General features: G+C 43.3%; 6 protein-coding genes and 1 long non-coding RNA gene across 9 annotated transcripts; 2 read left to right on the top strand and 5 right to left on the bottom strand.

Annotated features, from left to right (window-relative positions):
- The first annotated feature begins 28,307 nt into the window (after positions 1–28,307).
- NKX2-5 (NK2 homeobox 5) lies at positions 28,308–35,631 on the top strand. Its single transcript, XM_083728311.1, has 2 exons — positions 28,308–28,691; positions 33,959–35,631. Exons 1-2 carry the CDS (start codon positions 28,400–28,402, stop codon positions 34,564–34,566), a joined length of 900 nt encoding a protein of 299 aa, XP_083584437.1. The 5' UTR covers positions 28,308–28,399; the 3' UTR covers positions 34,567–35,631.
- Positions 35,632–62,461: 26,830 nt separating this feature from the next.
- Positions 62,462–71,033, bottom strand: BNIP1 (BCL2 interacting protein 1). Its single transcript, XM_083728321.1, has 6 exons — positions 70,773–71,033; positions 69,231–69,323; positions 68,620–68,711; positions 67,725–67,826; positions 66,944–67,062; positions 62,462–63,035 (listed from the first exon to the last, which is right to left on the bottom strand). Exons 1-6 carry the CDS (start codon positions 70,854–70,856, stop codon positions 62,839–62,841), a joined length of 687 nt encoding a protein of 228 aa, XP_083584447.1. The 5' UTR covers positions 70,857–71,033; the 3' UTR covers positions 62,462–62,838.
- Positions 71,034–78,454: 7,421 nt separating this feature from the next.
- On the bottom strand, positions 78,455–99,966 carry CREBRF (CREB3 regulatory factor). 3 transcript variants are annotated; one of them, XM_083728207.1, is made up of 9 exons: positions 99,797–99,966; positions 86,560–86,749; positions 85,491–85,616; positions 82,853–83,927; positions 82,236–82,430; positions 81,806–81,995; positions 80,761–80,834; positions 80,007–80,129; positions 78,455–79,162 (listed from the first exon to the last, which is right to left on the bottom strand). In XM_083728207.1, the coding sequence occupies exons 2-9, from the start codon at positions 86,671–86,673 to the stop codon at positions 79,047–79,049; spliced, it is 2,013 nt and encodes a 670-aa protein (XP_083584333.1). In that variant the 5' UTR covers positions 86,674–86,749; positions 99,797–99,966; the 3' UTR covers positions 78,455–79,046. The 3 variants fall into 3 exon arrangements, with proteins under 3 accessions (XP_083584333.1, XP_083584335.1, XP_083584334.1); XM_083728209.1 differs by lacking the exon at positions 99,797–99,966 and adding an exon at positions 98,871–99,735; XM_083728208.1 differs by lacking the exon at positions 99,797–99,966 and adding an exon at positions 97,142–97,236.
- On the top strand, positions 98,877–103,710 carry LOC310839579. The gene is made up of 2 exons (XR_014561541.1): positions 98,877–99,015; positions 103,366–103,710. It is a non-coding gene; the product is annotated as an uncharacterized lncRNA (long non-coding RNA).
- ATP6V0E1 (ATPase H+ transporting V0 subunit e1) lies at positions 101,543–115,255 on the bottom strand. Its single transcript, XM_083728211.1, has 4 exons — positions 115,020–115,255; positions 112,498–112,545; positions 103,962–104,089; positions 101,543–101,953 (listed from the first exon to the last, which is right to left on the bottom strand). The coding sequence occupies exons 1-3, from the start codon at positions 115,121–115,123 to the stop codon at positions 103,996–103,998; spliced, it is 246 nt and encodes an 81-aa protein (XP_083584337.1). The 5' UTR covers positions 115,124–115,255; the 3' UTR covers positions 101,543–101,953; positions 103,962–103,995.
- Positions 115,256–117,314: 2,059 nt separating this feature from the next.
- On the bottom strand, positions 117,315–124,958 carry RPL26L1 (ribosomal protein L26 like 1). The gene is made up of 4 exons (XM_083726118.1): positions 124,834–124,958; positions 123,465–123,637; positions 122,112–122,252; positions 117,315–117,488 (listed from the first exon to the last, which is right to left on the bottom strand). Exons 2-4 carry the CDS (start codon positions 123,630–123,632, stop codon positions 117,360–117,362), a joined length of 438 nt encoding a protein of 145 aa, XP_083582244.1. The 5' UTR covers positions 123,633–123,637; positions 124,834–124,958; the 3' UTR covers positions 117,315–117,359.
- A 1,183-nt stretch (positions 124,959–126,141) lies between these two features.
- On the bottom strand, positions 126,142–200,948 carry ERGIC1 (endoplasmic reticulum-golgi intermediate compartment 1). Its single transcript, XM_083721263.1, has 10 exons — positions 200,679–200,948; positions 176,262–176,323; positions 163,366–163,438; positions 151,427–151,521; positions 150,196–150,320; positions 143,764–143,868; positions 137,902–137,962; positions 134,931–135,031; positions 132,718–132,840; positions 126,142–128,725 (listed from the first exon to the last, which is right to left on the bottom strand). The coding sequence occupies exons 1-10, from the start codon at positions 200,696–200,698 to the stop codon at positions 128,618–128,620; spliced, it is 873 nt and encodes a 290-aa protein (XP_083577389.1). The 5' UTR covers positions 200,699–200,948; the 3' UTR covers positions 126,142–128,617.
- Positions 200,949–201,974: the final 1,026 nt, after the last annotated feature.

Below are 201,974 nucleotides of genomic sequence, written 5' to 3'. Positions count from 1 at the left end.
GCTTTTGTAACAATATGTATCTATCAAGGCACAAAATGCTGAACCCTTCTCAGATCTGACAGTCCCATATCTTCAGGATATGAGAGTCCTAGGTCTGCTAGTACCGTGCTGAGAACTTAGTTCATGTTTTATTTTGGGATTTTGCGGCTCTACTGTTCTTTCTGGTGCAGCAAACCAGATTTGTCAGCATGGTCCAGTCTTTCTTTTTTCCATAAATAGCCTCAAGTAGAGAACGTTGGAATATTAGGCAATGGTAACAATCCACCCATAACCAAGGCTCTTTCTTATCACTGGTTGGATAACACTTTTGGTAGGGTTGCCAGATGCCTGAGACAGGCCAGAACAGCACAGGAAATTGCTACCTTATACAGTGTCCAGGCCAACTATAATGTTCCAGAATAAACTGGTACACATATTTTGAAACCATTTTGGAGCTGTCAGTCACAGGCTCTCCTGGCCTTCATCTGTGACTGCTCTGATTCGCTTCCCTGACTGCAAGGCTGAAGTTAGTTTCTCTTACTTTCCAGTGGTGCTGAAGCCTGAAATAAAGTACAGATATTTGCACACCTCTGATCTCCTCAAAAATATTTGGATCATGTCCAAATTATGTCTCCTTCAAGATATCCTAACATTGTGTCCAGACCAAACCATTTTTGCATAAGGAATTTTCACAGTGTTTCAATTCCAATTGTATTCTTTCACTTACCGTACTTATTATAAAACATTCTGCACCAGTCTCGGTGAGGTTTGCAACCTTGAAATAAAGATATTAATAAGAACATAATCTTTCTAACAGGAAGTTGAATAGTAATCCACAGATGACTGTCCACTAGTTTTTCCACCAGCAACCTAACTTTGTACTGTGTTTGCTTCTGGCTGGGACAACTGGCATTGGACCCAGGAGGAACAAAACTAGCCAATTTTGCTAGGCTGCCCCAAAACATTTTGCTTTCCCAAATATTTTGATGTGTGTGTCAGGATCTCTTGCAGAGACAGAGAAGGGATGCTAAGGTACAACTCTCTGGTTCCTTGCAATGCTGCAATGAATCCTGAGCCACACCTCTTAGTTTTGGCATTTCTAAATACATTCCCCAAAGTAAATGTGCAGGGTGGTCCTCCATTTAAGCTCTCTATTTTGCATCCCAGATCCCTTCCACAATACTGCAGCCAATTGTGGATAATGCCATAATATTGTTTGCTCAATAGGTGGCGCTGGACTTTGTTGTATTTGGGTGGACTGAAATGTTCTCTAAGCCTCCTGCATTAGCACTGCACAGCCACAGAGCTGCCCTCCCAACACTAGTGTTGCTACAGCTTACTTAGATGGTGCTGGGGTGAGGTAAGGCAGCAGCAAGGTCAGAGATGTTTCAATGTGCTGGCACAAGCACTGCATTCTCTCCACCAGTGGATGCACACAGCCACTGCTCTGCCCCACCTTAGTACTGTCCAGGTAAACTGTAACAATGCCAGTGTTTGGGAGGATGGCTCCGAAGCAGAGGCTGGTATGGACATCTGTCAGAGATGCTCTGGTTGTGATTCCTGCATTGCAGGGTGTTGAACTAAGTGATCCTCAGGGTTCATTCCAACTTTACAATTCTATGATTCAATGATTCTGCCCCACTATACAGACCACTAGTGGCCTTCTCTGGCACAGCTGATCTTACCAAATCTCACAACTGTTAGGTTTTTGCAGCAAATGAAATGTTATTTAAACTAGATATGCATTAAAAACATGGGTGGGTGTACAACCGTAATATTAGAAATCCCCACTCGACCATGAATTTTTTTACTGGGTTACTGCCTCTCAGCCTAACCCAGCTCACAGGAGTGTTGTGGAGATTAAATGAGGATCAGGAGAACGTTGTACTGTACTCCACTTTGAGCTCCCAGAGAAAAAAGGTGGGTGGGGCATTAATGCAACAAATGAAAATAAAGAAAGAAAGATGGGTTGTGGATGGGTAGATAGACAGACAGAAGAAATTCTGATTGTCTTAAGGTCAACAGCATGTGGTTGTATATAAAATTCCTAAATCTAGCTCACCTAATGAGATGCGGGAAATGACTATAAGGTGAGCCGATTTTAATATCTGTTTTTATTAGCAGCATACTTAGGAACTGTGCTAGTGGCCTCAGTCCAGGTTCTAGCAGGCAGCTGTCTCCATCACAATAATGCATCACCCCAATTGACACCACTAAGTAGCCCTTGAGTGGCATTCCTGCAAACTACTTACATAGCTAATGCTGAACCAGCAGCTACATTGGGGGGGGGGGGTGTCCAGACATGGCAGGCCTCACTACCACCTGTGAAATATTTCGCTCTACTATCTAAGGCTACTTTGATGCAGGTCAGTTTTACAATATGAAAGCTGGTCGTCTCAAAAATAAATCAGAGCTGTTTGAATGCAAAATTTTCTCAGACTATCCAGAAGTTGTACTTGATCCAATTTTTTAAAGGGGCCGGGAAGAAAATATGCATCCTCTCATTATTACTTATTACGTTGTGAAAGCCAAGGGCTAGCATGTAGCAAAAGAAAAAATCAACTAAAAACCCAAATGAAGTATGATACGCCTCTTAGTAGTTTGCATGTCATTGATATAAGCCAGAGAATCCACCTTTTATAGCAAATGTATCGCTTATCCATTATTTTCCATGACCTTTATTTTGTTTTTGCTAATGAAATCAAACAACAAAGGAAGCTACTGCAAAAGTATAGTTCTTCCCATCTAACCTTCTAGTAAGTATCTTTCTGTGAGATGTGGTAAAGTATTCATGAGTTTCCAAAAAAAAAGAAGCAGACTGGGCTTCCTAAAATAGAGAATAACAGATTATGTTATAGAGATGATTCCCTGTTGCATCCAACACCACTGTACTCTCCATACAGAGACACAGAGAGATTATATCTTCCCAGACATGTTATATTTAGAAACCTTTAAAAAACATAGGATGTAGTATGTCTTCCCTATTCTGTATTTTGAAGGAATTGTATCCATGGAGAAAAATGAGATGCACTTATAGCTCTTAGCTCAGGCTAGGATTCAGTTCCCAGCCTTTTATTTTAAAAGACAGCAGCAGTGGGGCCTGGCTATAAAAATTCAGAAATGGCAAGTCTCCTAAGGCTGAAAATTCTATTTATGTTTGTCCTTCAGAGGATCCTCTTTATGGCAGAAATAATTAGTATACTCACCTCACATCTCCAAGCACTGAAAAATTCTAGGGGCACAGGTTTGGTTTCCTTTGGAAAGAAGTCACTGGAGGCTTATTAACATTGTATAATATTTGCAGATATACACGTTGAGCATAGGTGAATGCACACAATTTAAGCACTTCTGCAGACAGACACAGCCCACTGCTCCCACTTCAGATCTGTAAGCAGAGGCGTATTTAGGGCAGTGCAACCAGTTCTGCTGCACTGATCCTAGGGGGCACCACAGAGCATTGGAACTATGGTGTAGCAGTGAATTGAGCAGAACAGAAAGCAAGAAGCCGGGGGGGGGGCGAATTTTGGGCTCACAAAGGGAGCCAGTGAAATTTGAAAGACCAAAGTCTTCCCCTGCTCTAGAGCCTCAGATGCTTACAAAACCCAAAATCAATTTTCTTCTCCCTCCCTCCCTGCCTCCTGAAACTTCAGTCTGCTCTTATTTTCCTTCGCAGACACCTATGGATGATGTCATCCTTAGCTAAAGTGGGGTGAAGTAGAATAAGCTTGCTCATTTACCAAAAAGGCTCTCCACTTCCAGAGGAGTCTCCAACTGTTTCGCACTCATTGTAGGCAATTTACCTGTAATGGCCCTAACAAAGAATATATTTTCCTAACTTCCAAATGCCATGAAGACAGTCTTCCACACCAATGGGAAGAACATAAGAAGAGCCTGCTGGATCAGACCAATGGCCCATCTGGTCCAGCATCTTGTTTTCACCATGGCCAACCAGACGCCTACGGCAAACCCTCAAGCAAGACCTAAGCACAAGAGCCCTCTCCTCTGCCTCCCAGCAGCTGGTATTCAGTACTTCTGACTCCATCAACCCGCTTCCTGTCTAAACTCCTGAATGTTACAACATACAGCATAACCCAGAGAGGAATGTTCAGCAAAGAATTCAAGGCTCTGCATGGTGCCTATAAGTGAGTGCTAACCCACCTCCATCCATAACAGGGCTATAATGATGCCTGATAGAATATTAAGTGTGGTCTAATATTGGATGTGGAATTTTTGGCTCCTGGAACATCCTCAGGATGGTTTTAGTTAGCTGCAGCAGAGACACGGGGCACTAGCAATTAGAAATGTAGGAGTCTCTGGCCCTGCCAGGCAGCAGCTGTGCCAGCCCTACATGTGTTCCAAGCATGTCTTGGGCACAATCTAGCCACAATTAAGCACTTTTTAAGACCCAAGGATTCCAATGGGACAGTTACGCATGTGCAAAAGAAAATTTTAAAAAACTCCTATTACAAGCAATAGCAGTGGAAAGTGCTCAGCCTTAGCTGGATTATGTTCCAACAATGTAGTCCATCTACTTCATTATACTAACCAGAGCATCTGAATTTTCCCACCCTCCATAAAAAATAAAGAAGAGAATGGTTTAAAAATGTGGTCAGACACATCTCTCTCTCTCTCTCTCTTTCTCTCGGCACATAGTTTATTTGCCATTTACTTTGTTTATATCATGCGAACTAAAAATCTCGTTTTTAAAACTTGGCCTCTTCCCCATCTCCTAGCCTCACTACTGAAAAGAATCTTTTTAAAATATGGAAAAATCAATGATATTGAGAGACAAATGCAGCTGGAGCTACTCCAGTAGCAGCAGCTGAGCAGACTGCAGGAAAGGGCAGTGAAGTTTGGCCAACTCTTAGGAACATTCCACTTTATATTATATTTTCTGCTTTTAACTTCCACATCTGCAAATACAGTTGTGGTGAAAAGAAATGGTAAAAATGAGAGTTCGGATCTGGGCACCATATGCACTGAAATGCATGTTTAACCAAGGGAATACTATACTTAGTTGAGGTCGGCAACTGTTTGATCATGTGGGAGTGGTCCGGCCATAAAAACCAAGGGGACTACAACTCTATGCACACTTACCCGGAGTAATTCCCATTGAACTCTACAGACCTTACATCTGGGTAGACAAGTACAGAATTATGCTGTAACAGGTTAAACTTTGATTAATTGACTGAGACACGAGAGCCAGTGTGGTGTAGTGGTTAAGAGCGGTAGTCTCGTAATCTGGGGAACCGGGTTAGCGTCTCCGCTCCTCCACATGCAGCTGCTGGGCTAGTCACACTTTTCTGAAGTCTCTCAGCCTCACTCACCTCACAGAGTGTTTGTTGTGGGGGAGGAAGGGAAAGGAGAATGTTAGCCGCTTTGAGACTCCTGAAGGGGAGTGAAAGGCGGGATATCAAATCCAAACTCTTCTTCTTCTTCTTCTTCTTCTTCTTCTTCTTCTTCTTCTTCTTCTTCTTCTTCTTCAATGGAAGCTTCCCAATGCTGGGAACTCACACCACGGGGAAATATGTACAAAGACCACAGCCACATGGCCAGGGCCAATTGCAAAGGTCTTGCCAGCTCAGTCAGCACTCTCCTTCCCAGCAAGGAATAATGCAGTTGACCCTGCCCCTAACATAGTCTCAGAATGCTAGCTATATACCATGTCAGACCTTTGGTCTACCTGGTTCAGTATTGTCAGGACTGACTGGCAGAAACTCTCCAGGCTCTCAGGCCGGGTCTCTCCAGCCCTACCTAGAGACACCAGGGATTGAACCTGGGACCTTTTCCATGTAGAGCATGTCCTCTACCACTAAGCCATGGCCCTTCCCTGAAAGCAGCTCCCATGCAGGTGTGTGTATGGGCATGTTGAAGCTTCTGGTTTTTGTGTGGCTGTATTTGTGACCTCCTGCATATATATAAGAATCACTTCCATCTCTCCACCCACTTTTGACTGTGACTCCGCCTACTGCTTGCATGTGGACCCTAGAACCCTGCCACACAAGGGAATGTGGCCCTTAGACTACAATAGGTTTCCCGTCCCTTCTGTAAACAACACCGTAGCCATTCTACGAACTGCACAGTGGTTTGTAAACATCATCTTTCAGAACGTTCTAGTTCTGCTTCAGAGACGCCTCGAGCTCATTAAAGCCTTTTGGAATAAATGCTTTTGAACTCCCAGATCGTTCAAAGATTGTCCAGCCTGTCTGCCTGTCCTCAAACACAGAAGGCATGGCAAAATAAAGGAACAGTTTAAAAGCCTCTCCATATTTGAGGCAATTCATCCGTGCAATAGTGGCCCCAGTGTCCATCCTCGTGGGGCAGGCCTGACCCTTGGGAGGCTATCGCTGACAATGAAAGGAGAAATCAAATCTCTGTCTTTTTGGTGTAACTGGGACAGAGGAGGTGGGGGAGGGAGACTACACAGAGAGATGGTGGGAGCAGGAGTCACAGCAGCAGAGCGAAGGGGAGTCTATGAAGCATGACATCTAAAGATTACTGCAGATGTTTTCATCATTATGAGGGGGAGATTGTTGGTGCCTCTTTGCCCAGAGAAGCAGTGGGAGAGGAAATATCCTCTTCAGTTCTAATTACAGCTGGACATTGACCATGAAAGACGATGACAATACTAAGGGCATTTGTACCAGAAGGCTAGCAAGCTGTTGTTCCCCTTTTCCAAATTAACTCCTGGCGTCCTTACGGCTCTTAGATTCCTGTCGGCAACGGCCACGCCGCGCAGCAATATTTAGGGAAACATTCTCAAGGTCTTCATTCACATTCGTTACCCATTTCCATTCTTTAATTGCACACTTGTTTCCACTAATCAGTTAAAGGGTTGCATTTCCCCGCTCTTTCAGAATGTGTTACATGGATGGAATGGGAATTCCAGTCCCATGAAGAGCCTGCTATGCAGAGTGAGGCGGTCAAATATCTACTGCTAGGTGGGCAGGCAGGGGTGTTGCTGGGTTCTTCACAGGGCACAAGAGCCTGTGCATGACATTTGCATATGCTGATTTATATATACATACATATGCAGAATTAGGTCTCTGAGGAAATTAAGATGGTGGGTGGATGGATGGATTTTCCAGGCCAGGGAATGTTTAATTGTGTGAAGCTTTTAAAAAGAGGGGAAAGGCAGATGAGTCAGCACCTGATACAGAAATCTGAGGGCTCCATCTCCCCAAACCACCCCTGGAAAGACGGGGCTATAATTTGGACTGCTTAAATTAGAAAAGACCTGGCACCAGGAGCAAAAAGGGTTAGATTAATGACTAGTTTAGCACACATGTAGAACTTTTTGCACTCACACACACACACCATGAGAGTAGTCTAAAGTGGTACAGTCCATAATTCTGCCATCTCAGTCTACTAGCTAATTCTGAATAATCAGTATAGGTGTTACTTATATTAATTCATGCTGAATAGAGTGATATGAGGAGGCAGGGGCATAGCTCAGGGGTGAAGCACACACCTTGCATGCAGAAGGTCACAGGTTCAATCCATGGGGAAGTCTCCTTCCTGAAACCCTGAAGACCCACTGCCTGTCAGAGTAGATAATACTGCACTAGATGGACCAAATGTCTACCTTGGTATAAGGCCGTTTCTTCTGTTCCTTATATGACACAACACTACAAAGCTGTGTTTTCTGTGCTAGATTCACTCTCCTTTCAGACTCACCCCATCCAAGGGGAGGGTGAGCAGAGGCAGCCAAATCAAGGAACACATTGATATTTTTCTTAACCCCCCCCCAAAAAAAGGCTTTCAATCAACCTTTGCAAAATGAAAGATGGTCGATCTGGATTCCCTCAAACCTACAAAAGCCCTTGCCGGAGTAAAACCCAACATGACTGAAACCACCTCTGTACACAAGGCTTGCCAAGCTTGGCTTCCCTCTCCCACAATGGAGGGCTGACCACCCTTCAGCATCCACAGAGGAGAGAGCCGGCTCTGATTGTTTCTGTTCCAAAAGCAGAGCTGCTGCCAGCCAGGGGCCATTGGATCCCCCTTATCGACCACCTCTAACCCCTAATTACCACAGGCCTGATAAGACAGGCAGACTGTGGATAGCCCTGACAGTCCCCAGGCCTAGACATCAGGGAGACTGGAAACCAAATTGGGCCAAGCAAAGAAGCCCTTTGCAACGCCACCTTAGAATGGATGTTTTGAAAATGATTGAACTTCAAGGAACTCTTTCCTTGTCAACTTGTTTGCTGAGGGACATCTGAACATGGCAGCAGAGGATTTGTGGGGAATTTCTTTCTCAGTTCATGGAGAGCTCTGAGTTGGTAATCTGAAGGACCCCAAAGACTCCTCCTTCAAAATTGTAAGGCAAGATCCATAGCAGTGGCTGGCCCAACTGCTTTTTGTCTTCTTCCTCCGATGAGGATGTTTTCACCAAAGAATACCTAGAAAACTTGAGGAAAGTGAAGGCCCCCTTGGAACACAAGTTGTGAATGTGTTTAGACAATAGGGAAGGGAACATAGGTGCCAACTCCCTGGGACCCTGGGTGCCTGTGCACCCACAAAATTCCCCATGAGAGGACTGTGCACCCACAAATTTTAGTGCTGGGGCCATGCACGCTGCATGGTACCCATGGCCCTGGGGCTAAGTTGGCATTCCCGGAAGGAGAATTGGAAGAGAGAGAGAGCTTAAACACATTTATTTGGAAAGAAGCCCCACAGAGTCAACTGGACTTCCCCTGTGCATATTTACTTAGGAGTAACCACCATGATGCAAGGGACGCGGGTGGCACTGTGGGTTAAACCACAGAGCCTAGGACTTGCCAATCAGAAGGTCAGCGGTTCGAATCCCTGCACGGGGTGAGCACCCATTGCTCTGTCCCTGCTCCTGGCAACCTAGCAGTTCGAAAGCACATCAAAGTGCAAGTAGATAAATAAGTACCGCTCCAGCGGGAAGGTAAATGGCGTTTCCGTCGCTGCTCTGGTTCTCCAGAAGTGGCTTAGTCATGCTGGCCACATGACCCGGAAGCTGTACGCCGGCTCCCTCAGCCAATAAAGCAAGATGAGCGCTGCAACCCCAGAGTCGGTCACGGCTGGACCTAATGGTCAGGGGTCCCTTTACCTTTACCTTTTAACCACCATGATAGGATCCCCTTGACCTCTTCCTCTCCTTCCTCCTGTACTTTCTCAAAGCACATGTTCTTTTCAGCAAGCATTCATGGGTCTTTTGCCACCAAAACAGAAACCCCAAACTGTTGGGAGCTCGTAATGAAGAACTTTCGCAATCTATTCCCAACCCCATTTCTCTTTTAAACTGTTTGCTTCTGTAAGAGCTTCTGTGCCTTTTACAGCAGGCAGAAATTCAGCAGGTGGAGATGCCCAGCGCTGCATCTCCATGCTAGGCAATGCTTTTGCTGTTAAATTTCTGCCTGCCGTGCAACTGTTAGAAACATGTTAGCCTCTCTCAAGCTGGGGGAAGGGGTGGCTTGAGAAAATTTAAGAAGTACTTCTGGAATTCCCTTCAGCACAGAGTTACTAAGATGTGAATCCCATGGAGGCTCCAGATTCAAGTGCAGCCTGCTCTTATGCAGGTGGTGTCAGAAGTAAATCATACTGAGTTCCATGAGACTTTCTCCAAAGCAAGGGTGCATATAAGCCTTTCACTCACAGCTATGCATGTTATGAATAAGGCCAACTGAATTTAGGAAGATGCTTGCTTAGGATCAAATCAAATCAAATTTTATTAAACGGTCACAGACCAGATAAACTCATACAGCTAGTCAGCGAAGCATAACACCGGAAAAAAACAAAGGACAAAGGACAATTTCAATACAGATTAGGCCATAACAGCAATTTAAAATTAGACAGCATAAATAAAATTAAGTATTTGCCTTCACCTGCATATTGACATTGGTCAATCCTTGCTTAGGATGGATGGACAGACATAGGAAGCTACCTGTCTATCTAGCTGACTAGCAGCTGCTCAGCAGACTTTCTGACAAAGGATCTCTTCCAGACCCACCTAGGGATGACATGGATTGGACTGGACCTTATTTTTTTTTCTGCTCTGAAGCTGCTCCTGTGCCTTCTTTAATTTGACACACAGAAAGTAATCAGGATAACTTTGGGGTTCTATTAAAGACTGTTGCAAGATTTTGGATAGGAATGTGAGAATGAGCAAGGACCCCTCCCCCCCACACACACTTTGTAGGTCATAGGTTTCTCTCCATGCATCCTTTCTGGAAAACTATGCTCACCCTTGGGCTGGGTGGAGGGGCTGGGAAACAGTTACTGTGCTTCATTAATGCAAACATGGGCACAATATCAAATTTTTCTCCAACAAAATTCAGGCTCCTATCTTTAAGACACAGAAGTGCAAATCCCAAATTTATCTCATGAGGAAATTCAGAAGTGAGGGCCTAATAACGCAAAATATTACTTAGAGGCATTATAATTGATTAAATGTGATGACGGTGGTGGAGGAAAGGAAGAGGCAGAGGTATGGACCAATAGATCTCAGCCAAAATTAGGCACTTTAAGGTCCTGTTGATTTCAGTAGCATTTCTGCTCCAAAGTCTCGCTGAATTCTCCCTGGGAAATGTGCACAATGGCGGTCTTAGCTTCGTTCAGTTTGCCCCTTTATTTTGTAAATCTGCTACCACCTAGTTTAATTATCAAACATTTTTGGATATTTTTTTTAAAAGCACGACCTTCTTCTTTTAGGTCGCTGGCCTCCTCTCAACCTCCTCTACCTGCTCTATTATTTAGACCTCAAGGGATGGTTCGTTCAAAGAGATATATAAAGAAACGTGGAAGAGAAAGGGAAGAGAAGCCAGAAGTTTGGAGGCGTCTCTTCGGACAACATTTCCTGAATGTCCGTTGCAGTTTCCTTGAAATTATGAAAATCTCTTGCGAGATTTCCCAAAACAGATTCACCAAAAAAAAATATTATTATTATTCTGAAACATATAGCCGTTCACACGCACTTTCCTGCAGCAGCAAACAACGAGGATCATCACCATCAGCTTTCAGCAACCGGAACGCGGATCACGAGTGTGGTTATATAACATTTTACGACTGGAAGCGCTTTACAAATATGCCCCATTTCACTTCGCTCGCCGCAACTCCTTTTTCAGGCGATTTAGCAGAGTAAGTTTGGGTTCTCCCGCGTGGGGAGTTAGCGCCCTTATTCTCCCCGCCCGCCACCCCCATATAGTCAACGGGTGCTAATCACGTCAGTGCGAAATAATTTATTTTAACGAGTTTCCCATTTCCAGATGGGGAGCCGGTGTCAGCTGCCGCAAAAGCAACAGCTATAACGAATTTGTTGGGGCATCAGTGTCTGCAGATTCCTGCCTGCCTTCATAAAGGAGCTGGTGTCATAATGCTGTTCTTAGTCCTTAGAGTGCTACACAAGACCCTCAGTGATTTTTCCTTTGACAGAGCTACTCTCCAGGAAACTGCGCAAGTCCTGCTTTAGGTCAAGGGCAAAGGGGTGAGCTAAAACCCTTGATAAAGGGCAGGTGATGGGCCAATCAGTGGACAACTGGTGTGATCCTGGAGATCCACTCAAAGGGTGCTTTCGCGTCGCACCCGAAACACCCGGTTCCGACGGATCCCGAATCTCCATTTGGTTCCTTGTGGCGCAATGACGCCGTGCTTTTGCCTGCGCCCAATTCACCTTCCTGAAAACCATCAGTCTGATACGGCAGGACAGCCATTTCTCCCCTCCGAAAATAAAGTGTTGTCAATCTTTGGCACGACTTCGGAAGGAAAGGCCCAAATCCAGAGCTTTGATGAAAGTGGGGAAAACAAGGCTTTTTACGCGGTCGCTTCCAAGGACTCGGCAGCGCTCTCAGGATCAGAGGTGTTTGCCTCCACGACAAACGTGTGCATTTCCAAACACGTTTCTCCCTCTGCGCGCGCGTCTGTCTCTGTCCCTCCCTCTGCTGTGCCTCGAGGTCAGCTCGCAGCCCTCACTGTCATGGGGCTGTCACCCATCTTCTACAGAAGAGGTTATTCCTTCTGCGTCTCCTTTACCCGCCCCCGCCCCCCAGTAATCGCCCGGACCCTTGCAAGCCTACAGCACTGAGCTCCCAAAATTCCGTCATGGCCAGGGATAGGCAACCTAAGGCCCGTGGGCCGGCTGCAGCCCAATCGCCTTCTCAATCTGGCCGCGGACAGTCCGAGAATCAGCGTGGTTTTTACAGGAGTGGAATGTCTGCTTTTATTTAAAATGCATCTCTGGGTTATTTATGGGGCATAGGAATTGGTTCATTCCCCCCCCCCGCAAAAAAAAATGTAGTCCGGCCCACAACATGGTCTGAGGGACGGTAGACCGGCCCACGGCTGGAAAAGGTTGCTGACCCCTGGTCTAGGTAAATCATAAAAGGTGGATGAAATGAGGCACGCGCTGCAGCAAGGATGCCGAGCTCGGAGTGAACAGCGAATGGAAACGTCCGCAAGGCTTTCAAAAGTCACTCTCGGTTTTAAAAATAAAATAACGACAATCGCGATGTCAACCAACCTTTATAATGAAGCCTCTTAACCAGGACGGCACGCCGTCATTTATATATATATATAAAATGGCTGGGAGAAATGATAAATTAAACTTTGCAAAGCGAGTTCACCATTTCCTTCTCCCATTCCACGGCTAGCAAAAGCAGCCCTTCCTGGTGGCCACGCTCCCCCCTCCCGGCTTATGCCTGCTTTGATCCGAATTCAGGGATGAGACGGATCAAAAAAACATTTATTTCTCACGGAGTTGCTAGCAGATTATTATTTTTTAAAGTCCTTTAAAGAGGATTGCAGGGCTGCAACGCGATTCTTTAATTAAGCGGGGCTATTTTTGATCCGAATTGGCTTCGCTTGCGGAGAAACCCGAACGTACTTTATTTGTGTGCGGTGGTAGTCCACCTAACGTGTTTTCTGAGCAAAATGGTCCTCTGGTTGGTTTCAAACAGCCGATCATCCTACGAACTAAATCTTAACATCGTATGTTATACATACATGTAAGGCTTGGAAGTTGAGTCTCACGGAGCTCGGTGAGTCTTACTTCCGAGTAAACACGCGTAAGGATGGGTGCCAGAAGGACCGTAGAAACGGAACTCACTGGAGGACATCACCCTTCCCTCCGGATGACGATCCACTCTCCCAAAATCTATTGGGCTACTTTATATCCACAAAATCGCAATCTGTGGACTCCAGTCAGCTATAACTTGCCTGACTTGACAAACAGATTTCTCCTGTCCCTCACACCTTCCTTGCGATCAGAGGTGCCAACTTGAATAAAATATTTGTGGGGAGGGGGAGTAGGTAAGCCCCGCCCCGTATCATCGATCACATGATATGGTGCACATACACTCTCTATTTGAATGTCAATGCCCATCAATTTGGGGGGGGCGGCCCCCTCAAATATTTCAGGGGGGGCGAAAGGACCTCGGCCCCTAGGAGTTGGCTCCTATGCTTGCGATTCAGGATCTTATAAAGGCTGGGCAGGCTTTTCAAACTGCAATGTGCTCATTTTAAACAAGCCGCGGGATAGAATATTATGACCTAACTCCGCATCCCTTCCTGCCCCCCAAAGAGCGGAACATGCTGGAAACTGAATTTTTCATCCCGATCATTTGCATTCCATTCCTGTTGTTTGATCCCAAGAGATTAAATCAGGATCAGATTATATTTCTGGTGCTGAAAGCATTTGTCGGTAGTATGTATCAGCAGACGCAATTATTTCACAAATCGAAGGCAGCCTTTAATTTTGTCACACACAAGCTATGGATGCGTTTTACCCGACCTTATGCGAGCGGGGTGGGGAGATTTCACTGCTTTATATAAACGAATTAAAACAGAACTAGCGAAATTTAAATCCTGTCCTGTTCTACACGTTTCAAATCGCGTTCAGATCTGGTTGGCAGTATTTTTGGTATGGTTTTCCGCGGGAGGACGATTCATCAATAACCCGTTGTTAAATCTGTTTTCTTGGGAATTTAGTTCCATTGACTTTGCTGGAAATGTCTTCAAAGTGACTGATCATGTGCTAAGAACCTTGTCGTTTTCGGTGTTTCTCTCACCTTCCGTAATAAATCTCTTTCCACAAGTTATGAAGATCCTAACCTCATCAGACGCTTTAAAAAGAATTAAGAGCCCCAAGCTACTCTGTCGACATTTAAAAATAAAAACAAAGGAATTAGGCATGACTAGTTGCACTGGAATGAAAATTAATATTGGCATTAGATGTGCACCTAATGCACATGGAATTGCATTGCTGAAGACAACAGAAAGGGAGTAGATATAATACGAAATGCTTTCTACACTTCCAAAATTCCTATTCCAGCAAACGATACATTGGCAGAAGCCTCCTCTCTCCCTATATCTCCTTTTCGCCGGACTGAATGTAGTAGCTCTCGATTTCAAAATCTTACTAGTGTCTTAATGGTTGCATCAAGGAGACTTCTCAATTTCTACTGAAGATCGAAGTAGTCAAAATCCAATGAATAATTAAGCCTACTGATATCAAGCACCTTATTCTGCGTCCTAGAATTCTCCGCTTTTTATTTTACATTTTAAGAATATCATGTAATTGTATACAGTCTGTAAATTTTATTCATGATATCCTCGGTACTGGAATACTTTTTAACATAAAGGTTTCCGAATGGCGAGTTGATAGTTTTAATAGGACGAAGCACCAAGCTTAGACACGCCACTTACACCTTGGGGAGAAGTTCTGTAGAAGAAAGTGGGATTATACATCCTGGTGTTGAAACATTTATTCAACCGTCATAGATTTCAGTTGATTTATTCCTCAACTGCTGTTAAAGAAAAACTGGGGGACCCTATTGCAGCAACAACCACAAAGCAGAACAACAACAAAAAATTCTCAGAGGTAAGTCCCGTTGCTTTATACAATCTGCTGCCTTACTTCCATGTAAATATGCTTAAGACTGCAGCTTTGTATGTGTGTGTTTTAAATAAATAATTGTCCTGGAATATACAAGGGATACCCACGCTAAATAACGTGCCTGTGGAACTGTAAGGAAGCCACCCTCGAAGCGTGTCCTCCGCTTGACTTTCTCCAAAGACCTGCATGAGTTTGGCTGAGGACAGACTGATCCCAGTTGACATCCCCACCTCCCACCGCTCCTATGGTCTCCTCCAAAGCTTGCTTTCCTAACTGGATCCAAACGAAAAGAGGTTAGAGAACGACGGTAGCACCCGAGATCAAGTCACCCACCATCTCCCCATCGCTCCTCTCCATCCCCTTTCAGCTCTGAGCTGGAGCCTGCCTAATACTCCTGGGAAAGAGGAGGTCTTGTCTTGTGAGCGGAGGCTGGTGAGTGACCGAGGACGGAAGGAGTCCAGTCTGGGTCCTAATGCGGGTGGCGTCTCCCCTGACAAGGCAGCGTTTGGGGACGGCAGCCAAGACCACAGATAGCATGACCTGGCCCTGCCCAGCGGCACTATCTCCCCCTGATAACGCCAGGAAAGGGGGAGAGGGGCGGCTATTTAAGAAACTCTATCGCCGTCTTTATCTTCCCCGGTGGGAAGTCATTTTTAGGTGGGGGGAGGGGGGAGAGAGAGAGAGAGGAGAGAGGGGCGGATCTAAACTAATGGCTCTTAGTCGCTGCCTGGCATTTTAGATAGAGAGATACCGCAGATTCCCCCCCACCCCGAGAGAGAGAGAGAGAGAGAGAGAGAGAGAGAGAGAGAGAGAGAGAGAGAGAGAGAGATCCCCTCCACTTGGACAATTTCACCCTCCTCCTCAATCTGTTCTGTACAGATCGAGTTTCTCCCGGGCATGTCAATTTTATTCCTTCCAGTTTTTACCGGTTTGGAAGTTCTCATGGGGTAAACAAAGCAAAACTTTTTTTAAAAAAAATGAACTGGTGTTTCTAAGAAGAGGTGGAAGGAGAGAGGGATGTTGGCCAAAGAGATTCGGTTTCTCAACGCCCATTACCAGAAAGCTTGCAAGACCAAAACCACCAGGCCCCCCTCGCAAAGCATCGTGTGCGGCAGACAGACTGGTCTCCATCGCTTTGCAGCTGAAACCTCGACGACTCTGTATTCTATATGTACCGCGTGGACGGCCTGTTTGGCAGAGAGAGAAGCATCTCGTAATACACCCACAGGAGAGCTGCCCTAATAGGGCTACACTTGTGGTAGATTCTTTCCTTCCCTTTTGCAATAAATGCCGCAGAAACAGCTGCCTCCCAGCAGTGGGTACTACAGTTTAAATAAATGCAACAATGCAAAGGGTCTCATTAAACGACGGCCCCATCACACTTCTTCGAAGAATATTATTTCCAAATTAATTGAGTGTGCTCAAGATAGGGACGCCGGACAGCTTACTTTTGCGCGTGTGTCTCTTTTTATGGTTCCAGAAGGAAACCGGGTGTTTCCCCCGGAACTTTGATAATAACTGTCGGTGTCCAGCCTCTGAACAGCTACCTAAGCACCAATGAATGACAAATAGATATCCTTTGAAAGCCACTCTCACGCTGACCAGTTAATCAGAAGTACTTTCCTTTAAGTACATTCTCCCCGACCTCCCAAACAGGCCGCTGACTAACATACTCGTCTATGAAGCTATTGACTTGGAAATAAGCCTCCTTTCATTCAGCGCATCTCTCTCCTGTTAGGAGGACGGCGTACAAAGAGCTTTCCCTACAAACACTTCGCAACTCTAATATCTAGCTTTGTGCGTGCTGGTTGCTGCTGGCGCTTTATACTGTCAGCTGTTAGTTTGAAGAATGGCGTTTTCAGCAATGCAAAATGGCTGATAAACCACTTGGTGTTTACTTACTCGTTGGCCCTCCACCGTTTTTGAAATGCATTTTCTCTTGCTTTGTAATACCAATTTAATGTAAGCTGTCTGTCTTCTGCACTTTTTGTAAAAAAAAAAAAAAGAAGTGAGGTATAAATCAATGTAGAATGACAACCATATCGAAAACCAAGATCAAATATCCAAGCCCAGGCCAAATTGCTATTTTCAAATATTGCCAGACTCCGACCTTGTAACTGTGGTATCCTACCTTAGCAGGGTCCTTAGGGATGAGAGATTTGGGCTGTGATCCTGTAGCTGCTTACCTGTGCCTAAGTCCCACTGAAGTGGATGGGGCTTACTTCTGAGGAGACATGTATAGGATTGCAGTGTTAGCCATTTGTTTCTGACTTTGCAAGACCTATAGGTTAGTGTGGATCTTCTTTTCAGTGCTTTCCAAGCACAGCAAAGTTCACCCAAGGCACTGTTGGCTTTCTTACTTGACATTTGCCAGAGACCACCTGAGGATTGCCAATTTTCTTTTCCTAGTGGGGCTCCCAGTCTTTCTCAGCTATGACAAACATAAATTCAGCAAGAGGAGCTGTCCCCCACCACTGCCTCTCTGGGTGAATTTCTGCTTGCTATGTAGAGCTGGGTGGCTGCAGGAACCACACCAGAGGGGAAATAGCCACCTCAAACTATGCCATGTTGGTAATATGTATTATTTTTCATTGGCACCTGTAGATTGATGGTATTTGTACAAGCCCTATTCTTCCCATTTTCTTATCAATAGGTGTACTGCCTGTCTTGAAGGCAGATTCCCATTTAGCTGCATCTGTCTGATTTTCTGATGTTTAACAAAAGCTGTGAATAAAATTGGATTTATCTGAGGCAAACTTTTCTCCTGCTGTTTTTAGTTCTCCTTAGTCTTTATTTTCAATGGGAAACCTCCCTTAACATTTCTAAAATACTTCAGAATTAAAAAAACATGTTAAGATAGATCCCCAGGATGAATGAGGGTATTACCTTTTAGATTATTTTCCCAGCGGCACAGAATTTGTTACGAGCTCACCTTTGTCCAGTATATGTAGAAATTGCCCATCATCCAAAATGTTTGTCAATGAATTTTGACAAGCATGTCAGAGCTATAAAGCTGTGTTTATAAAAAGGGAGCATGTACACTACAAGTGGAGCACAGTGTATTTGAACTGGCGCCTAATGTCCCCATAAGTGTTAAGAAGCCAGAAGCAATGTCAACAAGACCATTTTCTCCAGTAGCTTCTGCAGTCAAGAAAATGGGGGAGGTGGGAAGCAGGAAGAAATCGACAAAGATTTACTCAAGGAACTGCTAATAGCCTGCTGCTGGAATCCTAGCTCTTAATACACCCACAACACACAGAAGTGCTGGCTCTCAATTAGTGCTAAGGAATCAGAAACTCAGAGTTTACAAACAGAGACCTCCAGCAGATTGCACACAGTTCAGAACCAGAGCCAGCAACAAACCACCCCCACCCCCACAACCTTCTCTAGAAAATTAAATTGCCTAAAAACAAGGTGTGGCTTTAAAGGTTTCTGGTGGGTTTTTTAAAGAGAATATGCTTGAAAAAAAATTTAAGTACTGTAACTAAAATTGCAACCCTGTGCAGACACTTTCATAAGCTCAGTTGAACTCAGTGGAACTTGCTTCTTAATAAACATGCCTAAGAATAGACTGTGGAAGTTGTCAACCTTTGTTGATAATTGAGCTGAAACTTACAAATTAATAATGAAAGTGTTTACATTTGTATGAGGGTAAAAACAATATTTCTGAAAGAAGAATTTCTGAAAGAAGCAGCACACTGTGTTTTCAGATAATGTATGAGTGTCCTAGCAACCATAATCTTAGAAGCAGCATTATCCCCTATGTGAAAGAAAAGGCAGAATATCTCTTTTAAGATAGTGCTTGCCATAGTTAGACAGCTTGTATAAGTACTTACATTTTTTTTTTGTTTGAAAAATGCTGTTTGGTCAATGAATGTTGCCCTTTCATTAAATTATAAAGGTGACTTAGCTGAAATAAATTCATTTACTTGGAATCTGAGCTGTAGGTTGTGAATTAATTTTCATCTTGGCAGGAGAACAGCTGGGTTTCAGCTTTTCGCCAGCCTATAGATGCATGCACATGTCAATCAATGAGCAAATTTTGGAAACAAAATGAGTTTCAGCTAACTGATGTCATTTCCCCCTCACTGCTTCCTGGGAATAAAAATAGTAAGTATGTTTGTGTAGTATTATCAACCCTTTATCTGGATCAGATAGACTTGATTTCCTAGATACCCCAATCCTACAACTGGTTGACGCTATAATTCTTTTCTTGCTGCACTGCAAACCAATCCGTAACTGGATATAAAATGTATGTGAGCCATAATGTAGATTCTATTATATAACAACTTTTTATTCCACGTTAATAATATTGATTTATCATAAATAATATGCAAGAGATTGCTTACAGGATTTCCTTCTTATTAGCAAAAATGATAACTGGACAGATTTCTCCATCCATCAGTCTTGGATGTGCAACAGAATATACCCTTTTATCTAAAGAACCTGCGATATTCATGAGCTCCTCCTACAAACAAATGGTTACCCAAACACAAAGCTAGTTCCACTGTTTGTGTCTCTAGCATCTTTCCCAAAGAGAGATGTAATATTTTATTTGTGCTCTAAACATTCCACCCCACTCTATCTTGGTCAACCTACAGGCAGTGCACGCCATCCTGCTTCTTTTTCACGCAGGCCTACACGAACAAATCCACTTCTTTCCAGGCCTACTTTCATTTCCCCTTCCAGTTAAAAACCATCCCACTTCCTTTTGCTTTCTTTTGCTCCTGTTACAGGCCCTGCCGTCCCCATGCTCCGAAGATTTCTTCAGGAGAGCCTCTGGGACACAGGGGATTCCTGCTTTTGGGCTCCCCAAGGCCTTGTGGTGGCACCCCAACAGTGAGCTGCACGTGTCCTTCCTTCACTTTGCTTTTGGCATCGCAAAAGGAAACTGAATTAGGAGGAGCGGAAAGTGAAGATCCTCAAGTCCTTGCAGTTCTGTTAAGCAGCCCAGCAGCCTTGCACGTGGGGAAGGGTAGCAGCCTTTAGGACCTAAGTGTCGGAAGCAGATGCGTGTGCTACAAAAGGCCCTCGTGACACCCCCGCATGCGGCCCCCTCCGATAAACGAAGGGTCGCCCCGTGGCTCCTGAGGCCTAGCGGCTGCCCATTTTCCCAGCGACCCCTGCGGGCCCCTCTCTCCCGGGTTTCGGAGGGGGGCTCTAGGGGGGGGCCCTAGCGTCTTCCTCCCTCGGCGGCGTGTTTGGGCTGCGCTGCCAGGAGGCTGCCGGGCCCCGCAGCCTCTCGAGCCTCGGCCTGTCAGGCCGGGCTCATCCATCAGGCGGACACAGAGCAGACGCGCCCAATCTGGCCGGGCGAGTGTTTGCTTTTCCCGCCATTATTGCGGCCCTGCAGCTCTTTTTGTTGATACAGTAGTGCGAAAAAGTGCTAATGTCCATTCATCAGGGGGGCGTCCGCCGAAGGGGGCTGTAAACAGGGCGAGGCGAGAGCGCCCATTTGGAGTATTAGCAGAGAGACCCCGCCGGGAGATAAAGCGCCGGATAACGCCTCTCTGGCTCCCGGCTGCATTAAGCGAGAGGCGGGCGAGGGAGGGAGCAGCCTCGCCTCCGCGGCCCATTAATCACGGGCGCCTCGGCCGCAGATCCAGCGGGGATTCCCGGGGCCGCCGCCCGCGGCCTATTAATAACGCTTTATGGGCGCGCGGCTCCGGGGGACTCCCCGCGGAACAGGGCTGGGGTTGGGCGCCCCCTCACCTCGCAAAGCATTTGGGGTGCCCCGGCCTCGACTCTGTATCTGTCGTGCTAATGTTATGTTTGATCTGTTTTGCTTTGACGGTCAAGACTGCTCCTGAGGCTGTTAGCTCCTTGCCCTCTTGTCCTCTGCTCACATTAAACACGCTATAATAGCTGGTTGAGCGCAGCCCAGTGATCTGTTAGGAATCCCTAGGCACTGACTGAGGCTCTAATCTCATGGACGCATGGCTGGGATCAAGTGCCGTTGGATACTGGCCTTTACTGGCGAACAACTGACACCCGTAAGATTGGGATGCAAATACAGTAGATCTCTCAGTTGGGAGATCCTGGTATATGAGCAACTCTGCAGCAACACGGAATCTACGCATTGCACGATAGCTGCCCAGGTTGCTTTTATTTTCCACGCTAAATATTTTGTGTTTGGGAGTTCTTATTGGCAGTAGCAATCCCTTAATTTAAGGCAGCAATCTTACACACATTTACTATAGAACTCAGTGGGACTTACTGTTTTTAGTAGGCATGCATATGATTGTCCTGCCAGTTAGCTCAAGCTGTTCCTTAGCAATGAGAAATAATAGGATGTAGGATCTTCTCCAGAAATGAAAATTTGCCTGTTTTTCAACTACTACTTTGACTAGCAAACAAAGATAAGGAAGTCATGTTGCCCTCTGAGGAAAAACCTCCAAATCCACAGTCATGCAACCCTTTTATTAGGGCCAGGCAAAATACCTTCATTAGCACTTACCAAAATGTCACAAAATAATGAGTTCTGAAAAACTGACTTGATGCAGTCTGTATTTGGTCACACACTCGGATCTAAGATGGAGAACCCCAAGTCCATGACATGTTGATCAGGGGCTTGAAATACCCTTATTCAGGGAGGTGCCCCATTATTATGAATAGATTGTGCTCACTTACCTCACATATGTGTTGTAAGAACAAAGCAATTACCTTTTCTGCTGGTTAGAATGCCAAATAAGTTATTCATAACAATAATAATATCACATATGGTGTCATAGTGGAGTCTCCTCCTTAGGCAGAGGCAAAAACCTTCTGCCAGCCTCTGGGCTCTATTGAACTAACAGATCCTGAACTTACCTGGGTGCAATCACAACAAGTAAAGCCAACAGAACAGAATCAGCAAAGGTCATATCAAGCATACCATCTTAAGAGTCCCTGTTTTCAAGTTACATAAAAAGACCATGAAGAGATTTTCAGCAGCAGCAAAAGAGCCTTTTCTCTCGGTTTACATCTCCCACAAGAAATGCCAGATGTCATGGGAAATATCCTTAAAATACTAAAAATCCATATAATACAGAGGATTGCAATGAGGGGATTGGCATGGGGGAAATGGCATGATAGATCAAATGGTTGTCTATCCATCATAACCACAAAAGAACTGTTTGACCAGGGGCGTTGTTTGGGACTTCTGTCCATGACACACATTTGTCTCTGAGCAAATGAAACTGGTAGGTGACAGGAGTCTCACCAGAAGTGCTCCTTACGGGGCAGTTAGCTTCCCTATAAGTCTAGGGTCTCCATTATGAGCACCATGACACCCTCAGGCACACCCTTAGTGCACACCAAGCTCCCTTAAACCTCCAATAACTTTTTTAAAAAACACTTTTTTGATGTTTGTTGAGAGGCTGCTTGTTTCTGCTTTTTCTGTCTGCATTTTAATCATTGGGGTGTAGGTGTTTTTGCCTGTTTTAGGGAGAGGGGTGCTGAGCAGTGCCCTTCTGTAAATAGATATTTTGTGGTACCCACAAAAGTTTATTAGATTTCCAGATGTGCCTCTGGTCCAAAAATGTAGGAGACCAGTGTGTGTGTTAGAGAGAGACATACAGAGAGAGAGAGAAAGGGAGAGAGATTAAATTTGGAGCAGGGGCAGGAGATCTGGGGCCCAGTATGCAAAACACACAGGCCAGTGCCTATGCCATTTGCCTCTGATTTTTCTCTGAATATCATTAACTGAGAGAGAACATCTGTGGAGCTTGAATTGCTGCAGCTTGAAACAAGCTCCAATAGGAGAGGGTCCAATCTCTCCCTTTTTAGGTCCATTTCCCTCAGCTAGTACCTTCATTCTTAAACACATTAGTGGAAATCCCTGGTGTTTGTGAGTGTGGACAAAGGTGAGCTTAATTAAATGTCATTGATTTCATTGATCTGTGGTTTACACTACTTATGTAAATCACTTTCAAACCTGTTTGAACTAGGATTAGACAAATACATTAAGCAAAAGCTTATCAGATTTATACTAGCCACAATGCTTGTGTACTAACTCCAGCAATGGAGGCGGCCTATGATTCTGACTACCAGTTGCTAGCAAGCACAAGTGGGGAGAGAGTGGTGTTGTACTTAGTGTTTTTGGTGTCGGTTTCTTCCCATAATAAGCATCTAGTTAGCCACTGAGAGAACAAGATGCTGAACTGGAAGGGCCTTTGGCCTGATCCAGCTCTTCTTATGGGAGAGAGCGGGGAATACCCCTTTCAAGACTGTGCCTGCTATCTGCAGTTTTTATCAGTGCCTGAATTTTAATAAATAGATGCTATTCTTTAAATGTTAATTCGGTTAAAAGTTTTAAAATCAATTAGCTTAACGAATGGATTGAACACTGCCATCCCAACTCAAAATACAACCTGGTTTTATCTATTCTTCCTGTGTTTTGTCCCAGTCAAGATACATGAACATAGCCTGAAATGTTTTGATAGAGATAAATTTGTTAATGCAAGGTCGATCCCCTCCAGAGAATACTTTCACGCTGGGATACTCTGTCCTAACTTCCTAGGAGTAACTCCCATTGAACTCAGCTTGGCTTCCTTCGCGATGGACTGCGCTGTTAATTTGTACCAAACGCACGAGAACTAAGTGAAGTGAGACATTTTAATCCTCCCCCCCCCCCGCCTTTAGTTTTGCAGGACAGAGGGAACACGAAAGAGAAGAGTTGCAACGTGGGGGGGGGGTGTTAGTGGCCTTGCCGCAGCCCCCCCATCCCTCCAACATTTAAATAGACATTTTGGGCCTCTCTATACACCCTAATCTCTCAAACTGTCATCGCGACTTCGGATCCGATACACCAGCCCCCAAAAACCCTCCCAGGGCAAGAATTTTAATTGACTCGGATGTTGCTGCTTCCATTTTCTTGTCAGATAAAGAGAATTCCACACTCTGGGAGAAGCCGAGAGAGGAGAGAGATTTGGGCGACCTTCTTCCACCCGACCGGCGGGCGGGGGGCGAGTCCTGCTTTCCGCTCCAGGAAGGGCTTGCAAATGGTCGACCATTAAGCAGGGCGCGGAGGGAGGGCCGAGGGCCAGAGATCGCGGTGGAGGCGGGCAGGGACACGTCCTAAGCCAGAGCCCTAGACGTGGCAATTAGTCGCTGATAAGTGCGAGTAGTCCGGTTTAAGAGCGCCTGAAGCTCCGCGCGCCGCCAGGTTCAGGCGCTGCCTGCCCAAGGCAAGCGCCCCTCGGGCAGATAAGCCGGAGGGAATCGGCCTCTTTAGAAATGGAACAAAAAAAAAAAAAAAATACCAGAAGGTGGGAACATGGGCGTTGCCACGAGGGTGCAGCTACCTCACCCATCAAGTAAATAAATAAAAATGCTTAACTAGCAGACAAATTGCGTCGCAGATAAGCCCCAATAAATCATGGGTATGCCCATGGGTGGGAATGAGCTCCGTAAAGCTCCCGAAAGAAAGATCGATTTCGTCGTACAAGGAGGTCGTGGATGTGAAATAGCAGGCACTACGCCAGAAAAGCATGCTGTGCTATTAGGACACGAAAAACAACCATTATTATTATTGTTGTTGTTGATCTTTAAGCTCCTCCATTAAATTTAGCTGTTCTCCTTGTCCCCAAGTACGCTTTGTTTTGTTTTGGTTTTTTTTTTTTTAAAGAATACAACAAATGCCCTCTCTAATCATGCTGAATTCAGTCATCATGAGGACTAAAAACTAAACCTACTGCTTCGAGAAACGGTATAGGGCAACTGAAAACCTCATCTTGTCCCAGCTAGGCCCAGATCAAGGCATGGCTTGGAGCGGCGTAAAACTGCGTCGGATGTGGGCCGGAGTGGCCAGGTCCCACCGAAGCCAAATGGTAGCCCACTTAGAAATACGATCGAGGAGAGAAGAAGGGCGGGTACAGCGGGATGGGCTTGCCCTCTTTTGCTCGGCGAGACAGGACTGGGACCAGGGAGCGGCGTTTTCAAGGAAGGAGGCTTTCGTGAACCGTTAGGTATCCAACGTAGATATAGCCCTCCTTTCCTCCCCAAGGAGCTCAGGGTGGCGAATAACACTACGGGATGCTCCTTAACCTGTTTGCCAACTACATGGACTTTTATGGGACAACAGGATGGGGGTGACGTGACAAACGAGGGGCCTTATTCCCAGCGCCACGCTCCGCCCTATCTAGGGATAGGGCAATGCTGTCACATAATGCTGGTATCTTATAATTGGGCAGAACTTTCCTTTGTATTATACTGCCTCGTTTTCTCCCCCTCCAAACACTATGACCCTTTTGGAGCAGGCTGCCTGGGGAGGTAGAGACCTCTTTTTTTGCAGGACTGTTTTGCCTTATCATGAATCGGGCTGTTGTCCAGATCCCCTCAGTAGCAGCCGGACGAAAAGGGAACGTGCGCACGATTCTGTATGCCCAGAAAGAAAGGAAGCAGGAACCTACTCGACAGCGCCTTCACTTGCATCCCGAGCTTTGATGGGGGGTAATTCCTTCTCTCACGGAGACCATCATCTTCCCTTTATAGCCTTTTGTATCCGGATAACATGCTCTGTCCAGCAAACCGAAAGGTACCCCCTAAACAGTGTTGGCACAGGAAGCCGCCTAACTCAGACCCTTAGTCTATTATCCAGCTCAGTATTGTGCACATTAGCGGGCAGCAGTTCCTCGCCGTTTCATACAGGAGTCTTTTTTCCCTAGCCCTACCTGGAGATGCCGGGAATTGAATTTGTGGCCGCCTGCTTGCAAGGCAGGTGCCCCACAACCGACCTACGGCCCTTCCTTGACTTGGAATTAGGGTGCGCTTTATCAGATCCACTTCCTAATAAGGATGCAACCCTAAACCCATTCCGAAGCAAGCCCCACTAAACCCCACAGGGCTTGCTCCCAAGGATTACATACGCTTCAGGTTACAGACTCCGCTAACCCAGAAATAGTACCTTGGGTTAAGAACTTTGCTTCAGGATGAGAACAGAAATTGTGCTCTGGCGGCGCGGCGGCAGCGGAAGGCCCCATTAGCTAAAGTGGTGCTTCAGGTTAAGAACAGTTTCAGGTTAAGAACGGACCTCCGGAACGAATTAAGTACTTAACCCGAGGTACCACTGTACAGCCTTACTAGGAATTTTTTTCACACTACAGCATGTACGTGCATAGGATGGATTTGCAGCCTCTATGGAAAAACCGCAACAATCCCCTTATTTCGAAATCATTCTGCCGATCCCTTGCCGCGCGCGCGCGCGCACACACACACACACACACACGAGATACTAGATTGTGGGCACCAAAGTCGAAGGGGGAAAAAAAGCATCGGGCCGTATGCGCGGAATGAAGAAATATCCCGCACAGCAAGACGCAGATGCGCTTCCACGCGCCGGTGCGGGCGCTGCAGACACGCTCCTCAAGATGCAACATCTGTCTCTGCAGAGACTTCAGGAGCCCTAATGGCAGGTGGCAGTTGTTGCTGGAAGACACACACCCCGCTAGCTGGATCCTACCTAACACGGAGATAGTTTAACTGGTAATTTAGTTCAAGGGACTTGCTCCCTAATTGGTGTGTCTTAAATAGGATCCACAGAGGCGCCGTAGTTAAAGAAAAGGGGGGAGGGTTTAGGCGAGGAGGGGTTGTCCTGGGAGGGAATGCGTACACGTCACGTGACTATTTCTCAGGAGGAGGGCTTATACTTCTTTGGTTGTGATTATTATATTTATTATTTATTAGCCACAATAAATCCTCTTAAGATAACAGTAGGTTCGAGGGGAAGAGTTAATACAGTATAACCCAGAGGAAGCTTTTCACACTCTTGCCAAGACTTCCACACTCTCCTGAAATCCCCGCTATTGCTTTTCTGCCTTTTAGCACTCTGGTCCGTCCCTTATTTCTCAGCCTCGTTGGCTTCTCCAGATCCCAACCGGACAGATCTACCAGAACCGCCCGTAGGCAGTGGAAGGGCCCAGGGCAACTCACCAGCCGCCGCCTCTCTTCCGATCTCGGGTCCCGATTTCTCCATGGTGAGGCTCTTATCGGTCTTTTCCGAAAGAAAAGCTCGCCGTGGGGAAGATGTGCCTGACTATCGTTCTTCGCTTCGAAAGAGTTTCCCAAAGAACTGGCTCCAGACTTTCCCCGTCTTCCTTTTCCCCCCTTCCTTCCTTTCTCTCCCTTTCTCTGGAGCAGCCCATATTATTGCTCCCTTCTGCAAGCTGGGTCATCCCCCAGAGTGATTATTTGCCACTTCGGATTTGTTAAGCAATGCATCAATGTAAGTGCTTCTTAAGGGCCTGCTGCGGTCACCCGCATTTCACCGCCCACCACTAGAAGAGCCAAGGCTCGGGCTAGAAAGAGCCTGGAAGCCTGGAGCCTGGAGGGAACCAGGGGGGTCACGCGTCTCCTCGGAAGTGCTTTGGCTCCGGGCCGGGCTTCTGAGAGAGGCCGGGCTGGGGTCTCTCCTGCTCTTGGTGGCCCTTCCGCGGCAGCCTTGCCTTCTACTTCCCAACACCCGCCCCCAGCTCTCCATTTGTCGTTATTGCCAATAACAGCGCTTAGGAAAAGGTGGGGGGAAAGGCGGACTCCAACTCCCACCCACCGCAGCCAGCGGGACCCACGGGCAGGACTGATGAAGGGATGTGTAGCAGCCCGGCTGCATCTGGAGGGCCATACGATCCTTGCCCTTGTCACAGAAGCCATCGCCTGGCAGACACCAGAAGCAGGGAGGAAGGACAGTGGAAGAGACCCAGAGCTTGCCGGGCCTCGGGTCAACCCGCCATTCCGGCACCCTGAGAAATTAGGGAGGTTAGCGCTGTAAGCAGTGTAAACGGTCTCTCGTGTGTTCAGTAAAGGCCACCGCTAAGTTCATAGTGCTATAAAAGAGGAGGCTGATTGCGCTGCAAGCGCGAGGCTTTCCCCGCTGGATCCACAGGCCTGGTGATGCCCTAAGCGCGCGCCGCGTTTGATCATGGCTGGTGGGTTGGATCTTGCTGCGAGCTGATCTTGGGGAGGGCGCCCCTTGCCGTAGCCAGAGGAACTGGCCTAACCTCGTGGAACAATTAAAACGGCGGTTTTTGTTTTGTTTGTTTGGGTTTCTTTGGAGTGGAAACTAAAGAACGTGCCTGTCCCTCCTCCCCGTTTCCCACAGTCGGGCTGATTCCAGGTATTTTTTATAAGGGTGTTTTTTCCTTAGGGAAACCTTTCCAAGAAGGGCGCTCCCCCCGCCGCCCCCACTTCCTCTCGCAGCCCTCCTCTTGACACGGCATTCAGGTCACCCTGCGCGCCCGACGGCGCTCTCCTTGCGGCTTGTTTATTCAACCTGACGCCATGATCGATGGCATCCCGGAGCGCCTTTGCGCGCGCCACTGGCCGGGCCCCGGCGTCCCTTCCGCGGCGCTGCTCGGCGCTCCGTGACTATATTAGGTGGGCCCGGGACGCGGCCCGGCGCCGGCCAATGGGAGAGGTCTCCCTGCGCCTCGCTCCGCCCCCGTCCCTGCCTCCCGAGTGTCCAAGCTGCGGCTGGCCGCGCCGGCCCTGCTGTGCGCGCTTTGGAGACCAGGCTCAGCGCACGCCGGGGGCACCTGCTCTGCGCTGGCAGGACGCTGCGCTCGGGCACAGACGCCGGCGCCCGCGATGTTCCCGAGCCCGGTGACCACGACGCCTTTCTCCGTCAAGGATATCCTCAGCCTGGAGCAACATCCCAGCGGCTTGGCGCCCATGGAGCTCTCGGCTCTGGGCTCGCCCTCGTCGTGCATGCTGGCCACCTTCAAGCAGGAGGCGTATCCAGCCGACGAAGGCCCGATCGCGGACAGCCCCGTCGGCCTCGCCAAAAGCAACGGCGCCGCTTTCCCCAGCCCCTTTTACGCGGCCAAAAACTACGTGGAAATGGACTCGACCAAGGCGCCCAAAGGGGACAACAAGAAAGGTAAAGGCAAGGGCCCGTCGGGGACACCGAGAGGGTCCCTTCCGCGGCGGCCGAAGCGCCATCTCTCTCTTGAGCAGGGCAGGCTGGGAGGGGGGCAATATTTGGGGGCGAGTGGGAGACCTCTGGCCGGGCTAGGGGGCTCGGAGGCAGCTGGAGCTGCAAGCGGCTGCTTGGTTCCTGGATCTCCCGTCGACTCGAGTTAAGCAAAACCACCGACGGCCCAGAGAAAGGAAGGAAGTCTCCGAGGGCCCAGGGAGTGCGCGGCCAGTCCCGCTCCACGTATGCACAGCCGCCCGGAGTTTTTTCTGAAGGAAACCAGCTGGATTGTCGCCTTCATGTCGACAGGCTTGCAGCTTGTCGGCTGGAAACGGCAGTAGCAGTGCGTCGTCTTATTTACGAACCATCCCTCTTTGTCATTTGCTGGAGGAGCGCGATGGTTCTCCATCCTCGCGCCTCCTAAAGGAGAGAGATTCAGGTAGAGTCGGCTGTGCTGACTGCTAGTTGGCGATCCCTTTGCGGGCAGACGGGGCGTTGTGCTGGAGTCGGACCCTCCCTTGGGCAGGTGACTCCTCTTACTCTAAGAGGGACATTTGCTGTACATTTTCCTGCAGATGTCTTCCTCCTGATAAACCATTTTTTCTTATTATTGACGAGGATGAGGATAAGCTTTTTGCAGAACGGTTGTGATTGTCCAAGGCGTATGACAACCATTATCTTCTTGTGAGGATCACAAGCCTTTAGTCCACTGCAGATAAGGAAAGAAAGAACATATCTTGCCTAGGGTCATGGTAGGGATGAGCCTGGGCACTTCCTGGTTCTTAGCTCGTAGCCCGGTCATATCCACATCTACTCAAGTAACTTCAGAGGTACTTACACCAAGGCAGATGTGCAGAAAGTTGCAGTCGATGTTCTGCAGCTGGACTCCAGCTAAGAGTCCGAACTCTCTTTTCTCGCGCGCCGAATTTCGGTAACAAATGAGCGAAGAGGTAGCATTGAGAATAGGATTACTATCCATTACATTATTGTTGTTAAAACAAAACAAAAAAAATCCTTGCAGTAGCACCTTAAAGACCAACTAAGTCAGTTCTTGGTATGAGCTTTCGTGTGCATGCACACTTCTTCAGATACCAGTTGTCTGAAGAACTGTTATTGTTGTTGTCAACAATCATTTTGTAAAATGTAAAATATGTATAAGATGTATAAAAACTACAATCCGTATTAAACATGCTCGTATTTAAATTTAGTTTTTACATTTAAATTTATGTAGTTCGAAATTATTATTATTAGCAGCATACCCGTTGCTCAGCTGTCCCTTTGATGTAGGCTGAGAGGCCTCAGAACTCCTCAAAAGGCGCAATCCGCAAACTCACTCTAAGGAAACTTCCTCCTTGGAGGAATATGATGTATGTGTATGTACAGTATGTAACTAAAAATTTCAATAAAGATCATCTGGGGGGGGGGGAGAAACTTCCTCCAAAAGTGTCTGGCGTTGGTAAGACAATCTGAGATTCTTAAAATATTCCTTGATAAATCGAGGAGCACAATTCAACATTACGACCCTTCCCAGAAGGAATAAACTCCAACCATCTCGATTGGATTTATTTTCAAACAGAGGTAATAGTACTAGTAGTAGTAATTTAACTTCTGCTCAGGAGTTTGATTAACACGCACCAGAGTTAAGTTCCATCGAATGCACTTTTTCGCTGGTCCTTTAGGAAGTCATGTTTACATTAATTGCAGTAATAATTTCTTAGTAAGCCTTCGGAGTATTAACGTTTCAAAAGTTGCCTTTGGAAGTCACGACTTTTTAATCCCCCCCCCCCCCATGAGGTTGCCATCCTATGCACACTTAACTGGCCTCAAGTTCCGCTGGACCTCTTGAGGCTCACCGGTTCTAAGAAAGCATGCATTGGATTGCTCTGTAAGATTTCCAATTCATTGTGTGGAAATTGACGTGAATCGCACTTTAATCAACTCTCTAGTGGAGGATGTCCCTGCTTTTTTTGGATTCCATTTCCTTAGGAATCTTCCCAGATAGAACATCCGACCGATTGAGCTTTGGTGTGTTCATACTTTGAGCAGCTCATTTCCTGGGAATCTCCGGCTCGGATTTTGGGTTCCTAAACTAGTTAACATTAGTCCTAAGTAAATGGCGTAGAAATAAATAGCACTGACTTGGAAATGGCTTGTATAAATTGTAGATGATAGATAGATAGATAGATAGATAGATAGATAGATAGATAGATAGATAGATAGATAGATATAGATAGATAGATATAGATAGATAGATATAGATAGATAGATGATAGATAGATATAGAGATAGATGATAGATATAGATAGATAGATAGATATAGATAGATAGATAGATAGATAGATAGATGATAGATAGATAGATAGATAGATAGATAGATAGATAGATAGATGATAGATAGATAGATAGATAGATGATAGATACAGATAGATAGATACAGATAGATGATAGATAGATAGATAGATAGATAGATAGATAGATATAGATAGATAGATTGTCTTTCTCTCTATCTGTCTCTGTGTGTAGGTAAATGTGTGTGTAGTACTGAAGTGCAGATAAAATCCACATTAATTGTTCGAGAAAAGAGCTTGAATGGGACTCATCAGTGTCTGTGGTTTCTTCACTCTGGAGGCAAATGTGACGCTACCTGAGGTCGTTTCTAGATGACATATTTATTGAGCATTTGTCCTGCACAAAGTTTGCGGGGGAGGTTATGGCTTCTTTTACTTTTTGATAACCTATTATGATTTGTTTGAGGGGCTGCTATACAACCTCGTGTGAACAATTGTTATCTCACACTTCCCAGTACATTTTATGGCAATTTCCTTACCGCAAAAACTCCGATTGTGCTTTTATTTTAGGGGAGCGATTTGTTGCGCAGCAGTTCCTAATTTACTTCAGTTGCTTAATCTGAGTTTACCTGTCTGCGGCTGATTCCCACCCACCCGCAAATAGCGACAGTGTGGCTGCGTACGGACCATACCTTTAATCACATTCGAAGCACGTTGTTCCCTCAAAGAATTCTGGGCAATGGAGTTTAAGGGCTGCTGTGAATTGTATTCCGTGAGGGGCAAACTACAGTGCCCAGAATTCTTTGAGGCAATGAATGTACTTCAAAGGTACATTGTGTACGCAATGAGGTCTTGAGGTCTACCCAGCTGGGCGTGATTCAGCCACAATTAGGATTTCCGAAATCTGATAATATATATACGTCCTCAGAAGCAAGCCCTGTTGATTTCAATAAAGCTGTTTTCAATAAAGATAGTTTAGGATTCATCCTTTAAGTCCTATAGATTTGTAATAAGTAAAACCCCAAAAAAACCTATGGACAAATAATTAAATTTAAGTTTTTTATGTGTTCATTTTAAATTGGCAGTCCTGTTGCCAGGTCTTCCGCACGCTTACTTGGAAGCGCCCTACTGATTTCAAAAAGAGGTTGTCCCAAATAAAGTGTGCAAAAAATGAATAAAAGTAAAAATTCAACGTACTGAAATGTGGCCAGATTTTGCCCATTATCTGCAGTTCCACGATCCTGGGATCCCGCTGATTTCAGTGGGACAATTTTTGGGAGTGCCTAAGTCATATGCCTACATCCAGTCTTTAAATTTCCAAAAAGAAATAATTCCGATATCATTTTCATCGCTTTGAGCTGAGTTTGTGCCCTGAATATTAAAATTGAACTAAGATGAAGATTGAACTAAGATGAAGGGCAGTGCTGTATTTGAATAATTAAAAAATGTAAAAACAACAGGAGCAACCACCTAGTTCGCAGATTAAGGCCTTCATGTCTAAATTTCTTTGGAGGAAACACAGCGCACCTAAGAATATAGCTCTGCTTGGAAAAAAGGCAAACGAAAACAGAGGCTTTGCTCCATTTCTGCAGAAGCAAATCATTGGAGTTCAGCAGTATTTCCAAGTAAGATGAGTTGACTTCTGAATAAACACGAGTGGGGTGACTTGTGAAATCTGTTTAGGATCGACTTCTACTCCCGCTGACCTAAAAGAGTGAACTTTTCAGCGGATACAATTCAGCCAATGTTCAGCACTTTTGTATCCCAGGGTTTAATTTTAGCTGGATTTGAGCCCCCAAATGTAGGCTTGATCTGTTGCATTAATTTTAACTGGCCGCATTTCGTTTTAGAATTATATACTGCAACTATCTGTAGAGAAAGAGAACTGGGACTTTAGCATCTCTGAACATGGCAATCGATATTGTGGTGTAAGTGGATGTGTTTATCGGGCTACAGAATGTAGACACAGAACGTTATTTTAACAGCCAGAGCCTTTGGGGAGAAGGGTTGGTTCAATGGGATTTACTCCCTAGTGTATATAGGGCTGCAGTTTTAGGGCGCAATGCTCTGAATATTTTTTTGGGTGGTGGAATAAATTGCACAGAGCGCTGCTGAACTTACTAATGAGTAAGCATCCAGAGGATTCAGTCATTTGCTTCGAAAGCTTGGGGGCGGGGGCGGGACTCAGGTGGGCAGTAGCGTCAGTGAAAAGTGTTTTGAGACCTTAGCTTTGGAGGGTGGGATCCATTTTAGAAATGGAATTGGAAGCAAATCCTATTGATTTCTATGGAGCGCAGTATTTAGCCTGACCTCCCAAACACAGATCACAATCCAACGCAGAGGGGCGATTCCCTGTTCTGGAGGCTGGTAGCCACTGCTTTTTTCCACCCCAGAGGCACCGTCGTATAATGGTTAGAGCGCAGGGCTAAGTTAGAAGAGTGCTCCACTGAGATCCCCACTTGGTCCTGTTCACTTGTGTCAGTCTCGCCTGCTTCACGGCATAGCTGTCAACGTTTCCCTTTTTTAAAGGGAAATTCCCTTATTCCGATAGGATTCCTCGCAAGAAAAGGGAAAAGTTGACAGCTGTGCTTCACGGGGTTTTTGCTTGGGAGGTCAAAATGGGTGGAAGATCAATGTGGAGGCTGAGCTCTTTAGAGAATGCAAAGGAAGGACCTATACAGGCAATCGAATGAGACTTAATGTAAGGGATCAATATAAAGGGATCGGAGGTTCCGGTTGAAATCCTCAGTCCAACCAAAATAATAGAATCATAGAATTGTAAAGTTGAGAAAGGACCCCGAGGGTCATCTAGTTTCACTCCCTGCTATGCAGGAATCTCAACCAAATCCAGAGAACTAGTGACTTGGAAATGTCCAATATATGACAAGCAAGCGCCAGGCTCTGACTGCCCCTCTGGGCTTCTTTCTCCTTGATTCTCCGCAGAGCTGTGCGCCCTCCAGAAATCCCTGGAGCAGGAGAAGCGGGACGCCGAGGATCCGGAGCGACCCCGGCAGAGGAAGCGGCGGAAACCCCGCGTGCTTTTCTCGCAGGCGCAAGTCTACGAGCTGGAGCGGCGCTTCAAGCAGCAGAAATACCTCTCTGCCCCGGAGAGAGACCACTTGGCCAACGTGCTGAAGCTCACCTCCACGCAGGTCAAGATCTGGTTCCAGAACCGGCGGTACAAATGCAAACGGCAGAGGCAGGACCAGAGCTTGGAGATGGTGGGCATCCCTCCTCCGCGGAGGATCGCCGTGCCCGTCCTGGTCCGGGACGGCAAGCCTTGCCTGGGGGACTCGTCGCCCTACAGCTCCCCCTACAACGTCAGCCTCAACCCCTACAGCTACAACTCCTACCCGGCCTACAGCAACTACAGCGGCGCCGCCTGCAGCGCCAGCTACAGCTGCAGCTACCCGGGCGTGCAAGGCGTGCAGCCCGCGGCGCCCGGCGGCAACTTCATGAACTTCAGCGTGGGGGACTTGAACCCCGTGCAGACGCCCATCCCGCAAGGGAACAGCGCCCTCTCCACGTTGCACGGCATCCGGGCCTGGTAGGCCTCCCAAGGCTCCCTCCCTCCTTGCGGCGGGGGCTGAGTGCTTGGGGGGAAGACTTTTCCTGGACGGACTCCAAAGCGGGCATTAAAAGCGGCCGGGCTGGACCTCCTGCTGGAGAGAGGCGGTCTGTCAGCAGGGATCACTCTGGGCTCAAGGACCCGGGGGCGCCAGGGAGCGCATCCCCCCACCCCAGGTTTGGGGTTTTTTCGGGGTGGGCGCACAGAAGCTCCCAAGGCGCCTCCCAGCACTCGCTCATTCGCCCAAGGAAGATCTTGTCTACACTGCTGGACACATTTTCTGCCCCCACTGCCCCGCCAGCCAGCTTCTGCTCCAGGCCAGGATTGCGCGCACTGCGCTGGGCTTTTTTATGGTTCAAACTACAGGGAGCAGCTTGCTCTGCAGATCGCAACCTTACAGCGAATTTAAGAGACGGGCGTGAATCCATTGGGCTCTCTTTTTGGATCCAACTAGAACATGAATTTCCAAGGGGAGTTGGCGTTTTCAGGGGGGGCGGGTCTTGTTTACTAACAGACATACTCCCACTCGCGCTCTCTTGTCTGTTTCGTTTTATTCTCAACACGTCCAGAATCCTTTTCCTATACAGTATTTAAAAGCTCGATGTCAGGATCTTCAGGGGTTGCTCAAGTTGGCTGCGAGCTCAGGTTTTGAAACAAGATTTTTCTTGCTGGGTTGTTCCGGTGTAGCTGGGGTTATGTTGTTCCGTTTTTAACTTGGACACGTCTGGCCTTTCCTTCTCCAGACCTTGCGTGGGAATATGTGTGTGTGCGTGCGCGTGTTGGGCAAGGGGGTGGGGTGGAGTGAAGACTCTTTCGCACTGTAGCCGAGGCCCCACCAGAATGAAGGAAGTCAGACGCTGTTTGCGTTCCAGATCCCCATTTAGTTGTTATGCACTAAAACAAGTGATTGATTTTGATAGTATTAAATGCACTGTCTGTTCTTTGTCCAGCCGCTTGGTTTGATGTACGTGGTCTCCCCCATCCCCCCCTTTTTTTGCTGTACAGCCCGATACAACTGAGTGTCTTGTCATTAAAGAGAGTGGCTTGAGTTTGTGGGTCGTATTTGCTTTCTTTCCTGCAACGGAGAATTTAATGACTTCCCTTAATAGGGGTCGCGCGGGGCTAGCGATTCTCTCTTGCCTGATCCCACGGTCAAAACGAAGCACTTCCTTTTAAATCTAAAAGGAGTCCGTGCCATTGAGCGGCGGGCGCAACCGAGCGAAAACCAGGCACTTTGAAAATTGGGAGAGATTCACAGGGGAATTCGATGCATGCTCATACATGTATACAGTACACACAATAGAAATGCCATCGAATTCAATGGGACTTACTCCCAGGGAATTGTGTCGAGGATTGCTACTTCAAGCTTGGTTTTTTTCTACGTGTAATTTGCCTATTTATCTGGATTTCGAAGTGGTCTACTGTGAAATAAAGTAAAAACAAAAATAGAAGCTTAATTTTTCCGACTCTGGTTGGATTTCATCCTTTATTCGAAACTCAGAGCCATAACCACGCTTACTTAGAAGTAAGTCTCGTTCGTGGTTAGTAAGTATGCTTACCATTCCAGTCTTAGTATTATTTAGTATTATCTTAGTATTATTTACAACCTCCTACTCCACACGTCTCCACTAAGAATGAAGTAGCTTTATGCCGAGTTCAATGGGGTTTTACTTCTCAGCACCGTCATTTGGAATGTGCAGCCCCATCCTGCGTGCGTTCACCTGGAAGCCAGGCATCCTATGCTCAATCTGGATCCCTCCAGGTGTTGCCGAACTCCAACTCCCATCAGCCCCGCCCCTATTAGCTACGGACCCCCTGTTTTTCAAAAGCCAAGCCGCGGACCCCCTACTTTGAAAATGTGGTGGTTTTGTTGTGTGAATGGTGCCACAAACCCCGTGGGGTCCCACCACTTGGGAACCACTGGCCTAGTCCAACAACACCTGAAAGGTCTTAGATTCTCCGCCACCGTCCATGCCCCCGTCCAGTATGCGGGTGACTTGAATAAAATATTGGGGGAGGCCAGGTAAGCACCGCCCCGTATGATCGATCACATGATGCGGCACACGGACATCATTTGAATGGCAATGCCCATCAACTGGGGGGGGGGGGCTCAAATATTTCATCGGAGGGGCAAAGGGACCTCGGCCCCTAGGAGTTGGCTCCTATGACCACCCAAATCGCATCCAGACCAACTGGGCTTCTGAGTGGACGTGTTTGGGAAATGGGAAGATGAACTTCAACGCCAGCGGGTGGGGAGGAGTCGCCCGGTTCAGTCAGGCCTGGCAGAGAAACTCCCAAGCACCCTTGGGAGCTCTGGGACGATTTTCTCCCTCTTGAACACGCAGAGTCGGAAACTCCAAGGGACACCATTTCCTCTTGCCAAGCCTTAGGTCCTGCTTCCTGGCATTCCCAGTCCACTTCCACACCTACACTTTGCTGCTTAGGCAAGGAAGCCCCATCCGAATGAAAACCGGAAGCACGTCCAGTTAGACTTGCTGCGTACAAGGAGCGCCTGCGGGGAATAGCAGGTCCAGGTGTGTAGGAAGGGCCAGAACAATCTGCTGTGCGTTAGAAAAAGGCTCATTGCCGAGACACACCAGCCATTTAGCTACCCAAATGCAGACAGATGACACCATCCCATCCTAACAGAGGATACCACTATTCTAGCGGGTATATTTTCCCAGGGCGTGTGGCACACCCACCCAACTTCATTTTCTATGCGTGCAAAACGCAGAGCAGCTTCCTTTCGGATCTATGTTCTCTTTACATGGAAAAGAGCGCCCTTGTCACAGGTGCTTCTTAACGTGTTTCGTTTTACTAGGATCTGAGGGCAATTGGCTTTTATTGCCCTATTAGGACGTCCTAAAATTAAATAGCACGTCCACTCTCTGATAGTAAGAGCTGTTCGACCTTCCCTCGGAAAGCGATGGACTCTCTCCTTCCTTGGGGGTGTTAAAGTAGAAGTTGGGTGGCCATCTGTCTTGGAGGCTTTAGTTGAGATTCCTGCATTGCAGCGGGCTGGGCTAGATGACCCTCGAGATCCCTTCCAACTCGACAATTCTATGATTCTATGAGTACAACGGCGCCCCATCAACATTTGCGCTCACGGAATTTGAGGAGGCTCTTGCTTCAATGCGCTTAAGCCACAAACTGTTTGGGAGGGAGCTGGGCTAACCTATGGCCTTCCAGATGTGGTTGAGCTTCAGCTCCCATCTGTACATCTAGCGTGGCTAATCGATGGCCAGAGATAATGAGAATTTAAGACGAGTAATGTCTGGCTAGCTATAGGCTCCCCATCCCTGGTACAGAAAGCTAACGGCCTTTCCAAACGCCTCTCCCCCGGTTTTCTCCTCGGCAGGAACAACGACCACTCCAAATTCACCCAAAGAGCGCTAGAAAACTTGGAAGGCGGTCTCAGCACCCCGCGTGGAGCTCTCTGCTCAAGATCAAGAGCCCCTCCCACCCAGTTTTGTGCGCGCCATCAAGGCCACCTTAGCCCACTTCCCCCTAAAACACACGCGCGCGCGCGCTTATCAAAGGCCCCCAGGACGATTTCCTGTCTTCGCAACGAGGACTGTCTTCAGCAGGGAGAGTGCGACTGTGGAGGGGGCTGGGAGGAAGAAGTGCTGTTGGTGGGTCTTAGTTTGGCGACCTGGCGCTGTGACTACTCAGCCCCTTATCGGATGTCCCTAATCGGAGTGAGGAACAACAAACAGGGGAATGAGGCGCAGTCAAAACATCCTGGGGGCTGGGGGCGGAGGGGCATTGTGCCGCGGTGGAGAATGCCATTAGGGGAAGGAGGGGACCTCTCCGGAGTCCCCTATCGGACCCATCAGTAAACAAGGATGGAGACAAGAAGCAGCCAGGGAGGAGCAGGGCGAGGAGAGAGGGCGGCCAGCAGCCGAGGGCTATCGCTCAGAGAGGACCACGCCTCCTCTCCCCTGAGCAGTTTGGGACTGGAAGGTACACAAACACACACACCGAAAATGCAGCTCACAGGAACCCTTGAGTCCAATGTGTCCCCCTTGGAATCAGTTTATCTCCATGGTTGTAGGACTGTGTGTGATTTCAAGTACGAATAAAATTCTCAACATCTGTGTGCCTAATTCTACTCCCTTCCTTCTGCCCCGCACGCAAAAAGAGATATTTTGGCTGCCTGGGTGGTGACTGGCAGAGTGATTGGTGAAGATCCAGCTGAAATCGCAAAACACTAGGTAGAGCGTTGTAATTCCACAGCTTGGAATAAATAAAAATACTTAATTAACTGACCAATTGCGTGGAAGATAACTGCCCCCTAAAATAAATCCTGGTTATACCCATGTTCCACATGTTGACGTGCGTCTGCCCGTACCTTTAAGCCTTGTCGCTTGATGGCTTACCGGCGGGAAAGGCGTGAGCTGTTTCCGTCGACTGGCGTTGCCATTGAGGTGGCCTTTAAAGTGTGCCTAAATCACAGAACCGGGGTTGTGGCGACGAGGCCAGGGGCACGTGGGGAATTCTCCTGGTGCCCACCAAGGCCTCTGATTTCCCACCCCCCACTGCCCCTTTCAGGGTTGTGAAGGTGGCTACCTCCTCAAAATAAAAATCACATAGAGGTGAAATAAGAACTAGGAGAGCAACACCTGACACCACACCTGATAACATGAAAGGCTTCAAGCAAGGGGCTGGTAGGAGTGGTTTGTGGGATATTTAAAGGTAAAGGAAAAGGGACCCCTGACCATTAGGTCCAGCCGTGGCCGACTCTCGGGTTGCAGTGCTCATCTCACTTTATTGGCCAAGGGAGCCAGCATACAGCTTCTAGGTTGTGTGGCCAGCATGACTAAATTGCTTCTGGAGAAACCAGAGTAGCACACAGAAACGCCGTTTACCTTCCCGCCGGAGTGGTACCTATTTATCTACTTGCACTTTGACGTGCTTTTGAATTGCTAGGTTGGCAGGAGCTGCGACTGAGAAACAGGAGCATAAGGGGTCTCTGTAGTATAGTGTATTTTAAAATTGGGTTTTAGAGTTTTTAGGGGTTTTTGAATGTTTTATGTAGTTTTTATGTAGTTTTATGTAGTTTCGTGGTAGTTTTATGTAGTTTTTCAATTTCATTGTTCCGCAAGGGACAATGACAATAAAGATATCGTATCGTAGGAGCTCACCCCGTCGCAGGGATTCGAACTACCGCCCTTCTGATCGGCAAGTCCGAGGCTCTGTGGTTTAACCCACAGCGCCACCCATGCAGTTAAACTAACAACTATTGTTCGCTAGAAAGGCACACACAGAGGAAGTTGGATCTCACAGGGTCTACAGGAAATCCCACCAGTGAGAGCCCCTCCCACTGTGTCCTGCCAGCCAGCCAGGTAAAAGGGGCGCCACCTATAAGCTGGTCAGGTCAGGCCTGCTTTCTCTATGCTTCCTGATATCCAGTCTCTCTCATCTCTTCTCTTCAGCGTCTCATCAGTGACTAGGGATATAAGCCTAGACTCCATGTTAATCTAAACTACAATATATGTCTGTATCTACCTTTTAAGCCTGCCTCAAGACTGCTACTGTGAAACACGAGTGAGTAAATCTATCTTTACTTCTAAGAGGACTGTTTTGAATGTTTATTGTTTTAAGGGAGAAAAGTGGAAATTGCCAGGAAATCCAGTCTGCAGTAAAGCATCCTGGATTACTTAAATTGAAAGGCTGATCAACAGCTTCCTTATTTTTGCTGCAAAGGTAGATGTATTCCGCTGAATTCACAAACCCAAGGAAGGATAACAGCTCACAAATATATCCTCTGCTAGATTCTGTACACAGCCCTACATGGTTTGCGAGGAATGGCCTGGTGGACCAGCAGTGGGCCATAGTTGGGCTTTAGCTGTGTGGTAAAGCATGTGTGTTGCCTGCTCACAGCAGCTCCATGGTTCAGTCCCTGGTACCTTCAGGTAGGGATGTGAAAGACTCCTGACTAAGACTCTGCCTGTGAATGTCAACCATTCTGACCTAGATGAACCCATGGGTCTGACACTGCAGCTTCCTATGTTCCTATGGATTTGCCCCAGCAAAGGTATCTGTCTCACAATTCTGCCTCACAACTCCACATTCCTTTGGTAAGAGGTGGGGAGAGAAGGGGCAGAGGAATATGCTGGGTTCAATGTAGCTTTATGTCACTGAATATAGTGGGAATGTGTATCCGCGCATTTCCATTAAGTCAAATAGGACCCCTGTTAATCTTGTTCCTGAGATGTGGGCTATACATTCAGCCACAGCTCCATCAGAGTATTTCCTGAGTGAAGAGCGAAGTACATTTCAGCTGGTGCAGAGAATATGTCCGAGGTGAGCTCTGGACCAGCTGTAGGTGGAGAATTTGTGCTACGTTAAAGCTAGTCAGCAGAGGAAGAGAAAACGAGAAAACACGGAGGAATGAAAATCCTAATAAACTGAAACTTAGTGAAGATGCGCAGCATATTAATAATAAGAATAAGTCTGAACCCTTCTTAGTATTTCAAGTTGCAGTGTGCCTCTCTGGTGGGGTATATTGTTTTTATCTTATTTTATATTGCATAGTTCAATCCAGAGGTTAAAGTAGTTGTTTTTATCTCTTGATGCTTATATTGTCTTGTTGTCATAAATTGTTTCAAGTGTATTGCTGGGAATATGACTCATACTAAGTCATTGTATATGGAGAATATTTTATAAAAACTGTACAACTGAGTTTATCTAAAAACAACCATTGCTGATCCATTATTCTGGTTCTGACTGAAAATGGGAGGGAGTAGGACATTCTAGCTCATGTTCAGCTGATGCTCAGTAGTCTCAATGCATACAGGGTATACCAGGTGTGAAAAACTAGCCACACAGTCTGTCAAACCACTCATGTCACTGTAGGTAGTAAGAAAAGCTTGCAATGCCCAATACATCCCAATGGCTGGGATGTATGTGTGCTGAGCAGAAAGTGGTTGCTCACCCTCACCTATTTCGCTATTGAAGTGTGGATGGTCAGGCTGAAGGGCATGCCCTTTAGGGAAAGACAAGTGATGCTAAGAATATTCCCAGCAGAGTTCCATGCTGTTTCTGGTGGATGCAATGTCCCAGGACACTTGGAGTGGATGATGCTTCATCAGACGACAAAGGAAGAGACGTCACAGTCTAGGCTTGGAAAGATCCCAGTAGTCATCTTCTTTAAGTTTGCTTTCTAATTTCTAAGGCTATTTCAACCTTAGCCTTGACCTCCACCAGTTGCCATAGTGTAGCCTTCTCCAACCTGATGTCAGCCTGGTCAATGGCCAGGGATGATAGGAGCTTCTTGTCCGAAACGTCTGGAAGGCACCAACTGGGAAAGGAAGAGAACTATGTGTCTTGATGGTGAAATACAGGTTCTAAAGTAAGGTTACCAGATGTCCCCGTTTCCCGGGTACAGTCCCCAGATTTACAAATCAGTCCCCATACAAAATCAATTGAAGTTGAAAAGTGTCCCCGGATTCATTGAAAAAAATCTGGGAACCTTATTCTAAAGGGCTGTTTTGTTTGGGGTATGACACTGATATGGTGGTTGGAAAGAACAGGACTACTATTAGAGCTGAGATCTTGAATGTACAAGTAAGGAAGCCCCACTGAAAACCGTGGGACATACCTCTGAGTAACAATGCATTTAATTGCACTGCATGGCTACAATCCATCCAATGCACAGTGACATGAAAGGAAATCCCATCGAACATGCATAGGACTGGGGTATAAAAGAGGCAATTTGGTGATGTCACCTACTTAGTCTGGATATGCTACAGTGCCCCACACCCTGCCAAGTGTGATAGCACTGGAGAATATATGGATCAGCAGAAGTCTGAACTGAACACCGGAAGACCATGGAGGAAAACATTTATGCTTGGAAGCAATCACACTGAGACTTTTGGTATGGAAAATAAAAAAGTTTATTACAGAAAATACGTTTCATAGTAAAGAGTTCCTAGTTCTATCTAACTACAATGGAGGTGCAAGGGGCCATGCTTGGTCCTTTATCTCAGCAGAGACACACAAGATTGGTGTGCCCTGGCCTCTTTGCTCTGCTGCTGAACCCACACCTCTGCTTAACTCACCTTGACACTTTGTCAGCTGGGCCTTCCTGCAGCTCATGGAGCAGGCTGTCCTTGTTAGGTTGCTCCTGGTGTGACATATGCAGCATGAGCCTTACTGAACTATTGGACCACACAGGGCGAAGACATGACTGTGTTCAACAATGAGTAAAGATCAATTGTCTGGCTTCTGTTTGTTGAGTGTCCATAGGAAAAAGTTGCTCTATTTCCCAGTATAAATTTATAAAAGGGCTTATTGAGTGTTTTGCCCAAGACCTCCAAAGACTCCACTTTTTGTTTAAAGATTGATCTATGGTATTTTGCATTACATTTTCCTTTATCTTATGGACAGTCAAACATTAACAGAAAAAGTCTTACTGGTTGCAGTCTTTCTATCTGGTGTTCACCACAGCCAAGGCAGATTCTGTGAAAAAGGGGTGAAATTCAGCCTTAGGGTTTTCAAATTTGGCTTAGGGCCCTACAGTATTGTTCAATGAACAAACTGCAATTGTATGTCTTTCGAGCGGCTTACTCTGCTATATTAACAAATGATAATTTATTACTTGTACCCCGTCCAACTGATTGGGCTGCCCCTGCCACTCTGGGTGGCTTCCAACAGAATATAACGGAACACAGTGAAACATCAGACATTAAAAACTTTCCAGTACACGGCTGCCTTCAGATGTCTATGGAAAGGAGTTAATTTCTGCAACATGCTCAGCCCCCTGTATCACATTTAATTGATCACTGTTAGCACAGTCCATCATTATTTCTTGTTGCATCTCTTCAGCACCAGGTAAAGGTGTGTAGCATTCAACTATAGAAATACTTCAAATAGTCAAGTCAGCAAACTGCAATTACATGTCATAGACACTCCCACCTACCCCAAATTATTGCTGTGGACACCCATGGATACCACCCACTAGGGACAGGTGTTAATTCCTGCAACATGCTTAGCCCTCTATATCACATTTAATTGATCATTAAGGGAAAACAGAAGGATTAAAAAGCATCAAAATCCACCAGTAAGGGTCTATTGAGACCACTTTTTCATAGTGTGACCGGTTTCTTCTGCACAAAACCCCTAGCATTGTATTATTATTATTATTTAAAAAGACTCCAATGGAAGCCACGTGTCTATTCCTAGAGACTCTTCAAAAAAAGTGCTTCGCTTGTTCCTGCTTGCTTGCCTCCCCTCCCTACACAAAGGCAAAAATATTTCGCTTCCCCCCTCCCTGGGAATTCCATCACAAACAGATGCATTAGAGGAGAGACAGGGAGCGATTGGGCAAGGGAGTCAAGGCCCTGGAGCCTGCTCAGAAAGTGACTGAGAGAGAGCGGGCAGGATTGCAGCTGGCTTGGAGAACAGCTTCAGCCTGGCAGTGGATCAAGGGTCTGAAGAGTGAGGCACTGTTTGGGACTTCCATCTGCAAGTGCTGGGAGACAGAAGCAAGTGGAATGCATGCAGGGGCATTAATCTGGCTCCAGCCACAAGAGAGGCCTCTATCCCAACAGCTGCCCCCTTCGACTCGCTTTACCTATTCCCTTCTTTCAGTCAGCTGTTGGGTCCACTAGGGAAGCATAGGGCTCATTCCTGGGTTGGTGGGGGAATTAACCTGCACGATAGGCCAGGAGGAAGATGTACCCTCAGCTGGGAAAGGGAGTAAAGGCCATGGCGAGATGTGCGAGAGCAGCATTACAATGGGGTCACTGAGGCAGGAGCGGGTGTTCCCTGAACTGTGGGGTTGGCTGGGAAAGAGGGTGTCAGCCAGCTACTGTTATCTGAAAATCTTCTGAGGAAGGACAAGCAATGATCTATGGCATGCAGCTCATCCCAGAGGTGTATTTACTCAGAAGAAAGTCTGAGAGATGGGCGGGTCTTGCTTCCTTTTACTAGAAAGTCCCAAATCTGCAGTCATGCACATTTTATTGGTTCTATCAGCAAGTTGTTTTAGTGCTTTCTGTTGCTATTTCATTATTTTTATTTTATTACTATTTTATTTCTCTAGCATTCAACATGTACAACAGATTTTGTTACAAATCAAAACAAGCAAACATACCCATCTGGATTCTTGTTGTGGTTGTTAATTGGTCATCTTCCATGATCCAAGGCGATGTCCAAAATATAATTGCACATAGTTATAAAACAGCACAAAAAACCAACAAAATGAGTTTTAAAACTCAATGAAGTTTAAAGGCCATAAAGAATATTCAGTACAAATTATTGCTGGATAATTCTGCTTTTCCTATTGACACCCAAGGGCATTCTCCTATAGAAGACTATATGTGGAAGGAAGCTGGCAGTTGTGCTTCTTAAGCCTTGCATTTGAAACAAAACACTTCCAAGTCTCATTAATAAAATGTGGCTTTGCAAATTATTCCTTCCTGCTCCAATGTGTTTAATCAGGTTTTCCATTAATGCAATGAATTGCAACTGGTGATATCAGTCAAGCATCAGGTCACCTGTCAGGGACCACCAATGCCTACTTGTCTCTACTGCTATTTGAAAGGGTTATTTTTTTTTAAAGTGCTGCTTTTTATTGCTTTACCGTTCTTGTGTTTTTAATATTTTTATTGTTTTTGTTTGTTAGTCATTATCAATCTTGGGCATTCTGAGCAGGAAGGTAGTGAAAAACATTTGCTATAAAGTAAAAAGTAACAGAAAGTGGTCATAAGGATATTAACTCAGAATGAAATCTTGTTGCAGTTAGCATAGCATTAATGGCCAGAAGATTATAGCCTTAAGAATCAATGGAGTATGGAATCCAATAGAAACACACATAAAATTCCCTAGTTTTTTTTTAGTATTTTGCTTTTGCACCAAAAAGGCACCGTGCTTGCACAGGATGGAGATAACAGGAGACTTGAACTGCATACACACCATACATTTAAAGCAGACCCACCCACCCAAAGAATCCTGGGAACTGCATCTTACCCCTCACATAACTACAAGTCCCAGTACTCATAAGAAACTACAGTTTGTGTGTGCTTTAAATGTATGGTGTGTACACAGCCATTGGGAAACTCCCAACATTTGCAAAAATATGAAAATCTTTACAAAGAAACCCAGGGGGAGGGAACTCCACCCCCTACAACCAACACACTGAGGACTGAGTGTGCTAAAAAAGGGTAAAGGGGACCCCTGACCATTAGGTCCAGTCGTGGCCGACTCTGGGGTTGCGGCGCTCATCTCGCTTTATTGGCTGAGGGAGCCGGCGTACATCTTCTGGGTCATGTGGCCAGCATGACTAAGCCGCTTCTGGCGAACCAGAGCAGCGCATGGAAACGCCGTTTACCTTCCCGCCAGAGCGGTACCTATTTATCTACTTGCACTTATTGGCCACCAAATGCTGTTTGTTTGGGTGGGAAAGGAAGCAGAACACTGGATAGATTGAGGAATGGAGTATTCTGGAGGACAGCATAGCAGACTCACCCAGACACTAAACAGAAGCATGCTATTCTGCAACTTTTCATTGCAGGTCCCACTTTTTCTAATATCTGCTATAGGAGCAGGCATTGGCTAAGCCCGCTATCTTGTGGAACAGAGAGGCTAAGGTTAGTTTTAATGTCTTATTTTGCCTGTTATTTCCCCTGAGAGTTCTCTAACTCTCCAATGGCTATGCTGTAAGTGTAACTCTGTGGTCAGAGGCAGTATCTCTTTGAATACCATCAGTTTATGGGAATCCCAATCAAGGGAACAGCAGTTGGGTTTATGTCCTAGTTGAGGGCTTCCTATGGGTATCTGCTTGATTGCTGTGAGAGCAGGATGCTGAACTAGGTGAGGTGCTGCTCTGATCCATAAGGACTTTCCCTACATTCTTTGCATTTGGACAGATAATGAGAATTCCTTTCTTCATCAGGGGGTGATGGGAGTTAGGCATATCATGCACACAAAACACATGCTAAACCTTATAGCACCCAAGAAACTGCATGGAGTTAAATGTTAATGGACTACAAGTTCAGAGAAGCAGGCATAACACCTCAAAGTTACTCAGACACCATGATGACCATTGTTAGAGCTTTTGAAATGTTGATAGAATTACATCCACATTACATTGGGTGACATCTAATGTTAGTCCTGCTTAGAGCAGTCCCATTAAACTCCGGTGACTTGATTCAAATTGGTCTCCTCTGAATATGACCAATGTTGGCCATCAGCCGTGGTGTATAATCCCAGCTTCACTATGTCATGCTGTAATAATGGAGCCAAACCCTTGCTTATTTTTGACAAATGAAAGGCACTTTTCTCATCCAGTTTTGCACACTGATTAGCTTTGCATCCTCATCTAAATATGCTGCATATTCATGTCTTGGCTAACTCTAACATTCACAAAAACTTTGCACCATCGGATCACTACATCTTCAGTTACTTGTGCTATTAAAACTTTAGCTTCTCTGCAAAGTGTTAAATTTCCACAAGGAGCTGTGCCCAGCCTTTGGAGACCACCTGGCAACATCTGTTGACACATCAAGGAACAGCTGAGCTTTTCAAAACTTTCTGTTTCATGACAGTCCTGCTTCTTTTTAAATTTTATTTAAAGGCAATATTCCTTAACAAAATAACCCCTTTGCCCTTGCGGCCAATTCTGGAGAAAGCAACCTATCATGTTCTCCAGAAGCCTGCTGTTCAAGGCTAAATGACTGTAGCCCACAGAAAGCTTCTTAATTACTGAATGTCTGTTTCCGTTGCATTCTTTGCTCTGGACTTTGAGAATCCTGCCTTCTCAGCTTCCAGGAACCAGTTCTCTTGTACATCCACATTTATTTATATGGCCTTTTGAATAAGTATCTTAGAAGACAGGAAATTCATGCTTAGGTAGACCGTGGGAGCATATGTCTCCCTTTGCACTAACTTCCTCACACCAGAGACCTGTTCCTTTTATGTCCCTTACGTACAGCAGTTTCAAACAGTGCTGGAATCAAGCTGTTGGAGCTCAGTTGGAGCTCAGCCATTCAAAAGCCAACTCTTGTCAGGTAGAGATCAGGAAGTCAAGTTTAAACTGAGGGGCAGGTGTTATGCAGAAAATTAGTTTCTACTTATACCACTGTGTCCCATTTCATATCCATCTAAAGCATTTATGAGAGGCACGTTGCAGGCTTCGGTGGGTGTGCCACCTGAAGAACTCCACCCTCTTAAGAATGCGTTGTGCTGGCAGATCTTTTCAACCCAAGTCTCCTCTGAGAGAGTTTCCCCTTGAAGTTGAATCAACAAAAATACTAGGGCACCATCTGGATAACAGGAGCAGGTTAATGCTAAAAATTCTAGTTACAGATAGGTAGCCGTGTTGGTCTGCCATAGTCAAAACAAAAAAATTCCTTCCAGTAGCACCTTAAAGACCAACTAAGTTAGTTCTTGGTATGAGCTTTCGTGTGCATGCACACTTCTGAAGAAGTGCATGCACACAAAAGCTCATACCAAGAACTAACTTAGTTGGTCTTTAAGGTGCTACTGGAAGGAATTTTTTTGCTAAAAATTCTGTCACTAACAGGAAGACTAACATACCAGGAGTTCCCATCACCAGGCTCACCATTACTGATCTTCTTTAAAGTGTCGAAATACTAGGGAAACATACATTCCCATAAAAAATCATATATCATAACCTATTTGCCACCCCAATTAAAAAATGCACTTCAAAACTATTTACTCAAAGCAGATGGTTGTTTTGTTGCATCGCTCTGATTTGGCTATTTAGGTACCTTTGCACTGGCCACCATTTCCCTTGCCCTTCAAAGCAATCTTCCTAGTGATGGATCAGATGGGACTAAAGGTCAAGTTTATGTTGTACTGCAGGTGTCAGAAGTTTATTGATCTAACAATTGAAGCCTGTTGAAGGTCAGCATAGATCCTCAGGGAGCTGCAAACACCCCAGTGCTTCCCATGTTACAGAATTAAACAGATAAAATGAGCTTATTGTAAGAGAAAGTGAGAACCGACAATACTGCTTTGGTGTTGTGCTTCTCCTTTGCTGGAGTGATGAGAAAATAATTTGTACAATCTACTCAAGGTCGATTCAGGGGGAAGCAATAAATCCCATTCATCTGAACACAGGATGCAACTTCAGAAGGCTCAATGGAGTAAGTTCCCACTCATATGGGAGTAAGACCCACTGAATTAAATAGGACTTACTTCTGAGTAGGCATGGGCAGGATGTACAAGCCTGTGTGCCTTTCTATAGCATCCACTTAATGCACACATTAGTTCAAACACCACCGTGTAAGATAGGCAGAAGCTCAGTAGCAGAGGAAGGTTAAAAAAGAACAAGAACAAGACCAGAACAGACTTTAAGGAAATGATGTGATTCCAAACCCCATTTAAATATGATCCCATTTTTTAAAAGGTAAGCAGCTATGCTGATGAACTAGATATGGGGTGTTCAACATTATCCTCCATGATATTAATCTCTGCAGCGCATTCTGGGTGTAATCATCCTACTCCAATTAACACTAGGAGAAAATAATTTTTTCAGCTTGCCATTATGGCACATTCGGAATTATATTCGCTAGGCTCTGTTAGGCCAAAATGTTCCTTGACAAAAGGCATATAAAGACATGTTCATCCGTTAGGGGAAAAAATCCAAAACCCACAGCTGGGCAGTAGGAGTTCAGATTGTTATAAATCACAGTCTTGGGGAGCAGCTACACAACTCGCAGCTTGCACTCTCTTTTGTTCAATGTCTTGTTGCCCATTATTTTGTGGCATTATGCTCAGGAATTATCACCAGCAATGGAATCCAATAGAAATACGTTCCCACATCTCTTTTCATGTTCATTACATAAATGTTATATATATAGGCACCATGAGGCAGATAACATAAAATGCACTGCATATCAACTTGGGACCATTTTACCTGAGAGATTGCCTTGTTCCATATATGTTCACTTGAGCGCTTCAATCTGTGGAACTGGCCCTACTACTAGGGCACATAATATCTGTTCTGCATTTGTAAGAAATTGATATTTTAGTGTGGGAGCACCTACACATTGGAATTCCCTGTCTATTGACATCAGGCAGACACCGTCACTTTACTTTTTAAATGCCTGCTAAAAACAGTTTTGTTTAGAAAAGCCTACCCAGAAATGTAGACCGTCTACATGTGGATCAAGAGATAATAATAATAAATTTAATAACAATTTTATTTTTAATATGCTGCCCAACTGACTGGGTTGGGTTTTGGTTGGGCAGCTCCCAACAAAATATTAAAAACACAATAAAACCTCAAACTTTAAAAACTTCCCTGTACAGTGGTACCTCTGGTTATGTACTTAATTCGTTCTGGAGATCCATTCTTAACCTGAAACTGTTCTGAACCTGAGACATCACTTTAGCTAATGGGGGCTCCCGCTGCTGCCATGCTGCCACCGCACGATTTCTGTTCTCATCCTGAAGCAAAGTTCTTAACCCAAGGTACTAGTTCTGGGTTAGCCAAGTCTGTAACCTGAAGCGTCTGTAACCTAAAGCGTATGTAACCCAAGGTACCACTGTACAGGACTAGACTTGTCACTGGCTCTGGAAATGGGATAACTGACTATGTCTGGTACTTAAAGCTTTCAATAGCTGATGAAATTTCTGCACATCGCTCTTGTATTTTAGTTCCAAATCGAATAATCTCACTTAGCTCATTATTAAGATAAATTCTATTTTTGTGAATAATGTGCTGTATGTCCCACTGAGCTTCGTGTGAGTCAGTCCTCAGCAAACATACACAGAACTGTGCTATAAAATCCCCCGCTGCCCAGTAAATATGGGAGCAGTTGCCTTTCTTACTAGTGCTTTTCTGCCTTTAACAACAGTAAGTCACAAGTAAAGCAGACAGAGGAAGTTTCCCCCAGTATTAAGACTAAATCATAAGGAACTAGTGCACCTGCTCAGGGCCAGACCAGACATAACAGTGGGCAACATGCCAGGTGTTTTGTTTAAAAAAAATAATAGTAAATAGCACATTGAAGGGCAGAGAAGTGATTTTCCTATATTCCTTTTTGTCTCATTTTCTCGCCTCACTGCATGTATTAAATGACTTATTGATATATTACTGAGCTACAATCATAGGTCATTTCAAATTAATGGAGACAAAGCAACAAAATTAAATTGCATGTTATACTTTTTGCTGTCTCTGACATTGTTTGTGATCCTCCCTCTATCAGGTAAGGAAGGAATCAAATTGAAATTGTGAGTTCCAGAACCGAAGTCACATATTTCTTCTGACTTTCTTTATTTTTCCTTCTTCTTTTTTTGGACCACTCCAGTCCAGGCCACAACCTGTTCCTCAGAAGTCAACAATGAACTAAGTTACATGGGCTTTGTACAAATGATTTGAACTGAGACACTTCTAAAGTTGCCCTGGACTAGTGCTTCAGTGTTGGGAGGCTTGGTTTGAATTTTAGAGTGCCCTGTCACCTAGTGGCTGAAAAATACATAGCACATTTAGTAGGCACTAGCTAAGCAAACACCTTCAGGGCAGGGTCTGAAGGTACCTGATGCAGCCATCTTGCTGAAACAAAGCAGGTCTAGAGTTGGGCAATACCTGAAGCAGAAAAAAGGCCACACAGAATCCCATGCACACTGCTCCAAACCCCTCAACAAATTTGTTATTGTTGTTGTTGTTGGCGGCGGCATCCATCGGACTTGAAAGTCAATGGAGTATGCCACCAGGGGTGAAGCACCAAAGTGACCCATCCGGGGCACAAGCCTGGGCAGTGTGTATGGAGGTCCTGGGCTGCCCAGATGACAAGACCAGCCCACCTTGGCCTCACTGGTGTGATCCAAAGGAAAGCAGAGCAACACGCTTGGCACCAGCTTGGTTGCAGGGGTTGCGGGAAGGAGACGTACAAGACGCCATCCAACCGTCTTAGAGACTCCATTCCAGATATGCATAGGGTCTACTCCTGAGCTTTTTCTTCTCCCAAAGATATCCCGCAAGGCAGTGAAGGTTTAGGATCAGTTTTCCTTCTCCTAGGTGGTCTACCTTCCCTAGCTGATGAGCTCCTTTTGCCCCTCACTTACCTCTACAGCACCTGCAGAAACCGCCTTCTTGATCCTTGGACCCACTCATCTCATCTGCTCAACCTGCCAGAGCCTGTCTTCACATGCAGGGGAAGTCCCTAATCCCCTGAGGGTTTGTGAGCCATCGGCTACCCTCACCCGATTTAGCCAGGCAGTCAAAGCCATTCCCAGGGTGTGGCCACCGTTATCACATGCTGACAGTTTCTAGGTGAGAGCTGAGTGCAGGATGGGGACCAAAGGTGGACAAACTACTGCAGGAGGAGCACAATGTGTACCAGGGCTGCTACCCCTTCCCTAACACCCCATAAACCCTGATGAAATGCAAATGTCAATGAAAAATAAGAAGGCGCCCAGCAAAGAAATGATATATGTAAAGACTTATGGTTTTAGCCTTTTTCTATAGAGCAATCCTATAATTGGATTGGATTGCAACATCACCTTTGTTGAGGTGATCCATGCAACTAATTTGACATCTTTCTCATGATGCTGCTAGTATCCCTGTCTTGCAGAGGAAACCACAATGAAGTCCATGTTAAAATTATACATTATAGGCAATATTGGAGTTGAGAGATTTCCAGGTGCTTGTCGCTAGCATCCTGTCAACATGATTTACTTACTACCTGTCCCACAGCTCTCTGTTTTACTCTGGTTATTAAGAAAAACTTTTTGATTAAGAGGCTATACAACTGCACCCCTAAAGATAACTACTAGGGAGTCAGTTCCATTGATCTTGATGTAAGTAAGTAAGTAAGTAAGTAAGTAAGTAAGTAAGTAATTAAGACTCTTGAGGTTTCGGGCTTCACACAGACTCAGATCTTTCTGCTCTGCAGATCTTCTGTTTCCACTTCAGATGTGGCTGTTTATGAGTTGGTGGTCACCTAAGTATAACATTTTCTTTGCCTCTCCAAATTAAGGGGCACTCACTGCCACTTGGTGCCAGCCACATCTGGAGTCCAGGCGAGCCGGCACATGGGACAAAATGCAGCAAGCCTGGAGGACTGCATGGGGCTCGTGCCAAATGAAATGCAGCTCTGTTTATTTAGAGGAACTTTCTTCCCCTTTTGAGTCCCAGACAAGGTATCTCCGAGGAGGAGCCGCGTTCCAATATTTCAATGAGCAATAAACATGTCTGGTTATTGTTACGGTGACACTTGGAAAAATAACCAATATGTCAGGAGAGAGGATTGTGGGCCGATGGAGAGGAGATTGTTAATGTCTGCTGGCTTTTGGCTGCAGAGAAGAAAAGAAAAACAGCTAAGCCACTTTCTCTGGCCTCAACAGTGACAGAAGTTGACTAAAAACTAATAATTATTTGGCTGGGAAGCTTTCTGCATTCGCTCTCCCTATTTATCTTTTTTAATGCTTCTGGAGATGTGATTTCTACCTGCATACGGGGATCTTTTAAAACAGGAATATAGGGGGCTGCCTTATACCCTTGTTCCACCGAGCTCAATATTTTCTGCATTGGCTGGCGGAGGCTGTCCAGGTTTCAGAGAGTGGACATTTGCAGTCCTACCTGGAAATGCTGGGACTGAACCTGGCCCATCTGCAGCATGCAAAGGAGATGCTCTGCTACTGAGAAACAGTCCTTCCCCAAAACAAACCTGGTCAACCAAAAGTCACAAAGCAAGGTGTGCTCCATCACCAGCCTGTGGGTTCACCAGAACTCTTATACCGACTGAATATGAAGCAAAAATGTGGGGGGCCCCACAAAACAAGGGCAGGTTGAGAGAAAGAGAATTTGCTGGATGCGAAGGAAGCCCTAGCCTAAATATTCTAACAGTCTTAAAGCAGAACTGAGAAAAGTTTGCAGACTGCATTTGATGCACTTGGGAATCTATAATAGCAAATCTTTCATCTCACACGACATTTGATCATTGTTATCCCATTGGCTTCATGCAAAAAACTCTGTGGCCAAGCCTGCATACAAATGACACTATGTAAGGCATAAGGAAATTGCATTCTCGGGAATCAGATGTAATAACTCTCCTATCACCTGGGAGTGTTCTACAAAGGCAGCAGAGGGAGGCTTGCTTCCTTACAGCAAGTGACACTCAGGGGTGCTAAGGGAGCCTCCTCCTTGCCTCCATCTCTGAGTAGCAGGTCTTCGTTGGGCAAAGAGGCTGAAATGTTACCTCCTCTGCCCTCCCATCAAGTATCCAAAGCAGCTGTGAGATTGCTTGCTGCTTGAGATGATTGACAGAACTGAGAGCCAATGATAGCGCTGGTTTGTTTTTCATGGGCTTTCCCCACCCTCCAAACCCCACCACTGAAGGAAGTTAAATCACATGCTGAGCCTACATGGCTTTTCTGCTTTGATCTTCCTTCCAATGGCTCCAGGGTGAGAGTGAGCACTGTCATCTTAGCTATCTCCTTTTTATCTTGTTTATGCTTAGAGAGGCCCAAGTTTATTTTTCTTCGGCTCTGGAAGGTACATTTATAAGTAGAACACACTTCAAAAAAGGCAACCCTCCCAGCCTTTACTTTATACATATCCACAGTGTTCTTCTGGTGATTTAGTTGCTGTTGTGCATTACAATGAACACTAATATTACCTGTGTATCTTTATAGCATGGCATTATGGTCCATGCTGTTTGGCCTAGAAGGAGCCAGCACACTACAGGAGGAGAAAGTGTCGCCATCAGGGAGCTGCAGTCTTGCACTAACTGAGGGGAACAGATCAGGCTTCAATATCTAGAACTGGTCAATCTGACTATGATTGCCTGCCTAAGTGTTTTTGGCAGCCAATCCCAGTCACCAACACAGTATTGCCAGATGCGTGAGAATTCTTGAACACACAACAACTTTTGCATCCAATGCGAAACTGTAATGGTTCTAGGGGTTGCTCGTGCGTAAGCTGGTGCAAACACCTGGCTGGGTTGCCTGAGTGAACCTTTTCTGTCCGGACAGCCACTCACCCGTGGCTGTCTCAATCGCTGGCAGAATCCGTCAGTGGGCGTTTCTTAAACTTCTTCCAGCAAAGAAGCTCTTTGATGCCTAGTCTCCTCCTACTCTCTCTGTGCGAAAGCCTTCTGCGCAAGGAAGGCGTAGGCAGCGGAGGACCCCTACTCTCCCTGCTGGTCCCTGGCAAGGAGTCATGGGACTGCCTCGCCGCTTCCCCCATCTGCCCCCCTTCTCCACTGGTGCTACGCTGATTCTCTTCACCAGAAGATGGGCTGCCTCTCCCAATCCCGGGATGCTCTCTGGAATCCCTCTGGATTTTGCTCTCTCCCTCCGACACTGATGGCAGTTCCCTGATAGAAACCATACAAAAAAAGATCATAGCAAAGTGGTAGGGCATCTGTTTTGCATGCAGAAGGTCCCAAGTCCAATCCCCAGAGACCTCTCTTTGAAATCCTGGAGAACTGCTGCCAGTCAGTGTTGACGATACTGAATTCAATGGACCATTGGTGTGACTCCAGATAAGGCAGCTTCTTTGGTTCCTAAGAATGTAGAGCGGCAGGAGTAATTTGGATGGCCTAGGAGCAGTTCCTTGTTCAGCCTGCAATTTTTATACATGAGCAGAAGAGCACACCAAAGGAGTCTGGAAAGAAAGAATCCATTTTTTGTTGTTGCTGCTGCTGTGCATCTGGCAGTGGATCTTCTCTTCCACAGCAGCATTGGCATATGGGAGGGAGGAGAAGGAGCACATGACGACACAGACAAGTCCCTTAGGCAAATTGAGAAAGAAAGAGGGCACACCCTCCAATGTTTCTCCAATGAAAATAGGGACATCCTAAGGAAAAGCGGGACATTCTGGGATCAAATCAGAAATCAGGATGGCTTTTTTAAATCAGGGACATCTGTGGAAAATAGGAACACTTGGAGGGTCAGAGAGGATGCGCCACCTTTTTCTCTCCCTTAGTTTGCCTAGGTGAGTTGCCTGTATCATCATGTCTTCTGGCAATGCATATCAGGAAGTGGAATAAAAAAGGCTGAAGAAGGCTTTCTTTCTTTTTTGTGAGAGTGGCACAAGTACAAAAACTAGGCCTGAGCCTAGCACCTTTGGAGAACTGACTGCTCCTCAATCCTGACTCCAGTCTTTCAGAACCAATTTTGTTATACATGAAAGAGTTGTTCCCAGATCTCCCAGATGTTGCTTCCTGACATTTCCAATTGAACAAGCGGGTATCAGAAACACTTTGCCTATCTACTGCAAATGTTCCAGCAAGTGGTATTTCATTGGGTACCAACCCACCCCTCTTCTAGGGATGCAGTACTGAAGTTGCTTGGGGACTGGGACTGCCCATGGGTGGTGTTTGTCTTCCACCTGCTCCACCTTCGTGCTTATAAATGAACGGTTGATTACCGCCATAAGTCTATCCAGCACTTCCTTCTCAGGAGAAGACTCATCCTGTAAAAGGGTGCCCAGGAACTTCTTACTGTGAAGGGAAATGAGGAACAGGGGTGTAATTTTTTACCTGTTGCCATTTCAGGCTTTGCTCTCTAGTTGTTGAGGCCATTTAAAAAGTCAACGTTGTAAAGTAATCCCAGTTATCATATGTGTCAGTTCCATTTTTCAGGGTTCTCGTCTCTCAATTTGGATTAGAATGTGGAGCTGAACACAAAAAAGCCAGACCCAGCAAAGGATCAAGATAAAGCATCCCTGTATGTGATACGGTTAAAAAGAAGAAAGTGAAACGCTTTCATCTTGTTCTATAGATATATCCCACGTGGGCCTGTCTATGGAGCCTGGTGTGCTCTGATCCTTCTGGAGGCCGTCTCCCTGCCTGCCCTCTCTGCACTTATCACAGGAACAGAGGGACACAAGCAGCATTATCGCCTTGAAAGGCTCAGAACGGCATTTTCTTTTCATGCAGAAAGTGACACTGAACACAGAGCAAAACGTACTCACTCACAGTGCGACAAGGTGGCCTGCCATCTGGGCCCGGCAGGGTTTAAAAGGTGGAGATAACTGGGCTTTTGTTGTGCCATTAGAAAAGCTGACAACACAGTTGGATTTGATCAGTATCACTTTCTGTATCTAAAAATAAAAATATGGGACGGGAGGGCTGGCATAAGCAGCGCCAGGAAATGTCTCACCTGCCTTACCAAGACACTGCGGTTCACTGAGGGAACTCTCATTGCCTTTCTCATGACATATCCTGCTAACATGCTATTCCTAAAATAGGCAAAAGAGGATGTTTTTTGTTGAAGCGAGTTGCTGGAAGATGCAGCCTTGCAAGCCCATACAGGGCCCTTTGTTCTATCACAGGTATTCAGAGCAAAAATGCAGTCAAATGGAATGTGGTATCAATACTGAAGTTTGGCCTTTTGTGGCCTGCTTGCCAAGGTCATTGTTGAGCAGGAGGGTATGCAGTCCTGCCTATCGTGTGATATGTAGGTGTTGAAGTCCTTTCCAGTTCTTTGCTATGAGTAGTTGTGCCACCGCCAGGACAAAAGTGGTGAGTTCCTTATAAAGTAAATTGAGCTGATTTTCTTTAAACATTGTACACAATGATTAGCAATATTGCTTATTTCCACATATACACTTTCCCAGAATGGTTGCACATGAACATGTGTGGAATGTCAAACGAACTGCCTTACATCCCCTCCAGCACAGTGGTGAAGATGTTTTGTCTATGTAACTGTATCTTAAAGGTGTTAAATGCCACCTATAACTTAACAGAATTATCTCTTATGTGGGTTGACACTGATCTTAAAAGGGTTTTTTGCCCTTAAGATGTTCCAATCAGCTTCTTCAATTTTGGTACGCATAATAGTTTGGTTGCTGAGCATTGTCCATTGAGTATTTTGTACAATATCCAACTGCTAAATTTTGAAGCTGCTTTCGCATGGGATGAGCATTATATTCTGTTACTGCAGAAGTTCCTGGTGCTAATTCTTTCCTTTTCACAGAACAATTTTACCCTGGAATGCTCCATAACTTGACCCTAAAGGACACTGCCGTATCTGATCTCATTCATTTATATGACTTCCTTGGCTTTCCTGATCATTTGGACTAATGCCTTTGTACTGTGCTGGTGTGTTTCTTTTTCCCACACACAACTCTCACAAAATAGCCATGAAAATTTTGAGTTCAGCACATGTCAAAGCCAGACAGTATTCGCCTTTATTTGATCTTTAATTAAATGGGTCATCTAAAATAAACGACCAGGAACTCAAACTAAAGTTGCTTTCAACAACTACTTGAACATTCAGTTTCCACAAATATTAAAGACAGCTTAAGCACTGAAATGTTTATGGAAAATTTGACTGAAAAAGGCAGATCTGAATTAGGTCCTGACCCCAGTTCACACACATGTGTGTGTATGTTTTAACACTGGCCTTACACTAATTCCATAAGTATTGACAGGAGGTAAGGAAAGGATGGTGTAAGGCCAGCAAATAATAACATTTCCAATAAATTTGCCCCTCAATTGTTGAACAAACACAGCAGACAGTTTTGAAGCAATAAAAAATATTTAAATGTAACCTGAGCCTTGGAGTCAAATGAGAGCTACAGTTTTCATTCTTAAAAACTGGATGTGTTTCACAATGAACACAAAGTTTCCACTTCCGATAATACTTTACTGCAGATTGCCAAATTTAAAACTGTTGACTTACAGGAGTAGAAGGTCAACTGAATTATTGAAAGGCTGAATGACTTAAGACAAGGCAAGAGAGCTTTTCACTGATGGCAGAACAATACCTTTTACCCTGCAAGTTGAATGTTAAATCTAGCCGTCCAGGACAGCCAGAGTCTGTTTCTACTCAGCTGGGCTGCCTAAACTTTTAAATATAGTTACTATTGCGGAGGGTTTTCTCACTGAGCCTTCACTGAGCTCTCAGTGAGCTTCTTTGCAATCATTTTGAAATGCCAGTTGTTTTGTCCAAAAAATCTGGAGCAGAGTGAGCACAGACACATTTATACCAGTCCATTGAGAATGCAGTTCACATGCAAAGCTGTTTTCCATGTGTGGATTGCTCTCCATATATGACCCTTCAGGCCTGGGGCCAAATTCAGCCTTCCAGCTTTCTCTATCTGCTCTCAGGTGCCACCTCCTCCTCAACTATGGCCTCTCCCCAGACCACATCCCTCAGCCACACAAATTTGCACTTCCCTTGAGTGCTTTTGCCTGACTGTCCATGCCCTTGAACTCTGATAAATGCCTCTTGCTTGCTGGGATGGTAGAGAGACAGGCATGTGTGAGCTTCTGTAACAGTAGCCAACTGCATTAAGGTAAAATTTACATTTGTTGCTGGCCCCCTTTTGCATCTGGTCCGGCCCTCCACTGGAATAATAATAATAATAATAATAATAATAATAATAATAATAATAATAATAATAATATGCAATCCATCTGACTGGGTTGCCCCAGCCACTCTGGGTGGTTCCCAATAAAATAATAAAAATTCTATAAAATATCAAACATTAAAATCTTCCCTAAACAGGACTGCCTTCAAATGTCTTCTATTTTGTCAAATAGTTGTTTATTTCCCTGACATCTGATGGGAGGGCATTCCATAGGGCAGGCACGACTACGGAGAAGGCCCTCTGCCTGGTTCCCTGCAACCTCACTTCTCGCAGTGGGGGAACTGCCAGAAGGCCCTCAGAGCTGGATCTCCAAAAGATGCTTGGGTTTTGGAAAGTCTCCAGGGGATCTTCCTCTCTATGTACTTAAGCCTTTGGATGTGGTGGTGACGATAGCTAACGAAAATAGCAGCAGCAACAGGGTGTGGCCCACCTGGCTTCCTCCCTCTGTTTTCGAGAGGAGCTGTGCATACCTACAGGCAGGCTTGCATCTGCAGCTTGTCTATTCTCAGCCTCGCTGGATTGCAGCCAGCCAGCCATTCCCAGCCCTCTCCCAGCTGGCATGCGCGCCTGAGCCACTTGGCAGGCGACAGCCACCACATGCATCTGACGGTGGCATTTTTAGAAACACCACAGCGATGAACTCACCCTCCCATTTGGAGGAAGCGTCTTAATGCGGAAAGCATCTCTTTCCAATAAGCACATTCCCCATCCCACATCAATTCATTGAAATGTTATTTCTGTTCTCTACACACAAGTCATTCTATTGTCTTTAGGACAGTCTAATTTGAGGCGGATGCTGCTTTGGGTGCAGGGTGACTGCCCCCTCACCCCCATGTGCAACATGTTAAGCAGTGCAAACATACGTAGTTCGCAACTGAAAAAGGAGGTGGGTGATCTAAGCAACAGCTTTCGCCACGGCCATTTATGGCATGCGGTTGCCAGCCTTGGTTCGGTATAAGCAACTGCCTATGGACAAGCCCGTATTTCCTGCATAATAGTTGTACGGTGATCAGGCCTCCACAACAGTGGCTACATGCCAGCCTGGGTAGGTTTGGTATAACAGCTAATTGTTAGACAAATTGTTTTAAGTGATTGTTTAACTAAGTTGCTAAAAAATAAATGAATCATATCCTTTTTTTTTTTTTTGCAAAATTCTGCAGAGATTTTTTGTTTTGCTTTTACTTCCATTGAAAGTTTAGTACAACAAAATTACATTGAAACTTATTACAGACTGCAGGGGTCCACGATGCTTCTAATTACAACAGTTGGATTGTATTATGTGAAGACAGCATACAAATCAGCAGCCAAATTGCAAGTTAACATAAGATGACAAATAGGAACCATGCCTCCCTGAAGTCTCCTTTTCATATTTTCCTGCTCCCTAGCCTACCTTGTTAACTTTTCAACATCGGCTGGATGCCAAACACAAATGACCCCCTTCAGATAGGGTTACGTTTCCACAGCCTCCCAATTTTGCTGTAATTTCATGCATACTACAAGCAGCATATACTGCAGTGAGCCTTTCAACCTTAAACTATAGCTACCCCTTTTGGACATCCACAATATGGGTTCCATCTGAGGTTAAGCATCAGATGCTATGGTGGACAGAGAATACTTGTGCAAAGGTCAGAACTTATAGGATTTGGGGTACCAAACGTCCTATGAGAATAAAGAGAAAAGGTTCTGAGATGGACCACACAGCCAAGACGGTGAAACAGGCTGGGCAGGCATTTCAGCCCATTGATTTGTTGGGCATCTCTTAGTCAGAGGCATTTACACTGGCGCAAGATGAAATAGCGCTGGAAGTTTTATGGATGGAAGGAAGGAAGGAAGGAAGGAAGGAAGGAAGGAAGGAAGTTATTCAGCTACAAATAGATAAAGAAAGAAAAATATTTGAAAACACACTCAAGTCTAGTCTAAACCACAGAGCCTCCCATTGCTCAGTCCCTGCTCCTGCCAATCTAGCAGTTTGAAAGCACGTCAAAGTGCAAGGAGATAAATAGGTATCGCTCTGGTGGGAAGGTAAACAGTGTTTCTGTGCGCTGCTCTGGTTCACCAGAAGCGGCTTAGTCATGCTGGTCACATGACCTGGAAGCTGTACGCCAGCTCCCTCGGCCAGTAAAGCAAGATGAACCCCACAACCCCTGAGTCATGTGCAACTGGACCCAATGGTCAGGGGTCCCTTTACTTTTACCTTTAAGATACTAGGAAAAAGAGAAAAGGAGAGGGGGTTTGCTTTTATAATTTGTGATTTTAATAAATACATTACACTACCATGCAGTAGTGCTGATAATGAAGATATGCATGTCTGCTTTCATCTTTTGCTCAAATCCATATTCGAAAACCCCCCAAAGAATGGCATTCATAAAGAAAAATCATCCACATTGTTTGATGAGCAACAACACCATGTTGGAATTGCATCAGCAGTGTCAAACACTTTTGGACAAAAACTATTAACGGTTGAAAACTTTTTTTTAGGTTGCTTCCACGTTGCAAACCTAAATTATGCAGTGCAATGCAGAGTCTTTTAAAAATGTTTTAAACATTTTTAATTTAATTTTATTTGTACTTAGTATTAACTTGCTGCCCCGTTCTCCTTCGAGAGGAAGGGCAGGCTAATAATAATATAATAATAAACAAACAAATCTATCACGGGTGCAGAGCTGTGCGTATATGCAGAACAGTTAACAGCAGAGATCCTTCTCTACTCAGCAACTTAGCTGGAGCCATTACCTGAAATGAAAGACGCTGCTCGTATCAGCCAGTGGCCCAGCTTAGACCAGATCCCAGGAAGGAAGCAACTCACGCCGTGCTAACATAGCCTGCATCCATAGCTTTGGGCTCAGCTAATGGCCATCTGTGTGTCATGGCTGTGGACAGTATCTGAGGCTGCAGTTCCACTGGCACAGCAGACTTCCATGGAGCAAACATCTTCCTCTCTTCTTCCCTCCAGCCGCTCACCACAAGACCAAGTCTGGAGGGTTGGGGGACCATCCAGAACAAATTTAGAGGCAACGCAGGGGGAGGAGAGAATGTGGAAGTCCTGTTGCATCAGTGGAATGCTGCTGGCCTGACACTGAATACAACCCCGTGTGCTTAGGACATTATGCACCCTGTTGAGAGCCAACTGGGAAGGAGAGGGGCTCTATAGTGTCTTACAGGGATTTCCTTCCATGCTCACAGGCCTGCAGTGGTGCAGCTGTAGCCACAGGAAGAGATGGGTGATGCCACTGACTTGTAATCCTGCAAGATATTCCAATGCCTTTTACACTGACGAGAAAACAGGAAAAGGACAGGGAAGTTTCAGGAGCTGGTATGCCAAGCAATTTACATCTCTATCCAATGCAAAACTTGGAATGAAGCAAATGGACTGACCTGAGCTGCACTCTTAAGATAGATGGACAAAGGAAGATACAGTACATTTACAATAATGCCAGGTATGGAGAGATTTTAGAAATCACCTCATTGCTTCTTTCATTTGTGGAAACAACTGAAGTAAAAGTAACTTAAAGGGTGACTTTTTCTCTTTGAGTTCGTAAGGTATTTTTTTATTTAAAAAACCAGGACTCCCTGCTCTATCTGTATTCAAATACACTTTATTAAAGGAATGTATCTAAATGTATTTTCAGCAATACCGTCCCCCTCCTCTCAGGAACAGATCTCTGGAGGAAGGAAGTGGAATACACATTCCAAGCCAAAGACAAGAGAGGGGCTTAGTATGTCTTCCACCATCCAGTTCAGAACTGACACCTGCCATTCTCAGAGAAACAGGTCATATGATTCCTTGTCCTATCCTGCAGCTCATTTAGCTTACATAAGCAAGTCTAAATCTTCAGAGACTGCTAATATGTTCTGTTTATGAACATTTGTGAATGTTCTCTTGATTAGAAGAGTGTCAGGTGAGAAAGCCTTCATTCATCCTTTCTCAGTCATGCTTCCTCTCCTCATCTGAGAATTTTACAAGAAGGGGAACAGTCTCTTCTTCAGGATGTAAAGCACGGTGGCCAAAAACAAGGCAAGGGCGAGAAAGATGAGCAGTTTATCTGTCAGCTCCCTGCGGTTGTACTTGGTAATGAGCTTCCGTCCCAGCTGTATTGTCCCGGACATGGATTTGAATTCCTCATTGGCATCCAGAATGGTTCGTGAAGAACTGACTGAAAAGAGAAAATGCAACATTTCAGCCCAGTGTTTCAAAGGCACTATCAAAAGCACACATACTATGCAAGTCCACTTTGGGTCCTGTAGCACAGAATACAACACACAATGCAATAGGTACATTGGCTCAAAGCCCCATGAAGCAGGCTACAGAACTTTTCCATTTGAGAAAAGCTGAGGACAAGTCTGATGAAGACAACGCAGCACAAAGGAGATTGTTCCACTAGTGCAAGCATATCTGCTTGCCTGATGGAATGATGTCCCCTCTCCTTCCCCAACCCACCAGAGCAGATTTGGGGAAGGTGCGGGGAAAGACATGCAGCAGGAGGGGAGAAATCCTGTTGTGTCAGAAGACGTCTAGCTTCCATTAGCAAAATGGGTTAGCTGAATACTTGCCTTCATCCAAGGACCACCACAGTCCAAATGGCCTTGCATTTTTCTGTGGAGCCCCATTCTTAGAAGACAAAAATCATAGCTGGCCCATATCCATAAGTAAAATTGATTGTCATAAGCAAGTCTCCCTGTTGCAATTAGAAAAATCTAATCTCAGTCCAAAATTTCATAATGAAGCCAGATGGAATGATACCAACTGGCTAAGTAGAAATGACATAATTGGCAATGGGAGTAAATGTAGATTTAGTGTCAATGGTGTGCTATCCGCTGCAAAAAAATGACAGATACTGCAATGTTGATGTTACTTGATAACAGGCTTTGTGGGATTTCCAGTGTGGCAGTTTAAAAGCCAGAATGTCTGTTTTCACCAGCTGCTAAATTAGAATAGAGTGGAAAATTTTGAAACTGAAAAGAAAAGAGTTAAGATGATACTGTTTTGATACATTTCCAAACAAGGTTAGAATGTGGATCAGGAGCTGTTTAAAATCAATCATGATAATACCTTGGGGAGAAATTTAATACAGCACTAAGGAGATGACTTTATCAGTGCAAACATTTTTGCTTGCCTGATGGAAATATCTCCTCCTCACTCCCCTTGTAGGCTGTTCATGGGTTCTCCCAATCCTCAAGGAAGGCACAGGAGGAACACTGGGTTAGGAGAAGCCCTGTTGCACTAGCAGAAGTCCTTGCACAGGCTTCCACTAGCAGGACCACTTAGTTGAATATGACTTACGGACTTCCTAATACACACAAGTTGCTCTGATGTCCAGCACCTTTTCTCTGAAGTGAGCAAAAGGTCATTTTTTAGTCTTTCTCTCTTGCAGAAATGTCAAGTAAACTAAAAACATGTGTGCTGATCATAATAAATCACACAGCTTTGCAACCAAGTACAAAATATATAATGAACCACTGTGCAGGGCTTCAGTTTCCATTATGGGAGGTAAATTAAAACACACACCAATGGCAAAATGTTTAGAAGCAAGCAGCTAAGGAACCAGTATATTCCTACATAGGTGGCCCCCAAAAGGGCATTTCAGTTTGCAAATACATTTTGCTTGAGAATGAAATTTTATCAGAACCAAATACGTTTCTTTGCCATTTTATTTTCCAACCACAGAGAAAAGTTTTGTCATTCTCATGGTACATGAAAGATTGAGGCTGTTTATCATGGGAAGTGACAACTGTAGGCTTCCTGACTCCAGATTATTTATTGCTTGCTGCTGTAAGGACTTCTTTATTTTTCCATCGTGGCAACATTTTAATGGTAGATTAAGTACAGCTGGCTTTTTCAAGACGAGTGACCTTTGCTAGCTATACCTCAACCAAACAGGATGGACTCTTTAACAGAGGACAGTCTCACTGCCAAGACTGTCACTTAGTGAGAGAGGAAGCATACACTGAGGAGCTGCAGACAACCATCAGCCCTGGAGGGAGAAGGAAGAGAAGAGGCGGACACTGCGTTTATTGAATCCATCCCTTCTGTTTCTCCCAGCAAAGAAAAGGCAGAAGGTCCAGCTGGTCCACTTTCCAAATGACCCACGAATTTTAACAGATTTGATATACAGTTTTGAGGGCTGAAAACTGTCAGGCCAAACTCTGGCTTTCTAACGCAAAGCCCAAAACTCTTTTAGAAATGCTTTAAGACATTGCTTGAGCTGAGTGAAAGAAGTTAATGTGGGTGGGAGTTAACTATTGGTGCACTTTAAAAAGAAAAGCCCCATTTGAAACACATGCATGTTCTTCAGAGTCCATGCTGTAGAGGTCTGGATTTGATACATGGTATCCTGATGTATGATATGATATGATGATGATATGATATGATATGACATATTATACTATAATATCAACATGCTGGTTAGGGAGAAAGGAGCGTTTCTTTTTCCATAGCTAGTGAAGTAGCCAAGAGAGCTACTGGAGGAGGGAATCAATCATGTTGTTCCTTCTTTGCCATTTCACTGCAATTCTGTGCTTCCCGGCATAGATTAAATATTTAGCTGTAGGAGGCAGCAAGCGAGAGAAAATGAAGTGGGGGAGCGGGAGAGAGAGAAGGTATGCACTTTTGTGTTTTTATATTGTAAACCATCCTGTAATCTTCAGATGAAGGGCAGTATAGAAATTTAATAACTAATAGAACAAGATGGTGAAAAAGTTAAATTACAGAGTTATGAGAAATTAAAGTCTAAAGTACGAGACTGGTTGCATTACCATCAGATAAATGAGGTATTTAAACAGGACAGGAAAATAGGCTTCCAGAAGGAGAGGTCAAAACTAGAAACAGAATTGCTAGAACCCAATACTAAGAACTTGTCAAGAATGTATAATTTGCTGTTGAAATGGAATACACAGGATGAAACGGTGAAATCAGCTATGATTAAATGGGCACAAGACATCGGTCATGACATCATGTTTGCTGACTGGGAACAGTTATGGACCACTGGTGTTAAATTTACGGCATGTAATGCCTTAAGAGAAAACATAATGAAAATGATTTATAGGTGGTACATGACCCCAGCCAAGCTCGCAAAAATTTACCATTTGCCCAATAACAAATGTTGGAAGTGTAATGAGACTGAAGGTACTTTCTATCACCTTTGGTGGACCTGCCCGAGGATTAAAGCCTTTTGGGAAATGATCTATAATGAAATCAAGAAAGTCCTAAAGTGGACTTTTCCTAAGAAACCTGAGGCTTTTCTCCTGGGCATGGTCGGCCAATTGGTGTCAAGGAAGGACAGGACGTTTTTTATGTATGCTACCACAGCAGCAAGAATCCTCCTGGCAAAGTATTGGAAGACACAAGAACTACCTACTCTGGAAGAATGGCAGACGAAGGTGATTGACTATATGTGATTGGCAGAGATGACCGGCAGAATTCGTGACCAGGGGAAAGAGACAGTGGAAGAAGATTGGAAGAAATTTAAGATATATCTTAAAAATTGTTGTAAAATGGAGGAGGGTTAGATGTCAGGGAATAAGAAACAGAGAATTGCAGCTGTAACTAATAAGTTAAAGAAAAAGGAATGTAATGAAAGTGAATTAAATAATTAACTAATTGAAGAAGTTGCTAAAGAAATGTAAAATTAAGGATGCAGCAAAAGGGAGGTATGGGGAAGTCGGAGAAGTAAGGTGTATGAAAATAAGATTATGAAATTATACATGTTTATATGTTTGTATGTTTTTGGTTTGTTTATTGTTTGTTTTGATTATGTGTTTGGAAAACAAATAAAAAAAATTTTTTTTTTTTAAAAAGAAATTTAATAACTAAAGGGAGTTTAACCACTCCACGGCAGATCTGGAGGGTGGCAACATGAGAACAGGCCTTTTCAGTAATATATTCCTGTTTGTGGAAGGTTTCTAAATTTTTATTGGTTGGCTTGCTGTAAATGTAAGTGTTTATGCTGTGTTGTAAGTTGCTTTGATGAGTCAATCAACTATTATTGTTATTATTATTATTAATAATGATAATAATAATAATAACAACAATGACCAAAACTGCACACTGTGGTCATTTACTTACCTAAGGTCTGCATCGTCTCCTCACTTTGCCGTACCTGCTGAGACATCATCCTGCTAATACCCATCAGGTTCTCTGTGATGTTACTGGCCCCCTCTGCCAAACTTTCCTTTGTAGTTTTTCTAAAAGAAAAGAAGGGGGTGGGAATCAAACTTAATATAAAAACAAAATTATATTCCCTATTACTCAAAATGCTTCAAAAGTGATGGGAACCATAGAGCTGGAAGATATCAGCCAAGCATTCAGATACACATACAAATGCAAGCATACGTCTTTAACGTTCTGTTTCAAAATGAGTCTTAAATTAGAAATCAGGCAAATTATTCATACAAGGTTTAGGTTAATCTTTAAACATTTCGTCCAAAATAGCCATCTGGCTGAAGTAGAGGGGTAAAATTAAAATGTAATCAAAGATCAATACATCTAACTTGGCACAATGGCAAGCAACCATTTTAATGATCTGAGATTCTGTTTGCTCCTTACTGTGCAATCCTATTCAGAAGCCAGTAAGTTAAAGGGGGCTTACTCAGTCAGCAGAGCATGACTCAGGGTCGCAGATTCAAGCTGTGTGTTGGGTGGGAAATTCCTGCCTTTGCAGGGGGTTGAACTAGATGATCCTCGTGGTTCTTTCCAACTCTACAAGTCTATGATTCTACTCCTAGGAAGGTGGGCACAAGACTGCAAATAGTGACCTCCTAAAGCAGAGCTTGACACAAAAGGCTTAGGAAGTCCCACCACATAACACCTGGCAGCCGAATTCCACAGTTATAAAAAGACTGTGTACCTTTGTCGTAAAGGATCTCCACCTCGAAGCAGTTCATCTTTCTCGGCATTGTCAATGGCAATTTTACAAGCTAGATTTGCCTTCCTCCAGGCTGTCTGATTGCTGAAATTATTAATATAGTGAGATTTAGCACAATGGTGATAGAAACACCCCTGTCTGTATCCAGAGCAAAGCAACAAAGATAACTGCATACATTAAAATGTAACACTCCATTATTATTTGACATAATTAACAACGATCCTTAACGGGCATGCTATATCAACACTATTAACAGCTGCATCTTGCATTTTCCTCACCTTTTTATGTTCCACTCTTTATCTGCCTAGCTCTACTGTCTGTTCAACAATGAAAAGGTCTGGATGTCCAAAGAAATTAATAACAGTCCATCCTATTCTCTGGAAGGTTGCTAAGGACACTCACAGTATTGGATGGATGCCCTCAATTATGCAGCTATCATTGAACTCAATGGGACTTACTTCTGAGTAGATGTATAGCCAGTACAGTGCTGTGAGTCTAACCTAGACACCCTCCATGCTGTCACTGTTGCACACAAGTGTTATCTATACCAAACATGTGTCAGAGCTCTCGGTTTGTCGGTGTTGACACCAATTGAGTGTTGGGAGGAAGGGGATACAAGATCTCAGCCTAAGCACTTATTGGGAAGAACCCTATGTTGCACAAACAGACTCCTGCTCACACAACAGGACTTTACCCTCCTTGTCTCCTCCCCTGCTGGCCCCCACATGTCCCACAACTCTCAGGAGTAGATTATGAGGGCTGCAGGAAGGAGGAAAGGAAGGTGGTCTTGTTGTGCAAGTGAAAGTCCATTTTGCTTGCACATGGACACAGCATTGGATACAGCCCAGTGGTAAACAATATTTAGGGTGCTACTGACCTGAGCATTTGCTTCTTATGGTTCTCTACTTCTTGGAGCAATGCTTGCTTTTCTGATTCTCTATCTTGCTCCTTCGCCATCTGCTCAAGCTCCTAAAGCCGTGAACAGCAGGTGCATATTATCATTTTTAATATTATTTTTATTCAATTTTAATACAAGCAACAACATAATTCATTACAATGTTGTTCCTACTTGGTAATAAAGTCTCACTGTTCTCTTGGGTATTTCTTTCCTAATCAAATTATACACAATTATTCTTTTAGCACATCCTTTTCAGCGAAAAGATAGCTGGGTCTTTGGGGCTGCTAAGGTCACATTTTGCTTATGAGTGACAGAAATGGGAACCAGGTTTCTAAAAAGCTGTTATGCTTAGTGACATGCTATTTTCAACAATCAGTTTTGCTGTAACAGAAAAGGGAGCTTATTTGTGGCTCAGTCAGCAGAACATGAGACTCTTAATTTCTAGGTTATGGGTCCGAGCCCCACATTAGGCAAGAGATTCCTACATTGCAGGGGGTTGGACTAGATGACCCTCGTGGTCCCTTCCAACTGTACAATTCTAGGATTTAGCAACTCTCCACCCCCCACCCTAAAATTTATTTAGTCCTCACCTGTATTCTCAGCCGTAAATGCTGAAACTTTTCCTTTACTTTGGCATTCAGTTCTGTAAGTGTACTTACAGGTCCCATACAATCCCGAATGTCCTAAAGGAAATAACAAGCAGTGTATAGAATAAACCACATTGTTACACTGATGTTCTCTCGAGCTGTTTGTTCAATTGCCAGCTTGATTGTTTTAAATATAAAGTGTAACCTTTTTAAGAAAACAAAATGTTTATTTTAAAGGTTGAAATTGCAACCACCAATAGGCTGCAAATTGACACAGAAATATCAACCATATTATCTGCAAGCAATGTGAATTTAGTCCTAAAGGCTGCCCCAACTGCTACAAAAAGTTACATAGTAGCTGATGTGCTTCATGCAAAGATAGTTACATGACAATCCTACATATAAATCAATGATTTACAAGGATTCACACTCACTGTGCAGGTACACCTATCCATGGCTTCGCCATGTGTGAGCACACAACAGTAAATGCATGTAACGGTTAACATTTACAGCTCTAATTCCTACTTGGAAGTGCCTTCTCTTTATAAATTTACTAGCATATAAAGTGGCCCCCTCTGAGCCTATTTTTGGAAGCTAGGGAAACCTGGCATTGTGAGAACTGAACTGAAGGGGAAGGGAAGGAAGGAGCAGAGGGCATGCTTGTTTCATCACATTACTGTGTAGAGAACCTAATCAAACTGCTTAAAAGTTTCAGCATGCAAAGCTGATGCCCAAGTTGCCCGCATGAAGTTGTAACAATGCCAGTGGGTACCCCCTGATGGGTACTAAATATGTTTTTCAGATCATTAAGAAGCTGGTTGCCCTGCAAAGCTACGGCAACATCATTGTATTGTTGCCTGCCAACCGTGGGAAAGAGCAGGAGGCAAAGAAGAATTAGTTATCTACAGTGTGATGAAATTCTCAAAGGTTCTTATCCCTACCAAAGGTTTCTCACATAGCAACATTGCACGAGGCACTCCCACCATCAGACATCCCAGCTCCCAGTGCCGCCTCCAATCACGGCGCAGAAGAGAGAATATCACACTGTGAGCAGATTTTTTCCAACACAGAGCTGAAGCTGGGAGAAGTTGCAGGAACTTTACCTATCGTGGAAACTTTCAAAGGCTGAGGAGGCACCTCTGCAGTCTGAGCCTGACACCTCTGCAGCCAAAAAGCTGTGAGGAAGAACTGCCATCGCACCACCAACAACACAATCATGCGGCGCCTTAAAGACTTAACTGCATCTATTGTGGCACGTGGAAATTTGTGTGGATCATCAATTGCGTGGAATGTCACCCTGAACTGGCATTTGTGTGCATCCTGAGAAGTGCACGCCAGCGCCCCACAGCGGGCATCGCTGCAACTGCGTTGGCCTTCAGGTGCCACGTGACTCCGCTAGGACGCAGGCGGAGGGGGCGGCGCTAAGGGAACCTGGCTGCCCAGAGGGGGCGTGGCCACGAAGCCATGAAGCCCCACCCACCCCGGCATAAGCGCGTAGCTGCCCGCCGCCCGCGATGTATTGGCCGAGGCCGGGGGCTGCTGTACCTGCACCGCCGCCTTAATCTCGAGGTCGAATTTCACGATCTCTTGGTTGCAAACTCGAACCAGCACGTCACCGGCAGCCGCCATCTTGGGAGGAACTACGGCGAGCGCAAAGGGACAAGAGCAGAATTTCGAAACGCGGCCTCTCCGCCCCGCCCCGGTAGGCGGTGCCAACAAGCAGGAAGAAAACAAACCGGCGGCAGAAGGAAGGCGGCCGAGGAAACTCCTCCCTTTTCGGAGAGCCAGCCCCTCCCCACCCCTCACTCCGGGCGGCCACCCCCAGTCTGCATTCGTTAGTCTTTTAGGCGCTGCAAGACTGCTGCCACAGGGGGAGAGCCGTACATCTCCCCAGCAGAGCCATTCTTAGAGCAGACTGGCTGTGGAAAAACAAATGGGGTATTGAATTAGCCACAATTAAATCAACTCACATGGGTTTCAAAGGGTCTGCTCAATGCACGACTAACTCTGGATTCAACCCTATATTGTTATGGCACAGCCCCTTGGACTGATCTCCCCAGGGAGCCTTAATTTGGCACAGAATCTGGTGACTTTTTAGCGGGACTTGTAGCTGGAAACCATTTTACTTAGTACGGGCTTTTATGTGTGTTCACTTTCTCCCCCGCACCCGATCATTTTTATTGTACTTTACAGATTGACTATTCCTAAATTGTATGTAACCTGCCTTGGGTGTGTTCACATATCTTCGTTTAAAAGCCATAGTTAACCATGAATGCCCAGATAACTGCAGCTTCTCTCCTCACCCCTAAACCATGATTCTTGTCTTAGAATTATGTTCAGTCCAGGGATTGTGGTTTGTTTTGATGCAAGCCATGAACCGAGGCCAATGATAGTATCCAACAGAGACCGTGTATGTGAGTAGCACAGGCTTCAGTCTCGGGCAAGATAACTGCACCTTCCCTCTCTCCGCTCCTGCAGTCCTTCAGAGCAGATCTGGGAGTCATTGTCGGGGGAGGAGAGGAAAGTGAGGGTATTTTGTGAATCTCTTGTCTTCCTTCTGCATTAGCGGGAAGGTCACATCTCCCATTCTACACATTAAAGGGAGATGGAGATGTCTAGCAGTAATCAACACCTCGCCTGTCTCCAGCTTCCAAACGGTGTCCTCCGTCAGCCAGTCAGACGTGAATAGCTGGTCCCAGCCACTGGTTAACGACCTATGTGAGCTAGAAACTCTTTAAAAGGTGACTGTTGCTGAAGAGTCCTTTGTCCCTCAGCTGACTATCTATATGCTGACACATGAGCTCAGAAACTTGTTTCTAAGTAGCTGTATTAGGGTAGACTTGAATGAAAATGTTAGCTTTGTTATTTTCTTGAAGCAACATTCTCCCTCTTCCGTTTGTCCTCTTGCTTCATTTTCTATTCTGTAATAAACACCATCGAATTTGGCTGCTGGGGCGTTGGGTGAATTTGTGTCAAAACTCTCAGGGTTATTTCAACCTTTCTCCATGCCTGGTCACTTGGTTCATGTTATATGTGTGAGTGGGGTTTGGTAGAGAAAAGCAGGCTACTTTGCACTCTGGGTGCTATCTTTGCTTCCCTTTGTATTTGCCTCTGTTCACTGCAAAACATACCCATGGGAGATTAAAGGGAGCATATGGGTATAAGTGGCAGCCTACTTTATAACCTCCAGCATGACTGGCCTACCCACACAGGCAGTTGCGGAAGGTGGCGAGGTGTAAAAGTTTATGATCTTTTCATTTTCAGCCGCCACCTTGGATGACTTTTTAAAGGGTTTGGACAAATTAATGGAGCTAAGGCTATCAATGGCTACAGGCCATTATGGCTCTGCACTACTTCCACTATCAGAGGCAGTATGCCTCTGAATACCGATTCCTGGGAATTGCAAAGGAAAGTGTGTGCTGTTGCACTCAGGTCCTGCTCTAAAGTTCCACTCATTGCATGAACGCAAGCTTTGAGATACGTTCAACCTAAAAGCTATAAAACACACAATACTTACTTGTGGCTGGGTGGTTCTGTAGCATTTTAACATTAAGCATGACTAAAGAACCCTACCACTCCCAATGAAGGAAGAGAAAAGGCCAAGTGGAAGGAACCATATGGAACACAGAAGGCATCTCCTGTGATGAAGAGCCCAAGGAGTCTTTTTAGCCACCTGTAATGGAACACTACTTGACCCCAGTCTACAGTTTGGTTATTACTGGTCTAATCTATTTACACACTTCTAAACAGAGAGACCAGGGTTGACCAGTAACCATTTTCCTATGTGTAACACTTTGCATGCTCACTCATTATGTAGCCTGTCACTCACTAGGTAGTACTTTGGGAGATATCCAACATTGCATGAACAGAATGGGACTTCTCCCTCCTGAAACCCCCAAATCTCATGAGTCCCCCAACTCTCTAGAACAAATTTGGGGGCACACCAGGGGCAGACTGCAGAAATATCAAGGCTCAGCAACTAATGTTTTAGAATATTGTGAAGCTCTGAAGTATTCACCCAGATAAATGAGGTTGGGATTGTGTCCTTAGTTTGTTCTTAAGCACCTATATGGATCTAAAGCTTTGAGGCTGGGAAGTATGAAGCAGCAGTTCTTGAGCAGATAATGGCAAATAGGCTAGACTATATTTAATTTTTTCTTCTTGTTAAGTCATAATTCCAAAGGGCTTTTTCTTGATGTAGTAATTAGAACTCCTAACTGAGGGTTCTGTTGGAACCTACAGTTGCTGACTGAAATAATAAAACATTTTCATTACTAGTATGGATATTTCTGTTACTTCAAACGAGTAAAAAAGCTTATGTGGGAGCTGTAGTTAATGTTACTTAGCGGTCTATGAGCGAAGTGCCTCAGACAGAAAACACACAGAAGCAAGCATACTGTCAGAACTTCTCTTCACAATTTATTTTCAGTTACAAAGGATGTTGCATACATTGATGAGTTTGTATCTGAATAGAAGTGCTCGGGCCCCAGGGTGACAGGAGTAAACAAAATCAATGTTTTAATTGTGCCTCTCTTTTTTTTAAAAAAAGAAAAATTACACAACATTAAACATTATAAAAATTGCAAACAGATCATGCTTTTAACAGGATAAAATTTTCTGAACAGAGACAAGACCTTCAATACATTTGTCTGAGCTCCAGTTGGAAATGGACTACAGAACATTATAAACAGCATTACAAACATGATCCCAAGCATAAGATCACCAAGGTTGTTAATATGCTTTTTTTTTGTTTTCAGAAAGCTTTGCTGTGTTTGCATATGCTGTCAGCCTTGTGCCCCAACCTAAACCCATTCATTTGGAAGCAAGTCCCATTGATTGCAATGAGAGTTGGCCCTGCTAGCAGTTAAGTTAGGTTAGAATTGCAGACTTTGTCCATTCTTAAGTATATATATGGGCCAAAAGGTGTTGAGAATGTTTAAGGCAGGAGAAGAGAGAGCGAAAATTATTCATGCATTATACTTCTGTAAAAGTGAATTGTTTCATTATTCCCTAGTTTATGGAAAGCTGTTGGGAAATGAGGCATCTTGTTAGCCTCTGAAGATAATGATGGGTTAGAAGAAGCTTTGGCCTGGTCTCACAGTTATTTTCTTCTTCTCGTTTCTTAGCTAGGCCTAGCTTTGGCTTAAACTTGCTTTCCAGAAAGATTAAGTCTGCAATCCTAAACTGAAGTTTCACCAGAACAAATAGGGCTTACTTCCAATAAAGTGTGTTTCGGTTTATGGAGAAAAAAATGCATGACCAATATGCTCTTGTGGAAGTTCATTAACATCTTAAAAGGCTGAGCATCACATTGCACAAACACCTTTCTACTGCACTAAACCTATTGGGGGAAATTAAATAGACTGAAAATACGTATCCATGAGACCCAATCAAGCTTAGAATGCTGTGAAGGAAGTATATGCTAAAGTGCCATTTCTGCAATGTTGACAAAGCATTCCATTTACACTGGAAAGTATCACTAAGCGTTGTACTCTCAATGTGGTAATGCCCTTAAACATTTTTTTTCAAAGGAAAGGATCAGCTTTTGGATTAGGAACTGATTGAAATGTACTTTGTATAATCCCTCAGGTAAAACAAAATAAACTGCACTTTTGTGCAGCATTTCAGCTAGCGAAAATATAGGCTCCCATCTGATAGCAGACTAAACTAGACAATTTGACAGCTAAACCTAAAAAAGAAAAAAAGAAAAATAAGAAAGCATGATTAGATGTATGAAATTCAGGTTGGAAGGCTGAATTTCAATGTTATGTATTTTGACTGTGCCTCAACAGAATTCCAGGAAGACTGCTAAATAAGTCAAGGAACAGACTGGCTATGCTATTTCTGCTGAAGGCAACTTGTAAGTAAACCCATCAAACACAGATAGGAGGTGATTACCATTTCAAAACTAGCTGTATTAAAAAGACTTACATAAGAGAAACAATACATCATTATTGACATTTGTGAATAAACAAGCAGATTTATTAATGAAGGCAAACATCAGAAAAATGGTATAGACTTATGTGAAACCCACACTGACAGTACGGTATTTGAGAAATGTCTGTTGCTTTAAGATTATTCAAGAGACCTTTAATCTGCGTTAGAAATCATTTTTGCTCTTTTCCACTGCACTTCAGTCTACATTTAAAAATAAATTACTGACCAAACTAGTGGACTTAGTATATCTCTGTGCCCAATTCCTACAACAGTGTCACTGTTTGCATTGATGCCAGAGCTGAGTGGAAAGAGCCAGTCCTTGACTAGCCAGAAGACTAGTACTTATGAGCCCCAGAAAGTTAAATATCAAGGTGTGCTTGATAAATTCAAGAAAAGGCAGAGAAGCTTTTGTAAAGAGATGTAGTGGAATTACTATAAAAAATCCTATCTTCCAAGACCACTGAAAAATTGGTCACCCTATGCCAGTACAAACTAATCAATACAGCTAAGCAAATCTGTTTGAAGTTCCTTCATGATGCTTTTATTGTAGTTTGCTTCCAAAAGGGTTCAAGGGTTTAAGGAGTCCTGGGGAATGAAAAATAAACTTGGTTCTAATATACAAGTAAGGCACAATATAAAGCCACATCATAATCTGTCAATGGAGAAAATGGGTAAAGGACAAGAACCATACATGGTACAGAGTAAGTAGTTCATATCCATTCAAAAATAGAAGTGTGGCACTCAGTTTCAGACTGACAATTTTTTAGCAAGAGCATGTTTTAATATGGAAACAAACTCTAAAGTATCCAGTGTATGAAAGAGAGTTCGGAACTCCTTTTAAAAAATAAAGTGTATAATTGCTTTTGGATGACATGAGAATATTCACAATGTCTACACTTGTAACGTGACCAAAGACTTCAATAAGATCCACATACTGTGTATGAACACTGAAAACCTTTAGAGAGCTCCTCTAAAGATAATCATCCAAAAATGCATGCCACAATTTCCCAAAACAAAACATGAACATTTGGTTTTTTTAAAATCTTTGTGATAATTATACACTAAACGTATATTAAATGACACTAGAGGAAGCAGATTGTTACTGGCATTAAAAGTACAACCATTTTCTAGACTGTTTTAAATGCCACAGAGTCCCCTGGTTAAAATGTAAAGCTGCACAGCTTGCCTATGTCATCTTTACAATAAAGGTTAAACCAGCAAAGGTCTTAACTTTACTCTACATTTTACTGCCAGGTTTTATTTAGATCAAGTATCGCTGCAGCATTCTGACCAGCCCAGAGTTAGCAGCAAATGGCAGGAATCATATAAAATGCAATATCTTTTTTTTTCTTTTTTAAACAAAGTGCTTTTCTAAGATATACATACATATATAAATAGATACAAAATAAAGTGTCACCATTAAAAAGCTCAACTATTTCAAAGCTTTTAGACTATAACTTAATACATAGAAAACACTGAAATGCAAGGGTGTGGAATCCACTAAAAAGATTCAAAGTCTCTTTTCAATGCTAGACCAAAATCATATTCTGGTTTTCAGACATGCACAAAAAAGGCTGCAAACGCCGTATTAGCTCAGAGAAGCCTGAATTACTACAAAGGGGTATTGTATCTTACTGTCAGTTTGTCTTGCTGCACAAGTCCTGATTGCAAAAACAGATGTATCCCACTGTAACTATCCTATCCACGCTCTTCTGATTCAGTGTTAGAATCTTAGCATGAATCATATTTAAACGCCATTCTTCAATGAAGCTCAACACTATTTCAGTATATCAGAATAGGCTGATGTAAAATACTTGGACACAGCTCTACGACCAGCGTTAAATGAGATACATTTCTGATATGCCAGCACTATTTGCAGGCTTGACGCTTAAAAAAAAAAGCAGCTCCATCATGACATGCAAATTTCTGCTGAAATTATGCAAATACTTTATATCAATTTTTGAAAAGGTAGATAGCAATAAGCAGCAGTGCAGACAGAAAGAGCAAAAAAAGGCTTTGGGGCAGTACAACTCTACAGTGGGAGCTACATCTTCCTCAATCTTTCTTTTTTTAAAAGAATGCATTGCTTGCCTATTACAGGAATGTAGCAATTCCCAATGTTCATTTAGGTATAAGGAATCACACTGTAAGGTGCATGTAAGAATTGAAGGGGGTTAATGAGATTTTTGTATTTACTTGGAGCTGCATCTGGATTATTTGGTATCCTTCATAAATAGTGTTATGTAGTCACCTGTCTATCAAACAATTGGGAGGAAAGGCATCCATGAAACCAGATAATGATCCTGTCTTGACATAAGCAACTTTCTCATTAAGAGATAAAGCTTTTCATTGGTACTTTAACACTGACTAAAAGCAGACTCTCGTGAGCCAAACTGCACACGCATTTGTATTCCCCCCAATCATAGAAACTACAAGTTAACAATAAGTCACATAGAAGTTTGAAGAAGCTAGTTGAAATATCTGTACAAAAATATAAAATCTATAAATTCTTTTCTTTTTTTTAAGCCTGTGTTGATCCTTGGAAACATCACATGCACAATAATACAACAACTGGAAAAGTGGCAACTAAGGAATTAGATATTTTAGCTCTTTTCTTTACATATATACACATTACAATAAAAATAATTTTATTTTGGTTGTTTGGTGGAAGTATCCTACAAGCTAAATTTTTAATTTCCAAAGTCAAAATCTACTTTACCAATAGCTTACTAAAATCCAAATATATTAAAATTTCTATGTGCAGAAAAAAAAGGATTTACAGACTTCTAGATGGCCAACTTATCTACTATGAAGCGAACTAGAAGAACAGCAAAATAATAGTTATGTATGAATGCTCCTTCCGTAGACAATTGGACCCAAAGAGAAAAAAATTCACAGTTCAGTAAGATCCCTAACCCTGACCTTTTAAGTTTTTTTCTTTTTATACATTCAGTACAGTATCATGTAAGCTGTGCAAAACTTTACTTAAACTGGCAATCTGCCATATCAGTTGCATTTGTCTTTGGTACAAAAATAAACAATCGCATTAATGTGCAAGTATTTGTTTTCTTCCGGCCAAGTACCGAAAATGAGTTTTCTAGAGCCATCTTTTATACAATACATAGACTCTGTGGCATATCTACATTTTCATCATATTCCTATATACATTCAAAAATTTGTAAGAGCTGGAACAAATACATTAAAACCCATGAGACCATCTATACATCTTCTCTCCCACAAGGGTTTCTTACCATTTTATAGTTACACTTCTCCCCACCCACCCTCCCCCTCAATACAAGGCACAAAGAGTATACATTTTCTTACTTGCACAGACATTTAAATACCGTATCAAGCTCAGAAAACTATATTTTTTTATATGGCACACTAGCGTTATTGCCAGGTGTGCTATGTACAAGTTATGGTTGCAAAGAAAACTTATTGTTTAGTTTAGAACAAAAGAGCAATTATTCTTGAAAAAAACCTTCTTAATCTGAATTCTAAGTTTTTATTTTTCTTGGAGCATAAACCTGCCATAACGTTTGGCATTTCGCAAGATTTTTGCTTGCAAAAAACATGTTTTGCTCCTGCATGTTATATTATCTGGTCCTAGGTAAACTTAATTTAAAAATGAATATGTAGTCACCACATTTATGACAGAAGCAGATTTAAAACTACAAGATTTATGCTCCAAAATGCCAGTAAGCATTTTATACCATGCTTTCACTTATCTTACTACATTGTTATAAAAAGGAAAAAAATGATGGAACTGAAAACTGTGTTTTATAGAACGCTAAATTCACATGCAGACCAGAAATAATTTTACAATGTAGTACATGACACAGGCAGAGCTCTGACCAATGTGAATGGATCAAGTGATGTCTACTAAACTTTTGATGTTGGTATTCGTAGCCCTACAAGGCCTCCTGTAGGATCTCCTTCTGCTGTTTTTTCTAAAACTTGGTTCACAAATTCTGATGTTTGCCCAGATACAGGTGGCCCTGGAAAAATGAATGAAGACATATATTCAGATGTGTGTTTTCTGCCTTCTGCTCATTGTTAATTCAAGATTTGTTAGTGCCGACACATATAAAATAAAGGTGGGGAACCTCGACCCCTTAGGTCATTCTTGGTCCACCAGGCCCAACTATTTGGCCCATGAGGCTGTTTTGGGCAGGCCACGCCCGTCTACCCTACATTTGTATGACATCAGATAATGGCAGAGCTTGGACAAAGCCCCCTTGTGCAGCTTCCCAAGTACAACAGCTGTTTTACTGAAACAAAGGAAATAAACTTGCTTTTAGCAGCACTTTGCTGCCTAGATACTTTGAAGTTCCAGTTTCACAACTTCAGAGCACCAAATCTCCTGATGTCGTTTGTAACATCAGGTGATTGACAGGTGTGGGGGGCTCACCCACTTGTCGCATTTGGCCGGTGAGGCAGATCCTTACACATATCTGGTGTGTGCAGCCAAGACAGGTTCTGCTTCCCTGGAAAGGATCTTTGTCAGAATTGGTAACAGGTTTGGAAGTCAAAAATTAGGAAGATGGGCCAATAATGAAGAAAAAGAGTAAAATGCACAAACATAAAACCTAAAACATAAAAAAGTTGTTTGTAACAGTATATTCCCTGCCTGAAACATCTGAATATGGCCTCTGCTGCTGTGATGTTAGGTTGCATTAGTTAAAAGAAAGATCTCAGTGATTTTAAAAGTCAAGTCAATGGTAGTGTAGTAGGTGAATGGTAGTGTAGTAGGTCTAAAGTAATGGTATTTGTGCAAGCATTGTTTCCAACATTTAGAAAAACTAATGATTTTTGGTGCCATCACACTAGATGTTTACTTACCAAGAGTATCTTTAATAAGTACATCAAGCTTCTGACCCATATTGGCTACTCTGTCATCTTTGGGACTCTGCACTCTGTTCACAATTTCTTGTTTGATAGAGTTGATCACAAACAGCAAGTTATCTGCAAGAAGAGACCAGGAACAATGTAAGTCTATTGGAATGCACCCTTTGGGGAAGCAAGAATACACCTCCCTATTTATTCATTTAACATCTGCTATGATGCCCCCTTTAATTCAAAATTTTCAAGTCCATTTGAAATAACTAATACAAACACAACAATAAAAAGTGGTGCTTAACATAGAACAGAGGAGGAAGCCTGAGAAAATTTAAAAATGCACTTAAAAGTTATTAATGTAAGCCACAGCTAAACCTCCCTGGGAAAATTACACAAGCAAGGTGCTATGGCCAAAAAGGCCTTATCTTCCAGAGGTGCTTGCCAATAGCTATAACAAACATCTGGCAATCATCTAGTCCTACTTCTTTTTCTTTTTGTAAGTCGCTTTGAGTTGCCATGACAAAAAAGTAGCTAATCAATTTAATAATAATAAAAAACAGATGATACTATTTTCTGTGGAGACAATGACCTGTCCATTATATACTTGGACCATCAGATTTCAAAGCCTCATGAGCTGAGGCTGCAAGTAGACCCTGATGGCCTCCTATGTCCAGACAGCATGCTCACACAAAGTGACCCTTTGTTATTTCAAGAAGCTAGTTTGCTAATGAAGTCTTTTTCTGTTTTAAAGGCTTACCATATTCAGTGTTGAGACCCCACAGTTTCACCTTGTTGGCTTCATACTGGGCTTTCTTTTTAAGTCGGCAAGCTCTGTGATAATGGAAGGCAAAAAAGAAGCTTAGAATATCCATCTAGTTGCCTTAGAGCATACCTGATGTTACTGTACTGGCAGTCATCAATGCTATACAGGTGCCCCTATCCCCACCCCACCCATGTGCACCCCATTCACATGGGTCACCGCTAAATAAATAAATAGCCATTCTCTCATTCAGGTTTGCTGCCCAGAAGTCACCTGGGGCTGCTGCCTGAACGAGAGAAGGTGGCCTCTGATCGACCAGTGGTGAAGGGAGGGGGGAGCCTTCTCCCTGCCCCCATCCTGACACCAGTTCTCCTGGGCACCCTTATTGGCCATTGCCCTCCGTGGCCATTTGCTGCAACCACATGCACCGGCTCTCCTCAGGAAAACATGCAGGCAGGCTGGCTTGGGGCAAGCTGGGCAGCAGCCTCCAGCTATTTCCATTTCCCACATGCTCTCCCTATTAAAGTAGGGTGCTCCCCACTTTACACAATTTCCCTTATGCGCAAGGGGGCACGAAGCATAAGCTGTTGGGGGGGGGAGGACACCTATAATAGCTTAGATGTTATAATCTAATAGTCAAGATACTGAACGATAGTTCCCAACACTCATTAAGCCTTGACTGATAACACTACCATAGTCTTATGCAGATGTTTATTGCAAAGTATGACAACTTTTAGACTTAAATAGCATCGCTTAGTGTGAAGCCATTTGTGTAGGCTGGACATGTTACACCATCATAATCAGATATGCCTCAAACATACAACAAAAGCAGGAATGGGGAGAGAAAAACAACCACGTGCTTCAGCACAACCTACTTTTTGCAATACAATACTAGCCTGCAAATACTTGTCAAAACAGAAGAATCCACTCACCTTGGCATGTAGTAATCTTAAGTACTAGTGGTATTATTATTATTATTATTATTATTATTATTATTATTATTATTATTATTATTACGGTGATGATGATGATGTCGCCTTACCTGGAAGCTAGCTTGTTTTTTTCTTTTCTTGATCTTGGTCTAGCTGTTAAAGGAAGTTCGCTGACTGGAGTCAAATCACTGATCACTTTATTCAGCTTTCTCAATTCATTCCCAATCTGTAGCAGTTTTTTAGGGTTAGGTGTCAGATCTTCTACATCTGTCCTCCGTGACTTCTTAACAGCATATTTCCCTATGCAAATATATACAAAAGCAGGTTATCTGATGGGTTGCTAGAATACTGTGAATTACATTCAAATTTTAGAAATAGTTTTTATCCTACAACCTCCCATGGCACTGTTATGATTTTTACCCAGTACAATATATAATCAATTATACAACTGGAAGGCAAAAAATAAATAAATATGACAAGCTTCTTGAAAGCTGCATATGCACCTGAAAGCAACAACATTTGTTAAGGGACTGCTCTTACCATGATGTAATCCATTCTTCTGATACATGTTACTTGGTAGTGTATCTCGATTCCATTCTGAAGGCCTTAACATTCTCTCCTGCTGTGATGGTGTTAGTTGCTCACTATATTCCCAGAAGTATCTTCGCTTTCCTCTTTTTCGACAAGATATTGCGGTCATTTCTTTCAAGTCTTCCACAGAATCATTCTCATACCCTAAGAAAGGCATAAAAAGTTGCACTTCAGCATTCACCCCAGCAATAGGGGCAGAAAAAAGGTTGTCCAAACCTGCATTAAATGGCTCTAAAGCATTCCATTTAAACTCACCAGATGAGACCATCCTAGTTATTTCTAAACAAGATTCTGAAGCTTGAAAAGAGGACTAGGAAGACAACCATGCAGCATTCTAAACTCTGCATCCTTCTGCCACATTAGTCAAAGGCATACTCAGCTGAAAAACAGATTCTCTACATGGACATGGGAACTGCCTCTAGAGTTATGACTGAAAAATAATTCACAACTCTTCCACTAACAAAAGTGTTATGTGGGTCATCAGCCTTGCCAACATACCCATTCAAAATCCCCCCCCCCCCAATACCTGCAGCAGACCTAGCTCTAGATTACAAGCTTAAAATTACCTGGTTCAGAGAAAGTATCACTGATGTCATCATCTTTGTCGTCCTCGTAATCTTCCTCCTCATCCTCGTTTTCAGAGAGTTCATGCTCACTTCCGAAACCTTCATCGTGATCTTCATCCTCCACCTCTTCCTCTTCTTCCTCCTCCTCCTCCTCCTCTGGATCAGCTTTGCCTGCACTGGCCTGCTCACCCAAACTGTCCGTGACAAAGAGGGAATAGTTGTGTTCTTCCTTTTTCTGCGAAGGATCTGAAACAGAGGTGCTGGCAGAGAGGCTGTTCTCCTCAGCAACTATTCCTGGAGTTTCTTGAGGTGGAGTGAGGAGCAGAGCCTGAGTCTCTTTAAAAGGCAACACTGGACTGTGACTCTGAAGGGAGTCATTCCCTTTCCGCTCTTGTTTCTTTGCTACAGCTCCACAGTAGCAGGTGTTTTCTTTTGCAGCATCAGCGTTTGCCTGGCTCATGGAAGACCTGCTCTGCGGTACTGGATTTATCTTTACTTTTGCCTTTTTAACATAATCTTTGCATTCAACATGAATGTTCACTTTCTCATTATTGTACACGTTGGTCTTCACCATGATTTGTGTGCTTGAATTGGGTTTGCCTCCTTTCAGGGCAGATTCTGATAAAGGTGCCTCAGCCTGGCCCGTCTTGGATGAACAAACAGGGGCTGCTGCTCTGGTTGCAATCTTCTTCGTTGGCAAAGAGGTTAACTGGGTTTGCTTTACACTGAACAGCAATTCTGGGTAGCACAGTGGATCTGAGACAGGCTGAGAGTCCTCACTGTTGAGCTGAGCCAGAGTTGGAGTTTTACTTATCACCTCTTCATCCTGGTACGGGCTTGAAAAGTCATCAAGGCCCAAATAGTCCACCTCTTTTGTTCCCCAGATGTCACAGCTGGTTAGTTTGGTGTACTTTGTCAAATCTTCACAGTAAGTGTCCCACTGCTCCCAATTTGCGGGGAAAGAGGTTTCAGTATCCAGAATGTCTGTAAAGGACTCCAGGTTCTCAAGATCTTTACAGTCTTCTACAGAAAGGAGGTTATCCCTGGAACTCTGCTGGTAATCCATTTCTCTGTCCTACAGAGGCAGATGTAAAAATGTCAGTAAATAATGGTAAATTACTTTTCTCTCTGGATTCACCCTCAAGCCACACCACAAAAAGCACTACTTTGCTGGTGATATGCACCATACATACCTACAAAAGCTATTCATACCTCAAGGGAGGAATACTTCAACAGTTGTGATCCTAAAACATACTTACCAGGAAGTAAGCCTCACTGAACACAGTGGGAATTTCAAGAAAACATGCATAGGATTGTGCTGTCTGTCAGCTTTGAATCAAAGGGTTTTAAGAGGTCAGCAGTTCCCATGCCCAGTTCAATGGAAAGCCCATCAATTATAATTGCCTAGAAATAAGTGACTCATCTAGTTTAAGAGCGGAGTTAGTTGTCAGTGACACTGCTAAAATTAGGACAAGAGAGAAAGGGATCACTGATCTCACATTTCTAAAGCACAAAGCTGTATCATCTAGTCTGAAGAATTTTATTTAAGTGCATGAATAAAATACAAAATATCTTATTTGCTTTCTAATCACCTTCATTTGTATTTAACTAATAGTCTTTGACAAGTTCTGTTCAGAAATATTGAAGGAATCAAGCACAATTAGCTTAAGGAAAAGATTTGAGCAGAGGCAGTATCCAGATACTTGTAAGTGCACCTACACTATGGACTCCCTGCCTATTGATAACAGGCAGGCACCTTCACCGTACCCTGTTTAGGCAAGTTTACCCAGATAGCTAGCACACTGATATGTGTTTTAATCTGCTTTTAGTTCATTGCCGATTTTAATTTTCTGAATGTTTTAAATTCTTGTTTTTAATGATAATACTATCCTGCAACCATGTGTTTGGCCTTAAATAATTGTAAATAGTACTAATAAAGCTCAAATGGCAATAGTTTTAACTACTGAGTGTGGACTTTGGTTAAAGGCAAAGAAAAACAGCCTGAATGGGAAAAAACCAGATTGGCGACAAGTTGCCAAGGGAGCTTGTGGCACTTTCTCACTTGGGGGATTTTTCCAGGAAGAAGAAGAAGAAGAAAAAGAAGAAGAAATTATTTATACCCCACCCTCCCCGGCCAGGACCGGGCTCAGGGAGGCTAACATCAAAGTATAATACATTAAAAACATAAATCAAACAATTGATACAAATACAGCTAGATGGGAACACTGAGTCCTCACCAGGCCCAACAAGAGATTCTACATGGGGCAGGACCAAGAGATCCGCTGGTTGTCTTCCAACTCTTTCTCTGTTTCCCTCACTTTTAAAACGTCTTTTCTAACATCCAACCACTTCTGACTGCTCTTGGATGTAGCGATGTCAGCAATGCCTTGAAGTCTGCTCAAGCACAGTTCTTTTTTTACTTCTTTCTTGGCCAGCTTTGTCAGCCTTTCATTGGCAAGAAGCCACTGTTGCTGGGCTCAGGAACTGAGGATTCCTCAATTAGTGATTAAATTTAATAGAGAAGCAAAGCACAGCAAACTGGCCTTCAGTGCACAGGTTGCTGCAAGGCACACCCCTTCTCGTTTGTGAGTGGCTAAGTGTGCTTTATGCAGTTCAGGGAAAAATACAAGCAACTTACCACTTCATACATGAAATCTGGATCAGAACTGTTAGCCAACAGATCTGTGCTCATCAGAGTCTGTTCTGAAAACATGTGGTTTCGAAAGGCATCCCCAAAAGGAGGGTCCATTCCACTCACACTAGGCTGCAACAGAATGTTAATAATTTGTAACACTAACAACCAGTTTGTAACAAAGAAACATTAAATCCTACTGGGCGATTGCTAGCATGTTCCTTTAATGTGGTACATATTCCATCTCTTCTTTAAATGGTAGCACCTTATTACAACAGTCACTCAGGAGCCACAGCTTGGGTTTAGCCAGTTTTAAAACATGTTCTGCATATTTGCTAAGCTAAACAAAAGAAAACTGGCTTGGGAACTATCCCTTTTCTCAATGCCTATACAGTGGTACCTCTGGTTGCTAACGGGATCCGTTCCGGAGGTCCGTTCACAACCTGAAAAGCCCGCAACCTGAAATGCTGTACCTGCGCATGTGTGTGGCGCGATTTGGTGCTTGTGCACATGCACGAAGCGTGATTTAGCGCTACTGTGTATACGCGAGCAGTGAAACCCGGAAGTAACCCTTTCCGATACTTCCGGGTCGCAGCGGGACGCAACCTGAAAAAATGTAACGTGAAGCAAACATAACATGAGGTATGACTGTATATTAAGCAATTATATGTACAAATGTACATGTACAAAGGAAGGCCAATGCCTATGTTTCCCATACCTCTGTTCCCATTATATTGTCTTTGGCATCCTGAATCAGATAATTGCTACATGCTAGATTCACATGTCATGGAAAAGCAGAAGCAAAAAGTTCCTAAAGTACTCAACGTTGGCTGTATCCAGTGGTGTGGCTCAGTGGTGGCAAGGCTCCATCAGCGGAACAAGGAGGCAGGAATTCCCAGCAATTCTCTTTCCTCTTGCTGCCGCCCCCCCCATCAACTCTCTGAAATAGAATTTGTTTCCTTCCCTATTCTGCTGAGATAAGCTCTACTGCCACCGCAAAACACATAAAATCAAACCCTAAGTAAAATTTATTGACTTCTTATATCAGCTAAGTGAATATAATACTGGGTATTACCTGAGGCATTTCCAGGCCCAGATCCCCCAAGCCTAAGTCCAAACTTGTTCTGTTCTTTGCTTGCAAATTCTGTTCCAGCTTTTCTTCAGGGTCAATAGGCAACATATAACTCATGCAATGGAGATTCACAGATTTATTTTCCTAGAAAAAGCTTCGTGTCGACTACATGGAACTTTTCTCTGGGGACTTTCTGCATGAAATAAAACCAAAACCAAATATTCAGTTTGCATTGAAATGAAGATTGCTTGATAATTTCTGAACAAAGAAAGTTTCCACAACCTAATACCCATGAATCCTAATGTCAGAACTGAGCAAGTACACCAATTTCAGTTTGAACACTGTTTGTGATATTTTATTGTATTTTTGGTTTTTATGGAAGCCGCCCAGAGTGGCTGGGGAGGCCCAGCCAGATGGGCGGGGTATAAATAATAAATAATAATAATAATAATAATAATAATTATTATTATTATTATGAAATTTTTTACACAGCGTGATCTGAGTTCATGATTTTATGAAGTCCAAGAGAACAGGCCCTGCTTTGAGGAACTTGGGCAGGGGGCTGCTCTCTTGGACTTCATAATTTCATCACAGGGGAGAAAGTAGATAAAACAGAGAAGGAAGATGTGTTCAGAGCAATGAGAGAGGTGAATGATTTTGGCAGCAGAGCAAGGGCTAGAGCTGAGGGGACCACAGACTACCAGAGAGGAGACGGCATGAAAATCAGGAAGAGTTTTTGAAGAGGCACAGTGCAATGACTATATTTATGAAATGTTGAAATGGAGAATGACATGATTTAACAATGGACTGAATCTGTGGACATATGAGGCAGTGGTGAAGGGGTTCCTGAGAATGATCTTAATAACTGATGTTCCATTAAGCATCCATGTTTCAAGCTTTTCAGAACTTTAAAGGTCAGTACTAGCACTGAGAATTGTGTTTGGAAACAAATCAGGTGGCAGTGCTGCTGTTTTAAGACCGGCCAGAAAGGTTCTATTCGCTTAGTCACGTTCTGTAATCTAGTTGATGTATCCTGAACCAACTGCAGTTTCCAAACAGAATTGAAAAGCTGCTCTATGTAGAACGCATTGCAGTAATCCAAACAGGATGTCACTGGGACATGGTTAACTGAGACTAGGCTGTTCAGAGAGCTACAAGCCTCATTTTAATATTACAAGGCATATTCTAGCATATCATCTGTTTGTGCTCGCCCACACAAGATTTTAATATGTAATATTATTTTATAATGTGTGTTTATAAGACTGCTGTTATAGCTGGAAAAATTGTAGGTTAACTTGTTTTAACCCCTCGTATTATTGGAATGGTTAAGGTATATTTTCTACTGCATGTAAACTACTTTTTAATATTCAGTGGTAGTTAAATTCTATTATTTGTTTTTTTTTAATTGCCAGTGTGCCAGAAGAATTGATATTAAAATGTTCATATAAATCCCAAAATGTCCACTCACAGGAGACACTGATCAGGGTGGCTCTGCATGATCGACTACTCAGGATTTCTCTTCTTCCAAGCAGCCTCTGCTGGTGACTATGTATTTTGCCCTACTCTGTATCAGGTGTGACCAAATTATCTCATAACTCCTGATACAGAAAGGCAACAGACTGCCCTCAGAGGTGGAACACCTAGAACAGTAACTCATACAGAACCATGAGGTAAGAATGGATAGTTTTTATTCTAACACCTTTTAAAGCCAAAAGCTTTTCGTATGAGGGTGAAGCATGCCTCAAAATTCAATTAAAAGGAAATGAGACATGACTCAGGTATGGTAAGTGGTGCCCTAAGATGCATATGGAAGATAACTGACCAGCTTTGTGCTGCAGCAGGAATAATTGTCATTAATATGAGCTCAGTAAAACACTCAAAAAGCCACAATGCACCATAATCATGCTTGAACAAGATAGAGTCCCAATAATGTCTTGCTTCCAATAAATCTACTTTTTTGACAACTATGCAATGGATCACCCATTTAAAGTTGAATAATAATACTTGTCCTAGAATTTCTAGCTACTCCAGCTTCCCTGCCACCCCTGAAACCTGATGTTTAAGCTTTTTGGCAGATCGCCCCAAGGCACCAACTGTGCAACCCTTCAGCATACCACAAACAGCAAGATTATGCAAAGGAACATCTATAGAATAACCCACTCAGCACCATGGCGCTTCACAATGGGTTGCTGTAATGAATTTGCTTGTTAGCTCAGAAGCAAAAGTCCCCAATTAAAATCAATTCACTGAAAAAAGTCCTCCAAGTTTCTTCTTTTTTATCCTGGAAGCTGGAGGTAAAGCAAATGTCTGCCATAAAACAACAAAAATCTTCTGCTTGTTTAAGGATTGTATGTTCATAAATTAAAATTGGCATACCTATCATTCCAATATCCTGCCTCCATTCTACATGCCTCATTATGCCTCTTTTCCTGAAAAGGCTAAATTTAGTACAGTATAAAAGATGCTGCAGATCAGCTCGTGAATACAGTACAGTGGTACCTCGGGTTAAGAACTTAATTCATTCTGGAGGTCCGTTCTTAACCTGAGGTACCACTTTAGCTAATGGGGCCACCCGTTGCTGCTGTGCAATTTCTGTTCTCAACCTGAAGCAAAGTTCTTAACCCGAGGTACTACTTCTGGATTAGCGAAGTCTGTAACCTGAAGCGTCTGTAACCCAAGGTACCACTGTACAAGAATTAAGTTTGGATTCAAACTGGACCATGAGTCACACAGCAGCAGGCAGGCAAACAGAGTTGCACAAGGACAGGCCTGGTTCTGACCACCACTTAATCTAGTTCCTTTAGTTGCAAAGTGGAGAACATTAGAAGAATGCTTTATCTACATTTACTGGTTAAGAAAATAAAAGTCATTTATCTCTTACACCCAATTTATGTGAAAGAAAACTCCCCTGAAGCATTTTAATCCATGTGCCACCAGTATGATCATAGACCACAAGACTATGAAACAAACAAGAGCTCTAAAACTTGAAGCTATCTCCTCACACACAGCTTTAATTTTACAAACCTGCAGTCATTTCAAAAGCTTCTCTGGATCAATTAACTTCCACTGTACAATTTAAATACTGCCTAAGGATCACAACTTGAGAGCACTGAGCACTCTATGCAATACTTTGAAACATAAGGAACAGGATTAAAGGAATGATTTCTAATGTGATACCTGGTGATTTATAATCTAGAACCACAAGAGCAGAACTGTTTTACTGATATTTTAGAGAACCTTCTTCAATTTAAGCTTCTGCTAACGACAAAGCTCCACACTTTATGCAACAATCAAATTTGCCACCTGGCCACAGGGCTCATCACCTCCTGGCAAATAGAAGGGGAAGAAATGGAGGCAGTGAGAGATTTTACTTTCTTGGGCTCCGTGATCACTGCAGATGGTGACAGCAGTCACAAAATTAAAAGACGCCTGCTTCTTGGGAGAAAAGCAATGACAAACCTAGACAGCATCTTAAAAAGTAGAGACATCACCTTGCCGACAAAGGTCTGTATAGTAAAAGCTATGGTTTTCCCAGTAGTGATGTATGGAAGTGAGAGCTGGACCATAAAGAAGGCTGATCACCAAATAATTGATGCTTTTGAATTATGGTGCTAGAGGAGACTCTTGAGAGTCCCATGGACTGCAAGAAGATCAAATGCATCCATTCTTAAGGAAATCAGCCCTGAGTGCTCACTGGAAGGACAGATTGTGAAGCTGAGACTCCAATACTTTGGCCACCTCACGAGAAGAGAAGACTCCCTGGAAAAGACCCTGATGTTGGGAAAGATGGAGGGCACAAGGAGAAGGGGACGACAGAGGACGAGATGGTTGAACAGTGTTCTCAAAGCTACCAGAATGAGTTTGACCAAACTGCGGGAGGCAGTGGAAGACAGAAGTGCCTGGCGTGCTCTGGTCCATGGGGTCATGAAGAGTCGGACACGACTAAACGACTAAACAACAACAAAATAGTCAGCACTGGTTTTGAACCCATGGATCAGGGGTTGGGACCATCAGGTTGAAGGGCCAAATGTGCTCCTCCACCCCTCACTGTCTGGTCATTCTCTCCAGGCCACACCCCTCATTAGCTCTACTTCATACCTTGAAGCTTTTGCCTGGCTGGATTGTGTCCTTGAATTCTTATAATGTCTCTTGCTTCTCTGAGTGGATACAGAGAGGTATGTGAGTTTATGTAGATGCCAACCTATGGTATGAAAGTAAAATTTGCATCTAACGCTCTCACTGCGTTTGTCTCTGGCCCTGCCTTCCACTGGCACATGGCCTCTGGAAGGTTGCCTAGAATGGAATACAGCTCTTGGGTTCAAAACAATTCCCCATCCCTGCCATCTAACTTACCTGTAGCAAACATGTGCAATGGAAGCGACAAGTGTGTATTCTGAAAACACCCAGGTGCAACTCAGTCAAGCCATGGTATTCTCAACCTTCATGCAAAGTATGAGGCCACCTTTGGAAGCCATAAGCATTTCAGTTACAAAAGGGAAGAGACTTATTGGCTTATCACATCTAGCAGTTGTACCTAGAATACAGATTCTGTTCTTATTACTCTTCTGACATGTCAATGAGTTCTAAACTTTTTCCTGCACAAAACACTTTAACGTGGACAATTCTGTCAAAGAAATTTGTGCAAAACATGAAACTAGTTTTTTAAAAAAGGTTTTAGCATTATTTTCACCACCTGGTTTTAGAGATTTTGGAGGACCAAAATGCTAGTTAACAACATAAGGTATACATGCCCATATTTCCCCAATATTTTCCTTCTCATAAGATACCATCAGGGCTAAATTAGATATGTCAAATGTTTGAAAGCAATTAACTTGCACACTTTGGGTTATGTAAATAGCAGTCATAGCAAAGCCTGAGTAGCCAAAGGCATCATGGGGGAGGGGAGAGTTTCACACTTTCCCCCTGCCAGGTCTGACAAAAATCACATATCTGAAGCTGTTGTTCACATTTCTAGAGAAGCTTCAACTTGGAGATAAAAAATGTGCACATGAATTGCATTCACACAATTAACACTATGTCTAGTTCAACCCTCATAGAAGTCTCAAACAATGACAAATTGTATCCAGATGTTTTACTCTTAGAAAACTTGCTTTTTCTTCTTCTTGATGATGTAGGGGACCACGAGGATTATTTTCCTCAAAATTACAAACTTTCTGGAAGCAAGTTTCCTCCTCTCTCATTTGTATCTGTGAGTTCTTGCTCCTACCATTTTTTTTACTGTCTTACAGAAGGTGGCCTTTCAAGCAGAGAGTGGTATTTATAGAAAGATCTTTTTTTCTGTCTGCTGCCTGGTGTACAGAACACTTTAGAGTCAAGACTTGAAATGCACAAAAGAATCATCTGCTCTATTAATAGCTTTCAAAAACAACTTTAGCATTCAAGACCGTGGTGCCAGATTACGAAAACTGTTTCATGCTATGAATGTGTCCTTATGAAAGAATTCATGTCCAGTAGCTAACTGGTTACGCAGTGATACTTTGCTTCCGCACATTACATAAGCGTGTTGGCAAATACTAGTCCATATCACTGCCAGCTAGCTTGTCAGTCTATTTTAAGACAGAGTTACCTATCCCCAATCCTGTAGCCAACAGTCAAAATTTCATCTTTGTGGCCACTGTGAAGTGTGAGGTCTTCTGCGTTCATTACAAAGTTTTCTTCCCCTCAGTACTGTGAACAAACTCTCAAAGGTAAATTGATTATGGAGTTATAATTCTGTAGAAGACACGCCATATTGCACTGAACCCTAAACTATTAATTCTTTTGCTGTCCATTTTGAGGATGGCCATATGCCAAGCAGAGTCATTTGTGGTAGTGTCCATGGTGCTACCTTAAAATTTCAGAAATGCTCATGGCCCCAGAAGGTTGAGGACCCTATTAGGGCCTACATATTTTATTTATGCATGTCCGGGCAGGGGGCGGTGGTAAGGGATGATGTATTAAAACTACTTTCAGTAATGAGCCATTAACTCCCCACCAGTATTTACAAGAGTTAAAAAGAAATACTTCCCTCAGAAACGTCTGTCGTTTGCTGAAAACACCAAATTTGCTCAGCTGCAGTAAAAAAACACCACTATATAGTACTTTGAACGTTAGATGTACTTTAGAAATGAACTATGGAAACAGGCGAATTTGATTTTCATTTTATCATGGCTATGAATGAAAACACTTTCAGTTTCTCCTAAAAACTTGAAATTCAAACAGAACAGAAAGTGAAATAGCTAAACAATTATGCAACTGATACATGTTCCAAAAAAATAAACACACAAAAAAACCAAAACCCTTGGAGGTCAATCTAGTACAAACTTTTAGTAGGGGGGTAGTTTAGAAGCAAGGATTGGGAAATCTTCAATGATCAAATTATTTTCAATTTGTGCTCTAATTCTGAAGCTAACAATTGGTAGGGTGATATTTTTAATCTTGCATTTTTAGCTGTCTGCTGTTGGTACTGCCTTTATTCTGGCTTGATCATGAGGTAACTAGGAAATTTAGCATCCAGCAATTTGAGGAGGGAAGGTGGAGGATGCCTCCATTCCAGTTAATGCAGGTAAGGGGAGAATACAGGAATTACAGGAGCGACAGGAATTGCTGGTGCCAGTGAAAAGGTCAGCTAAACATTTGCCTAGCCCTTCTTCTAAGTCCTTTTCCCAGCCATGGCTCAAGATGCCTTGCTAACTTGTTCTTGGACTCACAAGGTATTGCTGCTTAATAATTAAGAAAATTTGATTTGATTATGGATGATGAAGCTATCCTGACTTGTATCACCAAGTCATGGATCGATAAGCTGAGAGCAGATCCCTCTCAGTTGTGTACATCTGAGCAGTCTGTGCAGAACTACCACAGATTGGGCATTGCCATGGGCTATAAAGATCCCATCTGCCTCTGCATGCTTCTGAATGGATTCCAGTTCTGAGCATTTGTACCTGGTGTTCATAATTCCAATAGTGCTCCAACAACTCAGTCTAACAGTCTCCTTGTCTAAACTTAGGTGGTCTTAGATTGGTGCTCAGAACTCCCCTGCACATGGACCTCAACATGCTGAGGCTGCTATGACAATCATGGGGGCTGTACAGATCAAATATTTTACTTGGGTTTTCTCATTTGGTCTAGGAGGGTGGTTTAATTTGATTTCCTAGTCAAAGCCACTACTTCCGGTTGAGGTTCAGGCTGATAACAGCCATCCCTCTCTGAAGGGTGGTGTACCAATGTGAACAGCCTGACCCTGAAGATCACTCAAGAAACCTCCTGAGGAGGTTTCCATTGGCAAAGCTGGTTCTACACAGAGATGAGTCTGGGACTGGACATGGTTGCTCCTAAACATCCTCTTCTACTAGTCACAGCTCAATGATTTTTCAGTGAGCTGGAAGTATTGAAACGAAAGGGTGATGAAACCCAGAAAAGGATAGGGACATAGAAGGTGGAAAACTCAAAGAGTTTGATGACATATGGCTAAATCACACAATCAAGCCTACTCTGTGAGAGATGGTAGTGAAGAAACAATGCTTCAGTCATTATTGCACCTGTCCAGTGCCATTCAATAGAACTTTCCTGACTAAATTAGGATCCACTGCAATCTGGCCACCAGGAAGACATTAAGGAACCATCAAAAGCCACCTATGACATGCTTACTAAGCACTTAAAGCAGGGGTGTATAATCTGTGCTCCTCCAGATGTTGTTGGACTACAAATCACATCAGCCACAGCCAGCACAGCCAGTGGTCAAGGAGGACAGATGCTGTAGTTCAACAACATCTGGAGGGCCTCAGGTTAGCCACTTTTTAAACGATAAAACTACTTGTAATCACTGTGACTTATGTCTCTGTTAATACAGTTCAGTCATCATATGTGCCCAGGTGCTGAGTAAAGAGTGACTTGCCATATGTGACAGGAGTTGCCCTGTCCTCCTGGCCACTGCTCCTGGATGAGATTTTTTTAAAGATACTGAATGCTATGCCATTTAATATTCAGAATTTCTATGTGGTGCACATAAAATGTTTTAAAGGCCTTACAAAGAATAAAAACAATTAAAATTTATCACAGGAATGGAATTTGGGGGAAGAGTACTTCCAGAAGGCAAGTCAACCAGTCAGCCAGCTGCTGCTTTTCTAGACAGCCAGAATCTGCTTAGACACAACAATATAACTGTGCTATAGGAACTATGACTTTAAAATTTGTGCTTGCTTTCCCATCCTCCCACTTATTTTTTTTTTCTCATGTGTCATCTCTTTTTAAATTGTGACTCTGAGGGCAGGAGCCAATTCACTACTGATTTTTGAAAGCTGCTCCGAGAGCCTTTTTGGCTAAATTGTGGGGTATAACTGTCTTAAATAAGTAAATAATTGTTCCTCCATTGCCCCTCACTGCTCATTAGCCTCAAGTAGGGCTTTAACCCTCAGGGCCCAAGAGGTAATGAGCGCCTCTTCATGATAAGTGGCAATCATGAGGCTGCTCCTGAAAAACAAAAATACTAAATTCTTTACAGTATTAGGAAAAAATCTCTTTAAGGAACAGAATATGTTTTCTTCTTGAATGATGCACTTAAAGTTCTCATCAAACCACTAAAAAGTGCTAAAGAACAATGGTATAAGTTGGTTTTCCAGTGCACTGGTTGTCTCCAGTTGCCTCAAACATGATTGAGATTCTATTCCCAAACAAGGACTATGATACCTTGCTATGGCAGGCATAAAAGCTGCCAAAGAAAGAAAAGGATTATTTTGTAAACTGAAATAATGTGGAAGTGGAACTGCAATTCATATAGAGAAATCCCTCCTCACTACAACCCCACTATGCACTGCCAACAAGTACTGTAACAGGAAAGCAGAATTGCCTGCACTTACAGCATCACCCAGCTTCTTTTCAGTGTTGGCATATGATTACAGTATTTAAAGAGTACCTCCTGCTCCCAGTGTTACATGTAATGAAAGCACCTCACTTCCATGCAACTAGGACAATGTACCAGGAGGCGTACAGACTAAATCCTGCACCCTGTAATTAGACAAAGAAGCAAAAGGTTTGGGAATCTTTTGATTCTACCATAATACAGTATTTAATATTCTCCCATCGAGCCCTTAAAAAGTTTTAACTTGACATTACAGTGGTACCTCAGTTCAAGAACAGTCCTGTTTACAAACGATTCGGTTTACGAACTCCGCAAAACCGGAAGTAGTGTTTTGGTTTGCAAACTTTACCTCGGTCTAAGAATGGAATCTGAACGGTGGAAGGGCACCGGCGGTGGCAGGCCTCATTAGGGAAAGCGTGCCTCGGTTTAAGAATGGTTTCAGTTTTAGAATGGACTTCCGGAACAGATTAAGTTCGTAAACCAAGGTACCACTATACTTGTATTGCTTTTGCAAGTGAGCAAGCCTTCAATACAGGTTAGCATTCTAACTTTACAGAAAGAAAACCAAACAAAAATAAAGAGCACATGGCATACTACTGTGCTCCACCAATACTCAATTACAAATGTTAAGCTTAAAAAACAAGTTAAGAAAGGAACTTAGCATTGAGGGAATCCACAGTACAAAGCAAATCTGCAACACAGAACAGCAGAACCTGCCTTATATGGAATCAAACAACTGGTATATCTAGCTTGTATTGTCAATACCAACCAGCAGCTGTTCTCCAGGGTTTCATACAATAGTCATAGGAACATAGGAAGACCACTGGTCCATCTTACAATGGCTGTAGGTCTCCAGGGCTTCAGGCAGAAGTGTTTCCCAGTCCTACATAAAGATGCTGAAGACTGAAGCTGGGACCTTCTGTGGAGATGCTCTACCACCAAGCTCATGTTGTCAAACTCATGTTTGTTTAGCATCACATGCAACAATGGCTGTATATGTGGCAAAGAGTAAGGTACCAGAGCCAAAGCAGCAGCTTTAAACTCAAGCAGCAACTCCTTGGACTCAGCCATAGTAAATTCCACACAAGATACTGGCTGGACATACTTCATTTGGAAGTATTGCACCATATGCAGGATAGGAGGCTGAGAGATAAATAGGACAAAAAGGAATCTTACAAGAAGCTTGCACAAAAAATTGAGGTTGCTTCAGTGACCTCTGCAGAGATAATACTGTCTGTCCAGTACTGGTTGCATCATCACAAAATACAGGCATTTAAAATAAAAACACCTCTCTGGTTTATACCTTAAGATAGTGGTTCCCACACCCCTTCTCATCACTTGAAAATTCCTGAGGGTCTTGGCAGACCACTTTATGATTTTTCTGCCTGTGGTACCGGTAGCAATACACTGTGCTAGATGCTGTATAATTTTTAATTGCATTTTTATTGGGGGGGGTGTTATTTCTTATATTCTTTTCTTATATTGCACCTTATTGTATTACATTCTGAATTCAAATTGCAATAAAATACAATATAATAAAAATACAATTAAAAATCAATGCAAATATTTAACGCAGACATACTACGAACCACCTGAATGAAGCTCACTGACCACTGGTGGGCCACAGACCAGTTTAGGAACTCCTGCTTTGAATGCATTGATCCTGAACAGCAATATAGAAGCCACTTAAATAAATAAAATCACTGAACTATAGCAAGATATACAGACCTTGTCTCTTTAACTGTATTCATTTTATTCCATCCCTGGACTTGGTTATGTGTCTCGATAATGATTTATAATGGTGCACATTTTTCCTGCATGGTGTTTCTTTTTAAAGCAACAAAATATATTTAGCTTTATAATGGCTTGCTGCAGGTATAGACATTCCTGTGCTTCTGCAAGGACATAAATAAACTGGAGTTCCAAATATTAAATAATATTATGAAAAATTACATGGAGCATGATTATTGCAACTCGTGTGGATACTAAAACCGTTCACGTGAAAAGGAACTGCCCCCTTTTCCAGAGAGAAAGGTGACGGGTAGATAGGAAACCGCCCCTATAATGGAAATGTGCTTCTCTAAAAACTCATGGCAACTGTGACCTGACTCTCGCCTACTTTTTGCTGCATGCCCACATGCCTGCCCCAAAATACTCTGGCGGCGGCACAACAGAGTTGGCATGACTTTTTTCACTGCAGGAAAAGGAGCATTAAATTTAAGTCGTCCCTCCAGCCTACAGAAACCTGCTCTGCCCAGGGGTCGCCTGCTCTACGGGGTGGGGACGGGGCCTTCAGCAACCTCTTAAACTCCTGCCCCTTTTTTATTTTATCTCCCCGATGCCACAGCCCCCTCGGCTAGGCTGACCCACTAACACACCTCCCATCCAACATGGCCGCCCCACCAAACGCACCGAAACACAGCCGACCGAGTTGTCACTTGGCCCCACCCCCTCCCTGGTTGCATTGGCCCGCCTAATTCCAAGCCCCGCTGCCATTGGGCTGGTTCCCCGTCAGTCTCCCTGCCCAGTGGCCTCCCCAAGCTAGCATGAGGCGACATGTAAACAAATCACTTTCTGGATGTTCCGAAGCGAGCGGGACTCCGCCGGCCCACGCCCTCCGTCCTCCCCAAGCCAAGGGCGGGGAAGGGATCCAGGGGGAGGAGGGGGAGGAGGCCCCCCAAACACCTGACTCGCGAGGGCAGCGACATTCTTTAGCCGCAAGATCACTTACGAAAGACATAAGGAGTGGGTGGGAGAGAAGGCAGCTGTGACCTGCCTTTGGGGGTGGGGTGGGAAAGAGGAGCAGCGGAGAGCAAGAACGAGAGGGGGATCCGAACAGACTGCATGTCCCCCTGAATGAAAGGGGTGCCGGCAAGCCTCGGGTTCCGCCCCCTCCCCTTGTGGGGCCAAACTCACTTGTCACTTTCCCAAAGTCCCATCATTGCAACGAAACCGAGGATTTCTCTCGCACCTCACAGAGACGCAGAGTATCACGAGACTGAACTGACCGATTTTCATCTCTTTTCTGCCAACGCCTCTTTTGCATAAGACAACAAATACAACATTTCTTTCTTGGACTCCGCACCGTTTACTTGGTTTCCACGTTCTACTCTCTTGGCTGGACCGTGGCAAAGACAAGAGGACTCAGGCAATGTCCCGAGAGGTTTCACTTCCCCACCCCTCATGCAGTCTAAGCAGGCAATAAAATGGGAACACGTGTAGCCTTTAGGTGTAACACGATTTGAAGCAGAAGGATTCTGGAAGTTTTTGTCTCCTAATCTTGACGGCTATTTAGTAATAGTTCATCATTAACGATTTTTCCTTCGTTCCTTTTGCAACAACGACTTCTGGCAACACATTCATCCTTAAAGGATTCAGCTTTTCTGGGAGATAAAAGATCTGAACCGACACAACTGCACAACTCAAGATCTTAGCTCCTTTCGTTTTAGATACCTACCCCAGGCTGAGAGGAAACGTGTGGACGACTGCGAAAACGAGGCAAACAGCTCCTTATCATCCTCCACCTTGTCAGAAACATATCAAGCCACCTTTTGAAACAACCAGGTTGAACTACGTCTCTCAAGATGGAAATAGGGCAGAAGGTAAGCACTGGATTATTCTAACTACCATTACAGAAGTCCACAGTATCACCACACCTACCACCAGCTACCTCCCACATCTTACAAGGAAAAGGAAACTTACAAAATCAAAAGCTTCCCCAAACTCCCCCTTCCCCACGCCTCTCCCTCCCATGCTCCTCTGCAGTCCTAGGAGAAGGCAAAGCCTCCCAGCGAGACAACCAAGCAAGTACACGCCCCTTTCTTCCATATCCTTTCCCATGTAGGGGCGAGAGGCCAAAAGAAACCAGAACTGCTTTCGCTGCAGGAATCCTGCACAATCGCTGCTAGGATTAAGGGGGCGCTCCGGGGGCGCGCAGCCCCTTGCCCTCCTTCCTTGAGTAAAGACCACACACACCAAGCCTAATCCTCCAGCCAGCAGTTGCTCCCGCAGCTGCCTCCACGCCCCCTTTCCGAAGCAAAAGCTGCGGCAGAAGAAACAGCAACTTTAGATCTCTCCTCCCGACACGATCGCTCTTTTCCCCCGCAGCCTCCCCAGCAGAGGACTCTCGCCTCCCGGGGGCAACAGCAAGACAAACTCCCCGCACCCCCCCAAAAAAGGGGGTGCACGGCAACCCCGCCTCTCTCCTCCTGCCTCCCACCAGCCCGGGCCTTTTCGGGGAACTGCTGGGACTTTCAGCGCCGCTTCTCTGCCCTCCTTCCGCGCTGGGGCATTACGGCCACCGCTACACCCCTTCAAGCTCCTGCCCCCCACCCTCCGCCTCAGGGGCTCCAGACTTTTCCGCCTCACCCTTCGGCCCCTTACCTGGCGCCCCGTCCCAGCGGGGTAATGGGGGGTGTCTCAGTGGGGGCCCCCACTTCTGCTGAGGCTCCAGCCCTGGCCCGGCCCCTCCATGCCGCTCTGGGGTTTGTTTTGTTTATGTCCCTTCCTGACGGGTTCCCGGAAATCGCGTGACTCGCCCCCATCACGTGGGCTTTTTATTAAAAAAAAAAACCGGGGGAGGGGAAAGAGAAAAGCAAAGCCAGGAGAAGGCAGAAAGTGAGGAAGCCAAGGCCACCAATCAGAGAGCGAGGAGCCGAGAGCCAATCAGCGGCCGCAGAAACTGTTTTCCCTTCTCACGTGACCGCTTCAAGTGAGAAGGGCGGGGGAGGATAGAAGGAAGAGAACGTTCTGTTCTCAGCTCGGAGTGGCGGCGGCGAGCCCGAGAGGCACGGCGGTGGCAGCTGCTAGTTTCGAGCCGCACGGCGAGCTCGCAGGAGAAAGGAGGAAGAGGAAAACTCTGCATTCGGCCGAGCATTTGCTATGGCAGGGATAGGTTACCTGTGGTCTTCCAGATATTTATGGACTACAGTTCCCATCATCACTGGCTGACTGGGACTGGTGGAAACCATCGTCTGCAGGCCACAATATACAGCGACAATTTATAGAAAATAGGTTCAAGGGATTTTTTTGTTCTAAAAGGTACACAACTGAAGATACTGCAGAGCAAAAATGAGCATTCCTCCCCAGTGCTTAACTTTGCAAGTGCTTCTAGTGTCATGATGATGCTCCTCACAGGAAGGCATTAAGAGCTGTGCTTCTGTGGAAATCGCCACCAGGCTTTGGGTTTGGTGCTTCTTTGTCATTGCTTGCTCTTTTGCAAACACAAAAGGGGCCCCTTTACCTTTAGGGAAAGAAAAATCCCCTTTGTGCACATGGTAGTCTGTTGCACAAGCAGGATGCCACAACTGGATGTCACTCAAAGCCGCAAAGGTTTATTAGCTCCCTTTCCCTGGCTATGTGTCCACTGCAAGGATTTGAGCTTGTTACCAAACCATACCTCACCGCTTAGTAATCCCACATTCAGTCATCCGTATAACTTTCCTACAGTGCTATTTTTGAAGAGGACCTTACAGCAGTCTAATAACTTGTTTACATATGGATTACTTGCTGACTTGTGCAAAAACAAGCCTTCCTAATTCCAAACACCCCCAGCTAGGACTTTCCCATCATTGTCAGCTCTAGCAACGTTCTGCAATGAGTATCTTTAAACATTCAGCTGCCAGCCATGAGCATGCATGTGTTCATAATTCCGTTCACAAGCACATTCAAAAGCACAGCCACTCCCAAGTATTATTCCCACAATACGACATTTGCATGATCACTTTAGAAGTTTGCCATGCACAAAACGTCACAAAAGATGCTTTGTTACCATATATGCTTCTAAGCAAACCAGCTGATGAAGCAAATTATATGCGGGTTACCCAGTCACTTCATTGTTTCATAAACATTTGTAAATTCTATCCTGAACTTAATATGGCTTAAGGAACAATTACACTATTTGTACTGCAGTTCCATTCAAACACTATGAAAGTATCCAAGTTCCCATAGTGGGTATTTCTCACAGCATACACACTTCATGAAGGGTGGGGCAAAACTTCAGTGAAGCAACTAAACTGTTCCACACAGGCATGCAACCAATCATTAAGTCCCTAACTTTTCAGATGTTATAAAAGTGCTGAATATGCTTATGCAAGAACAACGTGTTCTAAAGAAAGCCAGAAGACCACATTAAGAAGAAAAGAATTTTATTTCAGATTTGAGGAACACAATCATATTTCTTAAAGTTATCAGACACAGCATTCAGACTGCTTGTAAACTGGATCAGTAGACAGTCTAGTATAAAATTGGTAAGGCAAATAAATGCTCAGAGGCAATTATCAATTCCATCTAGCCACTGTCAGTGCAGAGAAGAGGGATGGAATATTATTTATAATACTTGAAATTCAAGCACAACATTGTACTGAGTAGAAATATAGGTATCTATTAGGCACTTGCATAGGTGAAAAAACAACAAGATTAGGCAAACATTTCTTGTAATAGAACAAACAGTAAGGCATTGAGCAGACGTGGTCGGATTCAAAGTACGTTAGAAGGCATCTGGATCAACAGGGCTTTACATAAAGAAAATCTCTTCATATCCTGCAAAGCAAAAAAGCAGTTTAGTTTCAGTGGCATTTTTAATTCAGCTATTAATTAAATTCTTGCAGGGAGGTGTTAATATACTAAGCATCACCGTTGCTGCAAAGAAAATTTTACACTAATAGTTGAAGATCCATTTGGATCTTGAAAGGCTTACTTTCCAGACTCTACTCACTAAAACGTGAACAAATTGTGCTAAATGCAGTAATAAGTCAATACAAACTGTCAGCTAGAGTCCGCTGGTATTAGCAGAATCAAAAAAAATTAAGAGCAGAAACCAAGTACCTAGTGCCAGAATATCATCTTTGAGCAACAAGGCTAAATTTTGCCCCCACCTCCAAGTTAATTCCAATTCCTTAGTTACTGATATACCACCAATTTAATTTTCAAGTCAAGTTGTTACTTGGCAGGATGCACTGCACTATAACAAGCAGATACAGCCAGGTTCACTGCTGTGTTGCACGAGGCCTTTCTTTGTAAAATACAAGACTGCCGCCAGCTTGTATGAGTTGCTAAAAAAAGGGAAACCAGGCTCCCTATGCTCACTGTGGCCTGTCACTATCCCAATTCATTACAACCCTGATCTGAAAACACTACAGCTTTGTTTCAAGGAAGCTTAACTGCAGACAATTAAAGCATAACATCAGCCACCAGTTGTCCTCTGCTATTCAGCTTTTTCAAACAGAGGAAATTATAGTTATTAAGGTGAATCAGAGCTGCAAGATAAAACAGCAGGTAGAACCCTTTTGAACTATTGAGTTTCACCATTACAGAATCTACATTCCTGAAGTTGCTTCCTGCTGTAATTGTTCGCATGGCAAACTTCTTGGTGCATTGAGAGACGAAGACTTACTAAAACAACCCACAGCCCTGTCAGGCCTTAGCCAACATTGCAACAGCAATGTTCAACCACTGAACTAAAGCAGAGAGAATAGTATACCCCCCCTTATATAACACATTCCTCATATAGGAGGTTTGGGGGCACAGCTATTTTGTTCAATATTAAATAAGTAGACAGAATAAACACTGGATAATTGATTAGTGCCCCTTAGAGCAAAAGCTCTTTTTGACTCTGGGAAAAGTAAGGCAATAGGCAGGAAGAAAAGGGAGTCAGTGCCGTTTGTTTGCTTGCATAGGAACAATTGCTTCTCACTCCCATGCAAGCAGACAATTCTTTTATTTTTGAACAAATACTGAAGGGCACCACGTTGGCTACTCCACCTTAAAGACCATCATATTTGTTGAGGCATAAGCTCTTATGGATCACTGTCCACTTCATCAGATTCAGAAGTCCACCATACTTTATGCCATAACGAAATGCTATAAGCCTTTCCCTTCTTTTGCTGCAAGAGACTAACACAGCTCTCTTTCTAGAAACCCATTAACAGAAACTGGAATTTGCATTTCTGTAGCTCTGCAACAGACACGGAATATGGCATGGAGAAAAAACTTGCAGCATGAGCCAAAACCATGGGAGTCCAAGTTTTCATTAAAAAGAAAATGGCAATAGAGAAAGAATGGAAATTGTGCTGGGAGTTGAAGTACAAATTTCACTGGTTATATAAACATTTGTACTAAATAATCCAGTACACTGCAATCATTGAGATAGGGGTCAAAGGGGCACTAGCATTTATAACAATCACACATGAAATTATGACAAGATCAACAAGTTCTATTGCTGCAATCTCTGCAACAAAGCAAGTTGGTTTCTTCTTGAGAGATAACTATCCTCAACTCAATAAAATGCCATGGCTTTTTCTGCATGTTGTGCGATAAAATAAAATAAAATAATAATAATAATAATAATAATAATAATAATAATAATAATAATAATTTATTTGTACCCTGCCCATCTGGATGGGTTTAAAATAAAATACTCACTGTAACCCTTACAGGGTTGTTGTGAAGATAAAATGGGAGAAGGTGAACCATGTCTACCAACTTGAACTCCTTGGAGGAAAAGTGGGATGTAAACGTAATAAATAATTTAAAAAGTGACAATATTTACCCAGTCCACAAACTGCAGTAGAAGAGCACATCGGTTAAGGCCAGTGGTACCTTAGATATGTAATTACTTCACTTTTTAACTGTGGTCCAAAGAGAGGGTTCAGCTGAGCCAGGATTGCAATCAGCCAGCTGCAAGACAAGAGCAAACTATTAACAAAATGACTAAAATTTATCAGGATACCCAAGGAAGAGATAGAATAGTAACAGTTACTTAAAACTAGTGCCCAAACAAAATGTTACCAAAATTAAACTTTGAAAATAAGAGATAGCCATAAAAGTTTGAGCAACTGCCCATAAATCAAAGTGTACTGCCCTACTTCATTTCAAGTAATTATCATGTTTTAACTAGGCAGCTTCTCTTCCATTTTCACTGTTTAAAAAAGTGCTCTAACTCATGCCATCACCCAGGAAGTTCAATATGTATCAGCATCATTTCTATCAGCCTCCCCCAACCTAGGGCTCCTCCATATGTTTTGCAACTCCCCTCAGCCCCAGCCAGCATGGCCAATGGTCAGGAACGATGAGAACTGTAATAAAGAAAACAAATGGAGGAAGGCTGATCTACATACGAATTATGATTTCAAGTCTGGTAGTGCTCACACTTATGCAACCAGAACCACACTACCCATGTATAAGTGGGAGGTATCAGCAAATTAGAGGTATCCATGAAGATTATTTCTATACCACCCCTTCATAAAATATTGTGGTAGTGTACAGTGACCACCTCTTTGTTTAAATAGGCAATTTCCAGGATCACTCTGAGAAGTTATTTTTTAAAATTTCCCCAGTGATGGAACAGAAAGCTACTCATAGAAATCAAAGGAGACATCCAAGTTTTCTATGTAGCTGGGGCTGTGCACCAGAGTGTTGATTACACCTTGAGGAAGAAAAAACAGTCCAATGAGGAGAGCTTTGTGGGCAAAGAATGCTGATTGACTATTGGGGGAGACAAGACAGAAAGTCAGGGGGAGGGACGGGATGGAGTGGAAAGACTTGAACCTTAAACAAGCTCTCTACATTTTGATGCCGGGACCTACTGGTTCCCTCTAGTTCTCATGTTCAGAGGTGAGTGCTGTTGTTTATGTAGCCAAAGGCACCTTCCACACATAAAAAGGGCATATGAGCAGGCCTGGAGAAACCAGAAGGTTTGCAACCTGGTAAAACAACCTAATAAGAACAGAGCATGCTGAACACAGAATGCTGAATGACAAGAGGCAATTGGAAAACTGGGTGTGAGGAGTAATGGAATTAAGTATGGAGAAGGACACGACTGACTGAACATGAACACTCCAAAGGGTAACATTTTGTTGCAGGTCTGACTGGTTTCTTCCAATATTAAAGGGCAACCTAAAAATACAGTCACTCGGCAGCCCTATTTGTCAGACCCATCATTTCTCTTGCTCTAATTGTAGTTTCACAGGGTTGGTGTGTCTTGTTTAGACATTGACATTGCTAGTGGACATACATTAGGTGCAGGAGACAAGCGTCAGGGGATTTTTGCATCAATGTTATACTTAAAAAAGCTTAAGTCTTCTACCCATGTATCTTTTATGACAACCTAACACAGAATGTCTTTTAAGAGTTTGTGAAGCTACTAGCAATGGCTATAGAACAAAACGCATACTTCTCAGAGCAGTGACCATATTAGCGAAGCAGGAGGACTCAATGCCCCAGGAACACACAATACATTTTGTAGCACAGAAAACACTTAGAAAACTGCAACACATTTATTTCTGGGTTACATATTTGGTATGTTAACAACGGCAAATAAGAAAGGGCTTAAGAATCTCTTTAATTTGTACAACGTTACTGTCTAGCTAAATGTTCAGTGCACAAAACATTTTGTGAACACACAGGCACATCTAACTGCTAATTCTAGAATGCTATAGAAGGAGGAGGAAGAGCAAAGCGGCTTTGTAATGTGAGCTGCTACAGATGCAGAGTGCTTAGGCAGTCATGGAAAATTCCACACAAACCTGGATGCTTCGACCAGAGAATGAAACGCAGGTCAGCTGGGAGAGGGAAGGAAAAGCCATAGCAGACAGAGACAAGCAATACAGGATTAATCCTATTCAGAGTTCATTGGTCAAATTTCAGTACTGCTCTTAATTTTACAGATTAAACAGCCACAGCAAAATGAATGCACACTTTCAACACTGATTACTAACAGGACTCCTGGCAAAATCTAGCATTTTCATCATGAATTGCTACAGATATAGGATGACATCCTCTTTGATCCCAGTAGTTCCCCTTGAAATCATGTAATCATAGAATTGTAGAGTTGGAAGGGATCCTGAGGAATATCTAGTCCAGTGTTTCCCAACCTTGTGCCTCCAGATGTTTTTGGCCTACAACTCCCATCATCCCTAGCTAGCAAGACCAGTGGTCAGGGATGATGGGAGTTGTAGGCCAAAAACATCTGGAGGCACAAGGTTGGGAAACACTGATCTAGTCTAACCCTCTGCAATGCAGGAATAATGCAGCTGTCCTATGCAGGGTTTAAACCTGCAACCTTGGCATTATGAGCACCACACTCTAACCAACTGAGCTATCCGACCATTATTCTACAGATATGATTACTCATGTTTGGAGTCCCAACTGACATATTTGTGACCAGAAGGAAGCTTAACCCATATCAAATAGTCACGTAGCAGTGTGTATATCATACACTGTCTCTTTCTCTTTATATAACCAGCATACATCTTTGCTTGTTTGCTTACTGTTTGCTCTGCTTAGAGCGTGCTATAGGTCAGCACTTTTCATACTGTGCCCCAGAGAACCCATGGGGTTCTTCAGAAGCAATCAACAACGGGCAGAAGATTTTCTGAAAGGCAGCTTCTCTGCTGTTACCAATCTTCCCCCACAATGTACAGCCACAAACAGTTATGAAGGCATTCTATGGCACGTGCTCAGTTCTCAAGGGGTAACAGCAAAGACCAAAAAGCACGGCCAGTTAGTTTCCTGCTCCAATGGAGTGTGGAACGTATTCTCAGTTACACACGAGGTTCTGTGACAGGCATGTCAATGTAAAAAGGGTTCTCTGAACGTAGACATTTTGAAAACAGAAAGAACACATATGCTCCTATAGGTTTATCAGGATGCCATAGGTTGAAATAAACTCCCCTTATGGTGCCTGTTATTTGGCCTTTTCAAATGATAATCAGATTTATTTTTGATAAGTTATTACAAAGGGTTGTATCCAATGCTAGTCTTACTCACGAGTGGACCAACTGAAGTTAATAGGCATGGCTAACTTAGGTTCATTAATTTGAATGAGTCCACTCTGAGTACGACTTAGTTCGACACAACCCAAACTGCCCCATTTTGAAAATCAGAAAATAAGGTACTATAACAGTAGAAAACAAACACATAACAGGGCAATCTGTACAGCTACTATATGTAATCTATCATGTTACCAAGAGGCAAGCTATCCTGTTTCCAGATTAATCATGGAGCTCCCACAAACCTTAGCCACAGCTTCTTTCCTGGTGGAGGTTAAGACACTCCCCAGCATGCAAGTTAGTTGTGCCTAAACCAAAAATGGATGTTTTGTGCAGCAAGCATAGGGCAGTTTCAGGCCACAGTAGTACTGATTCCTGCAGATTTCAGGTAAGCCCATTACAATATTTTCCATTGGTATCCTCACCATTATCTAGTACAGTAGTAGTTAACATATGGCTCTCCAGATGTTGCTGGACTCCAGCTCTCATCAGCCCCAACAGGCTGTCAGGGACAATGGGAGTTGTAGTCCAACCACATCCAAAGGGGATACAGATTTCGCATCCCATTTCTAGTACAGTGGTACCTCAGGTTAAGTACTTAATTCGTTCCGGAGGTCCGTTCTTAACCTGAAACTGTTCTTAACCTGAAGCACCACTTTAGCTAATGGGGCCTCCCGCTGCTGCCGTAGCACGATTTCTGTTCTCATCCTGAAGCAAAGTTCTTAACCCGATGTACTATTTCTGGGTTAGCGGAGTCTGTAATCTGAAGCGTCTGTAACCTGAAGTGTATGTAACCCGAGGTACTACTGTATACATGATGAAAGCAAACAAGTTACAAGTGCACTCTGAATACAGAATTCAACTACCCAGATCTGTGCTACTAGGTACAAGGTGAATGTCGTTTCATTTTCAAAAGCAACCTTGCCGGAAAATTACTCAAGACAGAAATTACAAGGCAGCCTTAATGATCAGCACCCAGATTCAGACCTTGTTTTATCTTTGATGGGCGGAGGTCCCAAGAACTGACGAATGAGAGAACCACAAAGTTGTGCTCTTTGCCAAGACTGCCATAAAACATTTTGCCCATCAATACATATGAAGGAAATGTAATGAAAAAAACTAATACAACAGTAGTAACGAAGACATATGCAAAATGCATATGCTACATTAGTAACATCTCAGTGTTGCCAAAAGCACTGCCATTCACAATTACCATTGATTTTGGATGCCACGCTTCCCACCTGTTCCAAAATAGTAGAATATTTAAATATGGGGGAAGTGAAGATTTTATTATGAAATAGTAGCCACACATAATTATTTGGAGGAGAAAATCAGTTAACATAATTGCATTCTAAATCTCCCTTGAAAATAAGGATTAGCATTTGGTGTTAACCTACAGAATAGATGTGCAGAAACTGAGCTGAAATACATAGCTAAAGAGGTGAAGTAGAAGATGTACTGCTCTTGCTTGGGAAGCAGAGGAAGAACTACTGAACTTCCACTGTTAGGCAGGGCCAGCTTATCTGGCTCTACAACTTAGGAATTCTGCACCATACTAATGTCACCTTCACCAATTCTGATTGTTCACAAGGACAAGGGGAGACCCAAGTCAAAAGGAAGCCTAGATATCAACAGAAGCTTTATATATGGAGCTTCCCTTACTTCTACTCTATTGAGAAGACACCTTCCTGCATCAATGCATGCTATAATTTTTAGATTTACAGAAGATAATTAAAACGGTTGACCAGGGCCCATTTATGTCCTCGCCCTACACTCCTTATTGAATCAAAACATATATTGACTGATACAGGGTTTGTTTGAGCAGTGTAGTACTATTTTAAAAACAAGAATGACAAGATCCATTTGGTGTACTGCTATTCACATATGTAGCCCATGGTGGCTATTGAAGGTGGTTATAATAGCATTTAATCTAGTTTAGGTTCCAAGGAGGAGGAAGATAGAGCTAGTCATTGTTTCCTTGAAAGTGTAAAAAAACTCTGTGGACTCGGCGGTCAACTGAATAAGCTACATTTTAGTATGTTATGTCATGATTTTGATTTTGACATTATGAGAAGCTGTATCTAATTTTGAGAAGTAGTTAAATTAACTTTACAATTGTTATACAGCCTATTACGTTTATGTGTTTTTTCAATTAGATTCGCGCAATATAGGCATTCTAGTGGTTTTTATTTTTATTCCTTGAAAGTGTATGCAACATGGTCACCTCTTAGCAAGCAGTAGTGCTTACTCATAAGTGGGGCTCTGTGAAAATGCAAACTAAGCCCAAAGCCACTCCCATGGAAGTCCAGTTGTAATCATGCCCCACATTGCAAGATGCTATTTTCTCACTTGGTGTTGTGAATGCAGACACTGTTTATCAAAGCCTATGATAAATTTGTACCAAGCCATGGAAGTGCAACTGGACTGCAATGGGCAGCCCTCGGATGTTTTCACAACTGTGAAAAATTACCCTGAAGGTATATATGAGCACCAAGCTGTTCCCACCACATACATAGTGGTATTGATTTAGCTGGTATCAGATTCATAAAGAAAACACATGGATGGGTGGGGGAGAAACAGATTTTAAAAAGGAGATCGCTCAAAAGGATCTCAGTGTTCCTCCCTTGACTCCTTATCTCCATCCCATCTTGTTTTTTCCTCAAACATCTTACTTTTCACCTTAATCCTATAAACAGTTTTTAAAAAGAAAAGAAATAACTAGTGCCACAGAGCTACAGGTACTATATTGTAGCTTTGTAGACCTGGATTCTTTTTTTTTTTTTGTAAAGATGACCCTATTTACACAAAGGGAGTATTGCAAAAAGCCCTGTGCACCATGACACTTAGGCCCCACCTGCACTTCTAAAGCACTTTACAGTGGTACATTGGTTTACGACCTTAATCTGTTCAGTCGTAAACTGAAACCGGTTGTAAAGCGAATCGCACTTTCCCCAATGAGGCCTCCCGCTGCTGGTGCCCTTTCACCGTTCGGATTCTGGTCATAGACAGAGGTAAAGTTCGCAAACCAGGACACTCTTTCCGGGTTTGCAGAGTTCGTAAACCCAAAAATTCATAAACTGGACTGGTCGTAAACTGAGGTACCACTGTATTGGAAACTAGTTTGTTAAGGGCGCAGGGAGCTGTCAGGAGACCTCTAGTCACCTCAGAGCTACATTCCTCAGAGTGGTACAACACTACCTTCTCGGCAGTGGCACCCGCCCTGTGGAATGTTCTCCCATCAGATGTGAAGGAAATAAACAACTATCTGACTTTTAGAAAACATCTGAAGGCAGCCCTGTTTAGGGAAGTTTTTAATGTTTGATGTTTTATCACGCTTTTAATATTCTGTTGGAAGCCAACCGGAGTGGCTGTGGAAACCGAGCCAGATGGGTGGGGTATGTATGTATGTATGTATGTATAAATAAATATTATTCTTCCCTCTTCCCAGGGATCTAAACTGTATAGCTTCTATACTGCAAGGTCAACACTCAGCCCTTGATCCCAACAACACAGGAAAGCTCTTGTGGGTTAAGATGTTGGAAGTCTCATGATACTATCTGAGTCAGGTGTTCTGAAATGTTATTTTATTTTCTAAAGCAAATTTTACAAAGACATGAATGGGTTAGTATCACTTACACAGTTGTACCCCATAGCTAGTTCTGACTGCTATATTTGCTATGTACTGAATCCTAGCTCCACTTTTTTGGGCAGGTGGGGGGTCTTAGGGAGGCTTACGTGCTGTCACTTGGGACTCCAGGTGGCAGAAGTGCTGCAGCTGCCAGCTTACTCTCACCTGGCACTGCCAGGCAAGTTTCCTTGAGAGCACAAGGTTAAGGGACAGCCACCAGCTCTTCTCCATATTCACTCCCATGGCAATAGCACTGGCTCTGTAATAGGCCAGGAGGCAAGCTCTACTACAGTTCTACAAGCTCTACTGCAGTCTACTATAGTGTCATGGCTGCTGCCAAAGCCACCCGGCAAACCAGATCACAACAAGTTAACAAGCAGAAGGAGAGGTTCTCCTATGTGGAATCACTGCTGCCCAAGGCCCAGGTGGTAGGAGGAGCTGAGGAGGGGGAGGGCAAAGCAAAGCAACAGCCTTGCTGTGGTGGCTTAGGCCCCAGCAAATGCTTCACGATATTGAGTGCTGACACCAGGTCTATGTGTTTACCCACCTTTTTCCTGGTTTAGTAGCAACCCCTTCTTCCTTCTTTCCCAGACAACATACCACCACAACAACTGCTTTCTAGAACTCTTTGTGGCTGGATGTCTATGCAGAAAGTACTGTCAAAGTCATGTATTTGGCAGGATGTTTAATGACAGCAAAGACTTTTGGGATAAAACAGCTTTTTGATCTACCTGCTTAGCAAAAAAGAGAAAACGTCCATGCCTGTAAGTGACTAACCTTAAGCTGTCAGAACTTTTTACTGCCTACATGCATCTATATTTATTTGTGCTTTGAATAAAAGCAAAGGAAAAACAAACACATCCTGGTGTGATGCATTTTTAAGTTAGTCAGGTCACAGCTTCCCATCCATGAGTCTTTGGGTTTGTTGAACCATAAACAAGCAGGATGTACTTGCACAAAACTTGCTTGCCCTAGCACTAAACCAAACACAAACAGGCCTATACCCCAGGGTAGTCTAGCTAAAGCAAGGCAGTTCTTGATGGAAGCATGTTGACTGTAAACTCTGCAAGATGATCAATCTAGACTTTGTGTAAGCAAAAGCAGAGGCAAATTCTTCAGATTAAACTAGCACTACACAATGGTATTCTAGCTGACTAGCTTCCTGTTAGTACAGAAGATCAGTTTACTCCCATGTGGATAAGCTGCATTGCTAAACTAGGAGCCTGTTAGCTGGTAAAACTAGGCTGAAAATTTTGTTATGGTTTACTGTTTTAGCAATACTCTGAAAAGTCATTTTAAAGCAGAAATACAGGAAGCAAAAATGGTTTAAATACATTTCCTAGAAAAGGAGGAAGCACAACTATTAAGTATTAAACAGCACAGAAATCAGAAGGGTGATAAGACTTCAATTTCTGCATCTCAAAAGACTCATGTACAGTCAACTCTATTATAGAAAACTTAATGTTCCCATCATTTATGATACCCTGGTTAAGAACTAACAATTGATTTACATCAGAGAACTACTGGTATATAAAGTTCTTTATCCTACATAGTATGTTCATATTTTTGCAAATCAGCCAATCACATCAGACACCCAGCCAGGTTACTAAAATAAAAAAGGTATTGTAGTTTTGTGCTATCAAAGATTTGGCTACATCTGGACTGAAAGGAGAAAAATGGATACTTACAAGAGGTAGCAGCAGATAGCACATGTCACCAACATTGTGTTAATAACACTGTAGAAAGAGGGGGAAGAAAGAAATGGTTGACAAAATGGAAGCAATATTTACAGACTTTCTTTGGACAAAAGAAAAGAAACACAGCTGAATAGTTTCTCAATTTTTTACACATGCAGACAGAGGATGATTCAATGTAAATCTATTGCAATAACAATAATAATACTTGAACATTCTAAGGTGCTTCATACATACCAAGATTATTTTCATATCAGGAATCCTCACAACCACCATGTCAGGTAGGTCAGGACTCTCCCTACATTGAGGATGGGGGAGTGGGGGGCCTGAGAGACAGTAGATTGCTAGGTGCCATCTAATAAGTTCAAGGTAATACCTGAACTAGTGATTTCTAGGTTCACAACTCAAGTCTCTTGGTCATTACAGTACTCGCAGTAAATTAAAGCTACCCCACAGCTGTAGTTTCAGATAACACATTTAATTGTTTAGAATCAATTCTCAAGGTTCTGCTTACTCCATGATGCCAGTTGTGAAATTCAGTATCATGTAAGATTAATGAGCACCATAAGAAACTCGGGTTTAATTTTTCCCTCTCTCCTATTTTAAGCAACATATTTTGAACCTATATAACTGAATGATTGTTTTAAATGCATTGTGTATCCTGCCCTGAGATCAATGCATATAAGGCAGGCCATAAATATTTTAATAAATATGATCCTAAAGCACCATCTGTCAAAAGATTTGCACCCAAGTCTGTTGTCCTGTCCTCAACCCACCAGTACTAGATTCTGACCCACCAAGGATTTAGAGCACCCTGTTTGCAAAGAGGCTGTTAGTATCAATGCTAAAAACAATATAGACCACTAAGTGAAGTAGGTCTTCAAATCAGGACAGGAGATGAAACCTTTGCATGAATAAATATAAATTCAAAATAGATATCACAAGTTGGATGCTTGGATACTACTGCCTAGGCCTCTTGCCTAGGTAGCGAACATGGGATGTGTATTAAAAGGGAACACTTTTTACTCTGGTGTATCTAACCAACACCTTAAAAGCATAAAATGCAGCATTGAGCTGAGCTGCACTTAGTTCTGCTCACATTTCATTATATGGTTGAATCACTAATTCAAGACAAAGAGAATGCAGTGAAGAAAATCATTTCAAGCTTGTTAAGTATTGGGGGGGGGAATCCCCCTGCCTCAATAAATGTTGTAAAGCTGGGAACATTGAGTGGGAAGTGTTTTCAGAAATGCAGGCCACAAAATTGATTTTTCCTGTGTAGAAAAGAAAATGTGACAATCTCTAGCCATGGAAGCTAATTTCAATCTTAGCATCAATCATGGCATATGCTGGAAACACAAACACTGTTCAGGCCCACTTCTTAAACCCGACTCATAATGCAACTTAGATGTCAAGACACCTACTGCTAATTGTGTGTTATTGTGCTGCTCTCTCTTATGTCTAACCGCCTCCCCGCCCCATATGTTATCATTCACTGCTTTGTAGGTTTTTGCTGAAAAAGTTTACATTTCAAAGAAATAAACTAGTACTGTTGCTGGTAATCCTAGCTGGACATTTAGCACCAGTAATGGAAAAGTAGAAAAAAAAGAAAATCCTCAATGGCACTGGAAGAGGAAGTTATCAGAGAGGAAAATGTGGTTCAATTGGAAAATCTTATTTCAAATCACAAAGAAAACCTCTAGAATGAACAACCAGAATGCAGTTAGGAATTCAGCAGTTTGCCTAATGGATTAATTACAAACGGAACTAACTTATCCACCTCATAGTCCTCGAATTAGGGGAAAGACTTACACACAGCAGACGGAAAAGATAAATTGTCACAAGACTGCGACATGGTTGTTAAATGACTGTGACATCTCACCCCTCTTTTACAAAGCAGCTATTCCCAGAATATCTCAAACAATATTTCGTTTCAAGAGATAACGCAAAACAGTGCATTTGACTCGGGGGCTCTTCCATTTGAAACAGGTTAACTTAACACGGGTTGGGTACTAAAACAAAAGGGGATGGACGCTGAGAAATCCCAAGGGAACTCCAGCCGCTTCGCAGGTGTAGCTACTTCTGAACTGACACCTGCCACTCACAAAGTGCCAGTGCCGCACAGAAGCTCCCAGAAAGGCTGGCAGGGCCGGGAAGCGGGGTGGAGGTGGGAGAGAAAAGAAAAACAAAAAGGAACAGGAAGAGGAGGCACAAGGGAGAAAGAAAGGAAGGCCGCAACTGGGGTTGCGCGACGGCAGTTGCTCACTGTGCCGCATCCTCCGAGAACGTTAAACAACAGGCCGTGGAAAAATGCGAACTGCGAAAATACCGCTTTAGTTCCCCTCCCAGGCCAGGAAAACGGCTATTAGGCAGACGGAGGCGGAGGTGTAGCCAGAGCACTGCAAGCTCCCACGGCCGGCCGGTTGGGGCAGCCAGGCCTCCTGGAAAAGGGCCGCCCGCCACCGGTCTCCCTTGCCGAGAACGTCTCGTCCCCCCCGAAGCCTCCGGGCACTTACCCCCGGTTAGGCCCCTTAGGCACAAACCACGGCACGACGCCGCCGACCACCGCCCAGAACACGCTCATGACGGTGATGGGCACCGCGAGGCCGCCGTACGCCATGGCCGGGTTCTTGCTCGCTCCCTCCCTCCGCCGACTACGGAGCTCCGACCGCCGCCGCCGCCTCCACTATGGCCGATTTCTACGCCACCTCGCAAGTCACGCCCTCTCCCCGGAGCACCAGCCAATCAGGGGCTCCCGCAGCGTGAGGGGACGGCGCACGCGAGGAGGCTCTCCCTCCTTTTCCCCGCCCACTTTGAGCAGCGAGCGAATCCGGATGCGAGCGTCGGTTGCGCATGCGCGCTCTCGGCGGCCTGCTGTACCCGTGAAAGCTCCCCCCACCCTACGCTCTCTCTCTACGAACTACGTTCCTTTCGGAGCTGCGCCCGCCCGTGTCCTTATCCTGCGTCGCCTCCCACACGCGGGCGGGGTTCTCCACAGCCTCAGCAAAGCGCTTTGCCTCCCTCTCTCCCCAGTGCTGTGCCTTGTTATCACCCATGCCTAGCGCCACTTCGTTCGTTGCAAGGTCGCTCAAGTTTAACACTACCACTTAAACAAATCTGCTTCGAAGACTTACTGCTTTTAAATGAATCTCAGAATTGTCGAGTCGAAAGGGATCCCAAGAGTAATCTACTCAAACCCCCTGCAGTGCAGGAATCACAAAGAATCCCTGACAGATGGCCATCCAACCTATTTAAAAAGAGGAATCCACCACCTTCCGATTCCGTTCCACAGTCAAACAGCTTGTCCTAATGCTTAGTCAGAATCTCCTTTCTTATAATTTGAATTCCTTCAAACTTGTGACAGCCCTTTAGATATTTGAATATGGCTATCATCATAGCATTTCTAAGTCTCTTCTCCAGGCTAAACATAACTCCCAAGAAGTTGATTTTCATTCTTAGGGTTTGTCTTAATTTGCAATTTATTTCATTGGGTCATTGTGGATTTTAGTTAGTAGGACAGTTTATCAATTTTTGCCCTACTATGTCCAATTTACAAAATGATGCAATCCTCACCCCTCAAATTAAAAACCCAAGTATTTAGCTTTCTTGTCCAGGTGCATCATTTTGGTTTCACTTTTCCTAGTTTTAGGATTTTTTTAGGCAGTGCAAATAATGGCAATAGAATCCCCAATGTCTGGTTACCAGAGGTATTTGCTGGCTCAAAGGCCCTTCTGTGAACACAAGGCACCAATTGGATTGCATGCTGGAATTCTCCTGACACCCCCTTAACCTTCTATCATGTGTTGCTACAAGGTTTTCACTGAGCTATCCACCACAACCAAGATAATTCTCTAGCTAACTGCAGCTAGTAGAGCCTTCAACATGTAAGTGAAGGGGTTGTGGTTTTGCTGCTGTTGTTCCAGTATGTGTCAGTTTATGCTTACTTATACTGAATTTCATTTGCCATTTTGCTGCCCATTCACTCTGGTTGGCTGGAAAGTTGTTTGGTATCCTGAATCACTTGGTATTCTCCCAAAACTTACAGCTCAACACCAACTCCAATCATATATGAATAATTTATAAAGTGGGGGATCACACTGCTTCTCATTGTTATGAAAACTATCAATTTATTCCTCCCCATTGTTTCCTGCTGTTTAACCAAGAGGTTCCATGCAACCATTGTTTTTACTTGAGAACCTTTGTTATAAGCCTTCTTTACACCCTCCAGGGCCAGGCCTACTGACAAATGATTTTTAAAGGTAACAATACTTTTAATTTATATAACTGAATACCTATTATAATCTGTCTCAAGCATGCAGATCCCTTCCTCAATAAGACCAGTTTTTCTATATGCTTAATAACTCTAATAGACACCATTTAATTCAGAATTGCTGCTGGGCCAAAAAGCCTGTAATTTATTAGCTTCTCCCTAAACTGAACCATTAGACTCTGCGTGAGTGTTCCTGCTTTTTTATTGTAGTGGTAAGCTGTATTCTTTTTAAAATAATCCCTTTTTGCATTTAATTGGACTTAGAGCTTGCATGTGACCACAGCTATTTAATTGTTTCAGATGTTCTTAATGAGAAATATGATTCAGGCATAACTATCCGTTCAACATTTTCTGCAGCGAATACATCTACTTTTAGAGGCAAGATCAAAACAGATGCTGAGTAAAACTTGAATTCCCTGCCAAGGAAAATCTGCTAGATATCTTGTTCCGTAATTCCTGCTGGCAGAGGAAGGCCAGTTCTTACCTAATGCTGTTGCTGTCTCTGTCTTATGTTAAGATACAAAATGAGAACACTTGCAGGTTAGATTTTATTGAAACTTTAATGGGTTTCACAAAAGAGTCCATTTTACTCCTGCATCTTCTCAATTGTTTCCTCCTTGTACTTTCCTTTCTCTTTGCCAACTTGGCGAGACTTTGCTTTACGTTCCAATATTTTCTTACGATCCTTGTCCAGCTTTAGTTTTGTAATCACCACCTAGGGAGTCAAAAGAAACATTTTATTAAAATATTTATACCCCATCTTTCTGCTCAAAAAACTTGTCAATACAACTCAGAGAACAAAAACAAAGCAAGTATGAAAAATAAAACTTTCCCCCCAAATCTATCAAGTCTACAGTAGAACAACTCAAGAACAAAAATAAATAACCAGCCAGTGTCTTCAGAGAGGGAATTTCACAAACAGGACACCAGCACAGCAAAGTCTCTCTTCTGAGTGCTTTGATTTGTAACTAACTAGAAAACAGGGACTGTTAAATGAAAATTGCTGAATGGCATTAACAACCTAGCTACCATACATTAATTCCACTCCCAAGTGGCAAGTGTGATCCTTAAAGGAAATGCAACCTATTCCAAAGAGGCCAAACACCACTTCTCTTGTTCATGGAACCACCCTATACGACTCAATTTATTAGTCCTTAGCCAGACCATTACTGACACCAGACACTTGGGCAGAATGTTCACTGTCACTCCTGAATTTGATGGAAAGGAGAAAAGGGTTGAATAATTTCAGTATTATGACAACTCATGCAAAGTTTTGACAGTCACAATGCGCATCTGAAACTCAATTAATGTCACTTGGGAGTTTGAAAGTGGACTGGGGGAACCCATAAGCACTTCCAAAGTTACAATTTGGAACAGTCACTCCAGCTCCAAACTCAAGCAAAGGACTGGGCCTTTTGTTTGTCATATTATGCTTGAAACATCTAAAGAACCACAACAAAACTCAGAATTATGCACTATGGTTATTATAAAACAAAGAACATGGCTTAAAAATGAAATCTCCTGAGCACTGAAGCAAAGCAACAACATTAAGAAGAAATGTTGGTTTTTAAAGGCAATTGTACTAAATAGGGAGCAAGCCAATTATCTGGTGATATCAGCATTAGGCTCCCAGGAATATCTGACCAAAAAGGCAGTCAGTAGACAGTATGTGACCAACCAGTGTAACAATGTACAACCAATAATCAGCAAAACCGTCAGGAAATAAAGGTTAATTTAGCAGAGGCCCAAACAATCCCTGAAAAATGAACCACCTTCTGTCTGAGAGCACATCCATCACAAGCATCCCATTCTCAAGCTGCAGAAGCCGGAATTTATCCAAGCAACAGTAACGTAATGGCCTCAGGTAACATTTGGTTATTATGCACGAATACCCTAATTGGTGCTCGGGATTAGCTTCATCCCACCACTCAGATGCAGATGATATTTTTCCATCTAATTTGATTAGAGTAATAAAACTGCAGTACTGATACCTAAGCAGTAAAAACAGTAGCAAGCATTGTTTCTGGTCTAATGACCCAGTATAAAAGTTCTGATAGTTCATCCTCAAGTGTCTACAAATTGGAGGTATGCAAGTACTGCTTATCCTTACTTGATATGGGCAATTTTAATAGTATTTTGAGGTATTCTCAGAAAAAATACAGGCTTCTTCCAATAATTTTCCAACTTGGTGGTAGTTCCTCCACCACCTCCAGCTTTCTAGTCTGACAGTATCATGGGCCAGGCTCATCAAGCTGCATGGTGGAGGGAGATGGAAGAGAGGAGGGAAAATGGCAGCCAAGAGGATTTGCTTCAGAGTATGTTTGAACTCTCTACTTCCTAAAAATTATAGGAACTCTAACAATTATTCATTTTTATTCCTTCTACTAGATGAGTCACAGAGTTTGGGGCTTTAATCTCAAAGGGTTTTTTCCTTCTCTCCCCCACACTGTCCAACCTTGCAACCTGGTAAATTTGCAAATGTGGAAAGAAGGAAGTGGAGGGAAACTGAAAAATGGGTGGGCTGGTCTGAGTTTTATGACAGAGGCCAAATTTCAGAACTAGGAGAGCTCATTTAATAGCTTCTGTATTACTGGGTAGAAGGCAATATTCATGCGAGAAAACATCTGGAAGACTTACCTACTTCACTTTACAGCATGAAAGAATACCAGCACACAGTAACAGGGCACTAATGTCAGCTTTCTGCTATGTACTAGTCTCAGTTTAAATTTTCTCAAAATAAATCCTACTCTTACTGGCATAACATACATAGAGTTAATCTTGTGCCAAGATACAATATATGGTGGCTGCTTTGAGTAAGGCCTGCAAAGGATAACATAACACATTTGTAACCCACCTAAGCTAGGCCCAATGTCACTCAACTGAGCTTCCCAGTCCCTAGCCCACTGGCTCACTATACCACAACAACTTGTATGTAAATTGTAGCAAGGCCTTAAAACTTCATTCAACATGATGTTGCCAAGGGAACAATGCACATATGTCTCACTTTTTTCCTTATTAATTCCCCCCCAAAGTAGTTCACCAAGGCATGATAAACATGCCAACTTTTTCTTGGAAGAAAATTAATTTCATGCCTGACAAGCATAATGATACACCCCACAAGCCTTGGTCACCACCATATTTCTGACAACAAAACTGATTTCACATTCCAAAAGTGGAATGCAGACAATAAGCATGACAATGTCCTCACTGTCTGTATTTTCCCCATGTATTTGGGGGAACGAAAGCAGCTCTTCACTAACTCTCCATCAAGGAAAGGAAGAAAGGCAGATTTCCAAGGTACACACTGCCCATGTAACGAAGTGTTTTAGATGTCAAAATCAGCACTTCAAATTATGGCAACAGAAACCAGTAAAATCCCTGCACCACTGATATAAATGTGTAGATGATAGCTACTGATTTTATCAAAGCACCATGGCCAAGGCCATCAGTGCCCTTCCAGGCAATATGGCCTTCCAACAATCACTCTCTCCAATCTTGTCTGAATTCAATGCTATAACAGACCCAACAGCATCCAGTCTCTCATCATGGAATCTGAATGAGATGAAAAAAGTGAACTTCTTTAATGCCATTGCTATGGAAGAACAAGCATTGGCACAATGATGGCACAATTTGCACTTTCCCAAATCTTAGGGAAAATGGAATCAATCAGTTAAAATATTCCAGGAACAGCGTTTCTGGAGTGAGTTCATGCAGTCCCTGCCCACACAAGAATCAGGAGGTATTCTGTCATGCAGAAACAGAGCAGACTAGACTGGATTGTGTTACTGCTATGGAAGTTCTGCTTTTGCCCCGATGCACCTCCTCCTCATCGGCACTACTCTTTGGAGCAATCAACAATCCCAACCAGTAAATATTGAGAAAGCACAGCAATTACCCGGAGTTTCAAGAGGAACAGTTAACATGCTTTTATTTGTTCTAAACATGTTCAACATATTAACAAGAGCAAACTTGAAGAGCCAGAAAGTCTTAAGTTCCAAAACTTCCACACAACCCCCAATCAGCACTGCTAGAAGTTCAAAACCAATCTGCTGAAGCTGGTTTTCATCCTACACTACTTGTGTCTTTCCTGGTTTAGCATATACTAGACAGTCCTTGATATATGCCTGCTTTATATTATGCCTCTGGATATGCTCTAATAAGCTTTATTAATCTGACTGAAATTTATACTTTCTATAATTAGTTATCAAAATTCTACTATCCCAGTAACTTTGTAAAGTTTGTAACTTAGGCTAGGTCAGATGCCTTATTCTCTCAATTATGATTTTCTATTTTTTCATAACGCTAAAGACGTCAACATTATAATCACTAAATGAAGTACAGTTGTACCTTGGAAGTTGAACAGAATCTGTTCCGCAAGTCCATTCGACTTCCAAAACGTTTGAAAACCAAAGCACAGCTTCTGATTGAGTGCAGGAACCTCCTGCGGCCAATTGGAAGCCGCAGAAACCCTGATGGATGTTAAGCTTCCAAAAATAGTTCACAAACCGGAACAGTCACTTCAGGATTTGCGACATTCAGGAGCCAAAACGTTCAGGAACTAAACTGTTCAACTTCCAAGGTATGACTGTATATATTAAGAGCTGTAAAGTGACAGCTACTTTTCTATGGATTACATTCTTTAACCACCACATATGAAAGTTTTAGTTTGTTGAAAAAGATCCTTGGATTGTTCCAAGTTTTGGTCTGCTGACGTGCCTCTTTTTCTTGATGATCATGCATGCTGTTGGGGAAACCAGAGTGTTCTGATTGCAGAACTACCGTATTTTTCGCCCTATAGGGCGCACCTAGTTGGGGGGGGGGGAAATAAAGCAAAAAAATTATCCCCCCCCCAGGTGCGGGGGAAGCCCGAGCTTCCCCTGACCCCTGAACAAGCTGCTATCCGCAAGCCTGGGGAGCCCAGCAGGAACTCCCGCCGGGCTCCCCAGGCTTGCAGATATCTGCCCGAAGTCTGGGGTGTGCTGCTCAGCGCGCCCCAGGCTTTCAGATGCAGGCTGCTATCCGCAAGCCTAGGAAGCATGGTGGGAACTCCCGCCGGGCTCCCAGGGCTTGCGGATATCTTCCTGAAGCCTGGAGAACGAGAGGGTTCGGTGTGCACCGACCCCTCTCGCTCTCCAGACTTCAGCGAAAGCCTGCATTCGCCCCATAGGATGCACACACATTTCCCCTTCATTTTTGGAGGGGGAAAAGTGCGTCCTATAGGGCGAAAAATACGGTAAGTAACGCCAGTTATCTACAGCTACCAGGATTGCACTCTATTTAACAGAATAATTCAAGAAACATGAGCATTTCACTTGCATACAATCTCAGCCAAGATTACCTTGCTAGGGTGAATGCCGACATGTACAGTTGTGCCATTGGCTTTCTCACGCTGTACACGTTCAATGTAGATGACATACTTCTTTCTGTATACCTGGACTACCTTGCCGATCTGCTGCCCTTTGTAATGACCCCGGACGACCTACAAATACAAAAAATATTTAACATTCTCAGGTATCATTGTTATACACGGTATCATAATCACCTTTCTACAGCAGAGAACTTCATGCACTAAGCATTGGATTAAATAAAGAGTAAAGACTTTCTCTTACACAGGCCAGGCAGGAAACTAGATTCAGGTACAATAAGACTGATACAATATTAAATATTTACTATGTTAAAAAGTTTTTATTGCAAGCACCCACAGTACATTGCTAATCTGAAAACTGTATTTGTTTTTTCACTCGAACAGAAATAAATCTGCACACCAAAAAAAGCACCATTTCCAGCCATTTGCTGGAAGGCAATCTTAAAACCTTCATTGACTTGCTTGTGCATTACTCCCAGTGTTCCAGCAATTCCTCCCATTCCTATGAGGATAAAGTTGTCGTAACTGACCTTCATCCCAAAGACAAGGAGACAGCTTGGACGATTAAGATGCCTTTCATGCTCTGCTCTTTTCCCATAGCACAATGCTACTATGTTAATTTTCTTCTCCTGAGGGTTCACTTCAGACCACAGTTCCAGATTGTAAAAACCAGACATTGGGATTGTACCATGGGAACACAGCCACCTTCCTCTTTCTGATGTTGGCTATCCCTCTTCCTGGTTGCAAGTAACAAGTCCACTATGACATCCAAATCTGGCAAACTACGGCTGGCACAATCAATGAATGCTAACAAATTCTAGTTTGAAGTTTGTTTGCATACCAGTTTCCAATTCTGGTTTTCACTAAGCACTGTTTGACCTATTTGGACATCACTACAAACCAGGAAAAAAGCGGTAGGAAGAGTGCAGAAATTTGTTTGCATGACATCACTCTTACACAATTTTAAGTGATTGAAATTAAAGGGCTTTGATAGTATGGCAATCAGCAAAACCACACTTGATCTGAAAGGCCACAGACACAATTGCTGTTTTTGCTTCCACACACTGGCATAAAACAGCTTCTTATGTGGGACAGCACCCACACATTGCATTAAAGGTGACCACCTAAAATTGCTGCTTGAGTGAATGGGGCCTGATCTCCATGCAGTTCAGAATTTGGTATTTGATGCATAAGGAAGCCCACAAAATGTTGCTTAGAAGTTGATTTCAAAACTAACCATTTACCTCGCTGACGTCTATTGCCTTTATTAGTTGAAAACAAAACCATTATTCTTCGCAGAAGAAATCAATAACTCAAAACACATACTTGGACTTCGTCATCCTTTCGGATAGGCATAGAACGGACATTGTATTTCTGCCTCAACTCCTTGGAAAGGGGAGAAGACATGATCTTCCTGCGAATGTGAGATGGCGCATTGAAGTGCCGTTTGCGGTTCTTGCTGCGGTCTGAGGTCACAAACGGATTGAACTTCATTTTGACTAGAGGAGGAAAAAAATATGCACAGTATTTAGCAAAAAAATGTAATAATTAGAAAGGAGCGCCCCCAAACTAAAAAACATGGTAGCAGCCAAGGTCTCAAAGATACTTTTGCACTTTGGCTATATCCTGAGAAAGTTAAGACAAGCAAGTCTGAGACATTTGGAGCTGTGAGCAGGGTTGTGAGCCTGACACTGGAATGTCAGGCTTACAAGACATATATAAAGCTCAGTTATAACTTGGACTTTATTAATGTCCTGTAAAATGTTTCTTTCACAGCACTGGAGTTATAAGCTTTCAGCGCAATATTTCTTAAGGCCCATATAATAATTTATTTGGTATAGCAGCATTCTGGCTTAGTCATTATTGACTATATTCTGGCCACGATAAATCAATGTCTGCTCTACTAATATATTCACGCTCATGCAATAAAAGTTCAAGTTGCTCAGCTGAACTGAAAACCAGCAGCAATGTGTTATTAGGAGAAATAATTCTTGCTATGTTCAGTGTGCATTATGCCCAAAAAAGTGTGCATAAGATTTTTAACGGTGGCAGCTACAACACTAAAATAATTGGGACAAGCAGCAGACTCCCAAGAGACGGGGATGGAGTAAAATTAAACATCTCAATACCCCAGTAAAACGCTGAGAGAACATAAGCAGTAGTATGGAAAGTCAGGCTCAAAGACACACACGGATCAGCAGTTAGGTAATTTGTGATCCTACAGACGTTGGATTCCAACTTCCATCAGCCTGACGCTGGGAGATGTGGCTCCGCGTTATGCGGAAGGGAAAGCATCCAGACACTCCAACTCCTACTACTGGATATAGGAAGCCGCGCAACAGATGAAAAGAAAGCACTCCAGCCGTCTGAGTCCCACGTCTACGTCCCCATAACCTGGGAATGCGCTCCAACGTCAGGCCTTCTATCCACTTTCTCCCTCCCATCCCCTCCTCAGACAGCACTTCCACCGGAGAGCATTATGGGGCGAAGCGCACCACTGTCAGGCATTCCCAGGCCCCAAACCGGCCACGGAAAGAGGTGAGCAGATCCGACGGAGAAACCGATTCCTCCCGCCTCAAATATATGAACCACCGCGACGCCCCCTCCACCCCGCATGCTCCCCGGTAAACTGCAACGGGGTCTCGGCCGTCAGTGGGCCGATGATAACAGATTACAATCCTCCTTCCATTCTTACCCGCTGCTGCCTCGGCTATGGCCGCCCGGAAAGAGAGGTTGATTCTACTTCCGCCGGTGCTGGTGAGACCTCAGCTCTCGCGAGAACGCCACCCGCTTCCGAGAAACGTCGACGGGACGGAAGCGCAGGAGGAGCGGCCAGCGCCCCCGCGCGCCCTTCGGAGGAAACTGCAGCAGGAGCTGATGTTGGGCGCTGCTTGGTTTGACTGCCGCGCCTCGAGCGAGCGGAGCTTTGCAGTCCGGAGAAGAAGCGAGGCGCGCGGAGGGAGAGCCTCAAGTCCGCTGCTGTAGGGAATGCGAAGGCTGTCCCGCTCCTGGGCTGGGCCCTCTTTCCGCCAGGGGACACAAAACTAGTGAGACCAGCGGATAAATGTCCCGCCAGCAGCGTGGCGTATTCGTATACGCTCTGCGCTCGCTTTGATTTCTAAACATTTTGTTCTCCTGCCATCTTTATACACTTTTAAAGGAGCCCCACACCTCGCCCGTGCTAGCTGTCCTCGCAGCTACGAGATGGCCAGATGCAAAAAGAGAACAAAAGCTCCTTCCCATTTAAGTAAGTCTGCAGGGAAGGGGATATTTCAGCCTCCGCAGCTTGCAATGAGAAAGTACACCTACTAGTGGTATTGCCTCTTCTGCACAACTATTGGAGGGGCAGGCAGGAGCCCTTGCCCTCTTTCTGCATCTGGGCAGCCTGTGACGAATTTGTGAATTTGGTTCCAGCAGGCACTCACAGAGGTCCAGGGCACTTCTGGTCTTGAGATCCGTAGCCACAATTTAAAAAGGATCGCTGTGGTTTTATACTGTTTCTCCATAACTGTATTTACACTAGTCCATCATCCTCCACAGTTGGAGGCAGGAATCCTCCAAATACCAGGTGCTGGAAAGCTCAGGAGGGGAAAGTGCTCTTGTGCTCATGTCTGGCCCAGTCGTTTCCCCACTGGCATGGTCACTGAGAAGACAGGATGCTGGACTAGATGTGTCATTGGCCTGATCCAGCAGGCTCTTCTTATGTCCTGATCATTGCATTGTAAACATTGGCTGGTTCAACAGGCATGGACAGGAAGGACAGTGGGGCAGGAAGAAGGGGGCTCATATCTGTAATAAATGTGGGGGGTGGGGGAAGAAGGCTCTTTCCATGCGTAGCAATTTTAGGCCTCTGGTGAGAGCAGAAGAGACTTGAAGGGGTTGGTGGAATTGGGGGTGGGGGAGGTTGAAAAGTGGCAGTTGGATGAAAAGTGGTACAGTACACTTTCCTCCTCAGAAAAACCCAACCTCATATCCATGTAAGAAAGCCACAGGGAGACAGAAATGAACACTCATGTATTATTTTCAATTTGATCTTTGCAAATGGAAAAAAAATGTATAAAATCCATCCAAATATTAAACAAGATACAGGAAGTTACAAGATCCAGTTTTACACCAATATAACAAATCATTTTGTAAGAAAGATAGGGGGAATTCTAAAGATGTTTTATCAACATTGTAAAAGCATGAAGGATTCAAAATCAGTGAAGAAAGGGCTGTTGAGGAGGGGGGGGGGGGAATCAGTGAGAATTTCAATGAGAGAAAAGTTGCTATCTTTCCAACACCATAGCAGAGTGAAATTTTCACACAGACATACTGGGCAGATGAAGGCTGTAATCCCAGGGGTGGGGGGGATATAACCTGTGGCCCTCCAGATGGACTTTTGTCAGCTCCACCCACTATAGGGGGGCATGGGACCTGTGACAAATCACAATGTGGGGCCCCTCGTTGCCCTCACCTTGCCCCTTTTCCTCTTCCTGGTGATGGTGGCCATGGCAGCCCCTCTCCTGGATTACTTTTTGTTCTGGTGGTGGTGCCACCACACTGAAAGCAGCAGCAGCAGTAAGGCTCTCCCAGCTCCTTGCCTCCCCTCTAAGAAGGGAGGATGTGAAGAGCCTTGGCAGGTTGACAGGAGGGCTGGCCCGGTGGCAGTGCTGCTAGCCATGGCTGCCAATACCAGATGCATCCCCCACCAAATGGCATGGCCTGGGTCAGGCTCCCTCCCCACCACCAAAGAGATGGCTAGTGGTTAGGGATGATGTGAGTTGTAGCCAAATAACACCTGGAGGGTCAAAGATTCACCATCCCTGCTGTAATTCTGTATCCTTTTACCTAGAAGTAAACTCCATAAAATTCAATTAGATTTCCTTCCAAGTTAATATGTGCAGAATTGTGTCATTTAGTCACAATGTATTGATTTGACACTTCCATGTTTTTCAAAGGTCACCCTTAAAAGATCACACATTATTCCAGCAACAAAATGCCCTCCCCCAAATTATAACATGGAAATTCTTAGTGTTTATTTTAAGAAGTGCAGCAAAACCTAGAGAACACACAACCAATGTGCATTCATATCTAGGTGATATAAAATGTACAAAGCATGCAACTAATTATCACTTGATTCATATATCAAAGGACTATTTGAGATCTATTGAAATTATCGATCTTGCTGTAGTTCTCAATGTCAACAGCATATTAAAAACTACTACTAGCAGTATTTCTGCCTTTCCCCCAATCATTGCAGGCACACACAAACAATTGTTTTATACTTAAGATTGAAATGCACCTGTAGAAAACATCTGTGCTGCAACCTTTTCTCATTTTTTACAGGGCTGTTTCTATCCTCCTTGGCAAATGTTGGCAATCTAAAATAATTTTAAAGATAAGCAAACAATTGAAAAATATGTACAAGGATTTGGATTCCACATACTGAGGGCCAAGTCCTATGTTCTTGGCATTTGTGTCTTTCAAAATTATGCTCATCCATCCAGGTTACTGGAGTGTCTCATTCTCTCCTCTTTCAATCCAGACATTCTAACCTGGTGGGGTAGTAAATGCTTCAAAAGGCAGAAGGAAGTAACAAAAAAAATGCAGCAATAGATACCGATAATCATCTTCTGCTGCATATTGCAGTTCTCAATTCATTCGTTCTGCTTTTGTCCTGCTGCCTTATGCCATCTATAAATGCTAACACTGTTCAGTTTCTGAAAAGAAGAGAAACCATTTTAACATCCCAGAAGATTAATAGAAATAGATTGTTCTATTTTACTGTTGTTCAGAATGATCTCAATATCCAGGCTAGGGTTTTTCATGCACAATTTTTGTCAAAGACAACATGATTGTCCATTTTGATTGAACAGAAAAATCTACTTTGCATAATTAGTTTTCGCCTTGACCAGCACCTGTGAGAATTTAAAAATAATTATACTAGTCAGATCCATAGGATTTGGTTTTACAACAAAAATCATTTTCAGAGGATGTAGTGTAGGAAGCCCCACCCACCTGTCAATGCTGCCATCTTTCAAGACACACAGAGTGCAATCTGAACTTTACATTTTGATGGCTGGCGGAGTAGTGGGAGAGGGCTAGAATGCTGCATAGATTCCTCACCAGTGGCTTTTGCCAGCAGAGAGGAGTGTTGCTGAGGGGGCTCTGCCATAGCTGAGTTCCAAGCTATGCCAGGCAGATGGTCATCTCCCACTGACAGTACTTTTGGTTGCAGTAGGGCATAGAAAGCCCCAAAGGTGTGTTTCAGGGCTGGTAGACCTTTGGATGTAACACAGGGTGGGTCCTCTGCCTCATACCTCCCCAGCCCCTTGTTAGGATTGCTCTACTAGATTTGTTTGCTCTTTTACAAAGTCTTCAATTAACTAATTAAAGTGGCATGTACCAATGGAAAACGATACAAAGGAGGAAAATGGATAGCAGTGACGTTTTTATTCTTTGCTTCTTCTCACAGGACCTGGAGGAGAGTTGCTTTGTCACTGCATCTTCCCTAGCTGGATCTTCTTCCAGGCTTCAGAGGCAGTGAAAATACAGGAATCAAGAATCCCAGCCACTGTGAAGGTTCCTCCAACGATGGCACAAATCTGACGTGTTGAAAGAAACAAAAAAACGAGTTGGTGTAAGGAAGATCAAGTTGGTCCTCAAGCGTACAAAGGTCCTCCTTGGTTTCCATTTTGCTATTTTCAGGCAGCCTATAGAATCGTAGAACTGTAGAGTTGGAAGGCACCACGAGGGTCATCTAGTCCAACTGCCTGCAGTGCAGGAGCCTTTTGCCCAACGTGGGTCTCAAACCCACAACCCTGAGATTAACAGTCTCATGCTCTACTGACTGAGCTAGGAAGCTAAGTGTAGGATCATTCAGAGAGCTGGGCAATAAGTAGAACCCCGTTTCCCACATTCAGATCCACAGCCTATTCATAAATACCATGACCAAAAAAAAAAGGTGACCTTGTTATTAGTTATCACACCCCTAAACAAATCCTCACTACTCTTGGCTCAATCCTCCGTTTTCTACCCTTTAACTTTTGTCATAAGAACATAAGGTGAACCTGCTGGATCAGACAAAATGGCCCACCTAGTCCACCATGGGGTGTTAGGGGAGGGATAGTACCTCTGGTGGGGGGCACTTTGTGCTCCTTCTGGGGCACTTTTGGCTCCTAGAAGCTGCCCTAGGAACAGCATTTGGAGAATGAATTCACTATTAGTATATTGGATGTGTTTTTGACGGGTGTGCTGATCCTATGATGAATTTCTTTCCTGGTTCTCGCCCAGGGTCCAACAAACTCTCACAAACGTCTCACAATGAGCAGAGTTCATGGAAACAGCAGACATCACCCTAGTCTCTCCCTTTCAAGACTTGCTTTCTATGGGCAGGCCCAAGGTGGATGGTACTTCCTCAGGCCACCCACAGCTGTGTCCCATTCAGCTGCACTCTCCACACACAGTTTCAGGTACAGCAAGTTTGTTGAGTTTCCCAGGGGATGGGGAAAGTGCACCCCACCCCCACTCACAGCTCTTTCTTCACCCTCTGCCCTCTCCTCCTCCAGCCTGTGAGCTTAATCACCACTCTGTGGCTTCTTCTGCACACTGAACCCCCATATCTTCTTAACTTCCTTATCAGTTATCTGTTTCTAGTGTGCACAGCACCATACAGTCCTTATCTCAAGCACCTTCATAGCAGATTGATGTTGGGAATTTTTTCAGATTTCCCAAATGGGGAAATGATTATGTTTCAAGGCAAATCCAACACTTCAGCCACTATATTTAACAGAGGGCGAAGGTGAGTCTCCCTGTGGACCTCAGCAACTCTTACCATCCCTTGGCCATGTTGGCTATGGCCGATGGGAGATACCCACAGTTCCCCGCCCCGGACAAGTGAGATTTAAAATGGATAAGTAGCAAAATATAAGCAGAGTTAATCCAGGTGAGAAAAAAGTTCAAGAAATTCTCAAAATAAAGAAACAAGAGGTCAAGGATCATGTTCTAGGGACAGTAAAACTCAAGAAGAATAGACTTTGGACAGATGGGAAACAAGCATCCAGGAAGGAATTACTCCTTTGAGACTGCAATCCTGTGCACATTACCTGAAAGTAAGTCCCAATGAACTTAATAGGAGGAGATAGTATAGGACTGGGCTGTAAAGCAGATCAATAAAATGAGCTGTAAACCTTTCACAGAGGGGAAGCCAAGCCCCCTTGTCACCACATAGATCTATTAGCATGTGACACAGGGGACAGCAGCCAAAGAGAACAGTGGCCAAGTTTGAAATGTAATTAGGAAGCATGAGTAAACAGGACTTTAATAGCAAGCAGCAGACAGGGAGGAATTGCTCCTTTCTATGTGTATTTTTAACAGGCATATGTGTCCAATGAGCCCAGCAAAATGGGAAGATGTTTCAGTTACAAAAAGTCTCGGTAAATTTATTTTCCGCAGCACAGCTGACATTCTCAGAACTGAAAACCACAAAAAAGGCAGAGGAAATAAACCCCTGTACAACTGAATGTCTTTTTAAAAAAAGAAATGGGTATGGCTTCCACCATCACTCCTCTGTTTCTGCTATTTCCCTTGCCCCCACCCTGTTCTCCTCTTACAGTGATGCATAGTTACTTTTCAGGGAGAATGACACCAGAATGAGTTGGGTAATTTCAATCCATGCGGATCAGCTGACACAAGACGTTTTATACCGCAAGTAGGGAGGGAATGTACTTTTTGCATTGAGGGCAGGAAAATATGACTTCAGAGCAGCAAATACAAGAAGAAAAACACACAGAGAGAAAAACATATTCATCTGTGCGGCTCTGCACCACTGATTACTTATGACTCACACATACCTGGCATCTGCTTAGTCTCTGCCTTCCCTGCATGCACTTATAAAAAAATCAAAGGTAGACGCATTCAGCAATTGAGAGAGGGGAAGGCAGAATCCTCCTCCTCCTCCTCCTCCTCCTTCTTTAAGAGAAATAAAAACTCTCATCAAAGAGGCTAGGAATGAGGTTTTGTGGATGCACCCCCTTGGTCTGGACAGCTGTGCCTTGTTGGTTCCAGAAAATAAGGCATACAAGTGATGCATCTTTTAGTGCTTGGTGCTGAGCGCTCACTACTCAAAAGCACAGCAGATGGTCTCATCTTACCCATTTTGTACTTGGCTACACATATTTTGGTGGAATTTCTGGCCAGTAAAGTGTTGGCAAGACTCATCCCTGCCATCTTTTAGACGTCTCCTTAAAAAACTTGTGTTATTCAGGCAGGCCTTTGCAATGTGAATTTACTTTTACCAACCAGTGTTTATTGATGTATTTACTGACGTTTTTATTTATCCAATTGTAATTTTGTATGCTGTATATCACCTTGCTGTGTTTTTATAAAAGCATGGTCTATAAATGTTTTAATAAATAAAAATAAAATAAATCCAGAAGTAGTAGACAGCGGATAGGTGCTCTCTCATTCCTCTTATATATAGCCAGCAAATATGTGGGTACAACAACACTTTTGTTTAGTGGCGCTGTTCCTTCCCCAACTATTTTACTAACAGCTTTTGTGTGCGCCAAGACAAACCCTTTGTGTGCCTTAAGAACAATCATGGAAATTGTATCCAAAACAGCCAGTCCGCACATTTATGTCACTCCTACTATAAACAAATACACACAAAATGCCACAGAGCCGCACCCAGATGACCAGCCATACATGCACATCAACACTATTCCTCTTGACAGCCCTGCTTAAAGTTCCCACAGAGAGAGACACTAAAAAGGCCCATTCCCTTTTGAGGTAACAATAGGAAGTTTTACATTTCCAAACCTGGATAAATTCTCTCACGGCCTGGTAGGGTCTTTTCCCACCTATGCTCATGAGAACACATTTAAAAACACTTCAGTGTTTCTGTGACAGTTGTATGGGTGCAGCCTGGTAAACAAGCTACCCAACAAAAGGAACAGCAGGTGCTCCTTCCATGGGCCTCCTTTGTAGCTTTTAAGTAAGCATCTGCTGCTTAACAAGATTCAGGGTGCTTCTGAGGCCTGCCCCTCTTGACAATAACTCCAGCTGCCACAAGTGGATAATCTCTGGCTGGGCCAGAAGGCTGCAGCCTCTCCACAGCAATGACGGCTAGCCAGTCTCCAAGGCAACCATGATGCAGAAGGGCAAGCGGGCAGCGTTAGCAAAGACTGGGACAGCAGGAATGACGGCGGCCTAGAGAGCCATTGAGCTGGGCTGGATAACTACATCTTAATATACAACAGCCCTGCCTGCCCCACTCCAGTGTTCATTCTTAAAAAGATGGCTGGCGTCTCAAAATGGTGGAAGTGCGAAGCTTGTGTATACAAGGCATGAATATATCCTGATGGGCAATTTCTAGTAGCAATAGAAAAGGGCTGGTACCATCAAAACAAGGCACTTAATACCAGAGCCCAGACTGTGCAAGAGACAAGAGCTATTCACCTGGATAAAGAACTTTGGTCGTCGAGTTTGGTATTATGGTTCTTTTCTGACCCTGTCACATGAGCTGCACTTGCATGCACACATATATAAGACGTGTCAGCTACGGAGAAATAGAGAACACAATGTAATGGAAACTTACTGTTGTGATGAACCTGTACAAGGGCTGTCGCCTTTCTGTGTATTTCACTGTGATAGGACTCAGGTCATAGCGAAACCAGATGGCTGGAATGATGCGGCCTGTATGGCTGTATGCTACGTACTCCTGAAAAAGATTCATATAAGGTAGAACTGAGTTATAGTCTCCATTTGGAGATGGTTTGGTGGTGCTAGCTGAGAACCAGTGGCTTGCCTAAGATTACCTAAGGCAGGGATGTGGAACCTTTTTTCTGTTGAGGGTTGTATTCCTTTTGGGATAATTTGTTGAGGGCAGAGCAGAATCTGGTGTTGGCCAGAGTAAAAAGAGGCTGGGGCATCTCATTTTTTATCTGTCACCCCTTTTCCCTCTCTGATTCCCCCCCCCCATTGCCACTCACATGAAATTACTCAAAGAGTCATATGTGACCCTCAGGCAGCAAGTTGTCCACCCCTGACCTAAGGAGCTCATAGCAGCAATGAAATTTTAACTAGGGACTTTGTAGTTTACAGTATAGTCTCTTAGCCACTATGTTACACTAGCTCATAATGGATTAGTGGTGGGACGAATGACCAGCTCATTGGACATTCTAAAATGTCTGCTCAAAATGGCCATTCATAAAAGGTAAAGGACAACATAATAAGGTTACTATCTTATACCAGAAGTAGAGAGAATCATGCCTGCCCCTCAAAAAGAACCCTCTGGCAAACATGAGACTACCTCGAGACTGGGAAGAAACAGTTTCATTTTTTCCCCTGAATCCCATCCAATTGGGATAGATTCAAGCAACCTTTCTGCTCCTTCCTGAGCTTATATTTAGCAGCCGCCCCACTTGGATATTCATGCACACCCAGCCCACATTTGGAGACCTTGATGTATTAAAAAAAAAGGATGAAAAATTATGAGCAGCTCAATATTCTGAAAACACATCACATCAAAAGAAACACCACATGTGGGTATCTATCCCAAGTTATTCAGGCTGGAATGAAAAGAGTAAGCACACTAAAAAGGTGTTAACCTCCTCCACTCGAAAACAAGCCATTTTGCTCCAGACCCTCAACCTTATATTGCCTTACTGCTTGAAATGTTGGGAGCTGAGGGGTAAGTAATGGGAATAGAATATATACAACTCCCCTAAGATTCATGAACCCAACCATGCTTTAGGCATACGTCAGGGGTGGGGAACCTCTGCATCCGCAGACAGCCGAACTACCATTTCCATCAGCCCTGGCAACTATGGCATGACCAGGAATGGCAGGAGTTGTAGTTCAGCAGCATCTGGAGAGCCCAAGGTTCCCTACACTGGCTATACAGGATTACTGATAGCAAACCAAGAAGTAGGAAATAGGTGAGTCAGTCTGTTTCCAGTCTGTGTCTCTTTCACGGGTATCCACCTGTCAGTCCATTCTGTCCCATTCTGCGTTAATCAGCCATGAAATAAAAGGTAAAGGTAAAGGTACCCCTGCCCGTACGGGCCAGTCTTGACAGACTCTGGGGTTGTGCGCCCATCTCACTTAAGGGGCCAGCGCTGTCCGGAGACACTTCCGGGTCATGTGGCCAGCGTGACATCGCTGCTCTGGCGAGCCAGAGCTGCACATGGAAACGCTGTTTACCTTCCCGCTAGTAAGCGGTCCCTATTTATCTACTTGCACCCGGGGGTGCTTTTGAACTGCTAGGTTGGCAGTCGCTGGGACCGAACAACGGGAGCGCACCCCACCGCGGGGATTCGAACCGCCGACCTTTCGATCGGCAAGCCCTAGGCGCTGAGGCTTTTACCCACAGCACCACCCGCGTCCCGAGCGAAATAGCTACATGAAAATACACATCTGAACACATTTCAAAGTGTAATTTCGAAACCAACTTTCTCTCCAAACATGCACTTCTAAAATATTTTCTTTCAAAATAGGAAATCAGCGTATGTATTTTGGTAAGCTCTTTGAGCAGAGAACTGCATCTGGTGGATTACGAAGTTTCAACCTAGGAGTTGTGGATCAGATCAGATCAAATTCCTCAAACATCCTTAGTATGCAATGGCACCTCTGTTTCATTATCAGTTCTTTGCTTTTCCAGCAGGGGCTGCTATTGCACTCACTTCAAGCACAGGAAGCACAACCGAAGTAAGAGCGACAGCGGAAATGGAACCTGCAACAGAAGGCTCGTCCAGGAGGGTGTGCTGCATCAAGCACTTTCTAGCAAAGGATATACTACTGCATGCTTACCTTACTGGCTACAGTATACTGGTATGAGTACCGTTGCTTGCCACTCATGTCTTCATACACCGTGGGAACAATTTTCAATATATAATCATAGGATGCAAGGGCTGCGTGAACAAGAGAGAAAGCTGAAACCCCCCCCCAAAAAAATCACAGCACAAGACTATGCTCAGAAATGCATCCCTGAAATGGGCAGCTTTAAAAGTACAGCTTTTTCTTTTTTAAATTGAAATTGGCTTAACCCAGTCATTATTTGCAGGGAACAATACACTTTTGTCCACCTGCATTTTCCTCAACGCAGAAGTCGTACCTGACTAACACACAGAACATACTCAGTCCACAGATATGAAGGTACACAAACATGACTTTGGGAATGTGCCACAACCTTTTTTTTTTTAATTAGCAGATGTTTCAAGACACTCACTGCACCTTTTTGATGTACTGTAAAAAGCTGGTACGGGCAACCATTGGCAAGGACTAGTCTGAGTTGGCGCTTACAACCCTACTAAAGTTTAGCAGAAGCAGTGACACCCACCCCCAACTTGGACAGTCACTCCAGAATGAATGGGGCACAGTTGTGAGCAGTCTGAGAAGTACCACCCACCTTGGGCCTGCCCAGAAAAAGCTAATCTACAGTGAGAGACTAGGGCGATGTCTGCTGTTACCAGGAACTCTTCTGGTATTCCTGCATTGCAGGGGGTTGGACTAGATGACCCTTGGGTACCTTCCAACTCTAAGATTCTATGATTGTTAGATTTTTGTGGGTGAACTGAGAGTTTGTTTGGACAATGGGTGAGAACCCAAAGGCTGAGAGGGAGGGTGTGTCAGAAGGAAAATGAATTAATATTGACTGATATATATTAATAACTTTGTAGTAACATTTTCATATGTAACTGTGTATTTTTCTAACATTTTGTTTTAAGTTGTCTATTGCTGCTTCAGTTTTTTTGTATGCCGCTTAGAGATATTTTTAATATATTAAGCAGTATAGAAATTAAATATTCAATCGATCAGTCAATCAATCAATCAATCAATCAATCAATCAGAAATACTATGGTCAATGGTATCAAAAGCCACTGAGAGATCAAGGAGAATTAACAGGGGGACATTTCCCCCTGTCCCTCTCCCAACAGAGGGCATCCTACAGGGCAACCAAAGCAGTTTCTGTGCCACATCTGGACCTAAGCCCCTACTGAAATGGATCTAGAAAATTAGTTTCCTCCAAGGGCTGGCTGATAGGATGAGCACAATACTCCAGGTTGGAGAGAGGACTGGCACACTATATAGTTTATTTCCGTACACTCAGTCCTTCCCATTGGGATTAAAACATTCAAATACTATTTTCATTTCATATATTGTATCCTTGGCAATGGTTGCTTTCATGGATAATCAAGCCAAAAGTAGGAAAGCAACCACTTAGTCTCAACAGCACCTGACAGCACACAGAAAGAATGTCCTGGGATAAAGCCTTTAAATACAACTTCATGGGGCAGAGAGGGAAATAGGGGGCCAGAGTTTCCCTCTGCTGTGTGTTTCATGGAGTAGGAAATACACTGCAAGCAATGCTAAGATGTAGAGCAGCACATACAGACTGCAGAAGTGTTCTACATGCCCAATTTAGACTAACTTCATGACAGCCGATAAGTAAACACCAAGGAAGGAAATACCAAAAATTAAGATGTTGGTTAGGATCATGCTCATTTCCTGGCTATGACACAGATGCTCTTAAAAACCTTGCAAGTCTGTCTCTTTGCCCTGCCTCCTTTCTGTATCTAGGTATTTATATCAAATATTTTCAAGTTACTTTTCCACTAAAAGTCACCAGAATGATTATATACAGCCAAAATTAAACTGCTAAGAAAGAATACATTAAAAAAAAATGGAGGGTAAGGAACAGCCACAGCAGGGCCTCTGAAGCTGAACTTAAAAGAGGAGTCAGCTTCACAGAGACCACTCAGTACCCAAATTCTCTAGGATGTTTAGGAATCATATATCCATGGTGGACGAGCACACCAACACTTCAGAAGACCAACTGTTCCCTGTAACTTTTGTTATAAGCAGGCAAACTATGGTGTTTTTTAATCTGGGCATCTCTGTTCTATAGCCAGGGAAAAGGGGAAATCAAATTAATTTATCCCTATAGCCACTGTAATATTATTTGGTAACAACCCAGCTATATAAAGAACATAAATAAAAACTGTAACAATTTTCAGAGGGGTGGCAGTGCAGGTCTGCTGTGACACGGTAAAAAGATAAAGGTGTCTGATGACACGGTAAAAAGACTAAGAAGATTTGACGTATATTTTTGTGGACTAGAGTCCACTTCGCCAGATGTGTGCAGCGTAATCCTCAGTTGCAGACTACATCGGTCTATCTATACACACAAGTACCCCAAACACGCACACAAAGGGTGGGCCTTTCCCACTACAGATGTCAATTACCTCATCATTACCAAGCTGATTGTTTTATCGCCTATGACTACCGCTGTAAAAGGGTCACCGTCCTTATCTTGCATACATATATTCTAGCTCTAACTAGATTGTCACTGTCTGCCCTTTTCTGCATTTCACTTCTCTATGACCTCACTGCCTACTATTCTCTCCCCACCCCCTCCCACTTATCACCATGTATGCCTTTCATTACAGCCTCTAGTTCACAAAAAAGTTTATAAAATTTGTTAGTCTCTAAAGAGCCGTGCACTCGTTGGCTGTGTATATACACCATACATTTAAAGCACCTGACTCCCCTCCCCTCCCGGCAGAGGCTTGGGAACTGTAGTTTACTACTCACATGGCACCCTTGACAAACTACAGTTCCCAGGATTCTTTGGGGGAAAGTCATACCTTTTAAATATATCGTGTGTACACAGTTTTCATGTCCCTGGAATTAAATAAAATTTGGCTAGCTCCTACCAGTCTTGCCAATCAAGGCATCTTTACTAACCCAGATAAGACCCTGCAAAACACAGTGTACGTACGGTTTGAGCTGAGCTTGTCTGCTCCCTCCAACGCATTGAATGCTCCATGAATGTTCTGGACCTGGAGAGGGAAAGAGCATAGAATTAACTTTTGTATTACATTTGTTCTTTTATACTTCCAGAGACAACCTAGCTTATAACAGTGGAAGCTTCAACACTGCAGGTAGAAGGAGAGGCAAGGAGCTTAAAGTCATTTTGTGCAATTTAATTTTATGTTATCTCTCTGGGCAATAGGTTTTTCACATTTGCACTGACCTTGCATGTGAAATATACTACAGTGCAGCCTATCAACACAAGTAAAGAATTTTGCAAATAGCAGAGCTCTTTCTCACTCTTTTCCAATAGCCCTGAGCCTACAAACCATCCAATATAAGAAAGAACTTCACAGACCAACAATGGGACCTGAAGACAGAAGCCTTTCTCCACCTAAAGAAATGAGGCAAGTGGCCACTAGGGAAAGGGCCTTTCAAAAGTAGTGCCTCAGTTATGAAATGCCCTCCCCAATGAGGCTCACCTGAGACATACACTAAAGCTATGTACACATTAGCAGCTTAAAATGCAGCAAGGTCACCCCCCATGTTCTAAGTCATATTTTTACATTACTCTCTACACACTCAGAGATAGCGGGGGTGGGAACGTCTTCATCCTTTTTTGTTTTCGCATACCAGCAACCTTCCCCCCTCTCCCCGGCAAACTTCTATTCAATGAAGCTGTCGTCTACACACGTGCTGACATCTGCGCATGCACAACAGCTGTCTCAAATGTACCCACCGCAGCTTATCTGCAGCCGACAAATTCAAATTAGGTGGAAGCTGATTTGAGGGGAAACGCATCAAACAACAGGATTTCTCTAGAAACTGCAAGATACATTCGGATTGCAGCGAACTTCATGTGCGCTTGGCCTCAAACACCAGAAGTAGGAGTGCACTGAAGCCTGAGTAAATGGTAACTCTCCCGCTTATTATGTATCCAGTGCACTCTGATTGCAGGTCTGTACACAGCATTAGCCACAATATACATCTATCCTGTCGTCTCTTGACAAACACTGCACTTGGAAGTGCTTCCCCCCAAACCAGCTTCAATCCAATCTGAAAATGTAAACCAAATGAATACATCCACACCCCTCTCCACTCCCTGATGTGGACAGACAGTGGGCAAATTAGAAACACAATCAACAATTCTGATGTGTACAATGACAGACAAATGAAATTTGAAATGCAGCTTAAAAAAATAACCTCACTGTTGTTTTAAAACAGTAATGTATACAGGACCCAAGATTGAAATGCCAAATGAAGATTTATTTATTTTTTTAAAAAAAATATCCATGCTTTATTCCCTCATACAAACCTGCCCAGGTTTTGAGATCTTTGGGGGAAGCCTTTCACTTGGTCCTACCACCCTCATAGACATGCTTGGTGGGATGCAAGAAAGGACCTTCTCAGTGGCTGTTCCCAAACTTTGGAACTTCCCCACTAGAGCAGCTATCTCCTTATTCTTCTTCCACCAGCAGGTGAAGACTTTTCCCCCCAACAGGCTTTCAGGAACTAACTGCTTTCAATGAAAGGGCTTGTGCTGTGCTGTTTTTATTGTAATTATTGATATGTTTTAAACAGACTTTATATATGTGTATGGTTTTAATTCTATCAATGTTTAATTGTTTTTCTACAATCATTTTATGTCTTTAGAGGTTGTTGTTTTTATCTTTAAGCTGCTTTGAGTCCTGTCAGGATAAAAGGTGGCGTACAAGTAAATAAATAAATAAACAAACAATAATGACAAAGCTCTAGTGTATTCTTGTCTTTGGAGCAAATTATTTTTAGCAGGGAGCTTAAATGCTGTTTTAGAATGATTTTATGTTGTGTGTGCTTTTATATAGGCATTCTTATTAATCTAATATGACAAATTTAATAAATTAGAATATTTTATTGTTTTAAACTTTATGTGGCTACCTTATGTTTAATGGGTGGTCAATAAAAATCAAAACATATAAACAATATAAAATTAGTGGAAACCCACAAAACACCTCCTCCATTATTAGTACTCACATCACCCCCAGTTCAGCTTCCTTGTAATTACACACAAGCCTCATGCAATTACAACAAAAGGGGCAAGTGACACAAGGGTGACAAATGTAACTGGATGGCACATCTGGGTCTTCTATGGTGCTACTCAAATTATTAGCATCGAGAGGCTTTACCCTGTACCAAGCGACACAGTGACAACTGAAGGATTATACAGAAAGATGACCGCAACTCTTTCTCACAGGACCTCATTCACAGATGTGCTATCAGAACAGCTTAATAAGAAGCAGCATTTCTGAATAGAGCTGATCTCAGCTCTACGGGTCAGGGGAGTTCATCTTCCCCCAGGAGGGCAGAATTATATGCACGATCTTGTCTGAAATATGTAGCATTCATCAAAGATAGCGTGCTAGTATTAATTCAAGGCCATTATTTGATTCAGGTCTCATGACTTCAAGTCTTGAGGACAGAAAACCAAAAAGGGTTCTTTTGGTACAACTTTAAGGTAGCTTTCTTTCTCTAATACTTACTTACTTTCTTACTTATTAAATACATTTATATCCTGCCCTTCCTCCCAAAGAAGCCCGGGGCACATACAATTTTTTTTATTTTTTTTAAAGAAGCACAATTAAAAGCATCTAAAACATTTAAACAACAACAGAAGACAACGTAAAACATTTTTTAAAAAATTAAGAACAGATGTGACCAAATAATATACTGTATCTGACTAGACCCACTGGAACAGAAAAGTTTACAGTAGGTAGAGCGAATTGTCAATTACGCCCTTACAACATTCAAATGATCAATTCTCCCCCACACTTCAGAAAAGTCAGCTAATGAGCTTTCATCTAACACTCATGATGCACAGTCAGAATAGGTAAGGGTAGGCTAGATGGACGAACAGTCTGACCTCTTGTAAGGCAGGTTTCTGTGTTAACTGAAGTAAAAAACTTCAGCATGGCAGTAACTGCTTTTTCCCTATGCCATAATATTCTACAGGTGAAACGAGCAAGGCAACCGGCAGGGTGAAGGGCAGGTGTGGGAGGGTGGCCACGCACATGGAAACACCAGCTTGATTCAGGAACAAAATGTACACAGAGGCAGCGGGTATTTTCTGAAACCAATTTGGAAGGGATGGGTTCAGGTAAATACCCATTGCAGAGGTGTGCCTGAGCATTACATAATGGAATCACTCCCAAGGTGCTTCAAGGAATGTGAAGGCAAAATCCCATTGGATCTTAAAAGCTGCTGAATAATGCTGCTGGTTCTGTGATGGCATTTTGAGGATGTTTCCACATTTTTAGCTTACTGATATTGTTTTTAATGGTTGGTGGTGTTGTACATCGCTGTTGTAAGGCAAGCTGCCTTGAGTGCCCACAGATGGGCCAAATAAGCTGATATTTTAATGGTTCTCATGGAAGCTAAGGGCGAGAACCAGACGAGTGTTAGAAAGGTTTTTGAGGAATAGGTGTGTGCGAAGCAAGTGTAATGAAATGCCTGTGTTGATTAGCCAAAATTGCAATGAGAGTATGGTTTTAAAAGCATGGCTGGTACGTGTGGTGAGTAGGTGGTGATGGCAAATACTACTGCAACTCTTGCGAAGTGAAGTCTTTGAAAAGTAGGTGAAGAGGGTGGTGTACAGTGAGACATCCCCATTGTGAAACTGAGAGTTATGTAACAACATTACAGAGGATACCGGCCACGGGGCAAGTATGTGCTTTTCCTCAACCAAGGCCGATTAGAAAGAGAGAGATGGTAAAAGAAATCTCTCTTTCCAGCCTCTGTTCTCCGTAAGAGCATAGGAATAGAGGAAGGATTGTAGCAGCCGTCCTAAAACTGAAGTCCCCATTTTGCTAGACTACAACTCCAATCCTCCCAGGACACTGGCCATGTGACCATTGGGATGATAGGGGTTGTAGGCATCAACATATGGGGACTCGAGTCTGGGGAAGGGGCACTAATGAGTGACATGGTAACGTTCACAACATTTGAATCCAAACCTCAGTGGTATAGCAATCCCAGCCAGCACCTGGGGTGGAGCACTTTTTAAGAGATCGCCCAAAGTTGTTCAGCTTTTTGGGGAAACGTTGCCTTGGGGAACATTGCCTAAACTTAACCGGCTTCTTGAAGGACAGGAAGTGGCTGCACTCATGCCGCCTAGCCACCCCTGTGACACCCTGCAGCCCACCTGCTGCTCTCCGTGATGGTTGGTGCACCCTGCCCCCCCTTTCTCCACTACTGCCAAACCTTCACTACTGAAAACATCTAGATTTGGGAAAGGGCATGGAAGGAGACTGTCTGTGCTGACGACTCCTACTTTTGACTGAAATACATCTCTTCGGCAGAGACAAAGCAGAGCCTGGTGGTTTCTCTGACAGTCCCTATTCCCAAGGATATCACTCCCACACGTGTCACCAAGGCACAACCACACAAATATAGTAGTGTGAATGTCACCTACTATTCCTAAGATATAGGAATAAATGCAGAACAGAAAATAAACCAGGCAGCGAGCATCCCCTGGCAAATGTGAATGAGCAGAGAGCCCACTGAACAATTTATAGAATAAGGATGCTACAGCCTGAATCCTTTACGCTAACAAACGATTTGAAGCATTGCAGCACGCTCCTCGCACCAAAAAATGCAGCCCACTGGCTTGTTTTACTTGTAATTTTTATTGGGTTTTCAAAATAAAAGTACAGAGCCTAGAAAAGAATAATAAAAAAAGAAACACAGAATATGACTGTCAAGAAAAGGAGGGAATGGATGGTATGCAATCCAACATCATAAGGCTGCTGCTGCAACTGGTGCTTATTAATGTAGTTGTACCTCATAAGTCGAACAGAATCTGTTCCGGAGGTCCGTTCACTTCCAAAACATTTGGAAACCAAGGCATGGATTCCGATTAACAAATATTGTGTACTGTGTCCAGTTCTGGGCACCACAGTTCAAGAAGGACACTGACAAACTGGAACGTGTCCAGAGGAGGGCAACTAAAATGGTCAAAGGCCTGGAAACGATGCCTTATGAGGAACAGCTAAGGGAGCTGGGCATGTTTAGCCTGGAGAAGAGGAGGTCAAGGGGTGATATGATAGCCATGTTCAAATGTATAAAAGGATGTCACATAGAGGAGGGAGAAAGGTTGTTTTCTGCTGCTCCAGAGAAGCGGACACGGAGCAATGGATCCAAACTACAAGAAAGAAGATTCCACCTAAACATTAGGAAGAACTTCCTGACAGTAAGAGCTGTTCGACAGTGGAATTTGCTGCCAAGGAGTGTGGTGGAGTCTCCTTCTTTGGAGGTCTTTAAGCAGAGGCTTGACAACCATATGTCAGGAGTGCTCTGATGGTGTTTCCTGCTTGGCAGGGGGTTGGACTCGATGGCCCTTGTGGTCTCTTCCAACTCTATGATTGGCTGCAGGAAGCTCCTGCAGTCAATCGGAAGCTGTGTCAGCTGCATCGGATGTTCGGGTTCCAATGAACATTTGCAAACTGGAACACTCACTTCCCGGTTTGTGGCCAAAATGTTTGACTTGCAAGGCGTTCGGGATTCAAGGTACGACTGCATATTGTATCATGAAAGTGGATTTTCATCTTATAATACGTATGTGCTTATAAGCACCAATCAGGTATACTGCTTTATTTTTGGGGAGTAAAGAAGCAGCCCTTTTCCAAATACTTTTACCTATCACAGTAGATTACTTAAATATGTCAGACTGAAAATGTAACCTCTTCACCCTCTGGAACCTTTTATGCCACATACGACAACATACATGAAAGTTTAACAGTTAGCAAATGTAGCGTCTATTGCATCCTCTTAAGAGATGTCTTAATTCAAGACTCACCTGTAACTTGTCACCAAAGGTTAGTTTGTGGATGACGTGTGTCATGTCAGGATTCTGAGGCTGTGCAGTGGCACTGTGTGTCGATACGTGAAAATTACCTGGAACCTAAAAGCAGGCAAGAGTTCAGCATTTATTAAGCTTTTAAGTTCTCAACACAGACTAAGCTGAATGATAGGGAACACAAGGCTAAGGCTGGTGACTTACATTATTTGGCTCCAACATCTATTACAGAGAAAAAGGTTTTAAAACCTTACAATGCTTTCATCAAGGAAAGGGGTTAGTCACAGGCTAGATTCAATAATCGTCACAATAATCTACTCTCAATCTAGAAGACTGCTATAATTGACCACTCACTCATCAAAGGCTCAGAGATCTGGAGCACTCTTGCCTCCTCCCCTAAATCAAATGAAGTATTTGTTAAGCTCCACCTAGGGATCCACGGAGCTCCCACATGATGGCTGCAATTTTGCATCAGTTGCTGCACTACATGAGTAATACTGATTCAAGATTATCACCCACCACATAAGGCCTGAGTTCCTGGTTCTGCACTCTAGTGCTAAGCTAGAAGGATGGTAAGCTCCACCCCCACCCACCCCAAGAAAGGAAATGGCTGTTGGAAATATATCCTGTGCTAACATTACTTCTTGCATTGGCCCTGTGAATCATTCCCATCTACACATCCCATCACCAAGAGAACTGCCATGAAGCTGCACCCATTTCACCTTCAAACAAGCACCTTTGTTAACAAGAGGGTGAAATACGGCCACCACCCAGTTCTTTGTGCTGCAGTTCTTAGACGTTTTGAATTCCTAAGACTCTCATCTAGCACAAAGAGCTTTGGCTCTCCTTAAACTACGATTTATGCTCTTCGTTACATCCCTCATTTCAAGATGTTTTGTCCCTGATCTTCATGACCACCTCAGTCTATGACAGCTGTAGGGAAAGTCTTCTGGCCCACCGCCTCCAAGACCATGTGCCAAAACATGCAAGTACAGCCACAGCTTAAATCCAAACAACCAGCCTGGCACGCGCTGAAGCAGCTGGAACTTCACACAACCTCTCCTTTTGCTCCAGCTACCATAGGCTGGATTTGAAGACAAAATAGTTAGGTCAGGGACAGAGAGATCTGTAATGGCCATTATCACTGGATGCCCTGGCAAGTGCCAAGAGGGCTCTTCAGCTGAAGTAGATTTTAAATGAATTCTTTTTTTTTAATGACAATCAGGCTCCAGCTTTTACAGTGGCCCCTTCCCAAACATGCTTTTTCTTTACAAAATTATAGTACACATAGTTCCTGAATGCACAGATTTCAGCTAAGAACTCTGGTTACCATGACAATTGTTAATTGTGATTAGATCACTCTGGGATCAGCAGCCTTTCAGGGTTTGTTACAAATGGAACTGCATCACAAAGCATTTTAAACAGAATCCCGTTCAAGCACTACTACAATAAGGAAGCAAGTAGAAGGGGGGACTGTGTGTGTTGGAGGGGGGCGTGCGTTCATTGTTTTTGGCTTCTCTACATCATGGAAACTGATAGTTCACTGTCCTGCAAAGGGTGGATCAAAAACTACATTGGAGATGGTCACAGTGAGGACCCACCAATTAAGCTTTGAAATAAATCTGATTTCATATAGTTAGTTGCACTTTTATAGATCATATGATATCGTTTTTTGGTACACTGCCCTGTGTTCTCTTAGTAGAAGAGAAGAAATATACATTCATTCATTCATTCATTCATTCATTCATTCATTCATTCATTGCTGCTGCTAAGCCCAATGACTCATTGGGTGATAAGAGCAAGTTGCTCTGCATAGGACTCGTCCTCCTTAGCTCCATCTGGTCAAGGAACATAAGTGAACCTTGTGGAGAAGGGGAGATGCTTAGTAGAGTGTCTCACACCCCATCCTTGCAGAACAGCTGCCCCACAGCCCCACAGCCCTAGCAACTAGGTCTTACTATCTGACACTTGCTTCCACCACCATCCTTCTCGGTCGCCTACAGCCCCAGAAACAAAGGCGGAAACGGTATACTCAATTAAGTGTTAAAGCCCTGGTTCCTGGACCCACATGTTTCATGCCTCCAGCCAATCCCTTGCAATTTACACAGGAGTATAAATCCAGCTCTCTGCTTCTCCCAGAGAGAACTGGGCAAATTCCTGGCTTTACGCACTCTGGTCTTACGACTTCCATTAGCATGAAACCCAAAGTGGTCTAGGAACATTGAGATTTCTGAATCCCAAGGGTGGCAATCACACTCTGCTTTCACTCATCCAATTGTGAAACTTTATTAAGATTAAATAAGGAAGAGGGCAACAAGGTCCCACAGAATTATTAAAAACAGAAAGAGCCCAATGACTCCAAAAGCTGACTACTTCTGTCCTACTTACCGTATTTTTCGCACTATAGGACGCACTTTTTCCCCTCCAAAAATGAAGGGGAAATGTGTGTGCGTCCTATGGTGCGAATGCAGGCTTTTGCTGAAGCCTGGAGAGCGAGAGGGGTCGGTGCGCACCAACCCCTCTCGCTCTCCAGGCTTCAGGAGGGCCCCACCGCCAGCCCCACAAGCTCGGGGGACAGCGGGGAGGCGGAACGCCGCCATCCCGCTGTCCCCCGACTTGGCTAGAAGGCTGGCGGGGGGGGGGAGAAGCTGCTCCTCCCCGTCGCCAGCCCCGCAAACTGGGGGGACAGCGGGAGAGGCGCAGCATGCCATCCCGCTGTCTCCCGACATGGTTTGGAGGCTGGCGGAGGGCTTCCTCCTCCCCCAGCCCCGCAAGCTCCCAGAGCGATGCCAAAGCTGCACGCAGCTTCGGCATGGCTCTGGGTCCCGTTCTGGGGGAGGGGGAAGCTCGGGCTTCCCCCGCCCCAGTCCCGTGCCTGGGGGAGGGAAATATATTTTTTTCTTTATTTCCCCCCCAAATCTAGGTGCGTCCTATGGACCGGTGCGTCCTATAGTGCAAAAAATACGGTACTAATAGCACAGTGATCTCAGTCTGGTTATGAGGAGGTAGCAAAAACAGTCCGCTTCCTCTCTGGACTCTGATCGTAGAAGGGTCCAAGCTGCAATGGCGGATCTGCTTTTAAAGGCTCTCTCCCCTACCCTTGGAGGGAAGACCTCAGGCTCTTTCTGACCAATAACAGCCAGGGTCAGTTTGTCAGGTACCTCACACCTCTGTCAGGTATATTTTGTCAGGTACATCACATACCCTTTTTGCATTTGAATAAAGCTTGGGATAACTTCAAACAGCTTGACACTTGAAAGAGAAAGAGGGATGCCTACCTGTGACCATATACTCATAAACACTCCGCTATAGTATTTGCATCAACCAGCTTGCTAGGGTCTACATGTCACCCAAAGCCTGTCCATTCAATCACTGGGAATGCCAGCTCACTGTGCAGCCAAATTACCCACAAAGGGACTTACATCATTTAAAGTATCCAAATCCAAAACATTAATACATCATTAATAACAACAAAGTCAAATCCAGCAACAATGTCATCATAAAACCACACACGTACACACAGAAATAAGGAGCTACTCTTTATGACAGGAGTGGCTAACATTTGGGGGGCCAAGGGCCTCAATGACGCATTGTCAATGCTCCAGGGGCCGCATTTCAAAGTGGGCATGGCCAAAGTGTAAAAGTGGGTTTCAGCTTTTCTTTTCTAGAACACAGTTTCGAGGTCTTGTGGATGGTTGCAAAAGCCTTGTGGCATCATAGAATCACATCAGGGGACTATGAGAGTGGTAAAAAAAAAAAATCTTTTGACATCACAGTGGGTTGCCTATGGGAGCTGTCAGGATTTTTTAATATATATATAAAATCACACGAAAGCTCATACCAAGAACTAACTTAGTTGGTCTTTAAGGTGCTACTGGAAGGAAATTTTTTTGTTTTATCTAATTGTATTGTCATTAAACCAAAGCAGCTGAAATCTAAGGTACTTCTCCTAACAAAATTCCACACGAACCACCCAAAATAATACACAGCTGGAGGGGGTGAGCGATAAACCACACTAAGGGCACTTTTTCTTAGAAGTACAAAGAAAGCCTTAGACAGCAAATATACAATCCAACGCAGGAGCTCTTTATGTACTTTGTTATTATTTTAAGTATAAAGATTAAAAACTGCACAATCTACATAGACTCGCAAGTTGTTTTGCAGTTTGCTACGGTGGCTGATGACTGACACAAAAAACAGCTGACAGAGGGGAAAGCAATCAAATAAAAACATTCACATATATTTTTGTACTGCAGCATAAGCAAGGGTAGGGCCTGCTTGTTATTTTTAGGTGTGCTCCAACATGAATTAGGAGGAAGAGGAAGCAGCAGGATTTTGTAGCCTGTGGTATAAAAATGAGGTGTGAATTAGGGTTACATCCTTATTATGCTAGCAGTCACACACTCCCTCTCCCCCACCCAAGTGAAGTCATAGACTGCCTTACATGGTCAGATTACCTAATGCTAGACACACCCGCCCAACAAAATGCGTACACCCCTTGCTGCTGGAAGAGAAACTTGGTCTCCACTGAGATGAGAGAAGAAACACATCTCCCAAACCATCCATCTCTCTCTCTCTCTCTCTCTCTCTCTCTCTCTCTCTCTCGCTTGCTGGCATTCCTCAACGGCTGAGCATCTCTTGGAACAGAAGGGAGTTTGTGCAGAGTTGGGCCACAGCCCTTTGCACTGCAGTGACTCACACGCTGGCTGTACAATGCTTTGGGAGGAGAAAAGAAAACACGCTGACACTCTGAGCTCATCAACAAACCACAAAGAACTCAGAAGTGTTTTCAGCTCCCATGTTTACCAATGCTCCACCCCACGGCAACATGTCAGTGCAGCATGACTTCCTCTTTCTAGAGTGGTTTTTGCCCCCACAAATACGCACCTCTCTTTGCTGCTTTCCGTTCTAACTAGGGCTGCTGGTTTAGTCAGCTAAATAGCTAGATTAACTGATCTAAAATGTACCCTTGACTAAATCAGGCAACACATTTTCTAAGATGTGTCATTTTTTAAAAAAACAAAAATGTAAATATTTATGAAAACTATAGTAGCAGTTGGCATCTTAGAAAAGACTATTTCACACAAAAGCGGGTACACTTCTACAGTAGTGCTTGCTGTAATTGGCCACTGTTAGAATGGGGCCCTTAGTATGATCCAGCAGCGATCTTTTTACCGTATTTTTCACTCCATAAGACACACTTTTTTCCACCTAAAAAGTAAGGGGAAATGTCTATGTGTCTTATGGAGCGAATGCACTGGGCAGCAGGGGGAGCTGAGGGATGCCTCCGCAGCCGGAGCCATGGCTCCCGCCTGTCGCTCTCACTCTGTTGGCTTCTCAGCGAAGTAGGATGAGGGACGGAAGGGGCTCCCTTTGGTCCCTCCTCCCGCTTCTCTGGGAAGCCAGAAGAGAAGCCAGAGGCGCTGCGCTGCTGACAGCAGAGAAAGAACGACAGCCATGCAGCACCTCTTGCTCTGCTGGCTTCACAGCGAAGTGAGAGGAGGGACGGAAGGGAGCAAGCAGAGCGAGAGCCGCTTACATGCTCTGCACAGAAATTAGTTTTTCTTGCTTTTCCCCTCTAAAAACTAGGTGCGCCTTATTGTCAGGAGCGTCTTATGGAGAGAGAAATACGGGATGTTCTTTTCACACATACTTACACTAGTCTTTGCCAAGCTAGTGCCCTCCAGATATTCTGAACTACAGCCACGCTGGCTGGGGCTGAAGAGGGTAGGAGTCCAGAACATCTGGCGGGCATCAGGTTGGCACAGGCTCAGCTACCCCAATACACACATTTTTCTCTTCAATGTAATTGTTTATGCATATGGTAATTCATGCAGATTTAAAAATCAATCAAATAAAACTCAACTCTTATTCAACTAAAATTTCTTTTCTTTGGTAGCAGTAGTTCTTTGTTACTGCTTTTTGAACTACATCCCACAATTTACGTACACAAAGATTAGCACAAGAACAATGGCATTTGCTAGCAGGTAGACACACCAGCCAGTCATTTCCAAATAGCAGAATGGTGCATTTTTTGCCAATAGGTACTCTGGTTCTCCATTTCATGACTGGGCTGCTGTGTTTATTCATAATTAGATTTGCTTCCAGAAAAACATTCTAATTTGCTGCCAGAAATAGTAATCTAGAAGATCTACTGACACACACAATTCCCCTTACCATGACTGCATTAGCATTCTGGTTCCTTGAAACAAAACATAAAAATAGGACCCTCATTTATCCCGGAACAATGCAGGCTGCCTCAGTTGTTTCCATAATGTCCTGCAGTGTGTTCTTGGGGGGGGGGGCACCCGTACCTTTAGACCTGGCTATGTAACCCTCCCAGCTCTCACAGCAGTGCAGCATCCAGAGACTTCACAACAATTTATTGTCAAACTTGCCAACATTTCCCCAGAATGGATTATTCCAACTTGCCTTGTTAATGCTAAAATGGCCCTCGAATCTGCACCCATCCCCATTATTCAGAGGAATTTTCATCGATTTATCAATGTGGCCAACTTCATGTCTTCCCATTTCATCTTGGATATCCAGACCAATCACTATGCGTTTAGGAATCAGGGAAAAAGCGGGAAAAGAATGGGAGCGTTAAAAATAACATACTACAGAGAAGGATACATGAATCGTTCTTAAGAAACCTTTCTGATATTTTAAAAATTAGAATACAAATAAAATTATTTAATTAAGTCAGCAGTTAGGCTAATCAGAAAGCATAATCATCAGCAAGTTTCTCTTATCTCCCAAGTACTCCTTTAGTCATATATGGGCTCTATTATCAGATGATTTGCAGATCTCCTTGTCTGAACTCAATAAGTACTCTAGGTGAATTGCATTATTAAGTATTTAGTGATTTGTTCCTAGGACATAGGTATCAATCCTTCTCTCCTGCTGCCTCTCATAGCAAGGTACGGGCGTTTTCTGTAGTGGCTCCTCATTTGTGGAGTGTTCTCCCCAGGGAGCCTCACCTGGTGCCTTCATTACATATCTTTAGGTGCCAGGCAAAAGTGCTTCTCCTCAACCAGGCCCTTGGCTGATTAACATCCTATGTCCTTTTTCATTTGGGTGTGTGTGTGTGTTATTGGTTTGTTTTTACTTTTGTTCTTATTTGTGTTATGTATTCTGCGTTCTCATTTTATGTTTTTTTGTTGTGAACCGCCCTGTGATCTTTGGATAAAGGGTGGTGTACAAATTTAATAAATAATAACAATAATAACAAACAGCAAAAACAAAACAGCAGCAACAGGATAAAACACAGGAGCATAATAGGGACAGGTTAAAACAGTTCAGCTGATGTTTTGTAAGGCCTGGGGAAAGAAAGTTTAAAGAAGGATTTCTGCCTGGTGCCGGAAGACAGGTCCTAGGTGAGTCCCCCTGGGGAAGAATGTTCCAAAAATGCTTTTCTTTTACCTTAGGGGCTATGTCACTTTAATAGAGTGCCTTATACGCCATTGCCCAAATAAGTGTTTAGTAATAGCGGAAAGCAGCCATTCATAAAAGCAAGAATGCACTCTAAAGAGGACATTTTCTTCTTTTTTCCTAGAAAAAGAATGGAAATGATTCATAGCAATCTGAACGTGAATTATGAAGCCAACATAGTGGTTACTCAACCACTACTGGCAAACACAGCCGCAAAAAAAGATGTACTCACATTCACAGTGCAGATTCGGCAAACTGATGTTCAAATTTACGTCTATTTTACCACCACTCGTTTTGTCTGGATCATCCACGTAGAGCTCGTTAACGCTGCAGGGGAGAGGAAGATAGGTGCTTTTATTTTAGACAGAATAGTACAAAAACCATTATTTGCGAGACACAGGAAGAGGAAATCTGCACAGAAAGAGAACAAAGAGGGCTTTGCTGTAACATTGGTCATACAAGCTTCAAAGCCACATCATTCTTTAAAAAAAGAACAACAAACTAACAAACAAATCCTCCAAAAAGAGATATACAGTGGTACCTCGGGTTACATACGCTTCAAGTTACATATGCTTCAGGTTACAGACTCCGCTAATGCAGAAATAGTACCTCGGGTTAATAACTTTTCTTCAGGATGAGAACAGAAATCGTGCAGTGGCGGCGCAGCGGCAGCGGGAGGCCCCATTAGCTAAAGTGGTGCTTCAGGTTAAGAACAGTTTCAGGTTAAGAGTGGACCTCCAGAACGAATTAAGTTCTTTACTCGAGGTACCACTGTACAATGAAGAACTGCAGATCCAAAAGTAATTTAAAGGTATCCTGCTCTCATTTAAGTCAAGGAGAGGGGTATGGGTTTGAATATACAATGGTGTTAAACATAAAAAATGTTACCACAAAGCCCTCCTTACCAGCCCAAGTAAAATTAAATGCTTTATAAATGAAATAATAATGTCAGGTCTAATATTGCCTCAATCAAAAGTCAGAACATACAGTAACAGAAGTGAGGCCCAAGATGCTGACATTTTAGCCACTGAACTAGAAGGTCAGAGTGACACTCTTCCTTTGGCTCTCTGTGAAAAACTGTACCTGAAATTACTGTTTTCACATTACTTAATTGCAAGTCCAGCCTTGCACGACCTCTTCCATTTCAGTTTTGGAATTATTAATTGAGCTAAGAGATCCTTGTGGAACATTTCTGGCCTGCCAGCTTATAAATGGAAGAGGGACAATCTTATATATGGTCCTCAAACTAAAAAGGTGCAGAGTGCACACTTCGCTCCCCCAAAGTAGCCATACACACTTGACATATCTAAACAGGGAGGAGGAGGAACTGCATCCACAGACCCACCCAAGAATCAGAAGAGCCAGTGTGGTGTAGTGGTTTAGAGTGCTGGACAAGGACCTGGGAGACCAGGGTTCAATTCCCCATTCAGTCATGAAGCTCTATGGGTGACCTTGGGCCAGGCACACTCTCTCAGTTTAACCTACCCCACAGGGTTGTTGTGAGGATAAAAGCGCAGAAGAGAAGAAGTGCTTGCATCGCCTTAAGGCAGGCACCCCCAACCTTCGGCCCTCCAGACATTTGGACTACAATTCCCATCATCCCTGACCACTGGTCCTGTTAGCTAGGGATCATGGGAGTTGTAGGCCAAAACATCTAGAGGGCTGCAGTTTGGAGATGTCTGCCTTAAGGTCTCTGGAGGAAAGGTAGGATATAATGTAATAATAAATAATAAATAAATAAGCTGGAACAGATCCAACTCATAGAGGGGATGCAACCAGGAGACACAATAATGCTCAGCCCACCAAGTCCTCCATATTCTCAGAAATGAAGAGGCTTGATGTGCATTCATGGAATTCCAATGCTTAATTCTGTGCAAATATTTCCTCTTAAGACAAAAAAATAGACTTTAAGTATGACAGGCCATAACTCCTACTGGTAAATATCTATATTTAATTTTTAAATGAAAATATGCATAGGAACTATAACAGTAACAGGAATGAATTAAACCTATAAACACCTAACAAACTAACAATAACAAATACATGGTGCATTAACATAGAGAGCTACAATTACAATATATAAAGGATTCGATTGGTATAGCATGAAGTACCCAGAAAACGAGAAATGATAACCAATTAGCATAGGAGTGAAGATCTGAGTGATGCACCTGTTCCCATCACAGTCATCCTGGGTCACACCTTCTTTCCAGCAGGTCTTTCTCCATTTCACTTCTGCCTGTTGCTACCACTCCCTTCATTCACTCATGGCAATTATGTCTTTTTCAATTTATCTGACTTTGACCTTTTTCTCGCTGCATCTTTCACATTCATTCCTGACGACAGCTTCTGCTTTGAACAGGGGTTTCCAAATCTTGTCACAGAGAACCCTTTGTAAGTTGAGGAAATAAATACGCATGCCTTCTTATGCGTAACCAACACCAATGAAATGTATCATGTCTTAAAATTAATTCTATTTCTCCAGACACCCATGTGAAAGCAGCTAAAGGAAATGAAATCAGGGGAAACAAAAGCTTTGTAAAAACAAACAAAACAAAACAAAACAAAACAAAACAAAACAAAACAAAACAAAAAAGAGAATGGTCACATTCTTTTCCAGCACTTACTCTGACTAGAGCAGGTAGCTAAAAATCTCCATCTCCTGACCTAATGAATACATACTGAGAAAACCAGGAAGGGCCTCATACTTGTCCGGCCATTTTTCGTACCTTCTAAGGTGGCCCACCTCACACTTCAAGAAGTTGAACCAAGTGCAGAAAATGGACCGCAATGCTTTATGAAGAATGGAAGCAAGCTTGCAGTGGAATAGTTGACAGAAGCTGGGGGTGTTTGGCTAAAGTGTTTTCCCTGTTCATGGAGGGCACATTCCTCTTACTTTAGAGATAGGGTCAGAATTTATGATTGAGTAACTGGTCACAATACAAGTTTTGTGAGGAAGATCATTAGTGTCAGGTGAACAAGTTCAGGAGCGTGCTACGTTTCTTCAGCTGGCTGCCTCACCTTCGCACAAGCAAACATATAACCAATCCCTCTTAAATTTAGCCCGAAGAGCTATTGGTAAGCATTGCTCAACTTATTTTTTGAGTGATTAATAAGCATGACACGGGGTGGGGGTGGGGAACATGTCTGCTCACAGATGACCTAGTTTGCTGTTCCTTCACTACAGCTGTATGTTCTGATACAAAGAATTAAGCCTTCAAAATAATTTCTCATCGGCTGATTATGTAGTCCTTCGGATTAAGTAACACTGTCCTTCCAGATCCCAGGAGTGATGTCAACCAGGACAAGCATTAATCCTCATTAGCAATGTACCTATCTGCACTCAAGTAGTGTTTCCTGTGGGATGCCCGTTTGCCAGACAGCCTGTTTCATAACAAAGCCTTGCTGCTTCCTTCTCTTCTCTTCCTAGATCTATGAAATCAAAGCCACACCCATCCTGTCAGTTACATTTTGTTTATTAAAAAACAAAACAAAAAACAGCCTCTCAAAACTCACTCCAAGGCAGTCCAGCATTGCAGGTTTGACACTGATATTACTAGTGAATACAGGTAGCCAAGTCAACCTTAAGTGGGAAGCTTGTGTCAATCTGTAGTGTTCTTCAGGAACCTGTTTTGTGATTGGGTCTTTCTTTCTTTCTTTCCCAGAAACATCTATAAAACTTCAAGTGAGGTAACAATACAGCTCTAGTGCAGTTTAGTGCTTTGCTGCAGAGACTATTAACTCTTTCCTTTTTAAAAATTTTTGACAGTTCCTCAGCTGGTAACACGTATCCTCCCTCTCCTACAAAATCTTCTTTTCACCTGGAAGGGTGTCCCTTGGGAGCTCAAATTCCTCTTAAATCTCAGTGCTGGGTCCCTATTTGTCCTAAATCCCATGTACCCTAGTTAGTGCCCCAGAAGCTCTCTTTGGGTGCCCAGATTGTATGAGAAGAGATTTATTGGGGGGGGGGGGGCAGGGAGTGATTAGTGGTTTTGGAAGATATCCTGCAAGTTTTGGAATTCTCCAGCACTGTATAGAAATTCAGAATTTATTTATTTTTAAACACCTTTGATGTTACCCATTCAAAGCAACCAAGAAAGCTGAAATGTGCAACACTGTTTTGGAGGGGTCACCTTCTGTCAGCTTGTCTATGCTGAGCCACCACAGGAACTGCAAAGGAAGAAAAAAGTTGTAGGCACCAGGGGGAGGCAAGCATCACTTTTCTCCAGGACTTGCAGCCAGTACTTCAGATAAATGGGAAAAAAGCATGTGGCAGAAGCGTTAAAAACTTAACATTTGTTGGGGCCAACTCAAACAAGACTGGGGCTTGATGCTCAGTGAACTTGCACTGTACAAGGAGCTTTCAGGGACAGTCTGGCCAGACCTACAAATTACATAAGCAGCAGCTGCAGAGAGGGGTTTAGGTGAGAGAGGAGTTTGCCCCAATAAGGAGAGGCTGATTCCTGAAGTGAGGCCTCTGTGAGAGATATTTTGGGATAGCAGTCAACTCAAGAGAATTTGCACATATTTTTCTTCTTCAGTCACATTAAAGGATTTCAACACATCTAAATCTCATCATCTTTCAAAAGCAGAGGGGGAAAAAGAAAGTCAGACTAACACCTTGTTGTTTTAATGTTTTCAAACAGATTTGCAGCACAGTCTAGTTCTTCTATTTTCTATTCACTACCTATCAAATTCCTCCTAATCCTTTCCCTTACTGATGTTAAGAATAACACTTTTAGTAAGAATGTTCTCTAAAGCTTCTTCACTGACCCCCACCTTCCAATCCCACCATTAAATCTGAGTAAAAATTGCCATCCAACACCACTTAATTTCAGGCTACCCAAATGTCTCAAATACATTTTCTATTGCTCCTTCCCACCCTTCATAATTCTTGCAATTGTAGTTTCCTGCATCTCCATTCCTCATTCACTAAGAGAGGGGTACGCCTGACACAGAGGCCTTAGTTTCCAGGTTTGGAACAAGAGGCAAGTTCTTTTTTAACAGCAGTGTTGCTTTGCTACTTAAAAATGCATGCTGTCTCAAACATATTTGCTACTTCCTCATTTTAAAAAGTCATTGCTCATTGCTCAAATCAAGAATGTAAAAAACAGACTGGACAACTAAGAAAGGAAGTACAGTTCTCAGACCGGTACAAAAGAAAATGGAGGTCAGATGTCAACATTGATCTGAGTCAGTCATCATAATTGGCACCATAGCACACAGACTTCCACTTCCTGTTAACCCACACAAACACACACAGAAGAGGATGAATGGCATAACTCAATCACTTCACAATCTTGCAACACCTTTCATTATAGTATCTCAAAAGTGTTAAGTGAGCATTAATTAAGCTGATGAAGCAGCCAGACCAATACGGTTATCCTTACTTTAAAAGTATGGCATAAGAAGAAGCAAAAGCCAAGTTATTTGCCCAAGGTCTGCCAGTCATACCATTAGGAAAGCAATACAAGAGACAAATGCCACCATTTCTTTCAAGCCATTAAATCACACTCCCTCAACTAGAACAATTGACACTCACTTTAAACCAGCAATTTTCTAACAGTGTTGAAGGAATTCTTTAGTGTTGCAGAAGCATCTTAGGGGTTCTTCACCCCAGAAATTAGTGGTGCTGGATAAGCCACCCTAAAAGTTAGCTTGCCTACTATTACTGATTCCCACCCCCTGCAATGCGCAGCAGCATGAGACAGCAGTGTATGTTCTAGGGCATACTCTCCGTTTACACAGGTGACACCAGGGAGCAATGTGCCCTAGAATCCTCCAAGAGAGACATGTAATGGTTCTTTGGTCGACAAGCCATCATGGAAAGTTTGCAAACTACTACCACAAAATACCAGGCTGCATTCAAAGGAACCAAAACGGAGATTCATGCACTAAGAAAAGGCAGCCCACATCCCATGATCTAAAATCATTCTGCTTCATACCCTGTGTTTATTGTGCAAAAGCACAAGCTAATTGGAGGAGGTGGTCTAGGAAGAAGTCTGGCACTGGCCTCCTTCATGAACACTGCACCATACCTGCAATCTCTTCCCCAACACTTTTATTTGTAACAGTGATTTTATAGCAATGCATGGTACAGTTATCTTGCCTGATAACTTCTTTCTTCAAAAGCCAAACCTAGCTATTTCATGATCACATGTAACAGTTGCTTCCTAATCTTATCCCATATTTTCTGCACACATTCTCCCCACCCCCACCCCTTTGCACAAATCACTGCTTTTTAAAAATAGGCACAGCAGAGGCGTACCAAGGCTCACTGCACCCTTTGCAAGGAGCTGTATTGGTGCCTGCCCATCCCATCCCTTGTGCCTTTGCCAGAGGTGTCTGTGCACCTCACACAGCTGCCCAGAGCAGCATAGGAGAGGCCCAGGGAGTGTGTGGTTGGCCAGGCAGGCTCCAAGCCATTCCTAGCCAGAGTGGAGAGGTGCAATTTTTGTACCCCCCTGGGCCTGGCTCCTTGGCAAGGGCTAACCTGGCCAACCTCAAAAATCTTAACTGTATAAGTTTGCAGACCTAGATGTTCATTTATTCCATCTCACACAAAAACGAAGTTGCTGCAGAGGAACCTACTATCACCATGCGTCCTCAACTGTAACCTAATGACAAACACACCGAAGGAACTAATTATTTAAAAGATGTGCATGGAATAAAGACTAGATTTTTAAACAGCTATGCAAAGACCTGTTGTGCTCTTTATTCTCTTTGCTATGACAATTCTTGACTGAGTTATTTACTTGCAGCCGCAGATTTGCACACAATCTGCACCAACTAAACTACTTTGCAATGGACCATTGGCTTTCTCTTTTTAAAAATACAGTGGCTGCTAGGTCACTCACAATTATGTAACTAGCAGCAACAAGGTGCTCCTAATACCAAAAAGAGCTGTGGCACTATCTCATCTTATGCCATTCTCACAACAACTCTGCAAATTTTGCTACAACCCCACTGTGTAGCTATCAATTAGTTGCGGCATACACTCGGCTAATTACTTCATTCCTCCTTAACTGACGAATGTATGGAAAGACTCTTTAAGTCACTTCTGCAGAGTATTAATTAGGTCAAAAAGTACGTGGCTATTTTCTCACCAGTTATACTATTACAATAACAACAGCCAGCAGTTAGGCTACAGAACTGGGTTAACTATGAAATAGGTTATTTGATTTATGGTGCATCAGCAAGATGACGCAGGGTAGGCCGTTAAAAATTACAAGGAGTGTCTACTGATGGCTCTCAACCTGCCACCAATCCTGCCCAGGAAATGCCAAAGGCATTTAACACTTACAGCTGTATTTCCCTAACCACGTGAGTCACTCACTTAGTGGGACAGGGTACCTGTTTGTGACTGTCAACTTCGCAAAAATCCAAATGTGGAACATTGACCTCATTTCCTTTATCCGTCCCTTGGAGTCAGAGTGCTCATCATCATCCTTGTGGGTTGTTTTTTTACATGTCAGTGGAAAATAATAGCTCTGAAGGAAAAAGTTTCCTTTGGAACATGCTCACAAATACGTTTTTAGAAACCTTCAATCAAAATCTTTCACTTTGATCCTTTCAAAATTTGGGTATTTAATCTCAGCTCTGGGGCAATTAGAAAAAACAGGAATATTTAATAGGAGAGTTTTCTTTCTACTAGGGATGGGGGGGGCGGTATTCCAAAGTGGGTTCACTAGTCGAAACTTGTAAGGAAAAAAAGGATAGCTGACCCTCATGGGATCCCTGAGACCCCAGCAGTTGCGTTTCTAACTATTTGGAGTTATTATCTGTTGCTGTTGTTATTTTTAAATAAAACAAATGAATAGTTTTTGTTTTTAAAAAACAGCCCTTAGAGCACTTTGTAAAATTGCAGGTAGTTTGATAGTAGGATTGTGTGCAGATTTAGAAAAGGAAAAACAAATTAATATGGAAATGTGACAGAACAGACACACAAAAGCAAGGCATACTGAACTCTGACTGATCCAGTCATCCTACTTTCTACCCTCAGAGAACCAGGATTTAGGTTTGGTCAATGTCTGAATAAGAGATTACTTGGGAACCCTATGCACACCACTCTGCGTTTCCTGGAAGAAAAGTTAGATTTAAGTGTAACAACAAAAGAATAAATTCTTTTAACAAAGCCCTACTGAAATATCTGTCAATTTCTACCTCCCCTTAGTAAGGCATACAGGCTACCATTTCAGAGATTTATCAGTGGATACTACTTCTGGCAAGGATGCATTAATGTCCCCCAATGTATGTTCACTCCAGAGAGGACTGATCTTTTAAACACACGCCACGCAATCACACATAAAATGGATATGTGAAGTGCCTGCTGCTGCTACTCAGCTTCCTTGACCCCGCAAGCACCAAAATTTATCTGGGTAGAAGAAGGTGGAGGCTCCAAGGGTCAGGGGGTTCACTGAAGAGGTAGAGGCCAATTGATGGTCACCATCACTTACTTTCTCCTGTCCCATATAAATTTGTTGGCTTTGGGTGAGTAGGACACAGAAAGGGGAGCTCAACCAATACCTACCAGCAAATAGCCTACTTTTAACAGCTCTACTCTTTTAAAGGAGTTCACATATTGGACACTTAATCCCCATTCTGAAAGCTGGATAAATGCTAGTCAACCAGAATAGTATTGCAGCAAAGCCAGGGGTTGAACAACTGGAGCCCTAGTGCATCTCTCTACCATATCCTTTCAGATACAAACTACTAGGTGCTTATAGAAATAATGTTATCTTAAAAGTTACTAATGGAGTTGAAACCCATTCAAGGACATGCACAATGGAGAGAAGGGAAATCATGGCATAAGTAAACTTTAATTTTTACTGCAATAAGAAAATGGGGCAAACATAATAATTCTGCAGGGGCTCAGGTTCAAAAGCATACTATCTCAATATTGTTGGTAGAGTTATGCCCCATGCTTCCTACAGTGGATGCAGATAATATGTGGCTGTTAAGATCAGTACCAGTGAAGTGAGCAAAAGCAGACTCCAGATCAAATAGCATGGGTTCTAGCAGATCTCAACCCTACTCCAAAAATTCTGTGGGCCATACCAAAATCTGCCAGGTTTTATTTAGTTATATTTAGAACATTTCTTATCCCATTTTTCAGCTCAAAGGCTCTCAGTGCTGTTAACAAAGAAGCTTTATTTTGAGAAGTGGTATCCTAGCATCCTTCTTCGAGACTTTTGGCACCCCTGCTGCACATTTACCTGGGGCTGAAACATTTTTCATGCTTTTTCTACTTACACTAAGAAGCCTTATACATCTCCACAATACTTTTGACCTTTCTGCACAAAGCCTGCTGCATTTGTACATTGTGTTTTAACCCTTGTGGGCCAGTCCACATTCACAAGAATATCTGAGAACCAGATAACGTTAAATTATTGGGGGAGGGCAGGCATCACACCAGGTAAAATTGAGATTCAGCCAATATAATTTCCAAGGAAATCCATTGCTTGGGGCCAGGAAAACAGAATTTCATGTGTGGAGTTTACAAATGACTAGCATTCAACAATCAGTGGCCTATACATGCCTCTGGCTTAAACCTCTGGATCTCGCAATAGCGTAGCTATTCCCACATTACCACACTTCACAACAGTGTTGATTTGGGGGAATGTCTTCTTTGATTGCTCAATAACAAACACACCAAAGGAGTCGCAATATAATAGCCAGTACCGGGAAAGCAGGTTGAGTTTCCTCAGTGCACAACTGCATAATAATTTGAACTATGAACAAGCCTAACTTTTTGATTAGCGATATGAAAGAAAAATTTGCCTGGGGAAGACTACACAGTTGCGAAAGGCAGAGCAGAAAGCCTGCAGGGTAACAATACTAGGCCAAGTAACGATCTATCCTTACTGTTTTCTACAAGTGCCTTACTATTAGCCAAGCTTCACAATACTTTCGTGATATCGGTCACTGTGCTTTCTCCTTTCTTCCTACAGATGTGAGACACGGAATGAGTTGGGGGATTGGCATGTGTTGCTCCCAAGGCTGATATTCCAAACTACAATATACTCGTTAGTCTTTCCAATTTTCATTCCAGTTGCAAAAAGATCATATGTACCAATAAAATGCCAAGGTTTCCTAGAGGGACATGCAGTAAAATGTGCCCAGCGACAACTACAATAGATTTGCCAAATTCCTAGACGCTGCCTTTTTGTCTCGGAGCCAAATTACCAGATGCCAAGCTCAGCCTCACACTTACTTTCAACTGCCTTCAAAACATATCCAATGCAGTTTGTTACATTATATGCAGTTTGTTACATTATATGCTGGAACTTCATTAAACTGGGACTAAGAATAGGGTGGGACGCGGGTGGCGCTGTGGGTTAAACCACAGAGCCTAAGACGTGCCAATCCGAAAGCGAGATGAGCGCTGCAACCCCAGAGTCGGCCACGACTGGACCTAATAGTCAGGGGTCCCTTTACCTTTACTTAAAAACCAAAAAGGAGTATCGCCTCTGAAACACACTATTATAACAAATACAAAATAAAAATAAAATGCAGTATTTATTTGGAAATCAGAAAAACACAGTACAGCACCTTCTTCCTGTATTTATTTCAGCCATAATCAAGCCCCAAATGAGTAGGATCTCTCAGAGGCTTGACATCACAGTTTATCCCTTCAAGTGCTCTTTTCTAGGAAAATTCATCAATGCCTAATAACCAAAGAATTATGTGTCACGGGAAACAAAGTCAACTCATCATGATAAGGACTGGATGCCAGTGAGTAACGTGTTACCCATGATGGATTCATTTATGTTAAATGTCACTGATGGAACCTGATTTTGGTTTTGTAGGAAGAGAACTTGAAGGTGGAAGTCAACAAATTAAAGTCTAAAGAACTAACATGATTTGGGGTTTAGTTTTTGTTTGGGTTAAAAAAAATACATATTTCAAATAATTTATTACAATATGTATGTTACTGCAGAACAGCCACATTTGGCAGTATTCTATAACCCATGATCAGCATCAAAACTATATTCCCAATTCCCAGCCCCCAGAAATATTGAAGAAGGACCTAATAGAAGTGCTCTTCTGTTTTCAGCCTATCTATCCTTGTCAACCAGAATATATTACTGTATTTTGTACTCCAGTGTTTCTCTCGGTTTTTCAACATGATTGATTGATAATTCAGTTTCAATAAGCCTGTACTGTCCCCAGATATGTTGACCCTCAAAATATATCCAACAAGACTAAGGTCATCTGTTAAGTAAAATAATCTACATTGAATTAACTGTCAAACCCTGCTTCAGAATACCAAACTCCAGCACTTCTGATTCAACTTCAGGTCTGATGTTTTCCTCCCTCCTTCTGAATTTCAGAAAATATCACACACCCCTCCAGATAGACAACAAGTTTGTGTCAGCAACACACATCTTTATCAGACAATGGGTTTGCCTAATCCAGGAGTTAGCAACCGTTTTGAACCAGTAGGTACCTGTTGAATTTTGAGAAAGTACTGTGGGCAGCAGTCACAAAATGGCTGCCATGGGGGCACGGGATAAGACAAAATTAGGGAGTACAGTGGTACCTTGGTTTAAGAACAGCTTAGCTTATGAACAACTTTGATTAAGAATGATGCAAAACCGGAAGTAGGTGTTTTGGTTTGTGAACTTTGCCTTGGAAGCAGAACATGTTCCGCTTCCTGTTGAGTGTGTTCCATTTGTAAATTGAGTCCCCCGTTGCTATAGGAAAGCACGTCTTGGTTTAAGAATGCTTTGGTTTAAGAACGGACTTCTGGAACGGATTAAGTTCGTAAACCAAGGTACCACTGTACATAAGAAAAGCCTGCTAGATAAGGTCAATGGCCCATCTAGTCCAGCATCCTGCTCTCACAGTGACGGAACAGATGCCTGTGGGAAACCAGCAACTGGGATTCAAGCACAAGAGCACTCTCCTCTTCTGTGGTTTCCAGCAACTGATACCATCATCGGAGCTTATCCATTCCCTGGATAACCTCAGGCTTACCATGTCAGGTAAGTACTGCTTGTCCCCCGTCAGCAAAAATCTACCTGGACATCATTTTTGCAGCCCGATTCTTGGATGTATGGCAGCCCTATCTTAACACAGTTTTAGATATAACATAACTGCAAACTGAATTATTATTTAACCGATCACTTTTTAACACGAGGGAAATTGCCAACAGCAATAGTTTGTACTTACATTTCAGTGGCTATGAATCCAGTAAGCTCAGACAGGAAGAGAAACAATATGAAGAAACAGCAGCAGACAGAAACTAGAAAAGACACATATGGAGACAAGTTAGTTAATTGTATTGTATTGTATTGTATTGTATTGTATTGTATTGTATTGTACTATACTATACTATACTATACTATACTATACTATACTATACTATACTATACTATATAGTGGTACCTCGGGTTAAGCACTTAATTTGTTCCGGAGGTCTGTTCTCAACCTGAAACTATTCTTAACCTGAAGCAGCACTTTAGCTAATGGGGCCTCCTGCTGCCGCCGTGCCGCCGGAGCATGATTTCTGTTCTCATCCTGAAGCAAAGTTCTTTACCCGAGGTACTATTTCTGGGTTAGAGGAGTCTGTAACCTGAAGCGTATGTAACCCGAGGTACCACTGTATTAGTTGTACCCTGCCCATCTGACTGGGTTGACCCAGCCACTCTGGAAGGCTAATTTAATTTAAACACCCCAGACAGTATTTGACAGTATTTCTACACACACATGTGTATGCACACCTGAACTCCAAAATGACCTACCTACCTATCTATCTAATTTATGTCACACCTTTCCTCCAAAACTTGAGGTGGTATACATGGGTTCCCTTCTTCCCCATTTTAAATTATCACAACAACCCTATGAGTTAGGCTAGGCTGAAAGATAGCAATTTAGACCAAAACGTCATGGTGAGAATTATGGCTGAACAGGATATCCTGCCTTACAGATCATCCACTATACTCACTGTGTGATATCCAATTAAGTCATACTCAGGCCACTGATTTCAACAGGTCTGCTGTGAGGATGGCTAACACTGGATATCATCCGCTGGCTTCATTATTATTTCTTTTGCCTTCATCTCTCCCTCGAACGCTTCAACTCAGAGAAAAGAGGCAACTTACCAAATTCTTACTGGTGGTGTTTCTGCATTAACATAGGATAAACCACAGATATTGCCTACACGTTCGCTTCAGTGAAGTGAAGGCAAGTCTACATGCATTGTTCTCATTAGGTCTTCCTAACGATAAGAACAAAACAAAAACTTTTTCATCATTGTTGGAGCTCTGCTACCCTAGTTTATGGTATCATAATTTTTTTTTTAAGTTTTTAATGCTTTTTGTTGCTGCTGCTGTCTAGAACCACCTGCTGTTACTACCTGCTGGAGTCTTTAGAAGAGCAGCAGAGAAACACTGAAAATGGCACTAAATGAGAGAGAAAGAGTTTATCTCTCTCTCCCCCCAGCAGCCCCACACAGGGAAGGGGCAATGTGATTTTAAAGAGGAAAGGAGTCCTTGCCACTTTCTCTTTCACAACTGAAGACACGCCTACTGTCCACATAGTCAGTCTGCCAGGCACACTCCCTGATTAACAATAGTTTACTGGCTGGCTGTTGAGCTGCCAAGCACCCAAAGGGAGGAAGGTTGTGGCTGCTCTGGCAGTGAAGGAATGTCCAGGGAAGAAAAGGACAATGAAAATAACTAGTTGCCTTGTCCCTGGCTGGGGAAAAGATGGGTCAAGCAGCCCTCCTCAACCAAGCTTTATTTCACCCATTGCCTCTGCCAGCAACTGCTGTTCCATTAGGATAATTTATCTCTTCACATTTTTTTAGTTGAGAATCTGTACATCACACCTTCATCAAAACAATTTCAGGATGGCTTGCAATCCCATGTTTCTCAATTTGATCCTTTTACATGGTTTTGGAGTATTTTATGGATTGTGACTTGCCAATATTTTTATTGATTATAATTTGGTAATTCTTTATTGTAACTGTTAAGCGTAAACTGTTTAATTATTGTTCGCTGATATTTAATTTTACTCTTTACTATTATATTCTAATGCATTATTGACTACTGCTTTACCTGATATGTTGTTTATTTGAAAGTTATTTGAAAGTTGCTATTAGATGTGAAATCTTTGCTGTCTGTTTGGTTGTTTCTTCCACTTGTAAACAGCCTTGTGTATGATAATATAGAAAGGCAGCAAACAAATTAAAAGTGAAATGAAAATGAAATAATAAAAACAAACATACTAGAATCCAAAATTAAAGCATGTAAAAAACACTAGGGCTTATTACAGAAACCACCATGCATTTAAAATACATCAAACACCAATGTACTGCAGTTGTTAAATGGCCAGGGAAAATAAAATGGGGTTTGCCTGGCACCTAGATGGCAAAAAATAAGGTATCAAGTGATCTGCTTTGGAGGAGTTCTAGAAACAGGGCACCTCAGTCAATAATGTCCTCCCCCTTGTCACCAGCCACCTCACCATCAGTGGCAGAGGCATTCAAGGAGCAGAGAGCCTCAGAAGATTGCTTGTATCACTAACAAGTTAATATGGAAGTAGGTGTCTCATTAGGTACTAGAGTCCCAAGACATATAAGTTAATATCAGCACCTTGAAACCAGTAGTCTAGTAGTCAAGTCACCAGTCTCTGCTGTGTAGGAGAGACAATTGCACTAATAGGAGGAGGGACAATTGCCACTGCAGAGGTGGTGTGTTTCTTTCTGTGACAGATTTTTTTAAAAAATTTTACAAGTGTGATAAACCAGCACAGAAAGGAGAACACAGGAATGCAGCAGTTTGTGAGGAGCTGTCTAGTTCCTCAGTGGCGCCCAAGAGAACGAATGGTATCAATAGCAGGCAAAAAAGTATACAGTGGTACCTCGGGTTAAGAACTTAATTCGTTCTGGAGGTCCGTTCTCAACCTGAAACTGTTCTTAACCTGAAGTACCACTTTAGCTAATGGGGCCTCCTGCTGCCACCACTGCACGATTTCTGTTCTCATCCTGAATCAAAGTTCTTAACCCGAGGTACTATTTCTGGGTTAGCGGAGTCTGTAACCTGAAACGTCTGTAACCCAAGGTACCAATGTAGTGTGAAAGCACATTTATACTAATCAATAGTTTTTTTTCTTATGAAGTTGACTTGCTTAGAGCACATGTACACCTTGGCACTTCCCTTGGCAACTAATCGTGCCTCATATGTGCTATTTTTGCCGTAAAATGGAGTGCTGAACACCCATGGTGATTTATGGGACTGTTGCATATACCACAGTTCACCACAAGCTAGACATCACGCAGGTCACAACAACTCTGATTAAATCGTATCACTTTCAAATTTTAATTTAATAAAATCTCTGCTGAGGAAGAAACCACAATTCTCTGGTTTTCGGACAGGTTTTGAAATATTATTGGATATCCCTGCCAGAAAGTACTGTACTTCACGTTCTTCAAAAGCAGTCTCTAAAAAGCAATAACCTGCCCTGAGGGAGGGAAGCCGCAAGTGTTAAGGGTGTAACTAAAAGGAGCAGGGTTGGTATTTACTGATGAATTAAAGCAAACATTCTCTACATTCTGACTCCATGCTGAATCACCACGGAAAAAGCAGGCAAGAAATGCCACAAAACGATACACTAATAGTATTGGGAGGAGGGCTTAAGGAGAGGGTGACCCTATTTGTTTGTTCTTCAGTCACGATGACAGGGCATTCCACCATTCAGCCAATCCCCATAGGCAGGGCCTCTTTCTCTAAACTTTGCTCTGTGTATCATCACAGTGCTGTTAGTTTGGCAATGACAGGACAAATCTGGAAAAAAATAATGGACACAGCCATTTGTCCAAATGAACTATGCCAGATTTACTTCTAATAATGCCTGCCAAGAAGAAATCTCTCTTACAGAGCTAAGGGACAATACAGAAACTTTCTCCTGCAATATATAGATGTTTACTACGATACATATTTCAATTTCTATATTTATCTTAAGTTATTGACAGTTTTAACTGAATTTGGATTATTTATAAATGATGTTATAGAAACCACAGTAAATGGGCAATGTCTTATAATTAGGTCCTATTTGTAGACTTTTAAAATTGTACAGATGAAATATATGTGATTTTGTAATTTACACTTAAATTAAAAATATTTAAAAACATCTTTTATTAGATGTATATATGGCAAATATTTAAATATGCATTGAAACCACATACACAATGATACCAACCAAGAGAAGGGGATTAAAGCACCCCTAAAGATACAGGTGATTAAAGTCACCTCCTGTCCATTTGTCACCTGTGCACAGTTCAGGAATTAAAGATCTGCGCCTAAAGCAAATTCTGATCTTGGGCTCTCAAGATCCACGAAGGGAGCTGAATGGTTAAAGCAGTGTCTCTAAGCACTATGTCCAACTCTGTCCTGCAGCCATTTGACTTTCCCACAGCAGGGCTCATCCTGGTCACCTCTGCTTGGAAGACTGAAGGAGGACAGAGAGGGAGAGATGGTTGCAGAAAAAGTAAGCACTTTGGCTAACTGTTCTCCCTTCCACCCTTTGTGTTGTCACTCAGTTCATGTTCATTCTGCTTGGCCTGCAGTCAGAGAAAGAGAAAGCATACCAGCACAACCCCTGGGTGAGTCATGTGTCAGTGGAGGAAGGTGGCTTAGAGGGGGAAACACTGTCTAAATCAATCCACTCCCCCATCCAGTCTTTCCTCCAGGGTTGGTTTCAGGTTAGAAGAACATGGTCATCAAAGAGCCATCTAGCCAAGTAATCTGCTTTGCGTCAGCAACCAACCCGATGGCTCTGGAAAATTTACAAGGACATGAAGGTAGCAGGCTTCTTCTGTTGTTTATTCCCAACACCTAGCATTCAGAGATAGAAAAATGGAAGCTCCAATCTGTCACAGTTAGTAGCCATGCTGAATAGACCAATTCCCTATGAATTCAATAGGCCTTCCTGGATGCCTGCGGTGTCTCCTCTCTCATTCCTTCCCCCCTGAAATTAGGTTTGAAGTAAGTATTCTGTTGTAGTCAATAGAAGAGGTTGAGGTATGTGCTTCGTTGTGGTACATGCAGCCCCCAGGAAAGTTTCTCCAAATGTGACCAGAGACTCAAAAAGGCTGGCGATTCCTATTTTGGGATGATTTCCATGACTATACAAGCCTAAAAACCAGAGTTACTTCTGGCAGTTTCAAATAAATATGCAATGGAAGTAAAAAAAAAATTCTTTTTAAATCTTCAGTGTTTACAAAGTGCCCAATAACAAAGGTTCTCAGGGTGGTTTTACATGGGAAGAAAAATGAAGCCATAAAATATGACAATGCAATAAGGAAAATTATCTAACATACAATAAAACTAGCAACAGAGAATGATCTTTACACAACAGATCCAAAGAGCACTAAAAATATTTAAGAACAAAAATCCTGGGGGAAATAAAAAGGCCACAATGTAAGACAGGCCATTGTGAAGCTTGGCACCTGTTTTGTTGCTGTTTCTTAACCATACATATCAAGGATGAGGGGCATGATCCAAATCTCCCCTTCTTAGATATACCAAAAGGGCACGTCTGTGAGGGATAGGAAAAGTAGCTGGGGATGGAGGCAGGGGGGGGGGGGCGGAATCCTTTCCAGGAAGGTTCCTTCCCCTCAACTCCAATTCATCCCGGAGTTTACAGTCATACACAACTTCCTGTAAGGCTGATCAACACAGCTGGTCTCAGACAAGAAAAAGGGGTAAATGCCCTGCACTGACCATTCCCATTCATTTTCTGCATTCTATCATGGCTTTTGCCTGCTCTTCGGAGGTAAAGTCATTGAATCTGGATTACGTCCAAAGTTTATGGTTGATCTGCTCTAGTAGTGTTTAAAAATAATAATTTAAAAGATTTCATTAAAAGATTCTAGGGCAGTGTACAAAAGTATAAATAAAAACTAATTTGGTCATAATATAGAATTACTTTTTAAACAAATAAAAAATCAGCAAAAGATGAAAGCAAATAAAATGCTTCAAAACAAAAGGGCAAAAAATCATCTATAAGCACAGTCTTTTTACATTACTCCTGACATTGTTTATCTGCTTTTAGTTTATTGCATTACTTTCTCTTGATTTCTTTCTGAGGCTTGATCTGTAGACATACATCAGAATGCACATCCAGCTGGGGCGGAGGTGGTGGGGGAAGCAGCCACCATCTCAAGCCAATGGCCATGCTGTGCGGGGCTCATGGAAGTTGTAGCCCAAATCTGGAGGACCCCAGGTTGAAGAAGACTGCCTGGGAGGATGCTTGCTTCCATAAACTGAATCCAGAGTTCTGGCAGCTCTTACTTTCTGCTTTCTGTGACCTGTCAATCCTCTGTTCACTGCCTAGAGCTCTAGGGCAAGTTTTCAAGCAATGGCCAAACAACACCCCTCTATCAGATTTTGCCCCTTTCCCCATTCCTGTAATGTAACCTTTTTGATCATCACCCTCGTCTCTTACTTTTTGTTATGCCAAAACACACCACAAAACTCCAAAGAAACAAGAAAGGATATTGTCAATAATTCTTTCAAGTCACATAGCAAATACATTTAGAGTCGCCTTCCCCAGAATCTGGAATTACACAGAAGGCAAATGCGTAGCCTCAGGAATTGAGTGTCTGAGGGGGAAATCTCTCATTGCTCCTCAAATTATTGCAAGGGAAAGAATTTACTATCAAGGGCCTTTAAAAGGAGCCTACTGATGTGTGATCAATGTACAATAGTTATTGCAGCTGGAGAAAGGCCATGTCCATAACTTTATAACTTGTAGTAGTAGGTAGAAAGAGAAAGGAGGACACAATGAGAGTAGGAGATACAAATTAAGGGGCCCTCAAAACAGAGAGATTTAAGAGGAAGAAAGAATCCAGTTTTATAGTGGCCAACCCACAGTAAAGACACACAAAGGAGGAACAAAAAGGCATAGGGTGACATTCTCTTAAGACTTCATCTGTACTGAATACAGGGGTTTGTTTTAGGCTGGTTAAAAGCGGAAAAAGCTGTGTTCAAAGCAGCCCAAACTGGTTCATCAGGCTCCTTCTAACTGCCAAAGACCAGAAAGTTCAGATCTCTGATAGGGATGCAAGCCCTCAGGCACAGCAAAGCATGATATGTTATAAATGACACAGTCTCTCAAATAAAAGCTAAGCTAGCACCAAAGAACAGAATCTGTTGAAAGCCATACTATTCTCCCCCCTTAATGAATGCCCTTCTTGCACATCTATCTATTATTTCTCTTCTATATTCAATTCCATCTAAGTCTCTTCCTCCTCACAGTGTAACACCAACCTGTATCACAGTACCTGCCCTGCCCAATTTTCACTTCCCAAAGCCATCTTACGGCTTTTTCCACCTTCATCCTCACACCATCTCATATTTGGTGGAGGTGGGTGGGGAGAAACTTCCATATTTTTCGCTCCATAAGACGCACCCGACCATAAGACGCACCTAGTTTTTAGAGGAGGAAAACAAGAGGAAAAAAAATTCTGAACGAAACAGTGGATGTGTGATTTTTTTTGGTGCCGGCTATAGCCATGGACATGCTATGTGATCTGATGGTGAATTTGGGGTGACCCAATGCAAAAATCCTGAGGATCCATGTGATTTTACCTCCCCCCTCCCAGGCAGCCTCCTTTATCACTAGAGTCCCTTATCTCCCTCCGATCACTTGCCGATCAGCTGCTCAGCGGCTTTGTTTCAACACCCACTTCCCTATTTCTAAAAAAAAGAGCATGATCTTTTTTTCCCCCTGGGAATTCGGCTCCAGGGACCAACAACAAAATGTTCAACAAAATGTTTATTCGGCTTTACGCCCATCATGAAACACAACACAACAAAACAAATCAAATAAAACAGCGGACTCGTACAAACCACAAGTAGTATAACACAGTTCACAGCTCACAAGGAAGGGACCACACATTCGCTCCATAAGACGCACAGACGGTTCCCCTTACTTTTTAGGAGGAAAAAAGTGTGTCTTATGGAGCGAAAAATACAGTAATTTTTTTTTTTTTTGGCTAGAAGTCATGTTTCCCTTTAAGGAACTAAATGTGTCAACATACTTGGCCCATTCACATGCCCCATTCACAGTGTGGTGGGGCATCATCTGTACAGTAAAATGAACACATGGGTAAAAGGGATGCAGGGCAAAAATCTCTTTAAAACAATGGAGCACAGCAAAGTGAAGGGGAGGGAGGAAACAGGGTTTTGCTTCCGCTTCCCAGTGTGCCCTTCTTCATGCAAAGGAGTCATCTCCAATCTGGTGCCCTCCAGATATTGTTGGATCATACAACTCTAGTCATGCCTGACCACTGGCCTTGATGGCTTGGGCTGATGGGAACTGTAGTCTAAAATGTCTGGAGGGTTGATGAAGGTTGATGTAAACAATAAATTCACCTCCCATACTTTACATGGGGCAGACATGTGAATAAAATTCTAAATAAAATAAATAACGCATTCAATCACTAATACCAGAGTAAAATTGTATTGACTTAAAAAGCCTTTTTAAATGACTTAGTTGCATTAAACCTAACTTGGAGATAGATGATAGATAGATATTGCTGAATGTCAGTTCTACAATAAATCAGCTTTTTTAGCTGCCACAAGCCCAAAAGGGACAGAGGAGGAAAATCCCATGTTCTTAAAGGGCCATAATTATTGCAAATTTATTTGGGTAATTGATAGTTGAGGGCATTTCCTCTTCTTAAGAACACAAACCATTTAAGAGGCAGCAGACCTGCACTTTGTGAAGACAAATCCTTTAAAAGGGGAGAAAATTTCCTCGTATACATGAACGTTTGTTCCTTCTAGTACAGAACAATAGCTCTAGGAATGGGACACAGCAGGCAAATAAAACACATACAAAATGAGAGAACGACTGCACGACTCCCTTTAGTTGGCTGTTTTGCAGGTACAAGTGTTATCTACTTCTTTGTGACTGAACATGCAGTTCCCCCAGCTACGCAACTGCACCATGCTGAGGCACAGGGGCTTAAAAAGCTAGAGGCAGATTATATGCAGATAACCACTTCATTGCAACACTTCATTCTACTGCAGGAAGAGGCATGCTGCTGTACTCCTACAAGGATTGCAAGGACCAATTCAGGCTGGCTGAACTGAAATCTGCCTACACAACACTTTATCACAATGTATCACACCCCAGAGATTAGTACACATCATCACTGGTGATCCTAAAGGCATTAATGCTTCTTTAGCAGCTTTTCGTACACAAGAAATGGTTTTGTGACGTGGAAAAGTGGCTTTAAAACCACTAAACTTCCAGTGCCTCTAGGCCCAAAGGACAAAGGCAGTTATTCTTCCTACATATAATTCAGAAGAATCAAGAAGGAATTCTGAGCTACTGCTGGACTCAGCATAAAGGGGAACGTTTTCATCGAGAGAGACATGCTCATCCCAGAAAAAGTGGGAAAACTTAAGGGCTGTGAGTAGGCTGTTTGTCTGGGCAACCGAGTCTGCAAGGGGTGGTGGCTTAGAACATGAATCCAGAGAGATTCTATATGAGTAAATGTTTACTACTGTGGATTAAGAAGCACTGCTGTTTTTTAAGCAGTCACTCTTACTTCCCAGAGAGCCTTTTAGTCTCTGATTAAAAAAAAAGCAAGAGACACAACAGGGCAGTTTACGTATGATACAACCGGACCAGGGAGAAGTGTGAGGGGAATTTCTGTGTGCACCACTAAACTGCTTGCTCGCGTTAAATTATAATTTGTTTTAACTACGTAAAGGACATGCTTTATGAACGCTCACTGTGCCAAAATTCAGTTACCCAACAAATTAGTACCCAACCCTTGCTATATGCACTGCAGATTCCATGAGTAGCAACGCATTAGAAATTTCCCCATAGAAACCAATGGAAATCGTCAATTCATTATACGAACGAAAATTGTTGACTCGTCATGCAAACGCTCACCTAGTGAATGATTTCCAGGGATTGCATTGTGTTCGTAAAGTGGGACCTGTGCGTATAGTTCATTATGATGCTCAAACCAGTGCGCTATAATGATTAATCTCTGGTATTAAACTGTGAGATTGACAGAGCCACTTTCTGAACTGCTTGCTTCTGACAGTATGTAATATCGCTCATGCCAGTGGGATACTAACTGTCACATGCCAGGGCCCATGTCACTGTATGCTTCATTTCCAAACATGGGCACCTTGGCAGAGTTACACACTGCATTGATCTTGAAGGCATTCGGCAGCTGACACATGCAAGTTACTCTACAACAGAAATGGGCTGTTGGTGCAAATGATTCCCTGCTTTGAAAAAATCTTTCAGGAATAGGCTCCCCCCCAAAAAACCCCATAAAGTAGTGCCTAAACTACTCAGTATCAGTTGTGAAACCTCAAGTATATTTAGGGCTCCCCAGCAATGCTGATTTATGCCACCTTCTTAATGGACAGTCATACAGTTCCTTCAGAACAGGAAGGGAATGTGACTGTAGCTCAGTGGTAGAGCACATGCTCTGCATGCAAAAGATCTCATATTCAACCCCCAGCACCTGCAGGTAGGGTGAGAAAGACCGCTGCCTGAAATCCTAGAGAAATCTGATACCAATGTAGGCGGTGTTTCTCAAGCTTGTGTCCCCGGCTGTTGTTGTACGACAGCTCCCATCATCCCTGATCACTGGTCCTGCTAGCTAGGGCTGATGGATGTTGTAGTCCAACAGCAGCTGGAGACCCAACCTTGAGAAACACTGATATAGACAATATTGACCGAGATGAGCCATGAGAAGGTAGCTTCCCATGTACTGAAGGCTGAGCCTTTGTGCAAAAAAGGTTTAGCACAAGAATGTGGCTTTGCCATCTCTGCACAGCAGAACTCCTACTGCAGAGCTAATGAGAAAGGAACATTTAAGTACTTGACTGGTCAGCTAACTTCTTACGTACATAGCAGATATGCTGGTCTTGTGAACATTGTAAAGGATGAAGAGGACAGGCGTGTGTTTGTAAACATGTAAGGAGACAATCTGTACACTGCTGAGATGCTATGCATCTCCCCTTCACAGACTATGGTGTTACATTTGATGGACACATCTGCTGTCTAGTGTGATCACACTCTAAAAAGTTCAGATCCTCAAGGATAGTCCCAGTTTTCCCAGAATTATGTCTCAAGCTCAGCTTTGCCTGCCAAGAGCACATAGTTTAAAGGATGGCAGAGCTGGGAGGGATTTGTGGACCATCTCCTCTAAACAAGTCTCCACTGCAATCTTTCCAATGAAACAAATATTCTGCATTATCCCTATGTATCCTGCTCCTTTGCTGAATTGCTCTGCCATTTAGGACACCCTTCTGAACAACCCCATTCACCTCAGAGAGTGAACAACTGCTACCTCTCTTCTTTCAGATACCCTTTTTCATATATGGTCATGAGCATAAGTCACTCCTTTCCTCAGTGGATTAGTCCTTTACACCCTTAATCATCTTGGTGGCTGTCCTCAGAAGAATCATTTTCCATTTGTCTTTATTTGCCATGACCTGTGCTCCCAAGACTGGATAGAGTACTCCATAAGTGCTCTCATCTGTGCAGAAGGGAACAGTGAAATTACTTTGCATGCAATAAAAAGGGTTGTCATATCAGCAACCCAAGGTTGGATTAACCACTGCTGACCAATAGTGACTATGGGGCACTGATTTAGAGTCCTGCAGCCCAGGGGCCCTTAAATGGCAGCACTACATGAGCAACAGCCTCTCCTTTCCCCCCTTTTCCTTTTAAACATTTCACAAAACAGTTGCACTCTCGAGGAGTAAAATTCCAGGCAATCATGTTCACTAGTGCTATCTGGCACTCTGGAAAATAAAGGTGGTCAGCGCAACTGTCTTGAACTTTGCACCTGCTCCGTAAAAAAAATGAGAGGAAAACAAAACAGCCAAGATGTTGCAGCAACTATTGTGGTTGCCATCACAGCACCACTGCTGCCAACACTGCAGACGTCCCTTGTGGGGGTTGGGTTGGTTTGTTGGGGGGGCTGGCTGCAGAAGTAAAATAGGGATCTGTATGCTCCTTTCCTGTCACCTTAATCAGTTTGGAGGGTCTCACGACAACTAGCACTTATCACGGCTAACAGTTCTGGAATTTGTCTTCCTAACCACAGCATAGACAAGGTATGTGAAGCAGTAACTCAAGTAATGTTCTTCTCCTAAACCATATGATACATATGAAAAGTTGTAGTATGGTGAAAGCAGCAATCTAAATTTTAGAGGAGGAAAGGGAGGAAAGGGAGCAGACAGTGACATTCTAACGTAAAATGGCCTGTCACCACTAAATATTTGGTAGAACGTCTCATCTTCTGTCAAGTGACTCTTCTATGCTATTTCATATCGCTTCCTTAATGATTCAGCATTACTAAGTTCTAGGGATGTGATTCTGTCTGCATCAGCAAGGATATACAGGGCTAATGAACCCAACTAGGGGAGTAAGTAAACTTGGGGTTCACCTACACAGTTAAAGGAAACAGGTGTGTAACAGGAAAGCAATAATAGGCATCTAATTACAGGCTTGGCAGGATCAGCTCAATGTGTATACTGATACATGCAACATGCTTACTAGCAATGATGGTGTGAAATTGCATTACTCAGCCAATAATATTTAACCTTGCAAAGAAGGAAGGAGACGAGGTCCCAAGAAAAGAGGGTGTCAGTCCCAAACCATGCAATCTGCTGACAAAGGCTGGGGACAAAAAAGGGACTCTGACTGTCACTTTCTAGCTATAAACAGCAATATGGCTTTTGTTACACAGCCTTCTACCTTGAGTTTAATTTTCGGGGTGGGAGGAACTTAGTTGCTTTCACCCCAGCATCCAAAATACTTTCCAAAGGCCGCCCAACATGGCACGATTCAGAAGGGTCTCCCAGGTCTGAGACCAATATACTGCCTGGGTGTCCATGCTGGCTCTTCCAGTTATCTTATTCGCCATTCAGTACAAAATCACAGCAAGCTTTTCTGTTACAAATCTGCTGAATTATGGTAATGACCTCTAGAGGGGAAATCATACTGTTTAAATCAAGGAGCAAAAAGGAACCGAGCAGAGATTTGCAAAGGCAAATGCACACACGGATACTTACTAATTGCTCCTGTAAAGGTTGGCTGCGTAAGGTCTTTTGGCACCTTCCTGTAGATGTCAAGCCTGGAAAAACACACATACAAAAATGCTATAAAACAGGTGGAGCATTTCACTATACACAGTCAACAGAGCTGAATGATGCTTAGAATTTTTCCATTAAGTTTTCCAACAACATCATTTCTCATTTTACACCAGAGTGCAAAAAACATCTTTTCACTCAGTTATGTAAGTGAACTAGTTTGCAATTACTACTAGCTGAAGTTTGACAGGAAGGAAACTGAGGGAGGGAGAAGGAGAATTCCTATTCTTTCCCCTGTGTCTCACTCTCAACCCTGACTAAACGGAGGAGACCTGACAATCAATCCCTCTGGTCTATAGGCTGTGTAATAATCTACCTACCCAGGAAGCTCCTATGAAATGTAAGTGTAGCTCTTTGGTTGCTTCTAGGAAGAATTTCAAGCTGAAATGGTAGTCAGTGGATGCTATTATCCTCTACTGTTCCAAATGGGTCTTGTATATTTTCTTGTTCTGCTGTTTTTAGCAGTATTTTATCCATTGCAAGCCACAGAAATTGATCTATAAACATTGTAACAGTATGGAAGTGGAATGGACAGCTGGAGATAGCTTACTCAATTCATGTTGGTTCCAAACACAGGATCCCATTTTTAGGTGTTAAAAGAGAGCCCTGCATCTGAAATCACTTCGGTGTGAAGAGTTTAATCAGATTGGAAAAAAGAATCACTTTCAGCCTTCTAGCATGACACAATTGTATGCGTGTGTGGTTCCTTACAAACATATCAAACACACACCAGAGAGACACGAGGACTTTACCACCTCAACAAAGCCTGTAGCATCTGACATTTTCAGAGCTATACATATTTTACAGCCTGATTCATCTTTCCCCTCATTTATAATATTCCTGAACAAAATGGCCCATTTATGGACCCGCAGCTTCCCTGGGAACATCTGGAAAGCACTGTTTACATTCTTTCCACACAGACCACAGCAACAGCAGCATATGATAAAGAGCCCCATAGCAGCTCATGACATCATGGCCTCACAGGCAGAGGAAATAGCTAAACTTCCTGCTCACAGCCCATTAAAACCTCAGCACTGGCGTCGTCTCACTGAAATGACAATAATGCCTTGGCAAACTTGGCAAGGAAGCCAGGAGGAGAAAGAGAGGGGCTTTGGCGTGTAACTAAATAATTGGAAACAGGAAATAGCTCCAGGCTGAAGGCTGTAAAAATAACACTATGTGGATACTATAAAAGGAAGTGTGTTCTTGGAGGGAGAGTACTGCAAGATTTTAAAATGTGTTGTCAACATTTCGGGGTTGGGGTGGTTTAATGAGAAGGATGATGTCTTCTCTGGAAATAAGGAAGTTTCTTCTCAGAACTTTTTATTTAAATCGTCTTAAATGACTATCATCTGTGGAATGTCACTGGCAGGGCAGTGGAGGGGAAAACAGATTTAAGGGGGCAAAGACATTATGTTACATGTATTAAGAGAATTCATATATTTATAAAGGATTTTTTAAAAAAAAAAAAAAAAAAAGTAATTAAGTTGACCAGTGGTCTATCTACTTATCTCCACAAGATGCTTGCCAGTCAAGACACTACTGTACTATTTGGGGCCTACATGGCAAATGTGGCAAGCTAGAAACACCTGCCAGCTATATAGCAATATATTTCTGTGGCGCTGTGGGTTAAAGCCTCAGCGCCTAGGGCTTGCTGATCGAAAGGTCGGCGGTTCGAATCCCTGCGGCGGGGTGCGCTCCCGCTGCCCGGTCCCAGCGCCTGCCAACCTAGCAGTTCGAAAGCACCTCCGGGTGCAAGTAGATAAATAGGGACCGCTTACCAGCGGGAAGGTAAACGGCGTTTCTGTGTGCGGCTCTGGCTCGCCAGAGCAGCGATGTCACGCTGGCCACGTGACCCGGAAGTGTCTCTGGACAGCGCTGGCCCCTGGCCTCTTGAGTGAGATGGGCGCACAACCCCAGAGTCTGTCAAGACTGGCCCGTACGGGCAGGGGTACCTTTACCTTTACTAGAAACACCTGCCAGCTATATAGCAATATATTTCTCCTTTTCTTTCACCCTTTTCAGTACAACTGCATTATAAACAGCAGTGTTACCATTTGACATTATTTGTCCTGGGGAAAGTGCTCTTCAATTTCCTCTGCATATGACCCCAGGGAGCACCTAAAACCCATTAGAGCAGGAGTATCTAACCTGTGGCCCTCCAGGTGCTGTTGAACTCCAAATCCCATAGTCCTGCTAGTCAGCCATGCTGTTTGTGCTGGAAGCTTACCACTTGGGAAGAAAACCAGCATTGATATTGAGAAAGAACTGACACCTTGCGGAGGGGCGAATCTGTGACAATCATGGTCAGAGCTGAGAATCAAACTTTTTAAGACTAATACCCTCATCATTATTCTAACCTAGTGCAACTCTCAAACTTTGCACCAAGGAATACTCATCTGCCACAAAGAAATAAATTTGTGAAATAATTTTGCTGGATGCTATGAACTCAAAGCAGCCATTCACAGCGGACAGTGCCTGCTGGGAGCCTGCATGACTCATTGCTCTGGCCTTGCCTCCTTCTAATTAGCCGCCACAGAGACCAGGCAACTCTACTGAGTCCCACTATCTGCCTGATCACATCAGATCATGACAGAACTCCCCAACGGAGGCTGCTTTATGCAATGTTGCATGCGTTACTGCTCTGGCTCTGCCACCTTCTAATCAGAAAAAAAATGCCCAGGACAGGGGCTCAGGCAGAAAGAAAGGTAATTGATTCCTCTGAAATCAAGTATATCTTAATCTTAAAATCTACCCTTGGCAAGTGCAACAAAAGGTGGCATTGTTGAAAGCTTCTATTCATGGTTCCAGCCAGCCAGATATGCCCTTTTTCCAGGATACGCCATTCCCTTCTGCTTTGACCAGTTTTTAGTTCCCTCACCCCTCCCAACAGTCATCCTACTGTGTCCACTGTTTTTATATTCTATGGGTCCTCTCCCCCCATCTACAGATTCTTTTTGTACTTCTGCAAACCTTGGGGTCAGATCTGTGCTTGGGCTGCTAGCAAACACCTCAGCTTGCTAAATCTGGTAGAATGCTGCAGTGCGATCAGCAACATGCCTTTCAAAGATGTACATGGCTACCACCTCTTAAGGAAAGTGATGCACAACCCGCTCACTAGGGCATACCTCCACCACAGAGGTAGGAGAGCAACAGAGGCAAGGGTAGCAGCTTTCAGAAATGAAAGGGGCGCGGGTTTGTGCGATGCCACACAGTCGAAGCATTCTGAGCACAGCCTGCCACTTAATTGCCTCTCAGGGTCGTTTTTCTCTCCATACACAAGTGAATCATTCTGGTGGTGAGTCACTGAAGAGAAATGAAATTCCTTAGCCACCTACACTCCACAAGTTCTCAAACAAAGCTGAGGTGTGTGTTCAGGGGGGTGGACAGGGATGGAGATGGGGAAAAAATTTAACAGATAAATTTACAAAAATGTGCAGTTGTTCGCTGAACTACGGGAGAGGAAAAGTTTTCACTGCGGTATATTCAGTCTATTAGTTTGAACCACAGGTTTCCTCTACCCACAACCTCAATCACACTGTGTTATATTGCACAAAGCACTCTAGAACTGAGAGGCACTTCAGGTATAGGCAAAATATTGTTAAACACAGAAACCAAACAGATGAAAAAAGTGAACAAAGAACAAGTTGAATCCACAGCTATTATTTTTTAAACAACCAGGGATAAGAACTGGATGTTTGGATTTGTTCTGTTGTTATTCTTTTTGCATGGAGTGGACGGGCATTGGAAGAAAGCCCCAATTTCTAACAAAGGAAGCCTTTCTTCCAGTGCAGATAGCAGGTGTAGAGGCCGAGATCCAGATCAGAATCACAGCAGGAAGCAAAGGGTTAACATCTCCCTACTCCCCAGAGTCCTAATATGGTTCATGAGCCTCCCAAGTCTGCTATGTACTTTTTTAAACTATTTAAACAAGTGTGTGAATGGCATCTCATCTAGTTTGGCCCTTACAGTATGTAAGAGATGGAATATACAGTCAGAGCAAAGCACATTTCCTCTTCCACAACTGTCCAGGCTAAGGATAAAAAATTCAGGTGTAAATTAGCTGACACCCATTTACAACATGCCCACTTAGGGCTAGTTCTCACATGCAACGGATGAGGAGACAAGCACTATGTTTGGGCAGTAGGAGGTGGGAGAAACAATCAGTCCAATTCTCCTGGCAGGATTACATGATGCTCCCCCACAGAAAAAATGAACAGCAACAAATGACCCATTGAGTTTTCAGGCAGTTGCTTTAAGGGGGGGGGGGCACAGGTGGGTTGGGAGGGAGTTAAGGACCTACAAACTTTGGGGTTTTCCCAAATCTGCTCACACCTCTGTTGTTTATAGGTGGTGGGAGGCATATAAGCATGGGAAGGCAGGAGGCTTCAATTATGTGTAACAGTCTTGAAAATAGTTGCACACGCCATCACTTCAGAGACTGACTCTGAAGTCAATAAATCAGTTATGCAGCAGCATAGTCCATACATCAGTAGAATCGCCAAACGGTTCCAAGATGAAAACACCAGGAATATTCAACCTACCTAAGCCAAATTAGACAATGAATATATTGTTATATCTGGGTATACAGACCACATCCTAACAAAACAAAAAAGCCCTGTTAAGAGAGCATGGTTGCCTGGCACCAGCAGAAGTAAAAGGCACTTGAGAGGCAGCCTTATCCATTTTCCCCAGTAGATCGCTGCAGTCTGCAGAAGAATTTCTCCTGCAACTTCCAAAGGTCTCAAAAGCCTCTCCTGCAGTACCTCACAGCAGGGCTTTTTAGTGTGGCTGCCCCTGTTCTGTGAAACAGATATGACGGAAGCTCACTATCTGCCATTTCCAGAAATGGCTGAAGGTATTTTTGTTCAGAAAGGCTTTGCCAGCTGGATAAATGGATCTTTACCTCATGCCCACTTGTTAGGGTTGTAGACTTGTTTTAAATGTGTCTGTGTTTTTAACTGTTTTTAATCATTTTATATGTAGCTAACCTTCAGACAGTGGTTTAGGAAGTAAAGAATAAAATTGATAATAATAATAATGATGATGATGGGCAAGCATGACACTATGAGAGAACGAAGCAGAACTTTATATAAGTGAACAACATCAAGTCTGAAACTAATTCAAAACATTCTGTTCAGGAAATCTATTCAAATTTGGGGGCCAATACACTGAACCAGTTCTTTACAGGAACCACTGAATGGAACCAGAAGAGAAATACCAATGCTTATGCATTTGAAGGTCATTGCAATCTGATCTGACAAGAATTTTTCAATCCTAGCCTCTAGCCTCAAATATACAGTGGTACCTTGCATACATTTTGGTTTACAAACACATCAAACCAGGAAGTGCGTGTCCCGGTTTGGAACATTTTTTTTATTACAACTCATTATTATTATTTTTTGGATTATGAACAAAAAAATTTTGGAGGCCCCATTGGCGAAAGTGCGCCTTGGGTTACAACCTGTTTTGGTTTACAAACGGACCTCCGGAACAGATTATGGTTGTAAACCAAGGTACCACTGTACTGGCTAAAAGAAGGATTGCCCCGCCCTCGCCTTCTGGAAATTTCTATAACTTAAAGATATTTCATTCACAGGGAGATGAAGTAGAGAAATAGGACTGCTACATTTTCTGAAAAGGCTCACAAAAAGACTACATTTTTTCCACACTGCAAATCCAGTTATGTACCTAGAAAGCAAAATACTGGTGCCCAACATTCCGGGTGTTAATGTGTTTAAACTGCATACTCCAGAATGCCCAGTAAAGCCACACTAGGAGACTGTTTCGGCCAAAGGATGCATTTATTGCCAGCACTGGGGTGGGGGGTGGGGGGAGGAGGGAGAATATGCACAAACAAGGGGCATACTTTGGTCAATAAGACATCTGAACTGGTTCAGTTTAGGCCCATGTCCGCATGACAAATGGCACTAAGTTAACCATAACTGGGTTAAAAAAACAGCTGCCTGGGACAACATTAAATGTGTGTGTAATCTCATCTCACAGAAGATTACACTACATGATGCCTGAAAGAAGACTGATTTTTAATTTAAAGATGCTTAATTAAAATATACCACACACAATTAAAGATATTCAATTGAATGAGCAGGAGTCAACGAGACCCCCAACTCTCTGCAGCAGATTTTGGGGGTATGCAGGGGGCTGCAAGGGGAGGAAAAGAAGGAGAAGTCTGCTTCTACAAGCAGACCAACATGGTTGAGTGTCACTCTGAAAATTGTTTTTTTGTTTAAAAATCTGACAAGTGTTGACAAATGAAATAATTTGCGTTTAACACTGCTTGGTGAATAGTCAATACAACTATTATACATTGTTATTATACATACATTTATCCTTTAACATAATCACAACTACCTGAATTTATTGCATTTCACTTTGCCTCTGACCTCACAGCTAACATATTTATTTCCCAGCACCAGGGACAGGAAAGCTGTGACTCTCCAGACTATTACGGCCATCATCCTGGACCGTGGGCCATGCTGGCTAGGGCTGATGGGAGTTGGGAGCCCCAGAGATTCTCCACCCCATCCATCTGATAACATTCCACATATCTGATGAAGTGGCTCTAATCCACAAAAACGTCAGAAGACTTTTATGATGCACTGTTATTAATGCTAAATTCTCTCATCCTTCAGCAACTGATATGGCGCTCTCTCTCTCTCTCTCTCTCTCTCTCTCTCTCTCTCTCTCTTACACACACACACACACACACACACACACACAACACACCTCATTACAGAAGAAAATACGACTTTGCCAGCTCCTGAATAAAAAATAGGAACTGAGTCACTCAGTCATTTGCTCTGCGGATACCTTTCTGCAGTGCACCTGCTCTCAACATAATGTAGTGTGGGTTGATATGGAGGAGGTTTGATATGGGTGAATGGGTGAATGGCCCTGCATTGTGCCATATGTTTGGGGGGGGGCTGCCTATTGAACATTGTCAATTCGGAGCCTCTGGTTCTATTAAAAGATCCTTTCAAACACAGTAAATTATGCCCTTCAGTGATTTTTAGCTTATTAAGAAAGCTAAAACTGAAGCCAAGCATTCATTTTTCACACTATATAAGGCCAACCAGTTGAAGACACTGGAAAATGAAGTTAAAATAGCAAGATGCATAAAAAGGGCATTCTCTGTAGCCGTATGACGGTATAGGAATAGGAAGGACTGGATATAGAGAGCTTCTTGTTGCTATTTTTTAAATAGCAGTTCCTAAAAGGCTATTCTACTACAGGCCAAAATAAATAAATAAACTTTTGACCTTTCAGCTTCATTATCTATACTAGCTCACCATGTAACAATGCTTTTGGAAAGGATATTGGGAGGTACCTGCAAACGTCCTTCCTCCAATGTCAATATCTTTAGTTATGAAAACTAATAAAAGTTCTCATGATATATCTGAGAATATACGCAGGAAAGGCCAATGCTTTTACAAATTCAATCTCACAGCTATTTTCTTTACCCAACACACAAATCCAGGGGTGGAAATGAAGGGAAGTAGGAGAGAATCCATACAGGGAAGTCAAGACTGTAGCACATGGTGCATGCAGAAATCCACATGCTTAGTTCACAAAATAAGGGATTCTGATCTGGGAATTTGCACCATTTGACCTGCAGATCTATCCCCCACCCCAAAATCCCAACTATAGGACTCTAGTTACTCCATAGTTAGTCCAGTTATAGGCCTCTGCACATATTCAAGGGCATTCACTGTTTTCCAATTTATTCTGATGAAACGGGTATAGAACTGGATCCAGAAACAGGATTGTCAATCACACAATGATACAACAATGCCAGGTGACTCATTTTCCTTTAGCTACACAGTTTGAAATCAAACTGTTGTGGTCAAAGGCACAACTCTTTGCAAGCACCAATGATAAGATCATTATCTATACTTGCAAAGTAAGGGAGCACCCAAAAGGCACCATCAACAAAGAAGGCCTGCTTGCACAGGAACAATCTGGAACTCATTTTAAGCTCCTAGTTGTTCCTTTGGAGCCATACCCTTACCTGCCTTGCACCTGACACCACATATGTCAGGTGCAGGGCAAGTTGGCAAAGGGGAGGTGGGGTTTTTTTTTTGGGGGGGGGCTTATATTGGAACTAGTTAGGCCAATGGAACAGGAGGTTCCTCACCCCTGAGCTAAGCCACAGCACTGAAAACAGGTTCCGAGGCTAAGCAAATTAAACCCACCCAACCCTTCAATACCTTTTAGGAAAGGACAACATTTAATCACACCCATCAAGCATGTTGAGAAGCGTATTATTTAATAACGAGCGAGTTCCAACTTTTCCTTGGGTCACTGCTCTGAAACAATGACCACAGGATAATTTATCTTTGCTTCTTTAGTAATGCTAGGTCACAGGCACTCAAATCCTAAACAGTTAGAACAGCCAGAAACAATACCATGGGCCTGGCAAGAGCACCACGTTCTCTCAGAGAGATGGCTAGATTACTCAAGCTTAAAATAAAACCATAAAAGGTTCCTCTCCTATGCACTCTACAGAAGGTAACATCAATCAACCTTTTACCCCATGGTGGCTGCTAGCACTCTTACTGGATGGATTTGCAAGGTAGCATGGCCATAATTAATTTGCCCTGCCGTGCAGCTAGATGCACCAAACAGCTCTGTATGTAGTTGCATGCATGATCTGTAAATGTACCTGTAGCCTTAGTGGAAGCTACCAAGCTTGGAACTTCCCTTTGGATGACTTGGATCAGAGACGTGTTTTTTTTTCTAGAGGCTGCAGGTGCCAATCCCAGGTGAGAAAAGGCTGACTAGATGTGCAACATCTATGCACCTCTCTAGTAGACGTGCTGCTGTCAACTCTACTCACGTTGCTGTTCAAGGACTCTTATCGTTCTGTGCGGCCACTCAAGAGTCTGTGCTGTCACTTGGTCCTATCATTTGCCAGAGCTTCCCACTCACTGGATATCAAAGTATCTTAAATTATGTTTACAAAGGAATCTTTTCATCCATCTTGGATCTTATGCCCCTTTCCAAGCTAGTGTGCGCTCTCTGTTGAGAAGAGCCAGGAAGCTTGGTTGGCTGGACTTAGCACAGGTAATGTCTACCTGGTGACCCTGTAGTGCCAGGAAATGCCAAGAATGCAGAATGAAAAGTGATGGTAATGAGTATTGGCAATTACCAACTAAAAGCTGCTTGTTAATACCACAATATAGCAGGGATAGGAGAGCAGACCCTTGGAAGAGCAACACCTTTGTCTTAACTCACCGATAACCTAACATTATTGCAAGAACTGAATGGTCCTCCCTGAGCTGCCATCAGATATCTTTTTCTGGCTCCCATTAGACAGCCTACTGAATAGCCTCTTAAAAGTCCAATACCTTATAATGTTTGCTTCTGAGGTTGCATTTGACCTCACTGCAGACACAGGAATGGTCACTTGGCTCATGAGGTCATTCTGACATTAAAAGCATATATTGGTCATAGGCCAATGAGGTTATTTTCTTCCCACCATCACTGAACTCTTCTTATGGGCGGGGGGACAGGGCACAGCCAAGTCCATCAATCCTCTCTAGGAAGTGAGATGAGTTACAGGCAAGACCAACTAACCTGTGTTGTGCTGGTCTAGCTTCCTCCAGAGTTCCAATATGGATGTTCAGTTTGTGTAACTGATTCCCCAATACTTCAATCACTTGAAGGCCTTGACATTCTAGCTTCCAAATTTAAAACTTTTGCAGGTTTGAAATAGTTTTCCGAGGAGCCACCAGATGATAATTACTCATCTCCTCCCAAATAGAGCAGTGGGGAGCCCTCCTTAATTTTAACTCCCCGCCCCCAGCACACACTAAAAGTGCAACATTTGTTATTCAGATTACACAGAACACACAAAGTTATTTATTATCTTAAAATATTCCCTTTATTTTTTCACACATTCCCAAGATGACTTTCTAAAGTGAGTCATACAGGAGAAATCAAACTGTGGCATCAGCTACAGCAAAAAAACCCATTTACAAGCAGAAGCCTACTTGGATAGCTTCTGTCTTACGACTTAGCACTTAATTATTGTTACAAACAATGTGCAACAGCACAATGACCAATATTAAGAAAGAAGAAGTTGCTGTTCTAGGTTTAAAGGAGCAAGATAATTTCACAGTTTTACAGAATCCACTGCCACTTTTTCTATTTCAGACCTTCACACAAAAGCCAACAAAATTGGATAACAAATCCTGCTTAGTGTGTCTGTAGTTGTGCTTTTATGTGCTTGCTTGCTTGATTAATTGATTGACAGATTGTTCTTGTTGTTTAGAATCAAACAGAAGCAGGCCACATAATTCAGCCAACCCCTTCCACATCCTAGTCCAAAGGAATGAAGGAAAAGGGGCGGAGTGGGTTAAAAAGTCACAGTTCATTTTTAAAATCATGTGCTGAGTACAGAAGAAGAAAAAAGGACAAAAACAACAGGGAGCATTGCTACTTTAAAAATTTAACAAATTTTATTTATGCCACCTGGTGCCGTCTAGTCCATGGAAGATTATGCCATAATAAGCATGTTAGCCTTTTAAGCTGCCACAAGACACTTTGTGATTTTTGCCACCCAAGACTAACACTTCTGGAATAAGGTGCAGAAAAATCATTTCAAGATTTTTTGAAGGTTTAAAAGGACTTATGGCATCACATAGGCCGAGAGGAGGGGGGGGGGAGAATATTTTATTCCAAATTGCCCTGTCACACTTTTTTATATAATGCTGCTCTGCCAGGTTTTTTTGTGTAGACCATGATGGGTCAGAATTTGCGGAAGATGCCAACATCTTTCACACTGCTGTTTCATTTCCTTTTAAAAGAGTGACATTTAAAACATATTTTTCTTCAACTGAAGGGAAGAGTTTTTTAGGAGTTCTAGAAACTGTCCAATTCCATTGGCCAATTATATCTAATCCAATACACCTAAGGAAAAAGATGGAGAAGGGCCACAGTTCAGTGGTAAACTGTATGTTTTGTATACAGAAGACCCCAGGTTCAACCCACATCATCTTAGGGAAGTTTTCAATGTGTGATGTTTTATTCCGTTTTTCATCTGTTGGCAGTCACCCAGAGTGGCTGGAGAAACCCAGTCAGATGGGTGGGGTAGAAATAAATTATCATCATTATCATCATCATCTTCAGAGAGTTGAGAAAAATGCCTGAAGGCCTGAGAGCCACAGCCAGTTTGTGTAGACAGGATGGCACAAGAGTCTGAGCACGATGGACCACTGATTCGACAGTATAAAGAGTTTCCAATGAGATAGACATTTTGGATTTTCTAGCTTTATTGCATTTATATCCCACCTGTACTCCAAGGAGCTCTGTGTGGCGTACATAGTTCTCTTCTCCCCATTTTATGCTTAAAAAACTCATTGTGTGTCAAGTTAGGCTGAGAGCGAGTAATTGTCCCAGTGAGCTTCATGGCTGAGTGGGGATTTGAACCTTGGTCTCCCAGGTCCTAATCCAGCACTCTAACCACTACACTACACTGTCACATAGAGCTACAACTCAAAAAGCCAGAACATAAGGGCCAAAGTACTCTTTCATGGTGCTCTGCATTGTGAAGCACATTCCAATGTTGCTTATCACACGGGTAATTACAGGCACAGTTGTAGGCCCCTCTCCTCCTCACCTTGCCAGTACTATGCAAAAACAACAGAATCATTTATATTTTGTACAAATAATTGTATTTATACACTATAATAATACTGCTTGAAATAACAAATGTAACCAAAAACAAAGTAGAGGAGGCAGCTTTAATGAAATACTTCATTATGCAGCAGGACTCCATTACTTTATAGCTGTAGAGTGAAGGGAAAGAGCCACAGGGGACACAAATACTCTCCCTGTTCTCTTTACCGCATCTTGCTCACTTAGTTCATTTTGTGTGGGTGGGAGCATAGAGCACAACGCCGCAGAACTCCACCACAGAATTGTGACGACTTGTGGACAATGCAGCACAGCAACAGGAATACTCTCCCAAAACAGCAAGCCAAAAGTTCCCGTCAGTTACCACAAATACCAGGGCCAGGCCAAAACATTTTGCTGCCTGAGGCAGAAGACAAGATGGTGCCCTGAGGCCCAGCCCTCCATTTCATGCACAGAAGCTGAATGGACTGGCAGTTGAATCTTACGTCAACACTGGCAACGGTATGGCATCCTTCAGTGCGCCTGAGGGAAGTAGGCTCGTTCAGGCCTGTGGCACTGATCTCTGACAGAGAGGAATCGCCAGGAGCTCAAGAGGTGAGGCAAAGGGGCTGTGGCTGCTGCCAATCCCAGCATCTACTTCCTGAGATGAATTGCTTCTAGTGGACTGGCCAGTCCTGCCCATTGGTAAGCACCAATGAACCTTCATAGTTTTGTTATACATTTTGAAGCCAGCTAAACCTTCCTAACTGCATCATGAACTGTGTGAGGAAAGTACAAGTTACGCAATTTTTTTCCTTTGCAGAAGCAATAACAATACATACTTAACACCTGTATAGCAATTTCAAAGTTCAAAGCACTTCACACACATTATCTAGTTGTAGTCTTTGTGGCACCCCTGTAATGTAAGCCAGTATCATTCTTGTCTATACTGTAGATGGCAGGGGGCTGTGGCTGAGACCAGAGTGATTTACCTAAGGTTAACCAGGGAGTTCATAGCAGAGGCACAATTCAAACCAAGGCATTCCCAGTTAATAGCTCAGTCTCTTAGCCCTATGCTACACTGCAGGAAAGGTGTGTAAATATTACTGTCCCATAATGCAATCTTTCTCCATAGGTATGACTCATGTAAGAATGGAAAAAAACAAAAACAAAGGAAGTTATTCTCCAAAACTTGAACATGAATCTTTATGAAGCTGACCAAACACCTATTCTAAGCAGGATGAATAAAGTGTTTGTTTTAAATGCCTACTGATTATTAAGTGACTAAGCGATTAACATCTGTCAAACAGATAAAATGAAGATAAGCACACTCTTCCAGTGTCCTTTACTCCTCTGGCTTTTAACTTACTGGTTGGCCACACTCAGAACTGAGGATCAGGAACACCAATCAGAACCAGTCTGCTCCTCCCTTTTAATTCCAGTTTCAAAAGCTAATTGAAATTAAGCAGAGGAAGTTTCTCAAGAGAGGAGAAGATCAGGCAGCCAGCAAACAAGGATGTAGCACTATTTGGGACGGGCATATTAATCTCATTAAGTAGAACAGAACACCAATGAGGTACTCACTCAGGAAGAGTACGGGAGACTAAAACGCTGGGGTTACTGAGTTGCCTAGCTGAAAAACAGAAGGTTATATTCAAATGCAAACCCTTGAGTCATCTCCCTAGCTAAACAAAATGCAATCTATGTGCCAATCATGAGCCCATTTATTGTTATCACAGGAGAGGCACATCTATGGAGGAGTCTCCTGTGGTCCCAGAAATTAGGAAAGCAGTCCCCTGCCACACACCAAAAAAGGCACAAAAGTTCAGTGGTTTCCGGTGTCCATTCTTGGTGTGAACTAACCTGTGCAACTCCAGAACTTCAATCTTACTGGCTTCCTATGCAAAGTGGTGGCCACATCACTGTAAGCTGCAAAGAAGTGCCATGCTACTTGAAAAAGACTACATGTGCGCTGAAAAGGTCCAGGGAACATTTTCTAAGAAAATGCTTGAAAGGGATTGCATCCTAAATAGATGCAACCTGCAAAGCACTAGCTGGCTTTTTTTAGCAGGATGAAATGCAGACACCTATCCATCGTGGTTGAAGACTGTGCTTTGCATAAGTTTGTGGAACTATATCCAAAATCATTTTATAACAGAAAAAAAAATTCCTCACTCTGCTACAGGTCATGGGAATTCTTGTTTTGAAACACACATGCCAACTATTATTACACTTTATCTACTGTGTTCGTTCAGTTTCACTAATTTGGAGGTTTGGCTAGAATAGTATTTGGGAATGCATGTATGTGTGTGCATGCACTGAACATGTACACTGAAGATTTGCTCTGAACCTTTTGCAGGCGTGTCCGATAAGCCTCTCTGATGGCTTTATCAGAATATTTCCCAGGCTTACTACAGAGTTAAAGTGGTTGGACGATGTGTGAAAAACCACATTAGACAAATCTGACTTTCGAAGCTAAGTTTGTAGATTCAGCTTGCGCTTAATGCCAAAAGTCTGTCCTTTCTATTGGGCAGCAAGAGTGTAAAAGCAAAAAAAAATAATATAAGCATGATGTTGAATTCCCCTCCTCTTTAAGCCAGCCAGCGACTTGGTTACATCATCAGAGAGGAAAATATATTCAAGTAACAGGAGAAATATGTTCAAGTAATAGAAGTGGTATTCAAGGAGACCAACCCATTTTTGGACTGAAACCTAAAAAAGTCACTGCAAGAGAAGCAATGAATGAATACAATGCACAATAATATTTCCCTATTGGCTCTTTAAAATGCAGATTGCAGAGCAAGGGGCACCACTGCTCACCTACATCCTGTGCAATCTTGACATCACCTGATTCTCACTATACTAACTGAAGGTAGCTGCGCAACTCAAGTCCACACCACGCTGAAATAGAAACAAAGGCACCTATTTTGATATATTATTTTGATATATTAATTTGATATATATTAATAACAAATAATAGTGGGGGGGAAGGAGGCAGAGAAAGGAACGATGAAGGACGTAAGAAAAATTCTTTCTAGCACAGCTTGTGAGGGCAGCAAGCATCACACGTATGTGGAAAAGCTCCTTTACACCAGATAGGGGTCAAGACTTCGCATAAGGAAGCACTGGTGGTTTACTAATCAAAGAAGTATTTGTCTGAGAGATAGAAGTAAATTTCCTAGGCTGCCTTGTTGGTACAATTGTAAACCTCCATAATTTGCCATAGTAATTTCTACAATGACTTGGATCCTAAGATCCTACATATGGGAAGAGGCAATTTTCATTGGTAGTTCCTTCCCCCTTGCAGCTCCCTTTGCTTCTGTACAATGTGTTTTGGAGGGTTGGGGAATCCTCTGGGACAGAATAGGGAGCTGTGCTGAGACTGGCAGCGGGGTATGGAATCAGTAAATCACATTTCCCTCTCTTCTGCCACCCAGGCCTGTGCAGGAGTGGGGTACAACTGCCCCAGGCCTCAGATGGCTAAGCTGGCGCGGCGGGGAGGGGGCTACCAGGGCCTGCCAGACTTACTCTGTCATGTCAAGAAAGCCCAGCTTCCACAGGCCTGCTGTCAGCACAAGTCTCTGCCAATTAGGGCCCCTTCCTTTACTGGAAAAAGCCCGTCTGGCAGGAGCAGGGGAACTCACAATCAAGGTCAACACATTATCTTTGTGTCATAATTATGATATATGACCAGTCAGATATTTCCCACCATGGTATGAGGTGTTTGTTTGTTTGTTTGTTTGTTTGTTTGTAAGAGAAAAGTAGGATTTTAATTCAGTGTCTTTTGATAAGAGTGCCACTGATTCAGTTTTGAATTAAACTGTAAATTAAACTTCTAACGGTTTGCATTAAAATCAGATTTTTTAAATTTAAAATTTAAAATCCAATTTAAAAAAATTAAGTATTTTTTATTAGAAACTAGGCAATTTTTAATCCGAATTAGCAATTGTTTATCTAGTTTCCATACCTTTAACATTGTGTGAGCCACTGTCCCTCAATTCATACTTATATTAGCAAATTCACTTTGTGTTCTGGGAGCTGCCATTTATGACTGCCACTAGAAATCCTTCCCAATCAAATACCTGGTATTGGCTGAAAAGGACAAAGGGACCCTTCAGAAGTACAATCTGCCCCGTGTGGTCTAGCATGCTCTGTAATAGAATACTGGCTTCTCATACAGGTACAGTCGTACATTGGTTTACGAACTTAATCCGTTGCGGAAGTCTGTTCTTAAACCAAAGTGTTCTTAAAGCAAGGCGTGCTTTTCCATAGCAGCGCGGGACTCAATTTACAAATGGAACACACTCAACAGGAAGCGGAACATGTTTTTATTCCAAGGCAAAGTTCACAAACTAAAACACCTACTTACAGGTTTGCAGCGTTCTTAATCCAAGTTGTTCATAAACTAAGCTGTTCTTAAACCAAGGTACCATGTGAAGATGTCCTGAAGCTCATGATCTACACTTTGCAACTAAGAAAGATTTCTTGAATTGTGCTTGTGCCAAATTTCTAACTAATGGAGAAAGACCTCAATAATTTTGATATTCTCACAAGGTAGTCACAAACATTTCATATTAAACCTACCTGCTGCCTTCCCAGTCAATTACTTCCTTCCTCTGACTAAACAGAACCATAGCCTACTAAAGCTCATGGCATAATATTCTAGTCAATCTGATTTCAGGAAATTGTTTAATAAATAATATTGTGGTGAAACATCATTCTTTTCAAGGTTTAAGTAGCAAGTCATTTGCAAAGATATGTTAATATATGTCAGGACTGCCGCTAGGTCCCAGCTCACAGAGGACCAACGCCCAGTGGATATTATATACAAAAGTCTTTATTGAAGTTTAGTTTCCATTTCCAAGCTCTGGGCGCGCAGGCCCACGTCTTAACGCTAGACCGGCTAAGTCCCCTCTGACTCACTGCTCCACCCACACCAGTTTAAGATTCTAGCCCGGCTCCACCTCTTGCGCTGCTCTTTCCTGCGTTGGGTCCTTCTGCCCTCTGGGGTTCCCTCCTTCCTGGACTCCTCTGACGCGGAGCCTCCTGAGTCTTGCCCCTCCCTCCGGCGGGCTTTAGGACCTGGCTCCCTTCCCGGGCTCCCCGCTGTGCCGCGCTCCTGTACATTTGAACTTGGCGCGCGCGCCCAGCCGGTGACTTTCCTTCTGACCGTTTCCCCGCTTCCTGATGTGGGTGTTGCCAAACCTGACTCCTCTCCTCCCTCTGGTGGTGAGGACACTGGTCCCGACTCCTGGGACTCCCCCTCCCCACTGCGCTCTGGTGGAGACGCTGGCCCTGATCTCCAGCTGCTGTTCAGGGACTCCCCGCTGGCCCCTCCCTCTTGAGGTTTCTCCCTTGGAATCTCCCTTGCTCTGGCCACCGGCGCTCCCTTCTGTGAGTCCTCCGATTCGCTAGAGAGGCTTGTGGAATAACTCTGGCCACTGTCACTGCCTGCGCCCCCCTCGTACTCCTCCTCCTCACTCTCCATTTGCTCCCCCTCCTGTGTCTCTCCTTCTGAACCCCTGACAATATATATTTTTATTTATTAGATTTATATACCGCCCTGTATCTCAGGGTGCTCCACAAGAAAAAAAACACAAGATAAAAGCACAATTAAGTAGTTAAAACAGAAACAACAGAACAATAACCCCCTCTTCCACCAAGACATTTAAAAGGTTGTAGAATAGTAATCATCCCAATGCTTGGTTGAAGAGCAAAGTTTTGCCTGGAGCCTAAAATATATATAATGAAGGTGCCAGACAAACCTCGCTGGAGAGAGCATTCCACAAATGGAGGGCAACTGCAGAAAAGGCCCATTAGATAACATTTTCTCTCAGCAGTCACATATTCCCTTAGCAACTTACCCAAGTACTGCTTATTTCTGGTAAAGATAGGATATTGAGGAGATGCTGAGTTATACAGCAACATTCTGGGATGTACTATACGAGGAGAAAACGCTACAAAAATATTTCTAAATATCTCCTTAATAAGGACAGATGACATCACAAACCCTATTTAAATTATACTGCGCACAGTGCAGTCTGGGCACTAAAATACCACATGTGGAATAGAACAATATTTTATGTTTATACGGCATTACCTCAAGTCAACCACAACACCTGGCTTTCAAACATATTTATAACCCAATTTTCCAGCCAGAGTCACCCACATTTTGCAGAGCTAAGAAGAGAGAAAGATAGTTGCTCTTGTTATGTTCTTACTAACCAGCCACAAAAAAATTACTAGAGACTTCCTAACCAAGTCCAGATTTCTGTTTTATTATACAGAGGCTTTTGCCAAATTAACATCAACCTGAGATTAGAACTGGGTCACATAAGCTTATATAATACATTTTATAAGGGCTCTCAAATTTTAATTTCAGAGTATGTGCCTTAGGTCCAATGGTAAGGAAAACAAGTCAAAAGTCCAAAAATCCTTTTCACTTAAGAGCTAAAATACGAGGTTTTATGTGCAGTGAATCACAGTAATTCCATTAGGTTTATGCAAATGTAGAGACCTTTATAGAACCCACTGATAGTGTAAAATGGTTTCTCATCCACTACTTCCAGTACACACAAGTGTTACTAGCTACAAAACCAAATTTTTAAATTTAATCCAAAAAGTTAGCATATACTGTATTTCATGTATTTTGACTTTCTTGTACACTTGAGCAAGCAAATTAAAAGATTCTTCTCTTCATCATTAAAACTGGCACCTTTGTAATGAATTTCTGTTACTTTACCAACAAGCTATCTCAGGGCACCAGTTTGCTCGCCAAACTCAGAGTGCTGGTCACTAATCAAAGCAACTGTTTAGAAAACAGTTTTAGAAGCAAAGTAAAATTAGCAACACAGTCATTGCAAAATTATTCTTACACATTGCCGTTCAATGGATAAGATCATCATTAATACACGTTTTGCTATTTTCCATGAGCAAACACAGATGCCTATATATAATCTGCTCATCATTCACACTCACCTTCACCCACAGCCTCCACTGCTCCTAACTACGTTCAGGAGATGCTACCATAAGCAGGTTGCCCTTGAAACAATGATATCACAGACGTAGTAATGTCAAAAGTGAGAATCACAGCTTTATAGTCCTCCACCCCCATCTCTCTTTTCTGTGTTTTATTCCTACATTGCAGGGGGCTGGACTAGATGATTTTCGGGGTCCCTTCCAACTCTACAATTCTATATCTAGTAGAAAATATGGTCAGTTAGAACCAGATGAGTAGGATGTACCTCCCAGGATAGGGACATCCAATAAGGGGGTGGGGGGGAATAGATGGAGCTTTAGCCATCTTTTTCTAGATCTAAAACGCCTCAGGTGCTTTAGCCTTTTTTTTGTAGGTTAGACGCTTCAACCCCATGATAGTTTTGGCTGTCCTTTTCCACACCCTTTCCAGCTCTATAAGATCCTTTTTGACTTTGGGTACCCATACAAAAAGCTGCTGTAGCATCATAAGCCCTTGCAGAGGTAAGGAACTTGAGGCCTAGAAGCCTAATGAAGCCCCTATATCTGGCACTTGGGACTCTCTCCATGCCACATTCCCCCACCAGCCTTCCTCCATGCCCTCAGGTGCTTTTTACCTGGCTGGAATGTGTCCTTGAACTGTGTCAGTGCATCTTGCTCGCCCAAATAGAGGATGGAGAGACTTCTTGGAATGAAGTCTACTGGAAAAGGTTAAAGGGTCACAGCTGTGGTCACACCCACTTTTGCCTCTAAACCCATCCATCACTAGCATGTAGCCCTTGGGCTAGAAAAGGTTTCCCCTGTCCCTGTTGCATGATGTAAATGGTCAGAAATTGCTCTGACTGAAGTTACATTTATAAGTGGCCACCAGGTACTTAGCATTGTCACTAGGTGCTAGAAAATGTCAGAGCATTAATATCAGTTGGTCTGCTAAACAAGGAGTTTACACAGGCTGTATCTCTTATCTCTTGTTTATTATAAAAAAAATACACCTACTGCCGCATAGCCTCAGGACTAACATTATGTTCCACATGGAAAGACTATACAAACATCTTTACAGTACCAATTTAGTACATAAGTTTGCTCATAAACTGCCCTGCTTTATCACGGCCCATGTAAGGATTATGGGAAGAACAAGCAGTACACATTATCAAATCAGTAGACGAACACAGTTCTCCAGAAAAGCCATTTCTTATACAGTTCAATACTTAACATACTTCCATGAATAGAGGTCCCACTGGACACAAATGAGGATTGATTCTGAATAGACATGTATAGGATTGCACTGTCAAATACTTATTTTCCAGAATAGCTAATTATATGAGATCTATATACACTAGCAAATGATTAAGTGTCAAGGTCCTTTGGGGGGGGGGGCTCAGAGTAAAAAATCAAGAAAGAAGCAGTGGAAGAAGCACTGAGTCAACTACCAGATAACTAACGCAGAGCAGAAAACCATTATTTCAAAGGCAGGCCATCATGGAATCTGCTATCAGAAAGTAATAGTAACTGGCAAAAAAGAGAATCTTATCTATCCATGTATGCCACCTTCTCTAACCTGGTGCCTTCCAGAAATTCTGGCCTTAAAACTCTCATCAATCACCCCAGTCCAGCACTGGCTCAGGCAGTTGACAACTATAGTCCAAACATCTGGCAGGTAGCAGGTTGGAGAAGACTACATTGGAGGAAGAAGCAAACTGCACACCCCAGTACAGTACATCAATACGTCATTTAAAATTCACAGCTTAGTGTTGCCTGTGTAGAGACTCCACTCTTAAGGCTTGCAGCTCTGGTTCTTTACTTGGCGCATTTGCAGACGGGTTATTCCTTTAATGAGGGATATTTATGGAGTGTGGGGGAGTATTTCTACTGCATGTTCACTGTTTGTCTAGTTGCTGGGAACAGAACTGGACTATTTAGGCACACAGATATTACATTCCAGGCCACATATCATTCTGGACAACTTATGAAAGAAATGAGGTAGCAATAAGGTTCTTGCAGCAGCTTAAAACACCTGACTTCCAAGTAACCAAGCATGGAGGAAACAAGATATTTGCCATCTCTAAAGGTAAACTAAAGTAGCAATGTTGCACACAATTTCACAACAATAAACCCCACTGAATACAACAGAGCTTACTTCCATGCACAGGTTTGTGCAGCTAAGCACTAAATAGGAAGCTCTATCTAACAGATTAAAAGAAAATTGGTGACAGGAGGGACAAGTCTGGAACCAGGAGGGGGAGGAAGAATCATGCAATAATGACTGCCCTTTGGCGCAGTGCAAGAGGTTATGACTAAAAGGGGCTTAGTTGCCTCTGTGATCAGCCAGGTAGGCCTGACTAATACAATGCACTCCAATAGTAGCCCCTGAAGGCTATTCAGAAATTTCATCCTGTCTACTGGCAGGAGTTGGGTGACCTGAGATATTTATGTGCTGTAGCTCTGTGGAAGCACGCATGAGCTACAGGCAGAAAGCCTCAGGTTCTATCCCCAGGATTTCCAGGTACAGATTCCTGTCTATTCTGGGAAACTGCTGCCAGTCAGTGTGCAGTAGCCAAGACTGAGCAAGAGAGAACAATGGTTTGATTCAGTTTAAGGGAGCTTTCTGTACCATATGGATTACCTATTCACTTCTGGTTCCAATTCGGAAGAGTTCTATGTAGGAGTTATACTGGTGAATTTGGGGGAAATTGAATCCTTCCATGCTTGCTGCTCTAGGCTACTGAGATAAAAGGGAAAAATACAAATGCAACTGAAAGATTTGTTTATTTTTTAAAGAATTTGAGATTGGGAAATTAAGTCACAAGTTAAAGAAAAGCACTAAGAGTATCTGAAACCTTAGCCAAGCATCCGTTTCAAACTAATCCAGCACATTTAAAGTGCATAAAGGGAACATAAAACAACATTCCTTATCATTCAAGTATTCATGTTTGTCAACAGGAGCAGAACAAATTCTGGATCACAAACACTCTTAATATAATGCTTCCTATTCAAAATACTTTGCATAATAATTCCTGCTGAGCATGACAAGCAGTACCTGGACAGCTTCCCAAATAAATTTTAATATATGTTAGTCAAACAAGTGCAGAGATTAGGCACCTCTACTGACAAAAAAAGCACAATATATGCCATTGTCCCATGTTTCCTGGTCATTGTTTGTGTTGTGGAGAACAAGTGTTTTTCCATTGCCAGTTTAAGGAGGCATGAATTATTCAACTGTACCCTGAGATTACCTTCCCCAACACACCCAGGTGCCTTGAAGTATCTGATGGAGAAAGAGTAACATGTTATATAATAATAATAATATGTTTGGAAAATCCTTAACCTTCTACACACCTACATGTTCCTCCAAAACTACACCTTGCATGCAACCACCCTATGTCCAGTCGTCAGGCCACCACACCCTCCCTTTATGCCTGCTGCTTGTGTGTTAACTTATGTCATAAGGCCTTGGGGCAGGGACCTCACAAAATACTAGGTGCATCTGAAGTATTATATAATAATAGCATGTTTCCATTTATAAGGATAACATCCTCACCTGTGTTTCCCCACCCCTCAGGGAAAGATGTAAGCACACCTAGTAAATGTATGCAGAGGTGGTACCCTCTCAAGACGCAGGTGGAAGGAAGTACACAGGGAACTGCCCCATGTTATGAGGGCAAATGAGGTTTTCAAGCTTGGCTGTGGAATCTTTGGCATCAAGCACCTTGAGACAAGCAAACAAACTGCTCTCTCAGGCATGCCTACCAACAGAAGAGCCAGAGAACAAGATTCACTTGTCTCACTCGGTTGCAGAAAAAGAACTTTTGAAGGGCACTACAAACTATCTACCCCCCAAAATAAAGGAAGAACTGTTTCAGTGAAGAAGCATTTTTAAAGTGCAATTTAAAAGCCTGCAATCCTGTAAAATGGGGTGTGGGGTGAGGAGGACCTGTAGCCCTCCAGATGTTATCAGACTCCAACTTCCATCAGCCCCAACCAGCATGCCGCCTGTCAAGAGGTGATGGGAGTGGTAGTCCAGTAAAATCTATAGGGGACCACAGGTTCCCTCCCACTGCTGCATATTAACACAGCTTGCACAGAACAAATTTCAGCCGATCCATTTGAGGATCTTCTAATACTGTACAATGGGATAATGGCTGAAAATAGTAAGGATTAAGGGAAATGCCGTTTTGCAATAATATATTCTTTTTCAAACTGCAATGCATAATAGAAGTGTTACATTAGCTGGAATGAACAGGGGCAGAAGGAATAGAAGGTATGGCAGCAAACTCTTGTTTTAAAAAAAGGGTTAACAAGTCTCATATAGCACTATGGAAACAGGCAGAAAGGCTGATATAAAGAAGGGCCAAATGACAGAACATCATTTGTTGGGGATGGGAATGAAAGACCTATGCCAAGGAATGTGTGGCACCTCGCTGGCATCATAAGCAGTTTGATGACGGAACCAATGCATCTGATATAACAGCCAAGACTACTTTGGCAGACAGTTGAAAGGGAAATCAGCATGCTATTTGTCAGTGTGTGATTGAAATAAATCTCAGCTTTCCTGTGTACCTACTCTCCTTAACTCTTATTGTTCTATCTAGCTGCGTCCAGGGCACACACCTTATTACTATTCTCCTTTGAGTCACCATGCTTTTATCTTGGGGACTAAAAGAGCTCATCTCAAACCAGCTACTGGGCATTTCCACTTTTATTCCTTTCAATTCACTCTGACTTCTACATACCTACTGAACTCATTAAGACTTCTGAGTAGACATGTATAGGATTGTGCTGTCAGTCACTCATCTCAGCGCACCCTTTATGACCTTAAGAAGCACCCAGTTTTGCTTGAGAGCCACTTTTAAGAAGGGGGAAGGAATAAGTGGGCCAACTCTATCGGCCTACAGCATCCTGCTCATCAAACTCAGTTTTTACCACTGCCTCCCACCATCACCTTCTTTTGCCTCGGGGTTGGCAAAGTGAATCCACTTCGTACCCTTCTCCAAGCCATATCTGCCCCAGTGACTGCTACCTCACATTCATGCTTCAAGTACAGAAATCACTATTCATAGGGCAGAAGGGACTTGAGGGAAACATGGGCATTTGACAGAGGTTTTCGGGGGTGGGGGTGGGACAAAGCAAAACACTGAATGTGGGGGCAGACTATTACACACAAAAAGAGAAGAACAGTACATTTGGCCTCATATCTGAGAGCTATACATTTTGCCTCGTATCTCAGGTCTCACAAGAGCTAGAAACTCACCTTTCCCCCCCTTTTTAAGAAAATCTAGGGGTCAGAGGGTTTTGGCTGGGGCGGGGGCCTGCTCTGCCTGGCACCCATGAAGAGAAGGATCTATATTACCCTTAGATTAAAATCAGAATAATTTTAAAAGAAGTGAGATGTGGGCTTTGTTCTACAACCCGAGGCTAAGCCTTTTTCATGGATTTTTATAGTAGAACATCTGCCCAAATGGGCCCATAAATTGGATGCCCCCCCCACCCGCTTTCCTTTCCCCGTCCACCGAGCACCGCAGAGGGGCGCTCCGCACCTGAGGGACCGTGGCGCGTGGCCCTCTCCCCACATCCTGATGGGAAAGATGACAGCTGCACCAGCTTAATATTGGGGGGTGCTGGGTGGGATGGGTCGCCCCCCACCGCTTGCTGCAAAGGCTCTCCCTGCACATGCATGCATCCATTCATTCTCTCACACACCCCTTTTCTGGGGACGCCGCCCGCACTCACCTCCTGAAATCAAAGGGCATGTTGGTGGCGAACGCAGCTCAGCCTCCCTGCTCCCCGCCCCCCTCCTCCTCCTTCTCCGCCTCCACGGCCGCCACCTCCACCTCCTCTTCCCTGGGATTTCAGGCTCGGTCGTGCCGGCTACAGGGGGCAGGAAGTGACGGGCCCAGCCCGGCCAGGCCAGAGGACGCGCAGCAAGAACTCATTGGGCGCCGGAGAGCGGCCGACGCGCCGCTTCCGCCGCGGAGGGAAAGGGGGCGGGCAGGTGGGCGCTGGGGGCAGAGCGAAGCGAAAGGCGGGGGAGGCGATCCTAAAATCTAGGCACGAGCCGGTGGGAACCCTCCGTCTGCATACACGCGTCAAACTTTTAAGGGCTGGGAACTTAACGGGTTAAAGGGCGCAGGCGGACGTGTCCGCAAAGAGCGGGGGGCAATTTGCTCGTGATTTAAGAATGCGCTCCTATGCTCGCTTACCTGTCAGTGAGTCTATAACTGAACTCTCATCGAACTGAGTAGACCTATAAGATTGTACAGGAAGGCCACGATCCTACTACCTACGTGCCTTAGGAATAAGTGTCGTTGAACACATTCTGCGTAAACACGCGTTGGTATAATAATGATTTTATGTTTTAAATAAGCTGTCAGGCGCCTTGGGAGGGCTAGCCATGAGAGGTGGCATACAAGTACTGTACTGGGAGTAAATGAATGAATAATAGGCGCTAGATGCTTGCATTAAATGACACCGGTGTGTTATGTGACCCCAGTCTTACTGAAATTTTCAGTTAACCTCGGATGAGTGCCACAGCACTTTCACACATATTGAAATACATGCAGTGAAAGAGTGGACAACATCTTCCTGTAGCCCAGGAAGATTGTCTTCCAATAAACACGGTTTTAACAATGAGTCCGTAAGTGACTGTGGAGGCCAATTCTGGATCCACATGTCCTTCCACAGTGGGGACATTGGGTTCCAGGCGGGAGTTGATCACGGTGTGGATTTACCAAGCGTGCCTTCCTCATAGCACGTTTTTCCCTTGCGTCCTGAGTTCGAGTGTCTTCAAAGCCCATGACACCTTTGATAAAGGCTGTTCTCCAACTGGAGCACTCGCAGGCCAGTGTTTCCCAGTTGTCATTGTTTATACTACATTTTTTTTTAGATTTGCCTTGAGACAGTCTTTAAACCTCTTGTTTATTACTCAGGTTGTGACCCGAGACATGCTTACCTGGGAGTTAATCCAATTTAAATCAGTGGGTCCAACTTCTGAAAAGATATGCACAAATTCTATAGCAGAATGTTGAT

The sequence above is a fragment of the Podarcis gaigeae genome (genome assembly GCF_964106915.1).
Source record: "Podarcis gaigeae genome assembly, chromosome: 2".
NCBI lineage: Eukaryota > Metazoa > Chordata > Lepidosauria > Squamata > Lacertidae > Podarcis > Podarcis gaigeae.
The sequence above is the reverse complement of the archived record's forward strand: the minus strand, read 5'-3'. Positions and strand labels throughout refer to the sequence as shown.

Coding starts and splice junctions, on each gene's coding strand:
- RPL26L1 (XM_083726118.1), bottom strand. CDS start 123,632: ATGAAGTTCAATCCGTTTGTGACCTCAGACCGCAGCAAGAACCGCAAA. Junction 122,253..123,464: donor GAAAGGATGACGAAGTCCAA/GTATGTGTTTTG, acceptor TTGTATTTGTAG/GTCGTCCGGGGTCATTACAA. Junction 117,489..122,111: donor TCGGCATTCACCCTAGCAAG/GTAATCTTGGCT, acceptor TTGACTCCCTAG/GTGGTGATTACAAAACTAAA.
- CREBRF (XM_083728207.1), bottom strand. CDS start 86,673: ATGAGTTATATGTTGCCTATTGACCCTGAAGAAAAGCTGGAACAGAAT. Junction 83,928..85,490: donor CAGATTTCATGTATGAAGTG/GTAAGTTGCTTG, acceptor CTGCCTCTGTAG/GACAGAGAAATGGATTACCA. Junction 79,163..80,006: donor ACTTATTAAAGATACTCTTG/GTAAGTAAACAT, acceptor TCATTTTTCCAG/GGCCACCTGTATCTGGGCAA.
- BNIP1 (XM_083728321.1), bottom strand. CDS start 70,856: ATGGCGGCTGCCGGTGACGTGCTGGTTCGAGTTTGCAACCAAGAGATC. Junction 69,324..70,772: donor AGATTAAGGCGGCGGTGCAG/GTACAGCAGCCC, acceptor TATTTCCTTTAG/GACATTCGGGATTGTATGGG. Junction 63,036..66,943: donor GGAGACGATGCAGACCTTAG/GTAAGTAAATGA, acceptor TTCTCTTTTCAG/TCAGTTCTTCACGAACCATT.
- NKX2-5 (XM_083728311.1), top strand. CDS start 28,400: ATGTTCCCGAGCCCGGTGACCACGACGCCTTTCTCCGTCAAGGATATC. Junction 28,692..33,958: donor CAAAGGGGACAACAAGAAAG/GTAAAGGCAAGG, acceptor GATTCTCCGCAG/AGCTGTGCGCCCTCCAGAAA.
- ATP6V0E1 (XM_083728211.1), bottom strand. CDS start 115,123: ATGGCGTACGGCGGCCTCGCGGTGCCCATCACCGTCATGAGCGTGTTC. Junction 112,546..115,019: donor CCTAAGGGGCCTAACCGGGG/GTAAGTGCCCGG, acceptor CTCTTTCTACAG/TGTTATTAACACAATGTTGG. Junction 104,090..112,497: donor GCTATCTGCTGCTACCTCTT/GTAAGTATCCAT, acceptor CTTGTCTTGCAG/CTGGCTGATTGCAATCCTGG.
- ERGIC1 (XM_083721263.1), bottom strand. CDS start 200,698: ATGCCCTTTGATTTCAGGAG. Junction 176,324..200,678: donor ATGCCCTTTGATTTCAGGAG/GTGAGTGCGGGC, acceptor GTGTTTTTCCAG/GCTTGACATCTACAGGAAGG. Junction 137,963..143,763: donor CCTTTGGTGACAAGTTACAG/GTGAGTCTTGAA, acceptor TTCCCTCTCCAG/GTCCAGAACATTCATGGAGC.